At 42.3% G+C, this 228,502-nt stretch overlaps 7 protein-coding genes across 12 annotated transcripts; 4 read left to right on the plus strand and 3 right to left on the minus strand.

The window, feature by feature from the left end:
* Positions 1-5,195: 5,195 nt before the first annotated feature.
* LOC308661772 (adiponectin receptor protein 1-like) lies at positions 5,196-22,330 on the minus strand (the record flags this gene model as incomplete). The annotated part of the gene is made up of 7 exons (XM_081316953.1): positions 5,196-5,324; positions 7,944-8,137; positions 9,494-9,681; positions 11,250-11,436; positions 17,579-17,750; positions 21,416-21,568; positions 22,232-22,330. 7 exons carry the CDS (start codon positions 22,328-22,330, stop codon positions 5,196-5,198), a joined length of 1,122 nt encoding a protein of 373 aa, XP_081173079.1.
* Positions 22,331-28,696: 6,366 nt separating this feature from the next.
* Positions 28,697-34,156, minus strand: VMA22 (vacuolar ATPase assembly factor VMA22). Its single transcript, XM_081315554.1, has 6 exons — positions 34,016-34,156; positions 32,788-32,916; positions 32,384-32,487; positions 30,788-30,894; positions 30,192-30,353; positions 28,697-29,051 (listed from the first exon to the last, which is right to left on the minus strand). Exons 2-6 carry the CDS (start codon positions 32,914-32,916, stop codon positions 28,930-28,932), a joined length of 624 nt encoding a protein of 207 aa, XP_081171680.1. The 5' UTR covers positions 34,016-34,156; the 3' UTR covers positions 28,697-28,929.
* A 1,285-nt stretch (positions 34,157-35,441) lies between these two features.
* On the plus strand, positions 35,442-46,634 carry IMP4 (IMP U3 small nucleolar ribonucleoprotein 4). Its single transcript, XM_081319896.1, has 9 exons — positions 35,442-35,587; positions 36,164-36,272; positions 37,768-37,851; positions 37,973-38,082; positions 38,541-38,673; positions 39,433-39,587; positions 42,418-42,512; positions 43,704-43,777; positions 46,302-46,634. The coding sequence occupies exons 1-9, from the start codon at positions 35,585-35,587 to the stop codon at positions 46,412-46,414; spliced, it is 876 nt and encodes a 291-aa protein (XP_081176022.1). The 5' UTR covers positions 35,442-35,584; the 3' UTR covers positions 46,415-46,634.
* PTPN18 (protein tyrosine phosphatase non-receptor type 18) lies at positions 45,142-100,506 on the minus strand. Of its 2 annotated transcripts, none has more exons than XM_081319895.1 (17): positions 100,138-100,506; positions 86,189-86,297; positions 84,501-84,577; positions 83,197-83,292; positions 82,635-82,673; positions 82,435-82,503; positions 75,779-75,841; positions 75,050-75,192; positions 72,710-72,776; positions 70,695-70,772; positions 69,241-69,330; positions 60,794-60,873; positions 59,889-60,229; positions 57,875-57,957; positions 57,092-57,119; positions 54,734-54,832; positions 45,142-45,198 (listed from the first exon to the last, which is right to left on the minus strand). In XM_081319895.1, the coding sequence occupies exons 1-17, from the start codon at positions 100,228-100,230 to the stop codon at positions 45,149-45,151; spliced, it is 1,605 nt and encodes a 534-aa protein (XP_081176021.1). In that variant the 5' UTR covers positions 100,231-100,506; the 3' UTR covers positions 45,142-45,148. The 2 variants fall into 2 exon arrangements, with proteins under 2 accessions (XP_081176021.1, XP_081176020.1); XM_081319894.1 differs by lacking the exon at positions 45,142-45,198 and adding an exon at positions 46,856-48,522 and having other exon boundaries at positions 100,138-100,481.
* A 12,240-nt stretch (positions 100,507-112,746) lies between these two features.
* MON1B (MON1 homolog B, secretory trafficking associated) lies at positions 112,747-130,645 on the plus strand. Of its 4 annotated transcripts, none has more exons than XM_081318481.1 (6): positions 112,747-112,794; positions 118,381-118,485; positions 119,969-120,427; positions 126,124-126,922; positions 128,617-128,764; positions 130,417-130,645. In XM_081318481.1, exons 2-6 carry the CDS (start codon positions 118,401-118,403, stop codon positions 130,636-130,638), a joined length of 1,713 nt encoding a protein of 570 aa, XP_081174607.1. In that variant the 5' UTR covers positions 112,747-112,794; positions 118,381-118,400; the 3' UTR covers positions 130,639-130,645. The 4 variants fall into 4 exon arrangements, with proteins under 4 accessions (XP_081174607.1, XP_081174608.1, XP_081174609.1 ...); XM_081318482.1 differs by lacking the exon at positions 112,747-112,794 and adding an exon at positions 112,887-113,095; XM_081318483.1 differs by lacking the exons at positions 112,747-112,794; positions 118,381-118,485 and adding an exon at positions 124,616-124,725 and having other exon boundaries at positions 120,325-120,427.
* Positions 130,646-130,966: 321 nt separating this feature from the next.
* On the plus strand, positions 130,967-179,203 carry LOC308662548 (synaptonemal complex central element protein 1-like). Its single transcript, XM_081318485.1, has 13 exons — positions 130,967-131,037; positions 148,230-148,292; positions 148,892-148,951; positions 151,173-151,247; positions 156,834-156,881; positions 158,663-158,717; positions 159,841-159,930; positions 161,138-161,201; positions 166,878-166,935; positions 175,697-175,811; positions 176,311-176,400; positions 177,329-177,421; positions 179,075-179,203. Exons 2-12 carry the CDS (start codon positions 148,253-148,255, stop codon positions 177,384-177,386), a joined length of 753 nt encoding a protein of 250 aa, XP_081174611.1. The 5' UTR covers positions 130,967-131,037; positions 148,230-148,252; the 3' UTR covers positions 177,387-177,421; positions 179,075-179,203.
* A 4,827-nt stretch (positions 179,204-184,030) lies between these two features.
* CXXC1 (CXXC finger protein 1) lies at positions 184,031-220,706 on the plus strand. Of its 2 annotated transcripts, XM_081319897.1 has the most exons (15): positions 184,031-184,163; positions 184,737-184,852; positions 186,245-186,345; positions 189,588-189,730; positions 193,428-193,586; positions 193,751-193,777; positions 199,024-199,131; positions 204,682-204,866; positions 205,442-205,649; positions 209,637-209,747; positions 212,651-212,700; positions 218,237-218,333; positions 218,878-219,030; positions 219,312-219,462; positions 220,149-220,706. In XM_081319897.1, the coding sequence occupies exons 1-14, from the start codon at positions 184,161-184,163 to the stop codon at positions 219,456-219,458; spliced, it is 1,608 nt and encodes a 535-aa protein (XP_081176023.1). In that variant the 5' UTR covers positions 184,031-184,160; the 3' UTR covers positions 219,459-219,462; positions 220,149-220,706. The 2 variants fall into 2 exon arrangements, with proteins under 2 accessions (XP_081176023.1, XP_081176024.1); XM_081319898.1 differs by lacking the exon at positions 193,751-193,777.
* Positions 220,707-228,502: the final 7,796 nt, after the last annotated feature.

The raw sequence follows: 228,502 nt of genomic DNA on the forward strand, positions 1-228,502 counted from the left end.
CAGTAGAGACTGGAGAGCGTCTGAGGCTGCAAAGCGTCTGCCAAAATTTATTACACAAACAACAGAACAAGAAACAAAAACACTGGAACTTGAATCCTCAAACGGAAGGGTTGCTTTCAGCAACCAGCCCTTCCCCAAACACTCCTTTTATTTAGAGTTCAGGGCGTGGCCTCCCTGTGCCTCCTCCCGAGGAGTCCCACAGCCTTTCTCTGTTTGGTCCTGCTCGACTGCCTCCTGCGTCGGGCGTCCTTGAACAGGGCCAGCTGTGGGACATCATCCTCCGCACTATCGGGCTCACGCAGCTGAGAAGAGGGCCCCGGCTGGGGGCTCTGCGGAGCCTCCAAGCCATCATCAACCAGTTCGTCTTCCACATTCTCCTCCTCCCCCTCATCTGAGTCATCCGAGACATCTGAGCCGGCTGCCGGACCCACAGGCTGGCCCTGAGTCACAACAGCCAGATAGATCCAACTCTTTCTGCCAGTCTAGGGATATGACTTACATGTTTATATAAAGGATGTATTTCTTTAGAAAAGAAAATAATACCATATAACAACAGATTAATATCTAATAGAATTAATTAAAATATCAAAAATAACCTTTGGTGGGAAGCTAACAGTGTTCCATGTGCCTGGGTGTATACTTATGCTAGCCACATGATTATGGAAATGTCTTCGGACAATGCTGGCTCCCTCGGCTAAGAAACGGTGATGAGCACCATCCTCTAGAGTTGGACATGACTGGACAGGGGAAACTTTTACCTTTATGAAAAATAATGTGCAAGGGTGTGAAAGCTCATTTGCTGTGTTATTGATTTAATTCTAATGTAGCTGTTAGCCTGCAGTGATATAATTCATACAGTGCTTACTTTAGCTACTTACAGCATTATGGAGAAAGCAGGGCAGATATTAACAATTCTGTTCTAATTACACTGGCTACCTCTGTTTGGCTTCAATGTAGTGCTGGCTTTGAACTTTAAAGCACTCAACTTTGCAAGACCACGTTACCCAAAGGACCTCTTGCCTCCTGAGAACCTGCTCAAGATTTGATCTCGGGACCTTCTGTTGCATTGATAAATTATTGAATTTAACAGAAATATTACCTAGTTTATATTGGTACTTTCTTTCCATCACTGGCCAACCACATACTTCCTAAAAGCTCCCCATAACTATGTATGTAGGATACACTTAAGTTATATAGTGGTACCTTGGTACTCACCTGCTTTGAAACTTACCAAATTTGATACTCTGTACATTTTGACACAAAAATTCTCATTGTTTGGTACCTGACACACAAGCCAGAACTTGTTGGTGTCAGCTGCCTTGTGGCTCACTACATTATTCCTTATGGGAAAAAATTGTTTGGTACTCAGTGTTTTTAGTACTCATTGCACCTCTTGGAACCAATTAATGATGAGTGCCGAGGTACCACTGTATATTGAATTAAGTCATTTCTTTGGTTTTTACAGTACCTCAAACCAGAAACCAACTAATTAGCCTAAGGAAAATTTTGGAAAAAAAGCCCTTCTCCAAAATTATTTATTTATTTTTTTCCCCCGAGGGACTCAGGGCGGTTTAAAAATAAGCTTACATGTTGTATAGATGCAGCTACATGATTTCTTACTAAACTTGGTGAAGTATATTGTATGAAAACAGTCAATGTGTGAAAATAGGTTTTCATTATTGCTTAGTTCAGAATCCAGTAACAGAAATGTGCTGCTCCAATAAAGGCGGGCTCCATTCAGCCATCGATTTTAATTCCAGTTCAAAAGACTCAAACATTAGTCATATTGAGTTAGGGAAACAATCTTTATTTTTATAATTATTAATATTATACTTTGAATATTTTTACATTTTTCTATCTATTTTTCCCCTAAAGTGTCTGATCTCTTAAGAATTTTTTATCACAATGGCCAGTAGAAAAATAACCAAACTCTTAAAAACAAAGGCGCTCTTTAGCACTTCCCATAAAGTTCAGAAGAGAACCGTGGAACAGTGGAGACACTTTACAGTATGGGGGTGAGGAAGCAATGGGTTTAGAGCATATCACAAAGGGACTCACAGTTTATTATGTACAGAGCAATTAGTATCCATGGCTGTGCAAGTGCCCTGCTTTGAATTAAACAATTGGGAATGCAAGGCTGAGTCATAAACCCTGTATAGAGATCTGTAGTAAATAAGTTTTCTCCAGTGTGTTTAATTTTAATTTATACTTGATTGGCTTCTGTTATGACCCACCAAGCAGCAAAATCTCTTTAGGAGTATGATGGAACTGGGAAGTTGGAACTGTTGCTTCATCGTTCCAGTTGGGAATAAAACCTAGGAATTTGAGGGAAATTATTGTTTTTCTGTGAACTTTATACAGTTCACTCTAGCAAGTGATTTAGAAAATTATTTCCCCCAAAAAGCGATGTGGGGAAAAATATTTTAAAAGACACTCAATCTTGGCTGTTTCATCTCAGGGAAACATATCAGTAGTATATCCTGTTAAATCTGGCTTGTTCTACTTGTTATCCCAGTCTCCAATATAAACCCAATTGACTGGCATTGCTTAGCAATTCACTGAAAATACCAAGATTCTTCTGCCTGTTGGAATTGTACAAAAGTATGGATTGGTATTTTGATAAAACTTTCTGGAAGCTGCCAGACCCTGCTAATATGCTGGGTTTGGGTTGGTAGGTCAAAAGTCATGCACCCTTTTCTTACGTGATCTCCTCGTTCCCTTAGCTCTCCATTTGGAAGCATAGTCTCCAGGCTCACTTTCCAACATGTCCCATCACTTCTAGAGAAGTGACACATCTTCTCAATATTGTACCATGATAAAAAGTGCTTCCACTTCCACAAAAGGGTCTGGCCTAGAGGCAAACGTATGTACGCCTGGTTGCCCCTTTTCTTCAAAGCTTGCCAGTTTCTGGATATTGCAGCTGTATACTCAGAACACAATGAATGGCATATTTTAAATATCAGTTTTTTCTCTCTCACACGTTTTTATATGTCAGTCAAACCAGATGATTCACAAAAGGATCCACATGATTGTCTTTATAACTGACCTCTTTTTTCTTCCATTTCTTTTCCCTATAAATTCCATTGTATCATGAAAGAACTAGAACCATCTCCAATACACTTAACACCACTTTGATTGATCTATAGCTGTTATCAATGAATTAATAAACTGACTTCCCTATCCTGCCTCAGCATCTTAATTCTTTGTGCTTTACAGTTATTAAAATATTTTTTGAAAACTGTAAATTTGCTTTAAGAGAGAGAGGCTGGGCATTTACTCTAGAGCAGGGGTGTCAAACTCAATTTCATTGAGGGCCGCATCAGAATTGCGGTTGCCCTCAGGGGGCCGGGTGGGTGTGGCCAGCGTGGGCGTGGCCTACTGGGTGGGCGTGGCTAGAGTGCGTATGGCCTATTGGGTGGGCATGGCCAGCACTACATCGTTCGCATCAACGGTGCCTATGGGGGCCTGGGCAGGAGTGGGACAGATCTGAGGGTCTCTGGCAGGAGGAGGGTCTCTGGGCCAGGGCCATGGCAGCGGGGGCCGTTCCCTCACTGTTTCCAGGATGGCTTCGCGGGCCACATGGAACCACTTCGCGGGCCGCATCCGGCCCCCGGGCCTTGTGTTTGACATGTCTGCTCTAGAGCAGACTTTAAGCACCTGGTGCCATCTCCAGATACTTTGGTAATGCAGACTGAGGATAAATGTTCTAGAGCATTTTAGGAATTGGCTTGGCTGATGTAGGAGTCCAGTGGTTACGAATTTGATTGCAGGGACGTTTCAATGTTCAGATCCAAATTCTAGGCTCTTTCCCACAAGACTGATATTGGTGCTCTACTGACAGCATCCAAAGAAGTTGCATCACTATGCCACCCAGGATGAAAGTTGGAGCCCCTTGGTCTTCTAGTAGCAGGGAAGGATGTGTAAAGAAAGACGACTCTTGCGTTACACTGGACTGACTTTTCCCTTCATACCTCATCTTCAACAGAAAAAGGGTGAGGGTTCTGTAGCAAAACACCAAGTAGACTGACAGTCCTTCAGGAGACGGAGGAGCAATGAGAGTTCTGTTGAGATTATTTTCATTTGCTGTCATCTAGATTCTTGGGGAGAAGAAGAAATCTGACCTCTCACCACATGCACAGACATACACACAATCTATTATTTAAGAAATGTCCTATCCTTGAAACTATTTGTCAGGGATTAAAGAACAGAGAACTGAGCAACAGCTACTGTAATTTCCAAACTAGTAAATTGATGGTTTTAAAAAAATGCAGGCTTTTCCAGCCAAAGCCCTGATCTCTCTCTATGCAGTCGTGATTGGAAAAGTTTCCCTTTCTGTACCCTAAAAACCCAGGAAGGATGACACATTTAGATATCCACAAATCTCAGGGGGAGGGAGGCTTACCGGCCCATAACTGCATCCATTTTTACCCTGGGGTGGTGATGGAAATAGATATATGCCAATCATCCATGCCCTGATGTTGGTCTGAACAGTAGGCTTAGCTCTTAGACGTATAACCTATATTTCCATAGAGAAGCAAGCAATCTGTTGCTGTCCAGCAACAAAGCCACTCAGTCATCCTAGCTTGTCGTCTCCTTCACTTTTCACTTTTGATGGAACAAAAATAAGTTCGTTACGTATTTTAGTAGACAGGCATGCTTTCTTGGCACCCATCTGAAAATAAGCCGCCTCTTAAAAAAGCACCAGTTCATAAACAAATATGCACAGCTTGGACAGACCTGAACAAATATGCACAGCTTGGACAGACCTGAGAATACTTCATTAAAAAAAAAGACATCTCCTTAGCTTATGGGAGAGACTGTATGCATCCATAGTGCTCTATATGAATCCCCACACGTACCGGCATTTTAAGTTGTCTGAAGGGATTAACTGCCTACCATATTATCGCCCATCTCTTTAGCCTTACACCCGTTGCTGGCAATTTAGACACACGCGTAATCCACATGCTCACACATATTACATTGGCCCACGCGTAGGTTGCCCTAATGGAGGAAAGGAGAGCCATCCCCCCAACCGCAAAGAAGACCTGGGACACAAAGATGGTTTTTCAAAAGGAGACTTGGTGCAGTGCCCTTTAAGAGAGGCCCCGCCCCTTGTGGTCCATATCCAGAAGTGTGCAGGGTGACAGGAGGGCTGCCCTCATTCAGCAGAGGTGTCCCTGGGACCTCAAAAGGTATCAGAGCACAGTGTTCTCTGTGCAGCTGCCGCCCAGCGATGAGCGGAACGCCTGCAGCTGGGAGACCCCGTGAAGATGGACACAGGCAGCTGCAACCACCAAGACGTGGAAGATCTGGTGAGAATGGAACTGGAATGAAAGGAGAAGAGAGGCATTGGAGCCCAAGCTGCCTCATATTGACCGTTACCACATTATGAGGTTTCTTTGTGTTCTTGACATTCACAAATGAAATAGAAAACAAAGTAGCTGTGGCTTCTCCAGCTTGTATACCTCTAGTTAGCCCCACTCTTCCTCTGGGTATGCAGAAAGAGGGGGAAGGAGGCAACGACAAAGAAATATGCTAATAAAGGGGAATATTTGTAGTTCAGCGTTGGTATGAGGGGTCTTTGGTGCTCTCTGAGCTTGCTTGTTTTCTTGCAGATGTTTCATTACCCAAAGTAGGTAACGTCATCAGTACTAGTGACTCAAAGAAATATGCAGTGAAACCACAGTTATTTTACTTCCCATTCTAACAGAAGATTTAACAGTTAAAAAAAGTGCAGTGAAGCCACAGTTATTTTACTTCCCATTATAGTAGAAGGTTTAACAGTAAAATCTGTCAACCCATAACCTGGCTATACTTCCCGCAAACCTCATGAAATTATTGCAACCATACAGTAAAAGGCATTCAGAGTACTATAGACGTTTTAGCCATCTGGACTGGATGACATCTAAAAGCTTTAAATTATTATATGTCTGTGAGCCAAATAACATCTGGCAGGTTGACGTAGCTTTGAAAATGTTTACGGCAGTAGGAATGTTCTTGCCTCCTTTGGATGAACAAAGCCCACAGCAGCATTGATCTTCATCAGAGATACGTTTCATGTTTTTGTGCCAGATTGTAGAAGCTTCAAATGTTAGGCCAGGTTATTTCAAGGATGAAACCTTGTCTATATTATTATTATCATCATCATCATCTACCACTGAGGCTTCTAGTGCCTAAATGTCTCCAAAAACAAAAAACCTTTTGGAATAGTTTATTGTGAATTTTTCTTCCCACATTTTTCCCTGCTGGAACGTGTAGACGTCTTCTAAGGCCAACATAAGTTGAGGGAAGAATGGCTGCATTATCAGCCTAGAGAAGCATAGTGAGTGGTTTATTGTTAACTTTAGTAGGTGGAATTCTGCTTTGATTAGGTTTGTAACTCTTGACTTCACAATTATGAAAAAGAAGAAGGGCCAGAAACAGTCATGGTCTCTCCTTTCTGAACTGAGATATCAGCAGAAAGTGACCATTACTACCACATCTAGGTCATGGGTCTGAGAACTGGGTTGGTCTCTGCTGCAAGAGGGATATTCTCTGCCAAAAGAACAAGTACACTGCCCTGAAATGCATCTAATCAGCTGTGATTGGCCCAGCAGCTGAAACCCTTTTCGGACAGAGTTGCCCTGACCTCAGTAAACCATGTCCCAGTGATCCCACTTAGATCACTCCATTACTCCAGGTTACTACTGGGCTCTGTGTGGTTCTGCTCTTGGAAGTGACTAGTAGTTGAAAATGGAGAGATAAGGCTATAGAGAAGAATATACTTCACGTAATGCTAACCCCCCAAATAATCACACTAGGTATCTATATGTAACAGCTAGATGTCAAGGTTTTAGTATGGATGTTTAAGACCATTAACAATTTGGATCCTGATACTTCAGGAAGCGCTTATCCTTGCATGTATTTGCCTTGAACATTAAAATCTGCTCTCAGGAATCCACAGCTGAAAGAGATGGACTATGTTAAAAAATCAATTCTGCCTTCAGGATTTGTGATTTAAGGTTCCTAGCTGAGCCAAGCATTAAGTGTACTCATACTCTGGTTTCTCTTCAGATCATATAAACCTGTCATCTAAGTGTTTCACAGCACTTACTCTGTGTTTTTCATCAATTTTATACACTGTGTTTCCCCAAAATAAGACCCAACCGGAAAATAAGCCCTGGCATGATTTTTCAGGATGCTGGTAATATAAGCCCCAACCCAAAAATATGCACCAGTTAAGACTGTCAGCCAAACAGACACATTTACTACCATATTTCCCCAAATATAAGCCCTAACTGGAAAATAAGCCTTAATGCATGTTTTGGAACAAAAATTAATATAAGACCTGGTCTTACTTTTGGGGAAACATGGTACTTACATGCAAACATAATTAAAGATATAAATTTTGCATATATTTGACTTGTTTTTTTAAAAAAATCTTGCTTTTATGAATTGCACTCTGTCGCATCCTCTGGGCCAGGGGTAGGCAACCTTGGCTCTTTTATGACTCATGGACTTCAACTCCCAGAATTCCTCAGTCAGCTATGCTGACTGAGGAATTTTGGGAGTTGAAGTCCATGAATCATAAAAGAGCCGAGGTTGCCTACCCCAGCTCTGGGCGATCATTCTCCTGGTAAAAAAAGGGGAAGGGGGAAAAATGCACTCTACCTATTCTGGGAACGTTGTCATGTAATCATTTCTCTTGTTTGCAAAAACGTTGCTTACCTTATCTGATTTGGTATGTGCCCTCACAGCTTGCCAAAGCAAAGTATTTATTTTAATCTGCCTCCTGATATTTTGGACATGGCAAAATCAGGTGTCAATTCTTAGTATTTTACCTCAGAACAAAGCTATGGATTTTATCAAGAGGAAAGTTAATGTGGAACTCATGTGAAGACTCACTCTCAGTTTCAGCTTAAATACCTCCATCCCTCTTCCATATTTTCTTGCCAAAGACATACCCAGATGTCACACTTGCCCGGGAAGAAACGTTCAGGAATGCGGGCAGCATACAAGCCCACTCCCAAGATGTAGAGGACTGCCATGAGGAAGAGCCAACCAATCTGTCCCGCTGTCGTGGCCTTCATAAAACCTTCCATGATCATGAAATGAAGGGTGGGCACCAGTCCACTCAGCCCTAGGCCCAGAAATACACCTACCCCAAAAAAGAAAGAAAGAGTGTAACTGGGAAGGACAGTTCCATGGCTTTAACATCAATCCAGCTAATAAAATCTTGACCCCCAAACTGGAGTTTTAATGTTGATAATGAAAAAGCGCCTGAAGGCAGGACAAGAAGCAACGGATGGAAACTAATCAAGGAGAGAAGCAACCTGGAACTAAGGAGAAACTTCCTGACTGTTAGAACAATTAACCAGTGGAACAACCTGCCTCCAGAAGCAGTGAATGCTCCAACACTGGAAGTTCTTAAGAAGAGACTGGACAGCCATTTGTCTGAAATGGTATAGGGTTTCCTGCCTTAGCAGGGGGTTAGACTAAATGACCTCCAAGGTCCCTTCCAACATCATCATCATCATCATCATCATCATCATTATTATTATTATTATTATTATTATTATTATTATTATTATTATTATTATTATTAAGCAGCTGTCACAAAGTTAGACAAGAAGCAGACACATTTTTTCATATTGAACTGATGATATTGGCATTGGCTATCATATTATGATAGTTATTGTTTCGTTCCTGCATTTTTTACATTAACTCAATATGCCAGCCATTCCGACCCTGGTTTCTTCCAGATGTGCTGGGATTACAACAACATTTTCATGTCAGTCTTTCCTCACATTTGGACAATGTTAGGTCTGGGAAGTTTGCATTATGCTAGGTAAATTCCTCTAGGTAAAGGTAAAGGTTCCCCCGCACATGTGTGCTAGTCGTTTCCGACTCTAGGGGCCGGTGCTCATCTCTGTTTCAAAGCGCTTGTCCAAGGATGTCTCCGTGGTCATGTGGCCGGCATGACTAGACTCCAAAGGTGCATGGAACGCTGTTACCTTCCCACCATAGTGGTCCCTATTTTTCTACTTGCATTTTTACGTGATTTCGAACTGCTAGGTTGGCAGAAGCTGGGACGAGTAACAGGCGCTCACTCTGCTTTGCGGCACTCGGGATTCAACCCGCCAAACTGCCGACCTTCTGATCGACAAGCTCAGCGTGCTAACCCACTGAGCCACCGAGCCTCTATTATATAATAATTAGTTTGGTTTCCAATGATCAGGTTAGGAGTGTTGTTTGTATACCAAAAAGGGCACAATTGAAAACTACAAGAAAGGTTTTGGAATCTTGGCACCCCTGAGATTTGCAGCAGCATAGAAACAGGGGGTTCCAAAAGCCACAGAAACTGTTGTGGGAAGGGAAGGATGGAAAGACCAGGCAAAGGAAATAGAACCAAAAGACTAGAAAGCAACCAACAGCATTCCCCACCTTTTATAGGTTTCTCCACATAATGTAGCAGTGTGAGTACTACTTATGCACTCAAATCAAGAATAGTTACCTGCCCGCACGGCCCGATACTGTGGCGTGGCAAAATGATCCCACTGCGACACCATGATAGCAGTTATACCCAGCACACAGACGATGATGAGGTAGATGAGCTGGGGTTGTGGTGAGCAGTAGAACGAGTAATACAACCAAGGAACAAAACTGCCCATGGTGAGCAGGGCAATTCCAGAGTAATCCAATCTGCACGGAAGGTACCACAGAAAGCAGGGTGATCAGTAGACATCAGGCAGAGGGCAGGGCTTGGTGTGTAAAGTTTAAAGTACAGGAGACTTTAAACTATTTTACTAAAGTACAGGTCTCTATCGTCACAGTGTGGACAAGATATTGTGAAGTACCTTTGGCCCTGATTTTACTGCCAAGATGATCCATGTTATGTATGCAGACATCATAGACAGCAAGGATTGTACCTACATGCCGGTTTCTACAAGAAAGAATCATTTATTTTGCCACATTATGGTGGCTTGGCTGTAAGGAGAACAATGAAACCTTCTTTTATGAACTAGTAACTGATGTTGTCATCTTCTCCTAAAATGGGGGTATTCTTCATAGGTATCCCACTATAATCCCTGCCGCTTAGTTTTTACAGGTTTCAATTGCACTAATCAGAGACAAGGAATCGTTATGGGTATTACAGATGGCCAGGGCTCTTTCTCAGGCCTGCACTTCTTGTGGCCCACTGTGTCAGCCTTCAAATTCCCACCTAGGACAGCCTTTAACTTGGCTGCCTGGGAATTGTCCTCTCAACAGAATCAGGAAGTGCTCAGGAGGTGAAAAGCTGCATTAGACCAAATGAAGCTTATCTGTTATTGGCCCAAGAAGTCTCGAGGGAAAGTGCTGTCTATTGGCTTCCTTCAGATAAGCAACAGCCGCTTCTGAAATCCCCCAAATATCTCTTGTGTAACACTTGTGTATGGTATATTTACCATAAATATACTTTGTGACTTACTGTCCTTGGGAACCATTTATAGCAGTGTTTCTCAGCCTCAGACACATTAATAAGGAATGTGGACTTCCACTCCCAGAATTTTGGGAGTGGAAGTCCATACATCTTAACATTGATGAGGTTGAGAAACACTGATTTATAGTGCTGTAAAGAACATCACTTTAGGGGCATAGTTTCAAAAATGAATCGGATGACTCCCAAGATACAATTTCAATTGGAGCATAGCATTTTTATTAAGTTCCAAATGTTGAAGCATCAAGTGTGAAGTCCTATCAGGACCCTGGATTGTTTCCAGATGCTGCATGGTGGTAGAGGCCAGCCCAGACAATGGCATACCAGAATCTTGATGCATCTCCATTACCTGCTGCTTGTGTACCACAGAACAGAAGAAAAAGGTTGGGGGTAGGCAGGGCTTTTTTTTTGTCACAGAACGCCCAGAACGGAGTTCCGGAACCGTTTTTTGGATGGAACCTTGTAGGGTAGGCAAGGCAGGTTGTATGACATGTGTGAGTTCCAGCACTTCTTTTTTTTTTTCAAAAAAAGCACTGGGGGTAGAGAGACTGGCAAACTTCTGACAAATTCCAATATCTGATTGGTCATATGCTTTGGCTTGATGGGGATTTTCTTTTACAATAAGAAAGGCAGTCCAGTTATCAGCCAAAGAAGAAATTTGCCTTGTATACTCTAAGCATAAGTCCTCACACTTCATTATGAGAGAAAATATATTGATTCTTAATTCTTGCCTGCTGGTCACATGCCCCAGAAGTTTGCAGGAGGATGGAGAGAGGAGGGGAAATCAACTTACTTGGAGAAGGTGCGAGAAACTTTCTCAGAGTGGCAATAGACTGTGTGGAATAGCCAGGAGAAACAGAGACAGAGAATGGCTCCGAGGAAAAACATGCCAAAGACCACACGCTCCTGGATGGGGGCCACATATTTCATGTTAGGACTGAACATGTATCCAATGCCCAAAACCAGGAAGAAGAGGAACCCTGAGGAAAGGGAAGAAAGTTATCAATATATAAATGTTTCTGCATGTATTCAAATACTAGGACATGTTTGGAAATGGGAGACATACATCTGGTTTGGCAGGGACTGCAAGGATCCTTTCTTAATCTACCCTTGAAGAGATTTCATTTCAGGAACTTCATAGACCTTTTTCAAGTTGGGAGAATCAATATGTGAAATGGGAGACTGAAGTAGTACAAGTGGCTTCTGGTGTGAGTCATACTTGACTGAAGATGTCTCTGAAAACAAGTGAAGACAACCACTATGAAGACAAAAGACCAGTGAACAGATTGATTGTTCGAGTCTCTCCAGAGAAGGGGAGAATTGGAGATTGCCTATGAGTGCTCTGGATGGCAACACATCATGAGAAACACAAAACAGCCGTCTCCAGCTGGTTTGACCACCATGAGCCAAGCAAGACAACATCTTTGTTCTGAGCAGCAGTGTAACCTTTCATAAGGTCACTAAGTCAGCTGGATTCACTTTCTAATCACATTTGGAAAGGTTCAATTTAATTATTTATGGATGTTAGAGACCTTCAAAATGGCAAGCTTAATTTGACACCTGGTGAGTTTTTCTTTCTTCTTTGATTTAAGAAACTTTAAGCAAGAGTCTTAAGAATTTTAAATAAATTTAAAAAATATAGCAGTACTGTATGGGATTTACAAAGTAAGCTGGTGAAAGCTTTGAAGACTTCTAAATGCCAAAGAGTGATGAAACATTGAACCCTGTGATCTGCACAGGAATGATTTAAAGATCAAGATTGTACACAATGAAAAGAAAGAATGTAAAGTTGGATTATTTGACCAGGGATAAACTATTTGTTTGATATTTCAAGAAACTCACAATGGACTTTTTGCTGAACTAGGATCCAAAAGATGATGATTTCTGGATTGTGTATAGATAAAAGGCTGTGGGGAGAAGAGGTGGGTTGGGTTTTTTTTGTAACTTTAAAAGAGGATGAAAAGTTATTATATTTGCTTATGCTTGGTATAAATAATGAAGGTTGGATGCCACTAATTTATTACTGTCTTAACTGGTTGTTTTTTTTCTTTCTTTTTTGCACCTTCTGAACTTTTATTTTTTCCCTCCAGATTACTTTGTATTAGCTTTACTATAATGATGTTATTGAGCCTGCAATTAGTGCAGGTTCGCATCCCACCAAGCTCAAGGTTGACTCAGCCTTCCATCCTTCCGAGGTAGGTAAAATGAGGACCCAGATTGTTGGGGGCAATTAAGCTGACTTTGTAATAATGCCGCTTGGGGTGTGTGTGAAAGCCCTAATAAGCAGGCATATACATAGAATGAAGGCTACTGCTAAGCTTGTAAGCCGCCCTGAGTCTTCGGAGAAGAGCAGGATATAAATGGAATTAAAATAAAAATTTTTATTAGAGATAGAAAGTAAGCATTGTTCTATTAGCCAGGAGAGGGGAAGGCCAAATACTTGACCAAAACTGGCCACTGAAGTAGCCACTGAGTTAGTCCTGCATTTATCATGTCGCCAATAAACTTGATTTGGGACAACAATGGTTTTTCAGACTGCAGGATCTGCTTTTACACATAAGTTCTCAAATCTATGCATTACAAGAGATGGAGCACGGCTGATTGAACTGCCTTACTCCTGGTAGTTAGGGAAACTTTCTAGTATCAGCCAGTGTCAGATCAGATTTGGTGCTGGACATCTCATATTGAAAGAGGATTTTATGATCTAAGAGTTCATTGTTCCCAAGAAACTGGGCAGATGCGATTATGTGACAAGGCATCCAAGAGTAAATGTTGAAGACACTATCGTCACTGGGGTAGTTGCAAAAATGTATGTCTCCTCAATGTAGAATTCAAATAGCTTTTTTAAATGCTTTTTTTATTTAGTAGGCATGTTTTCTTAATGCAAAATTGTGCCAACTAGATACTGGTAGCTCCAGCAAGTTGTACAGTAATGATACAATCCATGGACCAAAAAGCTTTATAGGGCAGTGGAATCAATTTATCACATAAAAACTGGAACTTATGAGATTTCCTCTGTGTGAAAACAAACTTCTTTCTCTACCCTTGTAGTTACATTTATAGCAATTTGCTTCGGCTTCTGGTGAGTGAAAGAACAAGGCTGGATAGAAGAGGACACATATCCTGATGTCCTTTCACTCCCTAGTAATCACTGTGGAGGGAAGATAGAGGAGGACACTTGGCTTAGAAAAGGTCCAAATTTTCTTTCCTATTGCCAAGGATTTTTTTTCAACAGATGTCTGCAGACATCATTTTCAGTCATTTTTAGCAAAAATTGGTGGTGGTGGTGGGGAAACTGAGGGACGAAACATATCACTTGGAAGTCCACAAATTAGGGCAACCCTACAGCCCAAAAAGATTGTCACAAGGGCGGGGTATAAATGGAATTAAAATAAATAAAATAAATAAATAAACCATAGGATCCCCCACGAACCATAAATGACTTTTGCTTGGATATATAGGTAGTCCTCAACTTACAAACACAATTGGGACCAAAATTTCCATTGCTAATTGAGGCAGTCATGAAGTGAGTTTTGTCCAATTTTATGACTTTTTTTTGCCCCAGCTGTTAAGTGAATCAGTGCATTGTTAAGTGAATTACGCAATCATTAAGTGAATCTGTCTTCCCCCACTGATTTTACTTGTCAGAGGTCATTTGGGAAAGTTGCAAATGGTGATCACAGGACCCCAGGATGCTGAGCGGTGGTAAATACATGCCCATTGCCAAGCACCCAAATTTTAATTACGCAACAGTCGTAAGTCTAAGCACTTTTTCTGTGCCATTATTACTTTGAATTAACTTTGAATTAATTATGTGACTGTGGGAATGCTGCAACAGTCATAAGTCTAAGCAATCTTTTTCTGTGCCATTATTACCGTATATACTTGAGTATAAGCCGAATTTTTCAGCCCACTTTTTGGGCTGAAAAATCCACTTCGGCTTATACTCCAGTGAACAAAAAAAAAAAAGAACTTCCACCCCCCAGTTTGGAGAGCTGCTGCTTTCATCAAACATGGACGAAGGCAGCAGCTCTCCAAACGGGCTGCGGCGGTTTGGAGAGCTGCGCGCGCAGCTCCGCCGCCACCTCTGCAAGCCTCCGCTGAGAGAATGGGGCGGTGGAAGCTGCATCCCCCGAAAGAAGTCTTCGCCGAGAAAATGGGCGCTGAGATTTTCTCGGCGAAGACTCACCTTCTCCCGTTCACCTTCAGCAGCTCCGCCAGGCCCGTCCAGTGCCCTGCTAGCAGAGCTTGACAAATGCAAAAGCTGCTTTGGTTAAACACTGGAAGGTTTAGTGATTAACCCACCCCACCCCACCCGGTCTTCTTGCTGTTTCTCCCCATCCTCACTCCTACCCACAGGGGCTCTCTGCCTCTTCTACTACTTCTTTTTCTTTCTTTCTTTTTTGCTGAGGTGTGCGTCTCTCTCTCTCTCTCTCTCTCTCTCTCTCTCTCTCTCTCTCTCTCTCTCTCTGTGTTTGTGTGTGTGTGTGTGTGTGTGTGTGGTGTGTTATCTCGAACCAGATGGGATGGCAAAGTCAAATGCAAATGGGGATCTTGCAGATCTTGCCCTGCCTTTCCCCTCACGGTTACCTTCTGTTCTTGATGAGCTCACGAGTGCTCAAGGACAAAATAGGGCAGGGCAGAGCCGGCAGTTAAAAATAGGATGCAGATAAAAGGAAAGGTAAGGAGGGGTTCAGGTTGAGAGGAGAGGCTGCGTAGCCTTAGTGTAACTCCTGTTTGGGCTCACTGGGTTGCCTCCGATGGGCTCTGACAGTGGAACAGAATGGAATAGAAAATATGGAATGGAATGGAACAGAACGTAGAACAGAACAGAACAGAACAGAATAGAATAGAAATATAGAAAGTGAATAGAATAGAATAGAATAGAATAGAAATATAGAAAGTGAATGGAATAGAATAGAATAGAATAGAAATATAGAAAGTGAATAGAATAGAATAGAATAGAATAGAATAGAATAGAATAGAATAGAATAGAATAGAATAGAATAGAATAGAAAATGGTAATAAGAATAGAATAGAATAGAATAGAATAGAATAGAATAGAATAGAAATATAGAAAGTGAATAGAATAGAATAGAATAGAATAGAATAGAATAGAATAGAATAGAATAGAATAGAATAGAAATATAGAAAGTGAATGGAATAGAATAGAATAGAATAGAAATATAGAAAGTGAATAGAATAGAATAGAATAGAATAGAATAGAATAGAATAGAATAGAATAGAATAGAATAGAATAGAGAATGGTAATTAGAATAGAATAGAATAGAATAGAATAGAATAGAATAGAATAGAATAGAATAGAATAGAATAGAATAGAATAGAAATATAGAAAGTGAATAGAATAGAATAGAATAGAATAGAAATATAGAAAGTGAATGGAATAGAATAGAATAGAATAGAAATATAGAAAGTGAATAGAATAGAATAGAATAGAATAGAATAGAATAGAATAGAAATATAGAAAGTGAATAGAATAGAATAGAATAGAATAGAAATATAGAAAGTGAATAGAATAGAATAGAATAGAATAGAATAGAATAGAATAGAATAGAATAGAATAGAAATATAGAAAGTGAATGGAATAGAATAGAATAGAATAGAATAGAATAGAATAGAATAGAATAGAATAGAAATATAGAAAGTGAATAGAATAGAATAGAATAGAATAGAAATATAGAAAGTGAATAGAATAGAATAGAATAGAATAGAATAGAATAGAATAGAATAGAATAGAATAGAATAGAATAGAATAGAATAGAATAGAGCTGGAAGGGACCTTGGAGGTCTTCTAGTCCAGCCCCTTGCTCAAGCAGGAGGACCTATACCAGTGGTGGTGAACCTATGGCACGCCTGCCAGAGGTGGCACTCAGAGCCCTCTCTGTTGGCACGTGCGCCACCACCGCTGCCAGCAGCAGGTCCTTGTCGGTTGGTGGACTGTAAGAAAAGGGAGGGGGAAGCATTTTACATGCGTGCATGCGCGCACGGGGCCACGAGCAGGCACATGCTGCAAAGGGGGCGGGGCTAGTGCCTGCGTGATACTCACTAGCCCAGCCCCGTTCTCACGTGGTGCGGTGCCTTGTATCTGCACCCTGCGGCGCGGCGGTTGGCGTTTTTGTGCCTTGCGGTACGGTGGCCCATTTTTTGCTCCCCCTTTTTTTCGTGCCAGAGGCGGCACTCAGAGGCGCCTCCCTGTCCCCTCCCCCGAGGGCACCAGAATGCCGATGCTGCCTTGGCACTTTGTGATAAACAAGTGGGTTTTGGCTTGCGGTTTGGGCACTCGGTCTCTAAAAGTTTCGCCACTACTGACCGATACCATCTCAGACAGGTGAATGTCCAGTCTCTTCTTAAAAACCTCCAGTGATGGAGCACTCTTGATTTCTGGTGGCAAGCTGTTCCACTGGGCAGCTGAGAGAAACGGGCGGCAGAAGCTGCATCCCCCGAAAGAAGTCTTCGCCGAGAAAATGGGCGCTGAGACGCCTCATTCTCTCGCTCAGCGGAGACTTCTTTCGCGAGATCCAGCCTCTGCCGTGCTGCACCGAGAGAACAGCAAGCCGCCCCATTTTCTCGGCGGAGCACTCCACCGCCCCATTCTCTCGGCGGCTTGCCACCCCGTTCTCTCATCTCAGCAGAGACGTCTTTCGGGGGATCCAGCCTCCAGCTGCTGCATTTCCCAGCCTCGGCTTATACTCGAGTCAATAACTTTTTCCAGTTTTGGGGGGTAAAATTGGGGGGTCTCGGCTTATACTCGAGTCGGCTTATACTCAAGTATATACGGTACTTTGAATTGGTAGCTAAAGGAATGGTTGTAAATGAGGACTACCTATATAATGTATACTTGGTTCATATAAGTTGGTAATACAAACCCAGGGAAATCATGATCCAGTAAGTCACTAAATCTCACTGGTGTCAAGTGGACACCACTTGAGAGTCATAACTTTTAGCCAAGTTTTATGCTGCATGTGTTTCGTAAAAAAAAAAAAAAACCACAGTGGAAAAAGTGGAAGCCAGAGTTTTATGCAATGGAGTGCAGTTCGTTTCCCACCCTCTTTGTTCCTCCTCAGTCTATAGAGCTATACAGTCCTCTGCCCTGTGACTGACCAAGCAGATGAGTCCAGATGTTGCCAGTCTCAGTGTGGAGACGGAAGATGCTGCGGAAACAGGCGCGGAAGGAAGGCATGGGGGGCCGATGTCCATGCAGGAGGAAATCATTGTCTTTCAGCCAGTCAGGTAGCACATCGTATGGCATGACACGCCAGCGGCCCTCCCAAACCTGCAAGAGCAGAACAGAGGCTAGAAGAGACATAGAAGAAGCTTGCCTACCCCTCCTTCTGCGAGCTGAGAACATCAAAACAGTGAGTGCATTTTTATATTTGGAGATACGGTATCCCTCTTGGGGAAAAAAAACCCCAACAACCTGGGAGATAAGAATTTCTAGCGTTTTCCCGAAGAATTTTTCTAGTGTTCACCTCATTGAGTTTCAAAGTAGAGTCTTTTTTTTTTTGGCCTTCATTCCCTATAAGCTTGGGAGTGGGAATTTTGAGGAAATGTTCAAGATTCCAAAGTGCTTTGAAGTTAGGGCAAAGTTGCGCAGCCCAACACCCCCTCCCCCCCCCCAGGATTTAGATGGGGCCCTCCAAATGTTCCAAGCAAATTGCTGTTTTTCATGCCAGAGTGGAGGAGAGTAATAATATCTACCAAGAATGAATTATATTAAAAGGATGTATTGAATTTAATGTAATTTAAAATAAATCTGTTCTAGTTTAAATGCACCGTCTGGACCTGTCTGTCTCTTTTTTCTGATGCACAGCCACCATATGCCACCCAGAGCTAAAGTGTGGACTTCATCCTGAAAAAAACCTTGAACACCCCTAAGGTAAATCAAACTGAACGAACTACATGGGCATATATGTATTTAGTACAGAGACGCGCTCACTTGCCTTGATCCTGTATTTTGAAAATGGGTAGTGGGTATCTTCCAGCGGACATTTAATTTTAAAGAAACTATTATTATATTTTTGCATTGGGAAGTTCCCAGTAATCTCCAGTTAGAACCTCTTGTTATAAAAAAAAAGCCTACCCCACCTCACAGAATTATGAGGATAAAATGGGCAGGATAAAAAGGAATGCTACATCTATTGACTTGAACTCCTTGAAGAAAGACAAGATTAATTTTTTTTAATTTTTAAAGATCATGATTAAACCACAGCAGGCATCACCAACCGCTTTCACGCACCAACCGCTTTCACGCTCTTCTTTAACAATGTTCTGGGTTCACGATCCCTTCCGCTTTGCTTGTTCATTTGTTAGATGCAGAAGACAAGCAAGTGAGCAGAGCTAGACCTGCTTCCCAACAGCGTTTACTTTCCATCTTGATTGAATGTCTGGTTGAAAACAAGCATTTCCCCCAATGGGGGAAAACTACTGTAATTTCTTACGGTTAAAATCAGACAGTTTCTATCATTAAAAATGTGGCAAGTCTGATCACATAAACTTTTTAAAAAGGCAAAGTGAGAATATCCTGGAGAGACAGCAGCCAGGAGGAGCCGTCACCGCAGTCTGGGCAACTTAGAGATAGTCCAGACAAGAAACCCCAATTCCTTCTTTAGACTCAGCTGCCTCTTATTTAACTGTTGCCTCATCTGTGGCTCCTCCTCCTGTTTCTCAAAAACAGTCTCACGGACCATTACAGAGAGGGATACAGAGGTAGAAAGAGTTGTTTGCAAAATAATGGCAATAAAATCAAATAACCATCTGAGTTGGGGTGGTGTACTGACCAAAAAGCCTTATTTCAGGAACAAGCCATCTTTCCAGGATGTGGGCACCACTGCATCATTTAGAGTCTTGAAAACAATGGGAATTATATTATTACATACACAGCGTGAAATTACAGCTGCCATTTTTTTAGCTTTCATACGCAACAAGTTCTTTCCAAGAACCTATGATTCATAATGTATCAGTGCATTATTGTTGTTGTTAATCTTCAGTTTGATTCACAGTCTAGGACTGGTAAAAACGTAACAATTCAAGTCCTAATCAAGAACCTAAGAGCTGTTAAGGTAGTGTCTGAGTATATAGGTATATAGGTACAAGTAGGGTGGTTTTTTACATGATATTCAAGTCTAATAAGCTCACAATTTCCATGTATCAAGGCAGCCCGGTGGGTATTGCTCCAAGGGCTCCTATTACTATTGGTGCATTTTTATTGTTATTGTTGCTATTAGTAATAATAGTATTTCACACCAACCATGGAGATATTTTGAGATGTAATTTTCCTGAGAAATTGCAGCTGTTCAAGCAACAGCAACAACTATTATTCAATTTTGGCAATCAGTGGGTGCAACTGAATAGTGCTGTGGGGTTCTGCAGGGACCATATTGCGAACTCTGGCCTTACAGAGGTTCTGGGAATGTCATGCTGCTATTTGATGCATTTCTACTCAGAGGTCTAAGGGAATTTAATAAAGCTTAATATTCAGGTAAATGGATATAGTCTTATGACATTATCTCAAGTTCTAATTCTATTGTGCCAAATTCAATTAGAGGTAATAGGAAACTGTCTCTTAATCACACCATCTTCCCTTTGAGAAATAAAGCAGGCAGAAGAAAGGAATAAAAGGGTGAGATTCTGTTTTCCCTACCTTCTTTTTCCCTTCCCCTTCCCCTAGTGCAGGGGTAGCTAACCTTGGCTCTTTGATGACTCGTGGACTTCAAATCCCACAAGTCATAAAAGAGCCAAGGTTGCTTGCCCCTGCACTAGTGTTTTCTTTTAACACAAATACTAGAAACGAATTCCGGGAAAAAGGAAAAGAAATGGGTAGGAGTACAAGACGTTACCTGCCATCACCTACATGACCTTGTTAATGTAAATAAAATAAAACAAAAGCAAAAGTTCCTTTTTTTAGTGAATAAATTATATGTCTTCCTCTGAAATTCTGGTCAGCCTTCTATCACAAATTTATTTTCTAGCCTTCTTAAAAGTTGGTCATTGCTGATCCACAATATCAAAATGAGGCAGTGAGGAACTCTAGGCCCTAGATATAATGATCTTATTTGAGAAGGGGGCTCTTATATAGTCATATATATGTTACTTTAAAATGTAATAAGCCAGTCCTTCTGCATTTTGGTGACCTCTTACTTCGTTGAGTGGCAGCCTGGATTTCTGCTCTAAAGCCCTGGCTTGGGGATTCCATTGATGGCTACTAAAGTAGGAAAGTAATAAGGCTGCTTTGACTTTGGAACCAATTTCTGGGAGTCCCAGATAAGATATTTTACATGCTGGAGTTCAATCAATTTTGAAAGTAGATTGAACATAGCTTACAAATACGGACAATAGTGATCCAGGAGACTGTTCCTGACTTTTCTCAGTTCTCACTTGCCTTCATCCGCCAATAGTCCACCTCCAGATCTTTGGAAATGTGGTCTTTGGCTCTTTGTGCTTCCTTATGTCTCCTTCCCATGGCCTTCCTCAGACGCAGACCTGAAGGGAACTCAGCTGGGTGACTGAGTTGCAAGTCAGAAGAGTGAGCCCACAGAATCTCCAATTTTGTTTCTCCTGGTCTCCCTGGTTCTGGGTAATGTGGCCAGATGGCCTTGCCCCTCTATGAACCCGTCCAGAAGATGGCTCAGAACAGGTTGTCATGGCAGAGAGGAGACTCTCTTCCCCGGGGCAAAGGATGAAAAACTTAGGGTTCTTCCACTCCCAATCATTTGGCAAAGGGGACTATTTTTCCCAGCCTGGTAAAGCTGAGAAGGAAAAGGATGTTGGCCAGCAGCTGAAGTCATAATGATGCTTCCCGGAGTACTGCTGTGACATATTGGCTTGCCTCAGAATCAGTAGGGCTCATTCAAGAGTTGACTGCTGAACAGCAGTTGTAGAAGAATGAAGTTACAAAGGGGGTGGCACCCAAGACAGCTTTATTTAATGTGTATAACTTGCCTTCAAAACGAATTCTTCCATCTTCTCCATGGCGTGCTGGGCCTGAAGTGGCAACATCAAAACCCGCACAGGATCTGGACCAGTGTCTTCTTCCTCTAACTCTGGATCATCCGATCCCCAACCTGTGGGCTCAACCTTCATTTCAATACCATCCTGAAAAAGAAGATGCATACACTGGCCAATGGAATTCTACAGAAAGAGAGATAATGTGAGAAGAGATAGGAGGATTGAAGGAAAACCAGGAATAACATTTCCCCTTTCTGTTATATAGTGCAGTACTCTACTGATAGATTAACAGAGAGGTTCAGGATCCTTCCCTCTTGATGCAAGGGATAGGCCCAGAAATAAGATAAAGGACTTCCTCCTTCAAAGAATCACAACCAGAACAATTGGTTTAGATTTGGCTTGCAGGGCTACCCTATCAACCAGCTACTAGATTCAGAGCACCGAGAATCAGTCTGTAGAATCACTGCCGTAGACATGCTAGCTTTTCATGTGCTCTGCTGGATATGGCGTTTGCAATGCTACGGTCCGAAGACCAGCAGGAGACAGAATAATGGAACTGATGTTGAGTTGATTCATAAGCCAGACAGAAAAATTACTAGTAAGTGCTGCTCTGGCCAGAAGTCATAGTTTCAGCATTGAGTTCTGACCTTTCTTGAATCCTCAGCCCAGCAAAGCCATTTTCACATTCTTAGACAAATGTAATTGGCTTTAGAGAACAGAGTTTGGGTCATGATGACTGCACACAAAAGAAAGATGCAGAAGACAATATGTAATAAGAGAGACCCAGTGGGTGGCCTCCCTGATACTCACCTGGCCAGCAATCTCTTGTAGCAAAGGTCTCATTTCAGCCACAGCCTCCTCCCCCAGGTACCTTGCGCACCACCCAGCCCGCTCCTTCAAGGGCTCCATGATGGGGGAGGAGGGGGGGCATACAGTTGAAGCCTCTTCACAGGCAGAGGCTCAGTCCCATCTGCAAGCCACCAGCCCCATCGTCCCCACTGTCTCTGTGAGAAAGCAGAGGAGGGTAAGGGATGCAGAGGGATGAATCTCTGGATCCTTCTGTTCTCCTTCTCACCTGGTGATCTGCCACTTCTCCCCCTTCAGCTCCTACTTCCCAAACCATCCTGCATGCTTGTCCACAAGAGCTGTGCTCAACATCCTACCCCTTCTCCTTAGTCACCCTGAAATTTCTTCAGTTCAGTTACCTCCCCAGTCTTTTTTGTATTTACTCCTCTACCATCCCCTACCATCCTGTCATTCCTTGTCCCTCTACAATTTGATAAATTGCTCCCTAGTTGTATTGATTTGAACTCTAAATATTGGTACTCTTCACCCTAACCATTTAAATTACTACTTGCAATCTGTCCTTGCTCCCAGCAAGGGGCTGGGGAGAGGTTTATCTGCTTCCCTTAGATTCCTAATATGGTGCAGATAAGCAGTAAGATCCTGCCATCCCATGGTTCACTTCCCAATAGTGGGTGATACAATCTTTTGAAGATTTGTAAGTGGGTTCCAAGGAATACATGCTTATCTATAGCCATTCCTTGGTCTCCCTTCCTTGCTACCCAAGCGTGGTTCACATTTATCATCTCACCAACCCCCACAAAACCACTCTTTGGATGTTTCCTTCTGCCCCATAACATCCCTGGCCATACCTCTTCCTCGTCCCCATTCCCTTGAGGCCCTCCCAAATATTTCTGCCCTCCCTTCCCCTCTCCGTTGCTCCATCACCTTTCTTTCCATTCTAGTCTCCCAGCCCCTTCATTATACCCTCACCCAAAAGCCCTAGCAGCAGCATCGGGACCCAGCTGCCCCTTAAAACCCCTCCTCCCGCTCCGATAAGCCTTGGCACCTGCCCATCAAATTCGGATCACTTCCTGCCAGAAGCCGAGCATCCTCGCCTGCTTGGATTGGGCAACGCGTGGAGGGGAAAAAACCGGTGCAGATAACTTCCGGCTGATTCTGGAAGCCTTCCTTTCACTGTTGCCATGGTGACCCTTAAGGAGCTGTTATCCTTTGTTTTTGTAGCGTTCGACAAGAAAATGGAAGAAATCGTTTTGCAGCTGGTGGGGTGCAAAAGGGGAGAGTAATCTTTTGCATCTCGTGCAGAAGTTAATACGTTTGCAAAAGATCCGGACGTTTAATCTCAGGCACAGGTCTGAGGTCTGCCCGCAGACATCGTGTGTAGGAATTCTGTGCGTGGATAACCCCGTTTTTAGGAGGAAAGCGGTGTGGGTCGGTTCAGCTGTGTACGTACCCGTGTACGGGGGAGGAATTATATATCTCGATGCAGTTGCACAATTGAATGAAGGCAGGTTTAAACCTAGGGTCTTCAAACTTGGCCCTTTTATGACTTGTGGACTTCAGCTCCCAGAATTCCTGAGCCAGGCACGCTGGCTGAGGAATTCTGGGAGATGAAGTCCACAAGTCATAAAAGGGCCAAGTTTGAAGACCCCTGGAACTTAAACGCACCCGCCTAGGTTGGGAAAAGTTTGATGTGCTTATGTCTGGGAAAGTTAGACACAGTTCCTAAATCTTCTCCATAATCCCGTTTGAAGGCATCTGTATGAATCAGACGAAGGACTGCCAATGTCCTCCACTGATTCCATTCCAGGAGTGGCAATTAAGGCAGCCGGATGGGATTCCTTTTGGAAGGAATCAATTTCCTCTAGAACTGTAATTCTCAAGCTCAGAAGCGTGGAAATCAACAGCTCCGAGAGTGGAAGTCCACGCATTGTAAAGTTGCTGAGAAAGTTGTCGAGAAACGCGGCATGACAATGGTACCAAGAGTAATTTTATTCGAAAGGAAGTGGTGAAGCGGGAGTGAAACTGACAAGGAAAAGACGTGACACAGGTTCCCTAATCAATTTTTCTTAAAAAAAAATCCCTACTTGGTTTTGCACATTTTACTTAGGCTTGGAGTTTCCATTTCCAAACAGGCGTATATCAATGTTTAAAACGTCAATCTGCCACTTTTCAATTGAAAACCATCAGAATTTACAAAACGTTTACGCGAAGGCAGTTGGATTTTGAAGGACGACTGCTGCAATTTCCTAAATATGCCTACAGGGGGCAGAAACGATTGTTTTGGCTTAGATTGGACCACCATTTCCTGGAACTGTTCTGCAAGTCCTTCCCATATGGTCTAGCGGTTAGGATTCCTGGTTTTCACCCAGGCGGCCCGGGTTCGACTCCCGGTATGGGAAGAAAGATTGTTTTTGTGCTTGTCATTCTGATTTTTAGGAATACTGTTGCATTTTTTCCCCCATTTCAAAATACCATATAGTTTCCTCTGTCTTTTAAAACCGAAACTACACATATTATTGAAAATGAAAAACGAGAACGAGTGCTACAATATCAATTTAGTTTACAAGGAGCAAAATTTTGTCTTCTCCCATATGGTCTAGCGGTTAGGATTCCTGGTTTTCACCCAGGCGGCCCGGGTTTGACTCCCGGTATGGGAAAGGGAGTTTTCTTTTTAAATTTTAAAATAAGATTTCTTCCCTTACAAATACTGTACTCTTCCTAATTAAAACCATTAAAACCCCTTGAAATTTCAAACTTACTTGATTACGAAGAGCAGGGTATCAAGTTCTAAACTCTAAAGTGTTCCCTTTCAATAAAAGCAAGATTCTTAAAAGAGGACAAACACAGAGTTGATACATCAACTGGGCAAAAGGAATTTGCAGGTATTAGTTTCCGAGAAATATCCAGATCGTTGATTTGTCAGAGGCTTCATAAAACGCGTCTGCTGTAACTTATAGATATAAAATGGGAAGCTCCCTTTCTTCATTTGAGAAAAAGACAGCAACCGGGTGTGGGGTGTGAAACTTCGTGTTTTCATTAATTAGCGAATGCAGAGAATACAGAATACAATTTTACCATAAAATTCCAACCTTCCCATACCGGGAGTCGAACCCGGGCCGCCTGGGTGAAAACCAGGAATCCTAACCGCTAGACCATATGGGAGAGGGCGTGAAGTCGTTTCAGCCACCAAAAATTCAATCTGACGATCTGGGTTTTAATTCTGCCACTACCAGATTTGCAAGGCTTAATTCCTCGGGCTGCCCATCGCTGAGAAAGAAAAACCTGGGGCTGCGATTATATAATGTGCGCATGGACTGCATATGATGACATGGTAATATGATATCGATGGAGAGATTTTAGGCAACTTCTCTAGGAAAGAGAGAGAGAGAGACTCCGATTCACTTCGGAGCATGTCAAATCCAGGTATCGGCCCTTAAGTTTGACGAAGTTCGCCTTGAACGAAGCTTTGGACGACCCTGCGTGTAAACTGTGCTGCCTGCCGATAATCGCGATCGCTTCTCCAGCAAGGGAATGTCGGACTCGGGAAGGGCGGCAGGCTGGCTTTCTCATGGGCCGCGCTAACCGGACAGAGGAAACCCTTCCCGGGTTTAGTCGCTTTGCTGAAAGCCGGGGGAAAAAGTGACTCGGAAGCGGGTGAAGAGATACCGGTCCCAGCTTGATCTCTTCTAAGGACTCAGCTGGTGCTTAAGGAAGCGATCCCAGCTGTGGATCCAAATGCAACTTCCCCTCCACCTTCCCCCCACCCCACCCCCGTTGCCTTCGCCTCTGCTCGAGTCTCCGAAAACTGAGGCTCCTCGTCCCGATTAATTTATTTGCACGACAGATTTGGAGCTCCTATTGCAAGGGGTCTTCAAACTTGGCCCTTTTATGGCTTGTGGACTTCAACTCCCAGAATTCCTCAGCCAGGCAGGCACGCTGGCTGAAGGAATTCTGGGAGTTGAAGTCCACAAGCCACAAAAGGGCCAAGTTTGAAGACCCCCTGTGGACCTATTGCAACTTTGGAGGCAATTTCAGTGCTAACGTAAGAAGAGGCACGCGAACTGTGAAAATGTGGTCACGGCGACCTTCTTGTGCCACGCCAGGCTCGTTTGCCCTTTTAAGACCCCCGAACTCGGCCTCACCAAGAACAAGGCGCAGGCAAAACCTTTCCCTTGTTCCACCTTGTCCGCCGCCTCCCCTGTCTCCCAGTTCCGTATCGCAGCACTTTTTGAAAGCAGCTATAAAGTCGTAGCGACCCCTATTGAAAGGCCAGGGAAGTACGTCTTTAAAGGTCCCAACTCGTGCAGATCTGGTCTCAGAGCAGCCTTTGGACGCCCGGGCGTTGTTTTTTTTTCCCTCCCCTCCCCCCTCAAATGTATTCTTTCTCTCTCGTTCATGTCCTATCTACGCACACGTGAGAACGAGTTAACTATAAAGAGGCCAAACTGAATAATTGTGGCTTCTCCCTAAACATTTCTTTAAAAAAACAACAACACAGCAACAGGTTTTTTCGAAGATTCACTTCTTTTAGGGTCCCGAGGGACGAAACTGTCTTCCCATTAGTTCTTGATCCACTAACAAAAAGCAGAGGGGTTGCTTTCGTTCTTTTGCTAATGCTCGCGTCTCCACGGTAAATAACAAGATTTTAGAAAAATGTAAAAAAAGTTATTTTTTCCCATACCGGGAGTCGAACCCGGGCCGCCTGGGTGAAAACCAGGAATCCTAACCGCTAGACCATATGGGAAGAAACTGTCCTGTGTGTTACACAACTGGCTGATAGAGATAACAGCTCAATAAAGGCAGTCACATATATCTCTTGGCCAAAGGTCTTTGAATTTCTTATACCAGTTACTATCCAATTTTTAAAAAATATTGGTAGCTTTGGTTAGCATCCCTAATGCACCAGGCTATACTTTTATCTTCTCACCCACTCCTCAGGAATAAAATCACTAAACTTGAAAAACTTATTAGCATTTTCTGATCTTGCTTCTTTCTTATTTATTTATTTTTTATTTTAATTCCATTTATATCCCGCCCTTCTCCGAAGACTCAGGGCGGCTTACAAGCTTAGCAGTAGCCTTCATTCTATGTATATGCCTGCTTATTAGGGCTTTCACACACACCCCAGCGGCATTATTACAAAGTCAACTTAATTGCCCCCAACAATCTGGGTCCTCATTTTACCTACCTGGGAAGGATGGAAGGCTGAGTCAACCTTGAGCCTGGTGGGATGCGAACCTGCACTAATTGCAGGCAGCTGGTGTTACTTAAGGAGGCATTAGCCCACTGCTCCACCAAGGCTCTTGGATAAGTAGGCTTGATGGTGGTAGACTTTTTTTTAACTTTTTGTACTAAGACTCAAATATACAAAAGCTTTGTGCTCTGTGAAGGATTGGTATGAATCAGCCAGGACATTCTGCAGCAGCTCAGCATGACTACATGTGTCTATCTTCTTTTTCTCCCCTCAGGGAGACTTGCAGTATGTTTGGGTTCATCATGACAAACTCTTGCAAGGGAGGTACACCTCTTCACCATTTGAGCTTACCTTTGTGGGGACCCTGTTGCTCCAATTTGCTGGACCAACTCCAGCAGATATAAGAAGGAACATCCCCACCTGAAACTCACAAAACCAGTTTCCTACTAAAATAGAACAGGCAACCAGTCATTTTTAAATAAGCTATGATAACTAGGTTTACCCAACAACACACTGATTTAGTGTGATGTCAACTCATTGGTAGTTTTATTAGATTTGAGGCAATTTCCAGTATTCCTCTAGTGCCCTGTCTCTCAGTCTCAGTAACTTTAAAAGACTGATTTAGGGGCTCATTTTCAAAATCATCACAACTTTGGTCCTTAGAAGAAATTAAAATATCAGCAACCACAATAGGCGGAGGACAAATTTATATTAAAATTAAAACCATTCCCCTGCATTAGTCTCACTGTTGAACTTTTTCTTAAAGAGATACACATCCAAATAAGGCAATATAGGGGCCTATTTCTCTGGAGTTTCCTTTTTCCCCCCTTCAAGATATCAAAATTTAAAAACCCATCACAAATTATGGGTTTTGTTTTAATTATTGTTTTAATGTAATTTATCTTCTGCATTTGGGCACTAGGGTTTAATTTGTTTTCAATTTCTGTATTTGGGCATTTTGATATTTATGTCCCTGTTCACCGCCCTGAGTCCTTCGGGAGAAGGGCGGTAATCAAATCAAATCAAATCAAATCAAATCAAATCAAATCAAATCAAATCAAATCAAATAAATAAATAAATAATCAAAACCTATGCATCATGTAACTGTTTTTGGTTTGATAGATAAAAAAGTTTTATGATGAAAGCATATAAGATATATGAAAATAAGCTACAAATCAAGGACGTTTGTTTCAATACTTTAAGAGACGTATTGCCTCAGACAAACAAGAAAAAAAAGTAAGATGAAGAATATACTGTATACACTAAGCTAGATTTTCCATCTATGCTTTATTTTAAAATAAATACATCCATTTTTAGCTTTGTGCAAACAAATCTTTCTAAACGGCACCTATAACTTACAAAGCCATTAATAATTATACGGTAATTATCTTTTACACAGAGATTTTAAAACAGTTTAGAACAAACATGGAGATTTCCAAAACTACTCCAGTAAATATGAGCTATACTTTATAGCTTATATTGTATCAGCAGAGATGATCATTATTGATCAAGAATACTGCTTCTTTCCAACTACCGCTTTTTGTTTTTTTTCCAGCAGTGACTGGTAATAACTTCGAGTGGCTTCAATTTCACTTTGTATTGAAGCAATTTCTGCAGCAAGGTGGATCCCTGAAACAGGACAAGATGAAAAAGGAGTTATCAATAGGCAAGTCTAAATAGTATTTATAAAAAGAGAAATTCCATTCTACTCTGCCCCTAAATTGGACTGCTTCCAGATATGATAGAATGCCCAACTTCCATGTTGCCAAGCTCTAACTGGGAATTCCAAGAGCTGGAATCTTCATTTATCCGTGTGGCATTTTGGTTGGAAAAACTGTTTTACGAATGGTGAAGATCTCTAAAAAGCTCATCTGATTTTGGGCCAGTCACTCTCTCTTAGCCCAATCCTCCACAGTTGTTGTGAGGAAAATCAGAAGGAGGTGGAGAATTAGGTATGCTCACTGCCTTGAGTTGTTTATAAAAATAATAGACAGGATATAAATTATATATATTAAATTATATATATATATATATATATATATATATATATATATATATATATATATATATATATATATAATGTTGAGTGTTTGTTAAGTATTTAGAATACCTTGCTAGGCCCCAAACACGGGACAAATCTTATTTCCTGTTTCAGCCTAACCCAAGGCCATCCACAGGCAGTAGTCACAACAGTGACAGCTCATATTTGTGTAATTTTTTTGGATTGCTAACAAAGAATTAAAAGGAGACTGAAATGGCCATTTCAAACTTATTTGTTCTCATCAGTCAGCCATACCCTTCTGAGATTCGAACCTGGGCCGATTGCACATTAGGCAATTGTTCTAACCTTTAGGTCACTGGCTCTTTCTCGCTTTGTTAGCTGAGAAGCAAGGGAGATATGTGTTAAGTGTTTGTTAAGTATTTAGAATACCTTGCTAGGCCCCAAACACGGGACAAATATATATATTACAGATCTGGAGCAATGCCCTTATTGCATGTAGGAAGTGCCACAATATACGATAGTAGGTTTGGGTTGAATACCAGAAATTTAGTCAGATTCCTCAGAGGGTAACTACCATAATATGAGCAGAACTTGGCCACAGAACACCTCCCCCAACTGATTATCTGCCGCCCAAGTGGCAGCTTTCACATCAGAAAACAAGGGCTGCATGATAGTATTTATTTCTTAGATCTTTAGACAAGGAATCAGAAGGAGACAGAAGCGCAGACAGTGTTCACTGTGAGTATCCCAGCTGCCATTTTCCTCACCTTCTCGGAAAGTCTTCTGAGCTTGTCGGAGGCTTTGAGGCACAAGGATGCCAAACCAGTTCAGAGGATCTTGTTGGCCTAAAGTCTCCGCAGGCTGGGATGCTGTATTCTGGGGTTGGGCCACATCCTCTGCTTTTCCTGGGCCTTTTCGTCGTCGTAGAACTAGAAGCAATCAAGCAGTACCTTCAATCGAAGGGGACTGGCAAGCAGGGAAATGGATGTTGTTGAACTACAATTCCCAGGATGCCTATTGTAGGTTATTTTAGAAAGTGCAGTTGAACAGTTCTCACCTCTATCTTTGAAGAGTGATTGAGGCTGGTTTCTGGTATTTTCAATAGCTACCTTGCATTTGAATGGTTGTATTGTAGTTCTCATATTATTGGGGACAAAGAATTTCTGATTTGTGTTTCTCTTATACAGAGTTTATTTTCCCAAATTGTTACATCTTTGGTTTTTATTATTAATATTGTAACCAATAGTAATTTTAAGAGGCATCTGGCAGGAAAAGATTCCAACACACCTTGGCAAAATGACTGCAGTTTCTTATCATTTTTGATCAAGTGGATTCAAAAATCTTGTGGGTTTTCTTCCTTTACCTTGTTCACTGGGGCCAATCTCTTCCACAAAAGCTGGACTTTCATCCTTCCCTTTGAAAGAATCTTCTGTGATCACCTGAAACTGAGTCTGCCCATTTTCTGCCTTGCTAAATGGAACAAATAGAGTGTCATATGCAAGACTGAGCATTTAGCCTGAAACCAATTCACTTCCAAGGAATAGGCAATAGTGATAATCATTATTTGGGGCTCTGGGAAACAGAGATCGCTTCAGTTTTAGCTCCCTCTTCCTCCATAGGTGCACATTACATTTGCCCCTATCAATGTTATTCCATAACAAAACTGTCATGTTGATCAGGTTATGAGGGAACTATTGGGTCAAGATTTTCCAAAGAATTTTCCACACAGAATGGAGATTTGAATCTAGCTTTCTCCACTCCTCATCCCAAAATCAAAGAAATAAAGCAATCTTCCAGAACTGATTTTATCAACAAAGCCATCCAAATGATCCATAGCAAAACTTCTCTCACTTGCCTAAAAGCTTAAGAGGACACAAAGCTCTCATAATTGAAGCATGATTGAATATAGCCAAGTGATACAATCTCTTCTTACAAAGGGAGTTGGATTAACCATTTCTGGAAATATTAGGGTGACCTGATGCTTTGGAACAGCTATTATGGAATGGAGCAATGTTCCCCAATCTGATGCATCTAGCTATTTAATTCCTACTATTCCCCTGCTGAATAGCAATGGAAATAACAGCACTAAATATTTGAAATAATAGCTTAAATATTTGCAGGGAGGTTCCAATAAAAAGACCACAAAATAGATGCCGTCTGGTTTTAGAAAAAATAAAAAGGCAAGAGCATTCATTATACTGGTTAGCTACTTATTACTAGCCCCTCGATTAAGAACATTTGATTTACAGACACCTTGCACTTCTGAATGGGCTGGCTGTTATTAAAAATGGTGGGTGGCATTCTCCTTCCTTGAGATGATGGACCACTGAAGCCATACAATGTTTTCATGAACCGTTGCAGCCTTGTGAATTTTTAATGTTGGATAGTGAGATTGCCAGCATATAAATTTAATAATAAATAATACAGAGCCTGTTTTCAGCAGTTCATGAAAACATTGTGTGGTTTCAGTGGTTCATAGGCTTGAGGAAAGAAAACTCTGTTCAGCATTTGTACTAATAGGCAGTCTGTTCATAAGTCCAGGTTCTGACTTAGATAGAAATCTGAGATAAAGACAGACAGATGATTGGAACTCATTCTTAACTTGAGGACTGCCTGTATACCTATTTTAACACAAATATCCATTTAATGGGTGGGTCAGTCAACAGAGAGAAGAAAGTAATGAAATTGGAAATCTTCAGAAACTAATATAAAAAGCTATAGATTGTTCTAATACCATTGTTCTCTCAATGACAAGATCACACATCAGATTAAACATGGTTGACTGAGTTTATATAACACATTAAGCCATAAGCCATAATTCATTAAGCACAATGATTGTGTCTGTACAACTAAACTAAAAGCAAGGCAATCAGATTTTGGTTTAGCATGATGTATCATTGCAGCTGCTGCCTACCACAGAATTTCCCTCCTTGCCAAAATCCAAAATTTTCCTGCTCACCTAGTTTCTATCCGAACTAGTGGAGTCATCTGGTGTCCATATTGCAGAGTACTTACAGATTTGTTACCCATGGCATAGCGAGATTTGGAGAGTGAGAACCAACCCTGGAGAGGCAAAATCAAAAACACACCTTACAGCAGTCTTTCTGATCAGATAACTCTTAATTTATTTATTTAATTGTGAATAGTTACAAATACCAGAATTCTTAGTCATCATGAAAAGAGAATGAATGATTCTGGATTTTCTGCCATTGGGAAGACAAAGGCAATCTTTGTGACACAGTTCCCAAAAAGGAATCAACAGCTCTGCCCAATTGCAGCAACAATTGGGGAAAGGGAAAGTGACTCCATTGTTTGGCAGCCTGCCCTTGGCCTTTACCCAGGTCTTATGTGCCATGTTCTCACCTGCTCGACCATGCTATTGAAAGTTTCTCTTTTGGTCTGGAGCATTTCCAGAGCATCAAAAAGGTGAAGGATAATACGGTCCAATTCCTCGCATATTTCAATTTGTCCAACGTCCCCTGCGGGAGCCATCTAAATAAAAAATTATGCAATTGATCCTACTTGACCTTGTGTCATGTAAATTGTTACTTTATATATTTAATTTGCACATGGTCTTTCCATTAGTGTTCAAAACCACTTAAAAGCAAAAAAAATACAAATAAGATCACAAGTTATGCAATTAAAGCCATTTGCAACTGCCATTTGCAACTGTATGAGACGCATACAACTGGTGGAAGCAGATTCCCTGCCTTTGTCCCAACAACAATATTTTTTTTCCAAAATATTGTAAAGGAGATGGACAAACCCACTGAATGGGATATGCTCCTGTGGAGGAGGAAGGATCTCTGAAAACAAGGAAAAGTGGGGAATGCTGACAGAATGATTTTTTTTTCTAAGGATCCCACTATCTCCTCAGGCCCTCTACCCCATCTGGCAGGACCTTACAACGGTTTGTGCAACATTTGGAAAGCATTTAGGACCATAAAAGAAAGGAAAGGCGAGAAAAGCTTGTTTCTTTTCATCCAGATATACATGTTTAGATCTGTGTCCATATTTGCAAATTACTCTAATCAGCTAAAAACCTGTCTGAATCAATACAACTTGTGCTGATGGAAAGGCATAAAAGAAGACTCAGAATAAGCTTCCTTTGGCAAAGAATCTTAGGAGCTATCTCAGTTATTGTGGTGACAATACCAGCCCAAAGCTCACTGGATTCCGGAAGGCTTACTTCTGAACAGACATATCCAGGATTGCTCTGCTTCGTCAGGCTGAATACCACCGCCCTCACCTTTCCCTTCCCTTCCCTTTTAAAATATGTAAACTGCATATCCAATACTTTATTTTTCCAGCCTTCCTCCAGAGTTCAAAGTGGTTACAGTATTTGAGGATCTTAAAGAGTTCTGACCAATCCATGAGTTTATTCTGCTTCGCTTCACCCGTCATTTCAAGGGGCAGATACCACACGAGGGTTTTTGCATTACTGTGAAGCTGACGAGGGATCCGTGTTGATTTATTAGAGAACTGCAGTGTTGCTTATGACGCCCCAGTAAAAGAATCCTGAAATGTCACAAGCCTCTCGTTCTTCCTACCTGCATCTGCGATCGGCTAATCGAAAGAAAGAAAGAGATACCTTCTTAAGCAAATATATCAGAGTAACTTCGTAGCTTTTCCTCTACCGAAGGCACCTTGGCCGACCAACCTCCCCTCAATTCTCTCACTCGATCCGATCCTCTTTTCTCAATTGACTTCCTGTACTGCTGCCTTTGAAACATGACTCCACCTTCTCTTCTTCCACGGCCAATAAGATCAGAAATGTTAATCTTTGGCCAATCGGCTTGTAAACGAGGTAGAGAAGCGACAATACAGCTTCGAATATTAGACCGGTTGTGAAGCTTTTCGTCTGTCTCTAGGATGGCGATTGTCAGTCGCAGTAATTGTGTGTGGGCTTCAAGTCCCAGAGCTCTCCAACCAGCTCGCTTTAAGTCCGCATAAGTTGAAGTTGCTGAGGTGGAGAAACATTGTTCTAGTCTAGAGGCTTAAGCAGAAACCATGTCTATTTAAGGGAGGTGTTGTTTTTTTGTGCAGGCTTTTATGTATGCTGTGCCCTCTGATATTTCGGGCAAGGGTGGTGATGGGCTCTCTTTTGAATCGATAAAACTGACCACATAGAGACACCCCCCTCCCCAAAGGCCGGGAAATATATGGGTATCGGATCTGGGCTGAACAAATCCAGTGGATCAAAATATTTGCTGTGTGCTGTCTCGCAGTGGTAAGAATGCTGGCAATTCAGTTCTGGTTTCTCTCCAAGGAGCCCCCCCAAGAGCATTTTCATTTCTCCTTCAGATTAGAATTTTATGGGGGCAGAAGTGTGGAAAAATATACGAAATATGAAACAGGATCCGTCAGGGGTAGGCAACCTTGGCTCTTTTATGACTCGTGGACTTCAACTCCCAGAATTCCTCAGCCAGGCATGCTGGCTCTGGAATTCTGGGAGTTGAAGTCGACGAGTCATAAAAGAGCCAAGGTAGCCTTGCCTCTGCGCCAGATCTTTCTTCCGTATTTATGCTTTTTCGCCTATTGTTGGAAGGGAATCGATCTGGAGAAGCACAGAAAGAAAAGAAGGCGGAGGGGGGAAAAAACCTAGACCCCAGTATTTCAATATTCCATTAGGAAATAAAATCTCAACAACGTTACCCGGTATTCAACAGCCTATTTTTTATTTATTTATTTTTATTTTAAATCCATTTATATCCCGCCCTTCTCCGAAGACTCAGGGCGGCTTACAAGCTTAGCAGTATAAAGTTATGAAGGCTATAAAGCACTATGAAGCCGTATATTGCTAAGCTTGTAAGCCGCCCTGAGTCTTCGGAGAAGGGCGGGATATAAATGGAATTAAAATAAAAATAAAATATATAAATCTAAGCGTTAGTGCTATTGCTATTCGGAATAGAATTTGCATCCCATCTGTGCGCGCATTTTAGTGACGTCACCGTGGGTGCGTCGGGCACGCGTTCTCATTACGTCACCTTCCCTTGTTCTGCCATGTTTGGTGTGGGCCTAAGGCTTCCTTTTGGGTTTTCATTCTCATCTGTTATAGGCCGTTTCTCCTGACCAATGAGAACCGACATCAAGGGCGGAAGTGATTGAAAGAAGGTGAATCGTGTAACGTGGTCGAGTCTGGGATGTTCTAGGGGAGATCATGGTAAGAATTCATTTTCGTGCATTGAGCAATATTTTTTTTCTGGAAGAATGAGCAGTAGTTGGTTTTGCTTTCTGGTTAAGAGAGGGGAGACAGAATTTCAGTTTAGACTTTGTCCAACGTCGAATCAATGAAGCCTCGGAATAGTAGACATTCCAGAATCTGACTAATTCGGAGCAGAGAGCATAGATTTTGTATACGCTGTTTAGAAATTTACCTGTATTTTAATCAGGCTTCTCGGCCTATTTCTTTTTAGGTACATTGAATTACAGTAGTTGGCAATGTTGGTTAGATATTTTTTTTTTGAAATTGCCCCATAATTCTTTAAATGTCTATTTAGCAATCCAACTAAATTTGATGGGATTTATTTCCAAGGAAGCAGCTGTAGGATTACAACCCTAATCTGTTTTAATTGTGGCCTGTCTGAATGCATGTAACTCGAAAGTTAAAATTTCAGGATTTTTAAGAAATGTTTCAGGACAGATCTGTTTTCTCCCATCATTAAGTATTTTGAAGTCAGAAGGGAAATGGAAAAAAATGGTATTAATGAATCTAATTGCTGCTTTTGTACTTTTTTAGTTGCGTCGGGAGGCTCGTCAGAGGCGGGAGTATCTTTACCGCAAAGCTCAAGAAGAAAAACTCCGGAGTCTCCAAGAAAAGAAAGAAAAAATTAAAAAAGCTCTGGATGGTACATGTTAATGACTTGGAATTGCAATATATAGCAGCAGGGTCGTATTTTGTGGGAATGTGAAGTTCGAGGGCCAGTTGGCCTTTAAGTAAGCCCTACTAAACTTAATAGATCCTATCCAAGAAAGTATGTATAGTTTGTCCTATAATTGAACCAATGTGCCTTTTTTATTCACATTACAATTGTTCCCCATGTTTCCCTCTATTTACTCGAGATTTCTCCTCAAAAGGTATTCACAAATAACTTTGAGAGGTAGACTAGGTGCACAGTTATCCATGAATTAATAGCTTTATGGAGATTTGAAACTAAGTGTCTTTAGTGCTTGTCTGGTATTCTAATCAAAGAAGGGCTGGGTTTTAAGAAGAGATACGCTGATTTATTAAGCCAAGTTATATTTCAGCCATCCAATCTCACAGAATTGTTGAAAAGTAATTTTTGAGAAAGCCAATATAGTGTAATGATTGTACTAGGACAGTGATGGCAAACCTTTTAGAGACCGAGTGCCCAAACTGCAACCCAAAACCCACTTATGTATTGTTGGATGCCGGGTAGGCATGGCACATTGGGTGGGTGTGGCCAATTGGGTGGGCATGGCTGATTGGGTGGGCGTGGCTGTGGTGGTAACGGCAGACTGGGAGGGACTAAGAAGTTCAATCAATCAATTCCAACTTTCCGAGATCTTTTTTTTTCACGTGAGAAGTTGAAATTGATTTGATTGATTGAAACTTTTTTTTTCTTTTTTTGCACATGGCGGCGGAGGCCTAAAGCGAAAAGGTTTTATAAAACCCAGCTGAAGGCCTAGGACTGGGGCGATGGTGCGCGTGCCCACAGAGAGGGCTCTGTGTGCCACCTGTGGCACACGTGCCATAGGTTCACCACCACGGTACTAAGATAAGGAAGGCCCAGATTCAAGACCCGCTTCAGCCCTGGAGTTGACATTTCACCAGGCAGTTTCCCTTTACCAACTTCAAAAGATGTCGATTCTGGGTATAAAATTGGAGGAGAAATAAGACGTACACTTTGTTTTCTGGAAAAAAACAGTATAACTCTGATACATAAAAGAGGTGGGAATAGCTGTTCTTGTAAACTCTGCAAAAGTCTGTTGAAAGAGCTAGGCCTTGCAGTTCTTACAGTACTCACCTAAAACAAACAATGATGGGCATGCTAGCTGGTGAGTGGAGGAATCCTCTCACCCCAGCTTTGCTTCCTCATAAGGATGGAACTAATCTTATACTTGTCTTATTTTTTTCTTTTCCCTATTTGTTTTTTTAATGTTTAGTCTGCTTGAATTATTGTATTTTATATATTCTTTTATACTACACATACCGCTACGTATACTACAAATACTACAATCACAGCTGTATTTGTGCAATGTTTTGTGATCTTTACTTTAAATGGTAAACCATCTAGAATTGTTGGGAGTTGGGTGAATCAATAACGCAATAATATAGATTTTTACAATCTTTTAAAAGTCATCTGTACTTTTCCCTTCCAGAGAACTGCCTGATTCCCACAGAACTTCGTAAAGAAGCCCTGGTCCTCCAGAAAGCACTTGAGTTTGATGACGGAGGGGCAGAAGGTGAGTGGGTCATTGGAGCCAAACCTCTGAGCTACTGTCCCTAACCTACAGCCCTCTAAATAATTTCTGGGGAATATGTCTATCTCTGGGAAGGTTTGTAATTATAACATTGGCCTGGCAGGAGTCACGAGTCATGTGGATGATGAATATCGCTGGGCTGGAGTGGAGGATCCCCGTATTATGGTTACCACTTCCCGTGACCCCAGCTCCCGCCTCAAGATGTTTGCCAAAGTAAGTAAATAGCAAATGCTTTGTTCTGCTTTAGATAGAGGCACAGGTTTAGAAAGCAGGTTGATGGGGCAGAGTGGCTTGGCTGAGTGGTTTAGTAAAAGTCTTACTTTGCTCGTTGGAGGACCTGCAGTCTTTCTGGGAATACTTCATACCAAATCTGGCTACGGGCCTGTAAGAAGGAAAACTCATTGAAGAGCTTTACTTTGAGCCAGACCTCAACCCAGTTTAGCTCAGTCTTAGGCAGTTAAGAGATCAAAGCAAATGGTTTAACAGAGGCTCTGTGCCAGGGGATCACCTAAGATCTCGGCTCAAGCTTTCCAGATGAAAAAAAATCCTTTCAGTAGAGTGAATCTAACCTGTGCTATCGTTAGGTATGGCGATATTGGTTGCTTCTGCTCAGACATCTGATTGCAAATGGCTCCTTATAATTTCACGTGTTGTTCCCGTGTTCTGTTTAGGAAGTGAAGCTAGTTTTCCCTGGGGCCCAGCGAATGAACCGGGGCAGGCATGAGGTGGGTGCTTTGGTCCGTGCCTGCAAAGCCAATGGGGTTACCGACCTGCTGGTGGTACATGAGCACAGAGGGGTGCCAGGTAAGAGTTTTGCAAGCAGTACAGACTAGATAATTGTGGTTTGCATCCTGTAGCTCTGAGAGCATATCTGGCAGAGACTCAAAGGTAATTTTATTTCATTTGTCCTGGACTTGAGGAGGGCAGTTTGATGGAATCGTATAGAACAGGGGTGTCAAACTGCTGGCCCGTGGGCTGGACGCGTCATGCGGAAGCCGTGCCCACCCCATTGCTGGTAATGGCAAAACTGTCCCGATACATTGCATGATGTCACGTGATGTTGCGAGTTTGACATGTCTGATGTAGAAAGTGCAGTTTTGTTCATTTGGAAATGGGCTGAAGTTGCTTGTTCGATGTCATCTATCAGCAATGGCTCTACTCTTCAGAAACAATTTAATGCCTTCCAGATACTTTGTTATAGTCCAACAATCCTTTGCTAGCTTTCCTCAGGTTGATGAGAGCTGAAATCTAGTATGCTGCTTACTTGACTCGGTAGAAGTTAACATTTAGTGGTAAAGTATGTAGGCTGCGCACCCACCTACTCCCAGGTTCAGTGGCCAGCATCTCCAGGTAGAGTTGGGAAGACTTCCATCAGAAGCTTTTGATGATGCTGACCTAGATGGAGTAGCTGGTTATAAGCAGAATTGGTGGATAATGCATCATTCCCGCACATCAGGCTGTGTCATAATAAGTTTTTTTCCAATGGGTTCATTTTCTTCCATTGATAGCAACTGGGCCTAACTAGTTTTCTCTTCTCCTTGTTCCCACTTCTCCATTACTTAGATGGACTCATAGTCAGTCACTTGCCTTTTGGCCCCACTGCCTACTTCACCCTTTGCAACGTGGTCATGCGCCATGACATCCCAGACATTGGCACTATGTCAGAAGCCAACCCCCACCTCATCTTCCACAATTTCACATCTCGTCTCGGACAGAGGGTAAGATAAAGTGGAAGGTCAGAATGTTGTTTCCTCGGTGTTAGAGAACTGTTTACATTGAGGTTGAAAATCAAAATGGAGAAGGTAGCTCTCCAGGTCTGCAAAAAGAGGGCTGCATCTGAGGGATGGCGGGGCAGGAAATCTTTTTTGACTCTGCAGTAAGATCAACTGGCAAAAGTGTGTGCCAAAGTCACTTAAATATGATTGCTGTTTTCTTGGTTTACAAAATGTATCATAAAGCAGCTAAATACACTAGGTCAGTGGTGGTGAACCTTTTAGAGACCAAGTGCCCAAACTGCAACCCACTTATTTATCGCTGGGTGCCAGGTGGGCATGGCCCACTGGGTGGGTGTGGCTGTGGTGGTCATGGAAGATTGGGTGGGTGTGGTCACATCAATGTTGCTCGTGGGGAGGGACACCTGTGGGGGGTGGGCAGGGTTGGGGGTGCTCCAGGAGGTCTCTGGCAGTGGGGCGGTAGGCAGAAGACTCATCCTTTGGGGTGAGGCGAGGCAGGGTAGGGGTGCCATTGCCATGGGGCAAGGGCTGGGGCAGCTGCTGCCTGACACCATCAGCCCCCACACACAGAGGCCAGTGAGCGCATGGAGGCCAACTGTGTCCGTCGGTAACCACAGTCTGCCGGCCCCTCAACAGGCATATTCTGGGGCTCCGCAGCCCATCACCAGCAGTTCAAAGAAGCCACCTCCAAGATAGATGGTTGGCCAACAGCTGAGGAGGTGATGCAGTGGGTCGTGCCTGGGAAAAGGAGAGCATGCAAAGCCAGGAGGGACAGGATGGTGGGGAGGGAAACCAGCTGTGCAGGGATGCATTCAGCCACATGGGATCTTGGCGAATTAGCAGGTGGCTGGTTGAAGAAGGACAGTTGCTACCTCCGGGGCATGGCGCGGGTGCCCACAGAGAGGGCTCTGAGTGCCGCCTCTGGCACCCGTGCCATAGATTCGCCACCACTGCACTGTTGTTAGCTGCGAAGTTGTATCCAACCCATTGCGACCCCATGGACAATGTTCCTCCAGGCCTTCCTGTCCTCTACCATCTTCTGGGAGTCCATTTAAGCTCACGCCTACAGCTTCAGTGACTCCATCCAGCCACCTCATTCTCTGTCGTCCCCTTCTTCTCTTGCCCTCAATCTTTCCCAGCATTAGGCTCTTCTCCAGTGAGTCCTTCCTTCTCATTAGGTGGCCAAAGTATTTGAGTTTTAGCTTCAGGATCTGGCCTTCTAAAGAGCAGTCAGGGTTGATCTCCTCTAGGACTGACCGGTTTGATCGCCTTGCAGTTCAAGGGACTTGCAGGAGTCTTCTCCAGCACCATAATTCAAAGGCCTCAATTCTTTGGCACTCAGCCTTTTTTGTGGTCCAACTTTCACTGCCATACATTGCAACTGGGAAGACCATAGCCTTGACTATACGCACTTTTGTTGAGAGGGTGATGTCTCTGCTTTTTAGTGTCCTGTCTAGATTTGTCATGGCTTTCCTCCCCAGGAACAAGCGTCTTTTAATTTCTTGGCTGCAGTCCCCGTCTGTGGTGATCTTGGAGCCCAGGAAAATAAAATCTGTCACTACCTCCGTTTCTTCCCCATCTATTTGTCAGAAATTGAGAGGGCCGGATGCCATGATCTTGGTTTTCTTAATGTTAAGTTTGAAGCCAACTTTTGCAGTCTCCTTCTTCACCCGCAACAAGAGGCTCTTTAGTTCTTCTTCACTTTCTGCCTGTTGTGATTCAGGGTCAGCCTGTGGGTTCGGCAGTTGGGTCGGACGATTCAGAGGAGGAGGAGGAGGAGGAAGGGTTTGGAGAGCCTGCAGAGGACAGTTCTGAGGCTTCGCAGAGCTCTTAGCCAGGCCCCTCCCATCTGTTTACGACTCAGACCCAGCTGTGTGAGCCTGACAGCGTGGATGAAGATGACCCACAGCTGGCCCTGTTCAAGGACACCCAACGCAGGAGGCAGTCAAGCAGGAGTAAACAGAGGAAGGCAATGGGGCACCTCGGAAGGAGGCAGAGAGAAGCCACGCCTTGAACTGTTTAAAAGGGGAATGCGTGGGAGGGCTGGTTGCTGAAGGCAACCGTTTGAATAGCTCCTGTTTCATGGTTCGTGTCTTGTTTTGCTCTGTTTGCTCTGTTTTGGATCTGTTTTGTGTAAATAAATTTGGCGGGCTTACTTCCAGCCTTTTGCCTTTTGCAAAGGGGTTGTCCCTGCCTTTTCTGCAGGGCCGGTAGTAAGCTGGAACAGAACACTGCCATTAGAGTGGTATCATCTGCACTAGGTCTATTCAATAGACTAAGCCACAATTAAAAAAGAACAACAGGTTCAAAGCTGCTAGATCTTTTAGTGTCCTAGGCTAGCATGTTGTGAACTCAGCCCCTGAGAGCAATGGAATCCACTCCTACAGAAATGAGTATGAGATTATCGCTTGAGCCTGGATCCATCAGCGTTTTTTTTATATGTAGTTTGGGCAAAGGAAAGATGTGAGTATTAGAGAAGTAGCATAACCACAGGAGGTTTTCTCACTTTTTTCTATACCAGAAATCATACAAATAATATTTTAGTTGAGTTGCTAAAGATTATTCTAGCTGGGGATTATGGGAGGTCTGTGATCAAACCCATTCAAAGACTCTCGTGTGAGTGAAGTCTGATTTATTGGCCGGATCTTGCAATTGTGTTCAGTTATGTATTTCTTTAAATCTGATTCCATTAGGGAAACTTGACTTTCAGACTATAGGAACATTTGATACTTCATTCACTGTTGTTTCCAGCTTTCATCACGCATCATCCACTTTCTACCACCAAGCTTCTGGCATTTTCCCTTCTCCTTCACAGGTCACTAGCATTCTCAAGTACTTGTTTCCAGTACCTAAAGAAGAGAGCAAGCGGGTCATCACCTTTGCCAACCAAGATGACTACATCTCCTTCAGGTATGAGTACCTAGTTTGGATTCTGAGTGAGGCTGAGGAGAAATGGTTGTGAGAGTGGAGCCAAGAAAACGCAAACTTCACTGGTGCTAGATTCACTCCTTGTTGGTGCCAGTTGTGAGGTCTTATTCATGGACAATACTCTAGGTGTTAGTACACACTTCTGCAATTTGGTCCTTTCTGAATAGTTGGATTATAATTGCTATACTTGTTGTGGATTGTGGTAAATGAAGTCCCAAGACATGTGAAGGGACTCAGGCCAAAGAAGGATGAGAGAACATTTTTCACGCTGCTTTGGAAATAAGACGGATGGGCAGCCACGGAGAGCATTGTGGGGCTTATTTGCGGATTTGCTTTAGTTCTGCACTTTATTGATTCTTTCAAAATGCAAACAGAGGGAAGCCGTAGCGCTTCTCTTTAGCTAGCGCTGTCTGCCGCCAGTTTGAGCTTATCATTATTTAATGAGAAATAATTGCCACTGACTTCCAAATGCAATAGTTCGTGCAAGTTGCTTCTACAGAGTTTTCGGTCAGTCACCTAGTGGGCAACTTTATTACTTTATGTGTGCACCTGGCCACAGTTTAGGTACCCAGTGGCGGGCAGGATAAAAAGTTTGTAAATAAAGAAATAAACTTTATTCCTGGCTTCTACTCCATTTGTGGTATGCTGCCGTTGGGTTCATGCAATGTGTAACACCCAAATATAGTTTCATCTGAAGTTTAATGTAGAGTCAACTAAAGTCAATCAACAAGTTGCATTGTTAGCAATGGCCTCAAAGACGATAGTGCCGTTAATTGTAGAAGGGATGAATTGAATGCAGATATGCCCCCTGGAGCTGGCTCTGCCCTGGGGAGAATGAAGAGATGGCCTCAGATGTGGTTCCACTTGAAAAGGTAGACAACTACCAGTTTGATTTATATTTCGTCATCAAATACGAGGAGAGACATTTGCCAGTATGGTTTGTGTGGGTGACTTTTGCTGCTTGGCTTGAAATGAAGAAGCGTTTGCCCTTTGTCCATGTTTTAGCAGCTGGGATTTGGGTTGTACTTGTGTTTAATGGGGGAAGAAACTCAGGAGGAGACGGGACCAAAGAGGCTGATAAAAAGTATAACAGAGCCTGATTGCTGGGGTAGAGGACTGCTCTTAATTCTTCCCGGTGCTTACTCTGTAATTTTCCAATATTATCTGGGGCAGGCACCATGTTTACAAGAAGACTGACCATCGGAATGTGGAGCTCTCTGAGGTTGGGCCAAGGTTTGAAATGAAATGTGAGTATCACCATCAAAGTGTGAACTGTGAAATCAGAAACTTTGTCTCCATCACTGACTTGCCAGACCAGTTTTAACCGAGTCACTCTTCTCTCAGCCTCTGCCACATTTTTATATATTTCTCTCCTGCCTTTATTATTTTTACAAAATAATTCAAGGTGGTGAACATAATTCAACATACCTTCCTCCTCCTATTTTCCCCACAACAGCTCTGTGAGGTGAGCTGGGCTGAGAGAAAACGACTGCTCGAGGTCACCGGGCTGGCTTTCGTGCCTAAGGCGAGACTTGAATACATGGTTTCCTGCTTTCTAGCTTGGTGCCTTAACCACTAGATCAAACTGGGTTTATATGTATATATCTCTATATGTATGTCGCATGGGGATTGGGAATCCGGTTAAGTGGTTGGGAGAGATAGAAGTCCGAACATGGCAGCTGGTTGGCAAGTGGACTGAATCAATATGTGAAAAATAAATGCAATGAACAGGAGGGGCAACGTCAACTTTGTAGCAATAGCACTTAGACTTATACACCACTTCATAGTGCTTTATAGCCCTTTCTAAGCAGTTTACAGAGTCAGCATAATTGCCCTCAGCAATCTGGGTCCTCATTTTGCTGACCTCGGAAAAATGGATGGCTGAGTCAACCTTTTGATACTGTATTTGATACTTGATACAGTAAGTATCAAAAGCATTGAGGAAGAAAAAGGAGGAGAAGGAAGAGAGAAAGAAGAGGAAATTCTGGAATAATTTTCTATACGTTGGAGCAAGTCCTACTGGGAATTCTAGGTATTGTTCAGCATCCCTTGAATGGGCAAAAGTAATGCAGTATATTTATAATGTAGTAATGCAGTATATTTATAAACCTTTCAGGCTTAAATGGAATGGCTTTTTCCAGGTAAAATCTCCAAGTCAATATTAGAAATACCAAGCTTTAAGTAAACACATGTAGAGAGGAAATCCATCTTTTTCTCTGACTTTCTTTGCTCTATGGCTGACTCCTCAGTAAACAATTGTTTACTACTGATTGTTTACTACTAATTTACTACTAATTGCAGCAAATAACAAAACAATAAGACACAGTGTACTGTATACAGATTGCAGTGTTTTTTAGAGCACACAGAGTCCTCAGTTATTTTTCCCACAACTCGGATCAGGGGCTATAATCTGATTTCCCCTGTGGTTAACAACGTTTTTCAAAAGGATCTCAAGTTCTAGCATGAGTCAATCTGTTTATTTCCTTCCTAACAAAAAGAGGCAACATTTCTGACAATTTTTGCTTTATTGTACTGCAGATGACATAATTTTCTGCTGATGTTTACTGTAAGGCTGCTTCTTAAATGAATGTAGCTTCCTTGTTCAAGAGCAGTGCCCTCTAGTTATGTCTGGTCAAGTCTTGTAATTCATAGGCTATGGCCACAATGGCTGGAAAGGATGAGAATTATAGTTTACCATGTTTGATGGAGCACCACATTTGAGAATGCTGTAAAAAAAATCTTTTGTTGCCATGCTTCTTGTGCTTTCATACATAACTCATACTACATGGATTTTCACTATGCACTTTAAAAACTGGACCAGTGTGTAAATTTGTCCATGACTTGTCCTTCTGGGGAAAAAATCCTTTCTGTGCATTTGCTTCAGGGAAGAGAAAAACTAACATAATTGTTCAATATTTATGGATCACAAGGTTCTTCAAATGACTGCTATGTCTGTTAGAACATTAGAATGGATTCAATCACCCTTTTCAGAGTTCAGTAGGATTCTCTTCTTATCCCTATTCTGATCTAAAGACAATGTGGTTAGGAGCACGTATAATGATGAAGTTGCTGATTCAGATCTCAGCTGACACATGAAGAAGCTGACAGGCTTATTGTAAATCAGAATCTTGGCCTTTGTCCAACTGAATCATTGTGATATGGGGAGGAGGGTAACTACCATTCAATAATGGCTTCTGGTGACTGGGTTCACCTATTGCAGTGGCTTCCTCAACTTTAGAACAATATGTTACGGCTTACTCCGTGACTCATCCTTAAACATACTGTTGCTTAATGTAATCTGTGAGACTCAAATGCTGGGGATAATTATTGCGGTTTCAGGGTTTGGTTTCAGGAATACCTGGCTGGCTGTTTGGAGGTTGTTGTCCTAGAAGACGATCTGATGTGCACCAGCTGGGCCACTTAACTGCGGCTTAAAGAATAATGGTAGTTTCAGTTCACATATATTGCAATTCCCTAACCACTGGTTGTGTTACACCGGCTAGGGTCTCAGCATACTAAGCCAAAATTTAACAAACTCATTAACGTTTAACTGCATGCGTGAACTCAGCCACAGCAGAAAATGCTCTTGAGTTTTAAGGATTCTTTACATTGTTTGGATAGGGTTTATCTTTCCTCTGTCCTAAAAATTCATTTTCTGCAGACATTCAGAGGCTGCAGTTACGCTGGACTGAAAACAGAATGGTGGGGTTTATTCCCTGAATAAAGCACAGAGCACAACAGCCAGGTCAAACCTTTCTTCTCTTATTGCAGTATATATGATCAAACTGGGGACCTTGGAGCAAGAGAACACCGCTGATGTGGAATGGCGCTGGCATCCCTACACCCACACAGCCAAGAAGCGGAAATTCCTCAGTGTCGAGTAGCCATACCTCAAAACTGCCACTTTCTCATCAAAGAAGCAGACCGTTGGACCTTACACGAACTGGATTCTTCAAGCTTGCTCCCATAAACATGTATTTTTTGTCTTTCTGCCTGTTCTCGGAGCGATCATCTCTTTGGCTCACCCGGGACTTCCCCATTCTGACATGGAACTTGTGATGTTTGTCCAGCAAAAAGGGGGCTCTTGCACTTCCCTGTTCTGTGTTCCTGGTTCATTTGTGTATTTCATTTAGCAGAAACTGGGTGTTCTGTCCCAGCCTATGTACGTCTTTGTTACTTCACAAAGACAAACCCCTCTTTTAACAAGTGGGCTGGAAAACCAACCCCTTTTATTTGAGCTACAGACCTGATAATTGTCCCAAAAGCAAAATGGAGCACGAGTCAAACAGGAAATAGTTCACGGGCAAAGCAAACAAAACATGAGCCCTTGAAACTGGAATCCTTTGCAAATGGTTGCCTTCAGCAACCAGCACCGCCTACACCTTCCCTTTTTATTATGCAGCCCCAAGGCGTAGCTTCTCAATGCCTTCTCCCCTGGAGCCGCCCCATTGCCTCCCTCTGTCCTGCTCTTGTAACCTGTCGGCGTTTGTGAGTGTCTATAATGTCTTCCAGCAGTGCGTCCTCATAGTCTGACTCAGCTTCCCAGCACATCTGAGTCTCATCCTGAGCCCGAGTGGAGGGGCCAGGTTCTTCATCAGATTGTAAGTCCAGAGGCTCATCAGAGCCTTCCTCCGACTCTGATGGCTCCCCAGGCCCCTCCTCCTCCTCCTCTTCTGATTCCCTGGACTCAGCTGCCGCATTCACAGGCTGGCACGGAATCACAACATTGGAACTGGCTGTCCAGTTCTAAAAACATCTATGGGGAATTGATATGGAAAGCTACATTAGCAGCAAAGAAGACAGTCAAACAGCAGTTGTTAAGACTCACGACGGAGCACGTGTTCACTGTAATTTACCATAGCATTTTATGACTCTTGTCCTTTCTCAGCCCTCCAATTGGTTTTTATTACTTCATGCCTACAATTTTTCTACAACAACTTCTTTCCTCTTTTGTTGCCTATTGTAGTAATGTTACCTAAACATATAAATAGGACTAAAAGAGATAGCAAAATGGGGTAGGAAACTTTCCTCACCTGCTCTACTATTTTTGCTTTGCTAGCTGTGTCTGTTGAGTTCACCCCAAATGTCTGGACTGTAATTTACTAAACTAGTCAGCTAACTAATCCACATGCAGCATGATCACTTTTAACATTACAAGGTTATCCGAGTTACATTGGGAGCTCTGTTGGAGTATGTGGGAGAATGAGTTAGAGATTCCTTTCAAAATAGTGTAGTTATCTCTTGGTATGGTCACGCAGAATAGCTTTCTTCTGAAGACTGAATTGACCAAATCCATTCTGATGCAATTATTTGGAAGTGTGTAGTTGTATGGGAGGCACCCTTTTTTCAACACCAAACTTTTATAACTTATGTACAAGAATCCTCCCTTAGGCTCTGGTTTCTTTTTTCTATGCTTTCGATTAGAAAGTGAGACCATCCAAGTGTTGGCCCCACGTTACGCTCACACCCTATTGTAAGTCAAAGCCATCAAGCAACGTAAATGCTCAAATACAATAAGTAGCATCTGACTGGCTGTAACTTAAGGAGAACGTTACATTAATAGCCATATATTTTGTTTCACTGGCTAACTGTTCTGGATTTCCTTGGCATGATTATACCCAGTATTGGGTCTAAGTAATTATTGTTGAAAATCTCCAAGCCAGCCACACTCTTGGCTCCCACAAGTAAACAAGATCTGGTAAAGAAAAGTTAATGTCAAAGTGAGTTCTTCTAACTGGAGGATTCGGTCGACTTAGAAATGGTCTGAGCTTTAATGCTCATAGTAGCTGTTTGTGGTCAGAAAAACTTGCTGTTTTTGCGTAGTTGCTCCTTATGAAGGAGGTGAGCATGTAATATTTAGTGCTCTTCTGCAGAAGCAACAGCTTTCCTTCCTGCTCTTAAAAGAGTGTCCTCAGAAGTGCAGCCTATACCCTGCTCCACTCAGCCGGAGGGTCTCTTGGTCCTTTCGGCTTCCCGATCCGGATGTTAAATCCTATGAGAGAACAGGAAAGACGCTACATACCATACTGAGAGCTTTGATCATTTTTTGAAATAATGATTTTGCCCATCTGAACTTTTTCCTTACATATCTCAGCCTAAGGTGCACTGTATGCTGTGGAAAATAAAAGACGCAAGACCTGTGCAGTACGTGGAGGGCCATTCATATAGCATTTGTCAGCATCTCATTAAAGCAGCCGTTTCTTTCCTACAATTGCAAGCCAGCAATGCAGGAAAAGATGCAACTTTTGAAAAGGGTTGCTGAAAGTGCTGTGTGAATGAAAGCACCAAAACCTCTTTTCCCCTTTAAATCCAAAGTAGTGAACAGCCCGAGTAGATGCTGACTGAAGTCTTTGCCCTCTTTCAAATTTTTTGAATAATTGCACCTCTTTGTTATTGAATGTCAGAGCTTCACATTAGTTCTATTGACATATAGGGGGACTCGTGAGTGAACAACTAACACTAGTTTGGTGTTTTATTTCATCATAAACAAAGTCACCCAACGTGAAATGTGCCACTGTGAAAAAACTGACAAATTCAATAACTAGTTGCACCACTTTTACCTACAATGACTGCAACGAAATACTTCCCGCAACTGGTAACCCGTTCTCTGGCATCATTGTACTGAAAAGTTTGGGGCATTCTAGGGTGAACTATTTCAGCTAAGTAACAGGTTTTTAGCATAAACTACTTGATTCAGGTCATGCCCTAACATTTCCATGGGGATTAGGTCCTCTGTAGAATTCTTTGATAAAAGCGTAGCAGTGATAGAAGTGTTAAGGTCCTGAGAAAACAAAGTATTCCCAAACCTACTGCCAACTCCCGGCTTGACAATTGGCATGATATTCTGCGATGTGGTCTTTTGCTTCTGCCAGTTGCAGTCTGAAAAGTTGTGCCATGGACTCATTTTGCCTAGAACGTTCCACCAGAAATCTGGAGGTTCAAACAAGTGACTTTTGGGCAAACTTGAGACAAGTATCAACGTTTTTAATTAGTGAGCAATGACTTCCTCACTACTTTCCCATGAAGCTCATTTTTATCCAGTGCTTTTCTGGTGGTAGAGTTATGAACTTTAATAATAATGGTGAGAGGAGCCTGCAGACTCCTGGATATTGTTTTGGAATTCTGTGCCACTTCCTGGACAATTTTATGCTGTGCTTTTGGAGTGGTTTTGGTTTCTTAACTCATCCTCAAGAAGATTCTGGGTTGTCTTAATCTTTTCCACATTAAGTCGGAATTACTGGAGCACCAGAAATGAATAAGTGACCTTTTCCAGACTAATACGCATCAGTGACATATTTACACATGAATTTAAAATTTCATTTGAATAGGTATGATGTGCCTCTTAGGATCTAGGTCAGGGGTCTTCAAACTTGGCCCTTTTATGACTTGTGGACTTCAACTCCTAGGATTCCTCAGCCAGCATGCCTGGCTGAGGAATTCTGGGAGTTGAAGTCCACGAGTCATCAAAGGGCCGAGTTTGAAGACCACTGATCTAGGTGGTGAGAAATTCAATGTAATGAAGGGAGCTCAGGTTTGTGAGATTTACATATGGCAAGGCCGGTCCAAAGCAGCTCTGTTTAAGGAGATACCTCCATAACTGGCCCTAGCTGTTCCTTCAAATGTTGGCTGGGGAATTCTGGGAGATAAATTCTTAAAAGTGCAAAGTTTGAAAAACCCTGACGTAGAACAAAATATCATGGATGACTCTGTTTAGAAATAAATAAAAGGTGGAGAAGGATTGGTGTTTATTCGCTCAGTCTCCCTTGATTTATCAGTAGGACCCACATGATGCATGGATCACATTCAGCGGCCAAGGGGCAAAAAGTCAAGAAAGCTGAAGTTGGGAGGAGCAAATGCTTTTTCAGGAACTGCAGCCCTTCTGGGTCACACCTTAAACCAAATGCAGCCATGGAAGGTAGCCACACAATCCCAGAAAAAAAGGTTTGTTGTTCTAAGAGGTTGTCAACAGGCAGAATGGGGCAACTCACTGCTGGACAGCTTGCTGCGGGACAATTTAACAATTCTATTTAATTATTTAAAAAAAAATTAGTTTTTGCCATTCACATCTCATTCTGTCCCTCCTCTTACATCCTTTCTTTAATGAATCTATTCCACCATTTCTTTGATATTAGTGTAACTCTTGTCCCACAGTGAGTTGTCCTGTGGCAGTGGACCATGGCGAATTGTCATAGACCCATCAACAGGTGCTATGTCAATACTTTCACATGCTCCAAATTACATCCACGTACTGCACAGCCATTTTACATACAGGAATTTGGAACACAAAACTGCTCTCTCTCTCTCTCTCTCTCTCTCTCTCTCTCTCTCTCTCTCTCTCTCTCTCTCCCTCCCTCCGTCCCTCTCCCTCTCCCTCTCTCCCTCCGTCTCTCTCTCCCCTCCCCCCCTCCTATACTGAAGCATCCTTGACATTTCTTAAGTTCAGTTAAGGGCAACAAACAGGTACTTCAGTTGCTATTGTTAGATCAATTTTGTTGTTGTTGTTGTTAGTTGCGAAGTCGTGTCCGACCCATCGCGACCCTATGGACAATGTTCCTCCAGGCCCTCCTGTCCTCCGCCATCCTCTGGAGTCCATTTAAGCTCACGCCTACTGCTTCAATGACTCCATCCAGCCACCTCATTCTCTGTTGTCCCCTTCTTCTATTGCCCTCAATCTTTCCCAGCATTAGGCTCTTCTCCAGTGAGTCCTTCCTTCTCATTAGGTGGCCAAAGTATTTGAGTTTTAGCTTCAGGATCTGGCCTTCTAAAGAGCAGTCAGGGTTGATCTCCTCTAGGACTGACCGGTTTGATCGCCTTGCAGTCCAAGGAACTCGCAGGAGTCTTCTCCAGCACCATAGTTCAAAGGCTTCAATTCTTTGGCGCTCAGCCTTTCTTATGGTCCAACTTTCACTGCCATACATTGCAACTGGAAAGACCATAGCCTTGACTATACGCACTTTTGTTGACAGGGTGATGTCTCTGCTTTTTAGTGTGCTGTCTAGATTTGCCATGGCTTTCCTCCCGAGGAGCAAGCGTCTTTTAATTTCTTGACTACAGTCCCCATCTGCAGTGATCTTGGAGCCCAGGAAAATAAAATCTGTCACTACCTCCATTTCTTCCCCATCTATTTGCCAGGAATTGAGAGGGCCAGATGCCATGATCTTGGTTTTCTTAATGTTTAGTTTCAACCCAAGTTTTGCACTCTCCTTCTTCACCCGCAACAAGAGGCTCTTTAGTTCTTCTTCACTTTCTGCCATTAGAGTGGTATCATCTGCATATCTTAGGTTGTTGATGTTTCTTCCGGCAATCTTAATTCCAACTTTTGATTCATCTAGCCCTGCCTTTCTCATGATGTGCTCTGCATATAAGTTAAATAGGCAAGGCGACAGTATACAGCCTTGCCGGACTCCTTTCCCAATTTTGAACCAATCAGTGGTTCCGTGTCCAGTTCTCACTGTTGCTTCTTGGCCCGCATATAGGTTTCTCAAGAGACAAATAAGATGGTCTGGTATGCCCATCTCTTTAAGGACTTGCCACAGTTTGTTATGATCCACACAATCAAAGGCTTTAGCATAGTCAATGAAGCAGAAGTAGATGTTTTTCTGGAACTCTCTAGCTTTCTCCATGATCCAGCGTATGTTAGCAATTTGATCTCTAGTTCCTCTGCCTCTTCGAAATCCTGCCTGTACTTCTGGTAGTTCTCGATCCACATACTGCTGGAGTCTAGCTTGTAGAATTTTAAGCATAACTTTACTAGCATGAGAAATGAGTGCAATGGTGCGATAGTTTGAACATTCTTTGGCACTGCCTTTCTTTGGAATTGGAATGTAAACTGATCTTTTCCAATCCTGTGGCCACTGTTGAGTTTTCCAAATTTGCTGGCAAATTGAGTGTAGCACTTTTACTGCATCATCTTTTAAGATTTTGAATAGCTCAGCTGGAATACTGTCACCTCCACTAGCTTTGTTGTTGCTCAGCTTTTCTAAGGCCCACTTCACTTCACATTCTAGGATGTCTGGCTCGAGGTCAGTGACCACCTCATTGTGATTATCAGGGACGTTAAGCTCATTCTTGTATAGTTCTTCTGTGTAATTTTGCCACCTCTTCTTAATCTCTTCTGCCTCTGTTAGGTCCCTGCCATTTTGGTCCTTTATCATGCCCATTTTTGCATGAAACGTTCCTTTCATCTCTCCAATTTTCTTGAAAAGATTTCTGGTCCTCCCTATTCTATTGTTTTCTTCTATTTCTTTGCATTGTTCATTTAAGAAGGCATTCTTATCTCTTCTAGCTATTCTTTGGAATTCTGCATTTAATTGGGCATATCTTTCTTTTTCTCCCTTGCCTTTCACTTCCCTCCTTTCCTCAGCTATTTGCAAAGCTTCCTCAGACAGCCATTTTGCTTTCTTGCATTTCTTTTTCTTTGGGATGGTTTTGGTTGCTACCTGTTGTACAATGTCGCGAACCTCTGTCCATAGTTCTTCAGGCACTCTGTCTATCAGATCTAATTCCTTAAATCTATTTGTCACCTCTACTGTATATTCAACAGGGATATGATTTAATTCATACCTGACTGGCCTAGCGCTTTTCCCTACTTTCTTTAATTTAAGCCTAAACTTTGCAACAAGAAGCTCATGGTCTGAGCCACAGTCAGCTCCTGGTCTTGTTTTTACTGACTGTATAGAGCTTCTCCATCTTTGGCTGCAGAGCATATAGTCAATCTGATTTCTGTGTTGACCGTCTGGTGATGTCCATGTGTAAAGCCGTCTCTTGGGTTGTTGGAAAAGAGTGTTTGCTATGACCATCGTATTCTCTTGACAAAATTCTATCAGCCTGTGCCCTGCTTCATTTTGTACTCCAAGGCCAAACTTGCCTGTTATTCCAGTTATCTTTTGGCTTCCTACTTTAGCATTCCAATCCCCCATGATGATAAGGACATCATTTCTGGGTGTTAGTTCTATAAGGTGCTGTAGGGCTTCATAGAACCGGTCAATTTCATCCTCTTCAGCACCGGTGGTTGGGGCATAGACTTGTACTACTGTGATATTGAATGGTTTGCCTTGGATTCGAACTGAGATCATTCTGTCATTTTGAGGATTGTATCCCAGTATTGCTTTTCCTACTCTTTTATTGACTATGAAGGCTATTCCATTTCTTCTGAGGGATTCTTGCCCGCAGTAGTATACCTGATGGTCATCTGAATTAAATTCACCCATTCCTGTCCATTTTAGTTCGCTGATACCTAAGATGTCAATGTTTAGTCTTGTCATCTCTTGTTTGACCACGTCCAGCTTTCCTTGATTCATGGATCTTACATTCCAGGTTCCTATGGAGAAAAAATCTTTACAGCATCGGACTTTCCTTTCACCACCAGACATATCCACAGCTGAGCGTCCTTTCGGCTTTGGCCCAGTCGCTTCATTCTTTCTGGCGCTACTAGTACTAGCCCTCTGCTCTTCCCCAGTAGCATATTGGACGCCTTCCGACCTGAGGGGCTCATCTTCCAGCGTCATATCGTTTTGCCTTTTGGTACTGTCCATAGGGTTTTCATGGCAAAGATACTGGAGTGGTTTGCCATTTCCTTCTCCAGTGGATCACGTTTTGTCAGAACTCTCTGCTATGACCTGTCCGTCTTGGGTGGCCCTGCACGGCATAGCTCATAGCTTCATTGAATTACGCAAGCCCCTTCGCCACGACAAGGCAGTAATCCATGAAGGGGTAGATCAATTAAAATGGATAAAAAATTACAAGAATACCCTACTATACTAAATGTTAATTTAATAAACAAAAGCTATTCATAAAGTAGGTTTTCATGGTTTTTTTGGGTGGGGGGAAGAGAGTGAAATGAATTCTTCTGCATTAACGCTTTGTGAGACAATGAATATGAGTTAATCTTTGATAGCATGAATAGTGAAAAATAAGTGCTTATTGATTGTCTTACAGAACCAAGCAGGCATTTCACTAATTAAAGCTGCTGCTGCTTGCTGAGACACGACAATATTTTCTTCTTTAGCATCAAAAATAGAACTGATGTAAAAAGTTCAGTGTTGATGCTGAGCATTGCTGTTTAGTTGACTTAAGAGTTAGTTACAATTAAAAACTATGTGTATTCAGTTTTAAATGCTGAAATGTTCTCCCCATCCTAAAGTGTCATACCATCATCGACTGGAATGTTACCATCACAATGTCCTAAAGATCTCCTTACTCACCCATGGCAGAAGATCCTGCAGTATTTGAGCAAGTCCTGACTGGGGTGTCGGCCACATCCTCATACATTTGCGTGGGGACAGTCCGAGACAATGATGATGCTGTTCAGAGACAAAAGTGACTTCTTGACATTTGCCAGTCTGGTCCAAGAAAGAGTTAAGCAAACATTTTGCCGGAACCAGAAAGCTAAGAGAGCTTTGCTCCCAGACCTGATTGAATAATGTCATCTCCTCTAAAAGGAGTGTTTAAAAAAAAGGAAGGGGAAAAATGTTTCTATTTAAAGTCTTTTGGTGCAGTGATGCCTCGGCCAAATCTAAAATAATGAAAAATGAAGCAGTGCAACTGGCTGTGGGTTATATATTAACTGCATCACATTTGCCCTCCAAATGTTTCTGAACAACATGTTTTGCACACTCCTAATTATTTTAAGGTCATCCAGAGGACCTGTCATTATTGGGAGATTTAAAGCTGTGTAGTTTTTAAAATAAGGGGCGTGGTGGCTCAGTGGGTTAGGACACAGCTTGTCGATCAGATGGTCAGCAGTTTGGCGGGTTGAATCCCGAGTGCCACGTAGCAGAGTGAGCGCCTGTTACTCGTCCCAGCTTCTGCCAACCTAGCAGTTCGAAAGCACGTAAAAATGCAAGTAGAAAAATAGGGACCACTATGGTGGGAAGGTAACAGCGTTCCGTGCACCTTTGGTGTCTAGTCATGCTGGCCACATGACCACGGTGACATCCTCGGACAAGCGCTGGCTCTTCAGCTTTGAAACGGAGATGAGCACCGGCCCCTAGAGTTGGAAATGACTAGCACACAGGTGCGGGGGAACCTTTACCTTTTTAGTTTTTAAAATGATACACAAATGTGATAATACAAGGACAGCCTACTGCTACTGAACTATCCTGAAGAGTAAGAACCCTCTGGTGCCTCAGTAGAGATCATTTATATAGATGGATACTATATATCAAAGTGGAGGAATCTATGGCTTTGAGATGTTGTTGAGTTACAACTTGCAGCATGGCAAAGGAGTGCAAGAGTTGGTTCAGCAATATCTGAAAGATGTAATACTTCCCCATCCTTGAAGCCCAGCAAAGGCTAGCTCTGTTATTGAATTGAGTTACCAATAAAGGAAAAGAGTTGTAGCTCAGGGTTGAAATGAGGAGTTCTTGGCACTCTCTGAGTGTGGTTGTTTTCTTGGAGATGTTTCACTACCCAAACTAGGTAACAACATCAGTGCACTAATGGGTAGTGGAATGTCTACAAGAAAAGAACCAAGCTCAGAAAGTACCAAGGACCCCTGAAGTGAGTTAGATGGAAGAGACACAGACCACTGTAGAGAACCTGTTTGACGTAGTGATTAAGGCACCAGGCTAGAGAGCAGGAGACTGTGAATTCTAATCCTGTTTTAGGCATGAAACACCAGCTGAGTGTCTTTGGGCTAGTCACTCTCTCTCAGCCCAATGGCCCCTCACAGAGTTGTGAGAAAAACAGGAGGAGGAAGGAGTACCTACCGTGTTTCCCCAAAAATAAGACGGGGTCTTTTTTTTGCCTCCAAAAGAGGCACCAGGTCTTATTTTGGGGGGATGTCTTACTTCCGGCACCGACAGCCACGCCCAGCAGGTCCACGTCTTCCGGGGCTGAAGGATCAGCTTCATTCTGCAGCTGCATTCTGGCCTGCATTTTGCAGTCAGGCCATACTGGAAGGCCTATGCAGCTGAGTACCGAGCTATGGATTCAATCCATAACTCAGTCCTCAGCTGCAGAGAACTTGCAGAACCGAGCTATGGATTGAATCCATAGGTTGGTTCTCGGCTGCTGTGGCCTTCCGGAAGGGCCTGTGATTGAGAAATGCAGGCCCGGCTGCAGAAGATGCCGCAGGAGAAGTGGGCGGTTGAGGAGAGGCCTGGCTGCAAGGTAAGGGGATGTGGGGCGCGTGGGGCAGATCCACCCCCCACCCCCACCCTAGCTTGATTTTTAGGTGTGTGCCTTGCCCCAAAACTAGGGCTTATTTTGGGGGTTGAGCTTATATTAGGCCCACCCCAAAAATCAAGCTAGGACTTATTTTCGGGGTAAGGCTTACTTTTGGGGAAACACGGTATGTCCATTACTTTGAGTTACTTATAAAGTAATAAATGCAGGATAAAATTCTACTAAATAAATATAACATAAAGTTAGGCAGAATGAAGGTTTATATTCAATAGGTTGTGAGCTTCTCTTATATAAATTTGATAAATGAATATACTTTTTTTAGCTTGACTCTACGGTTCTCTCTTTGTAGTTTCCTTGACAACAGCCCTAAGTTGGCTTCTTGTTGCTGACTTCCAGATAGAAGGTGAATCCTCTATAAGTACATTTGTTCTTACCTTTCTTTCCAGATGAGGAGATAAAAACCTAAAAAACAGAAAGTGAAAAAATAAACATTGAATAAAAAGAACTTTTCATTTTGGCCTAAGAAAAAGTGAGTCCTATAGTATGTGGGAATTACAAAGCTGAAGCTTGTTTAGCTGGATGTTGCATCCAGTATTCTGTATGTTCTTTAAACACCCCTGCTATCTACACAGCAGTTGTGTTTACACAGCTTCCTTGTCTGGTCACTAGCTTCACTCACAAAACATGCTAAATCATCATTAGGGGTTTGTACAAATTAGGACTCTTGTTGAGTTTATGGTTCAATGCATTGTGGAAATCTAGGAAATAATTCAGTAACCAAGTTAAGCATGGTGGGCATGCCAACAACAGATAATACGATACTCAAGAGGAAAGATAAATTTATTTTCATTTCTTTGCCTCAATGTCAATTAGGCCAAAGGTGAGCATGAATTTGCCTTGGTCACCGCCCACCTGTTTCAAAAGGTTGGTTAGGAGCCATACAACAAGATTATTGCCTAGCTATATCAACACCCTATATTTCTGAGAGAATGATAGAAAAGTTCCCTTTTTCATAAGAAATGAACTACAGTATCTTTTCCAGACAGTGTATAAATAAATATTCACTGAAAAGCAGAAACGGGCCATCCTTACAAATTAGGCAGAATAATGACTACTCAACTTCTAGAAGGCTTCTTTTAAAAACTAAGAAATGGAATGTGTATATTATGGCATCTATGGGGTAAGGCTTGTGAAATAAAAAAGATCAGTCTACATACTGGGGGCATCAGATTCCTGAGAAGATTTTTCCCAAGTCCGTTTGTATGAGATGGAGATGAGGTGACTCCAGAACTGGACTCTCCTGAAGAAGAGACATCAGGGGGAAAAACCAAAAACTATTTTTAGTCAGATTACAAGAATAAAGAACCAAAACCCCAATCTAACCACCCCAAGGTTATCTCTATTTAATTCCAGTTTGTCAAAAAAACACAAAACAAACCCAAACAAACCCCAGCAGTTACACTACTGGGAACTTAAATAAGCAATGAGATCTAGGCCATTTCATAATTTATTATTGATATTTTCACCGGCTTATTCTAAAAGCAAAGTCTATACCTAATAACGCTAGGCTCCCTTTGGCATTTTCTTGAATTTTGCTAAATGTTGCAAATGGCAGAAAAGCCAAGATCTGACATTCAGTCCATTTTCAGAGTAATAAAGATATTCTTTCTCTAAACTTGCATTTTGTAATCCTCAGTGGGTTTAGAGCTAATTTAGCACAGTCAAGTAAGAAAATGTAATTCAGTTTGGGACCTATTTATGATGATGTTCACACATCCATTGTGGCTTGGTTAGTTGTAGAAGGCCTAATGGACTTGTTCAGACCATGATATCCCATAAACCATATATTGCTACCTACAATAGCTGGGTTCCCACATCAGATTAAGCCAAAATTAAGCAAACCTCATTATGGCTAAGTACAAATGCAAACCCAGTTCAAAAACTTCTTCAGCTATTAACTGACAGTTCACATATGCTTCCTCAAATGCAAAGAGTTCAAGGTAAGCAGTTGCCGGATTCCAATTATAATGGCTTTAGATCAGATAGCAATCTTTTAACACATCTGTCTTTTGTATCTTCAGTAAAATGTGATAGTTCTATAAAGTTGATATAAGGATGAAGTTTATGACAAGTTTTGATTGCTACATAAATACTAAAGTTGACTTCACAAACAAAGGTAACCTATGGCCTGCTTAGCTGTGGCATACTGTGCAATCCAAGATTGTCTGAGTTAAAACCAGTGGTGGGATTCAGCCAGTTCACACCAGTTCGGCAGAACCGGTAGCTAATTTTTTGTTGCCCAGGTCCAGAATGGACTTCTGGAAGCGGCATCCACACAAACAACTGGTTGTTCACATATTTGAATCCCACCAGTGGTTAAAATCATATGCCAAACCATAAAGAATAGTTTCCTAATCACAAGAGCTGGGTTCACATAATATGTAGCCCTAAATGACTATATTCATTACTGGAACATTAACTCATATGATTTGGACTTATTTCATTATTGCCATAATTGAGCCTTAGAGTTAAAGGATTGTCAATATGACTTTAAATTATTATTGCTTGTCAAAATTACATGTTCTTTTTGGCTATATACACAGGACTTAAAATTGATCAAGCCATCCACAATTGTGGATTCTTCATCATTCAGGTGAGGGAGGGTTATGTGGAGTCAAAGTCATTAATGGATAATATTGGAAAACACCTGAATTACATCAGTGGACTGAGGAGATGCACCTTTTGGCCAACATTTATATTCATTGCTTTAGGTCAGAGAGATAAAGGAGAATTTTGATTAATCGGATCAAATTTTGCTAACCGTATGGTTTCCAAGCATTTTTAATTCTTTTCCCTTTGAATTGTACTTTTAAACTACTACTACTACTACTACTACTACTACTACTACTACTACTATTATTATTATTATTATTATTATTATTATTATTATTATTATTATTATTATTATTATTATTTGTATTTTGCTATTGCTTAAGGCAGGGGTCTTCAAACTTGGCCCTTTTATCACTTGAGAACTTCAACTCCCAGAATTCCTCAGCCAGGCACGCCAGCAAAGGAATTTTGGGGGTTGAAGTCCACAAATCATAAAAGGGCCAAGTTTGAAGACCCCTGGCTTAAGGCAATATGTATGCCGGCATGCACAAAGACATGCATGCACACAAAATCCTTAGCCAAAGTCACAGACTCCAGTGAGTTGTTCTCGCACATCACCTGTCAGAGATGAACTAAGATGGGCATTTTCACAAGCTGTATTTGGAGATGCCCTGTGTATAGGACTTCCAGGCAGAGAGTGACTGGCCTGTACTCCTACAAAGCCACTGGGGTCTATGGATGGAAAATCAACCATGTTGCTGTTGCGTGGCTTCACGGCAGCATAAAGCTGTGCCTCTCCAGTGGACTTCTCCTCACTGGCAGGAGAAACAGAAGAAGCTCCTGCTCCACTTCGCCGGAGTTTGTTCACAACAGCATAAGTATCACCCATGTTCTTGACGAGTTTTCTTGGCTGTTCAGGAAGTGGTGCTGGTGTTGGATCAGCAGGCACTGAGATGCTCCTAGATCAGAAAAAACAAGAGGCCGAAATTAAATACCACCTATCAGAATTTCAGCACAGTGAAATTTGTCTCAATCGAAGAATTGGAAGTAGATCTGCTTTGTGATGTACAGTGGTACAACTAATTCCTGCCCAGCTGAACATTTTCCACACATGCCTTTCTGAAATGCCCAGGCCTGACGCTGATATTTGGGAAATGAGGCTAGAAAGACCGTCGTTGGTCTTCAATCATGTATAGCTTCTTTCCTGACTACAATGGCTGTACTCACACCAGTAAAAGACACTATCATCCTCCATACCTCCAAGATGACTTAAACTCAACACAAATGTTTACAAGGCAAAAAAAAGAACAACAAAACAAGCAGAATTATTAAATCAACCCATATGAAACATGACATACACACGCATGCATCAGCCTTATTAGAAGGTTTTTTCACTCCCCTCCTTAACCCAGTGTCCACACATCCCTGGCTTTTCATGCAAGGGGTCATTACAGAAAAGGCTCTGTTCTTCTAGGGCTGACCATCTCCCACTGCCGAGGCGCTGACCCCCAGCCCCCACTTACCGGAGGATGGAGCTTCGCTTGAGCAAGGGAGCCACTGGTTGCCGGAGGGAGAGGGCGTCGTCATAAAGGGGAAGACGGTTCTATGCAAAACCAAAGAGAAGGGAAGTGAAAAATGTTTTAGGTGAGGACAGCTGTCTGAACTTCCTGTAGCAGGAAATTTACCATAAACCAGATTAACCCTGAAGTAGCCCTGTCCGTGCCCAAAGAGAGAAAAGAATAACTCAAAGTGTCCCTTGAATTAGTATTCTTTATTAAAACCTATCCTGTGTTTTGTTGCTTTGGGAAAATTCCTGAGCTTGGGATTTTGTATTTTGTCAGCCAAATGTCTTTATCTCATATTTAATTTTGCAATAAAAATTAAGATACCACAATTAAAATTAAAATAATAAAAATTTGCAATAAAACAATCGAAAAGAAGGAAAACTTCAAATCAAGAGCCAGTTTGGTCTAGCAATTAGGGCACCAGGCTAGAAAGCAAGAGACCATGAGCTCAAGTCCCTCCTTAGGCATGAAAGCTAGTTGGGTGACCTTGGGCCAGTCACTCTCTCTCAGCTCAACCCACCTTGCAGGGTTGTTGTTGTGGGGACAAGTGTATTAGATATGTTTGATGCCTGGAGTTATTGGTAAAAATAACGAAAGCAGGGTATAAATAAATAATTGATCCTTAAAATATCCCTGGAACTCAAAACCAATTTGTGTACAGCTTTAGGAGACAGGTCTAGCTGTATCTTGCTCCAAAGTGGATTTCCGTTCGAGTGGATGCTTGAATTTGCATTCCTGTGGCAGACGGGGAATAGGATCTGACAGCATATGAGAAAAGTGGAAGAAAGAATATATTAAAGGTAAAGGTTCCCCCGCACATGCGTGCTAGTCGTTTCTGACTCTAGGGGCCGGTGCTCATCTCCGTTTCAAAGCCGAAGAGAAGAGCCAGCGCTTGTCCGAGGACGTCTCCGTGGTCACGTGGCCGGCATGACTAGATGGCAAAGGTGCACGGAACGCTGTTACCTTCCCACCGTAGTGGTCCCTATTTTTCTACTTGCATTTTTACGTGCTTTCGAACTGCTAGGTTGGCAGAAGCTGGGACGAGTAACAGGCGCTCACTCTGCTACGCGGCACTTGGGATTCAACCCGCCAAACTGCCGACCTTCCGATCGACAAGCTCAGCGTCCTAACCCACTGAGCCACCACGTCCCGCAAAGAATATATTACCCGTGCCAAATTGCCATGATTCATTTCAGAGACACACACATAAAAAAATAATTGAATTAGTCCGAAACAGTTCAAGCCTCTGTAATAACAAAGAACTTTTATATGAAAGTGCACTGTTGGATTTGCAATCCTTCCAGGACAGAGGCGGGGAGCTGTGTCCCCCTGTAAAAGGACCAACACATTGTGGAAATGTCTCCAGACTCCAAGCCAACAAGACAAATGGTTGGAAGAAAGTTTTCATTGGGTAAAAGAAGCCTGTGGTAGGAAAGATTCAAAAAGCTGGCCAGATACCTCTTGCTTTCCTGCCCAGCTGCAAGATACTATCCTAAGAAAGGAAATGAATGGGGTGGGGGGGAGGTGCTGGGCTCTGAAACAGCCAAATTTGCACTAGCGTGTCCTCCCATCCCTTTCTGCACTAGAAGCCCACAAGGAGGAAATGTTCAGAGGCAGAGATATCACCCTCACGTCAAGTTTGGCCTCTGGGTTACAGCGAGAATGCTTCTGACTCGGAAGCCATGTCAACGGTAATAATAAAACCTTTCCTTGGGAAACTTCTGGAGAAAGGAGTAGCCTCAAAATCCATAGCAGAAGGCATTTGTGGGTGTGAAAGGGGAATTTACGATGAGAGTGAAATGAAAGCAAAAATGAGGATCATTGACAGCCTGTTTGTTAGATCGTGAGTTCTGGACTGCATGGCAAAGATGGATGACTCAGGACAACAGGGTTCAACATAGTACACTTTATTGCTTCAGCACAGACTGACTTTAACAAAGGGCAAGTGCCCCTTTTGTATACCTAGCCAGGTATACTTCGAACCAATCCCAATATCCAGATTTCCTGCCAAAGGATGCTCTGCCAATCCTGACAGAGCACCCTGCCACCTGGTGGTGTCAGTGGCTTATCATTGTGTGACATCCCCTATGAGTGTGACATCCCCTATGTACATAACACCCCTTCCCCCATACAAGAAAATAAAAATAATAATAAATAATAATAAAAATAAAAATAAACAAATAAACAAATACAAACACCCGCAGTGTGAGGCTTGATTTGTTATGCAATAATAATCCTAACCTCAAGACCTTACATAATCCTTGAGCTACCCGGGAGGCCTATGTTCTCTAGTTGACCTTCTCACAACTAGCTCTGTGTCCAGGTCCCCTGGGTCAGTCGTAGAGTCATCAATTGGGTCGCCTGCTAACAAGAAGTCATCAATTGGGTGGCCAGCTAGGTCCTGATTCCAATCATTGTTTTTCCCTGCCTGATTCTGGCCTGAGGACACTATTTGTGGCTTTTCTGGTTGACGCTTCCTCAACTGGTCAATGTGTCTTCTCACCTGACGGCCCTCCTCCACCTCTACCATGTATGAAACAGGACCCGTTTTGTCAACTGCCACCCCCTGAACCCAGCAGTGTCCAGGACTATAGTTCCGAACCCAAACCATATCACCAATGTGCAGCTCTCTGGTGGTGTTCGTTTGGGTTTGGTCCTCTTGTGCCGCCACTCTGTCAGGGTGAAGTCTGTCCAACTTAGTTATGAGTCTCCGACCCCAACGTAATTCCGCAGGACTCTTTCCTGTCGATGTGCAAGGTGTAGTATGTTGTGCTAAAAGAAACTGAGCCAACCTTTGATGCCAGTCGCCATCGATGATGCGCCTCAGTGCATCCTTTGTTGTTCTCACCATTCGTTCTGCCATCCCATTAGACGACGGATGGAAGGGCGCTGATGTGACGTGTCTAATCAAGTTGGCCTTGGTGAATGCCTGGAAATCAGCAGATGTGAATTGTGGGCCATTGTCGGAGACCAACACATCAGGCAACCCATGAGTGGCAAATAGCCCCCTCAGCACTTGAACAGTCTTTGCAGTAGTCATGCTAGAGACTGGAACTACTTTTAGCCATTTAGAGTGACTGTCAACTACCACTAGGAACGATTGTCCCTGAAAAGGTCCAGCAAAGTCAATATGCAACCTAGACCATGGGGTGTGTGTTGCTTCCCATTTGTGAATGGGGGCCTGAGGCTGATCTGGCCTTGTTCTCTGACACATGTAACACCCCGCTACCTGCTCCTCTATGGCTTTGTCCAGACCAGGCCACCATGAATAGCTTCTAGCTAGTGCCTTCATCCTTACAATGCCTGGGTGACCCTCATGCAAAGACTGCAAAACCCTTTCCCTCAATTTCTCAGGAATAATGACCCTACTACCCCACAACAGACATCCTTTATGGGAAGACAACTCATGTCTCCTCATAAAATATGCCTGGAATTCTGGGCCCGGGCTCTTATCCTGCCACCCAGACACTACCCAAGTGGTGACCCTGCTCAGTACCTTGTCCGCAGTGGTGCCAGCAGCAATATCTCTCACCTGGAGTGGGCATTCTGGAAGATCTTGGATGAGTAGGATCTGCTCCGCCGGTGCTGGGTCAGGATCAATGCTCATTAAAGGCAATCTACTTAATGCATCAGCATGGCCCATATCCTTCCCCGGTCTGTGTACCAGTTTACAAGCATAGGAGGATAGGAAGATGGACCACCTGAGCATTCTTGGGGAAAGAATTTGTGGTGTTTGTTTATCAGTGGTGAACAACCCCAACAATGGTTTGTGGTCAGTAAAAATTGTGAACTCTCTACCATACAGGTAGTCATGGAATTTTTTGACTCCTGACACAATTGCCAGGGCTTCCTTGTCAATTTGTGCATAATTTCTTTCCGCTTTTGACAGTGTCCGGGAGTAGTATGCAATTGGTCTTTGTTCCCCATTGTCCTCAATGTGACTTAATACTGCGCCCACTCCATAAGGGGATGCATCACACGCGATGCAAATGGGTTTATCCTCAATAAAATGTGTGATGGTTGAGTCACTGGACAGTAGTAGTTTGAGGCTAGTAAAACTCTGTTCATGGACCTTGGTCCAATTCCATGGGTTTTTTTATCTAACAGTCTGTGTAAAGGTTCTGTGATTGCAGCTTTGTGGGGCAAAAATGCATGATAAAAATTAAGTAACCTCAGGAAAGCCTGCAATTCTGCCTTGTTGGTGGGTGTGGGAGCCAATTTAATTGCCTTTACCTTGGAGTCAGTAGGGTGAATTCCCTTGGCATCAATCCTGAACCCTAAAAATTCGGTGGAGGCAACTCCAATACTACACTTATTTTTTTAAGCTTGAGCCCAGCAGTGCCAAATCTGCTTAAAACAGCATGCAGCCTGTCAGCCAGGATCTCCTCAGATTCCCCAGCAGTGAGGACATCGTCAAAATAAGGACACACGCCAGGGAGTACCCTTCAAAGTCCTCTCCATGACTTCTTGGAAAATTCCAGGAGCTACTGAAATGCCAAACTGTAAACAGTTAACGCGAAAAGCTCCTCTATGTGTCACTATAGTTTGAGCATCCGCTGTTTCTTTGGAGATAGTCAGCTGCTGGTACGCTTGCGCCAAATCAAGCTTAGCAAAAACCCCACCACCTTGGACAGCAGAGAGAACCTGCCGGACCATCAGAACCGGGTAAGCATGCGGATTCATGGCTTGGTTGATTGTAGCCTTATAATCAGCACATATTCTAATTTCCCCATTTGCCTTTAATGGTGTCACGATAGGGGTTTCCCAGTCTCCCCCATCTACAGGTTCTAAAACTCCTTGTTCCACCAGCTTGTCTAATTCACGCTCAATCCTCTGCTTGACAGTGAACAGAACTCTCTGAGGCTTGATACGCACTGGTGAGACCGACAGATTTAATTTCAACTTGATGGGGGGGACCCGTGTACTTTCCCAGGCTGTCATCGAACACGTCTGCAAATTCATTGCAGACGGATTCAAGACACTTGGGCTGGATGCTATTCACTCCCCCCAACCAAATACCCAGGGCATCAAACCAATCCAACCCCACTAAACTAGTTCTCTGCCCGTCAGTCACCAAGATGTCCAAGGGACCCTGAAAATCCTTAAACCCCATGGACACGGTGGCCATTCCCCTGAGTTTAATGGGAGCGTGTTGGAAATCTGACAGTTTTAATGTGGGCTTCAAAGGAACCCTCTTTCTGCTCCTATCGCAAATTCCTTTAAATGTCTCATAAGAAATGATTGAGACTGCGGAACCAGAGTCCAGCTCCATCGTGCAAGGTACCCCTTGCAGATGGACCTGTATTGTTATTTTTGGCTTGAGTAGCCGATGGACTTCCATGTGAGACATGGACTGCATGCTCTTTCCAGGATTGGGGGGGTTAAGCCGGCTTTTGCGCCAAGAGGTAACAGTACCTTCAAGTGCTGATGCCATCGCTTGTAACTCGTTGAGGCTGTCCCGGCTTTGGTTCTGGCAGACGGCTGCAATGTGACCCGTTTTGCCACAGGAGCAACACTTTGCGGATATGAACCTGCAAGTCGCTCGCGGATGATTTCCCCCACAGCTGGCACACTTCTGGTTGGGAGAGTAGGCTCTCTTTTGTTCCTTGCCGCTGTAACCGCCCACTGAGCCTCTTCTGGTTGGTGCATGTCTCCTGTGACCTCCATCGTTCTCTCGCCGAGATGGATGTTTCACTGATCTTTGTTGTACCTCATCTAGCTCAGCCTCTCCATCCGTGTCGCTGCTTCTGCTGCTCAAAACGCCTTCATGATGGATCGTCGCACCTGAGCTGCCGCTGGAGGGATGTGCGGGCTTGCCAGGTTCCATGGCTGCCTTGACTGGCATCACCTCAGCCAAAACCTCCTTTAGAGTCATCTGCGGTTTGGCGAGCAGCATCCGTCGGCACTGCTAGTCCCTCAGCCTGAAGACCACCTGGTCTCTTAGTCTATCATTGAGATCCGGGAATTCACACTGGTGGGCAGCCAGTCTCAGTGCCGCGACGAAGTGTGAAGTTGACTCGCCAGACTGCTGGATGCGCTGGATGAATTGATACCTCCAATACATCGGGGCTCTCTCTGGCATGAAATGCTCAAACAATTTGGCCTTGAGGTCATTATACGAGACGTTCTCGACCAGTGTTGGTGAGCACAGACCCATGGCCGCATCATATACATCTTGACCGCTGAGACACAAAAGCGCCGCCGCTTTCATCTTGTCTTCTGTGATCTTGGTGAGCATTAAGAACCCTTCGATCCATCCAAGATGAGCTTCCCATCGCTCGGGTTCATCTATGTTGAAGCAGAATTCAGTGGTCCCGAATTTGGCCATGTTGCTGGTCCTTGAATGCTGCTTCGTTAGGGATGTTCGGAAGATTTTTTTCTTCTGCTCCGTGCGTCTGCAGCGTTAGGAGGTTTCCCTGAGAAAGATTTGCCTTTCCCTCCTTCCTAGACTTCCGCGCTATTTGAAACAGCATCCCACCTTCGTCTCCAGTGTTAGATCGTGAGTTCTGGACCGCATGGCCAAGATGGACGACTCAGGGCAACAGGGTTCAACATAGTACACTTTATTGCTTCAGCACAGACTGACTCTAACAAAGGGCAAGTGCCCCTTTTATATACCTAGCCAGGTATACTTTGAACCAATCCCAATATCCGGATTTCCCACCAAAGGATGCCCTGCCAATCCTGACAGAGCACCCTGCCACCTGGTGGTGTCAGTGGCTTATCATTGTGTGACATCCCCTATGAGTGTGACATCCCCTATGTACATAACACTGTTCAAGTTATTTTACATGCAGTGTAGAATCGTAAATTAGCTATGATGCTGGACTGTGACCTGAAAGACCTAGGTTCATCTCTGTTCTCAGCCATGGAAGCCACCAAGGCTATGACATGCCATGGCATCTTCGGGGATATGCCAGGCCTCAGGACTCTTGTTGTGCTAGAGAGCCCTTCTCTTGTGCGGCCTCTGGAGCCTTCAAAAAAGCACACAGGAAAGAGGTGCGCGGTCCTGCTGTTTTTTTGGGAGGCCGCAAGATCACACAAGAACATTCTCCAATGTTTCCAGGCTTTGTGCGTAAGCATTTATTTATTTATTTAATAATGAATTTAAATAATTTAATGTATTTCTTTGTTATGAATCATTTCTCTTTTTTTCAGGGTATGCATGAGGTGTGTGTGTTTGAGTGAGTGAGTGAGAGAGAGAGAGAGAGAGAGAGAGATGCCAGCAGAAGGCATTTTCTGAATGTTTGACATGCCAAGTCCAAAAGGTTTGCCATCACTGCACTGAAGTGGGGGGTGGGTGGGCAGGGTGTAAATCTAACAAATAAAGAATAACACAGAGAAGTGTACTTTGGCTGGAGTGAAACCATAGTCCTCTCAACTTCCGGGCCACCTTTTTCTCTCTTTTTAAACATTTCACAGCAGAACTGACAGGCTCCCAGATGAGCACTGCTCCAGCCAGCTGTGGCCACCACCTTCACAATGCTTAACTTCACAGAAAGTTAAAACAGAAGCAACTCATCTTCTGTTGGTGATGGAGAATATTTTTATTTTCAGATAAAAAGAGGAACCAATTGGGGCAGGGCAGGGAAAGACCACGATGGGTTAGAGCAGGGGTGTCAAACTGCCAGTCTACTGGCCGGATGCATCACACGGAAAGCCATGGTCACCCTAGCTCCAGCAAGGGGAAAAAAAAAGTCACGATACGTCGTGACATGATGTGTCACGTGACATGATGTCGTGACACGTCGTGACATGATGCGGCAAGTTTGACACCTCTGAGTTAAGAGTGTCCAACAGGGAATTTACTCAGGGCTTTTTCTATCCTGCCAGGGTGAATATTTATATAGTGGCATTTCCTCCCCTATTTGCAGAAATGATAGTGCCATTGGGTAGAGAAAATGCAATAAGAAAGGTTAAATCTTCCTTTCTCAGCATCATTACAGCAATGAAATGGGAGCTCCAGTTTTGAACCACAAGATAGGAGGGTTTTGGTTTTTTTTCCATCTTTGCATGCTGATCTCAGAATTAATCTCACTAAATACAAAGGACCTAGCTTTAAAAGTCAGAGTAAACATTTGGGAAATGATAGACAACTATGGGGATTAATATGATCATATGAGTGAGAGGGAAATCTAAATCTAAATCCTGAGCCTCATGGGGATAAATTGTTGTATCTTATATACTAACTAAACAAATAAAATGCAATGAATAATACAGTAACTGGATTTAATTTTTGCCTGCATTCTAAACCAAGTATTTCAAAATGGTTCTAGTAAGGTTGCTTCAAGAAAGCAAAATTGCCACATAACTGTCAGAGCTAAAGGGAAACCCCATTTTTCATAGAAGAACAGGGAAGCCATCATGACCTCTGTGGAAAAAGCTTGTTTGCCCACATCTCTTACCTCTTTGAGATTTTCATAATTTGGGCAGGATATGGCCAGGGCATCCCGGAACATTTCAGTGACTGCACGATACACAAACTCATACTGTTCCTGCCAAGAAAAGATGTGACACAGATGAGTGGGAAACCTATAGTTTTTAAACTATAAGATTAATGCAGATAGGGTATTGTATCTAGGCTGCAAACTGTAGGCAACTATTAAATCAGCATTCCCCAACTTTTTGTGCACTTGGGACTGGTTTCCTGGAGAGAGGTTTTTCCATGGACCGGAGGGGGCATGTTTTCACATGCTGTCTGCATCCTGTGGATGGGCTTCTTCGCTTGTTTGTGCGGCCCGGTTTCTGACATGTCCGTGGCCCGGTGCCGGTCCGCGGACTGGGGGTTGGGGATCCCTGCATTAAGTGACAGCAAGGAAATACAGAAAAGGCTAGTTCTTCGCTGCCATCTAGGAAGATGGTGGATTTGTGTACAGGTAGTCCTTGACTTACAACCACAACAGAACCCAAAATTTCCATTGCAAAGCAAGACAAGTCATTAAGTGAGTTTTGCCCCACATTATGATAATTTTTTGTCACAGTTGTAAAGTGAATCATGAAGTCATTAAGTGAATCTGGCTTCCTCCATTGAGTTTGCTTTCAGAAGCAACTAGGAAGGTTGCAGAATGTGTTCAGATGACCTCAGTACAATTGTCATGAGTCAGGAATACATGCCAGTTGTCAAGCACCCGAATTTTGATCATGTGACCATTGGGATGCTACAGTGGTCAAAAGTGTGAAAACCAATCATACGTCACATTTTCAGTGCCATTGTAACATTGAACAACCATTAAATAAATGGCTGTTAGTCAAGGACTACATGTAGTTGTGGACCTACACACATACAAGTATTTGGTACCAATTCTCAGTGGCGCCTATTGAGTTTTGCCAGGTCTAGTAAAACAGGCATAGGTTGACAGCAGGAAAAAAGTGATCCTGAAGGCAATATTAGCTTCCATCCAGTGGTGTTTCTAAGAATACTCTTGTAATTTATTATTTTAATAAATGTATATGTGTTGCCATACAATTCCCCTTAGCAAGGATATTCTTCAAGGTTCTCACTCCATAAATTACAGTTTCCTATTGAGAAAAGTGGACTATCTATATCTTCAGACCTATTACCAGGCATTTATTTTAGCTTTGACTATAATTACTGGTTGGAATAAAGGATTTTTCAGAATGCAACTTCTCTTTAGACTCAGGTACAGTCTAAATGTAATTATTTAGTCCCTTAAGTGCATTATATTCAGAGATTAGTTTCACTATTTGCATGGTATTCCCTACTACGCTAATTTGTTCTTCCCAGCTATGACAGACATACAATTTGTCTACTGGTCAAGTCAGCTTCTATATTGCTAAGAGAAGTCCAGCCCTGGTATTTTGCCTCAGTCAAATATCTTGAGTTGGCTATGCGACTCACCTGGGTCTGAACAATAGCTGGCCTCTGCTTCCTCATTTCTAGGACTATATCAAAAATGCTGAAATATGGAGAAATCCTCTGAAAAAGAATGAAAAACTGACAAATGAGGACACTTTTTTCCCCACAGAGCAACTTATTAATTTATGTATGGGTTTATGCATAAGTTTAAAAAATGCCCGATTCTCAGTGAGACTGGATGTTTTAAATTATAAAATGTTGCACAATAAAGTATAAGAACAAGAGATGTCTGTCCAGCAGAAGAAAATCCAGGTCAAACAAAATCAAATCTTATATGGACTACTACCCTCCTACCTCAAGGTCTAGGAGAATAATTACATTTTCAAAGCCTACCTGGAACATCATCAGAGTGGGATCTGGATCTTAACTGTGCCTTATCAAACAGAAGTTATATATGTATGCATATGCTAATCTATTTTACTATTCCCTTCAGTTATAGTTCTCTTTGAGTTTTGAGGGTTATCTAAGTAAGAAGCTGTCTGCATGAAAAGAAGGACCAGCAACTCAGGAAATTTTTCTGAGAACAAGAAGTACCTTGGTGATGAATGGGTGAGCAAAAAATTGGGCCACCACTTACTGCAATCATCTTTTGATTCGGACTGGGTAAAGTTGAAGGGTATTTAATCCTATACACTGTGGAACAACCTAACCAGTGGAACAACCTGCCTCCAGAAGTGGTGAATGCTCCAACACTGGAAGTTTTTAAGAAGAGACTGGACAGCCATTTGTCTGAAATGGTATAGGGTTTCCTGCCTTAGCAGGGGGTTGGACTAGATGACCTCCAAGGTCCCTTCCAACTTCTTCTTCTTCTTCTTCTTCTTCTTCTTCTTCTTCTTCTTCTTCTTCTTCTTATTATTATTATTATTATTATTATTATTATTATTATTATTATTATTATTATTATTATTATTATTATTATTATTATTATTATACACTGTGTTTGCAGCTGTTATTTGCATTGGGCAAAGAAAGTTTTGCTTTTGTCCAGCTCACTTAGTCAATTCTTAAGAAAAAGAATCAGGACTATAGACCTTTCCCGGTTTGCATCTAACGGATACAAACATGCCACTTCCCCCTCTACCCCCATCTTCCTTCTGCTATGTTTGTACAGCATGACTTTAGTTGGCCACAACTCATGAATGAGATTCATGGTTTAATTCATGCTTATCTTTTTCAATATTTAAACATGTTTTTCCCCCTGGAGCAGGCAGTAACCTACAGCAGTTTCCAAGATGTGTAAAATCTAATGTGCTTTGCTGATTATTCTGACAGTGGCACAGCCAGGGAATCCCTGGAGAAGGAGAAGTGTGTTACTGTTGACCGTTTCAAACTGGTGCAGACCCACCCCTCCCAGCTCTCAGATATTCTTCATTGCTGCTATTGAGGTTTTTTTTCTCTGTCTGGTAGGCTGCATGGAGTTGCATGGAGGTTTTGAACAGAGGGTTAGAGAACTTTCCAACACACCCTGCTACTGCCTGGTTTTGAATAGATATTTAGTTTTGATCGCTGCCCTCTCCTATGTGGCCAAGCACTATATAGGGATATGCCTTATGTGACTAAATGCCACCAATTGCTTTTATGACCTCTTCTGAGGGAAAATGTACACCAAATAAATCGTGGCAACCAGGAATGTCTCATTGCTTGGAAGTGTATGCAGATAATCATATTAAAGGGCTATATGTGCAAGTGCTTCAGACATACAGTATGTGTTACTGAACATCTTCTCTTCCTCATCATATGCCTTAATATTTTTGCAACTCAGGTTTCTCCAAGTTGATGTTCTCCCAATAAATCATACTATAATTCCCATATCTCCATAGCAGTAGATAGTATGAATCTCATAGCCCAAGGCATTTGGGAGGATCTATGTTATATCAGTATAGACACAGGCCAGAAATAAAAATAAAAAGCCATGCACACAAAGTCAGATCCAGTTTGCCAAGAAATAAACTTCTTTACTTTTTTCTTGGTGAATTTGCTTAGTAGGGTCCAAGTACCTCTTTAAGCAGCAGCTGCCGTACATATTCCAATGTACAGATCACACCTGTCCGACCGCAGCCAGCACTATAAAGAAAGGAAGAGAAGAAGGAAATAGTGAGAAAAGATCTAAATAAAACCCTCTGGAATCTTGCAAATATGACTGGGCAGGTTCTACAGAGCAACGATGGATGTTTATTAGATATTTATCCAGTACTTCTGGAGTTCTTTGCAGCTTGCCTAGATCTTCTCCCTAGATCTTTTGCAGCTTAAGGTGGAATTTTTATAGGCAATTAATTTAAGAGTTACTGTGTTGTGGTGTTGATATCATTGAAGGGAGTGTATTGGGATTTTTGGCAATTTTTGCCTCATTTGTGTTAGATTTGATTGTTTTAGATCTAAAGTCAATTCTGCTGTTACTGCTTGCTGTCTAATTTTGGTGGTGCAATTTCAGGGAATTCTGGGGATCACAAGAAAGGAGTTTTTGAGTTGCCCCCCCTTTGCTCTAAATATGACCACCTCACTATTTACCCTTATCTTCTCATAATTTAAGATCAACATAATTCCCCACTACTGATTTGTATAGTAATATCTTTTAGAATAATCCAACCATTATAGTGCCAAACAAATACAGGTAGTCCTTGGCTTACAACAGTTCATTTAGTGACTTTCCAAGTTACAAGGGCACTGAAAAAGTGACTTATGACCATTTTTCATATTTATGACCATTGACACATCCCCATAGTCATGCTTAGCAGCTGACTCACATTTATGACGGTTGCAGTGTCCCCAGGGGTCATGTGATCCCCTTTTGCAACATCAGAGAAGCAAAGTCAATGGGGGAAGCCAGATTCACTTAACAAACCATGTTACTAATTTAACAACTACAGTGATTCCCTTAATGAGCATGGCAAGAAAAGTGGTAAAAATGGGGCAAATTTCTCAGTTAGCAAAATAAATTTTGGGCTCAGTTGTGGTCATAGGTTGAAGACTACCCTTACTGAAGAAAACACTCAAGGAATCCTAACACAGGTAGTCCTCGATGTACGACCACAAGCCCAACGTTTCTGTTGTTTTGCCCCATTTTACATTTCCTGCCATAGCTGTTAAGTGAATCACTGCAGTTGATAGGTTAGTACCATGGTTGTTAAATGAATCTGGCTTCCCCATTGATTTTGCTTATCAAAAGACGATCACATTACCTTGGAACACAGCAACAGTCGTAAGTGTGAACCAGTTGCTATGCATCTAAATTTTGATCCCATGATGATGGGGCTGCTACAAAGGTTGTAGGTGTGAAAAATGATGTCACTTTTTTCAGTGCCATTGTAGCTTTGAACGGTCATTAAATAAACTATTCTAAGTTGAGGACTACCTGCGTATATTCCAGAGGAAGATGATGATCTATGTCTTTCTACCATGGCATGTGGGAATGACCTTGGGAAACAGGAGGAGGAGGCACATGGACAACTGTCATATAAAAGATAGGTTAGTTCACAGAAGGAGGGGGGCATGGGAATGGTTTCAGAAGAGACCCTATCAATCAATCAATTAATCAATCAATCAGTTTTTATTATGGTCACAGACCAGCAAAGGGACCCTCCCTAATTTTTTGGAAAGTAAAAAGAGGGGAGAAATATTGAGGGCGGAGGGGGAGAAATAGTAAAAGGAGGGGAGAAATTCTTTTAGTCCTGCAAGATTCTGTTAATGCATGGTTCTTCAAAGTGGTCAGTATAGACCCTCAAGGGTTGATGGGGCTATCAAATATTATTATGTAAACAAAAATGTGAAATCACAACTACTAGTTTTTTATCTGCTGTTGGCCTTCATACTTACTGACCTCTTCCCAAAAGCCTAGGATGTTGTAATGTATTGGCATAGTATATGTGCATATCCAAGCAGTATGGCATTTGGTAATTGACAAGTGAAAATTTTACCAGTGCACAGATTCTCTAAGTGCCATCCAAGTGTTTTTGATATAGCATGCAGTGTGCCGATAACCACAGGGATTATTCGTATCGTGAATATTCATAGTGTTATTAAAATAGTATTATTAAATTAGTTTCATATAATAAATATTTGGGGGTTGATGAACAATCTGAACATTCATGAAGGGATCAATGAGAGTTTGGTGACCCTCATGTTAATATAAGTTAGAACTCATAATTGTATTTCTTGTCTAGATTATCTTGAAGGGCTAACATCTTCAGTGAAAAAATATCAATATATTCCTACTCTCTGCATACTTTAATCATTCATTCATTCATAACGACTGTTTTCCCATGTTCAATTGTTACATTTATTTGGTAAATCAGCAATGCGGTCTTTCTACAGAGCCTTGCCACCAAATCCTCCCGTACCTGCAATGCACACAGATGGGTACGGTGTCCTCACCCTGCTTAAATCTCACTTGCTCAATCATGTTGAGGAAGTAACCATAAGTGTCCGGGATGCCTCGGTCTGGCCAAGCCACATACTGGAAATGGGAAATCACCCGTTCTTCCTGAGATCAGAAAAGTAATAGCTTACATTAATACTATAAATGAGGAGACACTCCATTTAACACTTTCATGTGATAAAATATTATATTACAGAAGCGTATATATGAATCAGGTTCACAAACATGTCAAATCTCACAAATACAATCACAATACTTTTGAACTGGTATTTTAGAAAGACATCTTTACAACTGGGGTTCGCAACCTGGAGTCCCTAAGTATTAATCTACCCGCAAATAGCACCCTTGCCTCCCACAAAGCTCCCCTTTCTAAAAAATGCATTAAAATATTAAATATAACAACTGTATAGTATAATGCCATCCTCCAAGGTCAAAGGAGGCAGTGGGAAGTGCAAGTGACATTTGTCTGTGTTTTGTATGTTTGTGCGTTTGTTTGAACAAGTTAGCAAATTGGTTTTCCATGACTGTGTGTGTATCTGGCCAGGATTTGCATGTGTATCTGGCCAGTTAATGTGTATGTGTGTTTCTCTTAGCATTACATTTTTCTTTTGTGCAGTGCAGACAGCTGATCTCAAACTCTGTAGAGTTTCAGGAAATAAATTGGATCTGAATCTATAATATGCAAACTCACCTGCTGAAATGCCAGGGTAAGTACCCGCAAAATGACATCTGGGTTAAGTTCCTGCTCTTTGACCTAAGGCAGAGAAAAGAAAAGAGCCTTGGTGGAGCAGTGGGCTAATGCCTCCTTAAGTAACACCAACTGCCTGCAATTAGTGCAGGTTCAAGTCCCACCAGGCTCAAGGTTGACTCAGCCTTCCATCCTTCCGAGGTAGGTAAAATGAGGACCCAGATTGTTGGGGCAATAAGCTGACTTTGTAAAAATGCTGCTGGGGGGGGGGCGAAAGCCCTAATAAGCAGGCATATACATAGAATGAAGGCTATTGCTAAGCACATTTGATTTGTGCTTCTTAGATTGTAAGCCGCCCTGAGTCTTCAGAGAAGAGCGGGATATAAATGGGATTTTAAAAAAAAAGAAAGAAAGAAAAAAGAAAACAGGCTCAAAATCATTGTGATTGTTAGGCATATGGTGTTAGCCTACAATGTTGGGTTGAAAATATATTAACCATAATGCTATGGCTTTAAGTTGTTAATTGGCCAATGGGTGTGTAAGTGTTCTCATGGCCATAAGAGGAAGCTAGGAACGTAGCTTCTCTCTCTCTCTGAATTCACTGACCTCTACTGTTACTGTTTTTGCTCTGCTGTTGGTTTACTACTGTTGTAAACCTGAACTGTGTATTGACCTCTGGACCGGTAAGAAGACTTTGTAGTTTGGATTACTCCTTGGACTGTTGCTATTGTGTATGACTTGGACTGTTTATTTTTGACTGTGCATTTTTGTTTTTACACCACCTCAAAGTAAAATACTTTTTGCTTTTAGAACTCAGTGTATTTCTGTGTGTGACTTTTACTGCTCTCAGTGCCCTTCCTTGTCTGTGCAACTCTTTGGTAGCACAAGGAGACCTCTGCACAATAAATTCCATAACACTGGTTATGGGCCCAGGCCTGTACTGAGAGTTAGTACACACAGTATTGCTAGCTGAGTTTGTATTTGGTGTAAAATGGCACAGGAACTGTTGTCAGGCAGCTCCTGGATAACCCGGTTGGATGGGACAAACTATGTTTCCTGGTCCACGAAATGCTGCTTGCTTTTGCGCAAGGAAGGACTATGGGCTGTTGTAAATAACCCACCAGATACTACTGCTTGGGATCCAGATGATGAAGAGGATGCAAAGAAGTTAGACGGCTTTAAAAGAAGCAATGAGAAAGCTCTTTGCATTATTGGACTAACACTGAATGACCAGCAGCTTGTCCATATTCGTGGTGAGGAGTCTGCTGCAAGGTGTTGGGATGTTTTGCGAAGGCTTTATGTTCGTGACAGTGTGGGTGCACATATACACCTTACACGTAAGCTGTTTAGGGCTCGTCTGCAGAAGAATGGAGATATGCTGACCCATTTAAATTACATGAAGGCAACTTTTCAAGAGCTTCATGAAAAGGAGCTGATTTTTTCAGAGTTGCATCAGGTCTACATTATTCTGTCATCTTTGGATGAGAGTTATGATGGGTATGTTTCTTCTTTGGAAGTCCTGACCAGAGAGGAACTGACTTTAACTAACATTACTGGGAGACTGCTGGAAGAGTCCAGAAGGAGGCGTGACAGAGACCAGCTGAGAGAGACACAGCCACGAGAGAAGCAGCAATTCACCACTGCTTACAACGTCAAGAAATGTTATTCTTGTGGGGCTAGAGGGCATATAGCCAAATTCTGTAGAAAGGGTAAGAAACAGAATGTGAATAGCAGTGGGAAGGCTAAGAAGGGCATTGGTTTGGCTATTTCTGGTGAATCAACATCCAGAAATAATGAATTGTGGGTTGTTGATAGTGGGGCTTCACAATGCATTACTAAAGTGAAAGAGAGGTTTATTAATATGAAAAACAGCAACCAATATGTTTCACTGGCCAATGGTTGGAGGATGAAGGCCTCTGGTGAAGGTAATTCCTATTGTCCATGCATTAATGAACAGTTACCTATGTTATATATACCTAAACTAAGATTCAACCTGTTATCTGTAAGGGAATTGGTTAAAGTTGGGTTTGTGGTAACATTCAGAGGGGAGCAATGCACTATTGAGAGGAATGGAACCTGTGTAACTGCTAATTTGAAAGATGGTTTATTCATTCTCACAAGTAACCAGGTTAGTACAGTTAAAGCTAACTCAATATGTGAGAACAAGAAGCCACATGATGAATGTATACATTTATTGCATAGGCGGTTAGGGCATGTAAACTTTAACTCACTACGTAAAACAGTGGAATTAGTAGAGGGAGTTAAACTGAAGCCATGTAGTAAGTATTTGAATTGCAATGCCTGTAATCAGGAAAAGAGTAAGGCAAGTCCGGCAAACAGGATAAACAGCTTCAAAACAACTGTACCTTTGGAAGTTGTGTTTGCTGATTTAATTGGACCCATGAAACCAAGTTTAGGAGGGTCATGTTATGTTTTAAGTATATTGGACCACTACTCTAGATATGGTTTTTGTTATCTGCTTAAGTCAAAGGCAGATACTTTCCAACAATTTGCAAACTGGCTGAAGTTCGTGGAGAGAAAAACAAAGAGAAAGGTTCAGTGCATAATTACTGATAATGGTACTGAATTTACAAATAAGTGTTTTGTTGATATGCTACAATCAGCTGGCATTGAGCATAAACGTTCAGCCCCTTATAGGCCTCAACATAATGCTTTTGTTGAGAGACGTGGGCAAACGTTACAAGCCATGATTAGAACCATGTTAAGAGATTCTGGCTTAACAGATAGACTGTGGGGGGAGGCAGCAAAATGTGCAAACCATGTTCTGAATATAGTTGTTAATACTTCTACTGGTAAAATACCATATACTATATGGCATGGTAAAAAAACAAACCTTGATTACCTGCACACATTTGGCACCCCAGCTTGGGTCCACATTCCTGCACAACTCAGGAGTAAAGGCCAACATAGGGCTAGGCAATTATACTTCGTAGGTTACGAAGCTAACCATAGATCCTATCGTTTCTGGGAACGAGGCACAACTAATGTATATAACAGTGCTAGTGCAAAATTCCTTGAGCACGTTGGTTGGGATAGGTTAGAGCAAGTAACTGTTAATACTGATCCTCTAGTGTTTGAGGACTCCTCTGATAACGTAACTAGTAATGATAATACATCTCCTGTAAATATAAAAGATGAAGAGGAGATAGGGGAGATAATAGATGAATCAGAGGAAGGAAAGGAGTCAGAAACTCAAAACCCTGTAGTTCCTTGGCGTTCAATGCGTATCAGACATCCACCTGATCGCTATGAAGCTAGTATAGTATGTCAAGTTAGTGTAGAGCCATCTAACTATGATGAGATCAGGATGTATCCTGAAAAGGAACAGGCATCATGGAAAGCTGCAATGAACAGGGAGTTGAAGTCTTTGCAGGATCTTAAGGTTTATGTGAAAGCAAAACTGCCACCTGGTGAGCAAGCTATAGGTTGTAAATGGATATATAAAATAAAGAAGGGTGTAGACGGAACTATAACCCATAAGGCACGTTTGGTTGCACAAGGTTTTGCCCAAACTACTGAGGATTATGACGAAGTGTTTGCACCCAGTCTAAGGGCAACTACTTTAAGAGCAGCTTTAGTATGGGCGGATAAAAACCAATATATAGTTAACCATGTAGATGTTGAAACTGCATATTTACATGCTCCATTGCAACATACTATTTATTTAAGAATACCACCAGGATTGACCAGTGATAGAAACCATGATTGTTGGGAATTAAAGAAAAGCCTCTATGGATTGAAACAATCAGGCTATGAGTGGAACAAATGTATAGTAAATGAGTTAAGTGCATTAGGTTTTGTAGCCAGTAATGCTGATCCTTGTTTGTTTAGAAGAGAACACAACGGAGCATTATCTTTTATTTTATTATTCACAGATGATATTGCAATAATAACAAAAACTGAGTTAGAAGCACAAACTATCATTTCAAGATTGCAAAATAAATTCACAATTAGAAATCTTGGGAAAATAAGCCACTATTTGGGGTTAGATATTGTGAAAACAAATAGGGGTTTTAAGGTGTCGCAAGCCAGTAAGATATCTCAGTTATTAAAGAGATACAACATGGAAATGTGTAAACCAGCAAAAACTCCGATGGCTATGGATTTTAAGGACACTAATGTTGAGAGTCCTGTATTTGATAAGACTATGTACCAATCTTTGATAGGAAGTCTTATGTATCTGAGTAATTGGACTAGACCTGATATTTCTTACTGTGTAAATCAATTAGCTAGGTACAACAATAATCCAACTGTTAGACACTGGCAATCAGCTAAACGAGTATTAAGGTATTTGAAGCAGACTATTCACTACTCGTTATATCTAGAGCCAAATCGTGAGTTAATCCTTACTGCATATGCAGATGCGAGTTTTGCCTCTGATTCAAACAGTCGTAAATCTACCTCAGGGTTGGCTGTAATGTTGGGTGATTCTTTGATTGGATGGAAGTCTATTAGACAAAAACACATAAGCTTATCTACAATGGAGGCTGAATTTTCATGTCTATCAGTGTTATGTACAGAACTGCTAGTGTACAAACAATTATTGTTAGATATGGGTTTAAATGTAAATGATCCATTTATTGTGTATGAGGACAATCAAGCTGCGATAAAGATGGCTAATAATGCTGCAGTAAGAACAAGACCTAAACATACTGATCTTCGTTATTTAAATGTCAGACAATGTGTCAAAGATAAATTAATACAGTTAGAGTATTGTCCATCTGATGTAAATATTGCAGACCATTTTACGAAGGTACAAAGTGCTGTGAAACACAATGCTAATTGTGAAAGAATGTGCATAAGATTGTAAGAGTTATATATTATTCTACCCAAAGGGGAGAATGTTAGGCATATGGTGTTAGCCTACAATGTTGGGTTGAAAATATATTAACCATAATGCTATGGCTTTAAGTTGTTAATTGGCCAATGGGTGTGTAAGTGTTCTCATGGCCATAAGAGGAAGCTAGGAACGTAGCTTCTCTCTCTCTCTGAATTCACTGATCTCTACTGTTACTGTTTTTGCTCTGCTGTTGGTTTACTACTGTTGTAAACCTGAACTGTGTATTGACCTCTGGACCGGTAAGAAGACTTTGTAGTTTGGATTACTCCTTGGACTGTTGCTATTGTGTATGACTTGGACTGTTTATTTTTGACTGTGCATTTTTGTTTTTACACCACCTCAAAGTAAAATACTTTTTGCTTTTAGAACTCAGTGTATTTCTGTGTGTGACTTTTACTGCTCTCAGTGCCCTTCCTTGTCTGTGCAACTCTTTGGTAGCACAAGGAGACCTCTGCACAACAAATTCCTTAACAGTGATGTTTGAATTTTGAGATTCTCCCTTTCCCTCAGTTATAGGGTTGCAAACATCCAAATAAACCCTAGAGAGGAAAGAGTTGAGAGGGCTCTTTAAAAATCTTTTTTGCTGCCATCCAATGGTCCTAGATTTCTGACAATAAGTTGAGATTTCTGCAGCTCTAGTCAATTCTGCTTTCTTTCCTACTGCATAGGATAGGTAGAACAGTGAGAGATCTGTATGGAAGTCATGTAACAAAGTAATTGATCCTCTGTTCAACAGTAGCATGTGTGTCATTCAGTTCACCAACATAAGAAATGGATGATCATAAATTAACTTAGGTCTGGAAAGTATTATGCCACTTGCTCTGCTGATTGGGGAACAATGGGGATTGTAGTTCAATGCATTTAAAGAGCAGTAGGTAAGGGAAAGCTGAATCGGGTTTGTCTCACAACAGCTTTTATCTAAATAAGGCTAGCTTTAAATTTAAAGATAGGCTTGTCAAAGTCCCTTGTAATGGATCTCTTTTCTACTGTGGCAGCAACAGGTGGCTACTGACAGGACTTCTATTTTAAAGTTTAAGTTTCCCACAATGCCCTGGGAATGAGAGCAATCAAGTGGTAGCTTGAAGATTCAGCCCTCAAAACATGGCTGAACTCAACACAGACATAAGCATTGGTGAGCTCTGCCAAGTAAGCAAATCTTCTGCTTTGGAGGTTGTTCAAGATATTCTCAATACCCAACGTTGGGTCTTATTAGACTTCCTGTAAGTGCTCTAAATTCAGCCTTGAAACTCCAATGAGCAAACCAGGAATGATCATCTATTTTTAATGGCCTGCCTGAGAACTTCTGTCGGGTTGGCTGAATGCTGGCCTGGTTTGAATTACCAGGCAATTTCTTTCACTCTTAATTACACTTCCAGAGTTTCTAAATGAGACATCTTGATCCTTAATCAAGCTGCGGTGAGTGGTGCAGATGTCACTGCTAGACTAGGGAAGCAATGTAGCTTACTATGGCTTGAATTCCTTGTTGTGTAGTGGGTTCTGGAGAGCAGGAAGGACTCTGAGACGATGAGTACAGCATGGCAGATCTTTATTTGGTGGAAGTGTCTGTACTGGGGAATAGGGGTTACCTGCCCTCCTTTTATACCTGGCCAGGTGAGCAGCCGGCCAATAGTTTTGAACCTCTGTTTCCCGCCAAAACTGGGTTCCCGCCAAAACAGTTACAGTTCAATGCCCCCTGGTGGTGACTGCTATGTAAGTGTGTATGTGTTCTCTTCACCTGGATACATAACATTCCTCCTCCTCACATTGCTTGCTGCCTACCCAGATACAATCATCTCACCTGTGCCACAGAGAAGGGCCCAAAATTCAAGGCTTCCTCAGAAGAAGGCCAGTAACGTTCACACTTTTTCTGATTTTTTTTAAAGAGAAGAAAAAAGAGGTTAGCTAAAATGCTGACAATACTTTCCCCATCAAGCCACAAGACTGGAGGGAAGCAGAAGGAAACTTTCCTGATGCCATTCTTCAGTTACTAGCTCTCACCTTGCCCATTTCTACTTCCCGGCAAGCCATGACAATCACCTGCAGAAAGAGAGATATTGTGAAGGAAAAAAAAAACACCTACAAAAAACAAACATGTTGAGGAAGGCAGGATTGGACGGATCCTTTCTGGAGCAATTCTCAGAGGTGATCAGATGATATTGGGTTTGAGGAAACCACACAAGTTTTTAATCTTATCTTGCCATTATCTCAGTGAAAAATAAAATAAAATTACAAAATCCTTTTTATCAGAAACATTGGCACCAAATCAGCCATGTTCTCTTTGGCAATTCTCTACATTATAAGGGTTGTGGGCTTCTCAGAATACCTCAATTCCCTTTTCCTTTTTCCCCCCTACCCTGTGCTATTGAGTAGGCAAACTCTGGATGACTATAGTGGTATCTATTGTTTCTCAATGGTTTTATTCATATTAGCAGCAACTTTCTCTCCCCCCCACTTCCATTTTTAGCAGGATCCTGAGGACAAAGTTATAACTTAGGGAATCCCATTGTCCTTTAAGATTCTGCCTTGAGTTCAGTCACTGCAATCCAGTGCTACAACTTACCTTCACCTTGTATTGCCAAATCATACGCCAGAAATCAAGCACTGTATGGGCAAGAGGCCCCTGAGTAGCGATGTAGCATCTCTTGTTGTCCACACCCTGTGAGGAGGACAAAATGGAAGTCATTGGCTGCCCTTTTGATTTATTTATTTTTCAAAAACTCACTTTTGTCCTTTGTCTGGGTCGTTTAATTACTACCGTGCAAATAGAGTCACTTAATGTACATTCAAGCGAAAAAATATGGACATTGAATTGATTTCTTAAAAGTGCTTTACTTCTGAAGAAGTAGAATCCTTGTATAGATACCGCTGAAGCATTTCACAGGGAATGCAAATGTGCAACCATGTTTTCAAAATGATATCAGGCGCTTTTCTGGACTGTATAAAGAGCCATTGACATTTTCTGGTGCAGTAGTTCTCATACTGGGTGGTAGTTGAGTGTACTAGCATACCACAAGAGAACTGCCAGTGTATTTTGAAAAATAAAAGCATAGAAGCAAGACTAAAATATCTTTGGAAGATGCGCATGTAGTATCTCTGCATGATATTGTGCTATTCTTGCTTCTTCTCGTTTGTCTCAAACAGAGGCATTGAGGTATGGGTATGAATACCTTCCACAGCAAAGCAGCCATCATTAGAATGATTATGCCAAACTTGCAACGGACCTGACCGAAGCCATTTTTCTCATTCCTGGTTGCCACAACATGGGGGGAGGGGGAGAGAATGGGAAGTTTTTTATTAGACTAAACAGGTTTCTGTCCCATGGGAACCAAGGTCATTTCTGTTTCCTTCAGCTAGTGAAGATGATTCTAGTGTTAGAAAGGCCATCTGGATTTATTATTGGGAAACATAGTTGATTGCATAGCCAGTGGGGTGGGAACTGTAACTTTGTATTACTGTTGCTTTTGGGAGAGGATTTTAGTCTTGGTTTCACTTTTGACCGTGCTGATACTTTAAATCCAATAAACATGTTCTTAGAAGAAAACTCAAGCCTCGGAGTTCTGTTCTAATTGGTGTCATCTATCGGAACCATGACATTAAACCAAGACTAAAATCCCCTCCCCAAAGCAAAAGTAATAGCTTCCCTGACTGACCCCATGTTCTAGGCTCTTTCTAAGCAGGGGCCCCTTGGTTCTTGCAGCAACACTGCTGAAGATGCTCTCCACAAATACATTTTATAGGCTACAATGTGTAAGACCAACTTGTGCTTTCAGTTTTAATCTTGAATGGTGAGATACCAGTTGCTCCGCTCTGAGAAGTTTTGCTTTAGGGATCTACTATTTTTAATGGCTGTAGAATATCTGTTACCTGAATGAAACTTGCATTGATGTAATCTGTTTGGCATTCTTCTGCTAGTAAATTCACAACAACTCTCGTCTGGTCATCTGTAAGAGAAACACAATTAGAACTTAATATCATGGGGAACAGACAGGGACCAGGAGAGCAGTGGAGAAAAGAGGTCTGGGAATAGATGGGAAGGATGGCTTCCTTCCTTAGATTAAAACATTAGTTATGTTAATCTTCCATGAACCAGGCTCCTACCAATGTGTAGATGTCAACTACCAGAATACCCAAGAGATATGGTTAATACTGAGAATTTGGGGAGTTGGTCCATGCACCCAGAAAACACTCAGGTTGGAGAAAGCTATGTTGTATTGACACCTTGCATTTTCAGTGTAATTAAATGCACAGCTTTAGGCATCTGTGATTATGTGTGTGCATGGAAGTCATGAAACATGCACCAAGACATTATGATATAAGCTTCACCCTTATATACTTGATTCCTAGCAGTGGACCTAAGTATGAAAGTTGCAGAGTTTGTCTTATGATGTTCCTGTGCATCTATCATTTTTCCTCTAATGTGGAAACCTATATTGTGGAAGTCTCCCTCCCTCCAAAAAAAAAAAGCCAATATGATGGCCACTACTGAGCAAATTTAAGTCATTCCTTTTTCAATGAAACGATATGTTAAAATGGGTAGAGGTTGTAACTCACAGTTGTGGCATAAAGTATGTTCCTGTGACAGCTGCTTCTCAGGCCAATGTGATACAGTAGTTCAGAGGTAGCACTTGGACTGGAGAGCTATGGAGGTTCACTAGTAACTTTGGGCTAGCCCTCTCTCTCATTCCTATTTATGTCACAGAGTTGTTATTGTGGGTGAAATCATACGTAGGGAATGCTATGTACATCACCTTGAATGTCTAGAGTAGTATTTCTCAATCTTGGCAACTTTAAGATGTGTGGACTTCATCTCCCAGAATTCCCCAGCCAGCATGCTCCCAAAATTCTGGGAGTTGAAATCCACCCATCTTAAAGTTGTCAATTTGCCACTGCTGTAGAGGAAAGCCAGCTTATATAAATTTCCAAATAACTAATTCAATAAATAACAATTCTGATAATTCTGTGATGGGCACATATATGTATATGTATATATATATATATATATATATATATATATATATATATATATATATATATATATATATATATATATATATATATATATATATATATATATATATATATATATATATATAATGTGTATGTATGTATGTGTGTGTACGTGTACATGTATATATGTATGTGTGTACACACACACACACATGTATATACGGGGTGGAGCATTCATAACCATTGCTTCCATTGGCAAACCTTCTTTTATTCCCCCCCCCAGGTTTTCAGTAGAGTTTTAGATAACCATGCTACAGCTGATTATAGAGCTACAAAACTCCTGGTTGATGGACCTGAGACTTCTTTTGCCATCCTGAAATGGAGCCCAAATCTGCAGCTGCAAAATTGGAGAAGAGAACACTAGGCCATTCTTTTCCTGGAGAAGAGCAGCTGTGTGTCAGTCAAACCATCCCTGAGGTGGAGTACTTCAAACTGAAGAATAGGGTAGCCCAGCTAGAGTGACTGCTCAAAAGGACAGATTGGTCCTCCAGGCTATGAATGCAAGCTGTCCTTGCGAAGGGAGCTTTCCATTCTTGTTAACTCACAGGGCAGGATGTCTTTGTAGCGGTTCTTCTTGATATTCTCCTTGTTGCACCCAGCCTCAGCTGAAATGGCCTGCTGCTGCCGAAATGCTAGTGCTCGAGCCTTGATTTCCTGGCAAGAGAGATTAATTTTCATTTTATTTATTTCAGATCATTCTGCTTTATAAACTTAATATCTAGCTTCCAAGATGACAAACATAGAATGTTGAAAACCACACACATGCGCGCACATACACACACACGCACGTGCACGTGCGCACGCACACACACACGCGCACGCACACCTGGAGAGTGTAGTGGTTAAAATGCCATCTTTGATGCAGGAGACCAGGGTTCAAATCCTGGCTGGTACCTACCTTACCGTTAAGGGCCCTTGGGCAAAGGGCCCTGAAGCTTCATTGCCTATCTCAAAATATGAGACTTGACACAAACTAGGAGAGTCATTGCAGCTCAGACATCACCCATATTTAATAAGGTCCTCAACAGTTATTGGAGAACAAAGACAATCTGATGATATGTGGGCTACTAGAACAAACCATACATGAATGAGACAAGAAGACCTGGAACTGATGGAAACCTGAAAGGGCACACTCAATGATCCACTAGACTAGATCTTTTTCTGCCGTATGGTTTTTTTTTATGTTTCTGTAAGTAAGGCAGTCATACTTACTTCAAACTGAAATGACATCTTACTTTATTTAACATATCTTTTCTGCATTAAAGGGGGAACATTTTTGTGAAACTTCAAACAAAGAGCTTTCCTCCATCTTACCAGGGCCCAAATATGACCTAGTAGCATCTTTTTGTGCTGTGTCTAGGAGAAAATGTGTAATTTGGGGATAGTATTCCTTGTACCTATTTATCTCTTGTACAATTTACAACAAGTTTCTCTAGAGGAATATCAATTATCTGGTAGCCTAGGATTCATGTCATACACTAAGTCAAACCCAAAGTAGATGTTAAATTTTGAAGGGGAAATTGTATTTTATTTTCATGAGAATTTTCCTTCTACCTTATGTACATATACGAAAATATTCTTTATTTTCATGGAAGTTAATAGTTAAGTTGCTTAGCAGTCCACTTTCATTTGTTTTGAAAACAACTTATAAATTGCATTTGTGGATGTACTGTATTATAACTCTGCTATAATACCTCAGACAGCCACTAGATTAGCAAAGCGATATAGAAAAGTCTGATCCATTGCTGCCATCTAGTGGTCATTCAAGATATAGATTGCCTAGAACGTGAAAAGCTTGTACATACTGTAAATACAGTATGTTTCTTCCACATAATCGTAATGGGAAGGTCAGCAATGTCTACATGAAAAACTTGTTTTGCTGCCTCTTTATGCTACTAATGTTCCTGACAGGTTTATTAATAGCATCAGCATCAGCATAATCAGCATTAGAATTCGGCTTCTTTCCACAGCATCGTGTAAACTGAGTGACCAACCAAACCATATTATCTTTTACCATATTATCATGTGAATGAGGCTATCCCCCTAACCTATAACATGGTTTGTTTGTTTTTAGAATACTATTTTACATTTAAGAAATCTATTATGATTTGTTAACCTTTTTGGGTGGCCTGTCATATGTTTTAAATTTCAACTCCCAGGACAGATGTGAGAGATTCTTGGATTTGTAGTTCAGAAATAATTCAAATGCCACAGGTGCCTTGTCTCCTACTTCTCTGAATATATACTTGCCCTGCCTACTGCTGTCCATTAGCCTGTACTCCATTTCAGCCAGGCCCCAAGATCATCTGGTTTGAGATATTTTGCTGCTTTAGGGTAAAATGGTGCTTCCCATGACATGTTTGGACACTGACATGAGTAGCTTCCAGACCTTTCTTACAGGTGATGCACATTTATGGGCAAAATTCTAGTCCTGAAGGTGAAATCCTGATGGTGCGGCCCATACAACTCCATCCTCCAATGTTTCACTGCTGATTTCCACCCCTGCTGCCTGAGGTGGGTGTCTCCTTCTGCCAAATTGTCCTGCTTCTTCTTTGTTATGTCTTTCTCTGAACAGGATATTTGGTTCCATGAGTTTACTTCAGTGCCTACTAAGCCAAAATTGTTGAGCAAGCAAAACAAGATAGAAATAATGACCATGGCAGTAAAAATAAAGTATCCTTCAAGCCCAGCTAGTCTTGTGGTAGGTATCCAGAAGTGTCCATTGGGTGGGAGGGAGAGCAGGGACAAAGGACAAAATGAATATTGCACTGCAAGTATTGCTACTTATATAACTTCTCTGTGCTGTTGTGACATAAGCATGAAATGGTGGAGCTTGCAACACACATGTTACATCATTTTGGCATCATTCTGGCTCAGTATGCCTATAAATAGATCCAGGTACATTTCTTTGCACAATCTGAAAATGGTTTGTGTTTGTGACTTCCTTCTTCTGAGATGGGTGGGGAGTTTTTTGTTTTTGTTTACTTCTAGATAACTAGTAGAAGAATAAAAGATGAGATAGGAAAGGAGGAAGATGGGGAAAGAAGAAGTTATTTTTTACTGCTAGCCTAGCAGAATGGAATGATGAAGTAGGCAAGAAGGAAGATTGGGAAATAGGAAGTCATCATTATTTCCAGATAACTAGCAGAAGAATACTGTAGAATGAGATGGTTCACAGTGATGGTTATGAGAATATGATTGAAGCAAAAGCTCTATACATATATTAATTTCTGTATAAACAAACAATATACCAAACGTTATTATTAAATTTTTCCCCAGTCTCTGCCAGTTAAGTCCTTCTGATCAGAATAGGTCATCCTTTATTTTGGTCATTGACCAATTGAAGTCCTTCCCAGAATGGCCACTTGCAACCTCCTATTATCATTGTTCTTGTCTTCTGCCATTTGAAATTTTACCACTTTACCCTTTTGCAGAAGTGTAGAGTCTGTAGAATAGAACAGAGTTTCTCAGCCTTGATAATTTTAAGAAGCACAGACTTGTCAGTTGTGAAAGACCAGGTCCATTGGTGAAGGTCCAATTAAACTGATTTATTGCTTAACAGTCTATTCACAGGAATCTTCTCAACTAAAGGTTAGCAACTGCTTGGAATTAGATAAGGGTACATGGAATTCAAGAGGGATTGGACTTAGTCTGCTTGTATGTAGGGATTCTAGACTGATCCCTCTTTTAATTCTACTGCCAGGTTCTGCCATGCCTTCTCCTACAGCAAGGGTCCCCAACCCCCGGTCCATGGACCGGTACCGGGCCATGGCATGCCAGCAACCTGTCTGCACAAACAAGCAAAGCCCCATCCGTGGGATGCAGGCAGCACACAAAACCACACACTCTCCAGTCCATGGAAAAACTGTTCTCCACGGAACCGGTCCCTGGTGCCCAAAAGATTGGGGACCTCTGTCCTACAGGACTTCAACTCTCAGAATTCTCCAGTTAGCCATTTTAAGGTTGAAGTAGTTGAGAAACATTGGTATAGAATCAGTGAAATTCAGAGCTCCATGAACCTAAAGATATACAGTAGCTTGCCAGGCCATTTCTCCAGCTGATTGTAATTGTGCAGTCAGTAGCCAAATCCTTATCCATAGTTATGAAATCTCTTGGTCTCCTATAATACTGACTATATGTTTAGAGACCAGAAAAGCTTCATTGAGCCTTGCTGGGAAGTCATGTTCTTACTTTTATATTTCCTTCTTCAGAACTGGTTGGGCCACTTAATAGTTTCTCACCTCTCCACCCAAGGTTGCTCCAGGTAGGGTTTTTTATTTTATTTTAAAGATAATGCAGACATTCCCTTGAGCCAAACTGAGACTACATACTGGAATTAGTGGAAAGTCTGGAAATGACGTTTATGATCATTGGGCAAAGTGTAATGTTCAGAAATAAATCTCACCTGTGGAGCAAATTTTATGGATTCTCTGAGAAAGCGATGGGTCACAGAACCCTTTCAAGATTGTAAAGTTTGTATATTTTGGGATCATAGAGTTTAAAATTTTTCCAAAGCCTGTCTGATTTACCTTACTGCCCATGAAAAATGTCATCATTAGCATATTTCAGAGTCTACCAAAACAGCTTATATCCTTGGAAACTCTCCCTTATGTTTTATCAAAATCCTTTTCGGTGTAATTGGAACCAACTCTGCCCTTTATAGCAAAAGGATATAAATCTTTCTCATCTACATGAAATTCTTTTAAAAATTTTGAACTGGCTGCTTTATCTTTTCAAACTAAACAATACTGCTGATTAATTGCCTCAATTGCCAAGGTCTCTTTAGGGGTCATACAAGAAAACAAGAACAGAAATACAATAAAATATGGAAGAGAAATATATGGCTGCATTGGGGGACAATAATATCATTAAAAATAATCAAATGGGATTACAAACCACTTTGCCCCAATGCCTACTGGAAAAACCAAGTCTTGCTAGCTCTTCTAAAAGTTAGCAAGGTTGGTGCTAAACATACTTTCAAGAGGATATTCCACAGGATAGAAGCAACCATAATGGATGCTCATCTTTGGAAGGCATGGTTCAAAATTCCTGCACTTGACAATTTCCAGTTTCTTATTGCTGTCCTTTCTAGTCGTGTTTAGCATCCTTAAACTGTGATCTAGATCTAGTACTCCAAGTGAAATCTGATCAAGGAGAATAATGGAGGATGGAACCATTTTTTTTCTTGCAGTCTATGATGGAGTTCATCCATTGTGCTAAAGCCATGGTATGGTTTACTAGGCTTTGGCTGAATATATTGGTTGAATCCAACCAATTTAATATATGTAAATTTCTAGCTTGAATTGTTGTGTAAACCTAGATAGGTGCGACAGTCAAGAAACAATAGCAAGCAAATGGACTTGCAAGATGGATAAAATCAGTCTATATTGGTGCAACTTAAAATTTGATTATCTTTTGCTTATAATCTATTACAGACTCTAGTTCCTTTTCATGTGGATTGCTGCTGAGCCAACCATGGCTTCATATTTGGAGAATGGATTCTTCCTATTTAAATGCATTATTTTAGGGATCTTTTTTGAAACGCATTTTGTTAGTTTGACCCAGTTCTACAACTTGCCAAGGTGATTCTGCATTCTGCTTTTATCTTCTAAAACAAGGAAAGGCAAACTTTTCAAACTGGAAAATGCTGAAGCTAAATAGTGGGGAACCTCACAAAAATGGCTGCATGAGGGACTTGTATCTTCAGAAAATGGTTGCCATCACAGAGAGGGCCAATCACAAAACACCCATTTTCCAGAAGATGAACTACCTATCAAAAAGGCTTTAGTCTACATTAGTGGGGTGTTTGTAATATCCATACACATTATTACAAGTACTGTATATACATGCTAAAAGTGAATCCTTTGCTTCCTGTTTGCTAGCTTAAAAATTAAAATTACAGTACAATGCTTTTAAAGAAGTAAGGCAGGGAGTCTAGTGTGCAACAAGGAAATTATTTGTCCAGCATTTGCAAAAGGAACAAATAGTGAAAGAAGTTTAAGCAGCATTGCAACCACAACCCTTTTATATGTGCATTGTGGCAATGCTTTTTTTGTCATTTTCATAAAAGTCTCCAATCCTGCGGATAGCTTTGGAGCCACAACCATCATGTTACCTATCTCCATTTTAAAGTCTTTCCTTTCAGGCATTTGGTTTGGTTTTATCTTCAGGTCTCAGATTCCTTGTTCAAGTTATTATTTCATCCAAAACAATACTGAGGTCAGGTCAGAACCTGGTGGCACTCCATTTGTCTCTTCCCTGTAGATTATAGAAGAGCAGAGCAGGACCTAATATGGGTTTCACCCTCCAATTATGGGGATGAGAAAATTTGAGTTCTCAGTGAAATCCAAAAATCTTTCCTATGGTTTTAGTGCAGTCTTGCTCCTTGCATAGCAATGTTGAAAGGAATCTAAGTGGGCAAAGCAGGAGGTAGGAGGGGACAGCTTTTGAGCAATTTTCACCCAATGATTTTTATTTATTTTGTTTTGTCTACCTGCCTCTCTGCATTGAAATCAATAAAAGAGAAAATGCATAAATCAACCTCAGGACAGAATGGGGTTGTGGGCTTAAAATGGGGTCTTAGAAAAAACGTGTAGCTTTCTATACTGTTGGAAGTCAGCACCCACCCATCCTCCTAGAGAAGGAAATATTTTGGGGGGATATTAAAAAGGACAGAATATTTTATTTCCACAAAGGAATAATGAAAAAAATCTAAGACAAAACCAGCCCCCAGAAACCAATCCCCTCTCCCTGCCCCAAGCAGTAACCAGCTCTGTAGAAATGCAGATTTGATAATCCTTTCAGAAAGTCTGGAGCCAGGAAGCTTGGAGCTGATGAGATTAGAAAGACAAAGACCCCTAAAATCTACATACCCCACCCAAACTTTAAAGACATGACATTTAGGACATAATCCCACCACTATCAGAATACCAAAAGGACATGCTCGAAAGCTCAGGTCAAAGTTCATGCCACAGGAACAGGAGACAACCTCAAACACAAAAGCCCAAGAAGGTATAAAAACCCACCACTCCCAGCTCCATGTGGTCAGCTTTCCCAGAGTCACATTCCTGTCTGGCTCTGCTCTTCAATAAACTACAACCTTCTTTCTAAAGCAGTCTCCATTTTATTTATTCCTGGCTTGAACTGGACCCTGATGAAGATTTTTCTTGCAACAATACAATGAGTACAAAGTCCTCCAGCTAACAGAACTGCAAGTTAGGATTGTGCTCTTGAATAGGAGTTTTCAAAGAACTTCAGTCTGCAGAACCTGTTAGTTAAAACAAAGTTCCCCAAAGCTTTGATCAAGTAGCAAAGTTCTAGCAATAAACAACTGATTACGCTTGAGGTTCCACTAAAAAATGCAAGCTGCCCGCTTAAAGATCAGGAAAGGCATTAGGGAATGAATATTTAATTCATGGGCCTGCATTATTTGCAGAATGTGTTATGAAAGTGAAAACCCGAATTATACTAGTAAACTGTTGTTTATATATATTTTCTTTTGCTTTTGTGTTTCCTTCCCTACCTAAATATGCACATTGTTTATACCTGAGAGCTTTTTATATGACATTTTAAATTTGACTCCAGCTCCCAGGCGCTGATTTTTGTTTTAGCTTAATCAACAGATGACAGCCTAGTGAAATCCTATGCTGATTAGCCTGGATGTGCCTCTAAGACATCACATGAGTTTCCTTTGTAGTCTTTGTTCCTCTCTTTGCCCAGCCAGGGCTGAGCAATGGCAGGTGAGGGAAAACAGCCCATGACTTGTATTTATACACTATCTTGGTTTGGATAGAGAGACAGCAAAAGATACAAACAGCATCAGGCAAAATGTCCTTTTCTTCCACCGGTATCTGGATAGCTGGTTCTGGCAGAATATAGTTATCCCTTCTGTACAAAACTGTTTCTGGGCACAGAGAGATTATAGGATGCAGAATCACAATTTTATCAATAGCTGACAGCTTTCTGTCAAAACTATCCCATCATCAGGACCACCTGGGATGCTTTCTTAAAAGACTTTTCATTGATTTGTCCTTTCATATTTTATTCCGGTGAGTTTTCCTTATCTTTAAAGCCATGCCCAACTTTTTCCCCCTGCTCTTATTTGTTAGATTTACATCCTGCTTTTTTTTTCTTTTTTTGAGGGGTGGGTGGGTTACAGTTCAAGGCAATGTACTTCTCTTTGTACTTTCCCCATAACAACAGCCCTGAGAAGTGGGCTGGGCTGAATTATAGGGATGGCCCAAAGTCATTCAGCTGGTTTCTGTGCCTCAGGTATAGGATTAGAATCTACAATCTCCTCTTTTCTAGTCCAACACTAGGCCAGTCTGGCTCTTGTCGCTCATTGAAGCCTATTTGATAAGAATATATACTTTTCCAGCAAATGTTTTAGTTTTTACCCCAAAGCCTTTCCCTCTATTAGGTTGCTCCTCTGCTATCCTTGAACCCGGAGAAAACTGTATCTGCATGTCATTTCTTGTCTTTATTCCCAATTAGTGTGACCAATTGATTTTATTCCCAAGATGACAAAGCTGAACAGATTTGATAGACGTCAACCTCCCATTGGACAGATTAAGAAGAAAAAATAATCTTATTTTCTATCCTGGAGCAGCTAGGGATGACATTTAATGCATTGGGGCTGAGTTGAAGGCAACTCATGAGTTGAAGGCAACTCATTAGCCCACTGCTTGGTGGAGCAGTGGGCTAATGCCTCCTTAAGTAACACCAGCAGCCTGCAATTAGTGCAGGTTCGAGTCCCACCAGGCTCAAGGTTGACTCAGCCTTCCATCCTTCCGAGGTAGGTAAAATGAGGACCCAGATTGTTGGGGGCAATAAGCTGACTTTGTAATAATGCCGCTTGGGGGGGCGGGCTGAAAGCCCTAATAAGCAGGCATATACATAGAATGAAGGCTATTGCTAAGCACATTGATTTGTGCTTTAGATTGTAAGCCACCCTGAGTCTTCGGAGAAGGGCGGGATATAAATGGGATTTTTTAAAAAAACATCTTGGGGCAGAAAAAGGCGTTTTGCCCTGGTGTGTTTGTGCCATGGTCACGTGCAAGAGCAGAAATTTTCTAAGACAAAGGGCTCTTTTTTGTTGATTAAACCCTGCAGAAAGGCATGGACCCTGATAGCTGAAAGATTTAGTATATTCCTTCCAGGAGGGACTTTTTAAAAAAGAGAAATAGGAATGATAGTAAGTACTGATCTGGTCTCATTTCTATTCTACCCTGCTTGTCTGCCTGTGTAACAATAAAATGATGAGTACTGTCCTTGTGTCAAAAGGGTTTCCCCTGCCCCCCCCCTCAGTTTTAGAAAAAAATAAATAGCTCAGATATACCTGAGACTGAGTGTGCTAGTATCTGGTAATAAATTAGTCACCGACCTGGAAGAAAAATATTTATCCTGGAAGTGAATCTATGCAATATGTTTGTAGCATATTTTTTCATGGCAAATAAGAATCTTTTTCTTAAGACAGTTTGAACCCCATTTTAGAAATCCACCATTCTTTGTTTATAACCCCTATGGAAGCCAACTGTGCAACCCTTTGGTGCAAAGAGACACAGATGGTTCATGGTTTTTATTGTTTTATCACTCTTTAGCGGTCTAAGCCGCCCAGGGTTTTATGGAAATGGGCAAGCTTTACAATTAATAAAGAAACAAAAGGGGATATTGCAGATATCATTTCAACTAATTTTTCTAACCTTTATGCCTTCCAGACATCTTGGACTAATACCCTTACATTCTCAACCTGAAAGTTAATGAAAGCTGGATTTAAACCCTTGATAAACCCTTATAGAAATTGGCTCCAGTTCGCTCATTCTCTGGGTTTTTACTGGCCATTCACAGGACCATATAACCAGTGTTTGAAAAGGCTCATATGTATTCCAAGGGCTCTTTGGGAAGTCTTCAGGAAGAGAATTGGGTTATATAACAATGAGCAGGAGTGGATGTCTTAGAGTACAGTCACTGTGAGTAGCCTCATGTGGCCAGATATTGCAGGCTGAAACATGCTGCAGCTTGCATAGATCTCAGTAGCTAGCAGGGAAACTGGGCTGCCAGGTTGTCACTTTCAGTCTGTCAGTGGAATAGGAAGCCTAACTGACTATATTCAGGAACCTGGATTTAAAAAGGATCTATATATCAAAGCATGTCTTTATTTGTTTATTTCTTAAAGCTGTATATTGCTGTGTTCTCAGTTTACAGATAATCCAAACATATAACTCAAACATGTAATAACATATAACCCAAATGTTCTTTATACTCTCTCTGGGATATTAGTTCAAAGACTTTTGTGTCCTATTATGCCAGTACGATGTAGTGGTTAAGGTGCCAGCTAAGAAATCAGAAGACTGTGAGTTCTAATCTTGCCTTAGGCACAAAAGCCAGCTAGATGACTTTGGGCCAGTCACTCTCTCTCAGACAACTCACCTCACAGAGCGGCAGTTGTGGAGAAAATAAGAGGAGGAGAAACATTAAGTATGTTTGCTGCCTTGAGTTACTTACAAAGTAATAATTAAAGTAGGATAAAAAAAATCTAATCAATAAATAAAAATAGAATTTCAATACATACAGTCTCTACTTCCCCCGTCTCTGAGCTAAAAGTGAAATAGAAATGCACACACAGACGTATTTCTGTTTCACGATCTAGTTTATGTGCGTATGTGTGTGTAAATGCATCAAAAGCCAGTAAGGATATATTTTCACTTCCTTCTTCTGTTTAAAACAGCAGGCCATTTGATTAGGCCTATTAGCCTTGAGGTCAACATTTCTAGTATGTTAACCAGGTTGGCACAATCTATCCTACCCCGACATGGCACCTTGTAGATGCATTTGACTACAACTCCCAGAATTCTGAGCCAGCAAAGAAAGAAGTATGTCCCAAATCTTCCATTATTCATTATTATTAAGTGGAGATGGACCAGGGAATATGAGGGAGCGGGAAAGGAATATTACTTTTCCCCCTTCATGTATAACTTCATGCTGTTTGTATCACTTTGTATGTTGTACATTTCTCTTTACTTACCTTTTCCAAGCTAATGTTGCAATCTGTCCTTTTTGAAATGCTACTCTAGCCCTTTCATAATTTTAGTTGCTTTTTTCTGCACCTGCTCCAGTTCTACAATCCTAAAATTAGACATTAAATGGGAGTAGTCATTTTTATTATTAATTCTTCTTTCAATAGTGACTACCAAAATGCTTTACTATGGTAGCCAGTGTGTTCGTATGACGAAGTAAGGAGGAGCTGAGCATTCCTAAATGTTACATACATTACAGATGCAAAATAAGTCCATTGAATCTGAAGCACCTCTCCTCCATCTGCTTCCTAGCAGGATGTGATTACATTATGCACAGCAACCCTTTCCCAAATGATTTAATTCAGGACTATGTTTGCAAATGTACTCATTTTTTAAATGCGGTACATGCTGTGTGGCTGCTGACCAAACAGGTTGAATGACATCTTAAATCTTAATTTAAATGAATTGTACCCATGTTATCAGTTAGGGCACGGGTGTCAAACTCGCTGCGTTACATGATGTGTTGCGAAGTAGCGCGACTTTTTTTGCATTGCCAGAGCTGGGGTGGGTGAGGCCTCCGCATGATGCGATCAGCCCACTGGCCAGCAGTTTGACACCCCTGAGTTAGGCCTTTCTTTGCGAACCCTTTATAATAGCACTTTTTTTTATTTCACTTCAAGATAAATCTTTGAGGTATGTAGAAATATACCGTAATATTAGCAACTTGTCATAGGGCTGGCAATCAGAATGGGTATTAAATACCCAATTTTTAAAGGGTATTTTGAATGTGCAAGATGGCTCAGTAGGGACTTCTTACACAGAATGGAAAACTATCTCTATTTCTTTAAATGTAGCTGGCATTGCAAGGACCAAAATATGACTCATAAAATATAGAGGGTTCCTGCATGTGGCCCTTTATGGTCAAATGTAGCTGGCTGTATTTTCCCATCTCTCTAAGGGAGCCAGGCAATGTAATGAGCCTTTCCAGTCAGTTAACCCATAAAGTGACCAATTTCAGCATATCTTGGCACATGATGTGCAGTAGCCAATTGGGACACTGGAGGGCTTAGAAAGATTCATAATTTCATTTGTCTAGCTGAGCATGGAAAAGTCCTGTTGGCTTTGTGTGCCAGAAATTTACAGTCTCAAAGAAAAATCTGTATTCAGATTTATAGAATATAATCTCTTCATTTTGCACAGTTATTGATTTCTAACAACTTGTCCCTCACAATCCTAAAGAACGCATTCCATTTGGGGGGGAATCGCAGAGAAAGGAGATACAATCCAGTGCATCCCTTTTGAACTTTTCTCCAGGAAACCTGAAGAGATTCCACAAATAGGAGTCTAATGGAAGAGAATATTTTTAGCTCAGGGTTGAAATGTGGGGTCCTTGATGCTCACTGAGCTTGGTTGTTTTCTTGCAGACGTTTCATTACCAAATTAGGTAGCATCAGTTGGATTAGCACTGATGATGTTACCTAGCTTGATAATGAAATGTCTGTAAGAAAAGAATCAAGCTGAGAGACCACCAGGGACCCCACACAAATATGATTCCATAGCCCCTCCCTCTGAATCATTCAATTCTCATTTTTTTGGAATTGGGAATTATTAGGTGCTCTTTGGATGGGAATTTGAAGCAGAAATGCAAAGTCCTGCTCAACAGTGCAGCCGGGGTATGTTACTACATTTTAAAGTAAGTGGTTACGTACAACATGTAGCGTGGAAGAGGTTTCAATCCTGAGTCCAAAGCGAGTGCATCAGTGGCTGAGAACAAATGTAAAATTTCTGGTTTCTAGCATCTCCTTCTTAGTGCCTATGCCTGCAATATGGAGTTAAATCAGTCCTCTGGCTTTAAAATGACAGAACTTTGCATCAAACACTTCATCAATTTGTTATTCTGCAAACTGGCTGGCAACTTCTATTGTAGCATTAGTAAGACTGTAAGATTATTTGCAGAAGGTTTAAGAGTCAAATGGGCTTCAAGATAGTACCACCGTTTGCATCTGTAAAGTCTTTTGACAAAGCAGGAGTCAAAGCAATACATTATAATTCAGTATTATCTTGCAAAAGACGGGGTGGAACAGAAAGCTGCCTTGCGTTCTACAGAATTGATGGCAGAAATGACTGAACTGAAATAAACGAATGAATGAATGAATGAATGAATGAATTAACTATAAATATCCTGGTTCACAGTTTACTATGTGCTCATATAAATTTCACTCTAGAGTACTATTTCTTAAAGTGTGGTCCAAGAACTACTGGGGGTCCCCCAAGACCCTTTCAGGGGTCCATAAAATTAAAAATTATTTGCCATATATTGAAGACATTTGCAAATATTTAAAACAATGCCGCTCTTCTGATTATTTTTTTATTTAAAAGAGTATAGGATTTTTCAGGAAACATGTTTACTGACATTTATTGATGTTAGTATCTAATGGGCTTAATACTGTTATTTTTCCATAATTCAGTAAATGTTCTGTGAATGCACTGACTTTCATTTTTAATACAGTAAATATCGATAAACGTAACCCATAATTTTTAAAAGTGGGAAGAGTTCCCGCAGCAAAATGCTTTAAGAAACGCTGCTCTAGAGTATGTCCACCCCTTCCTCACTGAATACATTGTAATTTAAGAGAAATTCCTGCCATATCTGATTGTTGGTTTGGGGGCAAATGAGATATTGCTTTCTACTAATGCCACACAAAAAAACAACAACCCCCTCTTAGCAACTGCTCTCCTTGATAGAGTACTCTTTCCTGACCTGGTTACTTTGCAGTGTTTAAAAGAGATACAGGCGAACACAGCCCAGTTGCTAAACAGTGAAACACACATATTGCTTCTCTCCAACAGCTACAATAGATTGGTCTTCTCTCTTAGCATTTATTGCCCGGCCACTTGACCTCAAGAATAATTATTCACCAGTTGTAGAGGGATTGATTATCTTCGCTTTTCCCCTAGCTTTGGCAAAAAGACCCGGCAGTCTTCGCAAGATATCAGGCTAGGATTCATACGAGAGCACATCAGCCCTTCAATACGATAAAAGCTGCACTAATACGTGAGCGAAATGACATTTTTCAGCAGGCCAATTCCACAAAATCATTAACCAGGTCAGTGGCGTACCACCGCCATCCCGTTTTCCTTCCTATGTATGGGGGAAAAAAGGCATACGTACATCTTGTGTATCAGACAAAAATTCAACAGGTGCAGCTTTCTTGGAATAGAAGCACAGAGCCAGGAACAGCTGTTGAATTTCTATTTGCTGGGTATCTAATCAAAGTACCCCAAAACTGGGAGAAAGAGAGACAAAACCCAACAAAGAGCTTTGCTGCTGCTTTGCTCCTAGCAAAGACAAATCTTTGACTGTAGAAAAAAAAGGGGGAAATAGGTACTGACAAGGGACAGCACAGGGTAGAGTGAAGTTACTTCAGAGCTTCCCCGAGGCCCCAGTCTTCATTTTCAGAGAAATAGTTCTTACTCACCTGGAATTCCTCAGCCAGCTGCCCTTTCTCCTGCCCAGCCTTAGCTTCCACCTGGGCTAGAAAGCCCTTTAGGTATTCTTTACAACGACTCATCCCTCTCTGCTCAAGAAGAGGGTTCGAGGGCAACGTTGGAGCTGAAGGTTCTGAAATGCTAAGAGGAAGTTGACATCCTTGCACCACGCCTCCAGATTGTGGCTAGTGGGATGGGCCCAGGAGACCTGCCTGGCTCTCTGCCTGCTCTCAGGGAAAGGGATGGTAGCTTTTCCTGCACACTGTGAACAGGGTGTGAACGTTGAGAAGAACATGAGAAGCACAGCTCAACCAACACTGTTCTTTGGACTATCTCAAGATTTCCAGCACGGATATCTGCTGTTGTAGTAGTTTCCTTAATTGTCAGTTTCCCATGTAGCATTTGGGGGAGATTGTGCCCCCCAACAAGTTCCTTAGTGTGCACATAAATATCTTGCCCTGCCTAATTTATTTATTTTTAAATTAAAAGTTAATGGGAAACCAGCGTGCTTCAAAGAAAAGCATCAGCCTGAAGTCTACCCTGTATTTCCAGCCATGCCTCTTGACTCTACTAGCATTCTTAGAAAATAAAAATGCTGTGTGACTGAAATCCTCCTTAGCAGTCATTTTATGTGCATTTCTACAACATGCTCTCAAAATTACATATATATCACCTGTTTCCTTCTATTTGGTATTTCAAGTTTTGCTAGCACCTTGAGATGTTGGATGAGTAGAAAAGCAGGAGCTCAATCAATCAAATAAATAAATGAACTTGTCCAGGAAACTGCTTAACCTGTTAGAACTGCTCTCAGCTGCAACAATAGTGTACATCCATACCATAATTTGTGTCTCATGGCACTTTTTTTCCATGTTATGTTTGCATCACTAGTTCTAACCTTTGTGTGTTTCTTGTAAATACTGTAGAAAGTTTATCTTCACAATAGAGGGGCACCATTGTATAACGTTGACATCATTTTATTATATTCTTCTCCTGTGTATAGTCTCTCTTACGGTAAAAAGGCATAGGATCTGGTTATTGTTCTATTGCTGCAGTAACAACATAAATTATGTTCTCTGAAAACATATTTCCATGGACTAATTCAGCAGATGGATGAAATAACCAAGTCCAGGGGAAAAAAAACATTGTGGCAATGCAAATGATGTATTTTGTATAATTTACATTATTTGCATAGTAACATCATCGCAGGAATATCGCTAGAATTTGGTCTACTGAACCATGCAAAGTCTGTTCACTTGAAATCAAGAAAACTGAGGACTCACTGTATATGGAATTTCTAAGCTTGTTTTTTCCCCCCATTTTAATTCCATTTCTTGGTTCTAATCCTCGTGGATAACACTCGGTTTCTCACAACAGAGGATTTAAATGCTTTATTTTAAGCAGCCACATTGAGTTTTCATTTTGATTTCCCTCATTCACAAGTTCCCATTACAAGACCACATTGTGCTAACTTTGCTCGGTTGGGTGATGGCCTTGAGAAAGAAGTGTGAAGCAATGTGGTTTTGGAATCTGAAGTGAAATTGAATTAGCTTTAGCTAAAAATGTAACAGAGCAAAAAAAAAAAGTAGCTCAAGAAATACCGCGATGGTCAGTTGTTAAAGGAAGAGAGGGTGTAATGAGGTTAGCTTATGATATTCGCAACAGAAAACTCCTGACAATTTTTTTTAAAAAAGGCCAGGAAGAGGGATGACATGTAGTATCCCTCCAGGCCCATCATAGCAAATTTTTAAGTCTTCAGACAATGGATTAGCCTACACAAGAATGACAATAGATTAGTTTACAAGGATGCATATATACTAGATTTATATCCTGCTTAAGTAAAGTATTCAAGGCAGCTAGTAGTGACTAAAATAGGAATGCAAAATGGAAAGGTAAGAAGCATACATAAAATTTAGTACCTACTTTAATGAACAATCCTGGCAAAAGTGATGGGTTTTTGGTTTGTTTGTTCTTCTAAAGGTAGACCAAATGGGAGCTAATGATAATTGCCAAGGGAATACATTCAACAACTTTTCCCACAGCTAGTATGCTGTAGTGGTTAAGGTGTTGGATTAAGAGCAATGAGACCCAGGTTCTAATCCTTCCTCACCCTGGGTGACTTTGGGCTAGTCACTCTCTCTCAGCTCAACCTATTTTACAGGGGTGCCATTGCTAGTGGAGACAAGAGGGGGTAATACTAGGTATGCTGCCTTGAGGCCCTAATGGAAAGTCAGGATATGGTGTACATCTAATTAATTAATTAATTAATTACAAGAGCCTCTCCTGCAAATCTTTATAGGCCACTAAACAGGAGGCTTTTTCAGATAGCATGGCTCTAAATCACTTGGGTTTTAAAAAGTAATATTAATACCTGAAATTGTACCAGCACAGGGCTTTCAGCAGAGGGGTTATATGATCTATGTACTTCCTACAATTTAGCAGTCCAGCTGCCCCCATTTTGCACCAGTTGCAACTTGTAGATTGTAAGAGTAATCCTGTGTAATGTGCATTGTAATAGTCAAAACGGCAGACTTTGGATATCATTTTATTTATCAAATTTATATGCCGCTCATCTCATAGTGTGAGGGGACATACACACTGCATGTTTGAAAAGCAGCTAAAGTCCTGTAAATGAACGCTTTCTTGCTTAACTGCATTGACCTCCCAAAGACAAGAGGAGAACAACCACGTATGAATATCTTCAAACCGAACCTTTTTATAGTAGACTATTACTATTATATATATAGTAGACTATTATTATATATAGTTATTATTATATATAGTAGACTATTACTATTACGCGGTGGCTCAGTGGGTTAGGACGCTGAGCTTGTCGATCAGAAGGTCGGCAGTTTGGCGGGTCGAATCCCAAGTGCCGCGTAACAGAGTGAGCGCCTGTTACTCGCCCCAGCTTCTGCCAACCTAGCAGTTCGAAAGCACGTAAAAATGCAAGTAGAAAAATAGGGACCACTACGGTGGGAAGGTAACAGCGTTCCGTGCGCCTTTGGCGTCTAGTCATGCCGGCCACATGACCACGGAGACGTCCTCGGACAAGCACTGGCTCTTCGGCTTTGAAACGGAGATGAGCACCGGCCCCTAGAGTCGGAAACGACTAGCACGCATGTGCGGGGGAACCTTTACCTTTATTACTATAAAAAGGTTCGGTTAGAAGAAGTTCACATGTGGTTGTTCTCTTCTTGTTTTTGGGAGGTCAATGCAGTTAACCAAGAAAGCGTTCATTTACAGGACTTTAGCTGCTTTTTGAATGGGCCGCACTTGGTCTTGGTTTCACCCTCTTGATAGAGCTCAGTGGGGGTGAGGGGTGGTTTGTTCAGGCAGAGAAGTTCAGTTAAAAAACTATTATTAAAAATTTTGGTTTCTATTTTTTAAAATATAAGTTCAGGCCTATGTCTTGAATGTTGCCATTAAAATAACCCATCCAGAATTTTGGTTGATACAGAGATCTTGAAGCTTCTCTAGCTCTGCAGACTAGCTGCCCTCTCGTAAAGCTATCTCACCCTAATCTTACAGGTTTCCAGTCTACGCAAGTAGGAAGTAAGACGTGGCATGTTTCTAAAAGAAAGTTAAAAGAAGAAGGGGTGTGCTTTTAACAACTCATGCCTGTTATACAACGGCCAGAAGAAGGTTGAACAAGTCTATGGGTTATGAATATTCATATAAATTCTTTTTCTTTCTTTTTGCAAACAGTAAAATGTATTATATAAAATTCATTCATTGCATTGCAACTACCTGAGTAACTGTATGCTCCAATTATGCCTAAGGCAGAGATGCAGTGGCATTACCAGTCTTTAGCAAGATTGGAAAGAGGAATCACAATCACATCGAGATGCAAGAGTAATCACTACCCATCCTGTAAAGTTGGACCCGTAGAAGAATTGTGTGTTTCGGTGTAAGATCCATTAGACTCTGAAACTTAATATTTAATAAAATATCATTCATGGCATTTTATTTTCTTCTTCCTCTGAAAACCCATGTAGCTTTCCTTCTTTACAATAGCCCTATGAGAAAAATTGGGCTGAGAGAGACAGAGAAAACTATCCTAAGATAATCGGGTGAATTTCATAGATCTAGTTGGAATCTTTGGCATATAAAACATTGATCCAGAATGTCATTTGCTCATTTTGCTGGGTTGCATAAGCACAGTGAATTATGGTTTGATAAACCATTAAGGAGAAACCTCCTGAAAGTGAGGACAATTACCGTAACTAGTGGAACAGCTTGCCTCCAGAAATTGTGGGTGCTCCATCACTGGAGATTTTTAAGAAGAGGCTAGACAGTCACTTGTCTGAGATGGTATAGGTTCTCCTTCTTAAGCGGAGGGTTGGACTAGAAGACCTCCAAGGTCCCTTCCAGCTGTATTCTATTCTATTCTAAACTATATTTAAACAACAGGAACGGTTGCTGGAATTGGGTATGTCTAGTTTAATGAAGAGAAGGGCGAGGGGTGACATGGTAGCAGTGTTCCAATATCTCATGGCCTGCCACAAAGAAGAGGGAGTCAAGCTATTATCCAAAGTGCCTGAAGGCAGAACAAGAAGCAACGGATGGAAACTAATCAAGGAGAGAAGCAACCTAGAACTAAGGAGAAACTTCCTGACAGTTAGAACAATTAACCAGTGGAACAACCTGCCTCCAGAAGCGGTGAATGCTCCAATACTGGAAGTTTTTAAGAAGATACTGGACAGCCATTTGTCTAAAATGGTATAGGGTTTCCTGCCTGAGCAGGGGATTGGACTAGATGACCTCCAAGGTACCTTCCAACTTTATTATTATTATTATAAATCTTGTTTTAACATAATATAATCCCATAATCCCATTTTCTCTGTGCTGGGGTGTTCTAGATGGTTTGGACCATAGCTACCGGTGTCATAATAAACTATGTTAACTGCATGTGATGGGAACTGTAGACCAACATATTAAGAGAGAACACAGTTGCAGAAATCTCCTCTGCACGCTTTATTATATGGATACAGAATAATCAGAAAATCAGGTTCCATAGAGACAAAAGTTACAAATATGTCTTGAACATTTTCCTCTCACTCACCAAAAGCTATGACAGAAAGTACTGAATTACTTTAAAATGTTGTATATTAAACATCTCTCAGAATTGTAATGGAACTGGGTGACTTTTAAATTTTGTTAAATAAATAAATAGAACGTAATCTTTCAAATAGAAATCTTATTCCTTTTTAATTTTAGAATATTAGCAATCTATTGAATTTTGCAAGAAATCCCCTTCTACTATACCTTTTAATTTTTATTTGCCAAACAGTAACTATGAATCTGTAGGAGGGATATATTTATTTACTAGATTTTGCTATCTTGGGGGTTGGGAAATATGACCCATTTTTTCTAGTATTTAATCATGGGTCACTGACTGTATATGGAAAGTCCCTTCCAAATGGAAGAATGCAAACCCAATAAGGCAGACTTGTAGTAGTTCTAACTTTCCGCGTGTCTTTTTCAAAGTGAGAATTACTGAGACTTAAGCTAAGGTTACCAGATCTGGACAGCAAATATCTGGATGGCCACATGATGGCATCAGAGAGTAAGACTTTTTTCTGTCCCTCTTTGCTACAGACTGAATTTTTGCAGCCCAGATCTACATAAGTTCAAGTCCTCATTCTCCTTAGTCTTAGGTTTGTGAAAAGTATGACGAATCAGTGGCTGCAGTTTGTTGATGCTGTCATGTGTTTTCTTGGTTGTTGTTACTTCTTCTTACCTAAACAAGGTGTAGAGAAAGAAGGCACAAATTGGCTTCTGGAATTCTTTCCACTCCATTAACCAGCAGAAGCCATACAGTTTTGTGCTTTTATGCACTAGGAAAGAAGAGGCAAGGTGCATGTGCTCTGCTGTGGGTCATGTGACTAGATGAGCAGAGGGTGGGGTCTTAGAGTGGCGTTGTGACCAATGTTCTAAGTCATGCAGCCTAATTGGGCCCATTTTCTTCCTCCACACCAAATTTGGCTCCATTCTGTTCAGTTCGTGGAGAGCTATGTGCTGATGAACAATTCCAACCTCCTTTACATCATATTTTTTTTCCAACATTCCAGTCGGATTGGAAATAACAATGAGTATGTCCTATGCATGTATTTTGGGAGTCTAAAAGAGGAAATGAAGAGAGGAGAAATTTTATATCTTGTCGGAAAACCCTGGATGGCTAAAGCAATTCCTGTGTGAGAAGGATGGTGTAAAATCAGAATGACTAGGATCTGCAGGAAATAAAACTAGGAAAATTTACAGCAGCTCTCTGTGTGGAAATTCTGTCCCTGGGTGCACACAATACAGTGAGGGCTAACCCAGTCAGCCATATTTTAGCCTAACGTATTGTGTGAACCCAGAAAATGAGTTGAAGACAGGTTGGCTTGGTTAAACACAGAGAAAACACACGGCCTGTGTGGTGAGCGGTTAGAACTGCAAGAGAGCAACATATCTGCAGGCTGGGTCTCCTCTGCCCACCCACGGTGATCACTGCCTCTCCCAAATGAGAGGAACTATTTAAAAAGCTTCCTATCTGGATTGAGGCCCCACATAAGCAACAAGGATTCCAGACTATGGAAAGCACTTCACTTATGTCTTTCGTAATGATGGTGTGGCTTACCTATCAAAAGTGTTCATTTACATGTACATTAATAATTGTCAACCTTGTTAAGTAGTCCAGAGAAGAAACACACCCAGATGTACTAGCATTAACTTTACTGTAAAGTTACACTAACAGAATCTTTTAAGTCTGAAAGTGCATCTCTCCCCCCACTCACCTTTACAGTGCAACAAATTAGGGAGGGTCCCTTGTGAGATATTTCCCTTGTACCCATTCCTTGTATGGACTAAGCTGCCACTTGTTTGATGGTGTCATGTTTGTGGTTCTTTCTCTTCCTGTCTCTGGCTCCCAAAGTCATTCCCACATACCATTACAATAGCCAATTGAAGATAAGAGTTCCAAAGACCTATTGTTTGTTTTTCTTAGACCTGAGATATTTTTAAACAAACTTTTTATTTCCAATAGAAGGCAGTATAGCTAGTTTGGGATTAAACTTGGTGCTGAGTTGGTTGTAGACGTTTCTTTACCGAACTAGATAACATGATCAGTGCTAGCGGTGTGAGGTTTGTTCCCCGTTTATATGCAGTAGCTTGCCTTGTAGTGTTGGTGGGGGTCGGGTGTTCTCCTTGATAGCTTCTTGATTAGGGTACAGTATTATTTTCTGCTTGATTGTTTGTTAAGTGTTAATCCCTGCTTATTGGGGTGTTGGCTGCTAGAAAGGATGTATGTAATCTTTTTGTTTCCTTCTTAGCTTTTTAAATGTCTCTTTTGAATGGTATATAAATGTGATTTATTTCTATGTTTCTGCTGATGACTGTCTAAATGCCAACTTTGCAGGAATTCCCTAACATTTTTGGATTTGGCTTGGTCTAGGATATTCAGTTTCCCAGTTGAAACTATGGTTGATCTGTCCATATGTTATGACATTAAGGGGTTTTCATCATGTCTTCTGCCTGCTAGTTAGTGTTCATGGATGCTTTCTGCTAGTCTTCTGCCTGTCCAACATACTGGGTGTTGCAATCCTTACATTGTATATTTTAGAAAACTCTTTTTTCCCCTTGTGGGCTACTAGGTCTTTTGGTTTACATAAGAATTTTTTGAGGGTTAATTGTAATAGTTTGCTGGTTGGTTTTTGAGGATTTTTTTTTATGTATGGCAGTGTTATCCTTTTATTGCTTGTGTGTGTTGCTTAGGCTGTGGTGGGTTAAGTAGTCAGGCACTTTTTAATAAAATTGTGTGGGTATCCATTTTGTTGGAAGATGTTATATAGGTAATTTGTCTCCTTCTTTGGTGTGGGTTGCTGCAGTGCATCTGTACTTGTCTTTCTAGTAGCCAATAGTTCTTTTATTAGATCTTTTAGTAGACTAGGTTTGCCCAACTTGCTAAATCATGGTTAACTCAACCATAGTTCATTGACTTAACAATTCCTGGGTTTTCACAGCTCTGTGAACCATAAATTAACCACTCTAGCTGTTTTGCAAAATAGAGAGGGGCACTAAGTAGCCAAAACTGTTTTGGTGAACTTAGCCAGTATCCTAGGCTCTATCTAGCATTGCCATAGATGATAGTGTAGCTTGTGATAGTAATCCATATTTTACATTCTTTCCATACCCCTTTATCTTAATGAAGTTAACTGGGGGGCGGGGGGGGGGGAAGAACCAGAAGAAAAATCCAAATCTTTGAAGGTATGGATATTTGATTTGGCATAGGTTTGGGGAAGATCATTTTGTGAGATACGTCACACCTCCCACTTCTTTCTTATTTCCTCCCACAAATATTCGGATTATGAATGTACATATGGGTGGTACATATATACCTTTAAGTATCTGAGGGAGGAGAGAGATGGTGGAATTCCAGAATTACAAAATGTTGGTTTGAAACAGGTGTTATGTCCCAGTTATGCCTGTTTTTTAACCTTTAAGACCAAAATCAAAATGTTTCATCCAATGTATGTTCAGAAAGAGAGGAACTACTTACAAACTGTCATTCTTAATAAATGGTTCCTCTATACCAATATGACATTAATTCCAAAAGAAGGAAGCAAATACGAAAAGTGGCAATATAACTTTCCTAATAATAATTCATTGTTCCCCTATCCTCTAGACAGTGAGTGCAAATAACTAGTTCCTTTATTGTAACACAGAAATACCAATATTTAACTGTGAAGATTCAGCAAGGAACATTGCGGTCTAAAATTGTTTTGTGGAAAAAAAACTTGCTCTGATCTAGAAGTGCTCTTCTTACAAAACAATGAGGATTAGTTTTCCAAATGTAAATTGGGTTTTATAGATTCCAATTTCGCCATCTAGTGTCTATTATGCAAAATGCTACAGTAAGGCATTAGACTAGTATAGGGAGAATTTTAAATTTTAAATTAGTAAAGGTAAAGGTTCCCCCGCACATGCGTGCTAGTCGTTTCTGACTCTAGGGGCCGGTGCTCATCTCCGTTTCATAGCCGAAGAGCCAGTGTTTGACCGAGGACGTCTCCGTGGTCATGTGGCCGGCATGACTAGACGCCAAAGGCGCACGGAACGCTGTTACCTTCCCACCATAGTGGTCCCTATTTTTCTACTTGCACTTTTACGTGCTTTCGAACTGCTAGGTGGGCAGAAGCTGGGACGAGTAACAGGTGCTCACTCTGTTACGCGGCACTCGGGATTCGACCCGCCAAACTGCCGATCTTCTGATTGACAAGCTCAGCGTCCTAACCCACTGAGCCACCGCGTCCCTAAATTTTAAATTACTTTTCTAAAAATTTACTTTAGTAATCTAATTGTCGTAGGCAGCACTTCTGATACTTATATAGGATATTTACGTCATTTCCACAGGGGTTGTTCCTCTGTCCTGGTCCTATTAGATCTCTCAGTGGCTTTTGATACCATCGACCATGGTATCCTACTGCGGCGTCTCAGGGGGTTGGGAGTGGGAGGCACCGTTTTACGGTGGTTCTCCTCCTATCTCCTGGGCTGTTCGCAGTCGGTGTTGACAGGAGGGCAGAGATTCTCCCCGAGGCCTCTCGTTTGTGGAGTTCCTCAGGGGTCGGTTCTCTCGCCCCTCCTGTTCAACATCTATATGAAGCCGCTGGGTGAGATCATTCATGGTTTTGGGGTGGGGTATCATCAGTACACTGACGATACCCAACTTTTTCTTTCCACCCCGAACCAACCCAGCGATGCCCTTGCCGTGATGTCCCGTTGCCTGGAGGCGGTCCAGGTCTGGATGGGGAGAAACAGGCTTCGTCTCAATCCCGCCAAGACTGAGTGGCTGTGCATATCGGAATCTCGGGCTAACCAGACTATTCCACCTCTAGCGATGGGGGGTGAGGTGTTACCCCCCGTTGATAGGGCTCGCAACTTGGGCGTCCTCCTGGATTCACGACTCAATTTTGAAGACCATATAGGAGCCGTGACCAGGGGGGCTTTTGCCCAGGTTCGCCTGGTGCACCAGTTGCAACCCTATCTGGACTGAGATGCCCTACGCACAGTCACTCACGCGCTCGTGACCTCCCGTTTAGACTACTGCAATGCTCTCTACATGGGGCTGCCCTTGAGGACCACTCGGAGGCTTCAGCTGGTGCAGAATGCGGCCTCACGAGTTGTGATGGGGGTTTCCCGATACTCCCATGTAACACCTCTACTCTGCGAGCTGCATTGGCTCCCGGTTGCCCTCCGGGTGAGATTCAAGGTGCTGGTGATGACCTATAAAGCCCTAAATGGCTTGGGTCCGGGATATCTGAGGGAACACCTGCTGCCGGCATCAAGCTCCCTTCGTCCAGTGCGCTCCCACAGGGAGGGTCTTCTCAGGGTACCACCGGTAAGAGATTGCTGGCGGACAACACCCAGGGATAGGGCCTTCTCAGTGGGTGCATCTGCCCTTTGGAATCAGCTGCCAGTGGAGCTTAGGACTGCCCCCGACCTCCGATCATTCCGCCGGAACCTGAAGACCTGGCTCTTCGAGCTCTCTGGCCCAGGCTGAGAATTTTAATTTTAATTTTAACTGGGGTTTTATTTGTTCAGGGACGGATATAATTTTTTAAAACTGTTTTTAACTTTTGTATTTTTTGTTTTAATCACCTTGTAAACCGCCCTGAGTCCTTCGGGAAAGGGCGGTATATAAATATAATAAAATAAATAAATAAATAAATAATCCTCCTTTAACGTGCATCAGCTCTTCTTGCAGGGGAGCGGTACCTGTTCTACCATTTCTCCACCTGACCTGCAGGAAGAAGAAAGCAATCTGGTTCCTTGATAAGAGGGTTGTTCTCTTTTTTTCAATGTGCCAGATGGCTGCTTTATAGGACTGCATTTTGGGGAGAGAATGTCTGCCAGGCACTCAGTTCCATGGCTGTCTCAGTCTCATTCAAGAAAAGAAACAAAGTTGTTCCTCTGGTTGGAAGCAGTTCACAAACCTTGTTCGGTTTATGGGGCACACCAGAATGGTAGGGTGGAAATGCAGGTGTGGCAAGAGCTGGAGAAGATACTAAAGGTCCAGTGGAGCTTCTGGCTACTAGTTGCCTTTCCTTAATTTAATCTGTGAAGCTAAGTCATTGTAGTCATCTGGCTGACTTTAGCAAATTAGTGGATTCATGATATGTCTTTATTGGTGTTTTTTAAAATGTTTTTACATTGTTAAAATGGAACAATGAAGTCTATATTTATTTCTATAGGATCCACATTGAATAATATGTTAAAGGCTTGAATTTTTATTATTATATGCAGCTTTTTTCCTTGACAGTTTTAGCTGACTTTTAATAATTATGTATATTTTTTTTCTTGATTGGATAATCACTTAACGGCTACCACTGTACATTTTCAGTGCATTTTCACCCAAAAAATGAAATAGAAAATAAGTCATAAAAGCTAAGCAGCATCAGACTTGGATATTATTTGAAATGAAAATCAAAAAGCCCAAGGCTCTAGTCTAGTCTAAACCTGGAATTTAAAAAAAAAAATCCTGGAAGAAAGCAATGACCAACCCATCTCCCTCTTATATATCCTTCCTTATGTTCGACTGCCGTCATTTTGTATGAGAAAGAGCCTCCAGCTTGTTAGGATTCCCCCTCCCCCTCACTTTCGGGTACAAAAAAAAATTATCTTCTTCCAATCTGTAATTGTATATTCAGGCTTTATTTTATCCATGTATCCTTTTGTTTCAAGCGAGGCTCCGCACGTTTCGCGGTTCTTTTATCTGGTTGCAAACACTAAATGTCAAAGCAGGGAGGAATATGCGTTTGCACGGAGATGAAATCAAAACAGGAACCAGAAGAAGAAGCTAACGAAAGCGGCATGAAATGCTAATGCCTGTCTTTTTTTCCTTAAACGTTCGGTTTTGTATTTTTGTATTTTGGTCGTTACCAGCTTTACAAGAAACGACCCAGAGAATCAATTCTTAGGATGCCCGAGTCTGAGTTTGTGATGACTGTAGCATCGTACCGCAGTGCAAAAGGACTTTGCTCCATAGGACAATGACAGCAGCCACTGCTAAATAATCAAGCGCCAGTATTTTTCCTACCAAATGAGCAAGAGGTGCCAAAGCATACAAGCTGACGTCATTCCCCAGCACTCCGCAAACAATGACAGCTTGCAGCAACTTCGCCGGCCTCGCTTCGTTTGCCAAAGTACCGTCTTCTCTCTGATTGGTAGGAGAGGAAAATGTGACCATCGCAACTGGCTGAAGTTCTGACGTGATCCGGCCCCTCTCCTCTCACCCAGCATATTATGATTCAATGACTGATTCGGTCTTAAGGCAGGATTGCCCCGCCTCTCCTTTCATCTTCCCATTTTGATTAGCCAGTTTCCCTGTCGCTCTCTCTCCGGCTTCTCACTGTTTCCCTCCGCCCCCCCCCCCTTTTTCATTGACGCGCTTTGTCAAGCGAGGATTCCATTGGTCTGCTCCGTTACGCTCTGACTGTGCGGCCTACGATTCGCGTTTGGACTTCGGCAAGCCACGCCTCCTCCTCTCCATGCGTTATGTGATTAGTGGAGGTAGCCGTCAATGTCTCTGCTTTCCCCGCCTTCTGCCATTCCGAATCAGGAAGTGCTGGGGATCTGTTTCTGCGATGGGGAGGCGAGCAGATCCCGGGTCTATGGTGAGAAATAAAGCCGCTGGTTTTGGAACTGAGCTGGAGCGCGGGATCTCTTTTCGGCTCTCCCTTCTCTCGCAGGGTTAGTGGGTGGGGCTGCCGGCAGCGAGCCTGCGGGGTTTTCCTTCTTTCCGAATCGGATGGCCTCAGGTCTTGTCTTGGGTTGAACCGAAGGCTCCCGAGAAGGGTTCAGGCGTAAGGCTGACCTTGCAGGACCAGTTCTAACAGCGCATCTGGTTCAGCATCCTGTTTTCCGAAACATCCGGCCAGATGTGCCGGGAAAGATCCCAAGGAAGTTGGGGAAAAGGTATTGATTGGCCTGCTCTTCGTGTCCTCAAGGGTGCTGCTTGGAGCTTCTGGTTTCACCGTGAAACTAATCGCTGCTCATAGAGCTAATCTTTGTCGGCCTCCAAAGTTAAGCTAATAGATTTCTGCGTTTGTTGAATTTCTAAGGATTCACACTCTTTAAGGAGTGTGGCAAAGCCCCCATGGCGCCGGAGAATTGCAGCGGTTTAGCCCAAAAGCACAGCAAACGTGCCAATGGTATGATAGGAAATCGTTTTCATGGAAACACAAAGGGCTACATACATCTGACTCCTTCGAATGAAAAATCTTTTAGAAGCAGCAACACCTATAGAATTATCCATTAGTTGTACACAATCTTAAGAAAACGAAACAAGCTCCAGTTTAGCAATCTTGACCCTTTCTGCCAATTTGTTTCCTTGGATCACTCACTTATAGTAGAGGAGGACACTTAGTGGGGGATAAAGGGGTTTGCAAGTCTTTTTGTGAAAGGGAAACTTGTGGGACTGAGTTATTCTGAAATTGTTGAACCTGCCAACCTGGGGTTGCATTCTGAAAATGTAAGTGCTGTCCTTTCTGAACTACTTAAATGGCTTGACGTCTGTCTAATACTGGATGGTGATGTCCTTGCAAATAGATGTAGGCTTGTGTACAGAGATAAAGAGAGGTTCTGACTTGGCCATAGATACATGTAATATCTTCCAACTCTCTCAGGTAGTGTTGGTAGGAATTGCTTGAGAAATTAGTGAAAAGTTTACGTCTCCATTCCTTTGATCTGAAACACCTAGCATCTTCTACTTGAAATTAATAAATGGTTACCACCTTCTTTTCAGGCTGCTTGGCTTACAAAGGTGTCTGTTAAAGAGATTGTCCAATTCCTGAATTATCCTGGGGTGAACTCAGATTTATTTGTTTGTTTGTTTGAGACAAGCTGATTTGGTAAGCAATCCTATAGGAGATTGTTTTTTTATTTGGCTGTCAGTAACCTCATTGCATCTGATACTATAGCGTGTTTGTGAAAGAGATTCTTACTTTCTGGAAAATACTGCCTTCATGTTAATGCTTCAGATGGGCGGATGCTACTTGAAATATGTAAATACTCTTCTCATATTTGTTTAACTATGTAGTACAGTAATGCTTTATTCCATACTGCTGTACTTGTGTCATCAGTATGATAACTGAACTTTAAACAATATTAACCAGCACTGCATAACTAGTTCTAACCAGCCTTTGAGGGTGAAGATAGCAGTATACTGTATGGAATTTGAGAGCAAGGCTGTTTTCCATTTTTCCGGAAGTCTCAAAGATGCCAGCTTTGGGACAGGGATGGTGTTATGGCATCATTTGGGTAGAGTTTTTTTCTAGGATTGGTAGCATGACACCATGTCTCCTATGGAACCCAACTCTCATCATTAAACATGATTTAATTTGTTTATTATTATTTTAGTTTAGTGTTTCAGGGTTCTTGCATGAGATCCTTCAAAAATTTGGAGAATTTTTGCTGATTTTATTGATTTTAATTTGTATATGTATGGGTTTACCGTGTTTCTGGCAACGGTTAACTATATTAACTTAAGGATAATGCCTCCTTAAGTAACACCAGCTGCCTGCAATTAGTGCAGGTTCGCATCCCACCAGACTCAAGGTTGACTCAGCCTTCCATCCTTCCGAGGTAGGTAAAATGAGGACCCAGATTGTTGGGGGCAATAAGCTGACTTTGTAATAATGCCGCTTGGGGGGGGGGGGCGAAAGCCCTAAATAAGCAGGCATATACATAGAATGAAGGCTATTGCTAAGCACATTGGTTTGTGCTTAAAATTGTAAACCGCCCTGAGTCTTCGGAGAAGGGCGGGATATAAATGGGATTAAAAAAAAATGTCTGATGGAAATTGCTATTCATGATTAATTGCCGTGTGCCCCCCCAAAAAAGTAAAAATAAAATAAATCTGGAAGACTGAGAGAGTTGAACATAATTCCTTGAAGGAGACCTAGAATGTTTTGAATGCAGCAATTTTAAATCCTCTATTTAGGTATTGTGTTGGCTTCACTATTTGTGATGGCATACAGATTGTCTACAAGCTAGAAATTCAGGCAGTAGCTTTGCAAATCAGTTAACAAAAGTTATTGACATGTTTTTTACCAATTGCCCATGTTTAGCTGTGGTAGTGGCTTAATGATCTAGGAAGCAAAAAGGTACATTTTTTCTTCTCCATCTCTGTTTCCAGTTAGTAAAAAAAATTCTTGCACTATAATTTGAAGATATTTCTTCTTTACAAGCCTGATGTAAATTTGAGAATGATACTTTCAGAAGAGGAACTTCTCAGTTTAACAGCAGCTGAAATGGCAGATTGTTCACAATAGGAAACCAAATGCTATACTGTACTGATTTAGTGGGTAATCTTGTTTCTTGTCTAAATCTTCAATTGTATGTTTTACTTAGTTTTTTGGGGGGGAAACCTCAGGTTTCGGATAAGAGATGGAGACATGTGCTTCTTCTTTCTTTTGAAATTGATATTTAGGGGCATGATGTCCCCAGCTGAGAAGCTAAGTTGGGTCTCCAGACTAATAATTTTCAACGTACTTGACCTTTGTGCACTTATTTAGTACCTTTAATGCCATCCACGTTATTGGCCACCATCATGTCTTGTGATATGCACTCTACAGTTTATGTGCTTTGTAAGAAGCTTTGTCTGTAAATCTCTTTTTGAGCCAGCTTTGCTGAATGGCCCCTGGTCTTAGTCTTTTGAGACAAAGAGTTTTTTAGCTACATAGGCTAGGTTCACATGCTGTACTAAGTCATAATGTGGTTTGCTTGGTTTTGGCTTATGCTATGTTCATCCATAGCTATGGTTTACAGGTAAGGTTTTTTTGTCTTTCTGTTATGTGAGAATCGATTCCAGTGTAGTTTATTCACTATGATTTTTAACTCATGGTTAACAAAATATCTTAATTCCATGTGTGTTAAATCTGATTTCAGTCTATATCTATACTTGTCTTTGTTTCTCAACCGGGACTTGGGAGGCCGGTGTGTGGTGTAGTTGGTTCACATGGTGTGGTAGGATGGAGGGTTTGTTGTCACTGTGTGTTGGAGGGAGAGAGCAGGGGGGGGGAGGCTCAGCTAATCTCAATGTACACATGTTGTACTTTGACAATAAAGGTTTATTTTTATAGTATATGGGACATTTTGATTAGAAAAACAAAAATTCTTCATAGCTGGCAGGTTCGTTTTTAGTTGTTCTTTACATGATAACTTGCACTTACTAAAATGTCTTCTATAACAATTTAAAATAAAAAAGATATATCCATGTTGGTATCTGCTTATTTCCAGGTTATTTCTGTTCTCTTTAGACCAAAATAGAACAGCAAAAAATGTAGAAATGTCTTCAGATCTTTCTCCTAAGTATGAGTACAGCCAATTTTTGTTCATTATTCATTTGACATTGGATGACAAACCAGCCAAGTACATTATAGTCCAACATATTGTGTAAACCTAGTCAGTGAAATTAGTTTATAGTTTATGCACTCCTAATCAGATTAGGAGGGACGCGGTGGCTCAGTAGGTTAGGACGCTGAGCTTGTCGATCAGAAGGTCGCCAGTTTGGCGGGTCGAATCCCGAGTGCCGCGTAACAGAGTTGAGCGCCTGTTACTCGTCCCAGCTTCTGCCAACCTAGCAGTTCGAAAGCACGTAAAAATGCAAGTAGAAAAATAGGGACCACTACGGTGGGAAGGTAACAGCGTTCCGTGCGCCTTTGGCGTCTAGTCATGCCGGCCACATGACCACGGAGACGTCCTCGGACAAGCACTGGCTCTTCAGCTTTGAAACGGAGATGAGCACCGGCCCCTAGAGTCGGACCCGACTAGCACGCATGTGCGGGGGAACCTTTACCTTTACCTTTAATAAGATTAATTGAGGACACTAATAATAAATACCTTGTGTGAACACAGTCTATCCAGTAGAGGGCCAAAAGAGAGAGAACATATTTGTCCCCAAAGAAAATCTGGACATATGTACATGTAAAAATTGAGTGAATTTATACGCTTGGATGAAAACTTAGAATTAGATGTATCTCCACCTGTAAAATTGTTTTTACAGAAAAATGGGTATTTAAGATTTCATCTCTCTAAGATTACAAAATGTATTTGTATAAGGTAAAGGTAAAGGTTCCCCCGCACATATGTGCTAGTCGTTTCCGACTCTAGGGGCCGGTGCTAATCTCCGTTTCAAAGCCGAAGAGCCAGCGCTTGTCCGAGGACATCTCCGTGGTCATGTGGCCGGCATGACTAGACGCCAAAGGCGCATGGAACGCTGTTACCTTCCCACCGTAGTGGTCCCTATTTTTCTACTTGCATTTTTACGTGCTTTCGAACTGCTAGGTTGGCAGAAGCTGGGACGAGTAACAGGCGCTCACTCTGTTACGTGGCACTTGGGATTCGACCCGCCAAACTGCCGACCTTCTGATCGACAAGCTCAGCGTCCTAACCCACTGAGCCACCACGTCCCATATCGACCCTCAAATAATGTATTTGCTATTTGCTTCTATACTGGCTTTGTTTTTTATTTGTTTTGGACTTTATTACACATTGTTTATATCTCAGTGCTTATTGATGTCATGTTTTTTTTCCTTATTTGAAATAATTATGTAAATAACATGCCATTAATATGGGGAAAGCTAACCTGTGAATGCCTTTGTGTCTAGCCCCTTCAGCCCCCTGTCCTTGTACAAATTATTAATGGCCAATTTCAAGGCCTTTGCTTCTTTTTAAGGGTGCTTTATCTCTAAACCAGGATTCCAGCAAATAGCTTTTCAGGCTGAGGACTGTCTTCTGTAAAGAAAGTTTAGAGTTAGGTTGAATTTTATCAATTATAGCCATGACAGAAACAAAGAAGATTGCTAAGGAGATGCAGCCTCCCCCAGGAATGCAGCTCCAGAAACTTGCTTGTAGTGATTAGTGGCCACATGGCATTTCCTGCTGTCTCTTTGAGACAACCCCTGCTTGGGCATGTGATTGAGATTATAGCTGGGACAACAGGCACATATCACAGATTGAGTTTTGCAAAAAGCCTGGAAGTGGCTGTGCCCTTTCCCTCAATCTGGGTTGGTTCATTCCGACTTGAAGAGTTGCACACTGTTTCTTATTAAGTTGGAGGGCACAGGACGCTTGGGAGGTGGTACTTGTTGCTCTGTTCCTAATTTGAGAAATGGGTTGGGCCTGGTAAGGAGGCACCAGAGCACCTGCATCCTGTTTGCTACTCAGAATTTCCTCATGTTTGCCTTTTGTCTTTGCAGTTGTTATTTGAGATGTAGAGATGGAGAACAAAGAACCTGGCTTACCTTGTGAAGAGGAAATGGAGTTCCCTGGGCAGAAATGTGGGCTGGATCCTACAGACAGAAGTGAGTACTTTGAGCTATCTGGTTTGGAGCTACAGAGCGGGGCAGAAAGTGTAGTGCTCAAATACACCCCCTTTGAGGACCACCAGGCTCTCTGCTTGTCTCACTTAGATTCATTTCGCTAAAAAAATAAATAGGAAACCACTTGCTGAAAGCTACGTCAGCTTCTCACAACATTTATTTACAGTAACTGCCTTTTAAGTCTCTACGGTTTAATGGAGAGCATCTTGTCTGAAGTAGATTAATTCCTGGGAAGTGAATAATTTCTGGCAAGCATTTTGTGTACAGGCAGATTTTCCGGGGCAACTATTTTGTCGGTGCACCCACTACATACGATTATACCCTCCCTGGCCTAACCTTGATACGGTGTGTTTCTTCTATTCCAAACCTTCTGATTGGCTATCATGAGCTTTTCACTCCGACGCTGGATTCTTTTCACTTTATAGTCACTATTTGGATCCAGCTGGCTAGTTTGATGTGATCATTGCTTGAACTGAGTTTGGTTCAACCAATGTATTTGGTACTGTTCCAAGGGCTGTAAGCGGAAAGTGATACATCCTTGCTCCAAAAATGTGCAGTTTAAACTTCCGCACAACAAAGGGAAAAGCAAAAATAAGAATTGTATGTGAATCCACACATTTGCAGATATGTTACCTTTTATTTTCAAAAGCACTAGGACTAATGGGGGAAAAAAGTGGGCTTGGAAGAACAATTCAGAAAAAAAATAGCAAGCACTGTATTCACATGATATGTTAAGTATGGTTTATTGACCAAGCCACAATGGACTTTTCACACAAAATAATCCATAAAATATTTTAAATTATTATAGTACTTAAGTTCACACACCTTACTAAAGTATAATGTGGGGGGAAGAACTGGGCTTTTGGCTTAGTATGTTGTACGAAGCCAGCCATATCTTAGTGGTATGTATTAATGTAGCATTTATAAGAAATTCAACAACTTGTGGCTAAAACAAATATTGATTTAGCATGATATATGAACCCTGCATTCATTTAACACACAAATGGAAACAAAACAGGCGTTGGCGCCTACTTATCCTAACCATGTTTGCCAAAAACTGATAGTATAATTTTCTACCATTTTCAGGAGAGAACTACATAAAAATTATACTGTAAGCAAAAAAGCACACTCCCCAAACATTTTCTCTTATATACGGGTTAGCCCTAGCCACTTGCAGCAATTAAATCCCACCCACTGTTAAGTATCCCGTTTTCTGGGAATTAATTCAGTCATTATGAAAAAATAAGAGACTTGACCATTTGATTTATGACAGTGGGAGAGATACATATGTTGTGGGGAGCTTACTGAATTTGTTGTGAAGACTTTATTCATTGATATAGTTTTATAATCTGCCCAATAAATTGGAATCTCCAGTTATTGACTCAGCTTATGGAATGCGGTTGGGAGGGGACAAAGATTACTTCTGGATTTTTTTTTCCTGTGATTTCTCAATATGCTTTTCCAGATGGGGATGAGTCCTGTCCTGTCTCAGAAAAGCAGGAAGAAGTTCCTGATGCCCCAAATAATGGACCCATGAGTATGGTAATTGACAAAGTGAATGGGCAGGAGATGCTGAGAGAAGCCCCAGAGGAACTGAGTGACAAAGATGTGTCTGATTCAACCTCAACTGACAACACTTGGGAAGATTCGAATGAGTTTCACCGACAAATGGTGATAGGAGATGGACCATCAGGAGAACAGGAGGCAGTGACACAGTCACGCCTGGCTACATACCGAGATGAAGATGTGACTGCAGAGAGTTGGCGGGCACACAGGAAACATGTCTTCATTTTAAGTGAGGCTGGGAAACCCATTTATTCACGTTATGGCAATGAAGAAGCCCTTAGTTCCACCATGGGTGTCATGATGGCACTGGTGTCATTCATCCAAAGTGGGGATAACTCTATTCGCTCCATTTATTCTGGTATGGAAAATTTTTTAAAAGGACTAATGCTCTTAATAAATTTATTAGGAAGTTGTATATGCCTATGATTTATCTAAAATAAGAAAAGCTTGGGATTGCAGTGCTTAAAATTCATTAAGGGCCACACACATAATGTAAGCACTGGATTATGGATCAGTTGGCATGTTTGTACCCATTTTGATAAGTATTGTTTATTAAAATGTCTGAGACCCTTTGCAAGTAGGCTGGTCTAACCATTTCCCCCAAAACAGTTGTATTTCCCTTGCTACTTAATATCTTGAGATTGTCATTATACTATGGTATATGTATCCTGTATTGTAGGTGGTGAAATGCATGCCAACTCATAATTTCTAAATTAAAAATCTTATTGTGCATAGAATATAATGGGTTGCTTGATGTAAAACTGAGTTTTGGTTGGGTTTCTAGTATACTGGCCAAAATCTGTTCAAACCTGGCCAGTCTTTAAATGTTAGCAGAATAATGTGGGTATAGTTACAGCTGGTAATCTGGTTGATATTTTTCCTGTCTTACTAAAAATGTTGTTTAAAAAGCCTCCATTGATGAAATTTAAAAACTCGTAAGTAAATCTTAAAGGGCATGAATCAACAATTGAAATGAAAGGGAAAGGAAGAAATACTTATGATGTGTGTTTGGGAAATTATAAAGGGGAAGGTGGACATAGATCTGAACGAAGGTGATCTAATTTTGTAGAGCAGAGGTGATGAATTCATGTACAGAATTGAAAGTGTAGAGTTAAATTATGAATAAAAGGGACAACAGTGTATTGGCTAATATAAGTTGGGTCAACCACAAATGAGTTTTTAGGAAAAATACTGCAACATTCTGAATAAATGTGAGGCAGGAAAAATTATTTTTAAGTGACAGGCAAGTAGATGGGAAGATAAAAGACCATAGAAAAAGTCCCTGGGCCATTTGAAGACTCAGGAATAAATGAGAATGGTGATTGCTTGGAAAAAGGCATTTGTTTAGAAAATGTGGTTTAAATAGGTTTGTGTGAATAAATGCCAAAGAAAGGAATGTAAGTCTAAAAGCATGACATTTGATAGTTTATGCTGAAAAGTTGAACGAACGAGGATCATATTGCAAAACAAATCTATAAAGGAAGAGTGAAGGGGCCAGGAGGAAGACCAAGGAAACCTCAGTTTTGGTACACTGATGAACTTCTCAAAAAGTCAAGGAAGAGAAATTCAAGGAACAAAAGGCAAAGTATGAATTGATATACAGGTAGTCCTGGCTTAACAACCCTCATTGGGACCAGCATTTCTGACACTAAGCAAAGTAGTCATTAGGTGAAGCATCACGTGACTACACCACTTAGTGATGGCAGTTCTAATATTGCCAGTTGGACTCATTAGGCCAAGACTGTGCTGTTGTTTTTTTTTTTTTTTTTTTTTTATTGAAAAGTTTTAAAAATACAGTTTTCCTTTAAAAAACCCCCTTCCCCCTCCCTACCTCCCCTCCCTACCTCCCCCCTTCCCCCCCCTCCCCCCCTCCCTCCTCCCCCCCCACCTCCCCCTAACCCCCCTCCCCCCCCCGGACTTCCCAGAGCTAAATACAAGGTATATATATATAAAAAGGCAATCATAAACAACCATATACTAACAACTATAAATTCTAAAATCCATCACTCTCTAACTTATATAGGATCAAACAAAACTTAGCATTATTAAATATATATAGAAGACAAAATAAAAAAAGAAAAAAGAAAACGAAAGAAGACTTATTCAAATGCTAGATAAAACTTCTTGACCCTATACTTATTCTGGATAAACTCAATCCATTTTCTCCATTCCATAATATAATGTTCTTGCGAGTAATCTTTCAAATAGGCCGAAATCTTCGCCATCTCTGCCAAGTCGGAAACCTTTAAAATCCACTCTTGTATAGTCGGCAGTTCCTCTTTCTTCCAATATTGACCTATCAAAAGTCTTGCTGCCGTAACTAAATTCAGCATCAACTTAGAGTCCACAACTGTAGCGTCAACAATTATTCCCAACAAAAAAAATTGCGGACAAAACTTTATCCTCCGTTTAAAAATCTTCTGCATATTCCACCAGACTTTTATCCAAAAAGCCTTGACCTTTTTACATGTCCACCATATATGAAAATATGTTGCCTCTTCATCACCACACCTCCAACATTTAGGCTGATAATTCGGATACATACTTGCAAGCTTTTTAGGATCTAGATGCCATCTATAAAACATTTTGTAAAAGTTCTCTCTTAAACTTTGAGCTTGAGTGAATTTTACATTCCTCACCCAGATCTTTTCCCACGTGTCCATTGTAATAACTTCCTGAATGTTTTGGGCCCATTTTATCATACAATCCTTAACAAGCTCTGTTTCTGAATCGATCTCTATCAATGCAAGATATATCCGTTTAATATGTGCTGGTCCTTGATTTCTAATTTGCTTTATCAAATTTTCATCAGTCGTTGCAAATCCATTTTTTTGGTCTTCTTTCCACCTGGCCTGTAACTGAATATATTGAAACCAAGTCTGAACAACCTTCTCTTCTCGCAAGAAACTATATGATTTCAAGCACCAAATATTCCTTTCCAAACTTAAAATTTCCTTGTAAGTAGTCTCATCATGTTTGAAACCAGCATGTATATTTTCTATTGCGTGTTTTGGGATTGCCCACAATGGTATCTTGCTGCTTAACTTATGTCTATACTTCTTCCAAACTCTCAGCAATGCCTGTCTTAAAATATGCATCCTAAACACAGTATCTACCTTCTTATCATACAACAAATATGCATGCCAGCCAAACAACAGATCATGGCCCTCAAGATTTAATAACCTCGATTGTGTCAAATTAATCCAATCACTTATTCCTACTAGTGCAGCAGCTTCATAATATAATTTAAAATTAGGCATTTTAAGGCCACCTCTCTCACGAGTATCCTGCATAATCTTAAGTTTAACTCGTGGCTTTTTCCCTGCCCACACAAATTTATTGATACCACGCTGCCATTCCTCCAAGTTAGAGTCTTTCTTAAAAGACTGTGCTGTTGTTAAGCGAGGACCTCACGCTTTTCCTGCTCTGTGTTAACCATCTCCACTTGAACTTTCCCCTCCTGCCTCGCTATCTCCCCCTTCAAGTTCACCTTTTTTGGCTGCCTTGTGCTTTGCTGCCCCTGCACTCCTCTGTCCCTGTTTCCCCAGCTGACTTTCACCAGAGCTGTGATGGCGCAGTGGTTAGGATGCAGTATTCTCCCCACTGCCAACAGTTCGATTCTCAACGGCTCAAGGTTGACTCAGCCTTCCATCCTTCTGAGGTCGGTAAAATGAGGACCCAGATTGTTGGGGGCAATGTGCTGACTCTGTAAACCGCTTAGAGAGGGCCATAAAGCACTGTGAAGGGGTATATAAGTCTAAGTGCTACTGCTATTCTTCCTCCCACTGCTAAAGAGGTGTGGCCAACCTGGGCCTGCATGAAACAGCTGCTGGCTATATCCAGCCTTCCTGAATATATAATATGGAAAACAGAATGTACTCCTTTTTGCTACAGGTTTTTTAAGTAAACTTTTTAAAAATCCGCATGCCAGAAGAACCTGCAATATGTTACTGTATTTTCTCCATTGCTAATTACAAGTAATCCTCGACTTACAACCTTTCATTTAGTGACCAAAGTTACAACAGGACTGAAAAAAGTGACTTATGACCATTTTTCACACTTAGGACTGTTGTAGCATTCCCATGCTCACATGATCCAAATTCGGATGCTTTTCCACTGGTTCATATTTGTGACAATTGCAGTGTCCCGAGGTCATGTGATCGCTTTTTGCGACCTTCTGTTAAAAAAGTCAACGGGGGAGCCCAATTCACTTGGTAACCATGTTACCAACTTAACGGCAGTGATTCGCTTAACTACTCTGGCAAGAAAGGTTGTAAAATTGGGCTAAGTTCAATTAACAGCTGTCTCACTTAGCAACAGAAATTTAGGGCTCAATTGTCATAAGTCGAGGACTACCTGTATTAAGACAAAATTATTATAAGATGTTCTAGGTGGGATGGGTAGTTGAACTCGGAGAATAGATACATAAGGGTATAGCTGGAAGAATAAAAGCATGCTTTCACTGTTTTAAAAAGAAATTGTTGTTCCAGCTTGTATTTGATTTTAGTTCTAAGTTTAATAGATAAAATTCTGGCTTTTGTCTTAGTAGAAACCACAGACTATGATGTAGTATTATGCTGAGCAAAGAGAAAGGTGATTTTATGAGCAGCTCTTTATCCAGGAAAGAAAAAAACCCAAACTCTAAAGTAGTTTACGGTGAGCACATCTTAATTCTGGAACTTTTGCCATGCTATTAATATTTTGATATGTGCAGCCGAGTGCCTGCTTGGTGCAAATGCATGCTTCCTTTTAAAGTTCCCAACCACATGTTCACGCTCCCAGCAGAAAGCTTAGAAGACTGCTGACGTCACCAAATTCTAATTAAGGGAAAAGGGACTGGATTCACGCACTGAACTAATATGTGATTTGGTGCCAGAATTCTCAGCCAACCTAGCTTGGGATTTATGGGCATTGACGTCTGGATGGATTTAATTTAAAACAGATTTATGTAAAGTTTTAGATAGGAAATTTCATATTTAAATATAAATATATTTATATTTATTTCAATACATTCATATTTAAAATTCTAAATACAATTTAAATTATATTTCACTATTCAGACTAAAATTCTCGTTTCTGATAAAAGTCATTTTTTGTTTTTTACTATAACCTGAAAATATAGTGCTTAGTGAAACATTTAGAAGATACATGATCCATGTCGCACATAGCCAATCTAGACAAATCTTGAAAAAGTTAGTACTATAGTATTTGGATGGGATTAAGCAACCATTTCCTGGGTATTCCAGGACTGTTGATAAAAGTTAGGCAGTCAAAAAAGAATGGAAATGGCAGTGACAAATATTGCCAAGTTGTTAAGCTTGATTCAAGATGCCAGATTTTCATATTAATTTTAAAAATGGGACAATAGTATCATAGTATCAAAGAAGCAATACTTGCAAAATCATTAGGAGCTGAACCAGTTTCAGTTCATTTCTAGAATAACCATCACCAGTTTTTAGTATTACTTGGTTGTACTGATAAAAGTGGAGTAATTAGAGGAATATGCCTCTTTTTCTTAACTGCATTAAACTATCTGACTTCAAACTATTGACCATAAATCAAAATAGGATATTAATATTATTTGTAAGACCTGTTCCTTCCAGCATCTTCAAAGCAGGAGCAGTTTTCACTGTTACTTCATTCAGTCCTTGAATTTCTTTGCCACACCGTCATTAAAATGTTCTTAGATATAATCTCATTTATGATTTGTTTCTAGTTTTACTCAGTAGAAGATACATTTCAGGACCAAAAACAGACTCCTCAAATCGTTATGATAACAAAAATGCATTCTGCTCACTTTTTATTTCGTGGTCTATTTTCCCAATTCCTGGCATTTATACTGAGATTCTTCTTCTTTGCCCAGATTTGCTCCATCAGCTCAAATCCTGTACAGTAAATCCTCGATTTAACTTTTTTTTTTTGAAAAGGCAAACAGGGATTCTAAGAAAGCTAATATTGCATTTGTTCAGTGTCCAAAATTGGTTCTTGTTATAATAATGCCACCCTTCATCTACTGAAGCAGTGACTGTTTTTTCCTCCCTTCTTTTACCATAGATGATCACAAACTGGTTTTTGTGCAGCAGGGCCCCCTGGTACTGGTTTCGGTTTCGCACACCCTACAGTCAGAGCAGCAACTACGCCAGGAGCTTTTGTACGTCTACGATCAGATCATCAGCATGCTTACTCAGGCCAGCATCACTCGCATCTTTGAACGGAAAAAGAACTATGACCTCCGGCGCTTGCTGACCGGTTCAGAGAAGATCCTTGACCGTTTGCTGAACCTGGTAGAATCAGATCCTTGTTTTCTCCTTGGAGCTGTACGCTGTCTACCCCTCCCCGCCTCCCTCCGGGATTCCCTGGGCACTTTGCTCCAAAAAGCCATCACCCCTAATCTGGTCTTCTCTATTTTGGTGGCGCAGAGTCAGTTGGTCACCACAGTGCAGGAGAAAACAGTCATTGAAGATTGCCGGTTAGAACCTACTGACCTACACCTGTTACTCAATCTCATTGGGGCAACTTCTGCCTTCCAAACTGGGGAAATTTGGACACCTATTTGTTTGCCACGTTTCAACCCTGACTGTTACTTTTATGCTTATATTTCTTATTTGGATTCAGAATGTACTGTCTGCCTCATCCTTCTCTCTACGGACAAGGACTCTTTCTATTCTGTCTCGGACTGCAAGAAACGCATTGAAGAAGGCATGAGTACTCAGAACTATCTGCAGGCACTCTCAAGTGGCTTAAAGAGCCCATCTTATAGTGTGGGGCTGGTGGGAGTGCCAGATCTTCGGCACTTTATATATAAACCTCTGGATATACCGGATAATTACCGACAACTTCCCCAATTTACCAGGTAATTGTCAGGACCCACTCCAATCCACGTCTTAGGAAAACAAAAACTCTTGGAGTCAGTTCTAGTCCAAAAGGAATTTTTACTAGGACATACTTGGTTGTGGAAATACAAGACAGGACTTAGTATTGTTTTACAAATTGAAACTTTATAAAGGGTTCCCGGTTCAACCCCACTTCCCTCAACCCCATTTGGTCAGCCCCCCATCATTTACTTCGTGTCATCCCTTTCGTGGGGAAAAAGGAACTTCGAATCTTTATGGTTATTGCCTTCTTCCTTTACAGAATTAAATGAAGACACAGGCCAGATGCCTTCTTCTCTAACCCTCCCTTTTGTTCCCCCAGTTCAAAAGATTTCCCTTGGTCTTTGAAATAACCTAAGGCAGGCTGAATCCACATGCGCTCCTCCTTCCTCGGGAGATGGCAGAATCCATGGGGGGGGATAATGTTTTAAACATACATTTATGAATGTGATATAAATGGATTCTGACAGTAATAAGTCTGGAGGGTTGAAATCGACTGTGATCAGGACCAAATATGTCCTGAAGCAAGGAGGTATCTATGATGTCATCTTAGGGGCCAGTTTCATCTGTCTTTTGATTCTTCTTCTAAATATTCACAAATGTCTTAATGTGTCATTCGGTTCACGTTTGGAGTAAAATCTGAAAATATGACTAGTGTTTTTAATGGCCTGCACCTGCCTAAGAAAGAATTCCTGAGATTTTTTTTGTTGTAAGTTTTCCTCATCTCAGGTTAATATTCCTCTTAATTGTGGAGATGTTTTGAAAATGTGCAGGTGAAGATGATGTTCTGATATTAAAAAAAAGCTGAATTTGACAGTGGGTTTTGTCATTCCTGGCTGTAAACATCTACTGCAGTTGGAATGTATGCTCAGTGGTAAAGCTACCTTAGATCTTTTTTTCTTTTAAAGTTTGCTGCCTTGAAGCTGTCCTTCTCGCTCCTTTTCTCTTCCCCTCTATAGCTGGCAGCCGGAAACTCTGGGAAATGCTAAGCTGCATTTATTCAATTTGTTTTAAATGGAGCAGTCATCTGACGTTTCTTTTCTCCAGGAAGCTATGTGTAGAAAGAGATTTTGTCTTGGGACTTCTGGGCTGCAAGAAGGGAATCAAAGGCTGAACATCATAAGATCTCAATTAGCTGACAAAATTTATAAACAACAATCTAAAAGTTGTTAAGTAAAGTTGACTCTGATGTATTTTAGTGCCTTAAAGGGATAATGTTGTTTTAGAAATCCTCTTTCTTCTCTTCATTTGCTTCAGGAAAAACTGCATGAATGGTATCCCTACCTTATTAGAATGGGCCATGTGATTTATTTTGAGAACTTGTTCTGCAGTTCCTTCTGTTAAGAGTCTTCCAAGGTCCAGGAAGCCTCTTCTGACCTATATACCGTAGTACAATATATTATAAAACAGTAGGGCACACCGCAAACTTAGCCTGTTTCAGAACCAGATTTGTAGTCGCTTCAGAAGATTCTGACAAGCTTCCAAAAGCTGACGACATTAAATGCAAACGATTAGCAGTAGGCTGAGCATTGCCACATCTAGCAATGGTCAGTTCTACATCTGTAGAGCAACAGCTCATGGTATACAAATTCTGGAGTCCATTCTGTGGAAGCCATTGTGAGGGTGAACTGAACGCTGCCTGTTTCCTCAATATCTTATTTCTCATCTACTACAGTCCAGAACTGGAAGGGCCATATTGCAGTGAGAATGAACGGCACCGACTCTTTGACCTCTACCACTACCTTCACAGTCGCATCCACAGTACCTCACGTCCTCTACGTCTCATCTACCATGTAGCTGAAAAGGAGACTTTATTGGCTTGGGTGAGGCCTGACAACTTTATTGACTAAGGAAGTAACTCTCTAGTAGACTTTCAGATGGATGGGCCAGACCTATATTAGATGAGGGCATTAGACAGTTCCTAAACCCATGTTTTCTTCATATGACTTATTACATAAGATCTTTAGAAAGGGCAAACATCTTTCAGGAGAGTATTTGGAGAGATGGCGCCTTCAGTCTTTCACCTGTTCCCTTATCATGAATCTTTATTTGGGGTTGGGTTTTTTTGGCCTTACTGATTCCCTATTATGAATCTTTATTTGAGGGTTTTTTGGCCATAAATGCTAATAAGCCACCAACCATAATACTTGATAGGTAGATAAAAATGCCAAATCTAGCCTAAACATCTGGCTGACTACACGGACCAATCATAATTGCTATCAATCTCTCCTTATTAGTTTTAATAATTGTAACATCAGACCGTTTTCTAAACCTGAAATAAGTAATTATTAGCTGCAGAAGGAGGAGAAGCGGAAGGGAAAGATTCTCAGATTGCTTTTTAAAAGTGCACTGTGGTAGGTTAAAGTAGTTTTCAACTTTGCCATTAGTGGTAAAGGAAAGGGAAGGTTCAGGAAGGAAAAATAACTATCAGCTAGCTCAGGGGTAGGCAACCTCGGCTCTTTTATGACTCGTGGACTTCAACTCCCAGAATTCTTCAGTCAGCTATGCTGACTGAGGAATTTTGGGAGTTGAAGTCCACGAGTCATAAAAGAGCCGAGGTTGCCTATCCCTGAGCTAGAGAGAACCATTACTTTCAGGAAGAATATGAAACTGCTTTAATTATTTCAAGGGAGAACCCTTCGGAGAAGATGTAAATATACTGGGTATTTTGAAGCAGTGACAGAAAAATTCTGTTTCCAATTTTTTTTTTAAAAAGGGAGAAATGTTAACCTGTTCAGTATTTTCTTATTTAAACATAAAATATATAACGCATAACTATAGTACATAAAATTATGTTACTTGCAATATTTACAAAATTGCAAAGCAATCCTATTCGTGGTTTGCCATGGCCTGCTTCCTGTAGCTGGGAGGGAAGGACTGGCCCTATGTGACCTAGCTGGCTTTGTGCTTAAGGCAGGACTAGACCCCAGTGTTGGTGCTTTAACCACCACATCAAGCTTACCTATACATGCAGTAGGGTGAAAGCTTTAAAATGATAAATTCCAATTTGTTAATTGACAGAATATTGAGGAATAGCACTATGTTTAGGCGTCTAGTGAAATTTGTATTTTAGCAGTGCTTGAATGCTTTCAAAAAGCTCTGCAGTACAACTAAGCGTTAGTATTTATTTTTTTTTAACATTGAACGTATTTTCCATCCTATACATCTCAGTGAAGCCCGTATCCTGTAAAACGAAAGCATTTCATGGAAATGCTGGAGCTCATTTGGTCATGTGAAATTTTAGGAACCATAATCATGGATACGTTTTATAATGAACTAAGGTTCCATCTGCTAATTGGGAAAGAACTGGGGTATTTTTAATGCTTTTGCTTATTTGCAAAAAGTTCTCTCTTTCCTCATTGGAATTTTTGGCTTCCCCTGCCTTCTCCAGTTAAGATTTTACGCTTGTTCTCCGGTGGTAGCTGTGCAGCCTGAATGGTCTGTCTTTTTTTTTTCTTCTTCCCCGTTCTCACAGGTTACAAGTAAATTTGAATTATACACCTGTTTCAATCCTTTGGTGACGAAAGCTGGTGCCATCAATGTCTTGACCAAACTGTTACGTTGGATAAAGAAGGAAGAAGACCGGCTCTTCATCCGTTACCCACCCAAGTATTCCACTACACCTAATCCTGGGAAAGGAAGCAGGGCTCCCCGAACAGATGGTACTGAAAACGGCTTCTTTGGAGGAGGTCACTAGACCAAGGACTTCCAGTTGCTCTCAGATGCATTCTGAATGTGTATCACCTTACGGATAGCCCTGGATGATGGACTGTTCTGCGAGCTGGGGGAGCTCCTCGTTTTGTTTGCTAAACCAGGACGGGGTGGTGGATAAGAGAAGGATCAGAGTTTACCAGGCTGAGCTGGGTCCCATTGTTGGAGATAAATCCAGAAAGCTTTAGCCCGATGTTTTTAAATATTTATTTCCACTTGTGGTCTTTATTTCTAGGGAGATACTAAGTCAGATGGAGATCCTGAGATTGACTGGAAATAGATAAGGCTGATATATCTTTGGAAGTGGCATATAACTGGAAGTTACTGAATTTCACGAGGATTGTGCTTAAATTACATTGACGCTTCTGCAGCCTGTTATCACTGGGTAATTGCTTTGTTTTCTCTGTTCAGTTTCCTCTTCCTCCTGAGCAATTTACTCAGGTTGCGTGGTATTTTTTTTCTTTCTCCAGAGGAAAAATCAGGAGGTAGGGAAACTGGGGTGCTTTGCTTGTCTCAAAGAAGAGTAGAAATGGGTTAATAATGGAAAGAGAGAGCCACAGTGGGAGACAAAAAGTAAATCTTAGAAAAGTTTGAAAATACTTGCTGCTTTCTGATAAATGGCTTGATTGTGCACAGTTCTCCTGGAATGAGTGTGCAAAGCAGATCTACAGTGGTGGTGATTTATTGGAAGGCTGGCACTTTCGGACAGTGTGTAATTTAGCAAGATTATTTTCTATAAAGATAGCTGATTTGAATCATTTTAATGCAACTTTGGGAGTAGGTCAAAATGCCCAGTTTCAAAGAGTCTTTTATCCTGGGACTATCTAGCAGTATTTTTGATGAACATATGCATTGCATCTTCATGTTGTACTATAAATACCCTTTGAATGAGAGAGGCTGCTTCAGCCCTTTGTTCTGATACCATGAGAAAGTATATAATGTGTGGTATAATGTGGTATATAATGTGTGAAGGGTATTTTGTAGTCCTTTGAGAAATTTGATGTCTGTATGTAATGGCTCAGTTTGGACAATGTAATTAATTATGATGGCATTTTGATTTACCTTTTAATGCAGTTTGAACCTAACTGGATTTAACTGTTCCTTTGCCTTTCATAACTTTCTTCCTGTCTTCCTTACTCTTCCCCTTGCTCTGTTTCTTCATGTTTTAAAAATTCCTATGTTTAGTTGGAATACACTACTCTTAAAAGGATTCTGGATTCCCCCCCCCCCCATATTGAGATGCCACTGTTCACTTTTCCCACCTCATAATTAGGAAGACACATAACTCCATCATAAATGTACTTTTAGATTTAGTGCTGACAAGCATCACTCTTCCCATGTCTGCCAAATTTGGATTTTGCCTGAATGTAGTAGGAGATGGGAAAGTATTCTCGGAAAGTGACGTGACTGACAAGCAGTTGTATTCTTTCCCTTCCTGAGCACTTGCTGCTCTGCCATGCAAAGTGTGTTTTGTATAAATTGGTTGCTCTTTTACTGGGTCTTTTTGTGTTTCTATTCCTATTTGTTAAAATTGAGGCTTAGATGTGGGAATATAATCCTATCCCTTTATCATATCTTATGATGAAGGAGGGGAGAGATAGTACGTGTGTGCATAGTGAGGCAAGACTTAATTTAACCTGTGATTCCTGTGTAAGTGTTTTGGTAGTTTTGAACTGAGTATAAAATGGATTTGACCATCTTTGCCAACGGTGCAGACAGTGAAGGAATTATGCTGTTTTGAAGGGTGCATCTGTTGCTAATCAGTTCTTTCTGGTGATGCCAGGTTGCTTCTGGCTGGTATTTTTTTCTGCCCATAAAAGAACAGCACTGCTTGTGTGTGGCTGGCTGGTAATGAAGGTTTATATTTCTAGCTGAGCTGATACAGTGAGAACTAGGGACATCTGATTAAATTTCAACAAAAAATCCGTTTTAAAATCAGGCCCGTCTTGGCATGCATCTGTTTCTTTCTCCATCTGTCTCGCATTCTGCAAAAAAATATCTTTTAACTTGCAAGGATTAGCTGCATTATTTGTTTCAACGATCCTTTGTGGTAATGTTGCAAATAACAAGGGTGTTTCTTTACAATGTTAAAGTAAGTCTAGTGAATTGAATGCAGTCTAGTGATCAGTTAATTTAATTAAACCCGTATCAAATCTGGCTATAAGTAAAAAAACAAAACAATTACTGTAAAAGAAGAACATTTTAAACATGTATTTCTTACCAAGGCAAACTTAAAAGTGGCATTCTTCTTACTTAGAAGGGGAAGAGTTTTGACAATTGCTGTGCTCTGTAAGTACTTGTAGGTTAAATATCTTGTACTTTTATACAAGTACTTCTATACATAGTTAATTGAGGCACATTTAATCTATGCAAATGATTTTAATCTATTTATTTTACTAGAATTGAAGATGTGCAAAAAGTTGACTAACAACGCTTTTAATGAGGTTGCCTGTTTTTAATATAATTTGGTTGGTAATTAATTTCTTGAAAGCAACAGCCTTTTTATCTGGAAGTAATTCCTTCTTATCAGATGTAAGAAACATACAACTTTTTTTCTAAGTCTGCTTAGAAAAGTTTTTAAATGTTTTAAAATTTACCTGAAGACTGCACTCAACTGATAACCAAGGGTATAAAAAATATTGAAGAGATCCTACAAGTAGAAACTTAAAAGTTACATTCTTTTACTCCTCTAAAGTTTAGAGAGAGGTAAAGTATAGTTTCTAAATAATATTTTTCTCCTTAACAATTGGGGAAGAAAAAGAAAATCTGAAACACTTGCCAAGAAAGATAGTACTATTGTCAGGAGCCTTTCTACACAATTGTTCTGTACCAGCCTACTACTGGCCCTGCAGAAAAGGCAGGGACAACCCCTTTACAAACGGCAAGAGGCTGGAACTAAGCCTGCCAAATTTATTAACATAAAACAGAGCAAAACAAGACACGAACCATGAAACAGGAGCTATTCAAACGGTTGCCTTCAGCAAACCAGCCCTCCCACACATTCCCCTTTTAAACAGTTCAGGGCGTGGCTTCTCTCTGCCTCCTTCCGAGGTGCCCCATTGCCTTCCTCTGTTTACTCCTGCTTGACTGCCTCCTGCGTCTGGCGTCCTTGAACAGGGCCAGCTGTGGGTCATCTTCATCCACGCTGTCAGGCTCACACAGCTGGGTCTGCGTCGTAACCAGATGGGAGGGGCCTGGCTGAGGGCTCTGCGGAGCCTCAAGGCCATCATCAGCAAACTCTCCAACACCCTCAGCAAGCTCTCCAACAACCCCCTCCTCCTCCTCTGAATCGTCCGACCCAACTGCCGAACCCACAGGCTGACCCTGAATCACAACACTATCCCGCACCGCAGGGCCCTTCCCCCGGGTCTGCCGATCCGGATGCGGTCGGGATGGAAATTGTTCATGAAAAGCGGTCACCAAAGCAGGGGCATGAACGGCGGTCGCGTCCTCCCAGGTGAACTCCTCTGGTCCGTAGCGTTTCCATTCAATCAGGTACTGGAAACGACCTTTCAGCCAATGGGAGTCCGTGATGCTGGCGACCTCGTACTCAGGGGTGCTGTCTCCATCACGAGGTACTGATGGGGGAGGTTCCGCTCGGCGGAGTGGACAGGCCGGTTGCTCGGGGACCAACAGAGACCGATGAAAGACTGGGTGCACACGCAGGGAACGTGGCAGAGTTAAGCGATAGGCAACCGGATTGATGACAGCCTCAACTGGGAACGGTCCTAAATATCGGTGATCTAACTTTTTCACCGGCCGTGTTGACGGTAGGTTCCTGGTGGACAACCAGACCCGATCTCCCACCGATAGTGGAGGCGTATCCTGCCTTGACCGGTCAGCAAACCTTTTGTAATCGGCCTTGGCCTTCTCTAACTGACGTCGCACCAATCAATGGATCGCCTGTAACTCTGCCATGAAGTCATTCGCTGCCGGCTCCGGTGAGTCCACGCGAGAAAGGGGGAAAAACCAGGGGTGATATCCCACATTGGCCAAGAACGGTGTCATCTGTGTGGAGGTGTGCTGCGAATTGTTAAATGCAAACTCAGCTATGGCCAGATAGTCCACCCAATTGTTTTGCTGCAGATTGACGTAGCAGCGCAGATATTGTTCCAGAATACCGATGACCTTCTCGGTTCCCCCGTCAGTTTGAGGATGATGTGCGGACGAGAGGCCAATCTTGATATCCAATGCATGCATCAACTCCTGCCAGAAGCGGGCTGTAAACTGGGCCCCCCTATCAGAGACGACTCTATCAGGGAGGCCGTGCAGCTGAAACACCTGCTGAATGAACATACGACTAGTGGTGCGTGCTGACGGTAAGCCGCGACGGGATGAAATGCGCCATCTTGGTCAGCATGTCCACCACCACATACACTGTCGTAAAACCAGAGGACGGGGGTAAATCTGTCAGAAAGTCCATGGACACAGCCCCCCAGGGTCTTTTGGGTGTTGGCAAGGGCTGCAGTAATCCAGGTGGGGCCCCTGTCGCTGACTTGGCCTGCCTGCAGGGGATGCAGGAGGTGACATAGGACTGGATGTCGTGTCAGACTCGGGGCCACCAGAAGGTACGGGAGACCAGGTTCAGGGTCTTGAACAGGCCAAAATGCCCCGCCGCCGGGTTATCATGACACTGGCTGGGGATGAGTCCCCTAGTGGCCCTCCCGGAATGTAGAGCCGGTCACGATAAAACAAGAGTCCATCCGTGACCATCCAAGGAGAATCTGGCCCCACCTCCTCCTTCCGCTGAGCCACCCACACCTCCTGCTGCTGTGCCTCCCGGACCCGAGCCCGTATATCAACCGGCTCCTGCACCGCAGCAAAAGACTCGACGGGGATCACTGTCCTGGGCAGAAGCTTGTCTTCCACTCGGGAATATTCGGGCTTCCTGGACAGAGCATCCGCTCTTTGATTGTGCCTGCTAGGTATGTACTGAACTCGGAAGTCAAACCTCGCAAATTAAAGAGACCACCGGATCTGGCATTGGTTCAAATTCCGAGCGGTCTGCAGGCTTTCCAAATTCTTATGGTCCATCCGGACCTCGATTTGATGCCGCGCTCCCTCCAGATGATGCCTCCAGGCCTCAAACGCCACTTTGATGGCCAGCAGCTCCTTCTCCCAGATTGTATAATTGCGCTCCGAAGGGTTCAGTTTTCGTGAATGGTACGCGCAAGGGAAGAGGGTACCGCTGGGCAGCGTTGCCTGGAGTAACACCGCCCCAATGGCAATGTCGGAGGCATCCGCCTCCACGACAAATGGCCGTTGCGGGTCAGGATGCTTCAAGATGGGCTCCTTCATGAAGGCTTCCTTCAAAGTCTGGAAAGCCCATTGTTCTGGAGCGTTCCACTGAAACCGAGTCTTCTTCTGCAGGAGCTGGGTGAGGGGGGCTGTCAAAGCAGCAAACCCAGGGATGAAAGCTCGGTAATAGTTGGCGAACCCAAGAAGTTGCTGAACATCCTTTAAACGACGTGGGGGTTGCCAACTCTGCAAAGACTCAACCTTACTCGGCTCCATGGCGATGCCCTCAGGAGAAATGCGGTGACCCAGGAAATCGATGGTCACCCAGTAGAACTGGCACTTCTCCAACTTGGCAAACAGCCGATGTTCTCGGAGTCGCTGCAAGACCTGATGGAGATGCTGATGGTGCACCTCACGCGACGGGGAGTAGATCAGGATGTCATCCAAATAGATCACGACAAACTGATCCAACAAATCCCGGAAAATGTCATTCATGAAATGCTGAAACACGGCGGGGGCATTGGTCAGGCCAAACGGCATCACCGTGTACTCAAAATGTCCATAGCGAGTACCAAACACCGTCTTCCACTCATCACCCGGCCGAACCCTGACGAGGTTGTAAGCTCCACGCAAGTCCAGTTTCGTGAAGATCTTAGCCTCCCGGAGTCGGTCCAAGAGTTCGGGGATGAGGGGCAGCGGGTAACGATTGCACACCGTGATGGCGTTGAGATTCCTATAATTGCAGCAAAGCCGCAATTTGCTGGACTTCTTTTTAACGAAGAGCACGGGTGCAGACACTGGCGAGGACGAGGGGCGGATGAAACTGCGAGCCAAATTCTTCTCCAGAAAGTCCCGCAATGCAGCCAACTTGGGGTCCGACATGGAGTACAAACGCCCCACTGGGAGAGGCGCATCAGGGACTAAATCAATGGGGCAGTCATAGGGCCTGTGCGGGGGTAATTGATCCGCCTCTGTCTCGCTGAATACATCAGCAAAGTCGGACAGTTCGGGAGGCAAGGAAACCCCTGGGGAACCCTCCACCTGGCCGGCACAGATATGGCGGGTGTGGTCCACGCACTGCAAGCTTGGGAAGGTGACCAAGTTCTGTGACCAATAGATCTGTGGGTCCCAAGACCACGGGGAAATGCAGATCTGAGGTGATATAGAACTGGATGGCCTCCACATGGGAACTGATGGCCATACATAATGGTTGCGTGGCGGCCGTAATTGGCCCAGACAGGAGCACTCGACCATCGATAGTCTCCACTAACATGGGCGGATCCACCGGGCACTGGGGAACAGCCCATTTGGCCACAAATGCTGAGTCCATAAAATTTGTGGTGGCCCCAGAGTCAATTAAGGCATGGACTGGAGTCCCCTTTGGCTTGCCAGGAAGGATCAGACGTGCCTCCAATATCAGATGCCGTGGAGGTCCACAGGCAGCATCGGAAAGACGTCGCTCAGTGTTGTTGTGGGATGCCCGATCTATCACACCGTCTAGATCGGGCTCGGGGCGTTTCCCGACAGAAAAGTAGGGGACTTTCTCGGGGCAGACTCGGTCACTGATGCCCGCTGTCGCTTCTTTGGGCAAAAAGCAGTCAAATGCCCAGGGTCCCCGCAGTAAAACACACACACCCCGATCATCGTCTGTTCATTTCAGTCACCGATAGACGAGACCTGGTTGAGCCAGCAGAGGCGTGCCCCAACGAGCTGCATCACCCGAAAGAAGTCTTAACACAAACCCCACCTTATCCCGGTCAGTGGGGAAATCAGATGCTCTCACGCTGATAAAGAGCTGGCATTGTCCCAGAAAAGCAGGAAACAGTTCTGGATTGCCAGTAAATTTATCCGGCATCGCAACTTGGCATTTTCTCCTGGGTGGGGGTGATGGTGGGGGTGTAGCATGGACCTGAGCTTGCAATTGAGCCACCTGAGCTGCCAACAAAGCATTCTCAGCACGTAACTGCTCCATAATAATAATAAGGGGTGGGAAGCTGAAGGCAAACTGTTCTGTTCCAGCCTACTACTGGCCCTGCAGAAAAGGCAGGGACAACCCCTTTACAAACGGCAAGAGGCTGGAACTAAGCCTGCCAAATTTATTAACATAAAACAGAGCAAAACAAGACACGAACCATGAAACAGGAGCTATTCAAACGGTTGCCTTCAGCAAACCAGCCCTCCCACACATTCCCCTTTTAAACAGTTCAGGGTGTGGCTTCTCTCTGCCTCCTTCCGAGGTGCCCCATTGCCTTCCTCTGTTTACTCCTGCTTGACTGCCTCCTGCGTCTGGCGTCCTTGAACAGGGCCAGCTGTGGGTCATCTTCATCCACGCTGTCAGGCTCACACAGCTGGGTCTGCGTCGTAACCAGATGGGAGGGGCCTGGCTGAGGGCTCTGCGGAGCCTCAAGGCCATCATCAGCAAACTCTCCAACACCCTCAGCAAGCTCTCCAACACCCCCCTCCTCCTCCTCTGAATCGTCCGACCCAACTGCCGAACCCACAGGCTGACCCTGAATCACAACAACAATTTTGTTTTCTTTGTTAACTTTTTTAGACTTTTTTTTCTTTGTTCCTCTATTTTGTGTCTTTCCTGCATGTGATTTTGTTCCTTGGTTCTTGCAGTTGATTTTGAGCCTTTGGGGCTCAAAAAACTATTCTGTCCTATGCAGATTAGCTGGCATTAGTGAGTTATGCGTAGTGTTACGACATATATTTCACTGAGATGTTAATTTATTTAATTTTAAATTATTATTTTATTTATAAACCTTCTCTTTAGATAAATAAATCTCTGGAGAAGATGTCCAGGTGGTCTGTCAATACTAATTTGAGAATATTAATTTTCAGAATTAATAGCAACAAAAGAAAGTTGGCTAAAATTGTATGGGACAAGGCTGAGTTATAACGCTGTTTACCTTTTCTCCACTACTAAGTTAAAATGCTATTTATTGGTCTTGAGTTGTCAAAAAACACCCCTATATACTACCATGAATATTGTTGTTTCCTGTTGCTGATTCTTCCTTTACTGAGTGTGTTCGGGGGTCATTGCCAAATGATGCTGACTAAATTATACATAAAAAGGTAAAGGTTTCCCTTTTCCAGTCGTGTCTGACTCTAGGGAGCAATGCTCATTTCCCTTTCTTAGCTGAGGGAGCCAGTGTTGTCCGAACATACTTTGGTGATCATGTGGCCAGCATGACTATATGCAGATTGCGCACAGAATACTATTACCTTCCCGCCAAAGTAGTGCCTATTTACCTATTTGCATTTGCATGCTTTCGAACTGCTAGGAGTTGGGGCAAGTAATGGGAAGGTGGCACTTGGGTCTTGAACCTAAGCTGTCATCTTTTCCAGATGACAAGCTCAGCAACTTTAACTGCTGAGCCATTGCACCCTCAAATTATACATATATCATCATCTAAAACAGACATGTCAAACTCCAGGCCCGGGGGCCAGATCCGGCCTGCGAAGTGGTTTCATGTGGCCCGCGAAGCCATCCTGGAAACAGTGAGGGAACAGCCCCCTCTGCCTTGGTCCTGGCCCAGAGACCCTCCTTCTGCCAGAGACCCTCAGATCTGTCCCACTCCTGCCCAGGCCCCCATAGGCACCCTTGATGCGAACAATGTAGAGCTGGCCACGCCCACCCAGTAGGCCATATGCACTCTAGCCACGCCCACCCAGTAGGCCACACCCACCCTGGCCATACCCACCCGGCTCCCTGAGGGCAACCGCAATGCTGATGCGGCCCTCAATGAAATTGAGTTTGACACCCCTGATCTAAAAGAATACACTGTATGGCACTGTGGGAGATAGGTCTGATTATGGGATCCTGTCCACCTTTTTTTGAGTCCTCTTTCTGTGCCCTATTCAGACAGGACACTTTGAATTAACTTAAAAAAAAACAGATTCTGCTCACAAAGGAATCTGTATCATATGCAGCAGGATTTCTCTCCCCTTCTCATGTTTTCTTTATGTAAGATAAATGCTGACTTCCAGATTCCTTTGTGGTGTCCTTGAGAGGCAACTGGGAAGGAGAAATTGATATTGTCATTTTAGAGTTGCTCCATTTTAGTGATTTATATATTATTCCAGCCTGATTTTGTTAATACCATTTCATGATTCTACTGCTTCAGCCTTATTTTAAAGCAGTGGAAATATTTATAGTATTGAGCTATACCCAGCTCTTTAGAGTTGATGGCAAAACGGATGAAGATGACCAAGGATTGGAAGAGAAGGGTCATGCTGTAGCCCCAGAATTCATGAACAAATGCCACTCTGGTCCACTCACACTGGTCACCTGATGAAATCTTTCCCTGTTGCACCTAATCATGAAATAAACATGCCATTTTTTGTGGTATCTCCACAGTATTGCCTTCATCTCATCCTCAATTCATGCTGAGGCAAGCTTTACTCATTCTTACCTGTACTGTTAAAGCCTATTTTCCTCCTTAAGCTGACAACATCAAAAAGCTGCTGCAATGGGTATAAAACTGGTCATGCTTTGCCTCCCATTATACTGGAGATGAAGTAGCTCACATGATGTAACAAGATGGTGGGTTTGTTGTTACTGTGAGTTGGGAGGGCACGAAGGGAGGCTCAGCCAATCTCAGTGTACACATGTACTTTGATAAAGGTTCATTCAGTAGGTTTGGAAGTCCATTTTGAACATTGTATTTGTCACTTTTGCTGAATCTGTTGCCTTGTCTGGAATACAGAGAGCACAACTTAACATTGGTGAATGCTGATTTATTTAGAACTACACCAAATCTGGAATAGGTATATTATATTGCAGGGGTGGGTTGCACTTCAGCTATTATTGGCCCATGCAGTTTAGAGAATTTGGGCTCTTTCTGCATGTCTCCCTTTCTTCAACGAGTTTGGATTTGGATCTATTTTTGGATCTCTTCCAAAAGAGTTGGCTCCTTTCTGTTGTAAGATGTATCCTTGAAGTGCATGTTTTGAAAACATTTTCAAAAGATATCTTTTGCAGTCCAGACTACACAAAGATAATTCTTATTTCTTTTCCATTTGATATAAAGCCTATCAGCAATTATCCTGCACCTGCAGAATAAATTATGTTTTGTATTACCAATGGAAGAATGTTGTATTATATATATGTAAATTACGTGTAATTTTTCATTACTGTACATTGGAAACTGGAAGCAGATAAAGCAGTTGTATTTAAATCTAGACAAAATCAAAAAGTAATGCTCGGCAAGCTTTGTGGTATAAAAGACTTGACTCCATAATTTAAAAGAAACATGGACAAAGTTTTACTACCCAGAGCTCTACTTTTACTTTTATCTTTTTCAGCCACTGTGGGCAACACCATGAGGAGTGATGTAGTTAATCTCCCTGGAGGGGATTGAACCATACGTTTTGGGTTTTTTTCAAAATAGACTTGGTATTTCTTTAATGCAAAATGATGTGTTGTTTTATGTGTCCCCTCTCTTGAAATTGCATTGTTACTAAATTGTAGCACCATGGAGTGGTGCTATATATACCGTTTCCCTGAAAGTAAGGCCTACCCTGAAAATAAGTCCTAGCTTGATTTTTGGGGGTGGGCCTAATATAAGCCCTACCCCAAAAATAAGCCCTAGTTTTGGAGCGAGGCACATGTCTAAAAATCAAGCTAGGGTGGGTGTGGGGGTGTGGAGCTGCCCCACACACCCCGCACCCACTCACCTAGCAGCCAGGCCTCTCCTTGCTAGCCCACTTCTTCTGTGGTGTCTTCTGCAGCCAGGCCTGCATTTCTCAGTCACAGGCCTTTCCGGAAGGCCACTGCAGCCAAGAACCGAGTTATGGATTGAATCCATAGCTCGGTACTCAGCTGTATAGGCCTTCCAGAAACGCTTGACTGCAAAATGCAGGCTGGAATGCAGCTGCAGAATGAAGCTGCTCCTTCAGTCAGAAGAAGTGGGCCGGCTGAGTGGGGCTATCGGTGCCGGATTTGAGTATAAAAGACACCCCCTGAAAGTAACACCTGATGCCTCTTTTGGGGAAAAAAAAAGACCCGGTATTATTTTCGGGGAAACATGGGTATATATAAATTCAGGTCTTTGGAATGATAAAGGTAGGTCACAATAATTATTTATATAGGATTTTGGACAGTATAGTATAGTTGTTTCCAGTGTCCATCTGCAAGGTCAAGGAAAATCCTAAAAAATAGTCTTCAACTTATGACCATTCATTTAATGACAGTTCGAAGTTATGATGGCTTCGGAAAAAGTGATTTATGACCTGTCCTTGAAGCATTGTACTGTCCCCACAGTCATGTGATTGCAATTCAGGCACTTGTCAACTGACTTGCATTTACAATGGTTGCAACATCTTGCGGTCACATGACTGCAATTTGCAACCTTCACAGCTGAATTCCAACAGAGTTAATTAGGGAAGCCGGATTTGCTTAACAGCCATGTGATTTGCTTAATGACCAATTGAAGATAATATATGTAGCTCAGGAGTGAACTGTGGAGACCTTGGTGCTCTCTGAGCTTGGTTGTTTTCTTGCAGACATTTCATTACCTGACTAGGTAACATCTTCAGTGATAGAAGGGAGCGGGGTTTGCTTTCTGTTTATATACAGTACGTTGTCCACAGGGTCAATGTCTGTAAGACAACAGGGAGCTCAGGGAGCATCAAGCATCACTTCACAGCTTAACAACCATGGTAAAAATGATTGTAAAATTGGATCTAGTCACGTGATGGCTCACTTAGCCACAGTGATTTCTGACAGAAATTCTGGTCCCAACTGTGGTTGTAAGTTGAGGATTACCAGTATGCTTGATTGTCTCTTCTCTCACTCCATGTTATTTACCAAATGTGTTTCATGGAGCTGGTGTTGACCAATAAAGCTGTAAATCTTGTGCTGTGCCAGAAGCATTTCCATCCAAGAAATGCTTCAGGTATAGCACCAATTGTAAGCTTCCTAGAGTCAAGAATGCAAGATGAGTGGGTAATTTAAATTCAGTTCAATTCAATTAAAATAGGGCATCATGTATCATAATATTCTGTATTCTGGAGGACCTGATAAAGCCTAGAATAATTTAAGAAGCAGAAATTCAAGTGGGTTTTGTTGACTCTGGTTAGAGCAGATCCTAGAAACCAATTTCTTCTGAGCTGGGAGGGATTGAATTGATTGTTTAAAAATGTCATCTTTTCTTTTTGGTGCTAAATGAAGAATAATCCCTACTTTGTTATTAATTGAAACAGCTTTTTATTTTTCAGAAACATATGTTTGACTTTTATTTTTTGAACTTGAAAACTGTAATTATCATATCATGTTTTCAGTCTTTTATTTGCTTTTCTTCCACTTTTTCCCTTCTCCACATTTTACCAGTATTCTGTTAAGGCACAGCATTTCTTTGATCCTCTTCAGTTGTATAACCTGCCCTAGGATCTTGTATTAGTTATGTAATATCTTAAGACTGTTACACTTGACCATTACTTTATTTCCCCCTTTTTGCTGCTTTTGTACATTATAGAAAACTTGATGGAGTGTTGTAAGCAAAGGATCCTTGGCCCCATCAGAGTATTTCTTTTTGGCAGAATCTCTGAGGTCTTGAAGGAAGAACTGAGCTCTTGTAAATAAATAATAAAGCTATGTCAACAGCTGCACTTGAAGGAGCCTACACTAATAAAATATTGGAGACTTAAGTGTGGTTGGTGTCTGAATATTTGCATTTCTGTGTGCTCTTAACAAAAGATTGGAGTATAGCAGTTGCCAGCTTCTGTTTGTGCCCAAATGCGCTTCCTCACAGTATTAGTAACAGCAGGACCATAGAAAAACCCCCACAACTGGCCAGCATAAAAAATGATGAAGACTTTCAATAAAAAAAAGAATGGGAAACCTTATATGAACTTTTTTGTTGGAAGAAGAAAATACTGAATTGATGATTTAGAGGTTTAGGGGTTAAAAAGGATTGAGGAGGAAGGAAAAAAATTAAGATGGAATTACTCAAGGGAAAGAAGGGTGGAACTCATAATTCTATGTTTTCTTCTCTGTTTTCTTTCTGTCTTTTTATATTTTTTTCCACTTCAATACTTTTATTGTATTGGAAATTTTAAATAAAAAATATGGAGGGGAAAAAAGGGAAAAAAACATGTCTAAGATCCACACAGTAGCTCTTCCGTACGCACATGCTGGTTTTTGCACACAAGGGCAGGATAAACAGAGGCCTAGTTTTCTTTCCTCAGCCTGCAGCTGAATTGGTCTCTAAGCAGCAGAACGGTCACCTCTGAATCTTTTCCTGTGTAGTGTCGGTTGAGAAGAGGTGGGAAGGAGGAAGGACCCTCCTGCATCCTGGAGGAAAAGGATGGAGGGCATCCACCCAGGTAAGGGGATGGGTACGAAGATGGAGACCATCAGAGGAAAGAATCCAGATACTTCAGAGGGGAGGCAACATATCTAGCAGAAGTACCCCATTTTTTAGAACAGAAGGAGTAGAACTCCACTTTGAACAGGGTGGGAAGATCACACAGACTCTTTCCCTGCCCCCCTTTTTTTCTTTTTATTGTAATATTGTAAATCATGATAGCAATTATTTTCAGAGTATTTAGCAGAAGTAATGCCATTTGTAGAACAGAAGGAGTGATATGTTTGAGAGGGATAATGACATTGATTGTAACTGCAGTAATAAAAATTGGAAGACACTTATTTAATTATTATTTTTTCTTTGAAGTGTATTGTGTCCTGTGCTTTTTTCTCTTCCTTTCTTCTTTTATATGTTACTTATTTTTCTTTTATTCAAGGGAAAATTCTCAATAAAAATATTTTTTAAAAAATCCCGGAAAGAGTAGAAACCCCATTTGAGCAAGGCGGGAGGATCATGTACTTACTGAAGTACATTTTTCCCCTTTATTGTAACATTGTAGGTCATGATATATGTTATTATTTCAAGGGAGATTTCAGTGCTGTAAGGTTTATATAATATTAAAACTTACTAATGTTTTATTATTTAATAAAATGTTTGATTTTAATATTTAAAAGAATAAATATTTATTATTTTATTATTAAAAAGAATAAAGTATTAATAAATTTTTTTAAAAGGATCCCAGCTGATCCCTAGAGCCCAGCTTGATTAACAGGGTCTCACCACTTGGGGCATGTGGGGCAAGGCCCTAAAAACTGTTAAGAGATTCTTGGTAACAATCAAACCCCCATCCCGAGGCTCTCTTGATGCCACACTCCATCTCTTTTGATATTCTGGAAGGCCCTCAAGACCTGGTTATGTTACGGTATCAGGCCTGGGACTCCCAGGTAACCAGAGACATGCTTAGATGGCTCCATTGTTGAGCTGGCTATTTTTATTCCCTCTGCCCAGGGTTTCTATCTCTGTTTTTGTAATATTTAATGTGATTTTTATATTTTTAATATACGACATGTTTTTTATATATAGTTTTACCTGTTCGTTGTGTGCCACCTAAGAGTTGCCTTTGGTGAAATGGGTGGCTATATCAATCTGATTAATAAATAGTATAAATAAATAAATCCATAAATAAATGGTTTCGGTTCAAAGGAAAAACATCATTTCCTAAACTTCAAAAGGTGGCATTGATGCCATGCTAAAATGCAAATATCTCCTTTTTTAAAATACTAATCAAAGCATACAAATTCTCCATAACAAAAAGAAAAAGGGGGCAAGTAGGCTAGGAAGTAGATCACATTTCCAAGTAAGGACCTGCCAACTACCGGTAGTAGCCACAGGCAGGGGGTATTTGGCAGTGTTCCTGCACAGCCATTGCCTAACGCTGTGTGCTTGCTATGCTGGGGCTCTTCTAATAAATAATAATAATAAAAATACGATTCTCCACAAGTGTCATCTGGCATTTTCTTTCCTGGCTTGGAGCAGAACACTAGAAAGGGTTTTTTAATTTTCTTTTAAAAACGGCAAGAAGAAGGGAGGAGATCCTCACAAGATGTGGTAAACTTCTTCACAGTGGGGTTTCTACCCCAATCTCATCCATTTCATCAACATTTCCTTCTCTTCTCAACCAGCTTCCCTCCCCCTTTTTTTAAAAAAAGTTGCGGTTTACCGTTAGTGAGAAACATTTGGCAAATGAGCTGTGGTTTTTCTTCTTCTTTCCCCAACTGCTTAATCCAAAAGGAAGGAAAATGATAGTTCAATAGGGCAATGGAAGAAGCAGCTGCTAGATCATTTCTCTTTTGCCAGGTGCGAGTGTTTGGCTCTCTAGATTTGTAATTTCCTGCTAGATTTAAGTTGAGGCTTCCAAAATATTACGTACCGAAATCCAGAAAAAATAAGTATGATCCAGCATTATACTATGACAGGATGACATATTTTATCATTGGTTAGATTTATATTCCGCTTTTCCTTTAGGGCAGACATGTCAAACACAAGGCCCGGGGGCCAGATCAGGCCTGCGAAGTGGTTTCATGTGGCCCGTGAAGCCATCCTGGAAACAGTGAGGGAACGGCCCCCACTGCCTTGGCCCTGGCCCAGAGACCCTCCTCCTGCAGAGACCCTCAGATCTGTCCCACTCCTTCCCAGGCCCCCATAGGCACCCTTGATGCGAACGATGTAGAGCTGGCCACGCCCACCCAGTAGGCCATATGCATTCTAGCCACGCCCACCCAGTAGACCATACCCACCCAGCCCCCCGAGGGCAACCGCAATGCTGATGCAGCCCTCAATGAAATTGAGTTTGACACCCCTGCTTTAGGGACTCAAGGTGGCATACACAGGGCTCCCTTGTCCTCTATATCTGCACACACAAAAGACACTCCCGAGAGGTAGTTTAGTCTGAGAGTCACCCATTGAGCTTCTGTGGCTGGATTGGGCTTGGACCTGGTGTTCCTTGCTCCTAGTCTTTTACCTTTACACAGGGAAGAGAAATTATGTACAGCAAAGCTTGGTTTTGCTTCCCTGAAGGAAGTTAACTGTGAGTATTTGCTCTTTTGGAATGCTGACTAAAACCGGACTTGTTATGAGAGGTCCCTGATTCAGTCCATCCTTGTTTATTAGATTTCTTTCCAAGTGGAGAAAAAAAAAGCATAGTCAAAGATTTAGCTTATTGTTTTCTTTCAGTTCAGTTTTTAATTGAGCGTGGCCAGAATGAAATATTAATAAAGGCTAAAGGGCTCTCAGTTTGGTCCCACTGGATACAGTAGAGGAAAAGTTGTTATAAAGGTCTTCTATTATAAAGAAAGTCTATTCTACAAATCCTTTTCTACTCTTAAATATTTCTGCAATATTCTATATTAATATTTAATAGAAACTACAGAATATTTCATGACATATTCTATACTATTATTAATATTAATGTAAATATTATTCTAGTGTTCTATCAGTTCATCTCAGGAAGACCTCACTCTGATGGATGCACTGTAGGGAAGGTACAATAATTTTCTATCCAACTGTATTCATATCTATAATAACAAAATCTTGCATTGCATTGTACTTCATCCCCCTTCCAGTGAATCTGGAAGGCATCTGCCTGAAATGCTTCTGAATAGCAACAGCAATAGCACTTATATACCGCTTCACAGTGCTTTATCCACTCTAAGCGGATTACAACATCAGCATATTGCCCCCAACAATCTGGGTCTGCATTTTACCTCGGAAGGATTGAAGGCTGAGTCAACCATGAGCCGATGAGAATCGAACTGCCGGCAGTCTTCAGAATTAGCCTGCAATACTGCATTCTAACCACTGTGCCACCATGGTTCTATAATATTCTTATCTTTTGAATTTTTCCCAGGTTTTGAAATATATTTAACCCCTTTTGCCTAAGCACTGTAATAGTTCTTGCATATTTCCATCAAGATCATCCTCCTTACTCTCTACATCAACTGCAGAGGACAGCCACATGAAGAAATCTGAAAATGCACTCATTTGCCAAGAAGACAAATTTACTAAGGAGAAATTCCTTGTGTGTCCAATGAACTTGGCCAATAAAGAATTCTATTCTATTCTATTCTATTCTATTCTATTCTATTCTATTCTATTCTATTCTATTCTATTCTATTCTATTCTATTCTATTCTATTCTATTCTATTCCATTCCATTCCACTCCACTCCACTCCACTCCACTCCACTCCACTCCACTCCACTCCACTCCACATATTGCTAAATTGCACTAGTTAATTGCTGTTACCTTTTCTGTGTGGAAAATATTATACTTTTGATTTTGTACCAAGTGCAGGGAAAACACTGCAATTTCCATTTCATAGGTGGGCACTTTCAGTTAAGAGAAAAAATCTCCCATATAGGCAAAACCCCTACATGCTGTCCAGATTTTGATATACTGTTATCTGGGTTAATATATACTTGGGTTAATGCAACATTTAAACAATTCTGTTTATTCTTGTTCTTTGTCCAGATTCCTGGAACTTTACATCAAAAATGGAAGAGATACTGTCACTTGTGAAACAAATGCAAAACGGTATTTTGAAGCTAGGGCCAACAGTTAGATTGGGCACCAGGCATTAGACAACATCTTAGTAAGATTTTGGAGTGTGCACATGACAGCAACATTTGTGAGCTATCAATGGTTAAAGTGGGTAGTTCTCTAGAGAAAATATGATGTTTTACATTTGAGCTATGGCTGATAATTTATTAAAATCTGGAGGACAACAACCATATAGAAAATAGCTGGGAATTGAGGCACTTGGAATTCTTTTCCCTCTTATTATGGAAAGGGTTGTTCTGACTAGAAGATAAAGTTGGACAGAATCTGAAGGCTGAAATTTCTGAGGTATATTTGTAGGAAATGAGTTTGGTAATTGTGGACTATCAACAAAGAAAGAAAAGTAGCTCCAAATGTGTAAAGTAGCCTGCCACTTCTATCCTTGTACAGCATGTTGCAACATTATCCCTTTACAGTGGAAATAGTTTATTTCATGCTTCGGGGGGGTGGGGGGTGGGGGGGTGGAAAGGAAAAATATGCAGTAATAAACAGGAAAGTGGATATGGTGAATTTATATCAAGTTTTAAGGTATTAATATAATGAAACTTTCTCCTCCTTTTTCTTTTCCTTTGTAGTGGGAAATCTAGAGCCAAAAATAGAAGATCTAGTAAAAAGAATTAATAAATTGCAGCAAGGTAAGCAATTCAAATGGGACACAAAATAAAGGGTTGGTTTCTGTGGTTGGCTGGGAGAAGTCACAGATTACATTAATATACTTTATTTGATAAGCTTAATTGAATGAACATAAATTGTGCAGTAGAAATATTTTACTTCATTTGAAGAAATTATTCATTTGATTTAGACATGCTGTGGTATTTTGAGACTTTTGGTAGTTCGCAATAGTTCTAAAACAAAACATTTCTATGCTAAATATAAATTTAAAATTAAATCAACATTAAATCAACATTACATAAACCTGACAATATCAAAATTCACCCCCAAACCTTCTGAAGTAACTCATTTTTAACTAACTCCTGAAAAGTTATTATCAATGAAACTAATCTTGCCTCCATAGAAAAGCCTGGGAGAAACATTTTCTGGCCTTGACCTCCCCCCCACTTCCTATTTTACAAGATTGGAGGTCTTTTCTTTTTATTTAATGTTCATTGCTGTTTCAGTCTTTTACTATCTACAAACAGTCGTATGTTAAAAATAAAAAGCAGAATAGCTCCACAATATATTTAATCATTATTATTAGGAGTCCTCCATCAGGAAACTCTAGCACAATCTCAGTAAAAATTGTTATTGTACTTTTTTAGCTGAGTAATATTGTAGGAAGAATTATAAGATATCCCCCCCTCCCTTTATTTCCATGCACCCGAAGAAGGCAAATAAAAACCATCCACAGTAGCTAAAGCAATCCCTGGTTGCCAGCCAGAATGGCCTCAAGTAACCCTGGTTAGAAGAAACTCAGTCAATGGATACAATACTGTATATCCATTAGGGACAAAGAAAGCCACTAGGAAGGTAGCAAGAAGTGGCTTCTGCATTTTAGACTGATGCAGGCTGAATTGACAGGATTAAGTCAATTAATGACTTAACAGGATTAAGTCAATTGAGGTGTTACCCCCCGTTGATAGGGCTCGCAACCTGGGCGTCCTCCTGGACTCACGGCTCAATTTTGAAGACCATATAGGAGCCGTGACCAGGGGGGCTTTTGCACAGGTTCGCCTGGTGCGCCAGTTGCGTCCCTATCTGGACCGAGACGCCCTACGCACAGTTACTCATGCGCTTGTGACCTCCCATTTGGACTACTGTAACGCTCTCTACATGGGGCTGCCCTTGAAGACCACACGGAGGCTTCAACTGGTGCAGAATGCGGCCGCGCGAGTTGTAATGGGGGTTTCCCGATACTCCCATGTAACACCTCTACTCCGCGAGCTGCATTGGCTTCCGGTTGCCCTCCGGGTGAAATTCAAGGTGCTGGTTATTACCTATAAAGCCCTACATGGCCTGGGACCGGGTTATTTGAGGGAACACCTGCTGCCGGCATCAAACGCCCTTCGCCCAGTGCGCTCCCACAGGGAGGGTCTGCTCAGGGTTCCGCCGGTGAGAGATTGCCGGCGGGTGACACCCAGGGATAGGGCCTTCTCAGTGGGAGCGCCTGCCCTCTGGAACCAGCTGCCGGTGGAGCTGAGAACTGCCCCCGACCTCCGATCATTCCGCCGGGGCCTGAAGACCTGGCTCTTTGAGCTCTCGGGCCCAGGCTGAGGAGAAATTTTTAATTGGGGTTTTTAAGAGTACAGGGTCAATTTAATATTTTTAATCTGGTTTTTAACTTTTGTATGTTGGATTTTTTAATTCCCTGTAAACCGCCCTGAGTCCTCAGGGAAAGGGCGGTATATAAATGTAATAAAAATAAAAAATAAATAAATAAAATAAAATAAATAAGTCAGAAAACACAGCCACACAGAATTTACATTTCCCACCTTTCCCCAAGGTTAGCCTTGACCCCGACCACCCCACAGGAAACATATAGAGACAACTAGAATACAGAAATGCACATTATTAATCTAATCAAATAACCTCACCAGGCATCTCAATCTCAAAGGTCCAAAAGGGTAGAAAAACCACTCTACTCGCCATTCCAGGCTGTTAGCTCTCCCAGAATTGATTGCTATGTCACTTCGCTTCTGATTTCTAAATAAATGGAGACCTCATTTCCTACAGCCTGCCTCCAAATTCATTGGCTCCTGCGTCTTTCTCCTGGCTTGGAACCGGACTAGATTTTATTTCCTACAATATTACAAAGGTTTAAATGTATTTTGACCATTATAGTATAATATTACTCAAATGCAAAATGTCCTTGTCCTGAGCTGCCCAATCTCAGCCTTTGTTCTATGCATTTTTCTTCAGCTAAGAAGATATTAAATGAAGAGATCTCTGAGGCAAATGAACACAGTAAGACACTTCAGATGGAACTGGAAAAGCGTAGGTTTCTGTTCTGTCATAGTTCAGATTGAAGCCAGTTAATCAAATATCATTAAGTAACCTCTCCACAATCAGTTTTTTTTAAAATGTATTCATTTCAGAATGCAATCCACTTTGAACAATGCTTAGTTTTAAATAGACATTGAATAGAATAGAGCTGGAAGGGACATTAGGGGTCTTCTAGTCCAGCCCCCTGCTCAAGCAGGAGAACCTACCATATACCATCTCAGACAACTGACTGTCTAGACTCTTCTTGAAAATCTCCAGTGTTGGAGTGCCCACGATTTCTGGGTGCAAGCTGTTCCACTGGTTAATTGTCCTCACTGTCAGGAAATTTCTCCTTAATTCCAGGTTGCTTCTCTCTTTGATCAGTTTCCAACCATAGTTTCTTGTCCTGCACTCTAGTGCTTTGGAGAATAACGTGACCCCCTTTTCTTTGTGGCAGCCCCTCAAATACTGGAACACTGCTATCATGTCTCCCCTATTTCTTCTTTTCTTTAGACTAGCCAAACCCAAGTCCTGCAGCCATTCTTCATATGTTTTAGTCTCCAGGCCTTTGATCACCTTAGTTGCTCTTCTCTGAATTTTTTACAAGCTCTCAACATCTTTTTTGTGACATGGTGACCAAAACTGGCTGCAGTATTCCAGGTGTGGTCTCACTAGAGTTTTATAAAGCGGTACTAATACTTCGGATGATCTTGATTCTATGCCTCTGTTTATACAACCCAGGATTAACTTTTTTGGCTGCTGCTGCACACTGCTGGCTCATAGTCAAATGATTGTCCACTGGGACTCCAAAGTCCCTCTCACAAGATCTTTTTGAATCCTGAATTTGTGTTCTGGGGTGTTGGATACTCCTGCCAGTTTAGTGTCATCTGCAATTTTGATGAGTTCCCCTTCAATTCCCTCATCTAAGTCATTGATGAAGATATTGAAGAGTACTGGGCCTAAGACGGAACCTTGTGGTAACCCACTGCTTGCTTCTTTCCATGTGGATGTAGTGCCATTGAGAACTACTCATTGAGTACAGTTTGCCAGCCAGCTACATATCCATCTGGTGGTGATGTTGTCTGTTCCATCTTTTTTTAGCTGACCAAGGAGTAGGTTGTGGTCTACTTTATCAAAGGCCTTACTGAAATCTAAGTATACTATGTCCACAGCATTTCGCTGGTCTACTTTATCAAAGTAGGCACTTTATCAAAGAATGAAATAAGATTGGTTTGGCATGATCTGTTTTTGACAAACCCGTGCTGGCTACTATTTATAACTTTGTTTGCTTCTAGTTGTTCGCAGATCTGTTTTTTGATTATCTTTCTAGGATCTTCCCAGGTATTGATGTTTAAACTGATTGGTCTGTAGTTTCCTGGGTCCGTTTTAATTTCCTTTCTTGAAGATGGGAACCACATCAGCGCTTTCCTAATCCTCAGGTATTTCCCCGGTGCTCCAGAATTTTTGAAAGATATGGTGCAGTGGTTCTGAGACAACATCTGCCAGCTCCTTCAGAACTCTGGGATGTAGTCTGTTGGGTCCCGGTGATTTATATTCGTCAAGTTCAGATAGGTGTTCTCTTACCATTTTCCCGCTTATTTTAATTTTTGTTTCTAGTTTGTCTTTTGTAGTGTTTTTTTTTTTGTATGTTGGGCTTTAGTTTCTTTTTGTGTGAAGACTGATGCAAAGAATGAGTTAAACAGCTCTGCTTTCTCCCTGTTGCCTGTTATTTCCTTGCCATCCTCTCTCTTTAGTGGACCTACAGTTTCCTTAACTTTTTTCTTGTTAATATTTTGGAAGAAACTTTTTTTGTTATTATCCTTGATTTCTGTTGCAAGTCTTTGTTCGTTCTGAGCCTTTGCTTTCCTGACTTCATCTTTGCATGTTCTGGCTGTCTGCTGATAATCAGCCTTAGCTATTTGTCCTTTTTGTCTTTCAGTTTGTCAGAGAGATCTTTGTGCAGCCATGCTGGTTTCTTCTTGAATGTCTTGTTTTTCTTTTTCAGTGGTATTGTGCTGGTCTGGGCTTTTATGATCACATTTTTCAGAGTTTCCCACGCTTCTTAGGTTGTTTTCCCTGTTAGGATTTTCATCCATGGAATCTTTCCTAGGTTCTCTCTGAGTTTGTTAAAATTGGCTCTTTTGAAGTTTAAGACACTGGTTGAATTGTTTACTATTGCTAATGTTTGCATTATATTAAATTCCAGTATGATGTGGTCACTTTCACCCAAGGTTCTGGCAAGTTCAATTTCCTCTATCACTTCTTCTCTATTAATAAGAATTAAGTCCAGTATAGCTTTACGTCTAGTTCCCTCCTCCACCTTTTGGATGACAAAGTTCTCGGCTAGGTTAGTTAGGAATCTGTTTGATCGCCTGCTCGCTACAGAGTTTGTCTCCCGGTTGATATCTGGATAGTTGAAGTCTCCCATTACTACTGTGATATGCTTCCTACATACATTTGTTAACTGGTTGGCAAAGAGTTCATCTATTTCTTCTGATTGCTTGGGTGGCTTGTAATATACACCTAGGGCAATGTCACTTTTTTCTCTTTTATATTGACCCATATACATTCTGGAGAGATTTTATTTTGGATCATGTGCATTTCTGTAGATATGTAGTGTTCTCTTACATATAGTGCAACTCCCTGTCCTCTTTTTGTAGACCTGTTTCTTTTGAACAATTTGTATCCATCCATTAGTCCATTCCATTCATGGGTTTTGTCCCACCAGGTTTCTGTAATGCCAACTATGTCATACCCATCTTCGTCTACTATTGCTTCTAATTCACCCTGTTTGTTTCCCAATTTTTGAGCAATTGTATATAAGCATTTAATACTTTTATGCCTGTCCAAGGGTATGTTTCCTGCATCTCCTGATTGTTGTTTGGGTTTTTCTTTTTTTCTCATCACTGCCTACCTCATTGTTTGATTTGTTTTCTTGGGATTTATGATTGGTTTTGGTTTCTAGAGATTCTAAAGATTGGTCGCCCCTCCCCCTCAATTTTACTTTAAAGCCCTCCTGATGAGTTGGGCCAGTCTTTTTCTGAGTTCATTTCCCCCTGTTTTCATGAGGTGCAGCCCATCCCTTGCCAAGAGTCCTTCGCATAGGAAATGCAGTCCATGATCCAGGAAACCAAAGTTTTCTTGGCGACACCAACCTTTTAGCCAATGGTTTATTTCTAGAATTCTTTTCCCCTCAATGAGTGTTGGCCTTTCGTTGGGAGTACTGATGAGAACACTACTTGTCTCCTAGCTTTTTAACTTTATTGCCTAGTTGTTTATAATCTCTCACTATTGTACTCAGGTTCTTTGTTGTATCATTTGTTCCAATGTGGAGGAGGAGGAAAGAGTAGTAATCTGCAGGCCTAATTAGTTTGGTTAGGTTCTCAGCCATATCTTTGATTTTTGCTCCAGGGAGACAACATACCTCCCTGGAGTGTATGTCCGGTCTGCAGATGGATGATTCTGTTCCTTTGAGGATAGAATCTCCTATTACCAACACTTGCCTTCCTTTTTTGGGAGCTGCAGTCTGGGGTGTTTTTCTGTTTGTCTCAGGTGTGTCTGTTTTTTAGGGATATTTGAAGTGGCTTTTTTTAGGGATATTTGAAGTTGTTTCTTTGTTAGGTGTCTGCATGTTTTCTTTGAGGGAATAGGTTATGGGTCTGCGACTTTCCATCTAAGGGGAGAAATCTATTGCTCAGTTTTAATGGTGCTGTTTCTGTTTGGGTTGGATTGGGCAGAGGGGGTTTGTTAGTTGTATGCTGCTTCTTTCTTTGAGTATTGTGTTTCCTTCTATGTGTGACATACCTCCATGTGTCTTCCTCCAAGGGTTTATCAGTAGGGTCAAATCCTCTGGGTGTTATTTGCTCATTATTTGGTTCAGTTTGGGTAGAGCTTTCTTTTGTATGTTGGGGTTTGGGTAGAGTTGCCTCTATGCCCCCTACTTTTTCCTCCAGTAGTTTACATAGTTTACATCTAATGCATCTATAGTTTGGGTGTTCTTTGGGCATAAGCACATACATGGAACATGTATTGCATACCATAATAGTATCAGTCACCTCTTCTATGAGTTTCTGGTTTGAAAATCCTTCTTTTTGGTTGGTGGATGTGCTTTGCTGTCAGCCTTGTTTCTAGTTTCTCTGTTCTAGGTAATTATGCCTATTTTTCTATCCTTTTTTCTGCCTGTTTGTGCTTGGTTTTTTTGCCTTGTTATTTAGGACGTGGTGGCTCAGTGGGTTAGGACGCTGAGCTTGTCGATCAGAAGATCGGCAGTTTGGCGGATCGAATCCCGAGTGCCGCGTAACAGAGTGCGCGCCTGTTACTCGTCCCAGCTTCTGCCAACCTAGCAGTTCGAAAGCACGTAAAAATGCAAGTAGAAAAATAGGGACCACTGTGGTGGGAAGGTAACAGCGTTTCGTGCACCTTTGGCGTCTAGTCATGCCGGCCACATGACCACGGAGACGTCCTCGGACAAGCGCTGGCTCTTCGGCTTTGAAACGGAGATGAGCACCGGCCCCTAGAGTCGGAAACGACTAGCACGCATGTGCGGGGGAATCTTTACCTTTACCTTTACATGTATGTGGCAGTATGCCCTTTGGTTTTAAAGGGGAAAATTACAGTTTATATTGAAGTTAAAAATTAATGTTAGGATAGGGCTATTTAACGAAGGGAAGGGCTGCTTTCTCCTCAACAAGGGATTTGCTTTTAGCTTTCTGCTCTCTACCTAAAAATTCATCCCCATCCTTCCTTAATTTGCTCCTTATTTATCTCTATCCTCTCTGCCTGGCTTTTTTGACTGCCTTCCTGTGCTCAGCCAGTCTTTCTAATTGCCCCCAGTTGCCTCCAGCCGTTGCTCCTCTGAGGTCTCTTCTATATTAAGGCAAGTTTTTAAACCATACTATGCTGAATAAGTCATAATAGCTGGTTATTACATAACCTAAATCATAATGGATGGGATCATGTATATTATTTTTATTTTATTTTTTTTATTTTAATTCCATTTATATCCCGCCCTTCTCCGAAGACTCAGGGTGGCTTACAAGCTTAGCAGTAGCCTTCATTCTATGTGTATGCCTGCTTATTAGGGCTTTCACACACACACACCCCAAGCGGCATTATTACAAAGTCAGCTTAATTGCCCCCAACAATCTGGGTCCTCAATAAACAATAATGGGTGGACATCACTAAGCAAGCAGCTATATTATGCTATGTTGCTATGTATGATTTACAGTGCTGTTGATCTGCAGGTGCAGGCCAGTTAATTTAACTATTTTAACAACAGCCAATATATTACCTGAGATGTAACAGTATGCTATATATGGGAACGACTGAGCAGCAGGAGGGAGACCACAAACTGGACAGCCAGCATATAAAAGCATGAAAGATCAATGCAATAAGATTACTTAGAATTGTTTTTCTGTTCCTGCTTGTAGACAGAGGACAGTATAACTGTAGAAAATGTGCACTACCTGGGAGCAGAGGGCAGATTTTTATAATGCAGTTTTAGAAAAATAAGCACCAATATCTGAGGTTTCTTCTATATGTATTTTCTACAAGATGATAAAAAATAATGCCTAAACGAAATAACTGCTTCTCTTGTAGTGAATGCCGAGAAGTCAAGACTTGAAGAAACATGGAATGAGAAAAAGGGTAATGGAAAATTCTGAGATACCGTCTTGATTTTTTTTTAACGTTATCAGTTTTAGTACTTGTCCGCATTATATTCCTTAAAATTTCATATTTATTGCAAGGACAATTCATTATCGATATGATTACAATATGAAATACAGTTTCAAGAGATACATTGCAGTATGAAATGCAGTTTTAAGCGATACTTTATGTTTTGGCCTTATTGTAAAATTAATTCAATTAAGATTTATCTTTCAATGCTCATAACATTTTGTATAGGTTTCTATTGATAATGTTAGGAAAAAAAATCTAAGTTTTGTGCTAATAGTTTCTTACTGTTGCTGTTACGGTATATGTTTATATTCCATTCTTCAATGCATATATTTCTAGGATGGTTTACAGAACTACAACAGAAACTGAGGATAATCAAATAATCAAATAATAAAATTCATTTCGACAATGGTAGTACTAAAACATCGCATTGCCCTATTTTTTTTTAAAGCTACAAAAGTCAGCATTTCTCCTCTCAGCTTCACTTATTCCCATTTGTTACATGAAGATGACGTATTTCATAGGCAGTGAGTTAAGGCAAGGTGAGACCTTGTGGCCACAGGCTATATGCAGCACACGTTTGCTTTTATAGTGCTCTGAGCCATCCCTGACAAAAGGCAACAATTCCCCAAATTTTGTGAGGAGATGCAGATGAAAACTAAGTCCTAAAATACACATATCGTAATTTAAAACCACCCCCAACTTCCCTCAAATTCCTGTCAATTATTCACATCAAAATACGTTGAACACCAAATTCGATGAGTTTCAAAGCAGTTGAGTACTAAGATACTATTGTAATTATAGGTAAAAAACAACACTTAAAAGTCATGTGTGCGGAGAGAAAATGATTTCTATGTACTTTCTCCACCTGATAATTTAAATAATTTCTGTACTTGACAATATTAGCCATATTCTATTCTATTCTATTCTATTCTATTCTATTCTATTCTATTCTATTCTATTCTATTCTATTCTATTCTATTCTATTCTATTCTATTCTATTCTATTCTATTCTATTCATTTTTTATTTTACTTCTCAAAGTTTCATAAGATGGAATTAGACTTTTTCATAAGACTCATAGGCAAGGGAGGGAGGGGTCAGACTTTGCCCTGTTGTGTTTACAACACTGCCTTGGTGGAGCAGTGGGCTAATGCCTCCTTAAGTAACACCAGCTGCCTGCAATTAGTGCAGGTTCGCATCCCACCAGGCTCAAGGTTAACTCAGCCTTCCAGCCTTCCGAGGTAGGTAAAATGAGGACCCAGATTTATGGGGGCAATTAAGCTGACTTTGTAATAATGCCGCTTGGGGTGTGTGTGAAAGCCCTAATAAGCAGGCATATACATAGAATGAAGGCTACTGCTAAGCTTGTAAGCCGCCCTGAGTCTTCGGAGAAGGGCGGGATATAAATGGAATTAAAATAAATAAATAAATAAATACTGGACCAAAATTTTCATCAAGCTGATCATCACAAGCCCAACACACTTTCCTGATGAGCCTTTTTTCTTTAAATAACTTTTGGATTACCTCTGCTGAATACAGAGGAGAAATAGAACATTCCCTTTCCTGCAGTTCCTTGTTGCTTTATCTAATCATGAAAGTGTGGCATAATGTGATTGCATATGCTCTGTTCCTTGAAAGGAGTGGCATTACTTCAGTGAGATAACATACAGCACATAAAACCATTGCAGAAATATTATGCAGAAAGACAATAACCTGAACTGCTGAGAGTTAATATTTACCTTTCTTGCAGAGATCAAAAAAGTCATGCAGATGCATTCAAAGGAGACAGAAGCTGAAATGCAGAGGTGAGCTAAGGCCTCTGATCCACCTACTTTGTGGACTTACCGGTAGCTATTAAAAAGTGCTGAGCAATGTTCTAGATCAGGGCTTTTCAACCAGTGGTATAGGTACCACCTGTGGTACATTGGCACCTGGCAGGTGGTACGCGACCATCCTAGAAAAGTGGTAGCGGGGGAGGGGAATGAGCTGAATCGGTGGCAGCACTGCACAAGCCTGAGCGAGAGACGGCTGGAGCTGCAGGGCTGTCAGGGCACAGTGGAAGCACCAGGATCAATGCCAGGCTCTAGCTGGAGCTCGGTGCTGATCCTGCCGCTTCTGCTGAGCCCAGAAGAAGCACCAATCGGCTGGAATGTTGCAGCATCTCCAGGGTCTTGTGATTTACATTCAGATGCTTGGCAACTGATTCATATTTATGATGGTCACAGTGTCCCAGGGTCATGTTAAGTGACCAAAACCTGCTACAGCCACCCAGCAGAGGGGGGGGGCGGGAAATAAAAACCTCAGACAGGAGGAAGAGTGCCGCCGGGCGGGCAGGCAGGTGTCTTGCTCGGCTGTGGTTTGGGGGGCACTTTTTCCAGTGCCATTGTAACTTCAAACAGTCACTAAGCGAACTGTTGTAAGTCGAGGACTACCTCTACTTCATCACTTTTTTCTTTCTTTCTTTTCTTTTCTTTTTTTTGGTCATCAAGTTTTTGACACCTTGCTAGGCGACTGGTGGTACTTGGATGTTGCCATTTCCTAAAAATGGTACAATGGGTGAAAAGGTTGAAAAGCCTAGATCTAGACTACAGAAATACAACAAATTACTTGAAGAAAATCTATATATCAAAACTGCTGTCAATATATATTATGATTTATGATGATTGTATTTTATCATGATTATTACTTGTTGCTTGTATGTACACTGAGAGCTTATGCACCGGAAACAAATTCCTTGTGTGTGTCCACTCACACTTGGCTAATAAAGAACTCTACTCTACTCTGCTCTACTCTGTTCTATTCTGTTCTATTGCATATGTTTTCAGTAAAATAATTTATATTGCAATATATGGCCTAAGAGCAAAGTGATTATCAGAAGAAAATTAAGAATTAACCCATTCAATATCTTGGCTTCTTCTCATTTACCAGGGAGCAGAAATTGAACCTGGACTGTAAGCAACAAATTGAAGGAATCACAACCAAGATCCAGATGGAAAAACTGAAGCAGAGGGAGCAGAGGTTGGTTCCTAAAATCTTGCAATTTTGCTATAAATGTCCATGGGCTGGCATCTTCTGATTTCACTTAATTCATGTATTATCAAAAAGGTTATTACATTTACATTTATCAGATCACATTTCAGACTTCATTCCTTTAGCAAATCATTTTCTGTAAAGAATAAAGCTGCATTAATTGAAATAATATAGTAATGCAACTAAAGAAATCTCTGATTTTGTCACAACATTCTGGTCATTCAATAAAATTGTTTGCAGATAACAAAAATACCATTTTACCTAATCTCTTTAGTATATAGAATTCCTTACCACAAAAGGTAATGATAGTTCTTCTGATTTAAATAGTTTGTAGGCCTTAGCCATGATGGGAAACTGCGTGCTATCTCAGTATTCTGAAGTCCTGTACTTATTACAAGGTGCAGATGACAAATATGCAGGAGTTACTATTCCACCATTTTCTTTCTTTGAAAAATGAATAGCCAATATTGAATGCTGAACGTGGAACAAGATGAATCTATAGCAGTGTGTCAAGTATGACTGTATAATGTTGATATTACATGAACAAGAAAGACAGTATTTTTAGAAACTCTTGCAGGGTATGTGTATCTTGTGCATCCTCTCTAAAATCAAGCTAGTTTGTGCATGTTGAACTGCACAAATCGTTGGCAATTCAACATTGACCAGCACTTTAGTGACTGAATCAGAAAAATAATGGTGCTCTGCCTTGACAAAGATTTGCCCTGCCCTACTGCACAGTGGCTGCAATTCCATTAAGTAACATCATAACAGGCAGAGGTTACTAAAGAATGCTATCAGACCTAGAATACAAATAGACCTAATGCTAGTCAAAGTAACATGGCTGATGCTTTTATTTGCAGCTTCTTGGCTTACTGCACAATTAATAGGCATGGTTACACCAAGCACCCACTCAATAGCAATGCCCTTTAAGACTGGCACCTGCTTTACCTTTCCTAACATATATAGCTCAGTACTATATATGGCTTAGTACTTCCAAAATTGAGGACCAGGCTTTGCATTTAAGACAGTGCCTCCCTTTGACCAGCCCGGCTACAAAGCCCATCCAAGTGCTTCATGTGCTACATTCTGTCGCATTTGATATTCTCTAGAAGTGCAGCAAGAAGCTGAAATTATTTGCAATGCAATAATTCAATACTGTCTTCTTCCTGTCTTGTATTTTTTTTTCTACTTTCAGAATGGCATTTGAGCAGTTACTTGATGAGTTGATGGAGAAGCACAGGAATCTCTGGGAACTTTATGTAAGGGTTTGTTTTTCCCCTGTAGCATAAATTATATTCTATTAATATTTATTGTATTAATTAATGTAATACTCATTAAAATTCAATAAATGTAGGCAGCAAAACTGTGAGTTAGAGAGCTTGAATTCCAATCCTATTGCCTTTGGGAATAGTGACATCCAGTGCTTTTTTTGTAAAAGAAAAAGGTGCCAGAACTCACACATGTCATACAACCCGCCTTGCCTACCCTACAAGGTTCCATCCCAAAAAGGTGCTGGAACTCCGTTCTGAGCGTTCTATGAGAAAAAAAGCCCTGGTGACATCAAATTAGCTAAAAAACATTTGGCCCTCTCTACAAAAAGATATTTCACAGTTTCATACTGAGGTCTAAAAGTGCAATAGAAAGAATGGATATTACTATATTAGACATGGAAAATCCTTCAGGAGAATCAGCTTTGTGCACTGGAGAAATACTGTAAAGGACCTGTGGGTGTATTAGGAACAGGGAGGTACATATTATTTGCTGACAGACTGCAATTATGCACCAAGCAAACTATTATATAGCTCTTATTTACCCCAAATGGCAAGAACATGCATACAAAGAGACACAATGATCAATCTATACCAGGGGTGTCAAACTCAATTTCATTGAGGGCCGCATCAGCATTGCAATTGCCCTCAGGGGGCCGGGTGGGTGTGGCCTGGGTGGGCGTGGCCTACTGGGTGGGCGTGGCTAGAGTGCGTATGGCCTACTGGGTGGGCATGGCCAGCTCTACATCGTTGACATCAAGGGTGCCTATGGGGGCCTGGGCAGGAGTGGGACAGATCTGAGGGTCTCTGGCAGAAGGAGGGTCTCTGGGCCAGGGCCAAGGCAGAGGGGGCCGTTCCCTCACTGTTTCCAGGATGGCTTCGCGGGCCGCATGAAACCACTTCGCGGGCTGGATCTGGCCCCCGGGCCTTGTGTTTGACATGTCTGATCTATACAGTGCTTTTTTTGTAAAAGAGAAAGGTGCCACAACTCACACGTCATACAACCCGCCTTGCCTACCCTACAAGGTTCCATCCAAAAAAGGTGCTGGAACTCCGTTTTGAGCGTTCTATGAGAAAAAAAGCCCTGATTCTATACAACTTAGGAATACAGATTGTCCTTGACTTACAACAGTTCATTTAGTGACCATTCAAAGTTACAATAGCCCCCAAAAGAGTGACTTAATGACCGTTTTTCACACCTACAAACATTGCAGCATCTCATTGATTGCATGATCCAAATTTGGACACTTGGCAACTGCATGTACCTATGATGGTTACAGTGTCCCGGGGTCATGTGATCACTTTTTGCAACCTTCTAACAAGAAAAGTCAATGGGGAAACCAGATTCACTTAACTGCAATGATTCACTTAACAACAGTGGCAAAAATGTCATAAAATGGGACAAAAGTCATTTAACAAATGAGCCACATGAATTTTGGGCTCAGTTGTAGTTGTATGTCAAGGACTACCTGTAGACTTACATTACCCCATAGATGCCAGATTACATGCCACCACGGCTCCTCTGCCAATGTACGATTAATGCTGGACAGATGATGGCATGTGAGTGTTACTGAATGCTATACATGCATTTAGTCTATATCTATAGAGTATGGCTGGTTCAAGCACTGTTGATAGGTTTTTCATTATTTGGTAACACTGGAGTTGTCGTCTTTAAGTGAAATGGGCAACCCATGGCTAATATATGGGTTTTAATGTACTTATCGTTCCCATGTCCTACTGAGACTGCTTTGTCTGAATTCAGGAGTAATTCAACATTCAACGTGTTTAGTGGAAAAAGAACAGTACATAAATTCACAATAGATTTAATCTACTGACCATGACATAGAGCACAGCCATTTTGAAAGATGATTCATTTTTAGATAAAACAAATCATGGATACAATTTATTTTTTCTATACATTATTTTCTTATTAAGTATAACCAAGACTTATATTCCTACAAAGTATACTGAGTTAGCTTTATTTGATAACTACCACTAGGATACTTTATGTTTCTTAACAGAGGAGTAACCAAATAAACTTAGCATCAGTGTAAACAAAATTCATATTGGAAAAAAAATCTCAAGAGAAAGAGAAACAGTTCCAAATGCAATCTTTCTAGTGAGATTATATTTTTGTTATCCCTTTATATTTATATTTATAAAAGGATAGATCTGATCACAAAAAGACTGCCATTCTCTCCATCTTGTTGTTGTTGTTAGTTGCGAAGTCGTGTCCGACCCATCGCGACACCATGGGCAACGTTCCTCCAGGCCTTCCTGTCCTCTACCATCTTCTGGAGTCCATTTAGGCTCACGCCTACTGCTTCAGTGACTCCATCCAGCCACCTCATTCTCTGTCGTCCCCTTCTTCTCTTGCCCTCTATCTTTCCCAGCATTACGCTCTTCTCCAGTGAGTCCTTCCTTCTCATTAAGTGGCCAAAGTATTTGAGTTTCAACTTCAGGATCCAGCCTTCTAAAGAGCAGTCAGGGTTGATCTCCTCTAGGACTGACCGGTTTGATCGCCTTGCAGTCCAAGGGACTCGCAGGAGTCTTCTCCAGCACCAGAGTTCAAAGGCTTGAATTCTTTGGCGCTCAGCCTTTCTTATGGTCCAACTTTCACAGCCATACATTGCAACTGAGAAGACCATAGCCTTGACTATACGCACTTTTGTTGACAGGGTGATGTCTCTGCTTTTTAGTGTGCTGTCTAGATTTGCCATGGCTTTCCTCCCCAGGAGCAAGCGTCTTTTAATTTCTTGGCTACAGTCCCCATCTGCAGTGATCTTGGAGCCCAGGAAAATAAAATCTGTCACTACCTCCATTTCTTGCCGGCCCATCTAATAGCCAGGAATTGAGAGGGCCAGATGCCATGATCTTGGTTTTCTTAATGTTTAGTTTCAACCCAACTCTTGCACTCTCCTTCTTCACTCGTAACAAGAGGCTCTTTAGTTCCTCTTCACTTTCTGCTATTAGAGTGGTATTATTTGCATATCTTAGGTTGTTGATATTTCTCCCGGCAATCTTAATTCCAACTTTTGATTCATCTGATCTGCCTTTCTCATGATGTGCTCTGCATATAAGTTAAACAGGCAAGGCGACAGTATACAGCCTTGCTGGACTCCTTTCCCAATTTTGAACCAGTCAGTGGTTCCGTGTCCAGTTCTCACTGTTGCTTCTTGACCCGCATATAGGTTTCTCAAGAGACAAATAAGATGGTCTGGTACTCCCATCTCTTTAAGAACTTTCCACAGTTTGTTGTGATCCACACAATCAAATGCTTTAGCATAGTCAATGAAGCAGAAGTAGATATTTTTCTGGAACTCTCTAGCTTTCTCCATGATCCAGCGTGTTGGCAATTTGATCTCTAGTTCCTCTGCCTCTTCGAAATCCTGCCTGTACTTCTGGTAGTTCTCGATCCACATACTGCTGGAGTCTAGCTTGTAGGATTTTAAGCATAAATTTACTAGCATGTGAAATAAGTGTAATGGTGCGATAGTTTGAACATTCTTTGGCACTGCCTTTCTTTGGAATTGGAATGTAAACTGATCTTTTCCAATCCTGTGGCCACTTCTGAGTTTTCCAAATTTGCTGGCAAATTGACTGTAGCACTTTTACTGCATCATCTTTTAAGATTTTGAATACTCAGCTGGAATACTGTCACCTCCACTAGCTTTGTGGTTGCTCAGCTTTCCTCAGGCCCATTTCACTTCACATTCTAGGATGTCTGGCTCAAGGTCAGTGACCACCTCACCGTGGTTATCAGGGACATTAAGCTCATTCTTGTATAGTTCTTCTGTGTAATTTTGCCATCTCTTCTGCCTATGTTAGGTCCCTGCCATTTTGGTCCTTTATCATGCCCATTTTTGCATGAAACGTTCCCTTCATCTCTCCAATTTTCTTGAAGAGATCTCTGGTCCTCCCTATTCTATTGTTTTCTTCTATTTCTTTGCATTGTTCATTTAAAAAGGCATTCTTATCTCTTCTAGCTATTCTCTGGAATTCTGCATTCAATTGGGTGTATCTTTCTTTTTCTCCTTTGCCTTTCACTTCCCTCCTGTCCTCAGCTATTTGTCACCTCTACTGTATATTCGTCAGGGATATGATTTAGTTCATACCTGAGTGGCCTAGTGCTTTTCCCTACTTTCTTCAGTTTAAGCCTAAATTTTGCAACGAGAAGCTCATGGTCTGAGCCACAGTCAGCTCCTGGTCTTGTTTTTACTGACTGTATAGACATAGCTTCTCCATCTTTGGCTGCAGAGCACGTAGTCAATCTGATTTCTGTGTTGACTGTCTGGTGATGTCCATGTGTAGAGCCATCTCTTGGGTTGTTGGAAAAGCGTGTTTGCTATGACCATCGTATTCTCTTGAGAAAATTCTATCAACCTGTGCCCTGATTCATTTTGTACTCCAAGGCCAAACTTGCCTGTTATTCCGGTTATCTTTTGGCTTCCTACTTTAGCATTCCAATCCCCCATGATGATAAAGACATCATTTTTTGGTGTTAGTTCTATAAGGTGCTGTAGGGCTTCATAGAACCGGTCAATTTCATCCTCTTCAGCACCAGTGGTTGGGGCATAGACTTGGACTACTGTGATATTGAATGGTTTGCCTTGGATTCGAACTGAGATCATTCGGTCATTTTGGGGATTGCATCCCAGTATTGCTTTTCCTACTCTTTTATTGACTATGAAGGTTACTCCATTTCTTCTGAGGGATTCTTGCCCGCAGTAGTATATCTGATGGTCATCTGAATTAAATTCACCCATTCCTGTCCATTTTAGTTCGCTGATTCCTAAGATGTTGATGTTCAGCCTTGTCATCTCTTGTCTGACCATGTCCAGCTTGCCTTGGTTCCTGGATCTTACATTCCAGGTTCCTATGGAGAATAGATCTTTACAGCATTGGACTTTCCTTTCACCACCAGACACATCCACAGCTGAGCGCCCTTTCGGCTTTGGCCCAGTCGCTTCATTCTTTCTGGCGCTACTAGTACTAGCCCTCTGCTCTTCCCCAGTAGCATATTGGACGCCTTCCGACCTGAGGGGCTCATCTTCCAGCGTCATATCGTTTTGCCTTTTGGTACTGTCCATAGGGTTTTCATGGCAAAGATACTGGAGTGGGTTGCCATTTCCTTCTCCAGTGGATCTCTCAATCTAGCTAACACTTAAAGAGATGGGATTTTTAGTATTAAAATACATATAATTAATGTAAAAACATTATTCTTATTTGTATTACTTTTATCTTTTACTGTGATATTTTTCCGATTAACATCCTACCTTTCATACTCCTCCCTCATATTAATATTTGTTTGATGAGTAAAACTGGAGGCTATTTATGCATTTAAATATGCATTTGATTAAAAAATTATTTATTTAATAAATATATAATTAACCATTTACCCCATGGGACAAATATAATTTATCTCTGATTTTAATTGGGTAAATAGCATGAGCGGAAAGGTTGGCTTCTTCCTGATGCTACAGCACCTGTCTATTAGTTTTTGTTTTTGCTGACCACATTATATAGATATTTAAATAATTTACTTTAAATTTGGGAGATTTTGTTTAAAGTGGGGAGATTTTTTTTATTGATTTCCTTCCTCATATCTACAGCATATTTCTTGTTGTTGTCTTGTTTCTTTTCATGATATCATCTTCTACTTTTCAGGCCAGGGAGAAACCAATGGCTGACATGAAAGAGAGTAAGGAGCAGTTACTACGTGAAGGTGCGAAAGAGAACGTACCATTTGGGGCATTTAGTTAATTTAGATTACCCAATCTAAAATCATTCCAAATGATGTTTTTTTAAATCAGGAATTCAGGATTTCAGGAAATGTGCTGTTCCATAGGGCAGGTGCTCTGACAGAGAAAATATACTTTTTGGGTCCTACTATATGGCACTGTTTCATCTGAGCATCATCATCAAAGACCCCAAACATGCTCATTCTCTTGGATCTGGTGGGGTGGCCAGATATATTTTGGCACAGATGCTCCCCCAAATAGCCTATCCATGCACCATGTAGAGTTTTATAGGTAACTACCTACACCTTAAATTGCATCCAGATGCTTTTGAGAACAAATTCAGCTTCTAAAGCACTGCTGTAACACAGGCATACTGTACTGAGATATGCCCAGAACTATCCACACTGTTGCATTCTGGACCATCTACGGTTTCCAAATGTGTTGCCCCACTCCCATCACACACATGCATGTACAGCAAGAGTCTGCAGGTGTTTATTCAAACTCCCCAAACAGATCCTCCGAAAGCACACTGTTGCACAGGTCTGGATTCCAAGCTTAGCATGGCAAGAGTCATTGGGTAACACAGTCCAATAGGCACATACAAAGTCCAGGAAAGCAGTCCACAAGTCAGGATATACAGCACAAGCACACAAGGCACAGAACTGGGCCTGTTGCTCCAGCAACCTCAAAGTCCTCAGGGTGGGATTAAGTAGGCAATGCCGGTGCAGCCCTTCATGAGAGGCGAGGTTGCCTACCTGCGACTAGTCTAGCTGACCGGCATTGTGCCTGGCTCCTCTCTGTTCTACATGTCCTTGGATCAGGAAGAGGTGTGGACTCCACCTTCTCCTCATTGCTAATGGGCAGCAGCTGCTCTTGGTCCTCTCCTGGCACCTCCTGGCCTATTTGCTGCAGCTATGGGTCTTGCTCAGCCACAGCCTTATAACTCATCCAATCGACCCAGCTGAGGCTGCTCTGTCAGGCTAGCACTCTTCGAGACCCGATCCTGACCAACACTCAGCTCTGGCTTTCCTCTGCCTACTCAAACTCACCTTCCTCCTCTGAACTTGCATCTGGAGAGGGGTCTGGGTGACAGATCCATGACACCAAATCCCCTTTAGGGCTAGCCCTCTGCAGAACACAGTGCAAAAGCCCTAGGTGTTCTGAAAATGTGATTTGATTGTAAATACACATATGCACAGAAAACTCAATGGTTTTGCACTACAGGTAGTCCTCAACTATGACCACAAATGAGCCCAAAACTTCCGTTGCTAAGCAAGACAATTGTTAAGTTACTTTGGCCCATTTCATGGCTTTTTTTTGCCACACTTGTTAAATGGCTCACTGCAGTTGTTAAGTGAATCTTGCAGTCATTAAGTGAATCTTGCTTTCCCCATTGACTTTGCTTGTCCGAGCAGAGAAGGTTACAAATGGTGATCACGTGCCCCTGGGACAGTGTTACTATCATAAATACATGTCAGTTGCCAAGCACCCGAATTTTGTTCACATGACAAAATGGGGATGCTGCAACAGTCATAAGTGTGAAAACTGGTCATATATAATTTTTTTCAGTGCCATTGTAACTTCAAATGGTCACTAAAAGAATGGTTGTAAGTCGGGCACCATCTGTAGAGTCAATAAAGTGATAGTGCTGCATAACAAATGTGGCAGGTCTCTCTCTCTGTGTGTGTGTGTGTGTGTATATATGTGTGTGTGTGTGTGTTTTCTGAGGTTTTCGCGGGTGTTTGTATGTAGATCTTTGGTCATTCGGGTTTTTCCCCACGTAGAATTGAAGGTGTAAGAGCAACGTTTCGACGAACTCTCATCCGTCATCCTCAGGCTGGTGGCTTCAGCTTCATTCTTCTGGGAGAAGTGTGTGGTATTGGCTGTTTGTTCCTCTTTTTTAAACTGCCAGAGGGGGTGTGTTCTGTGGTTGGAGGTGTGCTCTGATTGGGTGGGGGGTTAGCTGTGTTCTGATTGGGTGGGGGTGTGTTTTGAGTGGATGGGCTGGTCTCAGCTGCCAGCCTTAGACCTGAACTGGTGAGTTGTGCTGCTTTTGTTCGGCTCCGTGTTTGTGGTGGTGCCATGTTTTTATAGTGGGTGTCAGTTTGCTTATTGTGTGGTTTGGAGGGGTTTAAAGTGGCTGATGTTGCAGCTGTAGTTAGGTTTCTGTTTTGTGGTTGTGTGTCATTATCGTTGTGGGTTCGGATTTGCTTTTTGAATGGTTGTGTGGTGGTGATGTCATGTGATGTTATCATGAGTTTGGGTCTGGTATCATTCTTGGTGGTTGGGCCTCGTCTGTCAATCAAGGCGGGTTTCCAAATGGCTGGTAGGCGAGAGGTATCATCTCGTTTATTCATGCTGTGGGGGCGTTTTTCTATCTCAATGGCTTCTCTGATTATTCTGTTGTTAAAATGTTCAATTTTGGCGATAGTTTTGGTTTTTTTAAAATCAATTTCATGTCCCGTGGCTTCAAAGTGTTGGACCAGGGATGAAGTTTGTTCTCCCTTTCTGAGTGAGTTTTTGTGCTCTTCAATGCGTGCACTTATTCTTCTGTTGGTCTGTCCGATGTATGTGGTGGGGCAGGTGGTGCATGGGATTTCGTATACTCCTTGGTTTTCTAACCCAATTATGTCCTTGGGGTTTCTTAGGATGGTGGATATTTTTCTGTCTGTGTAGAATGCTGTTTTGATGTTGTGTTTTTGGAGGACCTTGCTGATTCTGTCTGTGGTCCCTTTTAAGTATGGGAGGAGGGCTTTGCCATTTTCCTGTTCTCTGTCTTGGGTTTTTGTGGGTGTCTCTCTTCGGATTAAGTTGGTAATCGTGTTTCTTTGGAATCCATTGGCTGTTAGTACATTAGTGAGAGTGTGTAGTTCGGTTTTTAGGTGCTGTTCGTCAGCTAGGTGTTTTGTTCTGGAGATGAGTGTCTTGGCTACGGAGTTGATCTGTGCTGGGTGGTGGTGTGAGAGTGCGTTCAGATAGCGGTTTGTGTGTGTTTTTTTATGGTAGATAGTGTGTCCTAGGGAGCCGTTGGATTTCTTGTAGACTAAGACATCAAGGAAGGGAAGTTGATTGTTAGCTTCTGTTTCCATGGTGAATTGTATTTTGGGGTGTAGGCTATTGAGGTGTATGAGGAAGTCATCCAGTTTTTCTTTGCCGTGTGGCCAGATTACGAAGGTGTCATCTACGTATCTGAGCCAGAGTTTGGGTTTGTGGTTGGATTTTTCTAGAGCGAGGGTTTCAAAGTGTTCCATGTAGAGGTTTGCGATGACAGGTGAAAGGGGTGATCCCATGGGTGCTCCTTCCATTTGTTTGTATCTTTGTCCATTGTAGATGAAGTATGTGTTAGATAGGCAGTGGTTGGTCAGATCTAGGATGTGTTTTGGGGGGTTGTATTTATTTAGGATAGCTGTCAAGGCTTCTTTGATTGGCACTTGGGTGAAGAGGGATACGACACGGGACATGAAATTGATTTTAAAAAAACCAAAACTATCGCCAAAATTGAACATTTTAACAACAGAATAATCAGAGAAGCCATTGAGATAGAAAAACGCCCCCACAGCATGAATAAACGAGATGATACCTCTCGCCTACCAGCCATTTGGAAACCCGCCTTGATTGACAGACGAGGCCCAACCACCAAGAATGATACCAGACCCAAACTCATGATAACATCACATGACATCACCACCACACAACCATTCAAAAAGCAAATCCGAACCCACAATGATAACGAGGCACAACCACAAAACAGAAACCTAACTACAGCTGCAACATCAGCCACTTTAAACCCCTCCAAACCACACAATAAGCAAACTGACACCCACTATAAAAACATGGCACCACCACAAACACGAAGCCGAACAAAAGCAGCACAACTCACCAGCTCAGGTCTGGAGCTGGCAGCTGAGACCAGCCCATCCACTCAGAACACACCCCCACCCAATCAGAACACACCCACCATTCAAAACACACTCCCACCCAATCAGAACACACTTGGTCCCCCACCCAATAAGAGCACACCTCCACCCACAGAACACATCCCCTCTGGCAGTTTAAAAAAGAGGAACAAACAGCCACATGCTTCTCCCAGAAGAAGGAAGCTAAAGCCACCAGCCTGATGATGACGGATGGGATTCCGTCGAAACGTTGCGCCTACACCTTTAGTTCTATGCGGGGAAAAACCCGAATAACCAAAGATCCACATATGTATATGTATATGTATATGTATATGTATATGTATATGTATATGTATATATATATATATATATATATGTAGGTCTAGAGTCTCGGGTTTCTTCCCGCGTTCCTTTCATCTTCAGAAAGTTGTGGCGACGTTTCGACGAAATCCCATCCGTCATCATCAGGCCGGAGTATTCCTCCTGCTGCTTTCAGGAGCAATGCGTGGTCTGTCTGTTTCTTTCCTTCCAACTGCCGGTGGGGCTGTGTTCCGACTGGGTGGAGGCGTGGCTGCTTTCTGATTGGGTGGGGGTGTCATCCGACTGGGTGGAGGCGTGGTTGTCTTCTGATTGAGTGGAGGCGTGGCTGTCTTCTGATTGGGTGGATGTGTGGTTGTCTTCCGATTGGTTGGAGGCGTGGCTGTCTTCTGATTGGGTGGGGTGTGTTCTGAATGGGTGGGGTTTTTTGTTGTGTCGTAATATCCTGAGTGTTGTGATTTGGTGTCTTGAGGAGTGGGCTGTGTAGTGGCCTCCAGAGCTTTGGCTTGGCTCCGAGTTCGAGGAGCCGCCATGCATCTCTGGTATGGGTCAGTCAGGTTCGTGTGTGTGTTCTTCTGCTTGGGTGATAGCACTTTTGCTTGACTTGTTCTGTCTTCTGTGTGGGAGAGTTTTTGTTCTGGGTGTGGATGAGTCTTGCTGGGGCTGGTGGCATTTGGGGTTGTTTGTTGGTTTTTTAAATCCTTGTTTGCTGAAATTCGTTTGTCTATCAATGCTGGTTTCCAAATGGCATGTAGGCGGGAGGTGTCATCTCGCTTGTTCATACTGTCTGGGTGTTTTTCTATTTCAATGGCTTCTCTGATTATTCTGCTATTGAGATGTTCTATTTTGGCGATTGTTTTTGTACCTTCAAAATTGATGTTGTGTCCCGTAGTGTTTATGTGTTGTACTAGTGAAGATGTTCGATCTTTCTTCTGTACTGAGTTCTTATGTTCTTCTACACGTACCTCTATTCTTCTGTTAGTCTGTCCGATGTATGTTGCTGGACAGGAGGCGCATGGGATTTGGTATATGCCCTGGTTTTCCAGTTCTATTTTGTCTTTGGGATTTCTCAGGATGGTTGATATCTTTCTGTCAGTGTTAAATGCGGTTTTGATGTTATGTTTGCGTAGTACTTTACTGATTTTGTCGGTTGTTCCTTTTATGTAGGGCAAGATGGCTCGTCCGTTGTTCTGTTCTTCTTCTTGGATGTTTTTCTGTTTCGGAGTCCGCTGCTGAATTATATTGGTGATTTTGTTTTTTTGGAACTTGTTTGCTGTCAATATGTCTGTCAGGGTGTGTAGTTCTGTTTGTATATGTGTTTCATCTGCAAGGCGTCTGGTTCTTGTTATTAGTGTTTTGGCTACTGAATTTATTTGTGCTGGGTGATGATGTGATTGCGCATTGAGGTAACGGTTGGTGTGTGTTTTCTTTCGGTAGACTGTGTGTCCTAGGGTTCCGTTTTGTTTTTTGTATATAAGTACATCCAGGAAAGGTAACTGGTTGTTTGTTTCAATCTCCATGGTGAATTTTATTTTGGGATGTAGGCTATTCAGGTGTGTTAGGAAGTTTTCTAGCTCCTTTCTTCCGTGGGGCCAGATCACGAAGGTGTCATCCACATATCTGAGCCACAGTTTTGGTTTGTTTGTAGTCTTTTCTAGAGCGTTAGTTTCAAATTCTTCCATGAAAAGGTTGGCGATAACTGGTGATAGAGGGGATCCCATTGGTGCGCCTTCTATTTGTTTGTATCTCTGGCCTCTGTGTATGAAGTATGTGTTTGATAAGCAGTGTTCTGCTAGTTCTATAATATGGTTTGGTGGTTGGTATTTGCTTCTTATTGTTGATAGAGCTTCTTGGACTGGCACCTGGGTGAATAGTGATACCACATCGAAGCTGACTAGCAAGTCTTTTTGGTCTATCTGTAGATTTTTCACTAATTCTATAAAGTGGTATGAGTTTTGGACATATGAAGCTGCCATTTCTGCTAGAGGTTGTAATTGTTTTGCTAGGTATTTAGCTAAGTTTTGTAGTGGTGAGCCTATAGAACTTACTATGGGTCTTAGTGGGATTCCATCTTTGTGTATTTTGGGGAGGCCATATAGTTTTGGGCATCTGGATGACTTCTCCCTAGGAATGATTGTTTGTTGGATTTCTTGGCTTATAGAAGTTGATTTTATCTTTTTCTTGGTGGTCTTTTCTAGATAGGTTGTGGGATCTGTATATATAGGTTTGTATGTAGTTTCTTTGAGTAAGTTGGACAGTTTCTCTTCATAGTCCGATGTGTCCATTACCACTGTAGCATTGCCTTTATCTGCTGGTAGTATGATTATGCTGTTGTCTTTTCTTAGGTTTTGCAATGCTGCTTGTTCTTCTTTTGTTAGGTTGCTTTTGGGTGGTTTGCTTGTGCATAGGATGTGGGTGACTTCATGTCTGACTTGGTCTGCTTCGTCTGTATTGAGTTTAGTTAAGCTGGTTTCCACTCCACATATGATGGTTTCTGTGGGAATTTTCTTTGGTGCAACAGCGAAGTTGAAACCTTTTGCTAGGACGTTTGTTTCTGCTGTTGTTAGTCTTCTGTGGGAGATGTTATGCACTACTTGTTGTAGATGTTGTTGTGGTGTGGTTGTTTGGTTGTTGTAGTTCTCTAATTGTTTGAGTTTCTTTGAATGTCTGTTGTTTTTATAGATGGTCTCTGTTTCTGCTCTCCAAACCGCCAGTTGTTTCACTTTGTCCCATAGTATTGGGTGAATAAAGTTGCTGAGTTTGAGATGTAATGTTAGTAGGTCCTTGTTTGTTTGGTCTAATTGAAATCTTTTATTGTGGAGTTCATTTCTTAGTAATGCCATTTCTGTTCTTCTTAGAATGCGTTTGGTTGAAGTGGTATTGATGTGGAATTTCAATTCGAAACAATTTGGTCTTATATTTAGGTCTCGACATTGGCATAGGAAAGGTATGTCACTTAGTATTCTTGCTCTTCGTACTTCTAACTTTTCGTAAGTCCTGGTTAGTTGGTAGATGTCCTCCCCGTAGAGGTATGATATTTGTTTTTGTAGATTCTCGCGGGTGTCTGTATGTGTAGGTCTAGAGTCTCGGGTTTCTTCCCGCGTTCCTTTCATCTTCAGAAAGTTGTGGCAACGTTTCGACGAAATCCCATCCGTCATCATCAGGCCAGAGTATTCCTCCTGCTGCTTTCAGGAGCAATGCGTAGTCTGTCTGTTTCTTTCCTTCCAACTGCCGGTGGGGCTGTGTTCCGACTGGGTGGAGGCGTGGCTGCTTTCTGATTGGGTGGGGGTGTCATCCGACTGGGTGGAGGCGTGGTTGTCAATGTATATATGTATATATATATGTGTGTGTGTGTGTATGTGTATATTGCTAATTCTTTGTTAGCAATCTAAAAAAATTTACACAAATATGAGCTGTCACTGTTGTGACTACTGCCTGTGGATGGCCTTCGGTTAGGCCGAAACAGGAAATAAGATTTGTCCCATGTTTGGGGCCTAGCAAGGTAATCTAAATAGTTAACAAGCATTTAAAAACATATCTCCCTTGCTTCTCAGCTAACAAAGTGAGAAAGAGCTTGTGGCCTAGAGGTTAAAACAACTGCCTAATGTGCAATCGACCCAGGTTCGAATCTCAGAAGGGTATGGCTGACTGATGAAAACAAATAAGTTTGAAATGCATATCAGTCTCCCTTTAATTCTTTGTTAGCAATCTAAAATTTACACAAATATGAGCTGTCACTGTTGTGACTACTGCCTGTGGATGGCCTTCGGTTAGGCCTAAACAGGAAATAAAGATTTGTCCCATGTTTGGGGCCTAGCAAGGTAATCTAAATAGTTAACAAGCATTTAACATATATGTGTAAATATATATATATGGGACGCGGTAGCTTAGTGGGTTAGGACGCTGAGCTTATCGATCAGAAGGTCGGCAGTTTGGCGGGTCGAATCCCGAGTGCCGCGTAGCAGAGTGAGCGCCTGTTACTCGTCCCAGCTTCTGCCCACCTAGCAGTTCGAAAGAACGTAAAAATGCTAGTAGAAAAATTGGGACCACTACGATGGGAAGGTAACAGCATTCTGTGCGCCTTTGGCATCTAGTCATGCCGGCCACATGACCACGGAGACGTCCTCGGACAAGCGCTGGCTCTTCGGCTTTATATATATATATATATATATGTATGTATGTATGTATGTATGTATGTATGTATGTATGTATGTATATTCCTATCTTCTTTTTAAACTCAAGGCTGGATATTATAGTTTCTGATTTATATTGGCATAATGGGTTATAGTGAACTTGAAACTATATTCAAGTATAATTTTTTGTCTCTGGAAAGCTATGGTTATGGCAGTGTCTCATTATAAAGGAAGGAAGCTTTTGTCCAATGCCCGAGATCTCTCCCAGCATTAATATAGCACTGCCACAAAGTTAATTTCTAATCTACTTTAAAAGTACCTTCAGTTTTCAAGGCAGGTAAGAATTCTTATGTGTGATGTGCCATAAAAAGGACTTATATGTTGTAATATTCCATTAGAAAAACTAATCCAAGAGAAGCTGGCTCATGTTCAAGATGAACTGGATTTGCTGAGCCAGGTTGCATTTAGTGAAGAGAGGAAGTTTCTGAAAAGCCAGGCAGCTGCATCTGCGTTGTGAGTATACATTACTTCCGTTCTCTTCTGGGATAATAACATTTAGAAATATCTAAGAAAATTTGTTCCTTCCCAAGGATATCCAAGAAACTACCTTTTAACATTTAAAATGAACTGTAATAGCAAGTAAAAGTCCCAATAATTAATAAATAAATAAATAAATAAATAAATAAATAAATAAATAAATAAATAAATAAATTTTTAAAAAATAAGTAAAAACTTTCCAAGAGTAAAGTTATTAATTAATTAGTTGCCCTTCTTTGAGGGAGATGGGCAGTTTAGAAATGAGATAGAAAGGAATGAATGAATAACTAAATAACATAAAATAAATTATACATGCCTTGAGCAAAATTACATGAGACATTATTAAAAGCTCTGGAATGCCTCATATTCTTTTGTAATTTTGGACTGTTGGAATAAAAACGTATATGCTAATAATTTCTCACCACAAAAGCAATTAAGATCTTGATATAACTTATTCACACCTTTTCATTTCCAGGGAGTTATTTCAAGAGGAAAACAAAAAAGCAAAAGATTATCTTGAAGCAGCTTCAAAGTACAATTCTGATTTGCAAGAGAAATGCAACAAGTGAGCGGAAAAGTGGGGATGTATTTTGCATAAGTAAACATATAATTAATCTTCTACAGATTCATTTCTGAAAGATGAGAATTTCTAGGCAAAGGAGTAATTATCTTTGGACTATGGTGCATTATCTATTTGAAGCAGATTCAAAATATAAATTTTATGTATTTATAAAATCTATTAGGATACAAGCAAAAGTGCCCCCCAAGCCACAGCCGGGCAAGACACCTGCCTGCCCGCCTGGCGGCGCTCTTCCTCCTGTCCCAGGTTTTCATTGTTATGAGCATTTCTGTGGAAGATTGGCAGCGGGGGTGGGGTGGGGGGTGTTTGTTTTTTATTCTCCCCCCCCCTCTGCTGGGTGGTTGCAGCAGGTTTTGGTTACTTTACATGATCCTGGGACACTGTGATCGTCATAAATATGAATCAATTGCCAAGCATCTGAATGTAAATCACAAGTCCCTGGAGATGCTGCAGCTGATTGGTGCTTCTTCTGGGCTCAGCAGACGCACTGGGATCAGCGCCGAGCTCCAGCTGGAGCCTGGTGCTGATCCTGGCGCTTCCGCTGAGCCCTGACAGCCCTGCAGCTCCAGCCGTCTCTCGCTCAGGCTTGTGCAGTGCTGCCACTGGTTCAGCTCATTCCCCTCCCCCAGTACCACTTTTCTAGGTTGGTTGCATACCACCTGCTAGGTGCCATTGCACCACAGGTGGTACCCATACCACTGGTTGAAAAGCCCTGCTCTAAAACAAAGATAACCACCTCTGCCATCTACCAGGATTCCTACTCCTACAAGTTTTATTTATAATTATAAAAACTTCGTTTAAAAAAAAATGAAAACATGGCCACTAGCTTTCTGTCTCCTTTTGTTTGCTTTATATTTACTTCTATTTTGATCCTATTTACATTGTTTAACTTCAAGTATTTAATTTACTTCAGGCTAAGAATAGAGCTGGAAGTCTTTGGGATGGAGGATGGCAGCATTAATGAAGATTAGTTTGTAGTCTGCCATACTGCTGCACAGGAAGAAATGTAATACTTTTAATGAATTCTTTGAAACTGCTATTTAACAGTTAAAGTACTTCCATACTGTCTATAAAGCAGGACGGGAGCAGCCATTTATCTGGTATTCTAAAATAAGAGAGATTATTAACACAATAAGACTTTTAAATAAAATTAGAATGGAATAAACTCTTATCCCAAAATTTCTAGGCTGCAACCTAAGTGTCCTTGCTTTCTACATAGAGATGTAAAGGAGCCGGAAACTCCTGCATTCAAGGACCAATATTGAAAACTTTGGAATCTTATGCCGTACTAGATATGAGATCATGGGCACAAAATGAAACATTGGTTTCTGAAAATTTTAATAATTAATTCCTATTCACTCGCTCTGATGTATTATCATAAGTAGGGCCTGCCCCCTGGAATGAGGTTCCCTTCAGATCTGGACGGTCTCTATCCTGCAGGTGTTTTGAAAAACACTGAAGATTTGGTTCTTTGCTGTTCTGTACCAGCCTGCTACCGGCCCTGCAGAAAAGGCAGGGACAACCCCTTTTACAAGAAGGCAAGAGTCTGGAACTAAGCCTGCCAAATTTATTAACATAAAAACATAAACAGAGCAAACAGAGCAAAGAGAGCAAACATGAACCATGAAACAGGAGCTATTCAAACGGTTGCCTTCAGCAAACCAGCCCTCCCACGCATTCCCCTTTTAAACAGTTCAGGGCGTGGCTTCTCTCTGCCTCCTTCCGAGGTGCCCCATTACCTTCCTCTGGTTACTCCTGACTGACTGCCTCCTGCGCGGGCGTCCTTGAACAGGGCCATCTTCATCCACGCTGTCAGGCTCACACAGCTGGGTCTGCGTCGTAACCAGATGAGAGGGGCCTGGCTGAGGGCTCTCATCAGCAAGCTCTCCAACACCCTCAGCAACCTCTCCAACACCCACCTCCTCCTCCTCTGAATCGTCCAACCCAACTGCCGAACCCACAGGCTGACCCTGAATCACAACATTTGCCAAGACCTTTGGCCAGGCTGATTGAAGGCCCCATTTAGGTTGTGTGGATGCGGGATTTTATTGTTGTTGTTTCTATCCGTTTTCATCATTTTGCTATCTTTTACTCCTTTATTTTTATTAAGATTTTTTCCTTGCTTTACTTTTTATTTGTGGATTGACCAGAGTTGCTGGGAGGCGAGCAATATATAAATCTCATAAAACAAATCAATCAATAAATACAGTCAAAGCCTCAATAAAACATTGAAATGCTGCAGCTGTGAGGAGATAGTGCACAGTCTTTCTCAGTTGGCAGGAACTTTTGCTTTCCCTGGCCTCCTGGTTTCTTGAGTTTGCCACTTTTAGTGGATCTTTCAAAGGAAAGACACCCTGATGGCTTTGCAGCTTCCACTCCACTTGAATTTGCCCATGACCAGACAAAAGTATAATGTATGAGAATTTATATGGAAGCAATTTATTGTATTGATCTACTGTGAAATTGGCAGAAGAGCAGTCCATATCTTCAAACTGTTTCTGAAGAAATGGTAGTATGGCAATGTTCTTAGGCCTATCTTGATCTAATAAACACTAAAATTAATTTTACCTCGATCCATACAAGGATAGAGGAAAGATTAAAAGACTATAGAAATAATTTCTTAATTTTACATCTCTCTCTATTCCCATCCCCGTGATAGGTTTGTGTCTACAGGAGGAGCTTTGCTTTAGCATTGAGAGAAATCATCTCCGTGGAATATTGGATGTCTTGCTTCAGTCTTAAATTTGTGGCAAACCATTTGCTGTTAATAAATTTCCGTTACCTCTGCTGTTGTGAAAATGGTCTAATGGGATTTTTTTGTTTATTTCTTGATGTTATTGATGCAAAGTACCTCTAGATCAGCAACTTTAAGATGTGTGGACTAATATAATTGGCCGGAGAATTCTGGGAGTTAAAGATCACACATCTTAACGTTGCCAAGGTTGAGAAACAGTGATTTAGATATTAGAGTTTTACAAATCATTTGAAACAGATGCTGCACAAAGTGCATTAACAATAAATGAAAGATTTGTCATTAAAGCATTAGCATAGTGTTCTTTTCAGCTTTGCACACCTATTTCAAATTTCATGTGTTTATACCACCAATATTTCTTGGACCCCAACAAAAAAATACAGCCATCCCACACATTTGCAAAGGCATAGCTACTTTAATGCTCCAAACAGATATCCTTCATTTGCACAAGTGTACTTTACAGTACAAAGTAGTCCTTTTGAATACTTTACATAGCCTTTCCATACAAAGAAAATAATCATTTGAAGTTAATATGGATTTTTATTAGTATTTATGTTGCCTAGGTGTACTGTATATACAGGAAACTTTCCCCAAACAAGTATCTTCTTGATGCAACATGATTTGGTTATTATGGCAGGAACTATGAAAATTACACTCTATCCCTTAAAAATCAATAGTGCACTCTTTTGAATTACTGTTATCTTCAATTAAACAATTTTAACTTTTTTTTGAAAGCGCTAGCACAATCAACTTCTCTTGAGCAAAAAGAAAAACATTAGAAGGTACATTCAAATTGAAAGTGCGTTAAATTGCTGCAAGGACAAAATTTTCACATCTTGTATTTTTTTCCCTTTTTTAAAAAAAAATTAAAACCCATATATTATCACTAAAAATTATTCACATAAAAATGACCTCCAAATGTAAAATCACAGCAATTTAAATGGTTGCTAGGCATTGGAAGCAACCTGATAGCACATAATCAATCAATATATGAAAACAACTATACTGTAATTGGAATCCATGTTTCAAATCCTTAGTATTTTGCATTATGGATTCCACAAACTAAACAGGCAGGAAGAATGAAATCCTTCCATGGCATGACCTATTGACATGTAAAGAGTTATTACGTTTGCCATAATCTGAGATTCTGGTTTGTTTGTGTAAGGGTTGGTTTTTTGTTTTTTTTTGAAATGTGAACCGCCCCTATCAGAAATCAGTGCTTCAATTGCTTAAGGTCAAGTCCAGCAGAGAAAAATAATTCAATCCAGTGTTCTGTTGCCAATTTGTTAACAAATAACCTCTAGTCACTGAAGCAGAGGGAGAGGTATGAGAAAAGTCTTTACTGATGGTGCAAGAAGATAAAGACATTATTTCACTTTTTCTTTCTTACTATTCATCTGGAGCTAAGTAAGTCACAAAGTATTACTCTACAGCCTTATTCTGCAAATAACATGTTACATCTTTTTATCTTAGCACAGCTATTCTGAGGTACTTAGGGCTATCAGGCCTGATCAACATATCAAAATATAGTTATTGTTCTGATTTAATAGTCAACAATACAGTTCAAAATTCAAATATCATACATCCAATTTTAATGAGAAATCTTAGAAAAATTAATCACATCATGTATCATGCTGGCTACAAGGTCATCCCAACTAAAACATTTGCTGACTATGAAAGGGTACTAAGGTAAATCAGTCTGAACAAATATATTTTAATTTCATGGGGGAAAAACAAACAAACAAACAAACTCAAAAATAGCTGCTATAATTTCAGATATCTTGAGATAATACTTGCAAAAAACTTGAAGTAGTTTAGAAAAGAGAATATTGATCACTTGGTTAGGAAATTAAAATGAGAATGAGGGGTCCTTGGTGCTCACAGCTTGGTTGTTTTCTTGCAGATGTTTCATTTCTCAAACATTACTCAAACTAACATCATTAGCACTACCGTAGTATGTAGTGGAGTTGGGTCTCGCTTTATATTCTAGTGGCTTGTCCTGTTAGCATTGGTAGGAGTGGTCTCAAGTGGAATCAGTAGCACTCCCACATATATACAACCCAAAATATGGATCAAGTTTATAGTTGATACCTTTACTATAATAGAAAAGGACCAACTAGAGAACACATATGAATCCATCCACAACATCTTCAAAAGAATCCAATTCACAAGGGGAAAAAGAAAACAACAATATGATACTTTTCCTGGATATCCTTATCAGCAGACACCTCTGTGGCAAACTAGAAACACGTCTATAGAAAAGTACTATAGCAAGTACTTCATTACCAAAGTAGTAACCCAACCTCTCATAAGAGAAGTTGTGTAAGAACACTATTCAGATGAGCACAAACACACTCAGCAACCCTGAACATAAGAAAAAGGAAACAGATAAACTCTATAACACCTTGAAACAAAATGGGTATCCATGCAACTTCATCAAAACGTGCTTGACCACTCAACCCAATATAACACAACCAACACAAGCTATATGTTGGGTGTTGGTTTGATCTCCGAGCTTGGGGCTTTGGCTGCAAATGTTTCATCTCCATTTGGGAGGACATCTTCAGTGTGCTTTGAATTCAATTCAAAGTGCACTGAAGATGTGTGTGTCCCCCCCTCCCCCCTCCCCCCCCAATGGAGACAAAATGTTTGCAGCCAAATCGCCAAGCTTGCAGATCAAACCAATAGCTCAATCCCGAGCTACTAATATTCCAACACATTACAACAAGCTATGAGGATAACACTGTCACACATCAAAAACATCTCAGAAACCAGCAATAGACTATTACAACCATGTGGCATCAGCATAGCACGCAAACCAACTAAAGCTTTTCAAAATATCCTAGTAAACCAAAAGACCCAGGAATCATTTACAACAGGGGTCTTTAAACTTGGCCCTTTTATGACTTGTGGACTTCAACACCCAGAATTCCTCAGCCAGCGTGCCTGGCTGAGGAATTCTGGGAGTTGAAGTCCACAAGTCATAAAAGGGCCAAGTTTGAAGACCCCTGATTTACAATATACAGTGTAAAGACTGCAACAGCCACTACATAGGACAGGGGTAGGCAACCTTGGCTCTTTAATGACTCATGGACTTCAACTCCCAGAATTCCTGAGTCAACATAGCTGACTCAGGATTTCTGGGAGTTGAAGTCCATGAGTCATAAAAGAGCCAAGGTTGCGTACACCTGACATAGGACAAACAGAAGACTAGCAGAACATATCCATGAACACCAACTAGCAGTCAGAAGATATGATTAATCTCACAACACACGGACAGACAGAGGTAACTTTATTTGGGAAACTATTACCAAGCTAAGTCCAAAGCTAAAGAATTCCTGGAAGCCTGGCACTCTGACAAATCAGCCATCATTAGGCATAGACATAGACATAAACAACATCTACATACCGTACAAAAGGGACAATCAACAAGCCAAAAAGAAAGCAAAAAGACCAAAACACCTCCCCACCAGCAATCAACACCCAGATGAACATATAACAAACACCAAGATTAACCTCAGACCAACAATCAAGAAGTAAACCATACCCCAGTCAAGGAATTGCCAGGCAAGCTAACAGTAAACAGCCCAACGAAATAACCACCAAGACCACTCCCACCAACACTGACAGGGCAAGCCATTAAAATATAAAGAGACAGCAAATCCCACTCCTTAGTAGCCTCGATGATGTTACCTAATTTGGGTAATGAAACATCTGCAAGAAAACAACCAAACTCTGAGGAGCACCCCAGAACCCGTCATTTCAACGTTGTGCTACAAATATTCTCTAATGGTAAAAGGAGAATTTAAGATACAAGATATTTATGATGTACATGAGTTTTGCTGTAGCTAAAATTATTTCTCACTCAGGCTACTCATTTTTATTCCCGTAGTAGTCAATATTCCCAGATTTGATGAAATGGGATATGTTGCTTGATATTTTAATTAATTGTGCATACAGCATGAAGAACAGCTGCAGGACTTGGGTTTGGCTAGTCTAAAGAAAAGAAGAAATAGGGGAGACATGATAGCAGTGTTCCAGTATTTGAGGGGCTGCCACAAAGAAAAGGGGGTTACATTGTTCTTCAAAGCACCAGAGGGCAGGACAAGAAACAATGGTTGGAAACTGATCAGAGAGAAGCAACCTGGAATTAAGGAGAAGCTTCCTAACAGTGAGGATAATTAACCAGTGGAACAGTCTGCCTTCAGAAATCGTGGGTGCTCCATCCCTGGAGATTTTTGCAACAAATGAAAAGGTGTGTGCTTTCCAAATGTTAAAATATATTACGGTGAGTGTCATATTAAACAGTATCACGACTTCGTTAAGTCACTTTTCTTGTATAATAAGAAAACTATCACGTGTTTCTTAAAACTAAAAACTTATTTAGTGGAGCCTGGATCAACAATCGCATAGCCATAGGGAGACTCCTAATCTTGGTCCTCTCCGGATGTAAAATCCTCTCCATCCTGAGCTAGCATAGGATTGCCTCGACTATTATGAACGTTGAGAATCGTAGCACAGCGTAACAATAATGGTTACGGACAACGGGAAATGTAGCTCTACCCCTCTTAGAAAGTCCCAAAGTGGGTAAGGCTAACACTTGGTCTATAAAGTCTGAGTGCTTTGTTTTTCTCCCAAACTCCGAGGAAACAGATTAGTTGAGCTCCTCTCTCCAAGACAGGAGGTTATCACTCTCACTTTCACCCTCGTCTCCTACAGAGGGCGCTAACTATTCTGATGGGAATAATTCCGGAATTCGTTCAGGCTCGCCGGGAAATGGCTGCGAGAATCGGCCATCTTTGTAAAGGGCAGAAAAGGCTCTCTCGCTCTCTTTCTCTCGCTCTCTCTCTCCCCCCTCCCCCCCGCGACACGGATGTTATTTCTCTCTTTGAGCGAATGGTAGCGGAAACGGAGACGAGCAGGCCATCTGCCTTCCTGCTGTCTGGCCCCTTGTCTTGATTCGGAAGAAGGGAACTGGCCGACTGCAGAGATCATGGTGAGCGGATAGTCGTTACGGCTGCATTTCGATCGCCTCTGATCCTATCAGAGCAGGGCCATTTTACGGCAAGGATGTTTGATCGAAGGGCAGTGGAAGAGGAAGGTTGCAGCTTGGGGGAAGCAAGAGTCTTCCGGAGTCTCTTCCGAGTTTTTCCATTAGTGGGACCGCTCAGTGGGTTGACCAATGGTGAAAATTGGACTTTAACCTTTGGAAAGAAAATGGGGCTTATGGGATCTGTGGAATGAGACAATTTGTCTGTTGAGCCAGACTTGCTTCTTCTATCAGCACATTTTTAAAGCTGGATAAAGAGGATTTTCCAAACCTTTTTTTTCTCCCAGCCTCTTTTGTCGGGGGCAGGGGCTCAACACAATTGGGCTTCCTTGAAATTTCACCCGGTTTATCACATTCAGGGATAAGATCTCATGATCTCCATTTATCCCTAGAAAATATATTTAAGATTTTCCATGGCTTCATTCAAATACTTGAAATAGTGCAATTTAAAGATCAAAATTTCCTACTTTTAATGTCCATGTCATTGTTAATTCTTTCTATTTTTTTCTTGGAATTCAGGATGAATTTTCTGATCCTGATTTGGCAGTTATGGGTGAGGAATCAAAATCTGAGAATGGAGAGAATGCTCCTGTCTATTGCATCTGTCGCAAGCCTGACATCAATTGTTTCATGATGTGAGTATTGTTGGAAGGAATAAAAGAACTTGATCATGACAGCTCTTTCACATGTTAATGAGGTTGCCTTGGCGATGGCATCCAGTGCAAAACCCTTTTGCCAGTATAATATATGCTGGTTTATCTCTGCAAGGTCTTCTGGAACATGTTCTTTCTAAAAAGGAATATTTTTAACTATAAAATTTAAAAACTTTGTTCATTCTGAAGAATACTTTGCAACATAAAGATACTAATGGCATATTAAAAGGGGAAGATGAAAAGGGCAAGAGAAGGGCAAAGGGTACAATAAAAAGAAATAAAAAAGAGTACTCTATTGAATGAAGTAATTGTGAGGGCAAATTACCGAATATTTCCCAAATATTGGAAAAAATAGAAAATAATTAGAAAAATACCAATTACAGTAGATTAGGGCCAATTCTAAACATATATCCAGAGGTTAAAGCCTTTAAGAACCTTGATGCCTGGGGCATACAGAGCATTCATACTGAAGAAGCTATATCTGTCTGATAATTTGAAGAAATATTATTCAATAGCAAGTGAACATCATTAAATCCAAACAGTGCTTCTAGAGATTAAGGTGAATGCACAAAAAAGCACTACGACAAATGTTGAATATCTTGTGAAGTTATTATGGATTTAGGATAAGAGTCATCTAACAGGAAAAGGCCACTATATGTGATAGCACAGAGATGGCCAAACTTTAACATGACAAGGTTTACTTTTGCTTTTTCCTTTATTAGACGGACACGTTCTGTAAGTTGCAAAGTTGTGGTTTGTGCCTCACCTAGAATTAATGAATGGAGTGCTTTGGATCCTATGCTGAGCCTGGGAATTTATTTTTAGGACCACAACTTTTAACTTTTTCCCCTAATTGCGCTTTTATATGAGGATCTTAAATTATGAAAAAAGTATCTTTATTGCCACTATTAGATATTTGAGAGGTTCAAGAAACTCTTGATCTTCTGAAGTTCATCTAGATATTTATTATTCAACCTACCTCTCTCTTTTTTATCCACCCCTTTCCAATAGAAGATGTTATGTTTTTTAAGAGTTCCCCGTTATGCTTAGTTTGTTTGAGCTAGTTTGGCTAAGACCTCAGGCTGGAAACTGGGAGACCTTGAGTTCTAGTCTTGCTTTAATCACAAAGCCAGCTGGGTGACCATTGGCCAGTCACTTTGTCAGCCCTAGGAAGGAGGCAGTAGCAAAGCACTTCTGAAATCTTGTCAGGAAAACTGCAGGGACTTGTCCAGGCAGTCATCAGGAGTCAGCATTGACTTGAAGGCACACTTCCAGCTATAGTTAAGTAGATGGTGAGCCCTCTTGCACAAATTCTCAAATGCAGAAGAAACTTGGTTAATGAATCCTTACTTCTTCTTCTTTTTCTCTCTCCAGAGGCTGTGACCATTGCAATGAATGGTTCCATGGCCACTGCATTAACATTACTGAGAAGATGGCAAAAGCAATTCGGGAATGGTACTGCATGCAGTGCCGAGGTAAGTTTAAAATCCTTTGTGTGTGTGTGTGTGTGTGTGTGTGTGTGTGTGTGTGTGTGTGTGTGATAAATCTGTGTTTCGTGAAGACATATATGGACATGTCCTTAAGCGGTGTGCTAAAAACTTAGAATTTATAGAGTTTTCCCCCCCTCCAACTTAATAATATTTAAAAATGGCAAAACATGCTCAATAATGAATTCTTTAAAAAAACCTCCTGATCTTTGAATCTATATAGCAAAGCTTTTTGTAGAATATAAAAATACTTTAAGAATAATTGTTCCATATAATAACTAAGATTGACTAAGTGCAGCATAGCATGAACTGGTAAAAACTCAGTTTCCAGGGACAACAGAGACCCAGTTTGGTCTAGTGGTTCTGACCCAGAAACCAGGAGACAGTGATGTCTAGGCCTCCTTTAGGCATGAAAAGCCGGCTGGGTGACTTTGGGCCAGTCACTCTCTCAGTCCAGCTCTCTACACAGGGTTGTTGTGGGGAAAATAGGAAGGAAGGAAGGAATATAATGTATGTTCACTGCTTTATAAATAAAAAAGAAGGATAAAAAAAATATAAGTAAAACATTGCTTATGCGTTGCCTTGAAATTCAGGCAGATGAGTAGGGTAGCATGGAGCTGGAGGAATTTGGGAGAGAAAACAGTATAGGTAACTTTCAACGTACAACCACAATTGAGCGCCAAAGTTCTGTTACTAATTGAGATAGTTGTGAGTTTTCCCCCATTTTATAACCTTTCTTGCCATAGTTGTTAAGTGAATCACTGGAGTTGTTAAGTTAGTAATACTGTCTTTAAGAGAATCTGGCTTCCCCATTGACTTTTCTTGTCAGAAGGTCACAAAAGGTGATGACATGACCCCGGGAAACTGCAACCATCGTAAATATGAGTCAGTTGCCAAGCGTCTGAATTTTGATCATGTGACCATGGGGATGCTGCAATAGGGACCATGGGGAAGTATGAAAAAAAGGTCGTCACTTTTTTAGTGCCATTGTAACTTTGAATGGTCATCTAAACCAACTGTTGTAAGTCAAGGACTACCTGTACACTTTTGCAAAGTGGCTTTTTTACCACCACCATCACCAACCCAATATGAATCACATATACATCAGGCAAATTGTACAGCATTTACTATGGAGGGTCAAGTTTTTCATAGAGTACAGAAACAAACTATACATTTGGTATGTGTGAGGCATGAAAAAGCAACTAATCAACCAAAAGACATTGAATAGATATGAGAATTAAACAAACAATTGATTTTAGCTAATATTTTACAAGTGGCAAATTTATGGATTATAACATTCACTTTCCCAGCTGACTTTATTGTTTCTTTCTTAATACTTGCAAGTATATTTATATATGGAGGAAGCTGACTATCTGGACCTGTTCCAATCAGGTTTCAGGCCCGGGTACAGCACGGAGACGGCATTGGTCGCTCTGGTGAATGATCTCTGGCGGGCTCGGGACAGGGGTTGTTCCTCTGTCCTAGTCCTATTAGACCTCTCAGCGGCTTTTGATACCATCGACCATGGTATCCTGCTGCAGCGTCTCAGGGGGTTGGGAGTGGGAGGCACTGTTCTTCAGTGGTTCTCCTCCTACCTCCTGGGACGTTCGCAGTCGGTGTTGGCAGGGGGGCAGAGGTTGACCTCGAGGCCTCTCGTTTGTGGAGTCCCTCAGGGGTCGGTCCTCTCGCCTCTCCTGTTCAACATCTATATGAAGCCTCTGGGTGAGATCATTCGTGGCTTTGGAGTTGGTTATCATCAGTACGCTGATGATACCCAGCTTTTTATTTCGACCCCAAACCACCCCAGTGATGCCCTCGACGTGATGTCCCGTTGCCTGGAGGCGGTCCGGGTCTGGATGGGGAGGAACAGGCTTCGACTCAACCCTGACAAGACTGAGTGGTTGTGCGTGCCGGCATCTCGTGAAATTCAGATTGTTCCATCTCTTACTATGGGGTAAGAGACTATAGGGCTCGCAACTTGGGTGTCCTCCTAGATTCACAGCTTTCCTTAGAAGATCATATAGTAACTGTGACTAGGGGGGCCTTCGCCCAGGTTCGCCTGGTGCGCCAGTTGCGGCCCTATCTGGACCGGGATGCCTTGCGTACAGTCACTCATGCACTCGTGACCTCTCGGTTAGACTACTGCAATGCTCTCTACATGGGGCTGCCCTTGAGGACCACTCGGAGGCTTCAACTGGTGCAAAATGCAGCCGCGCGAGTTGTGTTGGGGGTCTCCCGATACTCCCATGTTACACCTCTGCTTCGTGAGCTGCATTGGCTTCCAGTTGCCCTCCGGGTGAGATTCCAGGTGCTGGTGATGACCTATAAAGCCCTACATGGCATGGGTCCGGAATACCTAAGGGAGCACCTGCGGCCGGCGTCAACTTCCCTTCGTCCAGTGCACTCCCACAGAGAGGGCCTCCTCAGGGTACCACTGGTCAGAGAATGTCGACTGATGGCCCCCAGGGGGAGGGCATTCTCTGTGGGCGCGCCAGACCTTTGGAATCGTCTACCGGTTGAGCTCCAGATGGCTCCCGACCTTCGCTCCTTCCGACGTGATCTAAAAACTCACTTGTTTGAACAAGCTGGCCTGGTCTGATGGGTGATGGGTTTTGGGTTTTAATTACTGATTTTAACTAATTTATTATATTTGGGCACAATTGTTTAATCTGTTTTTAATTTTTGTATTGTATTTTTGGTATTTTATTGCCCTGTACACCGCCCTGAGTCCTTCGGGAGAAGGGCGGTATATAAATCAAATAAATATAAATATAAATATAAATATAAATATAAATATAAATATAAATATAAATATAAATATAAATATAAATATAAATATAAATATATTTAATGCTCCCTATTGTTTAGTTGCTGAGAAAGCTAGTTTTCACTTATCAAAAGAAATGGCCTTGGATCAGAGTCCTAAAGTTAGAAGAAAGATTGCCATGCTAAAATACTAATGTAAATGTTTAAAAAGCCAATAGTGAAGCCTGAAGTTCCAGGTAACAAATGAAAATGATCTTAGCTTCCTGCTATTTTATTTCTAAAGGAGGGGGTCAGTTCTGACCGTTCCTTTTGCTTTACTTTGGGCAAAATAGCTTTTCCTAAGGTTATATTTCCTAGTAGCACAGAAAAAAATGTATAGTATTAATATAAAAAAATAAATTACATTCAGATTTTTTGAAAGGGGATACGGGTTCTCATAACTTAGATCTCTTTCTCTTTTGCAGAGAGAGACCCCACCCTTGAAATCCGATATAGGCACAAAAAGTCCAAGGAGAAGGACCGTGAAGGTGAGCGGGAACGTGCTGAAAAAGATGAGATGCGTCTGAAAGCCCAAGAACTGGCACTGGAGCAGAGCCGCAATTCCAAAGTAAGGGGTTGGGGGTGCAGTGGAGATTACCCCATCTTACAGGGCCTGACATTCTAACTCCAGAATGTTGATGTGATTTGAACTGTTGGGTTCCGAACTAGTACATTGAAGCAACTGCCTTTCCCTAACAGTTGTGCTCAGGCTGTTTATTGTCATTTATTAGATTTACATAGCTACAGGATCAAGATGTAGTCAAATAGGCAACTACTACACTTTGATGTAGTCAAATAGGTAAATACTATACTTAGTTTCTAGCTCCTCTATGACCCAGCGGTTCTTCCCTTTGATGGAGCAACAGGAAGATGAAGTCACTTTTAGAAGATCATGGGACAGTAAGCGATCCCTGAAGCCAGATTGCATTGGTAATTCGAGGCATTTCCTTTCAGTGTGTCTAGTTTAGTTAATTGCTAAATCAGATGAGATTTTCCTACCCTTTCCTTATTACGGATATTAATGCTTAAACAAATTATTTATTGCCATGACAAAATTTCAAATCAGATGTGCCTTTTTAGGGTATATTTAGAGAGCTAGTTTAGGGTAGTGGTTAAGGTCTGCACTAGAAACTAGGAGATGTTAAGTTCTAATTCTCCCTTTGGCATAGAGCACAGGTATCAAACTTGCTGTGTCACGTGACGTGTCGCGACATATCGTGACTTTTTTTGCATGGCCGGAGCTGAGGTGGGCGCGGTCTCCATATGATGCAACCGGCCCACAGGCCGGCAGTTTGACACTCTTGGCATAGAGGGTCACTCCCTCTCAACACAACCCACCTCACAGAATTCCTGTTAAGAGGAGGAGGAAGTATTTTGTATGCTGCCTTTAGTTGGGATATAAATTGAATAAATATCAGCTGGGATAATCAGTTGCCTTTGTTAATGTTTAATTTTTAAGCATCTTCGATTTTGCATTTTCCTCCAATGTTTAATTTTTAAGCATCTTCGATTTTGCATTTTCCTCCTGTATTCTTTCTACAAGTCGGAGATTAATCATAAGGCCAGTTTGACTCATGCGCATAATCATGAGATTTTGACTAGTGCAATTTTAGAATTCCCTTTATATTGCCTATGTTAGGGTTTTCCATTCCCCCCCCCCCCCCCGTTCTTTAGCTAAAACCACTTATCAGAAAGTCCCCTTGACCAAATACTTTTAAGTCAATTTAAATGCCCTTGTTGTGTTTGGGTCATGCATTCACGGGTCGTTATCTGAAGAAAAACCACTTCTACCCAATTCTGGATAATTTACTCAGGTTTGGGAAGCATAGGCCTATATGGAATTATGTACTAGCAGTTGTTTTATAAAATGCAAAACATAGAAATGATAGGTAAGCAAGAGCATAATGGGAAAGTTTAAAAGCTGCTTTGAAAAGATTGAGACCATCATGTTTGTTTCTCCCTATTTTCTAACCCTGTCACTTTTGATCTAAATCTAGAAAGGCTTTATCAAAATTGAAAAGTACTAGCTGTGTATTGGGGAAAGCTGAATTCTCCAACTGAACAAAGCCATTGTTACTTTTAATTAGAGTTTGCTTGGCAGGATATTTTATCTGAAGAAGTGCAAGTAGCCCTAGTTTTCCCTGAATTTTGCAAATGGTATGTTGTAGTTGAAGCCTTCCTTTTACTCTCAATTTTAGTTTTAGAACAGATTTTGGGAGTTCTTCTAGAAGATGCTAAACTGAACTTTCTGGCATTCATAGCTGTAGTCTGAGCATGCCCTCACTTTTTTCTAAAAGAATATTGATTCATGTATATATTAACTTTTGCAATAGCCTTCATGGTTATGAAATCCATGGAAGGATATCTGGACATTGGCTAAACCTTCATCCTTCCACCCAGCGTTCGAAGAGACTGAAAGCAACTTTTGGAGTTCTGTGAGCATGTTGTGGCCAATCCCATTTTGCCTTGGGTTAGGTATTTATGTTTTCACAAAGTGTCCACCATGTGGATGTGGCCAGCCATACATACAGCAGAAGACAAATTGATGAGATGACTTCCATCTGTTGTGGTCTGTTAGGATTTACCCGGCCATCTCCCATTTTCTTTTGTCTTTTGTTCTGGAAAGTAGGTAAACATCCAAACAAAATCAGCTTCTTTACTTCAATATTTTAGGAATGTCAGTGTTGGATCTTAAGTTATGCTCAGAATAAAGATGGAGCTGGAAGTTAGGGCTTTGCATTGCAACATGCTAGCTTCTATATAACAGTTTTTATGAAAAAGAAAAGTTAGAGGCCAGCAGGCACAAAGAAAAGTGTCTACTGCTAGCACATAGGCATGATTTAGCAGATGGAGCAATGATATGTTTGCTGGGAAATTGACTCCAAAAAAATTGTGACTTTTCACTTGCTGGACTGACTATAATAAAACAGCAGGAGGAACAGATGTAAGTGAAAACTGCCAGAAGAATCTCTTTTTCCCCTCTGTTCTGAGGAGGCGAGCAACTTGAGATCCCCAAGCACCATTATGACGACTCTGGAGACACCTGTGATGATGGGGGTTGAAAACTGGTGGCACATTTTCCCATCACTATGATTTGGAATGCAGTTAACAAATTACTCTATATGAGGGTTAGCATACCTTGCAAAAACGGAATCCTTGATTTGCCAATTAATTTTACTCTTTCTCCCAGTCCTGTTCCCCCTCCCCTTTTGCATTATTGCCTCACCAATTCATTATTACCATTGTTAGCCCAAGACAGCCCAAAAATATTATGTGTAGCCCTCAATCATGAGAAGGTTGTCTATTCCCCTTATATTTACATACCAAGCCCAAAGGATGGGAATGGAATAGAATAGAATAGAATAGAATAGAATAGAATAGAATAGAATAGAATAGAATAGAATAGAATAGAATAGAATAGAATAGAATAGAATAGAATAGAATAGAATTTTTTATTTTATTTTTATTTTTATTTTAATTCCATTTATATTCCGCCCTTCTCTGAAGACTCAGGGCGGCTTACAAGCTTAGCAGTAGCCTTCATTCTATGTATATGCCTGCTTATTAGGGCTTTCACACACCCCCAAGCGGCATTAGAATAGAATAGAATAGAATAGAATAGAATAGAATAGAATAGAATAGAATAGAATAGAATAGAATAGAATAGAATAGAAGCTGGAAGGGACCTTGGAGGTCTTCTAATAGTCCAACCCCCTGCTCGGGCAGGAAGCCCTATACCATTTCAGACAAATGGCTTTCCAATCTCTTCTTAAAAACTTCCAGTTTTGGAGCATTCACAACTTCGGGAAGCAAATTGTTCCACCGGTTAATTGTTCTAACTGTCAGGAAGTTTCTCCTTAGTTCTTCGTTGCTTCTCTCCTTGATTAGTTTCCATCTGTTGCTTCTTGTCCTGCCTTCAGGTGCTTTGGAGAATAGGTCAACTCCCTCTTCTTTGTGGCAGCCCTTGATATTGGAACACTGCTATCATGTCACCCGTAGTAAACTAGACATACCCAATTCCAGCAACCATTCTTGATATGTTTTATACTCCAGTCCTCTGATCATCTTTATTGGTCTTCTCTGCACTGTTTCTAGAGTTTCATCATCTTTGTTTACATCCTGGTGACCAAAACTGGGTGCAGTATTCCAAGTGTGGCCTTGCCAAGGCGTTGTAAAGTGGTATTAACCCTTCGCATGATCTCGATTCTATCCCTCTGTTAACGCAGCCTAGCCCTTCTCACATCTGTCCGTCGTCTTATTTGCAGCAGATCAAGCGCTCGGCCCGCATGTGTGGAGAATGTGAGGCCTGCCGGCGCACGGAGGACTGCGGACAGTGTGATTTCTGCCGGGACATGAAGAAGTTTGGAGGGCCTAACAAAATCCGTCAGAAATGCCGCCTGAGGCAGTGCCAGGTTCGGGCTCGGGTGAGTGTCACGGTGGGCATTCCCTGCCCTGAGATCATTGCATGTTTTCTCTAGAGGGGCACTTTCTTGGCTGCTCACTCCCAAGAGGCAGCCACCTCAAATTGAAGCTGTTGGTTGTGTGTAGCTCACACGTGATTTTTTTTTTCCCGTTCTTTTCTTCCTAGGAGTCCTATAAATATTTTCCAGCTTCGGTAAGTTTCCTTTTTCCCTCCAGTTTTTTTCTTTTTTTTTCCTTTTTTTTAAAAAAAAAATCTTAATAATCAGGATTAAGATAATAGGTGAGTGCTAAATTGGGACTCCTGGGATTTTTTTTTCCCCCTAGATAGGGAAGCAGACTGAAGCTTGGCCTATACATCCAGTATAATGAGGTGGCGATAGTCTAGAAGTGGTGGACTGAACTACTTTCAGATTCTGGGTGGAAACTAATCTCTTACAGGTAGTCCTCGACTTACGTCCTTTCATTTAGTGATGGTTTGAAGTTACAAACAGCACCGAAAAAAGTGACTTCTGACCATTGTTCCTACTTAATGACCATTGCAGCACCTCCGTGATCACGTGATCAAAATTCAGACGCTTGGCAACTGACTCATTTTTATGACGGTTGCAGTGTCTCAGGGTGCTGGTGGTCGTGTGGTCCCCTTTTGCGACCTTCTGACAAGCCAAGCCAACGGGGAAGCCAGATTCACTTAGTAACTGTGTTACTAATTTAACAACTGCAGTGGTTCACTCAACAGCTGTGGCCGGAAAGGTCATAAAATGGGGCAAAACTCACTTAACAACTGTCTTCCTTACCGCAGACATTGTGGGCTCAATTGTGGTCATAAATCGAGGACTGTCCGTAGCACGTGCACCCATGTTTATCTCCCACTTAAGAGAAAACTAAAACAGCAGGGAGAAACTTTTTTCCCCGTGCCCTACTCTGGGTTTTCCAACTTTTTAATTGGATGAGGGGTTTTTTGGTCCTTTCAACACCCAGTGAGGCAACCGTTTAATTCCATGCCTTTCTCTGTTTAGTGATGGCAGTCCACCTTTTCATCTTATTTCCACCTCATCCTGCTGCCTGTATAGATCCGGCGTAACACTTAGCGGGTTCGTATTTGAAAGGCCGGGTGCTCGAAGAGCCAGACTGCATGCATTATATATTGTGTTAGGTGGCAGGTTTTTGCTGGGCCATTTGGCCCTCCTTCTTGGAGCTCTTAAGCCTTTTCTCCTCTCCTCTCCACTTTTATTTTATTTTTTATTTATTTTTATTTTTCCAAAGAAGTGGGTTTGGGAATTCTTTTTTTTTTTTTTTTGCTGCTCGTGCTTTGCCGCTTGGCATTCAGCAAGCCCCATTTTCTCTGTTGGCCACTCTGTGCAGAGGAACAGAAGGGTATGTTTGCACTGTCTTTGGTGCCTTGGTGCTCGTGAAGCCAGGCAGATGGCTTCTTTAATGCTTTCCTCTCTCTCTCTCTCTCTCTCTCTCTCTCTTTTCTTCCCCCCTTTTCCTCTCTCACTGCTTTTTCCCGCTCTCTCCCCACTTCCCCCATCGCTCAATAGATGTTACGGGGGCGGGAGGATGATCTGCAGATGCTAAAGGAACAGCTAGAATCGGCTGCCACACCTGAGCCTCTGTCGGATGATGATCTGCACATAGATCCCGATTTGTATCAGGAGCTTTGTTCAGGGGCCTTCGATGATCAGAATCTGGTGAGACCTATGGTAGACCCATTGCCTTGGGATTCCTAGGTCATGTTGGCAGGGTAAAATGCTTGCTTGGGTAGAAAAACACTGCCCTAGGATAGTGCATGTCCTGGGTCCCCCCCCCTAATGTAATTCAGTGCTGCGGAAGGTCATCTATCAGAGGTGTTGGGAACTCTAGCTAAATGTTTGGCTCAACATTTCACGTGGGACTTGAGCCAGTTCCTCAGCATTTAAAGCTCCCCGCTTGTCCACTTTCTACTATTTCTTGAGCCTTGTATCTTCAGTTTATTCTCCAGCAATCTTTTTGCCTTGATTTCCCCTTATTCCTTTATCTTCTCCCTCTTGATTCTTCTACCCTGCTTCCTCTTGGCTCTTTGCTTTTCTGCTGGCTCCTCTCTCTCTTTCTGCAAAGATTCCCAATTCTAGGCTTTTTTTTTTTTGCTTGCCTGTTACCCTTTGCTAACCGCCCATGGGTTTTCTTATGGACGTTTCACGTCTCTCACGGAAGCGGCACTATTGATCGTTTGCTCCATGGACTGTTCTTCCCCCCCTAGCCCATGACTGAGAATGTTTGTAAATGGTCAGAGATGTTACTACTATTGCTTTGTTAGACAAGCTCTTGCAGCTTGCCACACGTGGTATACATCTGGAAAAATACGTTCCTTTAATTTGGTTTCTAAATTGTTTTATTAGTTTAGTTTGGTTTTTCAAGTTTTTTTTAGAAAAGATTACTACGGCATTTTTACCTGAGTCTGTAGTGGGCAGTGCAGATAGCCACTGGGTTACGATCACTTGTTCAGCAACGGTTCAAAGTTACAACAGTGCTGAATGTGGAGATTTATGGCTGATCCTCAAAGCCATGACAGCATTGCTGCAGTTATTTGATTGCATGTTCTGTACCAGCCTGCTACCGGCCCTGCAGAAAAGGCAGGGACAACCCCTTTTACAAGAAGGCAAGAGGCTGGAATACGCCTGCCAAATTTATTGCTACAAAAACAAACGGAACAAGACAAACCAAGAAACAGGAGCTTTAAGAAACAAGAACTATCCAAGCGGTTGCCTTCAGCAAACCAGCCCTCCCACACATTCCCCTTATATAGAGTTCAGGGCGTGGCTTCTCTCTGCCTCCTTCCGAGGAGCCCCATTGCCTTCCTCTGTTTACTCCTAATTGACTGCCTCCTGCGTCGGGCGTCCTTGAACAGGGCCAGCTGTGGGTCAACTTCATCCACGCTGTCAGGCTCACACAGCTGGGTCTCCGTGGTGACCAAGTGGGAGGGGCCTGGCTGAGGGCTCTCATCAGCAAGATCTTCAACCCCCTCAGCAAGGTCTTCAACACCCCCCTCCTCCTCTGAGTCATCCGACCCAACTGCTGAACCCACAGGCTGACCCTGAATCACAACATTGCAATTCAGGCACTTGGCAATTGCAATTACCATGGTTGCACTGTCCCCTCGTGTTATCGCTCTTTGTGACCTCTGCTGGTTTCTGCCAAGCAAAGCCATTGGAGAAGCCTGCAGGGGGATCACAAATGGCAGTCATGTGACATTGTGGGATTCATCTGATGCCTGCAACTGGAACTGCCATTGTAAGTTGGTATGTTCACATGATTTTGCATTTTGCAACAGCATCATTTAGAGCAGGGGTGTCAAACGCCCGGCCCATGGGCCGGACGCGTCATCCGGAAGCCACGCCCACCCCATTGCTGGCAATGGCCAAACTGTCCCGATATGTTGCGTGACGTTATGTGACGTCGTGAGTTTGACATGTCTGATTTAGAGAGAGAGTTCCCAGTCTCAATAACTGCCATTATTCAAGGACTATCTGTATAATAACCTCTGTACAGAGAACTGTAGTGTAATAGGCACCAAAGATCCACTTTTTGATTATTACAAACAGCCAGTCTTACTTTTGCTTACTTGATGCTGGGTTAGGCATTTCTTTTAATGAGACAGTACCACACATCTTAAGGCATATTAATATGACTTTGTTAGCTAAGTGGTCCATTGATGTAACTCCAATATAAATATATTTCTCACTCACTTCCCATTCATTCAGTGTCCATTCAAAGTTACAGTGGTGCTGAAAAAAATAACTATAGCATATTCATAACCTTTGCAGCATTCCTCAGTCATGTGATTGCCATTACAGTCAGTATGCAATGACTTATGCCTGAATTATGGGTTTTTCTTACAGACACACAGAGTGCAGAGCGGAGGGATTGGAGGGAAAGCGATTGCAAGGAACTAAGCTGTTTTTCTACACATTGAAAGCAATGCGATTCTGGCAGCAGCCCAGTGCTACAGTACTCTTTTGAAATCTCTTTCTCTTCAATCTCTTTTTTTCTGTGAGGGAGTTGGTGGGGAGAAAAAAAAAGCAATTTCTGTAGGCAGTTTCTCCTTTGCCTGATCCTCCTCTCCCTCCCCCCTACAGAACAGAAAGATTGAAAAGGGATTTCAAGAGAGTAAGTTGTTTGCTCTTCTATATATTGAGAATAATGTGGGTAGTTCAGGTCTGAGTGTTGCAGATGCAAACAGCTTACTTACTCTTCTCTCCAATCTCTCTTCTATGGGTAAGGAAGGAAAAAAAGCAAGCAATTTCTTTAGGCAGTCTCTCCTTTGCTTGATCTTGTCTCTCCTGCAGAATGGAAAAATTGGAACAGAAAGATTTCAAGAGAGTAAACTGTTTGCTCTTTTAGGCATCAAAAGCCATGTGATTGCTCTGGAAGTGACAAAGGGTAAGGCAGAGGGGAGATTGCCTACATAAATTGCTTGCTTTTCCCCCCCTCCTCCCCTTAGAGTGGAAAGATTGGAGACAGGGATTTCAAGAGAGCAAACCCTGGGATGCGGCTCCCATCCCTGGAGTAGAGTGCAATAACATTGCTTTTAATGTACAGGACAGTAAGCAGGCACTCAAGCATTCCAAAGGCAGGGGAGTGGTTAGGAGGCAAACAAAAGCTGAAGATGTGAAACTGAGTAGGAAAGCATAGTCACAATCACATGATTTTCCAATTAGTGACTGTTTTACTTAGTGGCAGAGCTACAATTAGGGTCGTTAAGCAAGGAATATATATAATTACCTAACTAGCAAAGGTAATTTCCATGTCTGTTGGCCATGGTAGCTGGGCATTTAACAATTAAAACCAAAATGCATTAGAAAGATCTTAGGAAGCTGGAAACAACTTGTGTGAATAGAGTAACTCACAGAGTGAGCCCAATAAAGCTGTTGCACTCTTATGGTTCCCATAAAACTGGGGGGTTTATGGTTGCCTGCAGTAGAGAAGGTTGCTGAATTTCTACTCAAGTTGAGATTTTCTTGTGTGCTTCATGGTTTAAAGATCAACAGCATTGACTCCTAGGCCAGATGTGCTTTCCTTTCTAAATGCCAATCTTCATGAAGTAAAACAACAACAGCAACAACAACAACCCATCTTGGATTGTCAACATCTGTGACAACAGGGCCATTAATGGAACTGGAGCATGCAGTTTCATGTATTAAATACATTTCTATTTTGCATTTGCATTGCTTTTTTTTTAAATAATCCCAAAGTGGACATCTCTGGTATCTTTTTTTTCTCAAAATGGTTCTATGACATACTACGTTGCTGGCCAGAGTAATAGAATTACAGGATGTATTTCCTGAAAGAAGAAACGGAAGCAAAACTGACTGCTCTTTGGCTTTTCCTAAATGTCTTGTACTGGAAATGTTAATCTTTCTCCCCCCCCTTTTCCCCTCCCCATCTTATCCCTTCTTTTAGCCATGGCTCAGCGACACAGATGATGTGCCCTTCCTTGATCCTGTGTTGCGGAAACGTGCAGTGAAAGTGAAGCATGTCAAGCGCAGGGAAAAGAAGTCAGAGAAGAAGGTATGAACCCAACATGGCAAGTTGCCAGGATGGGAAGCGGAATTTTTAATGGGGGAAGAGCACATTCTAAAGCTGTAATCCTTTCCAAAATGTGCTTACAAGTCCATCAAAGTTGGCTTTCTTTATGGTTTGGGAGGGACCTACTTTTCATTTTCTTCCCTCCTTGATTTAAAATTGCTAAGTCTAAGTCTGCTCTATCAGAAACAGAAGTACTTCTTCATTTATGTATTAGAGGTATAGTTTGCCTTACATTCAGGAGCTCAATGTAGTTCTCCAACCTCCCTTTCCCCCCCTCACACCAATAACCTTATGGGTTGTAGGTGAACTGAAAGTGAGTGACTGACCCAAGGTCATCCAGTATATTTCCCTGTTAGAGTTGGACTTGAGCCTAGCTCTCTTCAGTCCTATCCTGGCACCTTAACTGCTATGCCACATTGGCTCTCAAGCTCTCTTCCTGTTGTGATTCAGTGTCAGCCTGTGCTCCCAGCAGCTGAGTCTGAGGAATCTGAAGAGGAGGGGTTTGGAAAGCCTTCAGTGTCGAGGGAGGCTCTGATGCACTGCAGGACTCTCAGCCTGGCCCCTCCAGTCGTGTTCCTCATGAGGCTCAGCTGTGTGAGGAGGAGGGGTCGGACTCAGAGGAGTCACAGCTGAATCTGTTCAGAGACACTAGAAGCAAAAGGCAATCCAGCAGAGCAGAGTAGAGAAAATCTATGAGGCAACTCAGTGAAAGGAGGAGAAGGCATTGAGAAGCCACACCTTGGGACAGATAATAAAAGGGGAAGGTGTGGGTGGTGCTGGTTGCTGAAGGCAACCGTTCGGAGACATTCAAAGAGAATCCTGGTCTGTTCTTATTTATTATTTATTTATTTATTTATTGATGGGATTTATATCCCGCCCTATCTCCCGAAGGACTCAGGGCGGCTAACAACAAAACATATAATAAGTACAGAAATCAAGATAAAAATAAAATTAAAATCATCTGTGCAATAAATTAAAATTAAAAACTAAAAATAAATTAAAAATTCTAAATATAATTAATTAAAATGCCTGTCAGTCCAGGTCAGCCTGGTGGAAAAGGAGTGTTTTGAGGCCGCGGCGAAAGGATTGGAGATTTTGGGCCATCCGAAGCTCAGGGGGGAGCTGATTCCATAGGGCTGGCGCTCCCACAGAGAAGGCCCTCCCCCTGGGGGTCGCCAGCCGACATTGCCTAGCTGACGGTACCCTGAGGAGGCCTTCTCTGTGTGAGCGTACTGGACGATGGGAATTTGTTCCCGGCAGCAGATGGTCCTGCAAGTATCCCGGGCCTAAGCCATGTAGGGCTTTAAAGGTAAGTACCAGCACCTTAAATCTCACCCGGAGGGCAACCGGTAGCCAATGCAGCTCACGCAGGAGGGGTGTAATATGGGAGTATCAGGGTGCTCCCATCACAACCCGTGCAGCTGCACTCTGCACCAGCTGAAGCCTCCGGGTGGTCTTCAAGGGCAGCCCCAAGTAGAGAGCATTACAGTAATCTATACGGGAGGTAACGAGTGCGTGGGTGACTGTACGTAGGGCATCTCGGTCCAAAAAGGGGCGCAATTGGTATATAAGGCGAATCTGTGCAAATGCCCCCCTAGCCACGACTCCAATATGATCTTCAAAACTGAGTCGTGAATCTAGGAGGACGCCCAGATTGCGTGCTCTATCAATGGGAGGTAACATCTCTCCTCCTATAGTCAAAGATGGAACCTCTTGGACTAAATGAGATGACGGTATGTACAGCCACTCAGTCTTGGCCGGGTTGAGTCGAAGCCTGTTTTCTCCCATCCAAATCTGTACCGCTTCCAGGCAACGGGACATCATATCGAGGGCATCACTGGGTTGGTTCGGGGTGGAGATGAATAGCTGGGTATCATCAGCATATTGATATTTCACCCCGAAGCCACGGATGATCTCTCCCAGCGGCTTCATATAGATGTTGAACAGGAGGGGCGAGAGCACTGATCCCTGAGGCACTCCACAACTAAGAGGCCTAGGGCTTGACCTCTGCCCTCCTGCCAACACCGTCTGCGAACGGTCCGAGAGGTAGGAGGAGAACCACCGCAGAACGGTGCCTCCCACTCCCTGTTTGTTGACTCGTTTGATGTTTTGAATCATTTATTGAAGAAAATATGCTGCTGCTTTTTTGTTTGAAAGACTTTATCATTTTGGAACTGTAAATAAATTTGGGTTGGGTTTTTTCCAGCCTATTAATTTGTCAGAAGGAAAAAGGGGTTGTCCCTGTCACACAAACAGGGCCAGTCGTAGGCTGGAACAGAACACTTCCTTGGTTACCAGTTGAAACCAGCTATGTGCTGGATGCACAAAATAGAACAACAGTAAACAAAAGAGGGTGCCTAACAAATATGAATCTTAATGTTGAGCTCTCCTCTACAGCAGAGCTCCCCAACCTTTCCGGGTTGATGGCCTGGAAGGAAAGGGAGGAGCAGGGAAATGTACATGCGCTTGCGCATGCCATTGGTGCTAGCAGCCAGGTGCATGCGCAACCATGGTGGTGCTGGTTCCTGCATGCATGCGTAAATGGGCTGCTAGCACCTGTGCACATATGCAAATGGGCCTCTAGAGCCCACATAATGCTGGTGGCAGTGCTAGCGCCCCTGCGCATGTGCAAACAGAACCGCTAACACCTGCGGTGGCACTAGCACACTAGGGAGGGTGCATGCACATGTGCACATACTCGCCAGCCATTGCTGCGGCCCGGTGGCCAATAGGCTATGGGCTGGTACTAGGCCATGGGCCACAGGTTGGGGACCCCTATTCTACAGCAGTGTTTCTCAACCTCAGCAAGTTTTTAAGATATGTGAACTTCCCAGAATTCCCCAGGTGGGAGTTGACTCACACATTTTTAAGTTGTTGCGGGTTGAGAAACACTGCTTTAGAGAGATGTAATTACAGCCTGATAGAACTGTGCTACAAAGACACCATCAGCTGATACGCCATTGAGGTCTGTTTTGTCTTCATTCTTTGGTGATAGCATTGTGGGATCATTGGGCCAGAGAGGGCCTTTTTATCATCTGCTACTTGCTCTTTTTGACAGGAACAGCTGGATGTTATTTACTGCATGCAAGGATAGGTTTCAGTCCCTCTCATCTTGATATATGTGGGTTCTGAGATTTATTGCATCATAATGAACATAAAATGTTATACGAAAGGCACAGTTGAGTGGATGGCAAGCCAGTCTTGAGCAAATGATCTACTAGCACTTGGGAGGACACTTTGGGGTGAACCATAGTGAGGTATTTTTTGCGGGGGGGGGGAGGGGGGAGAAAGGGAGGTGTAGCCAAAGGAGAAAACAAGGACGTGCTCCACAGAATTTTGAAATGCTTCTGGATTGGGGAAATAAATGCTTGTGCTGGCAGGAGAAAGGGACATCAGGATCTGAAGGCTTGCTATAACTATATGTACATATTTGTATACAGGCTTGTATAATTTATTGAAGTAGTGTTCTGCATCAAGCCTGAGATAGAACGACAAACCTGAGTTCTTCTTTAGGGCCACCATTACCTAGGATATATTTTTTGGGGTGTATGTGTGCTATGGACTGGATGATTTTGGGTAATAGGCCAAATTTGACTCACAGGCTATAGGTTGCCAACCCTTTACCTAGGCAGGGGTCTGGTATAGACATTATATTAAATATTTTATTTATTTATTTATTTATTTATTTATTTATTTATTTATTTATTTATTTATTTATTTATTTTATTAGACTTATATACCGCCCTTCTCCCGTAGGACTCAGGGCGGTTCACAAGGTTTTTTAAAAACAATACAGCAAATTACAAAAATTAAAAACAATTAAAACGATTACATTAACCTTGACATAAAAACCCCAATTAGAATACAATTGAAACCCCAGTTAATACTCTCAGTCCAGGCCAGAAAGCTCAGAGCCAGGTCTTCAGGTCCCGGCGGAATGAGCGAAGGTCAGGGGAAGTCCTAAGCTCTACAGGCAGCTGGTTCCAAAGGGCTGGCGCACCCACAGAGAAGGCCCTCCCCTTGGGTATTGTCCGCTGGCAATCTTTTACCGGCGGTACCCTGAGAAGACCTTCCCTGTGGGAGCACACAGGACGAAGAGAGCTTGATGCCGGCAGCAGGTGTTCCCTCAGATATCCTGGACCCAAGCCATTTAGAGCTTTATAGGTCATCAGTACCTTGAATCTCACCCGGAGGGCAATCGGAAGCCAATGCAGCTCGCGGAGCAGAGGTGTTACGTGGGAGTATCGGGAAACCCCCATCACAACCCGCGCGGCTGCATTCTGCACCAGCTGAAGCCTCCGGGTGGTCCTCAAGGGCAGCCCCATGTAGAGAGCGTTGCAGTAGTCCAATTGGGAGGTCACAAGCGCATGAGTGACTGTGCGCAGGGCATCTCGGTCCAGGTAGGGCCGCAACTGGCATACCAGGCGAACCTGGGCAAAGGCCCCCCTGGTCACGGCTCCTATATGGTCTTCAAAACTGAACCGCGAATCCAGGAGGACGCCCAAGTTGCGAGCCCTATCAACGGGGGGTAACAGGCTAATAATGCAGGCTGTTTGCTTTTGACGAGTGAAGGTAAACATACGTGTCCCAGGATAATGATGTGAAATCGAATTTGGGTCTGGAAAATTTGGGTCCGTCACTGGAACCAGAGATTTTGTTTAATTTAGGTTCAGCATATTTTGTGAGCTCAGCCAACAATAGTTAATGGCATAATGCATAATTTAAACAAGCCACCTGGTATATGATATGTGGGCTAGCCATTACACTGTTGTCATGACAAGAATGCTGGATTTGGTATATGGGGAGACCCAGGACCAGATCCCCACCTAAACTGAAAATCTTTGGGTGACTTTGTCTGAGTCACCATCTATCTCTTAGCCTAAACTATTTCAGACTGAAAGAGGGAGGGAAAGATACCGTTTAATTTCTGAAGGAAAAGCAGAATATCACATAGGAACATTTTTTCCATCCTGTCTTTTAATTGTGATAAAAATACAAGAATTTTCCTAGCAGTTCGGAAACATGCAAATGTGAGTAGATAAATAGGTACCATTACAGTGGGAAAGTAACAATGACCATATTTTTTTAGTAAGAAAAAGATGGAGAATCTGGGCTTCCCAAGTCTAGGACTTAAAATTGCTATATATACTTAGTCTGAAATAGTGTTTCCTGTTTAGATCAGGTCAGGATCCATCCAGTCCGCCCAGTGTTTCTCAACCTCATCAACTTTAAGATATGTGAACTTCGGTTCCCAGAATTTCCAGCAATCGGAATCCACTCTAGCTGGGGAATTCTAGGAACTGAAACCTACTCATCTTAAAGCTGATGAGGCTGAGAAACATTGAACCTGGCCTTGCTTTCAATCAACCATCTGTTGAATGCAGAAAACAAAACAAGAAAAAAACAGGGTGCCAAAATATGGGTCTTGATATGGAAAAATATGGCGTTCATATTATGAATCTTCACATTGGGGGAAAGGGCTGAACGTGGTTGGATTTCCTTGAGCCCTCCTTTGTGGTTCTTGCTCTGCAGAAGGAGGAAAAATATAAGCGACACAAGCAGAAGCAGAAACACCGTGACAGGTCAAAACATGCCGAACGAGTGGATGCTAAAGATCCTTCTTCCTTACATCAATGTCTGGGCCCTGGCTGCATCCAGGCTGCCCGGGCGAACTCCAAGTACTGCTCCGATGAATGTGGAATGAAGCTGGCAGCCAAGTAAGTAAGAACTGCGTCTCCTCAGTGTTTACTTTCCAGCATGGATTGGGGGAAGGGAACTTTTGCCCTTAGAGCTGGAGTGAGATGAAAGGGTAAGATAAATATTGGTAGTGGAATATGAGCATTTCCCCCCCCCCCCAGCTTCAGCTGTAGGGAAGGCACAGTTATGATGAAACTAAAAGGGACGGTTTTGGGAGTGAGTGTCATAATCCATAATAGAAACCTGTTTTGGTAGAAGAGCACATGGGCACCACGGGTGCCAGGCTTTGGTCTGGAATTATTTTTCTTGTTCCCGTGGATCGTTACTGCTGTAGACTAGGACAATGGGAAGCTATGTTGGGTAGTGCACGGAGAACTTTTAAAGCACTTTTTTCCTTCTATACATAGGAAATAACGTTCATGGCTTTCTTTCTTTAAACGCACCTGAGGCAGTTGCTTTAATCTTAGAGACGCTTGTGTCTTAAATAGTCCCTTCCCAGCTCACGATATCCTTGAATTGGGTAGGATAACGTTATCGCATTTGATCCCCGCTCTTTCATATTGACCTGTGGCGATCTTCTTCTTTCCCTCCTCAGCCGCATCTATGAGATCCTCCCACAGCGCATACAGCAGTGGCAGCAAAGTCCCTGCGTGGCGGAGGAGCATGGCAAGAAGCTGCTGGAGCGGATAAGGCGGGAGCAACAGCAGGCCCGGCTTAAGTTACAAGAAATGGAACGCCGATTCCACGAATTGGAAGCTCTAATTGTCCGGGCCAAGCAGCAGGCTATCAAGGAAGATGAAGAGGTACCTGGAAAAGGTGGCGAAGGAGACAGAATTGCTGGGCCTCCTTTGGATGGACAATTTCTTAGAACAGATTGGGGAGCTTGGATAGATACAGCTAGAGCTCTTTGGCATCTTCACTGTATGCACCTGTTTCTCACCGGTGCAGCTATAGACTGTAAACCAGGGGTCTTCAGACTCAACCCTTTTATGACTTGTGGACTTCAACTCCCAGAATTCCTCAGTCAGCATTATAAACCATTCAGAGGCATTGATTGAGATGGGTGGCTCTAGAAATGGAAATAAATAGACATACATTCACACATATTCCTAAACTCTTAGTAGCTTGTGTGCATTCCCAGATTAAATTGAGGTCATTCTCTATAATATCAGAAGAACTAAGCAGCCATTCCTGAATCTTTTTCATTGTTATAATAGCTTTGTGAAAGCTTCGTTAATTCTTGATTTAAGCCCCAGAGGAAACAGTGTAAAAAAAAAAATCTATCCTCTTGTCTAAAAGAATTCAGTTGCTTTAGCTGCTACTTATCCTGTCAGTCCACTTGTATGTGGCCTGAGTCTTGCTTACATTAGCATCATTGGTTAGGTCAGACTGGGCCAAACTACTGTAGAAGTATAATTCTAGGCTGAAGTTGTAATGGTGAAACTCTTGACCGTTTCTTTTTTAACACAAATGTAAAAGAAAATAGCAATAGTTCTTGGTTAGAATACTAGCTAATACTGGAAATTCTTTCAGAATGTTCTCAAGCACGTAGGACAGGGGTCTTCAAACTTGGCCCTTTTATGACTTGTGGACTTCAACTCCCAGGATTCCTCAGCCAGGCATGCTGTCTGAGGAATTCTGGGAGTTGAAGTCCACAAGTCATAAAAGGGCCAAGTTTGAAGACCCCTGACGTAGGAGAACATCTGCCCCTTTATTTCCTAAGCAAACGATTACGTTAACAAAAGTGTACTCCAGTATGTGGTGTGTTTTGAATTACATGCCTCCTCCGGCCATGTGTGTGGCACTAAATTTTGAGTGAAATTTTCTGTGAGTCTGAACCCATTATGTGCTGTGTGATATTGCTTGCAGCAGATGAAAGTACCCTGAACGTTTCAGCTTCCTGGCTGGGAAGGCGAAAAACAGTGGGCAGAACCCAGTAAAAAACATGGCCAGTGGTGATGTGGTGGCAGATACCTTGATTTGAGAAAATTGGACAGTTTTCTCAAGACTGATTTGGAGCACAATTAACCATTGCCCATTGGGAAGTGTGACTGGACGTAAACTGCAGAATTTACGAGCCTATATAATGCCCTAGAGAGCCAGTCTTGGTGTAGCGCCTCAGGCAGCGGACTAGAAACTAGGTGACTGTGAGTTCTAGTCCCTCCTTGGGCACAGAGCCAGTTGGATGACTCCGTCTAGTCTAGTGGCACTCTCTCAGCCCTAAGAAGAAGGCAAAGGCAAAAGCACTTCTGAAAATCTTGTCAAGAATATTACAGGTGAACCTCAGGTTATGGCCATTTGTCCAGCGACCATTCAAAGATACGACAGTATTAAATGAATGGTAGTTATTACCAGTCCTTCAGCCATTGCAGTGCTCCTGCAGTCAGATGATTAAAAATTATGACCGCAGGAGGCACTTGAACTCCCTCCATCTACCTATCCTCTCCCCCCATCTCTGCCCATTTAATAATAACAATAACAACAATAATAATAAAGTTGGAAGGGACATTGGATGTCATCTAGTCCAACCCCCTGCTCAGGCAGGAAACCCTACACCATTTTTTTTTAATTCCATTTATATCCCGCCCTTCTCCGAAGACTCAGGGCGGCTTACAAGCTTAGCAGTAGCCTTCATTCTATGTATATGCCTGCTTATTAGGGCTTTCACACACACCCCAAGCGGCATTATTACAAAGTCAGCTTAATTGCCCCCAACAATCTGGGTCCTCATTTTACCTACCTTGGAAGGATGGAAGGCTGAGTCAGCCTTGAGCCTGATGGGACTCGAACCTGCACTAATTGCAGGCAGCTGGTGTTACTTAAGGAGGCATTAGCCCACTGCTCCACCAAGGCTCTTCAGTGCCCTTGCACTGAAAACACGCATGTGCGCAGGCACACCCACACACACCACTGCTGTCCCCAGCTGACTTGTGCCATATAGTTTTTCACACTACTGACCTGCGATCCAAGCCCTGGATGAGGGCGCAGACCCGGATTGTGCACGCTAAGGGTTGCGGAGCCGTGTCTGATGAAGGGAACCTCCTGGGTCTGGCTTCCAAGGGCAGCAGTGCAGGAGAAGGGGCCCCATCTTCCACTGCCAACGTGAGGTGTGATAAGTCTGCAGAAAGTGGAGAGCGCAGTTGGACAGGATGCGAGCCGTGGTGCACTTTGTCGCTAGGGAAGGTGGCCGTGGCTCCCCAAGTGAAGATAGCAATGTGGGGGGTGGGTGGAGGGGGGGGAGTCAGTCATTTCAGGTGGCAACAGAACTGGAAGAAACAAGGAAAAGGATTTCCCAGAGGCCCAGGAGACATCCCAAACCTCGTGTTGGAAGTGCTCCTGGTGAATTGGTCCACGGGCTTCAGCTTGTTGGAAGGTTCTGGCCCTTTGTGAAGCTTTGCAAGAGGAAGGCTGGCGCGGAGGGTCTGTGGGTACTGGGCTTGCCTCCACCCTTCTTTGAAGACCGCAGGCCAGACCTTCAGGAGCGCTTCCAATGTGAGCTGCAGAGGAGACGTTTCCCCTTTTCCACATCCTTCCACTTCCTCCAGTTCTGCTGCCACCCTGAATGGCACCTCCCGCGCAGCTGCCACCTTCGCGTTAAGCTGTGCTGTCCCATCTTGCTGTGCTCGCCACAGTCTGTGGGCTATCACTCCTTGCTCTGGTGGCAGAAGATGCGGCTTCGCCTCCTGCAGCGCTGCCTGCCTCTCCCCTGACTGAGCCTGGCAAGCTCTGTTCGGCAGACGAGGCTTCACCACCCTGCCACACTCACTGACTGCAGCCTTGCCCAGTATCTGGATCCTGGGTCAGCAGCGGGAGGAAGACAGGAAGGTCTGCATTGGGTGGGGGGTGGGGGGTCATGGCAGGGGTAGACGGAATGCAGGGCACCCAAAATGCAGGGTACTCCTTTTCCACCCAGGTGGAGGCGGGGCGGGGGTTGTAGTTGTAGCAGAAGCAGTTGCACGAGGCAGGAGAAGTGTGAGGTCCTTGCCTAATGACTGCACAGTCTTGGCCTAACGGCTGCAATCTGGATTGCTTGGACTGCTGTCGTTAAACGGCCTGGTCACGTAATATTGTGCTTCAACGTACACTTTGCTCACCAGTTGAAATTCCTATCCCAATTAGGGTCATAATCCAAGGACTACCTGTTCAGCACTGACTTGAAGGCCCACGTACAGACACAAACGCGCACCCACAAGGGGCCTAATAACCTGGCTCTGCAAGCTTGGTTGGGAAAATGGCTAGATCTGCACATGGTGCTTCATGATAGTATGATTGGTTTAATTAGTGTTGTGTGATACTACATTTTCCTCACCTTTTTTTTTAAAAAAGATACAATTCAAGACAGTGAGGGATACCTAATGTTCCTGCCTCCTGTTTTCCTCATAACAACAGCTTTGTGAGGTGGGTTGGGCTGAGACAGAGAGAAAGAGAGACAGTGTCCCAAAGTCGCTGGCTGCCTTTGTTGCCCGAGAAAGGCCTAGAACTCACAGTCTCCTGGTTTCTAGGCCAGCACATTCATCATTGCACCAAGGGTTCCTCTTTAAGCTTAGCTTTCTGAGTGTATCCCATGATACCTGATTTGTTCAACAGGCTGGACTAAAAAAACCCAAAAAGCTCCCCACCACCACCCTACTGATGACCGCCAATGCATAATTCTCTGTAGTTGGGTTGTTGCCAGATTCTTGATTCTTCTTTGCTTGCCTGGATGGATTAAAAGTTCGGTACATGCATGGGCTAAGGTGCTATTTTCTTTAAAATTCAGGTTGTTGTCTTGACATCTGCTTGTTTCTTAGACCAGTGAAGGAGACAGTGATGACACAGATTTGCAGATATTCTGCGTCTCCTGTGGCCATCCCATCAACCCCAAAGTTGCCCTTCGCCACATGGAAAGATGTTATGCCAAGGTATGTTGGTTTTCCCGGGGCTGCTTAAGTGCGCTCTTGAATTGCATTCGGAAGGATTTAAGCATTGTACAGGTAGTTCTGGAGTTACAACCACCACCCCTTCAGCAACATTCAACATTACAACAGTGCTGAACGTGTGAGTGTGTGTGTGTGTGGGGGGGGGATTTGCAAGCAGTCTGCAGAATTGCGACTGTTGCAACATCCCGGTGATCTCCACGCAAAGTCAGTTGGGAAGCTGATAGGAAAGGGAGCAAGTTGCTCCTGCCATGTTTTCTTCCAAGGAGCCCCACTATGGAATATGAGAGTCTCTGGGATCTTATATTTTGTAACAAACTCCTGCCTACCTCCGCTCCCTTAATGCCTGCCTGCAGCCCAGGGTGCTCCCCCTGCTGCCCTTGTTGGTCTGGTACCCCCCAGTGCCCACCTGCTGCCTTTGCCAGCCTGCCAGCACTTCCCATTACACTGGCCTGCCCACCTGCACTCCCCAATGCCTGCCTGCAGCACCTCCCCCTTGACATACCCTCCTGCACACCTGGGACTCTGCCTCTTCCTGCTTAACAACCCTTTGCAGTCCTGGGATTATGATGACAGCTGGGATTGCCATTACTAAGCGATGTGGTCACCTAACACTGCTTTATGACCACATCCCTTAGCAATAACAATCCTAGTCCCAATTGCCATCGTCACCTGAGGACTGTGAATAGAATAGAATAGAATAGAATAGAATAGAATAGAATAGAATAGAATAGAATAGAATAGAATAGAATAGAAGCTGGAAGGGACCTTGGAGGTCTTCTAGTCCAGCCCCCTGCTCAAGCAGGAGAACCTATAGGTCCTATACCATCTCAGACAAGTGACTATCTAGCCTCTTTTTAAAAACCTCCAGAGGTGGAGCACCCATGATTTCTGGGAGCAAGCTATTCCACTGGTTAATTGTCCTCACTGTCAGGGTTATACCAAGCCATAAGTTGCCTTCCTTGCTTTGGGTTAGGATGATGTGAAATATTGAAAGGGATCAGTAAATAAGCCATGGTTTATTGATGATTTTTAAATGCAACCGTGGCTTAGTATGATTTGCCAGAAATAACCCTATGCTCAGTTCCAGTTGCCTTTTAACTCAGCATTCAAGACCACAAATAATCTACAAGCTGGGCAGCAATAGCAACTCATTTTGTGAATGATTTTTAACAGGCAGCAACTACATTCGTATTAGCTGTGTTTGCGTGAAATACGTGTTGGTGGTTATCTTAATCGTTCTATATTCAACCTTAATGCAAAGTGGTGTGTGATGGTGAAAACCATTTAAGAACATGGGAAAAAACACGAGAAAAAAAAGAAGAGAAGAGTATTATCAATTAAATGGCAGTATTGAGAATGAAAGATGCCAAATTACTACAGTATAAAAGTACAGGTATTTAATTGTGGCTTAATGTGATCAGCCAGTTATAATTTATTCAAGCAATATTCATTAAATGAAGATAAATTCCTGTTGCTACTTTTTTTTAAAAAAATCTGCCTAGCTTGTCTAAGTAAGGCTTCAGGGATTAACATGTGTCAGAAAAGATTACCTAACCTTTAGAGCAGTGGCCGGATTCAGCCAGTTCACACCAGTTCGGCAGAACCGGTAGCTAATTTTTTGTTGCCCAGGCCCAGAATGGACTTCCAGAAGCGGAATCCACACAGAGAACCGGTTGTTCACATATTTGAATCCCACCACTGCTTTAGGGATATGCAGGGGACATTTTCAGGTGGTGAAACAAATGAGAATGTTGAAGACAGGTGTGATTTATTTAAATGTTTGCATGGCGGTTCATCTTAAAACTGTGAACTCTGGACAGTCTAATATAAAACAATGTCGTACAAAGAATAAAAACGAGAGAATAAAAGTTGATTGGGGGTAAATTGAGGAAGAAGCCAAGTAGTAGCTGATAAGAAGGAGTGAAGGTTACAGCTAACGTGTGTCAATCCTTCTGTTGTCATGGCACGGTCAGTATACCTAGAATGGTACAGGTAGTCCTCGACTTATAACACTTCATTTAGTGACCATTCGAAGTCACAATGGCACCGGGAAAAGTGACATAGGACTGTTTTCCACACTTACGAGCATTGCAACGTCCCCCATGGACACATGATCACAGTTCATGTTCACATTTCTGACAGTTGCAATGTCCCAAGGTCACGTGGTGACCAAGCCAGATTCACTTTAACAATCATGTTACTCGCTTAACAAGCTGCAGTCATTCACTTAACAACCGTGGCCAGAAAGGTTGTAAAAGGGGGCAAAATTCCCTTCCCAAATGTCTCGCTTAGTGACAGAAAGTTTGGGGCTCAATTGGGGTTGTAAGTCGAGGACTACCAGCATACTGTAATCCCACCTCCTGCTTGTCCCTCAGTCTTCCTGTCACCTTCCTTACTTCCTTTCCGCAACTGCTGCTGATAGTGAAGCCTATAGTACTACTGCTGTACTACTGTACTACTCCTTTGCCCACGTGCTCATCTACTGATCTTCCCGATACCTTTCCCTGTCCGCGACGGCTTGTACTCCACAGGCCTGCTCACCACCAATCTTCTACCTTCCCCTCTGCTGCTATTATTTATTTATTTATTTCTGATTGGGACTTATATTATGTTCTCAGCGCCTCTTTAATGAATACAGGTAATCCTCGCTTAATGGTAACTCTACCTGTACTTCTACTTTTGAAATCTAAAAAAAACAACAACCCACCCTGCAACCCACTTTAAAAAACTTTACGTGAGATGAGAAGACTCCTGAGCTTTCACGTTAGGTACTACCGTTCGTAGGATTGACTGTTGTTTCCTCACATAACGATGCCAGTGATATTTTTTGTTCTGTTCGGACTTTATAAAACTGTGCTTTATAACTGTTTTTTTCCCCTCTGCAGTACGAAAGCCAGACTTCTTTTGGGTCTATGTATCCCACACGTATCGAAGGGTAAGAAATATGAGTTCCTTATATTAGCCAACCAGACTCTTTCTGTTTGTCTTGAGATACAGTATGTCTTTCAGTCCTATCTTAGTTTCCTGAAAAGAAGATGGTCCTAAAGTTAAGACATCCCCTCCCCAGGAAGAATAGACCGGGGGGGGGGGGAGGAGGGGGAAAGAACCATATAAACCCCTCTCCTTCCTTTTCTTTCTCCCTATAAGTTAATAACTAAGAACATGTTTGCCTTCCTAGAATGTCTTACCATTACTGAGAATATGAAAATGAATTATTGTTAAGAATAAAAAAAATACAATTTGAACTGGGGAGGGGGAAGTACACATCACTGAATATATCAATACTTGGGATGCCTTTGAAAATTGCTAAGCACATTGATTTGTGCTTTAGATTGTAAGCCGCCCTGAGTCTTCGGAGAAGGGCGGGATATAAATGGGGTTAAAAAAATAATAATGAGATTAGCCAGCCCTACCTTCTGCTTTGCCTAGTTAAATTTAATCCTTTTTTGTGACTCCTAGATGAGCTGTCTCTATTCCCACCCCGCCCAGTTATCTCCTTTTTTATCCACTTCCATTTTCCTTTCCTTTTCTCCTTTCCTAGTTCAGCTTTCTCTTTCTTTCAACCCAACTCCACACTGCTTTTTCTTCAGGTTTTTCTTTTTTTTTGGGGGGGGGGGCTTATTTTGGAAGAGTAGAGAGCAACGTGCATAATTTTGTTTTTGTGTTTCTGGGGGAGAATGATTTCCATGTTATATTCAGGTATACCGTATATACTTGAGTATAAGCCGACTCGAGTATAAGCCGAGACCCCCAATTTCACCCCCAAAAACTGGAAAAAGTTATTGACTCGAGTATAAGCCGATCCGCCGTTCTGCAAGCCTCCGCCGCCGGCGGAGGCTGGATCCGCGCTCTGCAAGCCTCTGCCGCCAGCAGAGGCTCGATCCGCCATTTTGCAAGCCTGAATACACAGGAATACCCTGTGTGGCCGCGGCTCTCGGGGAAGCCCTGGCTGTCCGCTTCCTCGCTCCACGCTGCCATTCGGGGCCCGCGCGTTCCCTGGGCAAATCGCGGCGCCCAGCAGGCGAGGAAACACGCCCGCTCCAGTCGCCCCCCCTTCCCTCAGGAGACGCGAAGCAAGTGACCGCCCGGAGCTTACCGAGGACTTGCGCGCGGCCGAGGCTTTGGTGCTTCCAGGATTGCGCGCACCTCTCCCAAGCCGCCGCCGTCCGGAGACCTGCCGAAGTTTGGGGAGGTTTGGGGAGGTGCGCGCGCACCTCCCCAAACCTCCCCAAACGTCGGCAGGTCTCTGGACCTCCGCGCCCTGCCTGCCTGCTTCTTTCCGCAGCGGAAAGAAGCAGGCAGGCAGGGCGCGGAGGTCCGGAGACCTGCCGACGTTTGGGGAGGTTTGGGGAGGTGCCCAAACCTCCCCAAACGTCGGCAGGTCTCCGGACCTCCGCGCCCTGCCTGCCTGCTTCTTTCCGCTGCGGAAAGAAGCAGGCAGGCAGGGCGCGGAGGTCCGGAGACACCTGCCGACGTTTGGGGAGGTTTGGGGAGGTGCGCGCGCACCTCCCCAAACCTCCCCAAACTTCGGCAGGTCTCCGGACGGCGGTGGCTTGGGAGAGGTGCGCGCGATCCCGGAAGCACCAAAGCCTCGGCCGCGCACAAGTCCTCGGTAAGTTTTTTTGTTGACTGGAGTATAAGCCGAAGTGGAATTTTTCAGCCCAAAAAGTGGGCTGAAAAATTCGGCTTATACTCAAGTATATACGGTAATTAATGTTATGAATCTTATAATTATCTTCTGCGTATCTTATTTTACAGCCAATCAATTTTTATTTCTACTAATCTTTTGGGGGGAGAGAATTTGTATATTATGAGAATTTGTATATTAAGGATCATTTTTCTTTCTGATAAATACTATATTTCTCTTATAGAAAGACATTTTTCTCCCTTCAAATAACTATTTATATAATGAGGGTGATCATTTACCCCTTTCCTCATGTTCATCCAATTATATTTCCTTTCCTTCCCAGTACAGTGTGTCCTTACTGCATTGCCATTCTAGTGTTTTTTTTAAAAAAATATTCTTGTTATTTCTGCTGGAATCATGATGGGGACTATGTATGTATTTGTATGTGAAATTGTTTATGAAGTGTCTTCTCTGTTATAGGACCACTTTTGAGGGGAACAGCAAGGTAATTCCCCACCCCCTAAAAGTCCTAGGCTTGTGGTGGCAAACCTATGGCATGCGTGCCACAGGTGGCACGCAGAGGCCTCTCTATGGGCACGCACGCCATCGCCCCAGTCCTAGGCCTTCAGCTGGGTTTTATAAAACCTTTTTGCTTTAGGCCGTGTGCAAAAAAACCCAAAGATTCAATCAATCAATTTCAGTTTTTCGCAGGAAAAAACCCAGATCTTCCAAAGTTGGAATTGATTAACTTTTTAGTCCCACCCAGTCTGCCATGGCCACTGCAGCCACGCCCACCCAATGGGCCACGCCCACCTGGCACCTGACGATACATAAGTGGGTTTGGGGTTGCAGTTTGGGCACTCGGTCTCTAAAAGGTTCGCCATCACTGTCCTAGGCTCACGTTCGCTTGTGTGAACATTCTTCACACTTCCCATTTGAGGAAAGGTTATTGAAAAGGTGATGACGACTCAGCTAGAAGAAATGGACTGTCTCAGATTGCTGCTAGTGGGGATTCAGAAGGAATGGATGGAAACCACATTCTTTGCCCTTGGTGAAGGATTTTTGTGAAGGACCTTGATACCGTTAGACCTTTTGGGTAGTCATAGAGTCTTGCTGGAGTGTCTTCAAACACTGGAGTCAGGGCACTGAGCTCCTGAGGTTCTACTCTTGCTTGTGTGGATGATTTCAGTCTGTAATCAAGGGGATGGCCAGCACTACAATACAGGTTACCACAAGGTTCATTGCCGTCTGCCCCATTAATTAACACTTGTGTGATGCCATTAAGAGAAGTCATCTGACAGTTTGGCTGAGGTGTCATCAGTGTGCAGATGGCATCCAGTTGTACATTGCTACCCCAAATCAGACCAGGGATTCTGTTGAAAGCTTGAATTGGTGTCTGGAGGTTGATGTCAGAGTCTTGATAAAGCAAAATAAGCTTAGACTGAATTATTGCAAAACCTAGGTGCTTTTGGTTCAGCATTTGGGAACTTCTAGCCCTGCTACTTTATTTTGGATGGATAGGATAACAATCTCTTGAAAGAAGTTGTTTGTGATCCAAGGGTTCTCCTGGATTTGTGGTTACTGCTTAAACAGCAGATACTAAGCAGTGATGTGAGTGTGTTTGTGTTGCTTGCCCTGTGTTGGCTGGCATGCCATTTATGATCCTACCTAGAGCAGGATACTTTGACAACAATAATGCATACTTTGATCATCACTCATTTGGATTATTGTAACACACTCTTCTTGGGACTGTCTTTGAATAATACCCAGAACCTGATTCAGAATGTTATGATTAGACTATTGATGAGATATCCTATCACAATAGATTAACACCACTACTAAAGTTTTTGCAATAATTATAAGGTGGTGGTCTGGGACCAATTCAAAGTGCTGATCAATGAAACCCTACGTGATATAATACCGTACCAGGCTACACAAAGCCTTGCCTTGCCAAGGTTAATCTGACTGTAGTAAGAATATTATGATATGCGGGGGGACAGAGACTAAGTGGCAGGCCTTTCATGTCATTCTTTTTGTGCTTAATCTGTAGTTTTACTCTGCTCAGAGACTGTAGATAGGGATGAGCTATAAAACTGGTGAACTGAATAAATAATCAAGTTAGCCAAAGTTATAAAAGAAGCAGAAAATGTCTCCAGCTGTACATATAGACAAACGAATTCTAGTAACAGAGTTCAGCCTCAATTTAAAAAGCACGATATAACAATAAGGAAACAGGTTGCCAATACAAATAGTCCTTGACTTAGGACCACCATTGAGCCTTGGAATTTTGGTTGTAGGTTGTGGTCGTAAGTTGAGTCACTGTGTGACTGGACTTGATTTTACCACCATTTTTACAGTGGTCATTAAGCACAACTCACTGGTTGTGTAAGGGAATCGTTTTAAGTCCAAATAAAGCTTCTCTAATGGGCATTTTTGATGGAAAGCTTTGGAAAATGCAGTTGTGTCACTGCAAGATGCGGCAACCAGTCGTAAATGCAAACTGGTTGCCAAGCGCCCAAAATGTGATGGTATAGCAATCATAGCTTTGAGGATAAGTTGCAAATAACTTTTTTTGAGATGATTGTTAAGTGACCAGTCATAAGTTGAAGATTGCCTGAATATCCAGATAGAAACAGTACAAATGGTTGGATAGGTAAGAGTTAAAACTGAGCTAAGTAGGTGATTTGACTGCTGGGTATCCAAGGGTGCTTGAACTTTCCCAACCACATACAGTTTAGCAGTGAGAAAAATAGCGTTCTGCACAGATAGGAAAAATCAAGATTGGTATCTAACTCAGCAGTAATCCTTGTAAAAAAAATAATCTGGGCATCCTGATAGATCAGAGATTATGAAAAAGAATTAAAAGGAATGGATACTTAGCCTAAACAAGAGAAAGCTATAATAGCAGTCTTTCTATACTCAAACAGCTGTCACAGAGAAGGGAAGGACAAGAATCAAGGGAAAACTTTATATAGAAAGATCTAAACTTATTCTTTAGTTCAAGAATAATTTTCCTACCATGAGAGCTAGTAAGCAATGGAACAATGCTGGGATCATGAGTTCTTTTATCACTGAAGGTTTTCCAATAAAATCTGGATAGGCAATTATCTGGCTTTATTTGAGAATTCCAGCCCAGAGCAATTGGTTTGGAGTAAAAAAACGCCCAAAGTCCTTTCCAATCTTATCATTCTATTATTACATTTCAGGAGAAAGATCTGAGATACTAAACTGACTCTTTGGGGGGGGGGTATCTTAAATTGCCTGAACTTGAAATTATTGCTCTAGCAAAACTCATAATATGCCCGAGAGATAGCATCTTTTAGGTAGGATTAGAAAGTGATTACTGAGCACCACTTGCTTAAAGAAGAAACAAAAGAAGACAATTGAATGTGTGTGCAGGATAAACTAGTAGAAAATATTGAAAATATCAAGTAGATATAAGTTTACTAAATATGTGTTCTGTAAAGAAAATCTTCAAAAGACCAGGAGACCCGTCTTGGGGATATGTTGGATAACTCAATAAAAAAAACAAAACACCGACACAACTTGCAGCTTTTTTTAAAGGGAAAAAGCCGGCAAAACTTATGTTTGGGATCGTTAGGGAAAGAAATGGGCAACAGCATTTCTTAATTTAGGATGCATTTATACGAATCCCTGGTGCAGTTATATTTGAAATGCTTCCAGCCACTGAAATTAACAAAGGGCTGAAGCATCTCCTCCATTAGGAAAGGTTATACCTTTGGAGGCTTTTTAGCTTAGGGAAAGAAAAAAAAGTAAGTGGGGGATGTGTTTGAGGTGTGTAAAATCATGCATGGTTGTGTGTTGTTTTTTTCCCCCCTCCCAGAGCTACTCGTCTTTTCTGTGATGTCTACAACCCACAAAGCAAGACATACTGCAAACGCTTGCAAGTCCTCTGCCCAGAGCATTCCCGGGACCCAAAAGTAAATATAGAGTTGCATTCCTTTGAGGGCCCAGGGTAGTTCTTTGTGGGAGTTAGCCATTGGTCAGAATTCAGTAGAAAATTACGTAAAGTGAGTTCCGCGATTCTGGTAACCGTGCAAGGAAAGCGTAGACTGCCATATAAAGCATTGATCTGGATTTCATTTCAGAATAAAAATAAGCTTTTAAATCTTAGGATTTAAGTATTTTATATCTTAGGGGGGGGTGGGTTGTGTGTGTGTATACATATACATATATACATACGTAAAGACAGAGACTTGTACCTGTACAACTGTTTTATACAGATTCTGACAGTATCTCTTGAACCCTTAACTGGACGCACGGTGGAATACTATTTCCCCGGATTAGGAAGACTTTACTATTCAGAATAAGTTACGTAAATAATCAAATCTGAATCACCAATAGGGTTAGAATTGCACTTTTCTGTGCTGCCTTCAGAATGTCATTGGACGGGGCGATACTTGGTCAGAGTACATGTAACTCCGGTTTAATCCTGCTGCATCTTGACTGTGACGTTTTTCATAGATTTCGGCAGATGAGGTGTGCGGTTGCCCCATGGTGAAAGATGTGTTTGAGCTCACTGGGGAATTCTGCCGGGTGCCCAAACGGAAATGCAATCGACATTACTGCTGGGAGAAGTTGCGCCGGGCTGAGGTGGATTTGGAGCGAGTGCGTGTGGTACGTTTGGGAACCTTCAGGAACACAAAGACTTACCTTTTGTTAAAGGTGTATTTATTTATTTACAAATAACTTGATAAATTGGACTGCTAGCCCCTCTAGTCCAGAATTTTTCACATGGGCTGCCACCAACTCTTCAAATTTTCAGCTCCAGATCAACCTGGAGATGTTTGAGGAGTGAACAGGGAACCTCTCTATATAGACCTGTTGGGGAAATAAGTTTTCCTGGGGTTGATCTAAGAATTGTGATGGTAATCTAGTGTGTCTTTATTGACTGGCAGTGGTACAAGCTGGATGAGCTGTTTGAGCAGGAACGAAATGTTCGGATGGCTATGACTAACCGGGCTGGGTTACTTGCCCTCATGTTGCATCAGACAATCCAGCATGATCCACTGACTACAGATTTGCGCACAACCACTGATCGTTGAGCTGGTGAGTTATTTGGCCTGGTATTACTTTTGGCTTTTGATTGAGAACGATTGATTGTGTGTATCCAAGTTCTTAAGGAGTTCTTGAATCTGGGCAAAGAAGGTCTAGGGCAGGAGTGTCAAACTTGCAATGTCACGTGACGTATCGCGACGTTTTTTCCATTGCCAGCAAAGGGATGGGTGCGGTTTTGGCATGACGCATCCGGCCCGTGGGCCAGCAGTTTGACACCCCTGGTCTAGGGCATGTCTGGATGCCTCCTTGAAATGGAGAGAGGGGCCATATGTGCATTATTTATCGTTCAATTCCTTATGCTGCTGGGAAGGGTAGGGAATAAACAGTATGCAATGTCTATTTTAGGGATAGTGTATATTATCTCTGATCAGGTCAGCCATTGCCATAAATCTGAGCCCAAGAACTGATTGTGCCAACTTCTTATGGCATTGAAAATGGACTTAACAAAGTAAGATAATAGGGAACATCAGCTGTAATTCCTGGCTCAGCTAAGATACAGAGTGAGCTCACACATTATGACAAGCCATAATGTGGCTTGTCTGTTTTTTGGTTCATATGTGTCCAGCAAATTATTGGTTATTTAACAAACTATAGTTAAAATTAAGGCTTTTGCAACATGTAAACCCAAAATCTGAACTGTATTTCTTACCTTGATATTCATTTTTATTTTTTTGCAGGTGCTTCCTTGATTGCGGATGATGCCTTCATGATTCAGTGCCAATTGAACCAGAATCTTTTTAAATTATTTTTCTTAAGCTCTTTTTTCATTAAAACTGTCTGGTCTTAGCCACCTTTCCCATCACTCCCATAGAATCTAGTTTTCCTTGACCCTAATCTCTGTGTCAGTATTATAGCCTTGCTGTGAACAGTCCTTTTTTAATTATTTTTTACATTATTACAGTTCTAAGGTAGAGAAGTCTGACAGTAGGGTCTTGGAGAAATGAATGTAGCGATGGGTCTTCCTGGTTTCCTCCCCCTGTCCTTCCCCACCTTAGCAAAAAAACTTTTGGCTCCCACTGGCTTGGAATGGTCCTTGTAATCGAAGCAGCGTTTGCAGCGAAGACCTTTATAGACAATGGATTCCCATTGCCCTTCTGTGTAGCTTCTGTTGAGAACTTGGAAGTAGCAATTGGAGGCTGTTAAATCAGAGCAAAGGAGACAGCCTTGCACAGATCTACTACCCTATTGTGTGTGCTACTGCCTGGACGTGGAAAATAAAAAAACTTAATAAAATACCCAGAAATATTCTTTTTCTTTGTTTTACTGTGGATGGAGACTGTATTATTTTTTAAAAAAAGAAAATCGTACTAATTCTTTGCTCTACTCCTTCATCCTATCTTTGCATAACTTCACAACTGTCCACCCTTTCCATTTTGTTCTACAGGCAAGACGAATTTTATTATCCCTGCAATCCTAATTACTAATTTGCAGAAAGCCAGTCTCATCAAACACTGATAGCTCCATTTTTTTTTCTACATGGACAGCTTCCCATATTCTAATTTCTCTTCTTTGTTCCCGTCGGGGAAAATTTTTTGCATCTTAAACATATATGAAAGCAATGGATCAGTACGTAATTGTGCTCATGTGAGACTGGATAAATATGGCTTATGACTTGGTTCATTTATTTGCTAAACCATGGTATGGATTAATTTGGTAGCTAAAATTAGTTTAACGTGAACTCAATTGTGTTTATTCAACTATTCATGATTAAGTAAATCACAATGAGTTCAGTTCTTTTGCTTTGGGAAAAAAACTTATCTGCTCCAATCAAACATTATTCATGAGTTGGCTTCGGGCAGATAATGTTTCTCCAGCAACAGAAGGTTCACTTGCATTCCATAGCCCCCCCTGCCCTTAGGAATTCATCCCCCTCCTCCCGTCATTGTTTGGCAAAGCTGTGAGTGAAAGCGGGTGCAGGCAACTATGGAGTACCGTATATACTTGAGTATAAGCCGACTCGAGTATAAGCCGAGACCCCCAATTTCACCCCCCAAAACTGGAAAAAGTTATTGACTCGAGTATAAGCCGATCCGCCGTTCTGCAAGCCTGAATACACAGGAATACCCTGTGTGGCCGCGGCTCGTCGGCAGGTCTCCGTTCCTCCTGCCGACCTTTGGGGAGGTTTGGGCGCCTCCCCAAACCTCCCCAAACCTCGGCAGGTCTCCGTTCCTCCTGCCGACCTTTGGGGAGGTTTGGGCGCCTCCCCAAACCTCCCCAAACCTCGGCAGGTCTCCGTTCCTCCTGCCGACCTTTGGGGAGGTTTGGGCGCCTCCCCAAACCTCCCCAAACCTCGGCAAGTCTCCGTTCCTCCTGCCGACCTTTGGGGAGGTTTGGGCGCCTCCCCAAACCTCGGCAGGTCTCCGTTCCTCCGCGCAGACCTGCCGACCTTTGGGGAGGTTTGGGCGCCTCCCCAAACGTCCCCAAACCTCGGCAGGTCTCCGTTCCTGTTTGGGGAGGTTTGGGCGCCTCCCCAAACCTCCCCAAACCTCGGCAGGTCTCCGTTCCTCCGCGCAGACCTGCCGACGTTTGGGGAGGTTTGGGCGCCTCCCCAAACCTCCCCAAACCTCGGCAGGTCTCCGTTCCTGTTTGGGGAGGTTTGGGCGCCTCCCCAAACCTCCCCAAACCTCGGCAGGTCTCCGTTCCTGTTTGGGGAGGTTTGGGCGCCTCCCCAAACCTCCCCAAACCTCGGCAGGTCTCCGTTCCTCCGCGCAGACCTGCCGACGTTTGGGGAGGTTTGGGGAGGCGCCCAAACCTCCCCAAAGGTCGGCAGGAAGAACGGAGACCTGCCGAGGTTTGGGGAGGTTTGGGGAGGCGCCCAAACCTCCCCAAAGGTCGGCAGGTCTGCGCGGAGGAACGGAGACCTGCCGAGGTTTGGGGAGGTTTGGGGAGGCGCCCAAACCTCCCCAAACAGGAACGGAGACCTGCCGAGGTTTGGGGACGTTTGGGGAGGCGCCCAAACCTCCCCAAAGGTCGGCAGGTCTGCGCGGAGGAACGGAGACCTGCCGAGGTTTGGGGAGGTTTGGGGAGGCGCCCAAACCTCCCCAAACAGGAACGGAGACCTGCCGAGGTTTGGGGACGTTTGGGGAGGCGCCCAAACCTCCCCAAAGGTCGGCAGGTCTGCGCGGAGGAACGGAGACCTGCCGAGGTTTGGGGAGGCGCCCAAACCTCCCCAAACAGGAACGGAGACCTGCCGAGGTTTGGGGAGGCGCCCAAACCTCCCCAAAGGTCGGCAGGTCTGCGCGGAGGAACGGAGACCTGCCGAGGTTTGGGGAGGTTTGGGGAGGCGCCCAAACCTCCCCAAACAGGAACGGAGACCTGCCGAGGTTTGGGGACGTTTGGGGAGGCGCCCAAACCTCCCCAAAGGTCGGCAGGTCTGCGCGGAGGAACGGAGACCTGCCGAGGTTTGGGGAGGTTTGGGGAGGCGCCCAAACCTCCCCAAACAGGAACGGAGACCTGCCGAGGTTTGGGGAGGCGCCCAAACCTCCCCAAAGGTCGGCAGGAGGAACGGAGACCTGCCGAGGTTTGGGGAGGCGCCCAAACCTCCCCAAAGGTCGGCAGGAGGAACGGAGACCTGGGGAGGTTTGGGGAGGCGCCCAAACCTCCCCAAAGGTCGGCAGGAGGAACGGAGACCTGCCGAGGTTTGGGGAGGCGCCCAAACCTCCCCAAAGGTCGGCAGGAGGAACGGAGACCTGCCGAGGTTTGGGGAGGTTTGGGCGCCTCCCCAAACCTCCCCAAACGTCGGCAGGTCTCCGTTCCTCCTGCCGACCTTTGGGGAGGTTTGGGCGCCTCCCCAAACCTCGGCAGGTCTCCGTTCCTCCTGCCGACCTTTGGGGAGGTTTGGGCGCCTCCCCAAACCTCGGCAGGTCTCCGTTCCTCCTGCCGACCTTTGGGGAGGTTTGGGCGCCTCCCCAAACCTCCCCAGGTCTCCGTTCCTCCTGCCGACCTTTGGGGAGGTTTGGGCGCCTCCCCAAACCTCGGCAGGTCTCCGTTCCTCCTGCCGACCTTTGGGGAGGTTTGGGCGCCTCCCCAAACCTCGGCAGGTCTCCGTTCCTGTTTGGGGAGGTTTGGGCGCCTCCCCAAACCTCCCCAAACCTCGGCAGGTCTCCGTTCCTCCGCGCAGACCTGCCGACCTTTGGGGAGGTTTGGGCGCCTCCCCAAACCTCCCCAAACGTCGGCAGGTCTGCGCGGAGGAACGGAGACCTGCCGAGGTTTGGGGAGGTTTGGGGAGGCGCCCAAACCTCCCCAAACAGGAACGGAGACCTGCCGAGGTTTGGGGAGGTTTGGGGAGGCGCCCAAACCTCCCCAAACAGGAACGGAGACCTGCCGACGTTTGGGGAGGTTTGGGCGCCTCCCCAAACCTCCCCAAACCTCGGCAGGTCTCCGTTCCTGTTTGGGGAGGTTTGGGCGCCTCCCCAAACCTCCCCAAACCTCGGCAGGTCTCCGTTCCTGTTTGGGGAGGTTTGGGCGCCTCCCCAAACCTCCCCAAACCTCGGCAGGTCTCCGTTCCTCCGCGCAGACCTGCCGACGTTTGGGGAGGTTTGGGGAGGCGCCCAAACCTCCCCAAAGGTCGGCAGGAAGAACGGAGACCTGCCGAGGTTTGGGGAGGTTTGGGGAGGCGCCCAAACCTCCCCAAAGGTCGGCAGGTCTGCGCGGAGGAACGGAGACCTGCCGAGGTTTGGGGAGGTTTGGGGAGGCGCCCAAACCTCCCCAAACAGGAACGGAGACCTGCCGAGGTTTGGGGACGTTTGGGGAGGCGCCCAAACCTCCCCAAAGGTCGGCAGGTCTGCGCGGAGGAACGGAGACCTGCCGAGGTTTGGGGAGGTTTGGGGAGGCGCCCAAACCTCCCCAAACAGGAACGGAGACCTGCCGAGGTTTGGGGACGTTTGGGGAGGCGCCCAAACCTCCCCAAAGGTCGGCAGGTCTGCGCGGAGGAACGGAGACCTGCCGAGGTTTGGGGAGGCGCCCAAACCTCCCCAAACAGGAACGGAGACCTGCCGAGGTTTGGGGAGGCGCCCAAACCTCCCCAAAGGTCGGCAGGTCTGCGCGGAGGAACGGAGACCTGCCGAGGTTTGGGGAGGTTTGGGGAGGCGCCCAAACCTCCCCAAACAGGAACGGAGACCTGCCGAGGTTTGGGGACGTTTGGGGAGGCGCCCAAACCTCCCCAAAGGTCGGCAGGTCTGCGCGGAGGAACGGAGACCTGCCGAGGTTTGGGGAGGTTTGGGGAGGCGCCCAAACCTCCCCAAACAGGAACGGAGACCTGCCGAGGTTTGGGGAGGCGCCCAAACCTCCCCAAAGGTCGGCAGGAGGAACGGAGACCTGCCGAGGTTTGGGGAGGCGCCCAAACCTCCCCAAAGGTCGGCAGGAGGAACGGAGACCTGGGGAGGTTTGGGGAGGCGCCCAAACCTCCCCAAAGGTCGGCAGGAGGAACGGAGACCTGCCGAGGTTTGGGGAGGCGCCCAAACCTCCCCAAAGGTCGGCAGGAGGAACGGAGACCTGCCGAGGTTTGGGGAGGCGCCCAAACCTCCCCAAAGGTCGGCAGGAGGAACGGAGACCTGCCGACGTTTGGGGAGGTTTGGGGAGGCGCCCAAACCTCCCCAAACGTCGGCAGGTCTGCGCGGAGGAACGGAGACCTGCCGAGGTTTGGGGAGGCGCCCAAACCTCCCCAAACGTCGGCAAGTCTCCGTTCCTCCGCGCCCTGCCTGCCTGCTTCTTTCCGCTGCGGAAAGAAGCAGGCAGGCAAGGCGCGGAGTTTGGGGAGGTGCGCGCGCACCTCCCCAAACCTCCCCAAACTTCGGCAGGTCTCGGACGGCGGTGGCTTGGGAGAGGTGCGGGCGATCCCGGAAGCACCAAAGCCTCGGCCGCGCACAAGTCCTCGGTAAGTTTTTTTTGTTGACTGGAGTATAAGCCGAAGTGGAATTTTTCAGCCCAAAAAGTGGGCTGAAAAATTCGGCTTATACTCAAGTATATACGGTAGTCAACTTTGACAGTATGAATTAAAGGGCTGAAGGCATCCTCCTATGAGCTCTAGACCAGAGGTCCATGACCTTTCTGGGTTGGCCCGGTGGGAAAGGGAGGGCCAGGCACCTTTATGCACACATGTGCACACACGCTAATGTGGCAGTGCACAGCTGCATGCAATCTGGGCCACAAGCAGGTGCATTTCACAAATGGTGCTAGCGCCGGCGTGAGGCTCGCAGCTCGGCTAGTGCTGGCGGAAGGCAGGAGCATGCACATGTGTGTGTACTGGCCAGCCACACACGTAGCCCAGTGGCCAACAGGCCACAGCCTGGTAGTGGGCTGAGACCCATGGGTTAGGGAGCTCTGCTCTAGACCAGGGGTCAGCAACCTGAAACAGTGAAAGAGCCACTCGGAACCGGTTCCCTCACAAAAGGAAAAACTGGGAGCCTCAAAAAATGTGTGCGCATGCACGTACATGCGTGCAAGTGCAGAACAGGGTTTGACTGAATAGTGGAGCCAAGGCGAGATATGCACCTACCCTGCATATTTGAATTGATTGGTTGAACTTTTTTAGTCCCACTTTTCTTTTTTTGGACTGCACATGGCAGAGGACTGGGAGCCGCAGGAGACAGCTGAAAGAGCCGCATGCGGCTCCGGAGCCGCAGGTTGCAGACCTGTGCTCTAGACCGATAGGTGCATTTTTTTTAAAGTCCAGAATATCCTGATAACATTCAAAAGCAGGTCAAACTCCATAATATTGAACTGTAGGAAGGAACACAATCAGTACGGCACAATCAGGCTTGCAAGACTCTCTTATTATAGCTAATGTCAATAAAAGTAGCTTTAGTTTAAAGCCTAATGAGAGAGTAGTTGTGGATACTGAAGCCAAGTGAGTCCAGTCTTTGACTGGCTAGGATCGTGTTTCTGATAAAATGATCCATAACTGGGAAGTGTGTGGGAAGGAGGAAAGGAGAATTTTAACAGTAGTTGCAGTCTTTTTGGGTAAGGGGTTTTATTTACTGTCATTTAAGCACACTTTTAAGGATAGGTTACTGAAATGTGCTTTACGTATGGCTGCTTTTGAGGACCATTGAGAAGCTTCCGATGCAACATGCAGTAGCCTAGTTATGGATGCCTTGTGATTCCCACTACTATGGGAGATGCTTTTGTTACTTTATGGGAAATTCAAGATGCTGATTGTCAGATATATGGCTCACGGTCTGGATGGACCACCTTCATATTCATAAAGATCTGGGAGGGAGGACTTGCTGAGGGTCCAACCACAGAAGCAATGCCATCATTGACAGCCTCAGGCTTGAGCATTCGTGGTGAGGACACTCCCCCCCACACCTTACAGTAACTATTGCACACATGAAACATATGAAAACATGGAACTGCTGCTGAAACATATGGCACATCAAATAAACTGGAATAACTGGAGATCTAAAAGTAGCAGCCAGCTGCTTGGAATGCAGGCATAAGTAGAACTACGAAGTGAAATAAAATTATAACTTTATGCTTCTTTGTGCAAATACTATAAAAAGTTTGATGTAAACATGATTCAAGGCTTCGCTTTTGCTGAAGCCATCAGTGAAATGCCCTTTGCTTCTGTGCAGAAATATGACAATTGAGCCCAAAATTTCTGTTGCTAAGTGAGAAATTTGTTAGGTGAGTTTTGCCCCATTTGATGACTTTTCTTGCTAGTTTGTTAAGTGAATCACTGCAGTTGATAAGTTAGCAGCCCAGTTTGTTCACTTACCCTGGCTTCCCCACTGACTTTGCTTGTGAGCAGGTCGCAAAAGGTGATCCACATGACCTTGGGACACAGCAACCGTCATAAATCTGAACCCATTGCCAAGCATCTGAATTTCTGATCACATAATCATGGAGATGCTGCAGAGGTCATTAACTGTAAAAAAAATCAGTGCCACTGTAACTTTGAACCGTCAGTAAACGAACTGTTGTAAATCGAGGACTACCTGTATTTGCAGGAGTGGGACTCGCAGGAGTCTTCTCCAGCACCATAGTTCAAAGGCTTCAATTCTTTGGCGCTCAGCCTTTCTCATGGTCCAGCTTTCACTGCCATACATTGCAACTGGGAAGACCATAGCCTTGACTATACGGATTTTTGTTGACAGTGTGCTGTCTAGATTTGCCATGGCTTTCCTCCCAAGGAGCAAGTCCCTTGGACTGCAAGGCGATCAAACCGGTCAGTCCTAGAGATCAACCCTGACTGCTCTTTAGAAGGCCAGATCCTGAAGCTAAAACTCAAATACTTTGGCCACCTAATGAGAAGGAAGGACTCACTGGAGAAGAGCCTAATGTTGGGAAAGATTGAGGGCAATAGAAGAAGGGGACGACAGAGAATGAGGTGGCTGGATGGAGTCACTGAAGCAGTAGGCGTGAGCTTAAATGGACTCCAGAAGATGGTACAGGACAGGAAGGCCTGGAGGAACATTGTCCATAGGGTCGCGATGGGTCAGACACGACTTCGCAACTAACAAGAACCTGTATTTGCATTCTACTTTCCTCCACTCTGCTTGATTAATTGGCCCATAAACAAAGCCAGGGTTGGCACTTAATAATGTTGGAAGGGACCTTGGAGGTCATCTAGTCCAACCCCCACCTCAGGCAGAAAACCCTATACCATTTCAGACAAATGGCTGTCCAGTCTCTTCTTAAAAACTTCCAGTGTTGGAGCATTCACCACTTCTGGAGGCAGGTTGTTCCACTGGTTAATTGTTCTAACTGTCAGGAAGTTTCTCCTTAATTCTAGGTTGCTTCTCTCCTTGACTAGTTTCCATCCGTTGCTTCTTGTCCTGCTTTCAGGTGCTTTGGAGAATAGCTTGGCTCCCTCTTCTTTGTGGCAGCCCCCGAGATATTGGAACACGGCTATCATGTCCCCCCTTGTCCTTTTCTTCATTAAATTATACATACCCAATTCCAGTAAATGTTCTTTATAAGTTTTAGCCTCCAGCCCCCTAATCATCTTTGTTGCTCTTCTCTGTACTCTTTCTAGAGTCTCGACATCTTTTTTACATCGTGGTGACCAAAACTGGATGCAGTATTCCAA

Source organism: Vipera berus, assembly GCF_964194415.1.
Source record: "Vipera berus genome assembly, chromosome: 2".
NCBI lineage: Eukaryota > Metazoa > Chordata > Lepidosauria > Squamata > Viperidae > Vipera > Vipera berus.

What these genes read in the sequence shown, in the direction of transcription:
- VMA22 (XM_081315554.1), bottom strand. Translation starts at nt 32,916, where the DNA reads ATGGCTCCCGCAGGGGACGTTGGACAAATTGAAATATGCGAGGAATTG. An exon ending in TCAATAGCATGGTCGAGCAG is followed by an intron (nt 32,488 to 32,787) that starts GTGAGAACATGG and finishes TTGCCTCTCCAG; the next exon opens with GGTTGGTTCTCACTCTCCAA. An exon ending in CTAGTTCGGATAGAAACTAG is followed by an intron (nt 30,895 to 32,383) that starts GTGAGCAGGAAA and finishes TGTTCCATTTAG; the next exon opens with CAAGGCAGAAAATGGGCAGA.
- LOC308662548 (XM_081318485.1), top strand. Translation starts at nt 148,253, where the DNA reads ATGGAAGAGATACTGTCACTTGTGAAACAAATGCAAAACG. An exon ending in TGTGAAACAAATGCAAAACG is followed by an intron (nt 148,293 to 148,891) that starts GTATTTTGAAGC and finishes TTTCCTTTGTAG; the next exon opens with TGGGAAATCTAGAGCCAAAA. An exon ending in TCAGATGGAACTGGAAAAGC is followed by an intron (nt 151,248 to 156,833) that starts GTAGGTTTCTGT and finishes CTTCTCTTGTAG; the next exon opens with TGAATGCCGAGAAGTCAAGA.
- PTPN18 (XM_081319894.1), bottom strand. Translation starts at nt 100,230, where the DNA reads ATGAGTCGTTGTAAAGAATACCTAAAGGGCTTTCTAGCCCAGGTGGAA. An exon ending in CAGCTATTGTTCAGACCCAG is followed by an intron (nt 69,331 to 70,694) that starts GTGAGTCGCATA and finishes TTTTCTTGGCAG; the next exon opens with GAACAGTATGAGTTTGTGTA. An exon ending in AAGCGAAGCTCCATCCTCCG is followed by an intron (nt 60,230 to 60,793) that starts GTAAGTGGGGGC and finishes TTTCTGATCTAG; the next exon opens with GAGCATCTCAGTGCCTGCTG.
- MON1B (XM_081318481.1), top strand. Translation starts at nt 118,401, where the DNA reads ATGGAGAACAAAGAACCTGGCTTACCTTGTGAAGAGGAAATGGAGTTC. An exon ending in CAACTTCCCCAATTTACCAG is followed by an intron (nt 126,923 to 128,616) that starts GTAATTGTCAGG and finishes CATCTACTACAG; the next exon opens with TCCAGAACTGGAAGGGCCAT. An exon ending in AGGAGACTTTATTGGCTTGG is followed by an intron (nt 128,765 to 130,416) that starts GTGAGGCCTGAC and finishes CCGTTCTCACAG; the next exon opens with GTTACAAGTAAATTTGAATT.
- IMP4 (XM_081319896.1), top strand. An exon ending in AATTAAAAAAGCTCTGGATG is followed by an intron (nt 36,273 to 37,767) that starts GTACATGTTAAT and finishes TTTCCCTTCCAG; the next exon opens with AGAACTGCCTGATTCCCACA. An exon ending in TGATGACGGAGGGGCAGAAG is followed by an intron (nt 37,852 to 37,972) that starts GTGAGTGGGTCA and finishes TTGGCCTGGCAG; the next exon opens with GAGTCACGAGTCATGTGGAT.
- CXXC1 (XM_081319897.1), top strand. An exon ending in GACATCAATTGTTTCATGAT is followed by an intron (nt 184,853 to 186,244) that starts GTGAGTATTGTT and finishes TTCTCTCTCCAG; the next exon opens with AGGCTGTGACCATTGCAATG. An exon ending in TGGAAAGATGTTATGCCAAG is followed by an intron (nt 209,748 to 212,650) that starts GTATGTTGGTTT and finishes TCCCCTCTGCAG; the next exon opens with TACGAAAGCCAGACTTCTTT.